The sequence below is a fragment of the Moschus berezovskii genome, chromosome 15, assembly GCF_049115385.1.
Source record: "Moschus berezovskii isolate FMDL1 chromosome 15, NW_MosBer_1.0, whole genome shotgun sequence".
Lineage (NCBI taxonomy): Eukaryota > Metazoa > Chordata > Mammalia > Artiodactyla > Moschidae > Moschus > Moschus berezovskii.
Genome location: NC_142474.1, coordinates 31,690,527 through 31,970,712, shown reverse-complemented (window position 1 = coordinate 31,970,712; position 280,186 = coordinate 31,690,527). Strand labels below are relative to the sequence as shown.

The following is a 280,186-nucleotide window of genomic DNA, read 5'->3' as shown; positions in this document are numbered from 1 at the left end:
AGCCAGGAAATTAAAAGATGCTTACTCCTTGGAAGGAAAGTTATGACCAACCTTGATAGTATATTAAAAAGCAGAGACATTACTTTGCCAACCAAGGTCCGTCTAGTCAAGGCTATGGTTTTTCCCGTGGTCATGTATGGATGTGAGAATTGGACTGTGAAGAAAGCTGATCACCGAAGAATTGATGCTTTTGAACTGTGGTGTTGGAGAAGCCTCTTGAGAGTCCCTTGTACTGCAAGGAGATCCAACCAGTCCATTCTAAGGGAGATCAATCCTGGGTGTTCATTGGAAGGACTGATGCTAAAGCTGAAACTCCAATACTTTGGCCACCTCACGCGACGAGTTGACTCACTGGAAAAGACTCTGATGCTGGGAAAGATTGGGGGCGGGAGGAGAAGGGGATGACAGAGAATGAGATGGCTGGATGGCCTCACCGACTCAATGGACATGAGTTTGAGTGAACTCCGGGAGTTGGTGATGGACAGGGAGGCCTGGCGTGCTGTGATTCATGGGGTTGTGGAGAGTTGGACACGACTGAGTGACTAAACTGAACTGAACTGAACTGAGACTCTTCATAAAAGCTTCAGCAAAGCAAAAAGAAAAGTCTATGACCAATTATGGTTATATAAATCATCAGATCAAGTTTATTGAAATCAGATTTGTTTTACAAACAAAGTAGTCTTATTTTGGTTATGTTTGGTAAAAATGAGGGTAATTTTAGGGAGAAAAAAAGTTTCCATTAATGTTAAATCTCATTTTGTTAATGGAGGTCTGTATCTACTGATCATTTCCTGGATAGTTCTTTGTTGTTATGGTATATCAATGTAAAACTTAATTGAATTATTAAGGACATTCTAAGTTTGTTATTGCGGAGAAGGCAATGGCAAGCCACTCCAGTACTCTTGCCTAGAAAATCCCATGGATGGAGGAGCCTGGTAGGCTGCAGTCCGTGGGGTCGCTAAGGGTCACACACAACTGAGCGACTTCACTTTCACTTTTCACTTTCACACATTGGAGAAGGAAATGGCAACCCACTCCAGTGTTCTTGCCTGGAGAATCCCAGGGACGGGGGAGCCTGGTGGGCTTCCATCTATGGGGTCACACAGAGTTGGACACGACTGAAGTGACTTAGCAGCAGCAGCAGCAGCAGCAAGTTTGTTATTGAAGCTTATCTCAGTATATCTTTGGATGAAGATCAGATGCCTCGTGACCTGCAACCAAGACTGGAAAAAGATAATTTAAGGGATTTTCTCCAACCCGGATGGAAGGACTTTTTATGAGGTACTCTTAACTAGCTCATGCACAGTGAAACTGAAGGGAAATTGATTCTTGGATTCATATTTCCCACTTAAAAAGGGCCCCTGCATAGACTGAACTGTAGGGAGGACTGCTGATCTCAAAATCACTCTAAAATGATGCTTGAATAGAGAAGGAGCTACATGCACACCAGGATGAGAAGAGGACAACTTACCCAAGATGTTGGACCTGATTTGTATGATCATTTATAATGTTTTCTTGACTTCTTGAGCCTTTGCATATAAATCAAATGCTTTCTGTCATGGATTCAGTTCTATGCTAGTTTAAAAACTCAACCCAGTTGTTGGGTTTGTGGCCAATTACTGATGTCTAATACTTCTAAATTACCTTGGTGGATTTCTCCACTCTAAAGCTCTGATTGGATAGTCCCTAGAAAATTTATTTTAGAAGAAAGAGAGGTCAGTCCTTTTCTGTTTACTCATGATATTACTAGATGGGATTCTCTTACCTGGCCAATTAATAATACCTGCTCTGACCCTGGCCATAGAGTCAAATTTTCTTTTAGGGTCATTTAAACCAGTCAATCTTAAAGGAAATCAGTCCTGAAAAGTAAATCAGCCCTGAATATTCACTGGAAGGACTGATGCTGAAGCTGAAGCTCCAATATTTTGGCCATCCGATGTGAAGAACTGACCCATTGGAAAAGACCCTGATGCTGGGAAAGATTGTAGGCAGGAGAAGGGGATGACAGAGGACAAGATGGTTGGATGGCATCACTGACTCAATAGACATGAGTTTGAGCAAGCTCCGGGAGTTGGTGATGGACAGGGAAGACCAGTGTGCTGCAGTCCATGGGATTACAAAGAGTTGGACATGATTGAGTAACTGAACTGAACCAAAACTCAATCAGAATGATGAGTTAGGTCTCAATCAAAAACTTTAATGTCTCATCTACTTTAAAAAAAAGCCTCCCACAATTATGGGATGGACCTATATAGTTAACACCAGGTTGTGGTCATTTATGTTTTAAGGACCACCCCCCCATTTATTTTGAAAACAATGAAATTATACTAAGGATAATCAGCCTAGTAACATGGAGAAGGAAATGGCAACCCACTCCAGTGTTCTTGCCTGGAGAATCCCAGGGACGGGGGAGCCTGGTGGGCTTCCGTCTATGGGGTCACACAGAGTCGGACACGACTGAAGTGACTTAGCAGCAGCAGCAGCAGCAGCAACATGAGGAAACTAAGCTAGGTACCTTATTGACAGTGTCAATATCTAATTTTCCTAAAAATAATACATAATACAGATTGGCACAGAATAGACTGAGATGACCTAAGAACATACTGGGCTACACCTAATGGAAATTCTTGACTTATTCTCACTTAAGACTTTGATAATACTGCTAGTTATGTTATTCATACTTTGCCTGTTTTACAAGATTATTGTTTTTTGCATTACCAGGTATGTAACTGAGCCTTCAAGGAAAACAATGATGTCTAAGCAACTTGCAGCAGTTGATGAAATACATAGTTCTCTATATGACCAATGATCATAATAGTGAAATTCTAGATATGAGAAGATGCAACAAGAGGGAACGTTTTCCTGGACATAACTAGAAAACAGGTGTCCAGAGATCTTTAGATCTAGACCAGTAGTAGCACATTGAGTGGCCTATGAGCAAAATCTTTTCCAGAACTACAAATGAGCCTTCCTAGCAACGTGGGACAAAATGGTCATGAAATGTCTCCCAAAGTGTGGTCAAATTTATTACCAGGAGGAGACCCTGCCAACTACAAATTGGTGCTTGCTGAGGGCATTTGCCAGAGAAGGCAATGGCAACCCACTACAGTACTCTTGCCATGGACGGAGGAGCCTGGTAGGCTGCAGTCCATGGGGTCGCTAGGAGTCGGACATGACTGAGTGACTTCACTTTCACTTTTGACTTTCATGCATTGGAGAAGGAAATGGCAACCCAATCCAGTGTTCTTGCCTGGAGAATCCCAGTGACAGGGGAGCCTGGTGGGCTGCCATCTATGTGGTCACACAGAGTCGGACACGACTGAAGCGACTTTGCCGCAGCAGTAGCAGAGGGCATTTGCTGTCTGCCTCTGTGGGGACTGAATCCTGTGCTGCTGCAGCTGTTGATCTTCAACACACCCTGAAGGGAGTTCATGGTGGAGAACACTTTGTGCTCCAGGAAAACTTGTGGAACAGGTCTTTAGATAGATATTTTCAGGAACTGATTTCATGATCCCAATCCTTGCATCTCCTCATATCTTGAAAAGCACTAAATCCCTTCATGATGACATCAGCTCCTTGTGACTAGCAGAAAATCTTTTGTAAAATAAACACTTGATAGCACTGAAATCCTTCTTCTCCAAAATCATATATGTTGATTGTCCCTCCAATCTCCTCAGAGCAGTCTCTCAGAGCTATCTGAGGTACTGTCTCCCTAGCAGTACATTGTGCATCTTTTTTAGTCAACAATACACTTTTCAAATAATTTAATTTAGCTGATTTATTTTTGGCTCTGCTGTGTCTTCACTGCTGTGTGGGCTTTTCTCTAGTTGCAGTGTGTGGGTTTCTCACTGCAGTGGTTCCTCTGGTTGCAGAGCATGGGCTCTAGAGGGTGCAGGCTTCAGTAGTTGCTGAGTATGGGCTCACTAGTTGTGGTTCCCAGGTTCTAGAGCATAGGCTCAATAGTTGTGGCACATGGGCTTTGTTGCTCCATGGCATGTGCGATCTTCCTGTCTTCTGCACTGGCAGGTGGATTCTTTACTGTTGAGCCACCAGAGAATTCCCTCTATATACATTTTAGATTTAGCATGTCCATACTTACAAAGAGTCTTGCTGGAAATTTGGTTTGTGCTGTGCTGTGCTTAGTTGCTCAGTCATGTTCGACTCTTTGTGACTCCATGGACTGTAGCCCTCCAGGCTCCTTTGTCCATGGGGATTCTCCAGGCAAGAATACTGGAGTGGGTTGCCATGCCCTCTTCCAGGGGATCTTCCCAACCCAGGGATAGAACCCAGGTCTCCCCATTGCAGGCAGATTCTTTACTGTGTGAGCAAGGGAAGCTTTACCATTTTAGGCAAGGAAGCCTAGAAATTTGGTTTGAATTACATTAAATTTATTGGTCAATCTGGGGGAGAATATATATCTTAAATATATTATGTGTCCCAATCTATAAACATGGCTCTTCCTTTTATTAATTCTTCTTTGATTCCTTTCATTAGCATTCTGTAGTTTCTAGAACATTGGGCTGGAAGCACAAGCTGGAATCAAGATTGCTGGGAGAAATATCAATAACCTTAGATATGTAGATGACACCACCCTTATGGCAGAAAGTGAAGAGGAACTCAAAAGCCTCTTGATGAAAGTGAAAGAGGAGAGTGAAAAGGTTGGCTTGAAGCTCAACATTCAGAAAACAAAGATCATGGCATCTGGTCCCATCACTTCATGGGAAATAGACGGGGAAACAGTGGAAACAGTGTCAGACTTTATTTTTTTGGGCTCCAAAATCACTGCGGGTGCTGACTGCAGCCATGAAATTAAAAGATGCTTACTCCTTGGAAGGAAAGTTATGACCAATCTAGATAGTATATTAAAAAGCAGAGACATTGCTTTGCCAACAAAGGTCCGTCTAGTCAAGGCTATGGTTTCTCCAGTGGTCATGTATGGATATGAGAGTTGGACTGTGAAGAAAGCTGATCACCAAAGAATTGATGCTTTTGAACTGTGGTGCTGGAGAAGCCTCTTGAGAGTCCCTTGGACTGCAAGGAGATCCAACCAGTCCATTCTGAAGGAGATCGATCCTGGGTGTTCATTGGAAGGACTGATGCTAAAGCTGAAATTCCAATACTTTGGCCACCTCATGCGATGAGTTGACTCACTGGAAAAGACTCTGATGCTGGGAGGGATTGGGGGAGGAGGGAGAAGGGGACGACAGAGAATGAGATGGCTGGATGGCCTCACCGACTCTGTGGACATGAGTTTGAGTGAACTCTAGGAGTTGGTGATGGACAGGGAGGCCTGGCGTGCTGTTGATTCATGGGGTCGCAAAGAGTCAGACACAACTGAGCGACTGAACTGAACTGAGCATTTATTTAGATTCTGTATGTTTTGTTAGATTAATACGAAGTCATTTCATTCTTTGGAGCTACTGTAAATAGTACTGTATGAACTCAATTCTGTTCCCCTTAAATTCATATGTTGAAGTCCTCTCCCACACACATCTCAGATTGTTACTCTATTTGAAGATAAAGACTTTCAAAAGGTAATTAAGGTTAAATGAGGTCAGATGGGTGGGCCCTAATTCAATATGACTCATGTCCTTATAAAAAGAGGGAGCCATACTAGGGATGTGTATGCCCAGAGAAAAGGCCATGTGAGGATACACTGAAAAGACGTCCATCAATAAAACAGGGAGAGATGGGCCAGGAGAAAGCAAACTTTAAATACCTTGATCTTGAACTTCATACCCAGAACTGTGAGAAAATAAATTTCTGTTCTTTTAGTTACCGATCTGTGGTAGCTCTAGCAAACTAATAGTTACTATTTTCAAAAATGTCACATTCCAGTTCTTCATTGCTAGTATACTGAAGTATGATTGAATATTGTATACTGATCTCAAATCTGTGACCTTGCTAAACTTGCTTATTAGACCTAGGAGTTAAAAAAAAGAGATTCCTTAGAATTTTCTGCATAGATGGTTATATCATCTGTTAATAGGGATAATTTTATTTATTCCTTTACGATATTAAGCATTTTCTTTCTTTTTAAATTTCTTTCTTTTTTTTTTTTTTTGCTTTACTGCACTTGCTAGAACTTCCAGTACTAACAGTGGCTGGAAACTCCCCAAGTTTGGTGAAAACAAAAACCTGTTGGTAACACACAATATTGGTAAGAGTGGATTTCTTTGCCTTGTTCCTGATTTTAGGAGAGAAACATTCTGTTTGATATTAGCTATTAGGTTTTTATAGATGCCCTTTATCACACCGAGAAGGTTCCATTCTAATCCTAGTTTGCTGAGAATTTTCATCAAGAATGAATGTTGCATGCATGTGTTAGCTGCTCAGTTGTGTTCGACTCTTTGCAACCCCATGAACTGTAGCCCATGGGGCTCCTCTGTCTGTAGGATTCTCCAGTGAAGAACACTGCTGTGGGTTGCTATTCCCTTCTCCAGGGGATCTTCCCGACCCACGGATTGAACCCGGATCTCTTGCACTGCAGGCAGATTCTTTACTGTCTGAGCCACCAGGGAATGAATGTTAGATTTTGTCAAATGTTTTTTTTTCTGCATCTACTGAGATGATCATTTCTTTTTTTAATTTGTTAATACAGCAAATTCCATATTAGAATTCCATTTCAGTTTGAAAAGAGGATCAGAAACAGTTATAGTTCACAAAGAATGGTCAAAAATACTCACTTAAAGTTTTGCACTTGGGGTTATGTTAACTTTCCTGGTCTGTATTGTAATGTAGTCTGAAGACAGCTGGACCATTTGCACATCATGCAGAATGCTACAATGGTCCTTTACGTTGCTGACATCATACTGGTTAGGCAAGATGAACGTGATATGGCTAGCACACTAGAGGCCTTGGTAAGACACATGCATTCCAGACGGTGGGAAATAAACCCTATGAAGACTGAGGAAACTGTCACTTCAGTAAGGCTCTATGGGATCCATTAAGCAAGGACATGCCACGGTATCTCCTCCAAGGTAAAAGACTAATTACTGCATCTTGCATCCTCCACCGCAAAGAAGGAAGCACAGTGACTGGTGACCTTTTTGGGTTCTGGAGACAAGATATTCTTCATTTAGGAATACTGCTCCAGCCCAGGTATCAGGTGATACAAAAGGCTCTCAGCTATGGGAGGCATCAGGTGCTTCTGTACGTTTGTCTTAATTATTATTGTTAAGAAATGTATAATATAGTACCTTCTTTTACTTGAAAAAGGGAAATTTATTTGAATAAAGGCATGATATGTACTAGAATGTGCTTGAGATGAAACCTGTTCGATATACGTGGAGACAAAGACAAAAGTGGTTCCAGCCTGTGAGAGATAAGATACAGGCTAGGGACTTCCCTGATGGTTCAGTGGTTAAGGATCCACCTTCCAGTCCAGGGAACTCGGGTTTGACCCCTGGTTGGGCTTCCCTGGTGGCTCAGAGATTAAAGCATCTGCTTGCAATGCGGGAGACCCGGGTTCAATCCCTGGGTCAGGAAGATCCCCTAGAGAAGGAAATGGCAACCCACTCCAGTATTTTTGCCTGGAGAATCCCATGTAGGGAGGAGCCTGGTAGGCTATAGTCCATGGGTTCGCAAAGAGTCGGACATAACTGAGCTATTTCACTTCACTTTGGGGAACTAAGGTCCCATATGCCGTAGTAAAGTAGTAGTAAAGTTGCTCACTCATGTCCGACTCTTTGCGACCCCATGGACTGTAGCCTACCAGGCTCCTCTGTCCGTGGGATTTTCCAGACAAGAGTACTGGAGTGGGTTGCTGTTTCCTTTTCCAGGGGATCTTCCCGATCCAGGGATCGAACCGAGGTCTCCAGCATTGCAGACAGATGCTTTACTGTCTGAACCACCAGGGAAGCCCCCATATGCCGTGGGACAACAAATAAGCCTGAGGGCAGCAACTAGAGAAGCCTGAGTGCCGCAACGGAGACCCAGCGCAGCCAAAAAAAAAAAAAGACACAAGCTAAATGTCCCCAAGTCTGTTAAACCTTGGAGAGTGTGGAGGAAATAAAAGTCAAAGGCTTAAAATTTAATGTCAAGGTATCACTTTCTAAACTGCGTGTTGGAGGAGTTGCAGGAACAATGCAGTAATCCAACTCCTCAAGCTTCTTGGCTCTCTTAAGTTACAGATGTTCTTTTAATTACAGCTTTATAAGAAACACAAATACATGGAATTCACTTACTAATTCAACCAAAACATGTCTTTTTCAACAGTGTCTTCCTCAGAGGTTGGGGTCCTTAAGACCTGAGAAGTGAATATTTTTCAATTATTTCTTCAAGAACTCTTTCAGTTCTACCCTTTTTCTCCTTTCCTTCTAGGACTCTGATGACACTAATGTTAGCTCTTTTGTTATAGCCCCACAGGTTTTTTAGTTGCTTTTTGTTTGTTTTTTCAGTCTGTTTCCATTTTGTTCAAATTTGGTCATTTCTATTATTTTGTATTCTATCTATTGATTATTTCCTTCATATCCTCAGTTCTGTTGTTGAGCCCATACACTGAGGTTTTTATGTCAGTTATTGTATTTTTTGGTTATAATATTCCCACTTGGTTCTTTTATTTACGGGTTTTATATCTTCACTGATACTTTCTATTTGTTTGCTGAGGCTATCTTTTGTTTTAAACATATTCGTAATCTTTTGTTGAAGCATTCTTATCGTGACTGCTTCATCTTTGTCAGATCATTCTAACATCTCTGTCATTTTGATATTGCATCTAGGGATAGTTTTTTTCTTCCTGCATTTCACAAACTGCCTGGTTCTTGGGATAAGAACTGTTTTTCAACTGAAATGTGGATGCTTTTTCACTATATTGTGAGACTCTGGAACTTGTTTAAATTTTATATTTTAACTGGCTTTTTCTGACACCAGTTTGCCAGGTAGAGGTAGAAAGTCTAAGTTTCTCACTGACCTCTGCTAACACCCAGGGGTGGTGCTTCTTTTCACTGATGGGCAGAGGTGGGAGGTCTCCCTCCAATTGGGATCTCCACTGACACCACAGGTTGGGGGTAGCCTTGTTACGTCTGGTCCATGGTCAAAGTCCTGACTCCTATTAGGCTTCCTGCAACATTATCCCAGCAGGGAGAATGAGAAGCCCCATTTGCACTGCTGAGCGGGGTGGAGGGGCAGGCTTTCCACATGGTTTCTGCTGATGTAGTGAATTACATGAGCAGGGGCCCTGGGGAGGCCTCATCACTAGCAGGTGGGGAAGAAAGTCTTGGCCCTCTACTTGGTTTTCTTCTGCCTCACAACGGCGGGGTACTGGGGTACCTCACTGCAGCCTGGGCACAAGTGGAAATTTAGGCTCCTCACTGGGCCTTTGCTGGTGTGAGTGCAAGTGGGGCCACAGATCCTTCTGGGGAATTTGGCTAGGCTATAAACTTTATTTGTCTGAGAGTTTCTATCTTACCAGCTTGCTCCTTTCTTGGCCTGTTGACTAGAGAGGGAGCAGGTTTTTGTTGGGGCCTTTCGCTGTTCTTCACACCCATTGGTGTTTTCTGAGTTGTCAGCTTCTTCACTTCTAAATCTGGGTATGCAGGGCAAAAAGAAAACCCACAGAACTCACTGATGTGTCTTTCCTCAGATATTGAAGTCCTCAGATAATCTGCCTCCCTTTTTCTACCTTTCACAGTCCTTCTACATTTGTTTTAAATTATACTCAGCAGAAGGAATAGGAAAAATGCTTCTACTTCATCTTCTCACAAGTGGTAGACTCTGTGGCTCTTTTTGTTTATTTCACTTGTTTATCTGGTTTTATGTGTGTGCATAAAGGGCTTTCCACACATTTCTTACTTTTCCCTAACGCTTCCTCCTGTCAACTTTCCTGCTGAGTGGCCCCTTCCCAGGCTCACGCTGCTGGAGCCCACTGCTGTTTCCTCTGGACACCGCACTGCCTCCTTGGACTTGCCTCCTTCTCCCTTTTCTCATTTCCATGATCTTCCCCCTAGTCAGTCAGTAATGTCCACATGGCCAAGAGCAATGTGAAACAGAGCAGGCTCAGTAGTTTTTGTTTTGTTTTAGGAATTGGCTCTCGAGTGTGAAATGGAAAGACTTGAGGGAAACAGGAGTTGATGCCAAGTTGACACCTTGGAAAGAGACTCAGGACGGCAAGACTGGCATGCCCCTTCCTAGGGGACCAGCTAAGGGTCCCCTAACTTAGGAGGTAGGAGAAAAGGGAATGAGGCCTGACTTGGGAGAGGGAGAGGGACAAGCATAAGAGGGTGGGTCAGCTTTTGGAGACATCTGTGGCAAAGAATGGTGAGCCCGGGTCAGCAGAGTCAGTGTGGACCTCACCCATCACCATCCAAGTGAGTGAGCACAACTGAGTCAGCTTCTCCTGGCTACGTGTCCCCTGTGGTACAGAGCTGTGCAGAGCCTCATCTGATCTCCCTGGGTGGATCCCTGCCCTTTGTTGATGGGTCAAGACACTTCTTAGAAGCCCTGCCTGAAACAGAAGGGGAGTCCTTGCCATCCAAGTAGTTGTGGTGCCATAAAGAGGACTGAAGGCCTTGTTCTTGGAGGTTCTACGTAAATGGATAGAGGGGAGGCCCTCAGTGTCCTGCTGGATCCTCCTTACCTGCCAGTGTACCCATCCCCCGCCTGTGGGAGTGTTGGCCACTACCCTTCCCTCAAGTATTGCTTCTGGCCCAGTGGGAGCTTCTGGACCCAGGGGTTCCAGGCTCCGCCCCATCTGGCAACCTGTGGCCAATGACCAGCTGGCCCAGGGGTACTATCGCCATCTCCTTGTCGACTGTCATGTGGCATTGCGTTAGGCCCCACTGACCCCACATTCTCACTGAGCTCTTTCCCCCACCCTGCTCTGCCTCCCTCAGCCCCTTTCTTCCAGGGAGCACATCCACATGCATTCCAACCCCCATTTCAGGCTCTGCTTCTAGGGAATCCACCTAAGGGGATGGGCTTATAGCAAGGGCTGCATCATCAATGTCGCCTTTCCTCCTGGGCTGTTAAGGGAAGAGGAGGCCTTGCTGCTGCTCTTTCTCCTGCTCTGGCAGCCCCACTGCACACGTCTACATGCAGGCACATGCCCCTCCTTGCAGCCCTCCTCCCCTACCTTCTGCAACTAAGTTGCTCCCCTTGCAGAAGTGGGCTTGGAGGAGTTCTGTCAACCGAGAGGCTTGATTATGAGTTTTTGGTTTTCAGGTGAGACTGAGAGAGGGGATGGCCCCATGTCACTCAAAAAGGGGCAGAGCACTACCTGGTAGCCTCTCGTTACCTGCTCCCAGCCCAGCCTGCCCTGCCCCTGGGGAGCCTCTAGGGCTCCATGCTGCAGAACCATGCGAGCACCACTGACAGGCGTGCCAGGCTGGGGCCTGCAAGCAGCCACTCAACCACATTCCACGCGGCAGGCAGTTTGTCTTGGCGAGGTGGCCCTCCGGGCCTGGCTCCAAGAAGGGCCTGGGGAGCAGCCCAAACAAACTCGCTTTCACCACAGAAGCCAAAGCTGGCTGGACTTGAGTCAATGCCAGTCCCAGTGGCCAGACCCTCCTCCACCCACCTGAAGGTGGACTCAGGCCCTGGGTGAGGGGCCTAGGAGGCTGCAGGGGCAGGAAGCCAGGCCAGAGGGCTTTCCTGCCCAACCCTCCACCCCAAGGCAGGCCTTCAGGAACTGGAATCACGGGATCGTTGCCCATTATAGCATGGCCTTCGGCCATGGTGCCAGGTGGACAGACTCTCATAACCCTGGCCACGGGGAGGCACCCACACCTCCCCTGGGAGCCCTGGCAGCTCACCCCAAGGGGCCCGCAGCACAGCCCAGGGTCCTCAGGGCAGTGTTCATTCCCAGGTTGGCAGGGAATGAGGAAGGAAAGGCTTTGGAGAACCAAGATGCCAGGATGCTGGGCTCCAAGGAACAACAGATCTCTGCTTGACAGTGTTTTCCTTCCCCTTTTTTAAACACTTGGCTCTTTCTCTCTCAAGGAATAAAATTGCCACAAGGAATGTGCATAAACATCTTGTTTGTCTTGAAAGTCCTGTTTCTGTCACTGCCCCGCTGGGAAGTCTCTTCCATATCTTTAAACTCACCAAGTCTCTTCTACTCTGTGTCCAGTGGGGGCTGTGGACTCAGAACACTCCCTTTCCCTTGACAGTCCCTTCGGCTCTAATCCCAGCAACTGCCCCTCCTCACTCCCCATCTCCTCAGGACTGAGGCAAGGCGGGGGCAGGGGTGGGCTTGGACACCTTCTCCTTTGAGAAGTGAGTAGAAGCAGGGGCTCCTGGACAGAGGGTCCATGAATGTCTTTCTGGAACTCCAAAAGAAGGGACCCAGAGCTAAGAGTTCAGCTGAGGGGAGACAGGTTTGCATTGAGGTAGAATGACTTAGTGAGAGTTTGATTTGTAATGGTTCAACATTAGACATATAATGAATGCAATTCAGCACATTAACAAAATAATGGAGAAATTCATATGATTCTCTCAATTATATGCACATAAACATTCCATAAAATTTGGCTTCCATTTATAATTAAACTTTTTTTTTTTTTAGAAAGTTAGGAATAGAAGTGAAGTGAAGTGAAGTGAAGTCGCTCAGTCGTGTCCGACTCTTTGCGACCCCATGGACTGTAGCCCCCCAGGCTCCTCCATCCATGGGATTCTCCAGGCAAAAATACTGGAGTGGGTTGCCATAGAAGGATGCCTATAAAACCAAACATGACACTTAATGTTGAAAGTTTGCCTTTCAAGACGAGGAATGAAATGAAATTGCCCACTAACACTACTTCTATTTAACTTTGTATTGAAGGCACCGATGGTGTATTTAGGAAAGAAAAGAAAAGAAAAAAAATAAGAATTGGAAATGAAGAAATAACACTGATGATAACACAGATGACAATATCACCTTAAGAAAATCCAAGATAATCTGTGGATAAAGTATTACTATATGTGAGTTAAACTTGACCCTTGCTCACACCATATATAAAAATTAAAGTATCTTCTTGATTTGGGGATAGGTGAAGATTTCTTAAAAAGGATACAAGAAACACTAACCATAAAGAAAAGACTGATAATTTAGACTACATTCAACTAAGAAATTCCAGTTATCAAAAAATCCCTTAGCGAGCAGCAAAGTGTGGAAGAAGTGACGGGAGGACCTGAGTCCATAGGAGAGGTCAGTGCCCACATCAATCAGGACTGTCACTTTGGGGGTCTTCTTATGAACACCAGACTTCAAAGTAGCTGGCTTCAAGGTGGCTCATTCCCTTCTGTCACCCAAAGCGTGTTGTTACTGCCTGCTGGAACGGTAGCAGAGGAAGGAAGTTCGTGGGTGTATGTGCAAAGCTGTGGACAGGGAGGGGATGTTAGTCAGACCAGGAGTAGGAGCAAGGAGCCTCTGAGAATCACTGAAGAGCCTGGCTCTTCTAGAGCCAGGGGACAAAGACACTGTGTGTGATCTGTGAACTTCTTTCCATCTGGAGAAGTCGTCTTACGGAAGAGACAAGAGATTTGGGGGCCCAGAAACACCTCAACCATGTATAATGCTTGTCTCATTCTAAGTCGACCATATGGTGGGGGAAATAGAGCTTAAAGGTTACTCTGGCAAACAACTATAATTTATATTCAAGGGCATGAGGTTTTACTGTTTTAGCTTTCACATTTATGTCCAGAGTTCATCTTAATTGATTTTTGTGAATGCTGTGTAATAGAGGTCAAGTTCCATCTTTTCATATGAACATCTGATTGACCCAAAGTCATTTATTGAAAAGACCAGCCTTTCTGCATTGCACATCAGTTTCCATTTTTCCGGGAGATTTTTCTTTTTTTTGGTTGCACCATGTAGTTTGTGAGATGTTAATTCCCTGATCAGGAATTGAACTCAGGCCACAGCCGTGAGAGCTCTGAGTCCTAACCACTTGACTGCCAAAGAGTTCCCTGGGAGATTTTTCTTTTTGGAAGAAACTAAGGGCCCCTCCCGGAGAAGGCAATGGCAAGCCACTCCAGTAATCTTGCCTGGAAAATCCCATGGATGGAGGAGCCTGGTAGCCTGCAGTCCATGGGGTCGCTAAGGGTTGGACACGACTGAGCGACTTCACTTTCACTTTTCACTTTCACACATTGGAGAAGGAAATGGCAACCCACTCCAGTGTTCTTGCCTGGAGAATCCCAGGGATGGGGGAGCCTGGTGGGCTTCCATCTATGGGGTCACACAGAGTCGGACATGACTGCAGTGACTTAGCAGCAGCAGCAGCAAGGGCCCCTCCAATATGGGCAGGGATGGGAAGAGGAGGATGTTTAGCATAACAGTCAGTGTCAGGGCTGGTCCAAGCTGCGATCGGACTTCCTTGGAGTCAGTGAGGCCTGTTCACAGTGGGTCCTGTCTGAGCCAAGTACAGCCCCAGAGGCTGCTGGGGGATGCAGAACACAGCAGCCTGGTTCTGCTGGGAAACAAGTGGGAAGGACACAGAGGAGTTCCTGGGAGATACTCTTTCTCTAAAGGTCAAGTGACCAACAATATGACCCCCATCTTATTCCCACCCCATCAGCCCTGTGGGAAAAAGAAAGCCTGGTGGTGGGCTGATGCTGAGAAGGATCCCTTTGTCATCTGGCATCTTGGTACCTCAACCAGAAACAGTCTGAGCAGAGTTTGTGTCATCTGGTCCCAGGACAGGGAGGACTGGCAGATGATGAAAAATTCATAAACTGACTTCAACTAGGAAAAACCAACTTCCTCTTCCACTGCTGGACTGCCTGGGGCCACCTCCAGTGCACGCGGTCGTTCCTTATCCAGACCTGCTCATCTTTGCCTTTTCAGCGTGCACCTTTGTCTGACTCCATCTGCTGGCACTGCATCTCTTTGCTTGAGAGCTTTCTCTAGTTTCTGGGGCCTGTTGTCACCCTAGAAGCTCCAGGAAGGTGGTGCTCTCCTCTCACTGCCCCCAGAAGCTTCTGACCACTGACTGATGCTTGCTCCTTGACCCTCAGGTGGGAAATCTCTGAGGCATGTGTTTTACACGGTTTCCCAGAGTTCTCTGGTGGGACTAAGCCTCAGATAACTCACAGAAGTGACTTGCTTAACACACAGTATTGGGCTTCCTTACCTCCCCTGCCTCCTTCCCTCTGTCTCTCACTACTGCTCCCTGAGATTACATCCCAAAGAAACCCTCCAAGACCAAATCTTTGTCTCATACTCTGCTTCTGGGGAAATCCACGTGAAGACAACCCCCATTCCACGTGCATGATGTCACCCTAACCCATGTGAACATAGGCACAGAGTTAGAACTTTCACCACTGGCCTGTTGCGTCCGGCACTTCCAGGGGTCAATCCCCGTGAACCAGTCTTGTCTACAAAGCCTCAGGACTGTCGCTAGAATAGGACCTGGTTATATGCTAGCATTTGTTGGGCAGTGGGGTCTCCATAGAGATTTATGTAAGATCAAGACCGAGCTTCTGTTTAACATTATCCTGACTCAGAATGGCTGGACAAACTTTATTTTCTTGGACTCCAAAATCATGGTGGATGGTGGCTGCATCCATGAATTTAAAAGACACCTGCTCCTTGGAAGAAAAGCTATGATAAATCTAGACAGCATTTTAAAAAGCAGACACATCACTTTGTCGACAATGGTCCTTATAGTCAAAGTTATGTTTTTCCCAGGAGCCATGTACAGATGTGGGAGTTACTATCAAGAAGGCGGAGTGCTGAAAAATTGATGCTTTTGAACTGTGGTGTTGGAGAAGACTCTTGAGAGTCCCTTGGACTGCAAAGAGATCAAAGCAGTCAATCCTCAAGGAAATCAGTCCTGAATATTTATTGGAAGGACTGATGCTAAAGCTGAAACTCCAACACTTTGGCCACCTGATGCAATGAACTGACTCATTTGAAAAGACCCTGATACTGGGAAAGATCAAAGGCGGGAGGAGAATGGGATGACAGAGATGGTTGGATGGCATCACTGTCTTGATGGACATGAGTTTGAGCAAACTCTGGGAGATAGTGACGGACAGGGAAGCCTGGCATGCTGGAGTCCAAGAGACTGTAGAGTCGGACACGTCTGGACAACTGAACAACGGGATGGCTGGAGCTATGGAGAATGGAGTACCTTTCAACTAGAGTATGCTGGAAGTCCAGAGACATTTTCTGACTGTGAGACCCAGAAAAAAATGCCTTTGTTGCTTTGCTGGAAGTGCTGAAGACCCAGATGCAGGCCCAGACTTGCTTGCAGGCTTGTCTTGTACTGACCCATGACTCATACTCCAGATTCACTCACTCACTAATTTATCAGCTACAAAAAGGCTTGGTGTGATTATTTGCCAGATATGGTTAATAGCTGTCATCTCAAGTGACAGCCCTGACTAGAGACTGTGTTAAAAAGGATTTTGTGACCCTGGTGGTTCTGTGGAATAGTAGAACTGTTGGTTATGCATGTCCATGTCCTCTCAGACTCACTGTTTCAGAATTTGTTTACAACATCCTGCAACAAATCCTGCTGGTGACTTTTTCTCTGCAGGAGGGACAGGCAGGCCATAAGTGTCAGAGAGTTGATCTCCTGGGAGCAGCCTCTAGGCAGTGACAGATGAGGGCTGGAGGATCAATATCCCAGATCCTCTGCTCTTTGGGTGAGAAAACTCAGAGGTATTCTACACTGTCTTCCAGAGTTCTCCAGCAGGGAACCTGTCCCAGGTTCTGGCTATTGGGGTACCCAAACCAAGATACATGAGAAAGAAAATTGTGTGAGTCAGCCTAGGCTGCCAGGTCAAAACACCACAAACTAGGTAGCTTAAACAAATAAATTTATTTTCTCATGGATCTGGAAGTTAGAAGTCCCAGATCAAGGTGCAAGCTGATTCGATTCCTGGTGAGGACTCCTCCTGACTTGTGGGTGGCCGCCTCCTCGCTGTCTCCTCACATAGTGGAGAGAGCTCTGGAGTCTCTTCCTCGTCACATAAGGCCACCAGTTTTATCAGATTAGGGTCCCACTCTTATGACCTCATGTAACCTTAATCACCTGCTTAAAGGTCCTATCTCCAAATACAGCCACAAAGGTGGAGGAGTTTGGGCTCTATGTATGAATTTTGAGAGGACACAATTCAGTCTAGAGCAAACATCATATGTGATTGACTCTGCCTGCTATGAATGAGGGAGTGGGAAGTGTCTTTACCGATTGACTGGCTGCACTGAGCAGCTTGTGGGATCTCAATTTCCTGAAACTGAACCCCCAGCAGTGGAGGAAGCACAGGGTCCTAACCACTTGACCCTCAAGGAATTCCCTGGTGTGGGCAGCATAGACTCAAACAGTGGCTTGGGCACAGCTGTGAGATCTACGAGGACAAATATATTTTATTTACACCAGCCACAGCACCTGACCCTTTCCAGGAACCAGAGCTACCACTACTCAGTAATAACCTGTATCTCGTAAGATCAGCATGTAGCAGGTAATCAGCTTGGGAGGGCCCTAGACTGTAGAAACTGCTCAAAGCCTGCATGCAACAGGTTATGGCTGCCAGGCTTTGGGGCTCTGCAACACAGGCTGAAGGTAGGAACTGAGGGGAGGCCAGGCAAGCACTAAGAAGGCAGGATGACCCAAGGCTACCCCATCATGGTCCCAGATGAGATGAATCCCAGAGACTGGCAGGAACACAAGAGAAGAAATTGGAGGCCTCTGAAGGACAGGGCCAGCCCATCTGCCTTGGCAAGTGTATTTGTCCAGAGGCCTGCAGGGTGCAGGCTTATTGGCTGGGAAAAGACAGGGTTTCCAGAGGCCAGAGTCAAGGAGTGCTGGCAGGAGAGAGAAGGAAGCCTGAAGCTTGGAGCTGGACCCTGGGCTCTCTGGACAGTGCCTCAAAAAAGTGGCTCCTAGTGTCATAGAGGCAGACCTTTGGGGTCTAGGGAACACTGGAGGTAGGGACAACTGGGATTCATCCTGAGTTGGGTGAATGAGCCTGGGAATCTTGCCTTTCTAACCACCTCTCTTCCCAAACTCTGGGACAGGAGAGCTGGCAAGTGCCTAGACCTGGGGAGGAGGGAAGAGGTTAGGGGTGTTAGGCAGCCCTAGGAGTGAAGTTTCCCCACCCAGAGGCCTCCGATCAGGAAGGATTTCACTTCTGAGCCTCTGTACATTGGGGTAGTATTTAGTTTGTTCTGTTCTGGTTCCCAGCAATGTCCTTCTGACAACCCCCCTCCAACCCGCTTTGGTCCCGGTCAGATAGCTGGGGGACTGATTCCTCAGTGCCCAGAATGTGTTCCCAGTCAGTACTGTCAGGGCTGAGCCCATGTCCTGGGTCTTCAGGCCTGCTGGCTTCCCTCCTCTTCAGGGCCCCCCTACACAGTACCCGAGAGCACATATTGGGCAGGGAATACTTGTCAGTTTAACTCCGATGCTATTGAAAAAGTCAAAGGTGTAAGAAGGCTGCTCAGGGGCATTTTAGAGCTGCAGAGTGAAGCAGACTCACGCCAAGGAAGCAGACAAGAGAGGCCAGGTGGCGAGCTGCATTTGTGTTTATTGTTTTTTTCCAACCTCAGCAGAACATGAGGCCAGGGGCAGCGGGACCCATGGTTCTATGGGGCCAGCGAGAGTCAACTGTGTGGAGGGCCAGAGTCCGTGAGATATTCACTGAGAGCAAGATCAACCAATCCAAGGGGGCTGGTGCCTCCTCTTCTGTGTCCTTCAAGCCCAAAGCCCCCTTTGGGATTCATGATGTGGCAAGAATGAGTGAGCAGGGTCCAATGAGTGGGGCAGCCATGGGATCAAGTAGCTGTCAGAAGCTCCATGGGAGCCTAGGCAGGCTGCTGGGCACCACCCCTTGCCCCAGAGAGAATTGGGATGCTGGGATGGTTGAGATGGTCAGACGCAAACAGAACCTTTTCAGGCCACCTCTCCCTGAGCTCTTTCCCACAGTCCCCATCCCTGCTCGTATCACCAGATGTCCTTGGTCTGTACAAGATCCATCCCTTTCAGAGGAACTGACCCAGCAAGTAAGGTCAGGCATCCCAGCACCTCCCTAGGATGCTCTCCTAACAAGAGCATCAGCACAGTGCTGGGGCTTCCAACAAGCCCCAAGAAAAGGGAGGTGAGAGAAGCCTGTAGGACTGAAGTGCTCTTGAGCACAGGGAGGAAGGCCTCTCCCCATTCAGGGTTGTGGGTTGAGGTCTGCCTGCAGCCCTGGCCCTGCATCTGTCTGTGCTGTCATCCACGGCATGGGTGTGACTCCTGGAGGGACCACTAGTCCGAGCTCAGTGGGGGCAACACCTGTAGACCTGGTGGGGAAAGGAAAAGACAAAGATCCTAGAGGAAGGCTGGCTGCAAGGCGACAGGAAGCCACTTCTCTCTTCTTGTTTAGCCTGGACCACTGGGTTTTGTGGTCCTGACAACTGTCTAGATGGGCCCTGGAGAGGGAGACCTGGACCTCAACTCCCCATCCCTGCTGAAGTCTTTTGGAGACAGCCCATCCAAGGGCCGGTGCGGGGGTCGGGGGAGGGGAAGGCAAGACCCAGCCAGAGACCTACCGTAATTAGGAGTACGCCAGGCCTTGAAGTCCCCGAGCGGGAGAGTGAAACTTGTCAGAATCTTCAAAAGGCTGGTCTACAGTAACCAAGGAGGGGAACCATAAGCCATGTGTAGCCTGCACCCCTCTCGATTGGAAGCAGCAGGCACTTTTTCAGGGCAGAGCTATCAAGAGCCTTGAAGGTAGTCAGCAGTCCCCACTCCTAGCCTGGGCCCAGCACTGCAGACAGTTAGGTGAGGTGTGTCCCCCAGACCTCTTAGGAGGTGCAGCCTCAAGCCCTTGCTCCCCTAGTTTCTTCAGTCAAGAGAGATGACTCTGGGGGTCGTCTTCTTCCCTCTTCTTCCCAGCATGTTTCCTTCAGAGGGCTTCTCTCAAGGTGAGGAAGCGGATGGCCATGTCTCAGGATGGGAAAGGACAGAGGGCAGCCTCCAGAAGTACTGATACTTTATGCAGTGATGGCAGCAAGTCTTCCTCCCACATCCCACGAAATTCACCCCTTCGATCACTCTTGCCTCTGCCTAAACCCCTCGCTATGGTTTGCTGCAAGAGAAACTGGTGGTCCTCTGTAATTCCTATTCCCTGCATTTTAAGCTTCAAACACACTTAAGAAAAATTATCCAAAAATCGGAAACAAGGACAAATATGACAGTGTTCTACGTCAAATCATCCTAGAGCATCATCTAACAAGCCCATCCCAAGAGTCATCTTATTCGAGGGGATGCAACTCTTTTTGACTTGCTAGATACATTACTGGTTAGAGCCCAGGCTTTATTAAGCTGCATGTTGACTTGGAAGAGATTGATAGACAGTACACAAATTATTTCACTAATGGACTGTGGGAGGGGTGACCTGGTCTCAACTCCCTATCTATAAAGTGGAGAGGGCAAAGTTAGGCTAAACTTTATCTAAGGTCAGGCTCCCTCCATTCAGTGAGTGACCAAGCCTCTCATGATGGTGTTTGCTACCCTCCGGTGGACACAGGGAGGCATAGGTCAAAGGCACGCAGTCCATGGTAGGGTTCCTCCAGCTGTGTGTTGGGTCTTTACTCTGGGCTCCACTAGATGGGGGTGAGGCCCTGGAGTCGTTTCCAGACCTTTTCCGACTGGTATCTGAGTATTGATGGTCCAGAGTGAGACCAACCCAAGCTATGAGGCCCAGGGAAGAGGGTCCAGATAGGCCTCCTCGGACCCCTGCAGAGCTTCCTTCTCTGCACCCCTCAGGGAGAACTGGGCAACTGGCTTGAAGCTCTTGTGTGATATGGATGGAATGGGCCCCGCAAGCCCACCTGCTCTACTAGGTAGGTCCCAGCAAGGCAGCACAGAGCACTCACCTGGAAGCCCCTCTCCGTGGGTTCTGGGGCAGGCCTGGGGTGGGGAGCTGGGCGGGCGCAGCACAGGGGCAAAAGCACTCCTCTGTTTGACAGCGGAGATCATGTGGACAGGCGAGAAGGAGAAGACGCTGGTGGTAGAGGCAGCCGCCGGGAGGGACATGGAGGAGGCAGAGGCCAGCGGGGGGCTAGAGGGCATGACTCCGGGGCGGGGCGGGGAGGGGCAGGCGCAGCAGGGAAGGCAGTGGGAGACACAACAGGGAGACGGCACCAGAGTGAGCAGCCTGCTTGCTGTCCTGGCATGAGCAGTATGCCCTGTATGGGCTGCTGAACTGGGTGCCAGGCTCAGCCCTCAGTGGGAGGCTGTGAAGGTTTTTGGGGGACCAGTACAGTGTAGAGTCTGGAGGCAGCCTGAGAGCCTCTAGGGTTATGGGTTAGCACTTGCTGTTTGGGGCAGGGGAAATCTAGAGACCCTTTCTCTTAGGGTTGGAGATGATAAGACCAGAAGAGGTTAAAAAAAAAAAAGAAAGAAAGAAAGCAAAACCAGAACATCCAATGAAACCAAATACTGAGGGGTGTCTGTAAAGATAGGAATGAAGATGAAATGGAACAAGTTAGGATTCCTGCTGAAAATCACTGGGATTCTGAGACACTCAGAAATACTGATGGCCCCTGGGCCATTAAGGTTAGTCAAAGGTCAGGGTTCACAGCAGAGCTGGGGCAGGTGGTCAGGGTGAAGTTTGGGGGGTTCACATAGGCCCCTCTGTCCAGGATCACAGCTCACACAAGAACCCTAACTCCCCCTCCACAAATATGTTCCCTTTACCAATTACACTCCCTTTGACCCCCAACACTGTGTTTTCTTCCAGCTTAATGCCAGTCCTCATCATCTTCAGCCCTGGTCCTAGAGGCCTCCTCTGTCTCCTTCCAGTTCGTCAATTTTAAGGAAATGTACAAAAATCCAGCTTCTCAGATCGTCCTGTTCTCTAACCCCCTGACCTCCAGGGCTGTGGCTTGTTCTGGGAATAACCAGGGAGCCCCCACACACAGCCTCTGCCTGCCCCTCCTTCTTGCAGTGTCCTCTCTGGGGGGCTCCTGCCCAGGTCATTTCTGGATCCCTCTTTCTCCATCCTCATCTGAACCCAATTCCCCACCTCTCCTTTCCAAAAACCAGTAGGACTGTGATTTGAGTGTTGTTCAAGCAGTGGGCAATGGGGTGAGGGTGGGCATTTCCTGAAAGAAACCAGTAGCCTGAGAAAACTGTTTTTGGCATTTAGAAAACACTCGCATCCCCATCCCCCGCCCCCTGCTTTGGAACAGTGATGTCTTCAAGAGCTGCCCCTGTTCCTAATGGGCTCAGCCCCATGGATCATCTCCTTTAAGACAACGCTGACTGCTAGCTAATGAGGCCCATGGAACTCCATGGAGGGCTTGAGATGAATGGCAGAAATGCACTATATCTTTCAAGGCCCAGAGCTCTCAGCTGCATTTTGCAGCTTGGGTAGTACTGGGAGTTGTGGGTCAGTCCAGAGCTTCGGGTGACTGAAGCAGAAGGCAGAGAAGAGGTTTAAGCAGACAGCCTCTGGCAGGGACAGTTCCGGATGTCATTACAGGCACGCCCTGGCAAACTCACTGAGAATGACACCCACTGGAGTGCCACCACAAAGCATGCACAAGGGGGTGGATGGGGACTAGACAGGACACTACTAGATGGGACTGGAGTGGGGCTGTGATGCTGGGGTAGGGCATAAGCAGCTATGGAATTCTTGACCTCTTGGCTGAATGGGAAGACTCCAGGCAGTAGGCTTTGGCCCCCTGGGGCATTTTGTTCCTCCACTGCTGACTGATTGTACTGCGTGTGTGATGGATAAGGGGAGCTGGTGTCCCAAATTCCACCAGCTTTGATCTGGGGGGAACCCTGAGACAGGTGGTAAGAGTACTGTGCAGAACTGAAGCCAAGAGGGAGCACTGTAGCCTAGCTAGAGCAAAGAGGAGACAGGAGTCTTGGTGGGGACACCAGAGGGTCATGGTTTGTGTGGACACCAGCACAGGGGGCTTCTGATCCCAGAAACTGAGCCGAGGCCAAAGGCAGAGCCCCAGAATACAACTCACAGCCAAAAACAGAAGTACCTAGGATGTAGGCCATGGCAAGGAAGTCTAGGCAGGTGCCATATATGTTGGTCTTCAGCAATAGCAAACAAAAGACAGGGGAAAGGCTAAGGAAAGGCAGGAAAAGCCACACAACCAGCTCCTTCTTGGCCGGCTTTCCCATTCCTCTGGCACAGCAGTGTCTCCTAGGAATCAAGGTGCTTGCTCTCTTACAATTGCTGGGTAAGCTCCTTGAAGGTGAGCAAGGGTGGAGCTATCCCCCAAGCCAGGTGCTTTACAGAGTCAGTGCTTCATACATGTCTGCTGAATAGCTAAGCTACAGGAACCTGTAGACAGGCTCTTTTGGAACTTAGTGTTAGAAGGAGGGAGTTGAGGGCCATGCATGGTAAAAGCATAAATGCCCTCTGCTCATCTACCCAGCTCTGAGCTGCACACCTTAAGAAACCATACAGAAGATGGTTAGGGCCCACAGCTAGCTCTGGGATGCAGTCACGCACTCTTTTTGAATTGTGTCCAAGCCCTTTATCCACACTTGCACATTCAGATCTGAGAACAACCTTAAGCAACAGGTGATACTGATCCCGTTTTACAGAGAAAACTGAAGTAACTTGCTGAGTGTCAGCTCCTCATTTCAACAAATGATGAATCCAGGTGTCTAACTACACAGAATTCTCTTGCTCTGCACAACCAGATGGTGGGAGCTACGTTTTCCCTCCTGGGGAAACCTTTCCGTGGGATACCTTTCCGTGGGGCCAGGTGGATACCTACTTTTCTTGCTCCCTGAGTTCCCTCAGGCTTCCGGCAGGGGGCACCAGCCCTCCTCCTGAAGCCCTGGCATACAAAGGGAAGGCCGGCGGTCCACTAGATTTAAGGAGGATACCCTCGCGTTAAAGCTCATTTCAGCAGGAGGGAAAAGCTAGAAGCGATGTGCACAACTGCGGTCAGCAAAGAGATAAAGGTGCGAGAAGTGCCCTGGCCCCAGGGTGGCGGGGTGGGTCTCCAAAGGCGGAGAGAGGTCGCACACACGAGGGCAAGGCCAGGGTCGACGCTCACCGGACAGGTGCCGGGAGTTCCTCCCAACCCCAGGGGCGAGGAGGGGGCCGGGCTGAGCCCCATTCTGCTCCCCGGGGCCTGGTCCGTCCCCCCCACCCCCCGGGCAGGGGACACTCACTGGCGAAGGGTGAGGTGGCCGTGGAGCCATTGAGGAAGCTGGGGGACCCGGGCACACCGAGGCCGGTCACGCCCGGGGCCCCGTAGCCGCCGAGGCCAGCTCCGAGGCTGCCGCCGTAGCCGCTCTGCTGTGAGCCGGGGCTGGGCGCGAAGCCGCGCGGGGACGCGCTGCCACAGCTGCGCGCATACCCTGCGGGAGAGCGGCCGTCAGTGGCGCGCGCCCGCAGGGAAGGGGCCCCCGGGCGGCGGCGGGCGCACCTGGCTCCGGCCCCGGCGTGGCGTCCCCGACGGCGATGGCCAGCGGGCTGCTGAAGGCGTTGATGCCCACGACGGCAGGGTGCGGGTGGCTGGGCGCCAGGGGTCCGAGCGGCGCCGGCGCGCGGGGGGCGCTGTACAGAGCCTCAGCCACGTCCGCCGCGCGCTTCAGGAGGAGCTCCTGCGAAGACAAGAGCGGGCACGGCCGGGGCAGCAGCGGGCGCCGGGAGGCGGGCAGCCCCGGGCCCGGCGCGGGGACGCGGGCGGAGGCGCCATACCTGGTTGCCGCTGGGCACTCCGTACAGGGCCTCTGCCAAGTCGGCCGCCCGCTTCAGCAACACTTCCTGGGGGCAGGGGAGGAGAGGGCGGACGGAGGGGCGGCCCCGGGCGGGAGTGGCGGGGGTGCAGGGGGCCCGGAGCTACCTCTTCCCTCCCTATCCCCCCTCCGGCCACCGGCCACCGTCCTCCCTGCCTCGCCCTTTTGAGTACCTTGGGCAGCCTCTCGGGGTCTCCGGGGTGTCTGGGAATAACTTTCTGCAGCCTCTGGAATCCGTAGTCAATGGTGGGCTCATTCAGGGCTGGGGAAAGGGGCGTGTTTGCAGGACGCCCCTCCCCGCATAGTGCCTACCAGCAAGCGGTCCCTGAGCCTGGAGCAGACCCCCTCCTCCGAGCCCAGCCCAGGCCTCTGGGAAAACTCCAGGCACGTGGGTCAGCCAGGTTCGGGAAATTTCCTCAGTTCTTTTCGTTGTTCATTGATTCAACAAATGTTTACTGAGGCAGGGCCTGTGCCAGCTGCTTGGCATTTACACACATATACTATAGGATCCCATTTGTGATTTGAAAAGAGACAGCTGTATAAATATTAACTTCAGTACTCCTAGGGACAGGACTGGAGAGTTTTGTCTGCAGCTTTTGTCTGAGCTTATAAGGAGTAAACTATTTATCATAAAAAAAGAAAAAACGCGCAACAATCTCCATTTATCACAGCTCTGGTGGACTCTTAGCGGCGCCTGACCGTTAGGGGTACGAATGGGCTGGCCCACACCCAGGGCTCTGGGGTGGATGCTGCAGCCTCCTGACCAGGCTTCCAAGGCCTCTTCCCTCCCTTCCCCCCTCCTCCGGTCTGATGACGACCTATCTCACCAGCATTAAAGCCCTACCTACCTTCTCCACTTCAAACTCTACATTTAGTGAATTTCTGTTTTTGATGTTGTTTAGTTGCTAAAGTTGTGTCGGACTCTTTTGCGAGCCCATGGGCTGTAGCCCACCAGGCTTCTCTGTCGGTGGCATTTCCCAGGCAAGAATACTGGAGTGGGTTGCCATTTCCTTCTCCAGGGGATCTTCCCGACCCAGGGATAGAACGCACGTCTCCTGATTGGCAGATAGAGTCTTTACCGCTGAGCCACCAGGGAAGCCCATCTTAAGGCGCTCCTTCAAGGGTCTTCGTACTTGCCATTCCTTCTCCTGGGACACCCTTTCCTCCTCACCTCTGCCTCCTTATTCACCCCTCTAGTTCCAGATTAGCAGTTTAGCCCGCACTCCCACCTGGGGGTTTTCTCTGACCATCTACCAGCTCCTCCACTGTGTAACTCTACCGCCCCATGTAGTGGTCCCTGCTTGTCCCCTCTCACTCTCATACTGGACCTCCCCAGTAAGCAGTAAGAAGGGTGTCAAGTGCCCCTTGAAGGGCTCAGTGAATATCTCCTGGGTGGGGTGGGGGAATAGGGCGAAGTGCTGGAAGGGGGCAGTGGAGAGCATACTGGCCAGGGGTCAAACAGAGCCAGGAAGGGGACGAAGCCACATCTTCAGGAGTGGCCTACACACCTGTCTTCTGTTAACTTTTTGCCCTGGCTTCGTGCAAGGTATGTGTGTGTGTTTGTGTGCATGCAGAATGAAGCCTGGGGTAGCTTGGGGGAACCAGGAGGACCAGGAAGATTTGGGAAGCAGCAAGTTATCTGGGGGCATCTTTTTCTTTTAACTTTTTATTTTGTATTGCAGTATAGAAGGGGACGACAGAGGATGAGATGGCTGGACGGCATCACCGACTCAATGGACATGGGTTTGGGTGGACTCCGGGAGTTGGTGATGGACAGGGAGGCCTGGTGTGCTGTGGTTCATGGGGTCGCAAAGAGTTGGACACGACTGAGCGACTGAATTGAACTGAAGAGCCAATTAACAATGTTGTGGTAGTTTCAGGTGGACAGCAAAGGGACTCAGCCATACATTTACATGTATCCATTCTCCCTACTGGGGGGCATCTTTGAAATAAATCTCCCCGTGGAGATGCTGTAGACACTGGGGAGTGCAGAAGGTGAAGCAGGTACAGGGAGTTGCTCTGGTGGAGGCCAGGGAGGGAAACAGAAGTGAGGGAGAGAGGGTCCAGAGAGGAGGTGTCTGCGGTGTAGGGTGAGCACCAGCAGGGGCTTAGGGCGTCTGGCCGCCTGGCTACACCACAGTGATTTGCCGACTCCCATATCAGGGCTAGTGTGTGTGATGTGGGGCTCCTTCCCGCAACCCTGGGCCTCCCCTCACCCACCCGACTCCTTACCTGTGTAGACAAAGCGTCCTGGGGCTCCCTTGCAAAATTGCTTGGATTTGTAGGACAGGGTCACCTCCACCACCCCAGGGATGTGCCGTGGGGGCGTCTGTACCCGTATGGCGTGGGGCGTGATGAGCTGCGAGGGGAGAAGGGAGGCCTGCGGGTTCTGACCCGGTGAGGGCAGGGTCCAGCCCCAGGCTGCGAGGGAGACTGGCGGGAGTGGCCCACCTCACTCCACACGAGCACGTTCCCAAACACGACCTGTAATCCGTCGAAGAAGTTGTCGCCGATGACAATGACAGTGGCGCCGCCTGTGGTCCAGCCCTCCCCAGGACTGATGGCCTTGATGCAGGGGGTGGCAGCTGGGAGGCAGGAGAGGAGGCAGGTCAGGGACCCACGCCAAGGTGGGGAATGGGGCTAGCTGGGCCCGGGGCAGCAGGGTGTGGGCCGGGGGGTCCTGACCTTCGGAGGGGTCCAGGCGGCGTGCCCTGCGGCCATGCTTGGAGTTGTTGTGCACAAACATGTTGTCTGACACAGCCAGCACGTGTCCGTCCACGCTCACTGTTGTGGATACCACCACCTGTGGGGACAGCCAAGGCCAGCCTGGCTGGGGCTCCTGGTAAGGGACTGCTGGGGGCACTGGCAACTTGAAGCTGGTGGCTGGATAATGTAACTGTAGTTCAGAGTCACTGGCGTGAGGAAAAGCTTCAGCCCCTCTGGGGCTGAGCTGGTGGAAGGCGGACCAACTGGATCAGGTGACCCTCTCAGATACACAATCTCTGGCTGCCCAGGGGAACGGACCCCCAGGAGCTAGAAAAATCAAAAGCCCTGAAAACGAACCTCTGACTCCTTGGGCAGAGTGGCTACTGTTTCTGCACTCACATGCACCACAGGCTGTATCCCTGGGGCGCCAAGTCAGGAATGGGTCTTAGGCAAGTGCGAGTGAGTGTTTTGATGGGGGAGTGGGGCATCAGCTTGAGAACCCGTCAGCAGAAGCCCCTACCCTTGGGAGGAAATTGGGGCTACCTCCTTCTCCCCCCTACCCTTCACTGGGAGGGGTGTGCAGGTTGGGGATGTGCTAAGGGCAGCTGCTCTCTGCTTCACGCTATGCAAATTAGCTGGGTCGTTAATCATGTAAAAATGTCACAATTAGCATCTCCTTAAGTGGGACTCTAATGAAGCCTCCCTTGGCAGCCAGAGTAAGTGGAGACAGAGCTGCCCCACCCCCAGCAGGCACCAGGCTCCAAAACATGGGTCTGCGCAGAGAGCAGCCCCTGGGGCCTTAGGGTGGCAGGCAGGGTCACATCATGCCTGCCACCACCACCCCCCCAAGCAGGAAAGGGCAGGTTAGCAGGGGAGAACTCTCTCCTCAGACCCACCTGGAAGCGGCGCATGTCTCGGGGATTCCCCGCGTTCTTTAGGCAATTCTGGTTGCATTTGAGGAAGAACTTGAGGAAGAACCTGAAACAGTGTGGTGGGTGGGCTCAAGGGTCTGGGGGTTCTAGAAATGGAGATCCAACTGCTTTCTGCCATGCCGCCTCCCAGCAGGGCAACTTCCCCTCTGCCTGCTCACACAAGGCACACACCCCACATTCCCATCCTAAGCTCCATAGGCACAGGGTACATGTCACACATCCAGGAGACCTGTCCCAACAACAACTTCACTGTCCAGGAAATCTCCCACCTCCACAGTCGATAGATTGCTGCTGCTGCTAAGTCACTTCAGTCGTGTCCGACTCTGTGTGACCCCATAGACGGAAGCCCACCAGGCTCCCCCGTCCCTGGGACTCTCCAGGCAAGAACACTGGAGTGGGTTGCCATTTCCTTCTCCAATGTGTGAAAGTGAAAAGTGAAAGTGAAGTCGCTCAGTCGTGTCCGACCCCTAGCGACCCCACAGACTGCAGCCTACCAGGCTACTCCTTCCATGGGATTTTCTAGGCAAGAGTACTGGAGTGGCTTGCCATTGCCTTCTCCGGTCGATAGATTACACAGTGCTTAATTATCTCACAAAGTATATGCTCATCACATCTATACACAGTATATTCATCCTAGAGAACACATCCATTATATATATACTATATATACCTAGTACTCATGAATTATTATCTACTCCATATGTAGCAGGTACTCCCACTTACCTGTAAACTTATCCCATTATCATGTATATTTGTCATAGTATATGCTCATCACTGGAGAAGGAAATGGCAACCCACTCCAGGATTCTTGCCTGGAGAATTCTGCGGACAGAGGAGCCTGTTGGGCTACAGTCTATGGGGTCACAAAGGGTCGGACATGACTGAATGACTGAGCACAGCACATGCTCATCACATACACAGTGCATTTGTATCACATAGCGTATCCTTCCCCAGAGTGTACCTATCAGTCTGGAGATGTGTACTCATCATGAACAGTAAATATACTATATCTACACTGTATATTGGAGAATGGTACCCCACTCCATTATCCTTGTCTAGAGAATCCCACGGACAGAGGAGCCTTGTGGGCTACAGTCCATATGGTCGCAAAGACTCAGACATGACTGAAGTGACTTAGCATGCACGCACACTGTATACGCCTTATGGACTACTTCGCACAAGATACAGCCATCACACATAAAGCAGACCTATTGCACTTCTCAGAAGCGTGTATGATATGTACTCCACATCAGCCTGGCCCCATGATGCACATGTGGTATGCCAGTCACATACAGTCTATATCACCATGCAGTGTATGTCCATCCTACACTGTACGTGCACTGCAAGAATGTGAGTATATACATTAGTACACTATTTTTATGCTGTATGCGATTTCCCAGAATAGTCACTGCAGACATTGTACTGTCATCACATGTAGCAGATCCCCACTTCCTCCTTCACAGCACATCCCCCTAACAAATCCCCCTCACGCACAACAGACCCGTCACCACTACATCCCCAGCAAACAGATCTCCCTCACACACCTTTTATATCCCTTATGTGTATGCTTAGTTTCTCAGTCGTGTCTGACTCTTTGCAACCCCATGGATACCCCCCAGGCTCCTCTGTCCATGGGGATTCTCCAGGCAAGAATACTGGAGTGGGTTGCCATGCCCTTCTCCAGGCGATCTCCCCCACCCAGGGATCGAACCCAGGTCTCCTGCATTGCAGGCAGTTTCTTTACCATCTTAGCCACCAGGGAAGCCCTAAATTCCTTATACACATAGCAAACATTACACAGGGTATATAGTCATCATTTACACGTGGTGTGCCTGTCAGACACACTGTACAGATACACAGTGGATACCTGCTTTTCCACATAATTAGAAAAAAGCACAGTATGTGCAGTGATATGACTATTTTTTTAGATAAACACATGAGAACTTGATCCTTCTTTCAGGCAGTTGATGGGGATAGTGAGACCTTCACTTTCCCCACCCGTCCTCCATGAGGTAACCATGGATAATACTCTGGTTTTGTACTGTTAGTAAACTCAGGATACCATCAGTCATCTGCCTTCACCCCTGCAGAACTCTTTGAGCATCTGGGGAGTTGCTCTTTACAAACTGTAGTATTCTGGGCTACAGTCTGTGGGGGTCCCAGTACAAAGCATAGCCTCCTGGGCTGCTCTGTGAGCTGAGCTCCTCCAGTCAGCTGCCTCAGTTGATCAGCCCCCTGGTTTTGAACTCTAGATGTGTACATCCACTTAACTCATCAGAGTTGCCTCCAAACTCTATGAGCATGAAATCAGATTTGTAGCAGGCTCTAAAAGCCTAGTCCCCAAAGCAGAAGTCCCCGAGTCCTGGGAGGGGTGGGCACCACCCCTGGACAGAGGTGTCCCCAGGGGCCACCCCTCAGTGGAAGGTGGCAGCAGTTGCTTTCCTGGAGATGTGTCTCCCCTTATAACCCACCTCTGACCCCTTAGCCCCTGTCATATTCCCCCACACAATGGGTCCCCTTCTGGGAACCCCTTTTAGTTCTCTTTCCATAAAGGCGTTCCACCAGCACACATTTTCATCCATAGCGGACACCACCCAAAGAATACTTCCATGTAGTGTAGACCTTCTATACACCCCTGCAGAGCATTCTGAGGTGCAGTCACCTCCTGTGACCCTGAACAGTGCATACCCCACAGGATACCCTGTAGCACAGACAGCTTATATGGCCCCCAAACTGTAGTCACTACAGGGTAGATACCCTATATGCCATAGTAATAACTCCCTAGACCCCTGTGAGGGCCCTGTGGTGTATAGCCCTATACCCACAGTAGTCACTTCATACACGCCCCACATTTACATGACAGAGTGTAGACACCCTAGTCACACGTGGTGCAGACCATTTCATTTAAATTCCGAATCCATGTGCTCAGGCCTTTACACAGAGCCAGAAGGAAGAGGACAAGACACTGCATAGGACTCAGTCTCTGTCCTAAAGTGAATTAATGCTAGCCCTTGGACATCACTGATGACTCAACAAGCATGGGACACATTTCCCTTACATCCACACACGTGCCCTGGACACCCCACCCCACTCCCAAACCTGCAGAACTCTGGGATGCAGCTGGAGATGAAGACTTCCCAGGTACTGCCTCACTGTGTGAGGCAAATCTTTTCACATTTCTGGGATCCTTCCTCATCCATGAACCAGGAGAGAAGCAACTGATGCTTGCTGAGTGATCAGGCCTTCTGATCCCGCCTTCATTTCAGCCTCCCAAAGCCTCAAGCTGCTGCTTCCTGCAGGATCCTGGCTCCCCCTGGGAGGCTCCCTCATCAACCTCTCCCATAACCCTTGCCTGGCAGGTCTCTCACCCTCTCCCTTCCCTGTACAGGCTGCATCTGTCCTTTGGATCCACGCCAATTCCCAGTCTCTGGCCAACCTCTCCTGGCCCTTTTAGGCTACAGAGACCACCCCTCCCTGAGAACCCCAAGACTCTGCTGGTACCTCCATCTTTGCAGGCCTCTCCTGGGACATCTCAGTTTCTGAACCCCTGGTTGGCATTGTCTGTAGGGTAGTATTGAATAAAAAGCAACCACACAAGGCCTGGGCTCTCTGTTGGGGGTACTGAGGCAAGTCCCCCTTTTCTTTCTTCCTGAACCTCAAGCTCAGAGCTGCACACAGTCGATGCCATCAGTGGTGGAGAGGCTGAAGTCTCACCCACCGCCATCTGGTAGTTGCTGAGGCTGTGTCCAGACAGCACCCATCCAATCAGAGGCCAAGCTGATGCTAACACTGCAGACAGCCTGCGGCTCCACCACCAGGGATGTTAAGCAAAATCATTTACGACTTGGAAATAAGGCAAAAAGATGACAGTGAGTTCTTTCCAAGTCATCCTGAAACAGTGGTTTTCAAAGTGTGGTGCCCAGACCAGCAGCATCAGCATCACCTGAGAACATGCTAGAAATGCAGAATCTCAGGCTCCACCCGAGACCCACTGAATCAGAAACTCTTGAGGTGGGACTTAGCCACCCGTGTTTTCATAAATCCTCCAGGTAATTCTGATGCACCCTAGGGTTTGAGAACGACTGCTTTAGAGCTGCACTATCCAATACGGCCGCCACCAGCCCTGAGTGGCACTGAGCACTTGAGATATGGTTAGTCTGAATTGCGGTGTGCTATAAGTATAAAATACACACTGAATTTCAAACATTCAGAAAAAAGGAATGTAACAATATCTCATTAGTAATTTTTTGGTATTGATTACATGTTGAAATAATATTTTGGATATCTTGAGTTAAATAAAATACATGATCACAATTAATTTTGCCAGTTTCTTTTCGTTTTTTAAAATGTGGCTACTGGAAAATTTTAAATGACAAATTATAATGGCTTATATCATATTTATATTACACAGTGTTTTTCTAGACTATTATGTTAACAAAGCCACCTAAGAATTAGCTGATTCTCTAGGGGAAAAAACTTTGACTCATTTGCTATTAATTAGGGCCAGACTCTGTTAATTTAGGTGCTAATTTGCAGAAAACTGATGAGGTGCAAAATCATTTTTGTTGGGAGAAATAAATAACTTCTGCTTGGTAGATAAATGAGCCCTAAAGATTACAATTTTATTGTTCTATGGACATTAACTAGTTTTGTGTCTAACTTGGCAATCTTATTCAAGTATTTTTCACATAATCTGTTTTTTCTCCCTCCCTCTCTCCTCAACTCTTTCCTGAATGGTCTATATCAGTCCTCTTAGCCTTTGAACTTAGCCTTTGAGTCATCCTGCTGGTTCCTCCATCAGTAAGTTACAGAAAACTTCAATGCATCCTGAGTAATAATTTATATGAGAATCATATTTCCAACATATTGACTATTATGCTTTAACAAGGGTGACTAGCACCCAAAGGGTCCTGTCCTCCAAGGTTAGTCTCAGAAATTCTGCAGCACAGGGCCTGGAGTCGGGGGGACTGTTTTAGTCTAGAGAACCAGAAATAGTGCCCAGATGTGTCTCCATCCTCTCAATAGTACCTGGCTGCCTTCAGCCTTGGAAAGGTGTCTCTGGGCCCCTCTTTCCCCACCCCGGGATAGTGACCCCGGAGGCTGGAAGGCTGGGGTGGAGGGATTAACATGAGGACGGTCCAGGAAACCTCTCCATAGGCTGGCACCACAGGTGACACTTTGTTCCACTCTGAGGGGAGGAGGCGAACCCAGAGCAGTCTGAGAAGGATGAGAAGGAGAATGGCATCGGCAACAGGAAGGAGGAGCAGCAGATCCTTCGGGCCTTGTCTGTACAGAGGTCAGATGTGGAGGCTGGGAACTGGGGAGGGCCAGGTAACCTGGTGGGGAGGGGGCTGTAGGAGGACACCCTATAGGGACCTAAGGCAGGAAGCCATGTGCCCTTCGGTGAGATCCTGCCTGTCACCAGGGAAGCCCCACCCTGCCAGCCTGGATGAGTCCCGGTGCCGGTGATTCTGAGCATCTCCCCTCCCCCACCCCATGGTGCTGGAAGAGAGCCGGAGGAGGCCCCCCTTCTCTGGCTGGGATGGGCCACAGGCTTGGGGAAGCAAGATGAGGCCAAGCCCACAGCGCTGGCTGACTTGCAGGTGAGCATTTTAGGATGCCGCCTGGGTTGGGGCAAGGATCTGTGCCCAGTGCCATCCCTTTTGTGGCCTTGAGGTTCCCTGAGGGCACAGATTTCTCATCTGCGATAGAAAAGTCAAGTACTAGAAGCTGCCATTAGAATTACTAGAAGAAACCACCATAAATACAAGCATCAGTTACAAATATAATGCAAAACTGTGCAAAAAAAATCTAAACAGTGATCCAAGTCTTTTTAACTGAGCACTTAACAAGTGCCTGGAATTCTGCTGAACCTACAACTTGCATTATCTTATTTAATCCTCTCATAATCTTGCTGTAGGTCTGCAATCATCCTCACTCTACGGATGAGTAAACCAAGGATCAGCAAGGATAAACGACAAAGTCACAGTAGATGCCAAAGTCAGGATGCAAACTTGGGACTTTGATGAACTGCTGATACTGACTGAAAAGGTGACAGTGAAAGCCCTCAGTCCTGCCCGACTCTTTGTGACCCTCTGGACTACACAGTCCATGGGATTCTCCAGGCCAGAATACTGGAGTGGGTAGCCTTTCCCTTCTCCAGGGGATCTTCCCAACCCAGGGATCGAACCCAGGTCTCCTGCATTGTATGTGGATTCTTTACCAACTGAGCTATGACTAGAGTCATGGAAAACTACTTTTAATTGGGGTTCTGTCAATCCAGGCCTGCCCTAGCCACGAGGCTGCCACTGTGGGACAATGCAGCAAGCCTTCCTTGAATTCAAAAGCAGTCCTGAGAGGCAAGCTGTGCAGGGACCAGGTTAGCCATTTCATGGGGATTTCCTCAAGGTTACAGATTCATCAGGGGTGCAGAGGAGAGACTAAGATTCCCTTGCTCCTAGTGTGGGGCCTTTGGCTGTGGTGACAGCTGCTCTCAGTCTGAGAAGATTTTCAGAATTAAAGATCAGGACTTTAAGATGAGCATAGTGTTGATCATTGTTGAAGTTCAGTAAAGGATAGATGTGGTTCATTATTTTATTCTGCCTATATGTTCAACATTCTTTATAATAAAAAGCTTAATAAATGACCAGATGAGTTGTGAACAGTGGTCATCCAACTAACAAAGCACTTAAAAGGTGGAAGTTCTGCATCATGACTCTGATGCCTATGATTTAAGTGAAAGGTAAGAGTAGTTCACCCGCACGCCTACCTTGCCACATCCTGAACTCAGTCTAGGCTTCCTAATCATCTCTATAAATGCTTTTTATTTCTCTCTGTAAACAGAACTCAAGATGAAATTAAAATGAACTTTCCTTGTCAATGGAATATTCCATACCAAAGAAGCAAACGCTGAATTGAATGTGACTCAAGTGCAAACATTTGACTTGTACATAACTTCTCAACTGTGACACCACTGCATAAGGAAAGCTCCCCTCACACAATGCTTTACTCAAAAGACACTCAATACATAAGGGAAATGTAGAGGTGACTGATGTGAGTCCTCTGGCTTCTCAAGGGGTGGAGAGCAGAGTGGGATGGAACTGCTCTTTGGAAGACTGTGTCCAGGTATGAGGTGGGCTGGTGCCTGCCTGGATTCCCCCACTCACAGCTCCTGAGAGTGTTGATTATTAAAGGACTCACAGCCAGGGAATTCCCTGGGGGTGCAGTGGTTAGGACTCAGTGCTTTCACTGAGGGAGCCTGGGTTCAGTCTCTGGCTGGGGAACTAAGATTCTGCAAGCTATGTGGTACGGCCAAATAAATTAAAAATAACTAACTAAATAAATGGCTCACAGCTTCCCTCACTGCTGCTGCTGCTGCTAAGTCACTTCAGTCGTGTTCGACTCTGTGCGACCCCATAGATGGAAGCCTACCAGGCTCCCCCGTCCCTGGGATTCTCCAGGCAAGAACACTGGAGTGGGTTGCCATTTCCTTCTCCAATGTGTGAAAGTGAAAAGTGAAAGTGAAGTCGCTTAGTCGTGTCCGACCCTTAGCGACCCCACAGACTACAGCCAACCAGGCTCCTCCATCCATGGGATTTTCTAGGCAATAGTACTGGAGTGGCTTGCCATTGCCTTCTCCGTCCCTCACTACTGGAAGATTATCCTCAGCCATAAGCATATGCTCCTCACCACAGGCCGTGGCCAAAGAAGGACTGACATCACAAGGAGGACCAACTCTTAGTACTGTTCATATTCAGAATTCCCCAAAGGGGATTTCCCTGGTGGTCCAGTGGCTAAGACTCTGTGCTCCCAATGTAGGGAGCCTGGGTTTGATCCCTGGTCAGAAAACTAGATCCCACAAGCTGCAACTAAGAAGTTTGCATATTGCAACTAAAGATTGAAGATCCTGTGCGCTGGAACCAAGACCTGGCACAACCACATAAATATATACTAAAAAAAAGAGAGAGAACGCCCCAAAGGATCAGGCTGATGCTAGATTCCAGCTGAGACTATCTCCTGGCTCAGCTGCCTCTCATGCCCGGTCCTGCTTCCCTCACTCCTTTTCACCCCAGAGCTCTCCTCCAATAAATCACTTTCCCAAGAAACTCTATCTCTAGCTCTGCTTCTAGGAATCTCATCCTGAAGAAATCAAGGCAGAGAGCTTTCACCAGCTTTTCCCTCCCTACATCCTGGTGAGATAAATACTTAGAGCTGAGATTATGTTCACACTTCCAAAGAGAAAGCTGTCAGGAACTGAAAGAGATGGGCTGAGCCCAGGGGCACTTGTAGCTACAGGACTGTCAGGAGCAAGGAAATGGAAACCTGATCATAAATGCTGACTGATAGAACTTTTCCAAAAATGATATCCAGTAGCCACCTGTGGCTTTCTTTTCCATATTATTTTTAAAATAGTTTATTAATTTTTATTGGAGTATAGTTGGTTTACAATGTTGTGTTAGTTTCTGTTGTACAGCAAAGTGAATCAGTGGTGCATGTACATATATCCACTCTTTTTCAGATTCCCTTCTCATTTAGGTCACCACAGAGCATTGAGTAGAGTTTCCTGTGCACATGTAGGTTTTGAGCACTTAAAATGAAACTAGTGTAACTGAGAAACTAAAATTTCAAAAAAATTTTTTTCCTGCTATGCTGCGGAGCTTGTGGTATCTTATTTTCCTGACCAGGGATCAAACCTGGGCCCTTGGCAGTGGAAGCGTGGAGTCCTAACCACTAGACCACCAGGAAATTCAATAAAATTGAATTTGGCCTTTGGGGTGAAAATTAGTGGAGGACCCCTCTACCCACTTCTCCACTCCAGGCTGCACTTGGAAATAAATATCTAGTGTGATTCTGTCCTTTGCTCTCAACCTGCTTTCTCTCCCAAAACCTTCCTAGGATACTTGTTTTAAACACCTGCTTCAATCCATGTATTAATATCTTTTGCATCACTTCCTCTTTCTAGGTCTATACTGTGATAGGGTGGCTATGAGCCACCTGTGACTAAGTTTAAATTAAAATGAAATAAAATATCCTGGCTTAGCAGGGGGTGCCTTATTTGGAAGAGTTATTTTGCTTCCAGGGAGAGTTAGGCACCAAAGGGCCTAGGCCAGAGAAAGGATGGTGAATCAGGAGGTTGGTGTGACAGTCTAAGCCCAAGTGCGGGTGGCCACAGTGGCAGTGGCCCATGCTACTTCCTGGTCTTGGCCTGGGGCAGCAGAGAAGGCTGAGTGTCCCCAGGGCCATAGCCACCTGCCAGGCCTGGACCTTGCCTCTCCACCATGATCCCCACTTGGGCTAGAGGTGGCTGCAGTGCAGATGGGCTGGGGGACTATAAATAGCTGGGGCGCATACATTAGCATGCCAATTCACCCGCACCCCATCCTCTATGCTAATGGCCCACCATGCGCCTGAACACCTTCTGTTCCCTTGCATGCATTTGCATGCACAATTAGCATAATCTTGTATAATTAATGAACAGCGTCAATTTTAGCTCCTAAGTAATTTGATTAACATGTTGATAGGGCACTTACTAGGCTCTCCAAACCTCAGGGCTGGGCATGGGGCCTGAGGAGAGTGGGAGAGGAGGTAGAGAGACTGCTAAGGGGCCCCCAGCTGCCCATGAAGAGTGGTGGTGACTCCATTTTCCCTTCATGGGGCCTGAGGGGAGAGGAGGAGGGATGAAGGGGCTGCTAATGGGAGGCCTCTGGGCACCCCATGTGGAGTGTCTGGGACAGACTGGAGCAGTGGGTCACCTAAGCATGAAGGCCATTTATTTTTGTGTGGACACAGACATACACACAGTCCCCTTGCATGTCTCCCCAGCCTGAGGAATCTTCTGTGAATGTGGGATATTGGATTGCAGGGGAAGAACAGAACAGGAGGAGCGACTGAGAAAAAGTAGGAGGGCTGGGGGGTGGGGGATGGATGGGCAGATGGAAGCTAGAGAGAAGGATAGTGTGCTTATGAGTGATTTAGGGATGTAAAGAGGAAGGTGGGGGTCCCAAGACTAAAAAGGAAGAAGTTGTGTGTCCCTCTGGCCTTGGGTGGGTGAGTCAGGCTCCAAAGCCAGAGACCCTGCACTTCTTATCTATGAATCATGTGAGGAAGAGGAGGGAGGTTGGCATGGCTTGGCAGCTTCTACAATGTGCCAAACAAAACAGGACAGAGAGAACAGACAGAAGGTTGAATGTTGCCCCCATCCGATTAGAGAAGGACCCATTCGCAGCTCAGACCTCCCAGGGCCCCTGGCAGAGGCTCACATTCTTCTCTTGCTCAGCTGTCAGAGTCAGGAAGTACTTCTTTGACTCAGAATGGACTTCCCTGCTACTGTCTAGGCTCAGTTTACTTACCCTCAAAGAGGATCAGTTGGGGTGAGACTGGGATGGGGGTGGTAAATAATATTGTGGCAGGTTCTGTGCTGGTATCTCATAAATACATCTTACCTAACTTTACAACATCCTTACCGACTGAGGTCAGCTTCATTTGACAATGAGGAAACTGAAGCTGAGGGAGGTGAGACCTTGCTCCGAGTCATATGATGAGACAGTCCAGGTTGGCACGAGTCCCCCAACATTGACTAGCCCTTTATGGAGAGAATTTATCATTGAAATTGTAGACAATTCACTCACTAGCCACCTCCCACTCTACCTATTATAGTCCCCAGGCCTCCTCCTGCCTGTACTGTCTCTCTCCTTCAATATCCTTTAGAGGCATTGACCACAGCTCTACTTGTGCCTCAGCATGGGAGCCACTCTAACCCCGAGGCTGGCTTCAGTTGCCTAGATGTCTTCCCATAAGTCCTTGCTCTGGATTAAGGGTAGCTTTGGGACCCTTGTCCTTGTGATTAGCATCTGGTCCACATGACTCCCAGGGCACATGGGGGAATTTCTTATTAAACCCTTTTGATTCTTCTTCCCTCAAATGCACCCAGCTCTGAAAAGAGTAAGGAAGGAAGTGAAGGTCATTCTGCAAGCAAGAGGGAAAACCTTTGTCCCACTTTGGCAGTGACCGAGCAGGGAGGTTATAGGACTTCCATTTCCTCAAGGGGAACTACCAGAATGGGTCCTAGACAAAGAGCTGTGTTTCCAATATTGGTGTGAGAGTAAAAACATCTTACTGGAAGGCATGGAAGGAGACAGATGCTACTGTGAGCTTGTTTTGTGGCTGCAGAGAAAAACAGTGAATGCTGCATTGACCATTGGGTTAGGAGGAGGGGGCTGATTCTTTCACAGCCCCCACAACCCCTTCTCATCAAAGTGCATTTGTCAGGTTGTGCCTGATCTAGGCATTGGGGTCTGAGTTTGTCCACAATGGGGTGGACTAGAGCTTGCTCTACCAGGTGGCTCAGACATGATCTGTTTCAACAGTGTCACTGTACAACATCTACTGTTTACCAGACACAATTACATATCAGAGAGTATCTACAGCCCACAATGCCTTTCCACCCACAGGAACCAGAGGAAGAGAGCTGTGGGCCTCTCATGGGAGAAAATCTTCCCCATTCACTCCTATACCACAGTCATCCTGGTCAATTAGGTAACTATTTAGTTTTAGAGCTGTGGCATCCAATTAGGTAGCCATATGTGGTTATTTAAGTTTGAATTAATTAAAATTAAATAAAATTTAAAATTCAGTTCCTCAGCCACAGTAGACCAAATGCCCAGTAAGTACATGTGGCTAGTGAGTACCAGATTGGTCAATGCAGAACACTTCCATCATTGCAGGAAATTCTTTTGCAGAGTATGTCTTAAAGCCTTATATTGTTCTCTAGTTCCTCTTATCATTATGTAAAGGCTCATGTAATTACATTTTGTCTCCTCAACAGCTCTGTAAGCTTTCAGAAGGCAGGAATCATTGTTTGAACCTCTCTATCTTTTCCCAAGCCTCTATCATAGTGCCTACCCACAGCAGGTGCTCACGGATTCATAATTACTATGACAGGATGAATGCTGTATCAAGCCCCCAAATAGAACTCTGAGAATTGAAGAGCAAGGATCTTTGAAAATCTGTTCCTCCATAAAACAACAGGAACATAGGCAAAAACTGTCAAAATCAACTTTTTCAGAATTCTGAAAATTAACAAAAGGTTTGCAACAGTCCAAGGGGTATTTATTTAAGAAAAATGGCTGAATCTTAGTAAGAATGAAGAACTTTGCAGTTGTTGTTTTTGGCCATGCTGCACAGTTTGTGGGATCTTAGTTCCTTGACCAGGGATTGAACCAAGGCCCTCAGCAGTGAGAGCACAGAGTCCTAACCACTGGACTGCCAGTGAATTCCCTGCAGTGTTTTAATTTGCCCTATTCCCAGATCTGCAGTAGTCTTGCAACCATAGTAGTTGTAAAAACTAGCAGCCTAGTAGACACTAAAAGGGACAGATTGGGTTTGGAACTTTCTAACAAGTTGTATTTTCATACAACTGTCACTGTTTGATCTGCCTGGCAGTTCCCTGACAGCCCTATTTTCAGGACTTGTTATCTGGCCTGACTTAGAACTTGCTGAGTGGGAAAAACCCTATTCTTAGGGCATTTGTTGAAAACAACCAGTAGCAACTGTTGAACACTGCTGTTGCTTGACACAATGATAGTGTTTGAGGCAAGACAATGAGTCTGGCCAAAAAGCCTTAGAGGAAAAAGTGGGAATGAGATGTTTACAGGGGCCTCTGAAAAGTTCTTATATATTCCTCAATATCTAAATGGCCATGTGTATGTGCAGGGAAGAGCACATGCCCAGGAAAGATCTCCAGAGGCCTGAGTCTCTCCTCTTTGGCTGACCGTGAAACCCTGCACAAGCAGAAAGTAAAGGATAAAGCAAAGGTGAAAATTGCTGGAGCACTGAATGTAACTGTGTGTGCCCCAACACACACATAGAACACTTTGGCAAGAGTTGAAGACTTACTGGTTCAAGGATTTAAGGAAATGCCTGTCCAACCACGAGCTGACCACTAATATAACTGAATAGAAACTTTAGTGGTCACATATGACAGAAAATATGGACTCTCTATAATTAATCCAGGAAAGTCACTAAACAAGCAAACAGCAACAAACACTGGGAAGGGGAATATGATATCCAGAGTTACCACACTATATTATTAAAATATTGAGTTCTCAGCAAATAATCATGAAACATGCAGAGTGACAGGAAAGTATGCTCCATGTGTGAGACATAAAGTAGTCAACAGGACTGTCCGTGAGGAAGTTCATATGTTAGACTTACTAGACAAAGATCTTAAATCAGCTATTATAAATATGTTTAAAGAACCAAAGGAAAGCATGTCTAAAGAACTGAAGAAAAGTATGAGAATAATATCTCACCAAATAAGGAACATCAATAAAAGATACAAATTATTATAAAAACCAAATTTAAAAGAAAAATAACATTCTTTATTCTAAAATAAAAATTTCCTAGAAGAACTGAACAGCAGGAGAAAATGAGTTGACAGGAATAAATGTCAGTAAACTTAAGATAAATGAATTGAAATTATCCAGTTCTGGAACAGAAAGGAAAAAGAATGAAGACTGAACAGAGTCCGTGATATTGTGAGATACCTCCCAAGAGGAGAGAAGAAAAGGGGGCAAAAAGAACGAAGAAATAACATCCTTAAACTTCCTAAGTTTGATGAAAAGACTCATCTGATACACAAGAAACTTAAAGAACTCTAAGCAGTATGAACTCAAAAAGATTCACATGTAGATACATCATAGTCAAACTACTGAAAGACAAAGAAGGAATCTGGGAAGCAATAAGGAAGAGAAGCAACTCATCATGTACAAGGGATCCAGAATAAGATTAACAACTGACTCATTAGCAGATCAAATTGCCAGTATCCACTGGATCATGGAGAAAGCAAGAGAGTTCCAGAGAAACATCTATTTCTGCTGCATTGACTATGCCAAAGCCTTTGACTGTGTGGATCACAATAAACTGTGGAACATTCTGAAAGAGATGGGAATACCAGACCACCTGACCTGCCTCTTGAGAAACCTGTATGCAGGTCAGGAAGCAACAGTTAGAACTGGACATGGAACAACAGACTGCTTCCAAATAGGAAAAGGAGTACGTCAAGGTTGTATATTGTCACCCTCCTTATTTAACTTATATGTAGAGTACATCATGAAGAATGCTGGGCTGGAAGAAGCACAAGCTGGAATCAAGATTGCCGGGAGAAATATCAATAACCTCAGATATGCAGACGACACCACCCTTATGGCAGGAAGTGAAGAGGAACTCAAAAACCTCTTGATGAAAGTGAAAGAGGAGAGTGAAAAGGTTGGCTTGAAGCTCAACATTCAGAAAACAAAGATCATGGCATCTGGTCCCATCACTTCATGGGAAATAGATGGGAAAACAGTGGAAACAGTGTCAGACTTTATTTTTTGGGGCTCCAAAATCACTGCGGATGCTGATTGCAGCCATGAAATTAAAAGACGCTTACTCCTTGGAAGGAAAGTTATGACCAACCTAGATAACATATTAAAAAGCAGAGACATTACTTTGCCAACAAAAGTCCGTCTATTCAAGGCTACGGTTTTTCCAGGGGTCATGTATGGATGTGAGAGTTGGACTGTGAAGAAAGCTGAGTGCCGAAGAATTGATGCTTTTGAACTGTGGTGTTGGAGAAGACTCCTGAGAGTCCCTTGGACTGCAAGGAGATCCAACCAGTCCATTCTAAAGGAGATCAATCCTGGGTGTTCATTGGAAGGACTGATGCTAAAGCTGAAACTCCAACACTTTGGCCACCTCATGCGACGAGCTGACTCACTGGAAAAGACTCTGATGCTGGGAAGGATTGGGGGCGGGATGAGACGGGGACGACAGAGAATGAGATGGCTGGATGGCCACACCGACTCGATGGACATGAGTTTGAGTGAACTCCAGGAGTTGGTGATGGACAGGGAGGCCTGGCGTGCTGTGATTCATGGGGTCGCAAAGAGTCGGACACGACTGAGCGACTGAACTGAACTGAACTGAACATTAGCAGATACCAGGGAGGTCAGAAGACAGTGGGATGATGTAGTTAAATTGCTGAAATAAAATGATGTCAACCAAAATTTCTATATCCAGAAGAACTATCCTTTAAACATGAAGGATAAATTAAGCAAATTTAAATTAATAAGAAAGATGAATTAAGACATTTCTAGTGACTTCTCTAGTGGTCCAGTGATTAAGAATCCAGCTGTAATGCAGGAGACATGGGTTTGATGCCTGTAGGGAAACTAAGATCCCACATGCTTTGAGGCAATTAAACCCATGCACCTCAACTAGCAAGTCCACGTGCCACAAACTACAGCGTCGATGCACTTTGGAGCCCATGTGCTGCAACTACTGAGCCTATGTACCACAACTAGACAGAAGCCCATTTGCTGCAACAAAGGTCACTTATGCTGATACTGAAACCTGATGTAGCCAAAAAGTAAACAATTTTTTTTAAAAAAAAAAGGCATTTCTAGATAAAGACTAAAAAAATTCATCACCAATAGATCTTCCCTATAAGAAATACTAATGGGAGTCCTTTAGTGTAAAATGAAGGATACAAGACAGTAATATGAACCTTTACAGGTAAATATAAAAGACATTATAAAGATATTTTGTTTGTAAATATTTTGTTTTTCTACCTAATTTAAAATACAATTGCACATGTGTGAGGGCAGGAGATACACTGAACACTGTACTTTTTGCTCACGTTTTCTATAAATCTGAAACACTCTAAAAATAAAATCTATTAAAGAAAACATCAGAAAGCAGTATTATAAAACTGTGTTGAAGGGTTTATAATGTGAAAAGATATAATTGATAAAGATGTGATAAAGAAGAAAAGGGAGAATGGAGCTATAATTTAATCATCTAATATCCATTCCGTTCTGTCACTCAGTCGTGTCTGACTCTTTGCGACCCCATGGACTGTAGCCTACCAGGTTTCTCCGTCCATGGGATTCTTCAGGCAAGAATACTGGAGTGGGTTACCGTTTCCTTCTCCAGGGGATCTTCCCGACCCAGGGATCGAACCCGGGTCTCCCGCATTGGAGGCAGACGCTTTAATCTCTGAGCCACCAGGGAATATAGATAATCTTAAATTAAGATACCACATGTAATTCCCAGGGCAATCACTAAGGAAAAAAGTACTAAGGGAGGAAGGAAGAAACTAAATATATGACAGAGAGAAAACATAGGAAAATGGCAGACATAATCCTACATTATTAGTAATTACCTTAAATATAAATGGATTAAACCCTCCAATTAAAAGGCAGAAATTGGAAAAATGGATTAAAAAAATCATCCAAATGCTGTCTATGTGAGCCATAGTTTAGATCCAAAGATAGAGAAATAAGTTGATGATAAAAGGGCTGGAAAAGATATATTAAGAAAACTCTAACCAAAAATTGCTGGAGCAGCTTTATTAATAACACACAGAATAGACTTTAGGACAAAACTGTTACATAAGAAAAGAATGACATTTTATAATTATAAATGTGTCAAACTATTAGAAAGAAATAATAATTATAAATATGGACACCTGATAATAGAGCTCCAAAATACACGAAGCAAAAAATGACAGAACTGATGGAAGAAATAGATAATTCAACAATAATAGTTGCAGATTTCAATGCCCTACTTTCAGTAATGGATAGAGTGACTAGATAGAAGACCAAGAAGATCATCTTTCATAAAGATTTCATTTATTATGATCAATCATAAAGATTTCATTTCCACCTAGGTTGATCTGAATTAAACATGATCTCCATAAAAATGTTACACAATCAAGACTGGAAAGATAATCTTCAAAATGGGAGATAACATTTGAAAATCATACATCTGAGAAGGGATTAATATTCAGAATATATAAAGAATTCCCACAACAAAACAACAACAACAGAACAAATAACTCAATTAAAAATGGGCAAAGGACTCCAATAGGCATTTCTCCAAAGATGATGTACAAATGGCCAACAAGCATCTAAAAGGATGCTCAGCGTCACCTATCCCTAGAGAAATACAAATCAAAACCATAATGATACATCATCTCACACCCATTAGGGTGGCTCCCATACAATTTTTTTAAAATACAGAAAATAACAAGTGTTGGTAAGGATGTGAGAAATTAGAACCCTGTGCCCTGATGGTGGGATTATACAATGATGCAACTGCCATGGAAAACTGTATAGTGTTCCTCAAATAATTTAAAAAACAATCATATGACTCGGCAATCTCACTTCTGAGTATATATATCCAAAAGAACTGAAAGAAGGGTCTCAAAAAGGTATTTTCATACTCATATTCATAGGATTATTTATAGTAGCCAGAGATGAAAGCACCTGAATGTCTATTGATAGATAAATGTGGTAGCTACATAAAATGGAATATTATTCAGCTTTAATAGGGAAGGAAATACACGTAATGTGTAGCATCCTGTTACTTGCTACCACATGTATGAAACTTGAGGACATTATGCTAGTTAAAAAAATACTAATACTGCATGAGTCCACTTATATGTGGTATCTAAAGTAGCCAAATTCATAGAAACAGAAAGTAGAATGGTGGCTATGAGGACTAGAGAAGGGAAAAATGGGGAGATGTTTAATGCGTATAGAGGGCTTTGTTTTGCAAGAAAAAAAATTCTGGAGATCTGTTGCACAACAATATGAATATACTTAACATTACTGAATTGTACATTCAAAAATAGAAAGATGGCAAATTTTATATTGTGTGTTATTTTACCATAATTTTAAAAATGACATCAGGAAATCATTTTTTGGTAACCTAGACAATCTAACTGTAAAGTTAATATGAAAAATATGATTAAGAATAGTTGGGAAAACATTAGAATAATGAGGATGGAGTACTAGATCTACCAGTTACTAAAACATGCTATAAATTTTTGAAAAGTAAAACATCATATTTCCACATAAATGAATAGATAGTAGATATAATAAAATAGGATGGAAAGTTCAGAAATACATGCAGTTACATTTAGACTATAGCATGGGTGACACTCTACCTGTGGGGGAAAATGGATTATTCAATACTTGCTATTGGGACAACTAGTAGCTATCAGAAAAAAGTATGGATGGACCCATATTTCCTATCTTATACCAGGATAAATTCCAAATATATGATTTCCTCTTCCAGCAATACGGCAGACTACATGTCTTGAAGTGCCTTCCTATTATAACTATTAATAGATCCTGTGCTTTTATCTAAAAGGTAAGAAAAATCTCCAAGGATATTAAAAATAAAAAAACAAGTGAGTTGAAATCTGAGTGGAAACCATGAACTAGAAGGTAACACAAATGTTAGGGCTGTGTGTGTTGTGTGTGCTTAGTCACTTAGTTGTGTCCAACTCTTTGCAACCCTTTAGACTATATAGCCTGCTGGGCTCCTCTGTCCATGGGAGTTTTCAGGCAAGAATACTGGAGTGGGTTGCCAACTCCTCCTCCAGGGGCTCTACCTGACCCAACGATCAAACCTGTGTCTCCTTTGTCTCCTGCATTGCAGGTGGATTCTTCACTTGCTGAGCCATAGTGGCAAATGCCAGTATAAACACTGGAATGGAGAACAGAGACAACTCAGAGGAAGGACCTGGATCCTCTGAGGAAATTAGAAAGGTCCCAGGTTGGTAGCACCCCCTGTTCCCGTTAGAATCAAATACAAATCCTTCCAGAAGAAAGCATACCCTGTTTTGGACCCAATTTGGTTAAACAAAATATGAGCTGAAATTATCACTGCCATAACAACGACAGAAACACCAAACCAAGAAACAAGCTTCATGAAAGGTACCAGAACTAATGAAAAATAGAGTTAGAACCCTAAGGACTTCAGCTGTTGGAACTATTAAAAACAGAATGTAAGATAAGCACAAAAACTTTAAAGGGATATAAAGTTAATTTTAAAAATGAGTAAGCAATAAGAGACTACCCAAGTAGTCTGAAAAAGAACTAAGTAGAACTTTTATAATTGAAAAATAAAATCACCAAAATTATAAGCTTACTGTAACTAAAATTACAAAATTATTGGCTGACTTAAACAATAGTTTAGATATGGCCAAAAGAGAACCAGTGAGTTGGAAGATGAATAAAAATAATTACCTAGAATATAATACAGCAAGAAAAACAAGCCAGAAATAGAGAATTATTTAGGGTATGTAGAGGAGAAAATAAAAGTCTAAACTGAGAGTGTCATTTAGAGTGCCAGAGAAGAAAAGAGAGAAAATGAATGAGATGTAATATTAGGCAAAAGCTAAGAAATTTTCAGAAGCGATGAAAGATATAAATCCATAGATTAAGTAATCAATCAAATTCAAAGCAGAATTAAGAAAAATCAACAACTACACATATCAGAGTGATACTGAAGAACTCCAACGACAGACATTCTTATATACAGCCAGAGAGGAGAGGGAATTTACCTATAAAATATGACAACTGTGCTTTTTTTTTTTAAATTAAGTTTTGTATTGGAGTACAGTTGTTTTACAATGTTGTGTTAGTTTGTGCTGTATTTTTCAACAGCAACAATGGAAATATTTTTAAAATGCTAAGTTAAAAAAATAACTAAATTAATAGAATTAAATTCCCAGGAAAACTATTTTTAGAGAAGGACAATGATATAAAGATATTAAGAGCAAAACATAAGTGAACATGCTCTTTACCAGCATCAGTTCAGTTCAGTTCATTTCAGTCGCTCAGTCGTGTCCAACTCTCCGCGACCCCATGAATCACAGCACGCCAGGCCTCCCTGTCCATCACCAACTCCCGGAGTTCACCCAAACTCATGTCCACAGAGTCGGTGATGCCATCCAGCCATCTCATTCTCTGTCGTCACCTTCTCCTCCCGCCCCCAACCTTTCCCAGCATCAGAGTCTTTTCCCGTGAGTCAACTCGTTGTATGAGGTGGCCAAAGTATTGGAGTTTCAGCTTTAGCATCAGTCCTTCCAATGAACACCCAGGATTGATCTCCTTTAGAATGGACTGGTACCTTCACTATAGTGCAAATTTCTAAAAGATATACTTCAGAAAGAGAGAAAATGACCATAGAGGAAGTTGTGAGAGGCAAGAAGGGAAAGAGCAAGAAAATTTGGTAAGTCTAAAGACAAATTGTTCATATATAAGAAAAAGAATAATAGCAATGGCAGAATTTAAAAAGAGCTAAAAATCTCTGCTACATGGCTTATAAATCCCTTGGACTGCAAGGAGATCAAACCAGTAAATCCTAAAGGAAATCAACCCTGAATATTCATTGGAAGGACTGATGCGGAAACTGAAGCTCCCATACTTTGGCCACCTGATGCGAAGCACTGACTCATGGGAAAAGGCCTTGATACTGGGAAAGACTGAAGGCAAAAGGAGAAGAGGGCAGCAGAGGATGAGATGGTTAGATAGCATCACCAACTCAATGGACAAGAATTTGAGCAAACTCTGGGAGACAGTGGAGGACAGTGGAACCTGGCAAGCTGCAGTCCGTGGGGTCAAAAAGAGTTGGCTATGACTTAGCAACTGAACAACAAGATCAGTGGTGTGCTGGTGAATGTTTAACAACCACTTCTAGAGGGGGGAAACCCCCTTATTTATGTTTGTTGATTTCCATGGTTTTATATATATATGTTTTCCCCATGGCTGATTTCAAGCTACCAATGTGATGCTACTAAATAAGATGTTAAGAGATGCTAACAATTTGCTCCTGTGGACCAGTATGAGCCAGCTCCAGCATACCACTGTCAAAGATCCTAATATTAGTCAGGAAAGGAATTACAACTTAGTTAAGAGTATTTAGTAAATTTCAAGGGTAATAAATAAAAGCATAGAAATGAAGTAAATAAACTTCTAAACCAGTAAATGGAAAAACTGAATAAGAAATATATTCACTACATCAAACAAAATATTCAATTTTTTTTAAATAGCAAGAAAGGAAAACAAAGAAACAAAAAAGTGGAACAAATACAATGTGCAAAGCAAGAGGGTAGAAAGGAGTAGAAGTAAATCAATAATTTCAATAAGTACATAGATAAACTTTGTTAAATAGACTAGATTAAAAAAATAAGCCCATCAATATATCATTTAAAAGAGAAATATCTGCAACATAGGGACATATAATGGTTGGGGAAAAAAAGGATAGAAAAGAGTATATGAGACAAATATAACCAAAAGTTGAGAGAGCCTTTAAATAATATCAGATAGGGAATTCTTTGGCAGTCTAGTGGTTAGGACTCACTGTTTTCACTGCTGGGGGGCCCAGGTTCAACCCCTGGTTAAGGAACAAAGGTCCCATAAGCCATGAAGTGTGGCCACAAACATATAAATAGTATCAGATAAAACAGACTTTAAACAAAACTATTATTGGGAATGAAGGATCAATGCTGATAAAAGGTTCAATTCAGAAGGAAGATGTAAGATTTTAAAACTTGTTCACACTTAATAAAATAGTCAATATATATACATATATACATATATATTACTAATTATATATTAATCTTCCACATGAACTTTTAGCTTATCTTTGTAGGATAAAATTAATGAAACCCACAATGATAAGCTGAAAGTTCACGTAGAAGATCATAACCTCATCTCTCTGTTTTTAATAGGTCAAGCAGACCTATTTAATAAATAAAGACAAAACTGAACATCACAATTAACAACCTTGAAAAAACAGGCATGTATAAAATGATAGACCCAGTTAGACACACAATGAGGTTTGAAATTAGTAACAAAAATAACTAGGAAAATATCAAACGTTTAGAAATCAAGAAACACATTTCTACTTTTGCTTCTTTTTAAGATTGAGTCACAGAGACACCACTGCAGCCTGAAAACAAAACAGACAAAATACACAAAGTACCATTTCTAGAGACATCAGACAATAAAGAACAATGACTTCTGAAAGATGGGAAATAAACAAGATGAACCTGACAAATTCCTAGCATACTGTTTTGAGAGTTTCCAGGCTTCAGCAATGGGATGGGACACTGAGGCAGAGCACAGCAAACTCCTAGTGTTGAGGAGACACAACTAAGTATCCAGGGAAACCAAGGGAGCTAGACTCCATAGGATGGAGTCTCACAAAAGAGAGAGGTGCATAGAAGGAGAAACTAGAAACTTGTAGAGGGTCCCCTTGGGTGTGTGAGGAAACTAACCGATGTGAAAAGGAATAAAGGGAACAGTCCTGGTGTTCACATAGTGATAAGAACAGTCCCTATTTCTAATAACCAGACTGAAAAAATCCACAATTCATGGGACATTGGACAGAATACTCAGGAAGGTATTACTTTAGTAGAGGGGAAAAATTAGTCCCAGATTGAGTACTACTGTGGACCCATCTAATAAATCATTAAAGTAAGACTCAGAAAGATCAAACTGTTTCCGAGTAACTTAACCGCATCCGAGAATAAAGAAGATTTACAGGAATACAAAATTATCCGCCACCGATGAAGAAAAATTCACAGTGTCTGGCATCCAATCACAGATTATGAGCCAAGTCTAGATGCAAAAACAATATGGCTCAAAATGAGAAGAATAATCAATCAATTGATACTGACATAGAATAGATACAGATTTTAGAATTAACAGGGAAAGACATTAAAAGAGGTATTTTAATTGTATTTGGTATGTTGAAAAATTTAAGCAGAGATAAAATGGAAGATATAAAAAGATATAGATCAAACTTGTAGAGATGAAAATTAAAATGTTTGAGATAAAAAATATATTGGAAGTGATAAACCATAGATGAAACACTACAGAAGAACATTATAGATTAGTGGGCTTCAAGGCACAGCAATAAAAAATATCCAAAATGAAAAACAAGAAAAACATCCCCTCAAGTGAAAGAATTATTGGTGAGCTACAGGACAACCCAAGCAATTTAATACTTGGATACCTGGAGTCCCCAAAGGAGGAGGGGCAAAAAAGATTTGAAGATACAATAGTTAAAAAAACTTTCCAAATGTCGTGAAACTGTAAACTCCTAGATCCAAAAAGATTAATGAACTCCAAGTACAAGAAACATGAAGAAAACTACACCATAGCACATCATAGTCAAGTTGCTAAAAATGAATAATAAAAAATTTTAAGGCAGTCAAAGATAAAAGAAATGTTCAGTTCAGTCGCTCAGTCGTGTCCAACTCTTTGTGACCCTGTGAATCACAGCATGCCAGGCATCCCTGTCCATCACCAACTCCCAGAGTTCACTCAAACTCATGTCCATCGAGTCAGTGATGCCATCCAGCCATCTCATTCTCTGTTGTCCCCTTCTCCTCCTGCCCCCAATCCTTCCCAGCATCAGAGTCTTTTCTAGTGAGTCAACTCTTCACATCAGGTGGCCAAAGTATTGGAGTTTCACCTTTAGCATGTTATGTACACAGTAATAAAGATAATGATGGTATCTTTCTTATTGGGAATGAAAGAAAAGACAGGGGAGCAACATCTTAAAAATAATAATAATTACTACTACTACTGCCAGTCTATAATTCTATACCCAGTGAAACTATCTTTCAAAAAATACATGAAATATTAAAGGATGCCATTCAGGCATAAGAAAAATAATACCACATGGAAACCTCAAATCTATGGAAAAGAATGAAGAGCACTGGAAATAGTTACTACACGGCTGAATGTATATGTGTGTGTGTGTGTGAAGTCACTTCAGTCATGTCTAACTCTTTGCAAATTCTATGGACTGTAGCCTGCCAGGCTCCTCTGTCCATGGGATTTTCTAGGCAAGAGTACTGGAGTGGGTTGCCATGCTCTCCTCCAGGGGATCTTCCAAACCCAGGGATTGAATCCAAGTCTCTTATGTCTCCTGCATTGGCAGGCGGGTTCTTTACCACTAGTGCCACTTTGGAAGCCCTGGGTAAATGTATATTTTCCATATAATTCAAATCTCTTTAAAAACTAATTGACTTTGAAACAGTATCAATGTACTGTGGATTATAGAACATATATAAAAATAAAATTCAAGATAATAGTATGAAGTGGTATAATTGAAGATAGAGGGCATTAAGTTAAAGACATGTCCTAAATTAATATTAAAATAACAAAATAAAGAATTTTGCTAATAAATCAACAAAGGAGACAAAGTTGAATAATTAAAAAAGCCTGAAAATCTAAAAGAGTGGAAAAAAGGGAAAAGAACAAAAAGAGACAGAACACATAGAAAGAAAATATCAAGGTGATAAGACTCAAACCTAATCATATCAATAATCACACTAAACATAAATGATCTAAATATACCAATTAACAGGCAAAGATTATCAGATTAGACAAAAAGCAGAACTATATGCTGGCTATAAGAAGTGTATGTTAAATATAAAGACAAATAGATTAAAAGGATGGAAAAGATTTATCATGCTAATAGTAGTCAAAAGAAAATTTGAATGACGATATTACACAAAGTAGATTTTATGGATTCATAATAAAAGGGTCAATTAAACAAAAGGACATAAAACAATCTAATAACCGTTTTCAAATCAAGGAAAAACAGACAAATTCAGAATATTGGTTGGTCATTCCAGTACCCTTTTCTCAATAACAGGAAAAAAAGGCAGAAAATCAGTCAGGATATAGACTCAAACAACACATCAACTAACTTAACCTGTTTGATAGTTATGCTGCTGCTGCTGCTGCTAAGTCACTTCAGTCGTGTCCAACTCTGTGCGACCCCATAGACGGAAGCCTACCAGGCTCCCCCGTCCCTGGGATTCTCCAGGCAAGAACACTGGAGTGGGGTGCCATTGCCTTCTCCAATGCATGAAAATGAAAAGTGAAAGTGAAGGTGCTCAGTCGTGTCTGACTCTTCTCGATCCCATGGACTGCACCTACCAGGCTCCTCCATCCATGGGATTTTCCAGGCAAGAGTACTGGAGTGGGGTGCCATTGCCTTCTCCGTTGACAGTTATAGGTCACTCTATCTAACAACAATAAAATACACATTCTTCCCAAGTGCACACAAAACATTTACCAAAGTAGGCTACATTCTGGGCCATAAAATTAGTTTCAAAAGATTCAAAAGGATTAAAGTTATACAAAGTATATATTCTCTAACAATTGAATTCAATTAGAAACCAGTAATGGAATTATCCTAAGAGAATCCCCAAACTTTTTGAAACTAAATAATACATGGATGGGTTAAAAAAAATTCAAAAGAAAAATTAGAAAATATTTTTAATTAAATGGAAATGAAAACATAATTTGTGGTATGATACTAAAGCAGTACTTAGAAATGTGTAGCACTAAAAGTTTATTTTAGATAGAAAGAAAGTCTGTTTTAGACAGAAAAGTCTTTCAAATAAATGACCTCAGCTTCCACTCCAGGAGACCAGAAAAAGGAGAGGAAATTAAGCCCAAAATAAGCAGAAGAAAGGAACTAATAAATATCTAAATAGGAAATAGATAAACAATGTAGAAAATCAATGAAACCAAAAGGGTTCTTTTAGAAGGTCAGTAAAACGGGTAAACCTGTAGCCTGACTGATTAGGAAAAAAGAGAGAATACATAATTTGCCAATATCAGACATGGGAATGGTGATATCATTGCATATTCTAAAGATATGGGATAGGGAATATTACAAATAATTTTATGTCAACAAATTCAATAACTTTAAAAAATGGACAAATTCCTTGAAAGATACAAATTACTAAAGTTCATTCTAGAAAAAATAGACAGCCTATTCTGTTAGAGACATTAAAATTATAGTCAAAATACTTGCCAGGAAGAAAAATCCAGGCTCAGATGGCTTCACTGGTGAATTCTACCAAACACTTAAGGAAGAAGTAATACCAATTATATACAAACTCGTGCAAAAAATTGAAGAGTCAGAAATACCTCACAACTAAATCTATAGGCCAGTATATCAGCATAAAAAGTGAAAGTGTTAGTCACTCAGTCATGTCCAACTCTTTGTAAGTCCATAGACTGTAGCCTGCAAAGCTCCTCTGTCCATGGAAAGCATATTGGAGTGGGTAGTCATTTTCTTCTTCAGGGATCTTCCCAACCCAAGGATTGAACTGAATTCTCTCACATTGAGGGCAGATTCTTCACCATCTGAGCCACCAGGGAAGCCCCATATATCAGCATAACTGTCTGGTTTTGATATATCAGTATATCTGATATATCAGAACCAGACAAAAAAGTTATAAGAAAATTAGAAAATTACCAGTGGCTTTTTTCACAGAACTAGAGCAAAAAATCTCAAAATTTGTATGGAGACACAAAAGATCCTGAATTGCCAAAGCAATCTTGAGAAAGAAGAACAGACTTGGAGGAATCAGGCTCCCTGACTTCAGACTAATAAAAAGTTACAGTCATCAAATCAGTATGGTACTGGAACAAGAATAGAAAAATAGATCAATGAAACAGGATAGAAAACCCAGAAATAAACCCATACACCTATGATCAATTAATCTATGATGAAGAAGGCAAGACTCCACAATGTTGGAGACATGTCTCTTCAACAAATGACGAATTGGGCATCTGTATGCTAAAAAATGAAATTAGATCATTCTTTAACTCCATACACAAAAATAAGCTCAAAATAGATTAAAGACTTAAATGTGAGACTGGATACTATACTATACTCCTAGAGGAAAACAAAGGCAGAACAGCCTCTGACATAAATTGCTGCAATATGTATTTCAAACTGTCTCCCAGCATAATGAAAATAAGAAAAATAAGCAAATGGGACCTACTTAAACTCAAAAGCTTTTGCACAGCAAAGGCAACAATAAACGAAATGAAAAGACAATCCACAATTTGGGAAAAAATATTTGTAAATGATGTGACGGATAAGGGATTAGTCTCTAAAATTTAAAAATAGCTCAAGATACTTAACAAGATCAAAACAAACAACCCACTCAAAAAATGGGCATAAGACATAAATATACATTTGTCCAAAGAAGACATACAGATGATCAAAAGGCACATGAAAAGATGTTCAAAATCACTAATTATTAGGGAAATGAAAGTCAAAACTATTAATACAATGAGATGTCACCTCATACTAGCCAGAATGGTTATCATCAAAAAAATCCACAAACATAAATGTTGGGGAGGGTGTGGAGAGAAGGGAACCTCCTATACTGTTGGTGGGAATGTAAATTGGTACAGCCACTATGGAGAACAGTATGGGGGTTCATTAAAAAACTAAAAATAGAGCTACCACATGACATTGCAATCCCACTCCTGGGTATATATCCAGAGAAAAACATGACCTAAAAGGATACATGCACCCCAGTGTTCACTGAAGCACTGTTTACAATAGCCAAGACATGGATGCAGCCTGAATGTCTATCAACAGAGAAATGGATAAAGAAGATGTGGTATGTATATACAATGGAATATTACTCAGCCATCAAAAAGAAATGAAATAATGCCATTTTCAGCAACATAGACAGTGTCGTATGAGTGAAGTAAGACAGAGAGGAGAAATATCATATGCTATCATTTATATGTGGACTCTAAAAAAGAAATGATACAAATGAGCTTATTTACAAAACAGAAGCAGACTCACAGACTTTAAGAACAAACTTATGGTTGCTGGGAGGAGGGGGGGAAGGATCAGGGGAAAGGCTACTAAGGGAGTTTGGGATGGACATGTGCATACTGGTATATTCAAAGTGGATAACCAACAAGGAACTACTATATAGCACATGGAATAATGTTACATGGCAGCCTGGATGGGAGGGGAGTTTGGGGAAGGATGGATACTTGTATATGAATGGCTGAGTCCCTTTGCTGTTCACCTGAAACTATCACAACATTGTTTGCTAATTGGCTATACCCCAATGTAAAATTTTAAAAGTTTTTAAAAAGAGAAAAAAAAAACCAAACAAAAAAGGAAATCAAAGACAACTATTCATCATGAACATGCAGAGACTCTAAACAAAATTTTATTAAATCAAATCCAACAATATATTAAAAAGATAATATACCATGACTAAGTGAGGCTCATCTTGGAAATGCAGGGTTGGTTTAACAGAAAACAAATTGATGTAATTCATCATATTAAACTAAAAAAACAAACAAGAGCATCTTAATAGATGTGGAGAAAGCCCCTGACAAAAGTCTAATATTGATTTCTGATAAAAAAAAAAAAAAACCTCTCAATAATGAAAGATAGTAGAGAACTTCCTCAATCTGACAAAGGCATCTATGAAAAACCTACAGCTATACACACACACATATGACAAAACATACATAAGGGCGAAAGACTGAGTACTTTTCACCTAAGATCAGGAGCAAGATAAATATCCATCCTTTCCACTGCTATTGTCAACACTGTACTGGAAGTTCTAACCAGCACAATCAGGCAAGAAAGATAAATAAAAGACATCCAAAAGATTGGAAATAAATAAATAAAAGTGTCTTTATTTGCAGATGACATGCTGTCTATAAAGATAATTTGCTAGACTCTTTAAAAAGCTACTAGAACTAATAAGTTTGGAGAAGGAAATGGCAACCCACTCCAGTGTTCTTGCCTGGAGAATCCCAGGGACGGGGGAACCTGGTGGGCTGCCGTCAGTGGGGTCACACAGAGTCGGACACGACTGAAGTGACTTAGCAGCAGTAGCAGCAGCAAGGCTGCAGACTACAGAATCAGTTACATAAAAATTCATATTTATGTGTACCATAAATAAACCATTGGAAATTGAAATTTAAAACAGCATTTACAATAGAATCAAAATAAACAAATAATAAGGGATAAATCTGAACATGCGATGTGAAAGATCTGTACTCTAAAGACTATAAAATATTGATGAGAGAGACTGAGGAAAATGTTCATGGGTTGGAAGTCTCAATATTGTTAAGATGTCATTTTCTCCAAATTGGTTTTTTAGATTCAAAGTAGTACCAATCAATAGCTCAATGGGATTTTTTGTAGAAATTAACAAGTTGATGCCCAAATTCATATGGAAACACAAAGGACAAAGTTGCAATGAAGAAACAAAGTTGGAGGACTTATGTTACCTTATTTCAAGAATTATTATAAAGTAACAGTAATCAAAACAGTGTAGTATTAGCATAAAAGCTAGAGTAAGGAATTGATGGAACAGAATAGAGTCCAGAAATAACTCCACATATAAATAAACAATTGATTTTTTTTTTTACAAAGTTTAAAAGAAATAGTACTGGAACAAGTGAATATATATATATATATAATTGCAAAGCAACAAAATGTCTTGATTCTATACCTCTCATATCTACAAAAATTAACTCAAAGTGGATCCTACACCTAAACAAAAAACCCAAAGCTACAAAACTTATAGAAGGGGGAACTTTTCTGTGACCTAGCTGAAGAATTTTAGCTATGACAACAAAAACACAATACACAGAGGGAAAAATGTATAAATTGGACCTTATAAAAATTAAAAACTTGTGTTTTTCAAAAACACTGTTAAGAGGGCTTCCCTGGTGGCTCACTGATAAAGAATCCATCTGCCAATGCAGGAGACATGGGTTCAATCCCTGATCCAGGAAGAACCCACATGCCGTGGAGCAACTAAGCTAGTGTGCCACAACTACTGAGCCTATGCTCTAGAGCCCCAGAACCTCAACTACTGAGCCCACATGCCACAACTACTGAAGACCACACCTGCTAGAGCCCGTGCTCCACAGCAAGAGAAGCCATTGCAATGAGAAGCCTGCACACCCCAGCTAGAGAGGAACCCCTGCTTGCTGCAACTAGAGAAAAACCTGGGCAGTAATGAAGGCCCAGCACAGCCAAAAATTAATTCATTAATTAATTTAAAAAAACTGATAAGAGAATGAAAAGACTAGTTATGGATTGGGAAATTTTTAAAAATTAATTTATCTTTGGCTGCACTGAGTTTTCATTGCTGCATATGGGCTTTCTCTAGTTGTGGCCAGCAGAGGCTACTCTCTAGTTGCAGTCTGTGGGCTTCTTATTGTGGTGGCTTCTTGTTGCAGAATACGGGCTCTAGGATGCACCGGCTTCATTAATTGCGGCACACAGGCGCAGTAGCTGTGGTGCATGGGCTTAGATGCCCTGCAGCATGTGGAATCTTCCCAGAGCAGGGATCGAACTCATGTTCCCTGCATCGGCAGGAGGATTCTTAACCACTGTACCACTGGGGAAGTCTGGGAAAAATTTTTTTGTAAAATATTTATCTAATTTTTTCCACAGTATATAAAGAACTCCCACTCAGGAATTAAAAAATAACCCAAAAACTTCACCAAAAAAATATGAATGGCAAAGAAGCACATGAAAAAATGTTCAACATCATTAGTCATTAGGGATATGAAAATTAAAACCATAATGAGATATGACTACACATCTATTAGAATGGGTAACATTAAAAAGATCATTCTTATGCTGAGACAGTAGAGGAATTACAACTCTCATACACTGCTGGTGGGAAACATAAAATGGTACCACTACTTTGGAAAACATAGTTAGGCAACTACTTATGACAAATGATCAGTATCTAGGATCTATAGGATCTATGAAGAATCATTAAAATCAATCATAATTCCTGGTGATTTCAGTGTCAAGGTAAATACATAATTCTTCCAACACATTCTTCTCTCTTCCTTTTGTATCTCTCTGCCACTGACCTTGCCTCTACACTCCCCTGGCCACACATTACCAATAAACACAATCTCCAAATAATCCTACCCACAGGCAACCCACTCCTTAACCACCAGCTCCACCCGCTTCTAGTACCTCAACTCCAGTAATTCTTTGGTCCCATCAGAACCTATGCTCGATTCATCATCCTTTCTCTTCGCTCTCCCACACTCTTCTCCTTTGTGAGCTTAAATTCCTTGTTCTATTTCTGTAAATACCCTTTGCTTACACTTTTTACTCTCTTTCCCTCTCCTTTCATTGTAGTCACATAGCAAACTCTGACTCTGGCTATATGCAACCACTCACCTGTTCTGCACCTGCACTCCTGTGGCTCAGCAGAGCTGGGGAAATTGCTCACTTAATTTATGACCACAGGACTTCCCTAGTGGTGCACTGGATAGGAATCCACCTGCCAGTGCAGGGGACATGGGTTCAATCCCTGGTCTGGGACGATTCCACATGCAAGAGAGCAACTAAACCTGGGCGCCGCAACTACTGAGCCTGTTGCCACAACTACTGAAGCCTGCATGCTCTAGAGCCAGCAAGTCGCAGCTACTGAGCCCGCATGCAGCAACTACCAAAGCCCGTGTTCTACAACAAGAGAAGCCACTGCAATGAGAAGCCTGTGCGCCACGAGAGAGTAGACCCTGCTCTCCACAACTAGAGAAAGCCTGCATGCAGCAACAAAGACCCAGTGCAACCAAAAATAAATATAAATGAACAAATGAAAAAATTCATGACCATAGGGAACTCCCTGGTGATCCAGTGGTTAGGACTCATTGCTTTCACTGTCATGGCCCCAGGTTCAGTTGCTAGTCTAAGATCCCACAAGCTGAGCAGTGAGGCCCAAAGTAAATACATTTTTTAAATAAATAAATAGATAAATAAATTTACGAACATATCTCAGGTGGGCCCTTAGTGGCACTTGGCAATCACAGAACATTTCCACTGTCCCCTCACTCTCCTGGACAGCTATTTCATGCCCTAGTGTCTCCCGCTCCATCCTCACCCTCAACTGTTGACCTTGTTTCCTATTTCACTGAGAAAACAAAGCAATGAGAAAAGGACATCAGCAAGCTCCTATGTTGGATATATCCATTTAAACACGTCCATGCCCAGATTCTCTGTCTTCCCTGTGTCTCCATGGGTAACTGTCTGTGCTCCCAGGTAAAACCAGTCTTCCACCTATGCAGGAGACACCGTGCCCTTTGCTGACTAGAGGGCATTGCTTCAGCGATTCTCCCTTCTAACTCTTGTATCATAATTTTCCATTTCCTACTGGATTTTTGCCATTAGCATCTGAACAAGCTATATTCGTTCTCAGCCTTACACTGTGCTCCTGCCAGGACCCTGTTTCTTTGATCCCTTCAGGGTGAAAGTCCAGAGTTCCTCTGGTCACTGTTTCTAGCGTCTCCTCTCATTCTCTCTTAGACATACTCTTATCAGAATTCTGCCCCTTTTGCCACTGAAATAGCTCCTGTTGAGGTCACCAATGTCCCCCACATTGTTAAATCTAATGGTTAATTCTTATTTTTTTATCATCTCCATGAGCAGCATTTGATGCAGTTGACTATAACCTTCTTTGGGGAAAACGTCTCTAGCGGGGCTTTTGGGACTCTGCTCCCCTGATTTTCCTTCCACTTTACGGCAGCTGCTTTTCAGTCTCCTTTGCTGGTTCTGCATCTCTAGACTATAGCAACAGGCATTCTCAAAATAGCTGGTATGACTATCAATTAGTATAATTGCTACCGAGGACAAATTGGCAATAACTATCAAAAGTACAAATGTACATCTCCTTTGACCCAGAAATTCTGCTTCTAGTAATATCCTTCATATAAATGCACACATGTGCTAAGTGACACATGGACAAAGTAATTCACTATAGCACATTTTATCCCCGAAGAAGAATGAAAACAGCCAAAATGCCCAGCAATAGACACTAAAGAAATTACAGTCCATCCATACAATGGAATATTTTGCAGCAGCAAAAAAAGAATGAGGAGACTGTTTGTGTCTGCATTTTCTTGCACAGGCTAGCTCAGAAAGGATACTCATGAAACTGGTGACAATGCTTGCTTATTTGGAGGGCAATGGATGAGTCAGAGGCAGAGGTGGAAGACTCTGCTGTCAACCGTTTTAAACTTGAATTTTAGTACACTGTGAATGATTTATCTATTAAAAGGAGAACAAGGCAGGGTTTAGTTCCAATATGGGATGAGTTCTAAGGTATTAATATATTGTTACAAATAAAAAAGGTAAGTATTAAATACAAAAGATTGTATACAATATGCTATACGTAGGGGTAGGGCAGACTTACTTTTCATTATTTACTCTTTTATGTTATCTTTTGAATTTTGTACCTTATATATATATATTTCCTATTCAGAAAGAAAGAATGCATTTTCACATGCATCGCCTCTACAATCCTATGACTGAAACTCACCAAGTACTTCCCTATTTTTCTACCAAAAGAAATGAACAGAGAAGTGAGAGGAGGCACCGGGACCAGAGCCCACTTTCCCTGCCACTCCCTGTTAGCTCCTCCAGCCGTGGCATCCTCTACCACCTCCCACCCCTGTCCTCTCTGGCTTCTTCCCTCAGGAAGCACAGCTCCTAAGTCCAGCCTCAGAAAGTCTGCCACCAGGGGCTTCACTCAGGGGACCGCTCCTCTTGCTCAGAGCCACCAAAGGGTGGTGAGAGCCACTGTGGCTGGTTCCAGCCTGCCCTGGCCTTGCAAGCTGCCGGGCCCTCCTCCCCTGGCCTGTACCTGTCAATGATGACGGGGTCTGAGGGCGTCTCATTCCGGTTGCCACAGCTCTTCCGGTCACAGCATCGGCTGAAGGAAAGGTGAGGAGGGAAGGAAGGAGGAAAGAAGGAGAGGGAGATTACCGTGTGGGGTGTGTTTGTGTGTATGTGTATGTGTGTGGCTCTGGGGTGAGGATGCTGATGTCCTGTCTCGGAGTGTGGAATCCCTGGGCCAGAAGGGCTCACTCCCAGAACCCAGCCCTGGGGATAAGGTTGGCCAGGAAACCCTTGTCCCAAAGGCGTGCTGCTCCTGGAAGATCCAGGAAAGGGTGGAATGCTGACCATCTACTCTCTCTGTACCCTTTTTATGCATATAGAAAAGAGGTCCAACTGTAAGCATGCATCACATGAATTTTCACACAGTGAGCTCACCCACGTAACCAGACCAAGAAATACCATGTGACCAGCATCCCAGAAGCCCCATCCTGGTCACTGCCCTTCCCAAGGGTAGCCACTGTTCCAACCAGATTTTTGAACACTATTTTCTTTTCCATGTGTGAGGAGTTGCCCAGGACGACCTTGTCCGACTGACACCTCCTGGGGAGCCCTTGCCTAGAAATGCCAAACTCTGGCATTTCTGGGGTAACGGGGAAGGGGAACCAAGAGCTGTGCTCCTCCTTCCCCATCCTACCTGCCCAGGGGGTGCCCTGAAGGTCACAGAAGAGGCAGAAAAGTTTCCTCCTTCAGCTCTGGAGCTAATCCAGGAGGCCCAGGCCCTGCCCCCACCTCTCAGCGAGCCCTCTCCAGAGCTTTATTAGTTAAGCTTCCCAGTAGCAGCAGGAGGCCTTTCTTGCACAAACAGTTGGAGAAGCCACATAAACAGGCCAGGCTAATGGGGCCTCAAGGACCCTCTCCTCAGCCAGCACTGTGCCCAGGGACCTCATTCTTCCCTTAACGCCTCCCCCAACCAGGCTTCCCTGGGGACCAGTGGGGAGGGGGTTGGGCCAAGAGGCCAGTGCCAGCGCCCCAGCCCTTCTCACCTGCACATGATCTCATGAGTGAGCAGCACACGGCACATTTCGGGGTTCTTGTCCTGCCCCTCGTAGATGATTGCCTGGAGAAGGAGAAGTGCATGAGCTTGGGGGGAAGGAGGCTCCTCTCGAGGCCAGGTGAGGGGCAGGCGGGCCCTCCTCCCAGAAGAGAGTATGCCCTCCAACTCTCTCTGGGGGCCCAGGAGTACAAAGCAGGAGCTGGGAATCTAGCTTTCCAAACCGGGACCGCCATCAGAATGGGCAAGAATGGGGTGAGGTCTACAGATTCTGTCTGTCCACAGGCAGCACTTTCTGGAGCCAGTTCTGCCCTGGGGCAGGGAGGTCCACCGACCACCCTGATCAAGACCAGGCGCATGCTCCAGCCTCCACGGTTCTCAGAAGCATCGTCCCTCCAGGCTCTCCGCTAGCTCCTCGGCTGCGCTCCCCATCCCTGTCATCTCCGCAGGCCAGGTCAGCAGCTTCCTCTGGGACCGCTGGATCAGCCCCCGACCCCTCAACCAGTCCCCAGCCTTTCCTTGGCCTTGAATCAAGGAGTAAGCTTCCCATACGCACATTTGGCTTCCAACTTAAAACGTCTGGGCCTCCCAGCCATCCCTCATTTGTGGGTCTCTTTCTCTGTGGACAGTCTCCAACCTCTTCCACGCCTGTTGGCCATATAATCCCATTTGCCACTTCCCAGTCTGCCTCCCAGACCATAGTGACCACAGGCATCCTAGAAACGCACTTCTTCCTCCACCCTGGGACTGGGTGGAGGCTGCTGGAAGCCTGTCTGTGTGGGAAAGCCCAAGCCTCCACCTCCAGTTCAGGCCACTGATTTTCACATCTGTTCCTTACCACCACACAGAGTCCTGAAAAGCCAAAGGCTGCACAATCCATGAGGGCTGACTCAGGTTTCAGTTGCCCAGCGCTCCGCTGGCTGGCCCCAAGCCTCCTCCTTTCGTCTTTTCAAATCAGCAAGGTGCTGAGGGCCAGTGTTGGGAGCTCTGGGGCCCCATCCAGTGCTGGACCAAGGTACCCATCCCTGTGTTAGCTCCTAAGGGCTTTCTCTTGAGAACTGCTCTCAGCAGATAGTAGGAGCTGCTTCCCCTGAAAATGTCTGGAAGGTTACACACTTCCCTTGGGAGTGGTCCCCAGCCAGTAACTGACCAATACAGGGGACAGAATCTTGGCCTCCTTGCTCAAGGGTCAATAACTCAGTGCCATTCCTCCTCGAGCCTAAGGATCAGGTTGAAGCTAGACTCCAGCTGACACCGCATCCTTGCTGAGCATCCCCTGCTCTGTCTTGCTTCTCCCTGGTTCCCTCCTGAGATCTTCTCTCCTCTTCCTCAATAAACCCACCTGAATCTCCATCTAGGCTGAACTTCTGGATAAAAGGACCCAACAGCAAAGTCTTTGTGAAAATGTCTTTTTCTTGTCTAAATGACAAAAGCCACACATCTTCCTCCTGTGGACTGTGGGGAGCTAGATTGGTGAGGATGAAGTGCACGGGGGATGCGGAAGCAGGGACAGGATGCTTGTTCCGATCTCAGGGGAGATGGTGGCTGGCTCACCTGCTTGGACATGGAGTCAATGAGACGCACGTAGAGATCCTGTTCTGTCCGAAGCCCTGAGGGTGGGAAGGCAGAGAGGTTTATTATTTAGGGAGCTCCTGTGGCTTCTGATGACTAAACATACTCCACACCCTTCCCAGCTGGAGCCAGGCCCCCTCCATTCTGACGGTGGGGTACCATGTGTCACATGGTGCTGTGGTACCCCATGGGTGGTGGGCTTTACTCACCGTTGTTATATACCAGCCGGAGGCGGTAATGGATTCCGTTGTTTGTCTTTTCAGCCCCAGGCTCCTGCAGGGACAAGATAGGAAGGATGCTCGGTGCTCCCAGGGATCCTCCGGTCACTCCCTTCCACTCCCCACCCAACCTTCCTCCCTCTCCTCTCCCATCCATTCACCACCCCCTTCTCCTCTCCTCCGTGGCCTCTCCGTCATCTGGTCCAGCAGGAAGGGGTTCCCTGAAAACCCCCCGCCCCCAGCTCCCCGCCCTCTTCCTTCCCAGTGAGCCCACAAGCCTCTCACTCGGTCCTTCTCCACAAAGTCGATGAAGGCTGTGCGCTCCACCTCCACCGGCTGCCCCTGCCGGTCATACATGGCCAGCACGAAGTGGAAGAAGTTGGATTTCCTGAGGTTGGAAGGGGGCTGCTTCTCAAAGTGTGCTCGTGCCAGGCCCACACCACTGCGGGGAGGAAAGCTGCTGGAAACCACCGGAAGTGAGTGCCCTTCAGAAAGACACCTGTCACCTCTGACCGGGACTCGGTTCTGACATGTCAAGAGTTACACTGGATGGGTCCATGCCACCCTTGACAGGGCCATCTCAGTTCCAGACAGAGGCCTCCCAGTGCTGAGATCACCGAACCTGCTCCCGTGGGGATAAGTGGCACATCGGGGGGTATCCCTGGCAGACTCCTTCCTAGACTTTTCTCTGGGCCCTACATTTTGGAAGCTGGTCCCTAAAACCAAATGAACACATGTTACTGACCTGAGGCTCCTGTGACTGCCCTTTAGGGCCTCAAGGGGCAGCTGGGTGGTTTGGGAATGAATATCTCACTGTACCCCAGTTCACAGCTGTGTGCATGAGCCTATGGCATTGCCTGGGAGATGATGAAGTCTGTCAGAGACATTGAACTGGCTCAGGGCACTAGACTGCCCAGCCTGGACTCTGCCCTATGGCTGCAGGTGGAAAAGTCCTCCTCAGGTGTAGGGGAACATGCCTCCACACTTTAAGAAGGATACCACTGGCTCCCTTGGGCAGAAGCATCTTGTGGTCTGGTCTTGCTTTCTCCTGGCTCATCAGAAACCAGTCCCAGAAACAAAGCCAGGGTGAGAGCACAAGTAGGAGAACCAAGGCCCTATTTACCAAATATTTCCTGAGCCCCAATGATGTATTAAGCACTGGCCACATGGTACCATGTAGGGCCAGACTGAAACACCTGGAAGCTGAGAGAAGACAGATACAGGGAGCTTACTTAACATGAGAGAGTGGTGAGTACCCCCTAAGACATGTTCCTACACAAAAAACAAAATTAAAGGAAGAAAAAATTAATTCTGTGTGAGATGAAGGGAAGACTTCACAGAGATGGTTGCCTTCCCTCTGGTCTTTGAGGAATGAATAGGAGCTCAACAAGGGCAGGAGGCAAAAGGGCAGAACTAATAGCATAAGAAATGGCTGTAGGTGTGAGTGTCACTGGACCATAGGTTTCAAAGTGTTAAGTGAGGAGAGAAAAGGTTTGTATTGGAAGTGCCAGAATACGTAGGCACACAAAAACCAGGCCATGGAGTTTAGACTTTCTTCTCTGGGTCAAGGTCTTCCAAAATGTTTTCTTTAGCTCTCTCACGGCTCCAGATCTTCGTTCTCCAAAGGAGTGCTATAGCCACAACTGCTGGGAAATGCGGCTTCATGGGATACTCATGACTGTGTGTGGGGGAGAGGGCGTCCTTGGGACACCCTCCAGGAAGGGGCTCTTTGACTGGCTCAGGCCAGTGCTCCCCATGTGTGGCAACCAGCCTCCAAGGTGGTTCCCATGACCCCTGGCTCCTGGAGCTCAGGTCCTTGCACAGTCCCTCCTACACACTGTCAGGATTGGTCTCTATGGCCAGTAGAATCTGGCACAAGGTGAGCATATGATTTCCAAGGTTAGATCATACAAGATACATGGCTCCTGCCCTAAACAGTCAGTGACTTGGGCAAAGCTGGCTGTTGTGTTGTGAGGATACTCAACAGTCCTATGGAAGGTCTACATGGAGAAGAACTGAACCCTCCTGCCAACAGCCAGCACTACCTGATCAGCTGGGTGAAACTCTGAGCCAGAACTACCAAGCTACACTGCTCCCTGGTTTCTAACTTTAAGAAACTGTGTGAGATAATGAATGTTGTTTTATGTCACTGAGTTTGGGAATAATTTTTTTTTAACATGGCAATAGATTACCAACATACCATGCTTCCTTGACTACGGAGCATTTTGGTGGAGGCATGTGGTTCTGAGGTTCTCAGAGGTTCTGAAGTCAGGCAGGGCTTAGAAGATGATGCAGGCAGGGAGTGCCCAGGGTGTTGAAAGTGAGAGGCCACTGCAGGGACGCAGAGGTGAGGATGGTGGAACTGCTTTGAGAGCCATTTAGACCAGAGTCCATCGTGGACATGCCACTGTGATGACTTATGCCATACTCAATGATGCTTAATATTTTTCTTCATATAATTGTAAATCAACTTATTCTTACTTGGCTTTATGCAAAGCTATAATATCTGAAATGTCATGGGCTTGAGAAGCTTGTTGTATTTTTACTTATATTAGTTCAGTTCAGTTGCTCAGTCATGACCGACTCTTTGCGACCCCATGCAGTAAATACATAACCAATAGAATGAAAATTGTTCCTCTTCCTGAAAGCCTGCTTGGGAACCTCAGTGGTCCATATGAAATGCTGATTTTGGAGGCAAAAGTGACAGGTCTTGCCTGGGGGATGTGGTTTGGGAAACAGGACTAACGGCCACCAGGAGGCTCTGAAGTCAGGCAGGGCTTAGAAGGTGCTGCAGGCAGGGAAGGCCCAGTGTACTGAAGTGAGAGGCTGATCAAGATGAGGAGGCAGCCACCGATACCTTCTCTTCCCCACCAAAAGTTATTTCTACATCTTCCTTCCTCCAGGATCCTCCTCCTCCCTCCTCCAGTGTCCCTCCCTTCTCCTCTGCCTCAGGCTTACTGTCCTTTCACGTCCAGGCCTTGACTGTCCTGTTTTCCACTTGCCAGGAGGCAGAGAAGCCTGAAGAACTTCGATCCCAGCAGGTCCCTGATTACTGTTAATGAATATACTAAAGGTGGCAGTAACCCTGACTCCTTCCTCTGCCCCCTCTCCCACCTAGGGCCAGCTTAAAGAGAGGTTCCAGGACCACCTAGGGGGACATAAGGCCAGAAGGGGGTGGACTGTGAAGCCATCCCAGATCACTCTACCCTTTATTCCATCATCTGGCCCAGAAAAGGTGCTGGAAGGCTCTCAGACAGTAGGGAGAGCAGGTAGAGAAAGAAAGGGGCCTTACAAGAGCGGGGGTAGAGGCTGAGCAAGAACACAATCCCATGTCTACACAACATACCCTATCTACACAGCTACTCCTGCACTTCCCAGGCCAAGAGTCAATCATTGATGCTGAGCCTCCTTTCCCATCCATCCCTCTTGGCAAATACCAGTCAGTCCCGGGTCCTGGCTGTCTGCTGGCTCCTGCCAGGCTCCTGAGGACCAGAGCTGGGAAGTCTGCCCTAGGCCCCAAGCCAAGCTTCCTTCACAGGGCCTGCCCTCTCAGCAGGAGGGAATTCCCAGGGAGAGAGGTTGGGGGGACCCAAGAGGGAAGGGAGCTAGGTACCCCTGCCTGGGGTCTGTGAACCAGTATCCATCGAGGGGCTGCACTGACCTACCCCACTGTGGGATCAGGCTCAATCCCACTTCCCTTGAGGTAGCCCAGCATCATGCTCCACCTCAATTAGTGGAGGGACTAAGGCACACACACACATCCAGGCAAAGCAATGGGACAAGGTGGATAGCTTACAGTTCTGGAACAGGGATCACTATCATGAATGACAGCAGAAAAATATGAGTAACAGACTGACCCCAGCAGACCAAGAGAGGATGGCAGAAGGGGCAAGACCCCTGCTCGCACGTCCAGGACTGCTCCTGGTCTGCAAATGTCTCCAGTTTACTCTGTTCATACCCCTGCAGGACAAGTGAGAAGACCAAGGTGAAACAGAAAGGGCATTGGTTTAAAGAAATCCTTGGGGAACTTTCCCGGTGTTTCAGTGGTAAAGCATCTGCCCGTCAATGCAGGGAACATGGGTTCAATCGTTGGTCCAGGAAGATCCCACATGCCATAGAGCAACTCAGCCTGTGCGTCACAGCTACTGAGCCCATGTGCTGCAACTATGGAAGTCCATGACTCTAGAGTCTGGTCGGCAACCAGAGAAGCCATCACAGTGAGAAGCCTGGGCACTGCAACTAGAATAGTCCCTGCTTGTCACAAATAGAGAAAGCCCATGAGCAGCAGCAAAGATATAGAGCAGGCAAAAAACAAACAAATAAATAAAACTTTTTTAAAAAAAGAAGGAAGCCTATGTGTCATCCCTTAAAAAAAAAATCCTCACGTTTCCTATGAACACAGAGAATGACATGAGGATTAGCACAGCGGCTAAGTGCACGATGCAGGTCAGCGTGGACTGTGCCTTCCTTCTCCTGGTTCTCCCAGGCAGCTCCATGCCTCCCTGCCTGTGCAGCAGGTGACCAATCAGCATCCCTGAGCAGAGCTGCAAGCCCCAAAGGGAGATGGAGGGAGGGGAAGACTGTTGTTCTTCTCCCCTTGGGGAGAGCTGATGCTCTTGTAACGAGGAAACAAACCAAGATTAAAGAACGGAAAGAAAAAAAGATAGAAAGATGCTCAAATAACTCAGGCAATGGAGAGGCCTGAGAGGCCTGCTGGGGCACCCTGGGAGCAGACGTGTGCTCCTACACTAGCTTAGAGGCAGGGATGTGAATGAAGGCCAAGGTCCCTGAATTCTGTGGTCTCCAAAGTGGGATTGCCCAAGACCCTCACTGGGGTGTGGGGAGAAACTGAAAGGGTGTCTATTGATAGGAATCCGTTATCTAGAAGAAAGAAGGGAGGCTGGAGAGCCTGGGAAGTCTGGAGAGGCAAGTGTTTTTATCTGGGTTTCCCCAGAAGCAGAACCTGAGACAAGGATTCCAATGCAAATACTTTATGTGGGAGATGATTCCAGGAAACCCTGGCTGGGGTAGGAAGTGACCAGAGGAGGAAAGGCAGTCCTGTTGGGTGCATTATCCAGGAGGTACCAGTGTGGGCAGCTGCAGCTCAGCCTCCAGGGAGCTCTGGAAACAATCCTAGAACTTGTGCTTCAGCTACCCCATCAGAGGGCTGGGTAAGGAAGTTGAGGTCTTTATCCACCAACGGCATCAGTCACTGGCTGAGGGCCTCTGGGGTGTCATTTCTCAGTGGGACTGGCCTGGTGTGCAGGTGGGCAGAGCAGATTCTGGTGGTCTAAGAAAGTCTTAGGAGGCAAATGCTGGCAGAGGAAGCGCACCCTTTCCTAAGGGTCCCCAGGGGACGTGGGTGGGGTAGCAACTCCCAGCCACCCAGGGGCCTGCAGTGTGACGGAAGCTAGCAGAGCTCCACCTGAGTGCAGCCTGGCAGATGCCTCACCTGGTCTGTGTGCTGTTGGAGCCTATAATTCAGAAACGTCTCATTCACTTAGCATGATTAGCGTACAAAGCATGCTATCTGTGTGCCTTTTCTGGATAAATGCGGCCGAGTGACGAAAACAGCCACATTAACCACTTTTGTAGGATTCCAAAATGATTTACACATCTCCTTGCTTAAGGGCTTCCCTTGTGGCTCAGCTGGCAAAGAAGCCGGCTGCAGTGCAGGAGACCTGGGTTCAATCCCTGGGTTGGAAAGATCCCCTGGAGAAGGGAAAGGCTACCCACTCCTATATTCTGGCCTTGAGAATTCCATGGACTGTATAGTCCATGGGGTCGCAAAGAGTCGAACACTACTGAGTGACTTTCACTTGCTTTCTTAAAACGATTGTTTTCAACAAAATGTTCAGAACACTTTCCTGTCAACCCCGGAGTGTGCTGAGGTGGTGAGGTCTTTACTCCTGTACTAAAGAGCTGGGATATGGAAGGAGAAAGTGCTCATTTTCATATATCCACCAGGGCCAACTCATCCCCTTCCTATCTTCTCTTCTGAAATAGCCCCCAAATTAAAGGACACTGTGACAGAAAAGTTCGGGGAACACAGCTATTTTTTGGCTGGAGGACATCCAAGAATGGGCATGTGTGGGCTTCCTTAGTACTTCTCTGGGAATCCAGGTTAAAGGTGACATTGAGAGCAACCTGATCTTTACAGCCTGAGTCACTCAGGTAACCCGTGCTTCAGAGTACAGGGGGATGTAAACCTGGGGGCTGCAGAGTTGTTTGGCTGCTATTGCTTGGACACCCAGGGGTCCCTGGAGATGCTCCTTTTTGAGGCAGAACAGGATGCCCCAGGGCCCTTCTCATAGCAGCTGGACCTTGCCAAAGCTGTCTAGGACAGATGATACTTCCTTCACAGTCTCTGCTCTCAACTCAGAAGGCATTTAATATGCCTTTACAGCCTTGATTACATGCTAATTATTCAGCTCCGTTCAGTCGCTCAGTCGTGTCCAACTCTTTGTGATCCCATGAACTGCAACATGCCAGGCCTCCCTGTCCATCACCAACTCCTGGAACTTGCTCAAACTCATGTCCATTGAGTCAGTGATGCCATCCAACCATTTCATCCTGTCGTCTCCTCCTGCCTTCAATCTTTCCCAGCATCAGGGTTTTTTCCAATGAGTCAGTTCTTCACATCAGGTGGCCAAATTATTAGAGTTTCAGCTTCAGCACCAGTCCTTCCAATGAATATGCTGGGTTGATTTTGTTTAGGATTGACTGGTTTGATCTCCTTGTGGTCCAAGGGACTCTCAAGAGTCTTCTCCAACACCACAGTTCAAAAGAATCAATTCTTCCACACTCAGCCTTCTTTGTGGTCCAACTCTTACATCTGTACATGACTACTGGAAAAACCATAGCTTTGACTAGATGGACCTTTGTTGGCAAAGTAATGTCTCTGCTTTTTAATATGCTGTCTAGGTTGGTCATAGCTTTTCTTCCAAGGAGCAAGGGTCTTTTAATTTCATGGTTGTAGTCACCATCTGCAGTAATTTTGGAGCCTAAGAAAATAAAGTCTGTCACTGTTTCCACTGTTTCCCCATCTATTTACCATGAAGTGATGGGACCAGATGCCATGATCTTCGTTTTTTGAATGTTGAGTTTTAAGCCAGCTTTTTATTAGCAGGAGCATTTTAAAAAAAACATCCCAAACCCCACAGACAGTGGCTGAGAATGGAGCTCTGGCCCTCCCCCAGAGGCACCCTCAGGCCTTCCATCTCCCCACCTACCCATCCTCTACCAAATCCTAACTCTTGCCTGCCTTGGCAGCCCAAAGTTCTGAGCAGTGCCTTGGCTTGGGCCTCATCCATCTTGGAATCTGGGATGCTGGGTGATGGAGAGAAGTCCTGAGGTCATTAGCAGTGAGGGGAGGCTCCTTTTTAATCCCCCTCCACCCAAGAGGAGGAAGGAGTAAAACTGTATATCTTCTGCATCTCATCATTTGTCTCAGCTTCCCTAAGGTCTCTGCTAAATCCAGCTCTTCTTTCCCCCATCCTAGCGTGACTACATAAGTCTCCCTTTCCTTTCCTCTGCAGCCTCTCTTCCTCCAAGCATTCCACAGGCCCCAGTTCTCCCTGCAGGCATCCCTTGGGTCCCTGGGACTGCTGATAATCATCAGGCTGGGCCTGGCATTCCTGACCTCAGCCAAGATCTATTGGCCTAGCCCTGCCCAGAGCCTAGGACAGTACAGGCAGAAGGAGGACCTGGTGCCTAGAGGCAGCTGCCCAAGACCTGTGTCTAGAAGGGCCAGGTGGAGATGATGCTTTGGGGCTGCTTCATATCCCCTACTCCCACTATCCCAGAGGGCTTCTGCTTACCTGCCCCAGGAAATTCTCTCAGCCCCAAGGCCCCTGGATTGGGGGAGGGGGTGGGAACAAATCTTACTAGCTAGCTCTCCCATGCTTCCTCTTGCTTTTGCTTCTCCTAAAGACAGTCCACCCTGCTTCTCTCTGCCCACCCCCTCACCACCCACCCACAGGCCTGCCTGCCAGGTCCCAGGCTGAGGAATGGCTATTAATTATTAAAGCAAACAAAAGCATTTCCTAGCAGGGAGGCTAGCCTGCAGCTACTTACAGGAAAGGCAGCCCCAGTTGGCTTCCCTTTCAGGGCGCTGCTAGTGTTCTGGGACCAGCTCACGGGGGAGGGCTAGCCTTGGTCCTTCAGGAGTCTACCCAGGCTGGGAGTCACATTAGGAGAGGAGACTGAATTGCTTCTATGCTGAGCACCCCAGCAAGAGCTTGTGGGTCTGCAGGGGAGTCCAGAGAAGGTGGGCTAGGGCTGGGGTATGAGTCTCTGAGATAAAGTCCTGTTGGACCGGGGGGGGACAGTCATGGCCATGGCCAGGGATTCTTGGGCCGAGCTCCCCACTGGGAAGACCCTGTCAACCCAATGCTCCAGCCTTCCGTATCACTTCCAGGGTATGGTATGCAGCCTCTCTTTTCTCCTATCTCTCTTTCACCCAGAACTTTCCTTCCTGTTGGCAGATCTTCCCCCACTGATCTTAGCAGGCTCTGTGCCTTCTCCTCCTTCTCCACCTTCTGAAAAGCCTTGGTGCTGCAAAGCTGGGCAGCAGTAGCTGTTCCAGTACCTGGTTCCTGCGATCAGGTGGACCACCAATGTGAACAGGGGAGTCTAACCAAAACAGACTTGGTAACCTTCTAACACACACTCCTGCTTCCTTCAGCAGATACTCATTACCCCCCTGACTGCTCAATCCTGGTGCCAAGGATCACCATCCAGGCCCTAAAGGAAGGTGTCAGGCTGGCTGGGCAAGGAAGTCCAGGACAGCATGGCACAGCTGACTCTGGCCTGTGACAAGGCTCCTTAGATAGCACTTAGAACTACTCCCCTGGGCTGGGTGAGAGGGCACAGAGAGAGAAAGTGCTGGGGGGAGGATCCCAGAGGTTGTAAAATTTTATCCAGTGAGTGAATGGGTCCTGGGAACAAAGGAACTGTTTCAGGAGACATTGTTGAATGCCAAGTGTCACACAGAAGCTGAGAGGAAGCTTGGATTCGGACTGTGATGGGCCTTGAATGCTGAGTGTCTGGGAGGAATTGGGGAGGGGGTGGTCACTGAAGTTTTTAATTGGGGAGGGACACAATCAGAGAAAAGTTCTTTGGAAATTTTCTTTGGCCCCCTGTGTGGTAGATGCTTTGGCGGGGGGGTGTGGTGAGCGGCTGGGGCAGTGGACTACCAGGCTGAAGTGATACACTGGGGTAGGTTAACTTCAAGCCAGGGAGGAAAGTCTTGGAGGGCACGTCTTTCCGTTGAGTGTGTGTCATGGTTAAGAGCTGGCCATGGGCACTGTGATTAGGAATAGGATATGGAGGGACCATCCAGAAGCCCTGACAAACAGGCAGCTGTGGGTTGAAGGCATAGAACACATAAAAGACAGCTGTCAGACCCCAGGCAGCCTTGCAGGGAATGTTCCAGGGCAATTTCTTCTGAGACAGAGGGAGCGGAGCCTGTGGAGGTGGAAGAAGGTCAGGGCAGGGAAAAGAATTCCTGTCATTGTGGTTTTAGGATGAAAAGACCCGAACAGAAGACTGATGAAGGATTGAGAGCCAACCGGTGAGATGATGGCACCTCAGGAAAAGTAAGAAAGGAGTTTCGCCCCCACCTGCTCCCATTGGTGCCCAGAGGCAACCAAAGGTATGGGGACTCCCAATCTGTGTTCTGAGACAGAGAAGTCTCTGGACTTAAAGATAAGCAGTCAGGCCTGAAGAAATGCCTCTCTTCAAATTGGGGGTGGGAGGGTGGGCATTCGTAGTCCTGGTGATGTGGCCCTGAGGACTCAGGCTGGACACATCCCCCTTTCTCAAGACCTCTTCCCTATGTGCTAATGCTCCATCTTGTGGGAGGAGCCTCATCTCCACACTTCCTGAACCTACACAGGATACAAGGGCTTCCTCCTCATTAAACCTGCTGGCAGGGTCAGAGGGGAAGGTCAGAGACAAATAGGAACCATAAACCCTGAGGCCCTAATAGAACCCTCCATCCACTCCTACAAGGAGCTCTCACCACACAGCCAGTGATGGAGAAAAAGACAAATTGACCACCTCAAATTAAATGAGGGCTTTCCTCATAGCTTAGTTGGTAAAGAAACTGCCTGCAATGCAGGAGACCTGGGTTCAATTCCTGGGTCAGGAAGATCCCCTGGAAAAGGAAACGGCAACCCACTCCAGTATTCTTGCCAGGAGAATCCCACGGACAGAAGAGCCTGGCAGGCTACAGTCCATGGAATCACAAGAGTCGAACATGACTTAGTGACTAAACCACTACAAGTTAAAAGAAAAACCAGAACCAACAGAAAAACAAGCAGGATACAGAACTGTATGTATAACACAAGAAAAAAAAATGTCAATGGGAAGGAAATACATTAAAATATTGACAGTTTGTTGAATTAGAGAGGTGGCGTTTTTGTTTTCTATTTTCATTTTTTCCCCTGGAATATTGTTATATCATGAGCGAAAGTATGGAAATTGATTCAAAGACAAGATCCTTTCTCTTCCTGAAGAGGTGAGCTCAGGAGGGAAGCCCCAGTGCTCCCTCTGGACAGTCATGAAAGGACAGGAGTGCAGGAACACCATTCAGTTTGAACATGAAACGAAGTGTGTTTCTGTTAAGATGTTAGGTTGGGGTTGGTGGTGAGGTGGTATCCCCTGAACAGGACTGGGGATGTGAATGTGTGGCTGGCGTTCAGGTCTGGTCTGCCCTGAAACCTCCCAGCAGAATCCTTTTCAGCGGCTGGACAAGCAGTTGCTCAGACCTCTGGAAAGTTCAGCTCCCATGTGCCGCAGGTGTCTGCAGAGACACCACCTCCTTAGTCCCGCCACTGAGATCTCCAAGTAGGATGTCCAACCTCCCCTCCCCTTGTTCACAACTGGGGATACAAAAAGCCCGGAGCCCAGGTGTTGGGGGGGGGGCAGGTCCATAAACCTTTATACTTCCTTTCTAAATCTAGGAGTCCATCCCCCACCCAGGCTCCTGTGCAGACTCCTGCAGAGGAGTCAGAGGAGATGGGCGTGGGTGCTGGGTTCCTAGGGACCTCTTGCTTTGGGTAGGACCCACCAGAAAAACACCTGGAGAACCTGTCCCGATCATTCCACCAAGCCGATTGCCCACCTCATCTCTTCCCCACTCTTCAGCCTGCAGCCGCTTCGCCGGCTCCCGCACACCCCCATCCTCCAACTCTGAGGGATTAGAGAAAGCCGTAAGGTGGCTGGGTTTGGTGCCTTTCCTGGCAGAGATCCGTGGAACTGGACAAGGAGGGGCACTTAAGCTGCCTGAGAAGGGCCAGCAATTCCTTGACGACTGGTGGCTGGGGGACTGCGGGGAGTCGGGAGAATTCATCCTCTTGAGCCATGGACCGCTGGGCACGCGAGCGACAGTCAGAAATCAGAGTCGGGACATCCAGGAGTGGAGGCAGAAGCCCCGCCCCGGCTGCCCCCTCCCCCCATCCTCTGGAAGAAGCACAGGTGCTCAGGGCAGGGTGGGCGCAAGAGCTTGCCGGGACAGTGCAGAGTTAGGGCTCCGTGCAACCCCTCGCCCCAGCAGTTCAGCAAGCTGAGCGAAGGCGGCGCGGAGCCGTCCAACCGGAGCGCGCCGAGTCGCGTCCGAACGCTTACCTCTGCGCCGCGGTGCTGGCGTCCAGGATGCCCGCGCCCTGCATCCAGGAGCGCACCGAGCCCAGGCCCGCGGGCAGCAGCGGCTCCTCCTTCAGGTTCAGCCCGCCGCGGGGCAGAGCGTCCTGAGCAGGGAACATAAGGGCGCGCAGTCAGTGGGCGCCCTCACCGCCGGGGATCCGATCCCGCCGAGGCTGCGGGGCGTCCTAGCTCCGCGAGCCTGACGGCACCCGGCGACTGCAGGAGCGCAAGCAGCGCCCGTCCCGGCCACTCAGTGCGCGCCCGCCTCCTGGGCGCTCCCTCGGAGAAAGCGGGTCCGCGAGCGCTGTCCCCTCCCCTCCCCGGGCGCGGGGCGGGGAGATGGAGGGATTTCCCCGCGGCCTGAGCGCCAGCGGGCGGACTGCGCGCGGGGCGGGGAGGGCGGGGAGCGGAGCCGGCAGCCGGTCCGCGCAGAGGCGCGCTCTGGCGGCTGCCCAGGGCCGAGGTCGTCGGAGGGGGTGGGGGCCCCGAAGCCCCGGGAACTGCCTCAGGCGAGGCGGGGGCGCGGGGCTGCCCGCCCTTTCCCCTCGCCGCCCCCACCCCTCGCCCGCCCGCCCGCCCGCCCGCGGCGCCGGCGCGGGGCGCTGATTACCATCCGGGAGGAGGAGGCTGCGGGCGCGGAGCTCGGCGGCGGCGGCGGTGGCGGCGGCAGGAACAGCAGCAGCCGCGCGTCCCGAGGAAAGGCAGGGGCAGCGCTGGGCCAGCAGACACCGCCGGCGCCCCGCGTGCCCCGGCGCCCCGGCCCTGCCGCAGCCCCGGGCGGCAGCACCTGGAGCAGCAGCAGTAGCAGCCCCGCCGACTCCCCCCGGGGCCCGGTTCCCGCGCTGCCCCGCCGCGGCCGCCGCCGCCCGCCGCTCCCCGGGGCCTGGCCGCGGGCCCGGGCCATCCCGCCGCCGCCGCCGCCGCCGCTCCCTGGGGAGCGGGAGCCGAAGGGAGGGAGCGCGGGCGGGAGGAGGGACGGCGGGAGCGGGCGGGCCCAGGGGACTCGGGGCCGGGGGAGGCGGGGGCGGGGCGGCGCGGCCGGCCGAGGGGCGGCCAGGGACGTGACATCATCGGGGGAGGAGCGGCCGGGCCCGGGCCGCCGCGGCGGGGCGGACCCTGGCGAGTGGGTCGCTGGCGCTAGGGTCTGCGGCCTGGCCGAGGCCGCGGCAGGGACTGGAGGGACCGGCGTGGACCCGGGAGGCCCAGGCACGGAGCACACGGGCCTGCGCGGCGGGGGAGCCCGGCCGAAGCCGGAGGAGCGAGCGGCCCCGCGCTCAGAATCCGCCGCCGCCTCTACGTCGCCACTGGACTAAGCCCCGGCTTGGTCTCCGCTATCTTCGTCTCCCAAGTGTCCGCCGCACTCTCGGCGCTGATGCCCAGTTCCTGCACTTGCCGCTCAATTCGATGCTTTCCAGCTTTTACTCTTGATGTTCTTTGCTCTCCCGGGCCGTCCTTCCCGCCTTTCCCCTGACCTCGGTTTCACCTCAGCCTGGGTCTCAAACCTCTCTTCCTTAGGCTGGGCCCCAGACGGGCAGAACGCAGTCGCTGCACCCACCACTTAGTTCAGTCCGTGACTTGACTAAAACTAAAGCATTCTCGTTTCCAACCTCTGCCTTTCAAACAACTCTTAGGTTTTGATGAGAGTTGGATACTGAGTTAGGATTCACTTCCTCTTGCTCCCCAGCCAGAGAATTTTCCCTCTTAAATTTCATGCCTCTTAGTTCCCGGCCCAGAAATCATCTCACCCTTGACCCCAGGGCTGAGCCATTTCTACCCTTCTCCCCACATTTTGGCCTGGTGTGTCCTGGCCAAGCTTTGAACAAGCTCAGACAGAGTCCAGTACTTTCCTGCAGAAGAGCATCGGAGTGGCCTGTCTAGCCTGCTGCTTCATTCAGACACCCCTGGAATATCTCTTTTCTTCCCCAGCTGACTTCCATCCTCTTTTGGGGGGCTTCCAAATGTGCAGTTAGTGGTCCACCCCATAAGGATCCAAATGAGCCCAGAGCCACTGCTGAGCTTCCTGCCACTCTAGAGGCACACCCCTCCCCCTGCACCTCCTTTCCTGACCTCTGTCCTGTACCATGTCTCTCTCTCCATGCTCCCTCACCTGCCCGGGCTGTCACTCCCACTCAGACTTCTCAAGGTCTCAGTTTTTACCCCAGGTGAGATTATCAAAGGTGGTCTCCCCTGAGGATGAATTCTTATGCCAGTCTTTTTCTCCATCTCCTTATCTGACTCTAAATCCTTGCTCCTCTCGATGTGGTCCTTGGACCAGCAGCTTTAGGATTAGTGGGAGCTTGTTAGAAATGCAGAATCTTTCAGAACCTACTTTTTACCATGATCCCAGGTGACTGGCATGCACATTACACTTGAGAAGCAGTGCTCTAGAGAAACCCCCAGGGCTGTTCCATACTTGCTCCAACCCTCTCCCCAACCTTCAAACCTACCTCTGGCTCTAAATTTCCAGCAGACAGCCTACCTGTTATTTACTGGAGAGGTTACAGGGAATCTTGGCAGAATCCTGCTGTCTTTCTCAGCTGTCCATGTTTTTCCTCCTTTCTCAGTCTTCTCACCCATCCTTTTCCCCCCACCCCCCTGTGTCCCAGAGAAGCATGTGGGCTTAGGGACCTCTTTGCTCAGTCCCTTCTTCTGCACCTCCTGATGTTCCATCTGATCTGACTGTTGATCTCCTTTCCTCTGCTCAGACCTCCTCATTCTTAAAAGAGCCCTCCTTTTGTCCCCGCCTCCTCCTCCTCCAACTTGTGCCCCTCCTGTTTCTAAGAAGGTCCACAGGCACACTCCACCAAGGCTGCCTTGTCAGTACCCAGCAAGCCACTCTTGAAACCCTCATAGTCTGGCTCCCTTCCAGTTCTGCTGCTGTTTGTTCCTCTCTCTGCCTCAGGCCCTCTGACCCCCGTGCAGCACTGGGCTCTGCACACCTGCCTTGTTCACACACTTGAGAAGGCCATCCTGATAACCAAAGCGTACCATCTCTCCTCTTATCCCTGGGTGTGCCCCAGCCTGCTGTGTGCTGCTTCCTTCTTCCTTTCTTCTTTCAGAGAACTCAGGCTTTTCCATAGCCTCAAAGGCCATCTTTGAGAAAATGATGTCCTAGTGTGGGCCTCCATCTGCTTCTGTTAGCCTTGAACACCCACTGATGAGGACAGAGCTGGCCTTGACCCATGGGGAGGAGGGGTGCTCCTGCTTCCAGGGAATGACCCTCTCCCAAGTAGATCTGCCCTTGAGCTGGAGTTGGGACCACTTCATCTCCACATGCCCAGCCACACTCATGCCCATTCCCCACAAACCAGCTCTTCATCTGTGGCCCTAGGTGATGAGGGTACCAATTGGACACAGCAAGTAGAAAGCCACTGGGCAAATTCTGGGTCAGTTTTTGGAGTCATAATTAGGTATTTCTGCTTTAGATCCAGCAAGTCTGTTTCTTGGAACTCTCTGTTTTAATTTTGTATTATTTATCTTCGTTCCTTTGACAAAATTCTCTCAAACTGTTATAGCTTCATGAGAAAGGGCTTTGGGGGCCTGTTGTAGCTGTGTTCACAGAGAGCTGGAGGGGTGGTGGTGATGGAAGATGTTGGTCCAAGGTTGCCAGAGAATCTTCCCTTTCAGATTTCATTCCTCTTAGTTCCCAGCCCAGAAATCATCCTGCCCTTGGCCCGATGGCTGAGACATTTATGCCCCTTTCCCCACATTCTGGCCTGGTGTGTCCTGGCTAGGCATTGAACAAGCCCAAATTGATAAAGAATGTCTTTCTGGCCCAGGCAGAGGCTCACCACAGACCACCAGCCCAGAGCCTCTGCCTCATCCTTCTCCATCATGGACATTTGTGCTCATCCCATAGGGAGAGCTCTTGTTGTGTGCTTGGTGCTAGATGATAAGTAAAGCCTAAAACACAGGCCATGTCCTGATGGGTACCACAGTGTGGTGGTGGGAGATGTGTAGATTCTCAGTGTCACTCCAGAGTGACCTGGGCTTCTGGAAAAGATGCAGGTGCAAGCACTCTGACCAGCACAGAAGGGCCTGAGCTTGAGAGGGGAGAAGCAGTCTTGGGCAAAGGATCAACGTCTGTAAAGACTAGCAGAGCTGAATGAGTGGGTTTGTAGCACTTGCTTCAAAGTAGAAGCTTTTAGCACCTGGAGCATCACGCTTGTGCTTAGGATTCCATGCTGAGGAGCTTGGGCTCTTTCCTGTAGGCGTGGGCCTTAAAACAATATTTTAAAAATCGTCAGAACCCCTTCCTTTCTCTAAAAGTTAGAGTGCAACACCATAGACAACAAATCCAAAGTGGTGTGTTAGGCAAAGTGCCCTTGACCAGACTGTGTTGGGCCATAGCGCCCCCTGGAGGCTCCAGAGTGTTAGTTCAGCACTTGGATCCACTTCATATCAACTTCTTTTCCCTGATGGGAATTAAAATATAGGAAGAATTTAAAAACTAAAGCGTGCACTGTTCACATAGTTCTAGGAAGAAACAAAAATGGCTAGGGCCATCACAAAAGGCTTCCTGGTGGGCAAGCCCCAGCTCTTAGCCTTCCTCTCTGTTGTCTCCTGAGGTCTCTTCAACTGCTCCAGGGAAACCTCCACTACAGGTGTTATTTGACCTCAGGATGATTCATCATCCTATTGCCCACATTGAGGCTGAGTTATTCAGTCTTATATAATGATACAAGTACTGGTGGTTACTTTGTCAGGAGTGTTGTACTCCCACCTTCATTCAGTCTGGGCTGTGTGTCCCCTCAATATTCCAAGTTGTCCACATCCTTTCCAAACACAAACCATCTCGAAGACAACCAATCTCAATTTCAGTCCCCACTGAGGAAGAGGAATGGAACCATTCTCTTGTGGAGCAAGATCTCCATAGGGCTGACACTTTGTTCACCCTCCATCTTTCCGAGAAGTTTCAGGAACAGCAGTTTTCTAACCTAAAGCTGTAATAGCACCAGCAGTATCCCTGAAGGGCTTCCCCTTAGTTACCCACAAGCAGTGGTGGAAAATTTGAAATGATAGTATATATATATATATATTCCCCTCCCCTCCCCCCACTACTAAATTTTCCCTTAGGATCTGGAGTTGAGTAGGAACAGGAACAGTTAGGTACTCACTTAGTCCCATAATACTCTGTTTCTTTTTGGCCCTGACTCATCTTGACCACTTCATCACCCCCAAAACATCTGCTACACTCTTCGAACCCTTCTTTCTAATTAGCCAATTTCCTCATATTCTAAACATTTCTTTAAATGGTTTCTCTCATCTCTAGCCTTAACTGAAACCTGATGTCACCTGTTATAGACTGAATGTTTATGTCCCTTGGAAATTCATATGTTGGAGCCCTACCTTCCAGTGTGACTATATTCAGAGACAGGCCCTGTGAGGAGAGGATAAAGGTCAAATGATGGTCAAAGGTCAAAGGATGGTCCTAACTTGATAGGACTGTGCCATTATAATAAGAGGAAGAAATAACAGAGTTTTCTGCCTCATGTGAGGACACAGCAAGAAAGAAGTCATTTGCAAGCCAGGAAGAGAGTCCTCATGTTATCAGATCGAACTCGGATTTGTTCTCCTGGTGTGCAGCAAAGCAAATCTACTGACATTTGAATGTGGTGATGGAAAGTATAGCCTTTATTTGCAGGGCACATGGAACAACAGACTGCTTCCAAATAGGAAAAGGAGTACGTCAAGGTTGTATATTGTCACCTTGCTTATTTAACTTATATGCAGAGTACATCATGAGGAACGCTGGGCTGGAAGAAGCACAAGCTGGAATCAAGATTGCCGGGAGAAATGTCAATAACCCCAGATATGCAGATGACACCACCCTTATGGCAGAAAGTGAAGAGGAACTCAAAAGCCTCTTGAGGAAAGTGAAAGAGAAGAGTGAAAAAGTTGGCTTGAAGCTCAACATTCAGAAAAAAAAGATCATGGCATCTGGTCCCATCACTTCATGGGAAATAGATGGAAAAACAGTGGAAACAGTGTCAGACTTTATTTTTTTGGGCTCCAAAATCACTGCAGATGGTGATTGCAGCCATGAAATTAAAAGACGCTTGCTCCTTAGAAGGAAAGTTATGACCAATCTAGATAGTATATTAAAGAGCAGAGACATTACTTTGCCAACAAAGGTCCGTCTAGTCAAGGCTATGGTTTTTCCCGTGGTCATGTATGGATGTGAGAGTTGGACTGTGAAGAAAGCTGATCACCAAAGAATTGATGCTTTTGAACTGTGGTGCTAGAGAAGACTCTTGAGAGTCCCTTGGACTGCAAGGAGATCCAGCCAGTCCATTCTGAAGGATATCGATCCTGGGTGTTCATTGGAAGGACTGATGATAAAGCTGAAACTGCAATATTTTGGCCACCTCATATGACGAGTTGACTCACTGGAAAAGACTCTGATGCTGGGAAGGATTGGGGGCGGGAGGAGAAGGGGACGACAGAGAATGAGATGGCTGGATGGCATCACCGACTCGATGGACATGAGTTTGAGTGAGCTCCGGGAGTTGGTGATGGACAGGGAGGCCTGGTATGCTATGATTCATGGGGTCGCAAAGAGTCGGTCACGACTGAGTGACTGAACTGGACTGAACTGAACTGAAGTAAGGAGAATGGGTAGCTAATGTTCAAAAGACCCAAACTCCTTGACTTTTTTTAGGGAAGAGTTTTTAAAAACAATATTGGGGTGAGGGTTGCAAGGTGCATGATGTACTCATGGAAATTCTTCTGATTGGTTAGTGGTGAGGTAGCAGGGTGTTTCAAGAATCTTTGTCATTTATCTGATTCTAACAAGTCTGAGGTCTTTATGTTTGTGGTCAGCAATTTCTATGGGGGGGGTGTAAAACAACTTGAGTAAAACAACTCAAGAATATGTGTCAGATTGTTATCTTTACCCCTTGAGGAGGAACTAGGGGTCCTGTGACTGTTTTATGGCTGAACTATTGCTTAAGTTATTATTACTTTTCTTGTTTGACTGATTTTCGTTTATTCTCTGCATTCCCTCACTTCTCTGACTAGTAAACTACTTGAGTCTGCTCCTTGGAATTCTGGGAAGGCCTAGGTGACTAAAACCCTCTTCTTCTTCTCTTTCTCTCTCCTTTTTTTTTTACAATCAGGAACAGGAGAACACAGAGCAACCAGCCACTGGGGAGGCTTTATAGGCTCCTGCTCAGTTTCACTCACCAGAAACTGAATTGACTAGTGCCTTGATCCTGAACTTCCTAGCCTCCAGCACTGTAAGAAAATAAATCTCTTTGGTTAAGCCGCCAAGTCTTTGGTATTTTCTTATGGCAGCCTGAGAAGACTAAAGCAACACTCTAAGACACCCTTTCTTCTAAGGCCCTTTCTAGCAGTTACTGTTTATTCTTTCACCTCACTACATGTAACTACTTGGAATTTGATTTGGCCCCACTTTCAAGCTAATTGATTTACCTGTTACCGTTTCATGAATGCTGGTAGAAGACATGTGATTCCTGGATCAGAGACAAAGAACAGCAAAGTACTCAAAGCACAGCAAGTAGCAAAAGCATCGTTTTCATCAGTTCCTCTTGCTCCCACTCCCAAGTCCAAGAGGAACAATGTGAAGGAGCCCTGTGGATGCGCTGCATACAGTGGGTTTGTTTTGCATCTAAGGAACAGGAGAATGGGGAACCCACTTCTTTTATAGAAGACAATAAGCAAGCTCTTTGTCCTGGAGAGAGAGATTACTGCATTCCTCAGGATTGCTGTCTGCACACACACCCTGAGAAACAGTGCAGGCAGAGTGCTCAAGATCTTATATGCTTTGCATGCCACATAAAAATGTGCAGTGATGCACAGGGTCTGTGGCATCTGAACTCTCTCAGCAGCTGACCTACACGTTGTTGGCTGAACTTGACTATTTACGTGCATATACCACTCCATTCACCACTCTCATTAATCTGATCAAGTAGAGACTGAGACCAAATCTGCTCAATCTGTCTCAATCAGAATTTAATTAAGGCTACTATCAATAGACCTGGAGAAACAAATGGTAACCCACTTCAGTATCCTTGCCTGGAGAATCCTGTGGACAGAGGAACTTGGCAGGCTACAGTCCATAGGGTCGCAAAGAGTCAGACACGACTGAAGGCTACAGTCCATAGGGTCGCAAAGAGTCAGACACGACTCAAGTGACTTAGCATGCACGCACGCACTATCAATAGAAACTCAAGGGACTTCCCTGGAGGTCCAGTGGTTAGGAGTCCTTCTGCCAATGCAGGGGACATGGGTTTGATCCCTGGTCTAGGAAGATCCCACATGCCTCGGAGCAACTCAGCCTGTGCGCCACAATTACTGAGCCCACATACCTAGAGCCTGCGCTCGGCAACAAGAGAAAGCACCACAATGAGAAGTCCAAGCACCGGAACGAAGAGTGGACCCCATTTGCTGCAACTAGTGAAAGCCTCAACGTGGCAACAAAGACTGAGCATGTAGCAGTAAGCTGTGTGGACCAAAAGGAGATGAAGGAAGTAATCAGAAGGGTTTGAGTTTATTTATTTTTAATTAAATAATTTTTTATTGAAGGATAATTGATTTACAGAATTTTGTTGTATTCTGTCAAACCTCAACATGAATCAGCCATAGGTACACATATATCCCCTCCCTTTTGAACCTCACTCTCGTTTACCTCTCCATCCCGCCCCTCTAGGTTGATACAGAGCCCCAGTTTGAGTTTCCTGAGCCATACGGCAAATTCCCGTTGGCTATCTATTTTATATATGGCAAAGTAAGTTTCCATGTTACTCTTTCCATACATCTCACCCTCTCCTCCCCTCTCCCCATGTCCATAAGTCTATTCTCTATCTCTGTTTCTCCATTGTTGCCCTGTAAATAAATTCTTCAGTACCATTTTTCTGGATTCTGTATATATGCATTCAGTTCAGTTCAGTTCAGTCGCTCAGTCGTGTCCGACTCCCCGTGACCCCATGAATCACAGCACGCCAGGCCTCCCTGTCCATCACCAACTCCCGGAGCTCACTCAAACTCATGTCCATCAAATCAGTGATGCCATCCAGCCATCTCATTCTCGGTCGTCCCCTTCTCCTCCTGCCCCCAACCTTTCCCAGCATCAGAGTCTTTTCCAGTGAGTCAACTCGTCACATGAGGTGGCCAAAGTATTGCGGTTTCAGCTTTAGCATCAGTCCTTCCAATGAACACCCAGGATTGATCTCCTTTAGAATGGACTAGTTGGATCTCCTTGCAGTCCAAGGTACTCTCAAGAGTCTTCTCCAACACCACAGTTCAAAAGCATCAATTCTTTGGTGATCAGCTTTCTTCACAGTCCAACTCTCACATCCATACATGACCACGGGAAAAACCATAGCCTTGACTAGACGGACCTTTGTTGGCAAAGGAATGTCTCTGCTTTTGAATATACTATCAAGGTTGGTCATAACTTTCCTTCCAAGGAGTAAGTGTCTTTTAATTTCCTGGCTGCAATCAGCATCTGCAGTGATTTTGGAGCCCCCAAAAATAAAGTCTGACACTGTTTCCACTGTTTTCCCATCTATTTCCCATGAAGTGATGGGACCAGATGCCATGATCTTTGTTTTCTGAATGTTGAGCTTCAAGCCTTAGAATATGATATTTATCTTTCTCTTTATGACTTACTTCACTCTGTATAATAGGTTCAGTCATTAGAACTGACTCAAATGTGTTCCTTTTTATGGTTGAATAGTATTCCATTGTGTATATGTACCACAACTTCTTTATCCATTCATCTGTGGATGGACATCTAGGTTGCTTCCATGTTCTAGTTTTTGTAAATAGTGCTGCAATGAACATTGGGATACATGTGTCTTTTTCAATTTTGGTTTCCTTACGGTATATGCCTACGAATGGGATTGCTGTGTCATATGGTGGTTTTATTCCTGGTTTTGTAAGGAATCTCCATACCATCTTCCATAGTGTCTGTATCAATTTACATTCCCACCAACAGTGCAAGAGTGGTCCATTTTCTCCACACCCTCTCCTGCATTTATTGTTTGTAGACTTTTTGATGAGGACCGTTCTGACCAGTATGAGGTGATATCTCATTGTAGTTTTGATTTGCATTTCTCTAATAATAAGCTATTTCAAATCCTGAAAGATGATGCTGTGAAAGTGCTGCACTCAATATGCCAGCAAATTTGGAAAACTCAGCAGTGGCCACAGGACTGGAAAAGGTCAGTCTTCATTCCAATCCCAAAGAAAGGGAATGCCAAAGACTGCTCAAACTACCACACAATTGCACTCATCTCACACGCTAGTAAAGTCATGCTCAAAATTCTCCAAGCCAGGCTTCAGCAATATGTGAACCGTGAACTTCCATATGTGCAAGCATGTTTTAGAAAAGGCAGAGGCACCACAGATCAAATTGCCAACATCCGCTGGATCATGGAGAAAGCAAGAGAGTTCCAGAAAAACATCTATTTCTGCTTCATTGACTCTGCAAAAGCCTTTGACTGTGTGGATCACAATAAACTGTGGAACATTCTGAAAGAGATGGGAATACCAGACCACCTGACCTGCCTCTTGAGAAACCTGTATGCAGGTCAGGAAGCAACAGTTAGAACTGGACATGGAACAACAAACTGGTTCCAAATAGGAAAAGGAGTACATCAAGGTTGTATATTGTCACCCTGCTTATTTAACTTATATGCAGAGTACATCATGAGGAACGCTGGGCTGGAAGAAGCACAGGCTGGAATCAAGATTTCCGGGAGAAATGTCAATAACCTCAGATATGCAGATGACACCACCCTTATGGCAGAAAGAGAAGAGGAACTCAAAAGCCTCTTGATGAAAGTGAAAGAGGAGAGTGAAAAGGTTGGCTTGAAGCTCAACATTCAGAAAACAAAGATCATGGCATCTGGTCCTATCACTTCATGGGAAATAGATGGGGAAACAGTGGAAACAGTGTCAGACTTTATTTTTTTGGGCTCCAAAATCACTGCAGATGCTGATTGCAGCCATGAAATTAAAAGACGCTTATTCCTTGGAAGGAAAGTTATGACCAACCTTGATAGTATATTAAAAAGCAGAGACATTACTTTGCCAACCAAGGTCCATCTAGTCAAGGTTATGGTTTTTCCAGTGGTCATGTATGGATGTGAGAGTTGGACTGTGAAGAAAGCTGATCGCCGAAGAATTGATGCTTTTGAACTGTGGTGCTGGAGAAGACTCTTGAGAGTCCCTTGGACTGCAAGGAGATCCAACCAGTCCATTCTAAAGGAGATCAGTCCTGGGTGTTCATTGGAAGGACTGATGCTAAAACTGAAACTCCAATACTTTGGCCACCTCATGCGACGAGTTGACTCACTGGAAAAGACTCTGATGCTGGAAGGGATTGGGGGCGGGAGGAGAAGGGGATGACAGAGAATGAGATGGCTGGATGGCATCACTGATTCGATGGACATGAGTTTGAGTGAACTCCAGGAGTTGGTGATGGACAGGGAGGCCTGGCGTACTGTGATTCATGGGGTCGCAAAGAGTCGGACACAACTGAGCGACTGAACTGAACTGAGCTGAATAATGAGCGATGTTGAGCATCTTTTTGTGTGTTTGTTAGCCATCTGTATGTCTTTTTTAGAGAAATGTCTGTTTAGGTCTTTTTCCCACTTTTTGATTAGTTTGTTTGTTTTTCTGGTATTGAGTTGTATGAGCTACTTGTATATTTTGGAAATTAATCCTTTGTCCATTGTTTCATTTGCTATTATTGTCTCCCATTCTGAGGGTTGTCTTTTCACCTTGCTTATAGTTTCGTTTGCTGTGCAAAATCTTTTAAGTTTAGTCAGGTCCCACTTGTTTACTTTTGTTTTTATTTCCATTACTCTAGGAGGAGGGTCATAGAGGATCTTGCTTTGATTTATGTCATCAAATGTTCTGCCTATTTTCCTCCAGGAGTTTTATAGTTTCTGGTCTTATATTTAGGTCTTTAATCCATTTTGAATTTATCTTTGTGTATGGTGTTAGGAAGCATTCTAATTTCATTCTTTTACATGTAGCTGTCCTGTTTTCCCAGCACCATTTATTGAAGAGGGTATTTTTGCCCCATTGTATATTCTTGCCTCCTTTGTAAAAAATGAGGTACCCATAGGTGCATGGGTTTATTTCTGGGCTTTCTGTCTTGTCCCATTGGTCTATATTTCTGTTTTTGTGCCAGTACCATACTGTCTTGATGACTGTAGCTTTGTAGTATAATCTGAAGCCAGAAAGGTTGATTCCTGCAGCTTCATTCTGACTGCTTTGGCTATTCGGGGTCTTTTGTGTTTACATATGAATTGTGAAATTTTTGTTCTAGTTCTGTGAAAAATGCCAATGGTAATTTGATAGCGATTACATTGAATCTATAGATTGTGTTTGGCAGTATAGTCATTTTTACAATATTGATTCTTCCTACCCAGGAACATGGAATATCTCTCCATCTATTTATGTCATCTTTGATTTCTCTCATTGGTGTCTTACAATTTTCTGTGTACAGTTCTTTTGTCTCCTTTGTTAAGTTTATTCCTAGGTATTTAATTCTTTGTTGCAATGATGAATGGGATTGATTCATTAATTTCTCTTTCTCATTTTTCATTGTTAGTATATAGAAATGCAGGTGACTTCTATGTATTGATTTTGTATCCTGAAACTTTGCTAAATTCACTGATTAGCTCTAATGATTTTCTGATGCTCTCTTTAGGATTTTCTATGTACAGTACCATGTTATCTGCAACAGTGAGAGCTTTACTTCTTCTTTTCCAAACTGGATTCCTTTTATTTCTTTTTCTTCTCTGATTGCTGTAGCTAGGACTTCCAGAACTATGTTGAATAATAGTGGCAAAAGTGGACACCCTTGTCTTGTTTCTGATCTTAAGGGAAATGCTTACAGTTTTTCACCATTGAGAATAATGTTTGTTGTAGGCTTATCTTATATGGCCTTTACTATGTTGAGGTAGGCTCCTTCTATGCCCATTTTTTTAAGAGTTTTAATCATAAATGGGTGCTGAATTTTGTCAAAGGCTTTTTCTGCATCTATTTAGATTACGACATGGTTTTTATCTTTCAATTTGCTAATATTGTGTATCACATTGATTGATTTGTGTATATTGAATAATCCTTGCATCCCTGGAATAAACCCAACTTGATCATGGTGTATGAGCTTTTTCATGTGCTGCTGAATTCGGTTTGCTGAAATTTTGTTGAGGATTTTTGCTTCTATGTTCATCAGTGATGTTGGCCTATAGTTTTCTTTTTTTGCGTTGTCTTTTTCTGGTTTTGGTATCAGGGTGACGGTGGCCTCGTAGAATGAGTTTGGAAGTGCTCCTTCCTCTGCAATTTTTGAAAGAGTTTTAGAAGGATAGGTATTAGCTCTTCTCTAAATGTTTGACAGAGTTCTTCTGTGAAGGCATCTGGTCCTGGGCTTTTGTTTTTTGGGAGATTTTTGATCACAGCTTCAATTTCAGTGCTTGTAATTGGGTTGTTCATAATTTCTATTTCTTCCTCGTTTAGTCTTGGAAGATTGAACTTTTCTAAGAATCTGTCTATTTCTTTCAGGTTGTCTGTTTTACTGCCATATAGTTGTTCATAATAGTCTCTTACAGTACTTAGTATTTCTGCACTGTCTGTTGTAACCTCTCCATTTTCACTTCTAATTTTGTTGATTTGATTCTTCTCTCTTTCTTTCTTCATGAGTCTGGCTAAAGGTTTGTTAATTTTGTTTATCTTCTCGAAGAACCAGCTTTTAGTTGGATTAATCTTTACTATTGTTTCTTTCATTTCTTTTTCATTTATTTCTGCTCAAATCATTATGATTTCTTTCCTTCTACTAATTTTGGGGGGGGGGTTTTGTTCTTCTTTTTCCAGTTGTTTTAGGTATAAAATTAGGTGTCTGTTCAATGTTTTTCTTGTTCCTTGAGGTAGGATTATATTGCCATAAATGTCGCCCTTAGAACTGCTTTTGCTGCATCCCATAGGTTTTTATTGAGTATATTTTTGAGGAGGCCATTCCAGTGCTCAATAATATAGGACACTGGAAGATTGTAGGGAGTATGGCATAGCCATTGGATGCCTTGACTATTGGCTCATCCTTGGGTGGCTTTTGCAACAAAGTGTGAATTGTTGCTAGGCTGCAGATGACCTGAAAGCCAAAAACAACATGGCTTAGTCACACAAGGGCTACAATGGTGAGGCCATCTCCTGATAAAACTAGAACAGCAACACTGTAACTTGAAAATGTGCCCCAGAGTAGTGAAGCACCAGTGATAGTTCAGAGGAGGGGTCAAAGGTCTGGGATAGTCAATCATTCAGGAGTAGGGGGAACAATCCTCTGTGCAGTGTAGCCTCTTTACTATAAGACAAACAGCTTAACTTTTGGCAGGTATTACAAGTCTGTTTGAAGTGGTGCTTTTTGCATCAGAAACATATAATTCTTTACTTTGTGCCCCATTCATGCTGGTGGATGTGTTGCCACGTCTGGTGCAATGATGGATCCAGGCAGTCATGGTGGTTATATGGGCGGTACAGGCTGGATCAGCAGCATGATGTAAGTTGATCTTATTAAAGAAGGGCCCTTAACCATGGGCATCTCTCATGAGAGGCCCAGATTATCTGGTTGGCAGCTGAATTTGTTGCCACAGTTTGTAGTTCCAAAGAAGAATCTCTTCAACTTTCCAGTTTTGCAGATAAGACAATTAGGCCATTGGCAACTACTAAAGGCAGTAAAAATATACTAAGTTTCAACAGGGAGGTACTGGCCAGAACTATGAGCACTGCCTTGAGTGGTGCCCATTGAACAGAATGACTATGCCTGGTTTTGATTCTACATAGCTGGTGCTGAGGTTGAGCATGGACATTGCTGGTGTCAGCTGAACCACCAATGAACCAAGCAGGCACTTAGCAGATCCTCTGTGAATTGAGGGCCCCATTGAGCTAGCAGTTATGCTTCAGGTGATGAAGTGAGGAATAAAGTTTTCCCCAAAGGGATTCAGTTCAGTTCAGTTCAGTTCAGTTCAGTTCAGTCACTCAGTCGTGTCTGACTCTCTGCGACCCCATGAATCACAGCACGCCAGGCCTCCCTGTCCATCACCAACTCCCGGAGTTCACTCAAACTCATGTCCACAGAGTCGGTGATGCCATCCAGCCATCTCATTCTCTGTCGTCCCCTTCTCCTCCCGCCCCCAACCTTTCCTAGCATCAGAGTCTTTTCCAGTGAGTCAACTCGTCACGTGAGGTGGCCAAAGTATTGGAGTTTCAGCTTTAGCATCAGTCCTTCCAATGAACACCCAGGACTGATCTCCTTTAGAATGGACTGGTTGGATCTCCTTGCAGTCCAAGGGACTCTCAAGAGTCTTCTCCAACACCACAGTTCAAAAGCATCAATTCTTTGGTGATCAGCTTTCTTCACAGTCCAACTCTCACATCCATACATGACCACAGGGAAAACCATAGCCTTGACTAAACGGACCTTTGTTGGCAAAGGAATGTCTCTGCTTTTGAATATACTATCAAGGTTGGTCATAACTTTCCTTCCAAGGAGTAAGCGTCTTTTAATTTCATGGCTGCAATCAGCATCTGCAGTGATTTTGGAGCCCAAAAAAAATAAAGTCTGACACTGTTTCCACTGTTTTTCCATCTATTTCCCATGAAGTGATGGGACCAGATGCCATGATCTTTGTTTTCTGAATGTTGAGCTTCAAGCCAACCTTTTCACTCTCCTCTTTCACTTTCATTAAGAGGCTTTTTAGTTCCTGCCACCCTTTCAAGTAAAACCCAGATAATGTTAGAGCTAGGTCAGGTATGCTCCTAAATACAGCAAATCTCCTACATACAAATGAGTTCCACTCTGATAGCACATTCACAAGTACAATTTGTTTGTAACTCCAACAACATTAGCCTTGGTATCCAACTAACACAATGCACTATACAAAACAATACTGTATTACTGTAATGTAATACCATTACTGTACCACATGTAAGAGGTTTATAATACTTTTCACACAAACAATACATAAAAGAACAAGCACAGAAAATAAAGAAAAAATTTGAAAGGTACAAAGTGTTAGTCACTTAGTCGTGTCTGACTCTTTGTGACCCCCATGGACTGTAGCCCACCAGGTTCCTCTATCCATGGAATTCTCCAGGCAAGAATACTGGAGTGGGTTGCCATTTCCTTCTCCAGGATATCTTCCCAATCCAGGGATTGAACCTGAGTCTCCCTCATTGCAGGCAGAATCTTTACCGACTGAGCCACCAGGGAAAATCTTGAAAGGTACAGGAGTACAGTGTAACAGTTGGCACACAGTGGCTGGCATCGGGTGAACAGGTGAGAAGACTTACTGACTGGAGGAGGGAGAGAAGGTGGGAGATGGTGGAGCTGAAGAGGGCAAGATGCGATTTCACTCCCACCTGATATTGACGGCACAGCTTTGGGTTCTTTGCTGGATTCAGTTCAATCTACCCTCTTGAAAAAAATGATCCAGGGATATCTGGGTAGTAGCTCTTTTTTTGTCTTCATAGATGACTCTTTAGCACTGGATTCCATTCTGAATGGCTGCTGCAACCTTCACGTACCATTCTACATTTGGGTCCGGTGCCTCAAAAACTAACAGTGTCTCTTCAAATAAAGAAAATCCCCTTGACATTTCCTGCATCGTGAATCTCTTTGGTTCTTCAGTTACTTCTTCTTCCTCTTGTCTCTCTTCATTCTTTCTTTAGGCCTCCGATTCTATCAGGTCTTCATTAGCAAGCTCCTCAGGTTGCACACAAGGAATTTAATGAAGTCATCCTCTTGAAGACCTAGCTCCAGCTTCTTGCTGAAGGTTGCTAATTTGCTGAAGACCTCTTTGGACTCCTCATCCACCTTCTCAAATCCACAAAAATTGTGAACAAACTTTGCTCAAAGGTTCTTCCAAACCCCATTCATGGTGATGGTTGTAACCTCATGCTAAGCAAAGTCAATTTATTTTTTATGGCCTCTCTAGTACTCTTGCCTGGAAAATCCCATGGATGGAGGAGCCTGGTAAGCTGCAGTCCATGGGGTTGGGAAGAATCGGACACGACTGAGCGACTTCACTTTCACTTTTCACTTTCATGCATTGGAGAAGGAAATGGCAACCCACTCCAGTGTTCTTGCCTAGAGAATCCCAGGAACGGAGGAGCCTGTTGGACTGCTGTCTATGGGGTCACACAGAGTCGGACATGACTGAAGCGACTTAGCAGCAGCAGCAGATGCTATAGTTCTTCCAAAATTGTCACAAAGTTGTTTCATCACCCTTACTGCTTGATGAAAAGTGTGACATAAATTGTATTTCTTGAAAGCCCCCTATAACTCCTTGGTCCCTAGGTTGGATGAGCCACATTGTATTCAATGGCAGATGCACTACTTCAACATCGGGATGAAAGTCATCTGTGAATGGGGGTGGCTCAGAGCACTGTTGAGTAGCAAAAGAATGTTGAATGGGATGTCCTTCTCCAAGTAATATTTCTGTACCCCAGGGATAATATCCCAGAAAATGGGATAAAGTCCTGAAACAATGGCCTGTGTAACCCAGGCTTTGGCATTACTCTTCCACACAATAGGAAGTGCTCTTGAGTTCTCTGAAGGATGAAGTAAGAGAGACTTCAGCTTCATATCCCCAGCAGCATTGCCACCAGACAACAGAGTTAGCCTATCCTTTACTGCTTTTGAGCCTGGCATCATCTTTTCCTCCTTTCCTTACTGATGTAACTTCAGTCTGGCATCCTCTTCCAGGACAGTCCCGTCTCATTCACATCAAAAGCTGGTCAGGTAAACACATACCTTCATCAGTAATTTCTCAAAGTGTTTCAGGAAATCCCTAGGCAGTTACCATATCTGCGCTTGCTACCTTGCTACTTATGGTTGGTTCTAGCCTTGAACTGGTGAGAACAGTCATGGCCGGCAGGAAAAGACGCACCCTCTGATTCTTCACCATGTTTCTTCTCCAGATCTTCATAAAAGCTTTTAGCTTTCTCTTGAATCAGCATTAAGCTGAGCAGGACTCGACACAGATGCTTATCCTGCATCCACATACTGAGAAGTTTCTCCATTTCCTTCATCACTTCCACACTTCTTCAATATTAATGTTCATAGCATTAGCACAGCAGACTTCACATGTTCCATGATCTTGTCCCTGTTCTTTAGGATTGGGCCAATGGTTGAATGATTCATGTTATAAGAATTAGCAATGTCTACCATCTTTTTGCCTTGCTCCATTCTCAATTATTTTTACTTTCGTTTCCATTGTTATTGCTTGGCACTTCTTAGAAGCACCAGTTACATCACTGCTGATTTTACACTTGCTTTTGGACATCCTGGCCTTGAAATACAGATATTGTACTACTGTACTCTATACAGTACTGTTCAGTAAGTACACAAAGGCACAACCACTCATAGAGGATACCTGTATGTGACAGTGTACACCAGACACATGATTGTACATGGAGTGCACAGTTGCATATTTGAAAGTTTGCAACATGAAGGTTTGTATGTAGGGGACTTACTGTATAGCATTTCCATTTGACTAGCAAGGCCTTTGACTAAAAACAAACTGGAAAATTCTTCAAAAGATGGGAATACCAGACCACCTTACCTGCCTCCTGAGAAATATGTATGCAGGTCAAGAAGCAACAGTTAGAACCGGACATGGAACAACGGACTGGTTCCAAATTGGAAAAGGGGTACGTCAAGGCTGTATAGTGTCACCCTGTTTATTTAACTTAAATGCAGAATACATCATGCAAAATGCCAGGCAGGTTGAAGCACAAGCTGGAATCAAGATTGCTAGGAGAAATATCAATAACCTCAGATACGCAGATGATACTGCCCTTATGGAAGAAAGTGAAGAGAAGCTAAAGAGCCTTTTGATGAAAGTGAAAGAGGAGACTGAAAAAGTTGGCTTGAAACTCAACATTCAAAAAACTAAGACCATGGCATCCGGTCCCATCACTTTATGGCAAATAGATGGGGAAACAATGGAAACAGTGACAGACTATTTTCTTGGGCTCCAAAGTCACTGCAGATGATGACTACAACCATGAAATTAAAAGGCGCTTGCTCCTTGGAAGAAAAGCTATGACCAACCTAGACAGCATATTAAAAAGCAGAGACATTGCTTTGCCAACAAAGGTCCATCTAGTCAAAGCTATGGTCTTTCCAGTAGTCAAGTATGGATGTGAGAGCTGGACTATATAGAAGGCTGAGCACTAAAGAACTGATGCTTCTGAACTGTGCTGTTGGAGAAGACTCTTGAGAGTCCCTTGGATTGCAAGGAGATCCAACTAGTCAATACCAAAGGAAATGCAACTTCAATACTTTGGCAACCTGATGTGAAGAACTGATTCATTGGAAAAGACCCTGATGCTGGGAAAGATTGAAGGCAGGAGGAGGATGACAGAGGATGAGAGGTTGGGTGGCATCGTCAACTCGATGGACATGAGTTTGAGCAAGCTCTGGGAGTTGGTGATGGACAGGGAGTCCTGGAGTGTTGCAGCCCATGGGGTCACCAAAAGTCAGACATGACTGAGTGATTGAACTGTCTGAGCAAGGCCTTTTTTGTCCTTCCATGGATAGCCACCAAGTCCACATTTGTGTGTGTGTGTGTTAGTCACTCAGTTGTGTCCAACTCTTGCGACCCCATAGACTGTAGCTTGCCAGGCTCCTCTGTCCGTGGAATTCTCCAGGCAAGAATACTGGAGTGGGTTGCCATTTCCTTCTCCACAGGTTCTTCTCAACCCAGGGATTAAACCTGTATCTTTCATATTGCAGGCAGATTCTTTGCCATCTGAGCCACCAGGGAAGCCCAGATCCAAGTTTTCCCATCCGTAGTCACATAGACCTCTATGGATCAGTTGGGATTACCCGGTGGCTCATACAGTAAAGAATCTGCCTACAATGTGGGAGACCTTGGTTCCATCCCTGGGAGGGGAAGATCCCCTGGAGGAGGGCACGGCACCCCATTGCAGTATTTTTGCCTGGAGAATCCCCATGGACAGAGGTGCCTGGCGGGCTATAGTCCATTGGGTTGCAAAGAGTTGGACATGACTGATCGTGGATCAGGGAGTAAGAAATTAGCAGGTTCCAAAAAGAGAGACTTCTCTGGCAGTCAAGTGGTTAAGATTCCACTGTCTCATTGCAGGGGACACCGATTCATTCAATTCCTGGTTGAGGAACTAAGATCCCTTATGCCACATGGCACAACCTAAAAGAAAAAAGAAAGGCCAAAAGGGAGGTACCGACTATGTTCGAAAGGTGATGCTGTTGTGCAGGAAACTGGTCTCTGAGTAATCGCAGCCATTGAATTGACTTTTTCCCACTTCCCTTTCTCTTCTTGGAAGCTTATGGGGTTTCTTCTGAGTTGTCTAGAGGATTCAGGAATCAACTCTGTACACATAGCAGTCCCTGAATGAGTGAATCCCCTCTGATATTTATGGGCATTCACAGTATAAACCTATACAAACTTCAGGACTAATTACACTTCCAGCAGTGGCAGTCCCAACAACAGTACATTGAGTTGACCTCAAAAGATCCACCTGTGGGGCTTCCCAGGTGGCGTTAGTGGTAAAGAACACTCCTGCCAATGCAGGAGACTTAAGAGATGCAGGTTGGATCCCTGGGTTGGGAAGATCCCTTGGATGAGGGCTTGGCAACCCACTCCAGTATTCTTGTCTGGATAATCCCATGAATGGAGGACCTCGGCAGGCTACAGTCCATAGGGTCATATACAGTCAGACATGACTGAAGCAGCTTGGCACAGCACTCATGACCCAGGGTCATTTAAATTACAATTAAATTGTAGGGTCAATTTAATTTCCTGTCCTTACTTCAAACTTCGCTCACAGCCCATCAGTTGAAATTGGGTGATTTTTTTTTTCTTGAAACTTCATTGAGATATATTAATAATTGATGTTTGGTGCTGTACAAGTTTAAGGTGTAAAGCATACATTGTGAAATGATTATCACAATAAGATTATCACATCATCTCACAGAGATGCAAAATTAAAGAAGTAGAAATTTTTTTCCTTGTGATTTTGATGAGAATTCTTAGAATTTATTCTGTTTCATATATAGCAAATTATAGAGTAAATTATATTTAATGTGTATACATCCTGAGTACTTATTTACTTTACTGCTGGAAGTTTGTACCTTTTGATCACTGTCATGAAATTTGCCTTCTATCCACGCCCTCATGACCACAAATTTGATCTCTTTTTCTGTGATTTTGTTTTTGAAGTATAATTGACCTATAACACTATGTTCAATTCAGTTCAGTCATTCAGTCGTATTTGACTCTTTGCGATCCCATGAATCGCAGCACACCAGGCCTCCCTGTCCATCACCAACTCCCGGAGTTCACTCAAACTCATGTCCATCGAGTTGGTGATGCCATCCAATCATCTCATCCTCTGTCCTCCCCTTCTCCTCCTGCCCCCAATCCATCCCAGCATCAGGGTCTTTTCCAATGAGTCAACTCTTCGCATGAGGTAGCCAAAGTATTGGAGTTTCAGCTTTAGCATCAGTCCTTCCAATGAACACCCAGGATTGATCTCCTTTAGAATGGACTGGTTAGATCTCCTTGCAGTCCAAGGGACTCTCAAGAGTCTTCTCCAACACCACAGTTCAAAAGCATCAATTCTTCGGCAATCAGCTTTCTTCACAGTGCAACTCTCACATCCATACATGACCACGGGAAAAACCATAGCCTTGACTAGACGGACCTTGGTTGGTAAAGTAATGTCTCTGCTTTTAAGTATGCTATCTAGGTTGGTCATAACTTTCCTTCCAAGGAGTAAGCGTCTTTTAATTTCATGGCTGCAATCACCATCTGCAGTGATTTTGGAGCCCCCCAAAATAAAGTCTGACACTGTTTCCACTGTTTCCCCATCTATTTCCCATGAAGTGATGGGACCAGATGCCATGATCTTTGTTTTCTGAATGTTGAGCTTCAAGCCAACTTTTTCACTCTCCTCTTTCACTTTCATCAAGAGGCTTTTGAGTTCCTTTTCACTTTCTGCCATAAGGGTAGTGTCATCTGCATATCTGAGGTTATTGACATTTCTCCCGGCAATCTTGATTCCAGCTTGTGCTTCTTCCAGCCCAGCGTTCCTCATGATGTACTCTGCATATAAGTTAAATAAGCAGGGTGACAATATACAGCCTTGATGCACTCCTTTTCCTATTTGGAACCAGTCTGTTGTTCCATGTCCAGTTCTAACTGTTGCTTTCTGATCTGCATATAGGTTTCTCAAGAGGCAGGTCAGGTGGTCTGGTATTCCCATCTCTTTCAGAATTTTCCACAGTTTATTGTGATCCATACATTCAAAGGCTTTGGCATAGTTAATAAAGCAGAAATAGATGTTTTTCTGGAACTCTCTTGCTTTTTCCATGATCCAGAAGATGTTCCTCTTATACTACAAAGTGACTTCATATTTTTAAATTAAAAAGTGACCACAAATAAAAGTCTAGTTACAGTATGTCACCTTGTAAGGATATCATAGAGGTTTTCTTTTTGGAATCTTTGGAAGTTTTCATTTGTTCTGGTAATGAACGTAACATGGCATAAGGACTTAGGCCCTCAAGCTAGGCAAGACATTATGGCCGTTGGAAGAAGCACCTTGGCAGCTGGCAAGAGGCGGTAAAATGGACTCTTGTTGGGAATGGACTGAGCTACACAGATGAACCAAGGGAAGGCTTTAGGTGTCAGGGCCCGAGTGAAAAGGACGATGAGGATGGACTGCCCTAGCCTTAACCTAGTACTTTAAAAAGAAAAAATACCCTTCCCTTCAGTCACTAGGGAGCTGTCCGAAGGAAGGGAGGCGTCCCTGGTGGCTCAGGTGATAAAGCGTCTGCCTGCAGTGTGGGAGACTCAGGCTCGATCCCTGGGTTGGGAAGATCCCCTGGAGAAGGAAATGGAAACCCACTCTAGTATTCTTGCCTGGAAAATCCCATGGATGGAGGAACCTGGCAAGTTACAGTCCATGGGGTTGCAAAGAGTTGGACAGGACTGAGCGACTTCACTTTCCTTTCCTTTCTGAGGGGAGGGCATCTTATTACTTGCCCCTCCATGGACCTATAGGATCTGAGAGCAGGGGAGAAGAATGGAACAAGGCTGATAGGAGAGCCAGAGCTGGAAGAAGTCACACAATTCCCTGTGTGGATGAGTCAAAACCTGGACTTGGACTTTAGTCCCCCTTGACCAGAACAGCATCTTTTACTTCTGAAGAGGTCAGGTCACTTGAGCTCACAGGACCAATTTTATCAGCTCTTTGGCCCCTCTTGATCCCTGGTTGTTGGGATTCCCTCATGTCTCAAAAGCCTTGGAAGCAATAAAGTTTCTCTCCAGGAATTTCTTTCCTAGTCAGCAAGCAGCCGGCTCTCCTGGCAGAAATGTCCTTTCTGCCCAATCTGCCCCCCAGGAGGGTGGGAAAGTGGCCACCCCTCCAGAAGAGTCCCAGAAGCTCACATGGCCCCAGATGGAGAATGTGTGCCTTCTTCATAGGCTTAGCACTCCCAGTCGTCCACCTCCAGCTCTTCCAGGTTTGGTACCAGGCCAAAGATTCCACTGTGATCCAGAGACTAGCAGCCTTCAAAACTGGTTTGGGGGGATGACAGGATGAAGAAACTTAGGCAAAGCCTCTGAGGCATGTCATTTGACCTGCTTAAAGGAAGGATTGTTCATGAGGGAGCTGGCACTTGGTCTTATACCCGGGTTGCACTGAATGCACTGCTCCACAAGGTGGAGGAAATGGGGTGAGAAGCTGTGGTGATAAGGGTGGGATGGCGAGTCGCCATTGGAGGTCCCGGGAGTGCTGGTGGCCAGGTTGTCACTCAGGCCATAACTGGCCGCTGAGTACGAGGTGCTCATGGTGGCTCCTCAGGGAGGCTGGTGCTGGCGTCCAGCAGGCAGGGCCCTGTGCTGTTCAGCTTCTCCAGCAGCATCTAGGTGGCGGGCGTATCTTTAAAGGGGACGTGGCCATCAGCCACTTCACAGGCAGTGATTCTCACACTGCAACGTCAAATTTGGCATCATGAACTGAAGATTCTGCCAGAGGACTTATGAGCTGAGCCAAGGCAGAACCTTGATTCAGTACTTGAGAAAGTACTGTGCTGCTACTGCCGGTGACTGATCGTGCTGAGTTGCTGTGCAAGATCAGAATGTAAGTGGCTGGTTTTGACTCTCCTGTGCACGCATCCCAGGTGGTGGGTGCAGTGGACCCTGAGCGCCCCCTGCAGACGGTCAGCAATTTCCAGTTCATTCATGCCGTTCATGCAGTGTGTATAGATGAGGTCCTTTGCAGAGCCACATGCCGTGAATGGTGTGACAACCCACAGCTCATCATCTGCAATAAAAGTGGCTTGATATGGCAGGGTATTGGGATGGCTGAAAAACTTAGAGACATGGAGCTCCCACTGCAAGAATATCGCCATCTCATTGGAACGAGCTTCTAGACTAATCCTTTGTACAGTCACATACTCTCCCATTGGTTTGTACTTTGTTAGATTCACTGTTATCAGGTCCTCAAATCCTTTACCTGTAACAGTGAGACGTTCATAACACCCTCCCTCTGGCAGAAAGTTACTCATGATCTCCTGTTTGGAGAAGGATTTTATCGACGCTGAACTCACCATATTGGTCTGCAAATGGCTCCAAATCTCTTAGGCCCTCAACAATGAACTTTTCAGAAACCTAGCGCCTAATTCTATTTCCTTACAAGAAAAGACCTAACATGTAGACCTACTTTAATTTCAAAAATTTAAACCCAGTCTCAGCTCTGCCTCCTTGGTTTAAGGTCCCACCTCTGCCAGGCCTATTTCTGGGAGGCCAGAGTTATTGACTATATCTTCCATACTGTACATTTCATACCCCTGACTCATTTATTTTGCAACTGGAAATTTGTACCTTTTCAGGAGATCAATCCTGGGTGTTCATTGGAAGGACTGATGCTAAAGCTGAAACTCCAATACTTTGGCCACCTCATGCGAAGAGTTGACTCACTGGAAAAGATTCTGATGCTGGGAAGGATTGGGGGCGGGAGGAGAAGGGGATGACAGAGAATGAGATGGCTGGATGGCATCACCGACTCGATGGACATGAGTTTGAGTGAACTCTGGGAGTTGGTGATGGACAGGGAGGCCTGGTGTGCTGTGATTCATGGGGTCGCGGAGAGTCGGACATGACTGAGCGACTGAACTGAACTGAACTGAACTGAATCTCCCTCACTTATTTCTTTTCTGCCTCCTCGTCTCTCCCCTCTGGCAACCACCTCTTTGTCCTGTGTATCTGTAACTCTGTTTCTGTTTTGTTATGTTTGTTCATTTGTTTTTTTTTTAGATTCCATACTTAAGGGAATTCATAGAGTATTTGTCTTTCTCTGTCTAACATTTCACGTTAGCATAATACCCTCTAGGTTCATACCTGTTGTTGCAAATTGCAAGATTTCATTCTTTTTTATGGCTGAATAATATTCCATTTCTTACATATACCACATCTTCTTTATCCATTCATCTATTAGTGGAATCTTAGATTGCTTCCATATCTTGGTTATTGTAAATAATGCTATAATGTACATAAAGGGACATATGTCTTTTTGAACTAGTGTTTTTGTTCCTTTCAGATAAATGCCCAGGATGGAATTACTAGTTTATATGGTTTTTGTTGATCAGTCATTCAGTCACTCAGTCATGTCTGATTCTTTGTGATCCCATGGACTGCAGCATGCCAGGCTTCCCTGTCCTTCACCATCTCCCGGAGTTTGCTCAAACTCATGTTAATTGAGTCAGTGATGCCATCCATCCATCTCATCCTCCGCCGTCCCCTACTCCTCCTACCTTCAGTCTTTCCCAACATCCGGGTCTTTTCTAATGAGTTGGCTCTTTGCATCAGGTGGCCAAAGTATTGGAGCTTCAGCTTCAGCATCAGTCTTTCCGATGAGTATTCAGGGTTGACTTCCTTTAGGATTGACTGGTTTGATCTCCTGGAAGTCCAAGGGAATCTCAAGAGTCTTCTCCAATAACACAGTTCAAAAGTATCAGTTCTTCAGTGCTCAGCCTTCTTTATGGTCCAGCTCTCACACAGCTTATATGGTAGTTCTATTTTTAATTTTTTAAAGGAATCTCCATACTGTTTCCATAGTGATTACACCAATTTATATTCCCAACAACAGTGTACAAGGGTTCCTTTTTCTCCACAACCTTGCTTGTTGTCTTTTCTATGGTAGCCATTCTGATGGGTGTGAGGTGATATCTCATTGTGGTTTTGAGTTGCATTTCCCTGATGATCTAAGTGATGTTGAGCAAATATTCTCTTCCATCCAGTAGGTGACCTTTTTGTTTTGTTGACATTTTCCTTCTCTGTGCAAAAGTTTCTTAGTTTCATGTAGTCCTAAATGTTTGTATTTGCTTTTGTTTCCCTCACCTGAGAAAGATATCCCCCCAAATATTAGTATGGCCTATGTCAAACAGTGTAATACCTATGTTTCCTTCTAGAAGTTTTTTGGCTTCAGGTCTTATATTTAAGTCTTTAATCCATTTTGAATTTATCTTTGTGCATGGTGTGAGAGAGCAGTCCTGTTTGACTCTTTTGCATGTAGCTGTCCATTTTTCTCATACCATTTATTGTATATTCTCATACCTCCATTGTATATTCTTATCTCTTTTGTGGTAGATTGACTGCCCATATAAGTGTGGGTTCATTTCTGGGCTCTCTACTCTGTTCCATTGATCAGAATGTCTGTTTTTGTGCTGGTATCAAGCTATTTTGATGACACTAGCTTTTCTTTCTCAAGGTTTTGGCTATCTGAGATCTTTTGTGTTTCCATGCAGACTTTAGAACTATTTTTTCTAATTCTGTGAAAAATGTCATTGGTATTTTGTCAGGCACTGCACTGCATCTGTAGACTGTGTTGGGTAGTATGGTCATTTTAACAATATTAATTCTTCTAACACATAAACATGGTATATCTTTCCATCCGTTTGTCTTATCTTCAATTTCTTTCATCAGTGATGTATAGTTTTCTGAGAACAAGTCTTTTACCTCCTTAGTTAGATATATGCCTAGGTATTTTATTGTCTTCGATGCAATTGTAAATAGGCTTATTTTTTCATTTCTCTCTTTCTGAGTGTTCACTGTTAGCGTATAGAAATGCAATAAGGAGTTCCTTGGTGGTTCAGTGGCTAAGAATCTGCCTGCCAATGCAGGGTTTGATTCCTTGTCTGGGAAGATCCCACATGCCTAGGAGCAACTAAGCCTGTGTGCCACAACTACTGAGCCTACACTCTAGAGCCTGTGCTCCCCACAATCCACAATGAGAAGCTTGAACACCACAACTAGGGAGTAGCCCCCACTCACCACAACTAGAGAAACCTGTGCACAGCAACAGCCAAAAATGAAAATAATAAAACAAATTAATTTTTTAAAACTTACAAAAGAAATGCAGCAGATATTTTCACCTTATGGGAAAACAGACTAAGGAGTTTAGTATGTATGGGCTGGGAGCTATCACAACAGCTTTAGGAGATCATGGTATTCCCGAAGGGAGAGCAGGGAGTGCTGGGTGGAAGGGGATGCTAGCTCATGGCAGGAGGCTGGGCAGCTGGAAAACTTCCATTTTCTCTTGCCTCTGATTTCAGGGTTGATGTGCCACTGCCTCCTTCCTCTCGAATCTCCAGCATCAGTCCAGAGAGAACCCAAGCCCAGGACCACTTTGCCCCCACTCCACATTGCATCCCTTGGTGACTTCAACCACTTCTGCCTGCATTCATCCACAGGACAGGGTAAGATGGTGACATGGACATTGAGTCCTACAGAGCTGTAAGCATGTGAGGTCCTCAGTTCCATGAAGGTCTCAGCATACTTCGCTTTTTCATCAAAGCAGCTGAGTGTGGTGTGTGGATGGGAGTGAGGGATGGGGAACACAGCATCAAAGGGCAGATCTATGCCAGTAAGAAAAGATTTTTGTTCACTTTGGATTTGAATGCCATCTGTGGGGCTCAATCAAATAAACTTGTCATGTTTTTGGCTCATCTAAAGCTCTGTTCCAAACGTCCTAGCTGATAGCATTTATTTCAGATACTTGGACCCTTTGATTCAGCAGCCTCATCCACGCTGACCTTTGGGTGGGGCTGTGCAGCTTTCTGCCCCATTGTCACAATATCCCTCCTCCTGCATGGGGTTAGAGTGAGCAGGAACCAAAGCACATTCAGGTGGCTTTTTTTAATCCTGCCTCTCACCGCGTAGCCTCATTAACAGGTAGGACAATGTGAGACCCGCACTCTAGCCACTCTCATTCTGCTCACCATTTGAGTGAGCAGATTCACTAACATGTGCCAGCGAGTCTTTGCATATACCCTGATATGGTCCACAGTGTCCTCGTCCTTCCTTTTCCACAAGCCATATCCCTGTCAGCACCCTATCCTCATTGCCAAAACTGTCAGGGTCTGGCATTTGAATTTACCCTGCTGATAAGTCAATAATTAGCCTCTTACTGTTTCATAGATGCTGGCCAAGATACGATTCTAAGGACAGAGACAAAGGACTCTATTACTCACAGCAAGCAGCATAGGCACAATGTTTACATTGGCTCCCTTGCCCCTCAAGTCCCACAGGGGCAACATGAAGGGCCCGAGTAGATGCTGTGCATACAATGGGTTTACACTGCATCTGAGGAACACCGAACTTGGAGAACCCACTTGCTTTATAGCAGGAAATAAGTAAGACTGCTTTTTGTCCTAGAAGGAGGTGTTAATTCATCTCTCATTGAAAACACAAGCCTGAGAAATGGCAAAGAGCCATTAGAACCCTGCATCCTTGGCATACCCAGGAAGACTGTGCAGGGACACCCAGGGCTCATGGCCAGTTGCTTCTCCTAGTAGTTACTACTGCATGTCTGCTTCCAGGCCATGCTTGTCTCTGAAAATCCCTGATTCTCAGTCCTAACACCCAGATTGGATTGTGAGAGCAGAAACAAATAAAAGAGAAACCCAAGCTCTTTTGAAATCACAGATGCAAAGGACTTACATAGATCTTTACAGATCAAATAGAGCAGTATACTTAAACTTATAACCAAGTTTTTCTAACATATAAGGATGGCTCAGTCATGAAAACGTTTATCAATATATATTAACAAACATAGAGATAAATTTCATTCACTCATTTAGCAGATACATGTGAGCCCAGGGTTGACAAAAACGACAAAATTCCAGTCCTCATTGAACTTACATTCAAGCGGCAGACACAGACAAAAAACAAAGAAACAAAATATGACATCTAATAGTGACTGGTATAACTAAGAAAATAAAGCTCCGGTGAAGTGATAGATATCAGCAGTTTCACATTGTCTGACCTAATATATATGTGGGAATTTAATATTTTATAAAAGTAGACATTCTTATCTGGAGGAACAGATAGTAAATGATACTGGGGCAATTAGCTAAACTTCCAGAAAAAAATAAAGTTAGATATTTATATTTCACATTTTATATAAAACTACATTTCAGATAAGTTCATGACCATTACAGCATTTGAAAAAACATCGGGAAATCTGCTTATTGTCTTAAGGTAGAGGAGACCTTCTGAAAGGAAAGCACTGAAGACTAACACTGACACACTGCTCTCTGTCTCGTGTGGGAGGAGAGAAGGGGTGTGTGCAACTGGCAGGAAGTGTCATTAAAGCACTGGGGCCTCTGCTCTCCTTCCCTGTCCTTCTTGCTGGCTGGAATACATACATGGAGGCTGGGGCTGAAATAACTGTTTTGAATAAAGTTGGGAATGGAGGCCTTGCATGGTGGATCTACAAGGTAGTGAAGCCTGAGCCTCTGACAGGATGGAGGCCAATCTAGCCCTGAATCAACTATCATTGAACTTTTAATGAGCGAGAAGTAAGCCCCTTTCTTGTGTGGGTTGTGGTTATGTTGCACATGGTCACTTGCACCTGAACCTAATCCTAACTGATAAATCTCAGCCCCAGGAGGAAGATCGTGATAGGTATAAGCCACTGGTTCTCAACTCTGATTGACTTTTTAGTCATACAGGGAGTTTTTAAAGAACACCAGTATCTGGAACTCACACAGGACCAAATTACATCAAAACCTCTGGCAGTAGGGTCCAGACATGGGTATTTTTTAATAGCTCACCTATGAGGCTAATGGGCTTCTCTGGTGGCTCAAATGGTAAAGAATCTGCCTGCAACGTAGGAGACGCAGGTTCAATCCCTGGATTGGGAAGATTTCCTGGAGAAGGAAATGGCATCCTACTTCAGTATTCTTGCTTAGATAATTCCATGGACAGAGAAGCCTTGTGTGCTATATAGTCCATGGGGTTGCAAAGAATCAGACATGACTGAGTGACTAACATTTTCACTTTCACATGAATCTAATATACAACCAGACTGTGAAGAATTGGTTTAAGCTTATTCCCTCTTTCTGAGTCTCCATTATAGTAGGAGAGGTCAGGGACCTAGTTTTGGCCTGCGATACCTAAGTGGAAATTCATTGGGATTGTTTCTTGGACAGTATTTGTACTTCTGATAAGAAGGAACATAAATGGCTATGATCTTTCTTTCTTCTCCTTTCTAGTTCTGATCCAAGAAGTGATGTCCAGAGCTGCTGCAACCATATGGTGAGTATGAGGCCCCAAGGATGAGGATATTAGGCAACATACTAAAGTTGGCAGAGTGAAAAGTTAGAGAGCCTGGATCTCAGGGTGCATCACCACACAACTAAAGCAATCCAAGTTCCTCCTTACCTTCAGAAAAGAGGGGGGAAAAAACCCAACAACCCTTATTTGTTTAATGAGTTTCTTGCTTATTGCAGCAGATCATATTCATAACAGAAACATATACATGGGTGTAGGCATTTTGGATGCACTTTGTAATATTTTTCGTGTGTACAAAGAAAATCGTACATGGATAAGCACAGCATCATCACTGGTGATGGCCCAAACTAGAAATCACCTAAGGCTCCATCAACTTGAAAAAGGCTCAATAAATTTAGTAAATTCACACTATAGAATACTATGCAGCAAAATAAAACAACGAACCTGCCCGTTTTCTAAAACGTGGTATCTTAGATCTCTAAGACATGGTGATGAGGGAAAAAAATAAATTACAACACAGTAAGTGCTGAAAAGAAAAGCAAATATATAGAGTATGAAACCGTTTATTCTGAAACACACACCCATGCACTAAAAACAATACTTTATTCTGTGTGTGTAAGGGGGAGGTTATACACGCATAGGAAAAAGGTTTCAAAGGAGACAATCAGCTGCTTATGGGGAAAGGGCAAAAGGATTGGGGCTGTGGCTGGGTTGGTAGGAAACTTTGGCCTTATTTATAATCTATAAAATTTTAAAAAAAGAAATGTGATCATTTACCTACAGTCCAATTAAAAATACTCAAGCAAAAGTTTATATTAACAGGAAGGGAGGTGCTGAAGATGGTGGAGGAGTAAGATGTGGCGATCCTCTTCCTCCCCCAAAATACATGAAAAATGCAGCTGCACATGGAACAATTCCTACAGAACACCTACTGAATGCTGCCAGAAGGCTTCAGACTTCCAAAAAGGCAAGCTAATCTCTATAGCTAATCTTGAATAAAGTGGTAGGGAAACAGCAATAAGAAAAAAAATAGAGACAAGGAAAATGGGAGGAATCCTGCACCTCAGGGAGAGAGTCGTGAAGGAGGCAAAGTTCTTCTGAACCCTCCTCACAGGAGCTTCGGAACCTCAGAGGGGAATTCAACAGGTGCTCTGAAGGAAAATGGGAGAGAATTCAGCACAGAGATTGTTGCTAACCAGCACTTCCCAGCTGAGAAGCAGTTTTCATGCCCACTGCAGTGAGTGGGGGTTGGATGCTGAGGCTCAGGCTTCAGAAAACAGACCCCAGGATGAGGACTGGGGTTGCCTGCCATGAAGTTACTCTGAGGGGACTAGTACAACACGTAGAAAGAGCCCAGGGAAAAGCCTGGGCCTGCCAGAGAGGCAAGAGATCATCACCACTGGGACCATCTAACTCCAAGTGCTCACAGACTGCAGGACTGTGCCTTTGTGAGTGTCCTAAGGTGGCATGAGCTGGCTGTGGTCTGTGACCCCAGAGGTGGGCATGCCCGTGGACCTACTGCCATCAAGGATGACACGAGTGTCAAAGGAGGTGGGGCGTGGCATGAGGATATGGTCTGCGACACCAGAGGTGGCTGTGATGGCTGCCACAGTGGCTGCCAAGCTGTGAGCGGGTACAGGTCACTATCCACAACTTCCTGGAAGACTATTTAGCTTGGTTCTTCCAAGGGACCCAGGGTCAGTTTCCCTGGTAGAGCACATGACCCGCCTCTGACTGTAGCAACTTCCAGCAGGTCTCTTTTGCCACAGGCACTCCCTCATTGTGTCTGCCCTACCCCTTGCACTCCCTAGCCTGACTGAACAAGTGAGCCCTAATAAGCCTTGGCCTTATTAGGCCCCTCTTGTCTGTGGCCTACACGCAGAGGTGAGGCCAAAACCAAAGCGGAACACCATGGGCTGTGTGACCAAAGAAGAGGGAATTCACTCCTGCAGCAGCAGATGAAGCAGATTAAATCCATGCAATTGGCTTAAGACTGTGAGCTTTGGGGGCAACTGTGGACTTTGGAAGCAAGTGCAAGTTGGAGTAAGGCCAGATCTCAGTCGGAGCTGATCCCACATCACCAACATCAGGTCCAGAGACCTTCTGAGAACCTTGCAGCCTGCAGAAAGGAGAACCCAAACCCAGTAAATTAAACAAAATGAGAAGACAGAGAAACATGCAGCAGATGAAGGAGCATGGTTAAAACCACCAGACCAAACAAAGAAAAGGAAATAGGCCATCTACCTGAAAAAGAATTCAGAACCTTGGAGATAAAATGGAGGCACCAGATAAATAGAATGGAGACAAGAATTGAAAAGATACAAGAAATAATTTACAAGGACCTAGAAGAACTAAAGAACAAGCAATCAACAGTGAACAACATAACAGAAATTTAAAATACACTAGAAGGAACCAATAGCAGAATAACTGAGTGAGCTGGAAGATAGCGTGGTGGAAATTACTGAAGCAGAACAGAATAAAGAAAAAAGAATGAAAAGAAATGAGGACAGTCTCAGAGACCTCTGGTACAACATTAAATGCACCAACATTCGACTTATAGGGGTCCCAGAGAAGAAGAGAAAAAGAAAGGGTATGAGAAAATATTTGAGGAATTATAGTTGAAAAATTCCCTAACATGGGAAAGGAAATAGCCACCCAAGTCCAGGAAATCCAGAGATTCCCATACAGGATAAATCCAAAAAGAGCAACATGCCAAGACACATATTAATTAAACTAACAAATTAAGCACAAATAAAAAATATTAAAAGCAGCAAGGGAAAAGCATTTTAACAAATAACATACAAGGGAATCCCCATAAGGTTAAAAGCTTGACCTTTCAGCAGAAACTCTGCAGGCCATAAACGAGTGGCAGGATATACTTAAAGTGATGAAAGGAAACACCTACAACCAACAATACTCTATCCAGCAAGGATCTCATTGAGATTTGACAGAGAAATCAAAAGTTTTACAGACAAACAAAAATTAAGTGAATTCAGCACCACCAAACCAGCTTTACAACAAATGCTAAAGGAACTTCTCTAGACACGAAACAAAAGAGAAAGAAAAGACCTACAAAAACAAACCCAAGGCACTTGCCTCTTGCAGTGGCCCACACTCTGTCTGTGGAGTGAGCTTCTCTCTGAGTCTGAATAAATCCATTTCTTACCTAAAAAAACACAAACAAACAACAAAAACCTAAATCAATAAAGTTAATGTTAATAGGAACATACATATCAATAGTTACCTTAAATGTAAATGGATTAAATGCTCCAACCAAAAGACACAGACTGACTGAATGGATTGAAAAAAAATAAGACCCATATATATACTGTCTAAAAGACCCACTTCAGATCTAGGGACACATACAGACTGAAAGTCAGGGGCTGGAAAAAGATACATCATGCAAGTAGAAATCAAAAGAAAGTGGAAGTAGCAATACTAATATCAGATCGAATAGACTTCAAAATAGACTGTTACAAAAGACAAGGAAGGACACTACATAATGATCAAAGGATCAATCCAAAAAGATATAACAATTATAAATATATAATATGCACCAACATATGAGCACCTCAATAATAAGGCAAAGCTATTACCTATAAAAGAGGAAATAGATAGTAACAAATAATAGTAGGGAACTTTAATATCCCACTCACAGCAATGGACAGATCATCTGGACAGAAAATTAATAAGGAGACACTAGCCTTAAATGCGGAGAAGGCAATGGCAAGCCACTCCAGTACTCTTGCCTAGAAAATCCCATGGATGGAGCAGCCTGGTAGGCTGCAGTCCGTGGGGTCGCTAAGGTTCGGACACGACTGAGCGACTTCACTTTCACACATTGGAGAAGGAAATGGCAACCCACTCCAATGTTCTTGCCTGGAGAATCCCAGGGACGGGGGAGCCTGGTGGGCTTCTGTCTATGGGGTCGCACAGAGTCGGACACGACTGAAGTGACTTAGCAGCAGCAGCAGCCTTAAATGACACACTGGACATGATAGACCTAATTGATATTTATAGGGCATTCCATCCAAAAACAGCAGAATACACTTTTTTCTCAAGTGCACAGGAAACATTTTCCAAGATAGATCACATTTTGGGTCACAAATTAAGCCTTGGTAAATTTAAGAAAATTGAAATTGTATCAAGCATTTTCTCTGACCACAATGCTATGAGATTAGATATCAGCTACAGGGAAAAAAACTGTAAAAAATACAAACACACGGAGGTTAAAAAATATACTTCTTAATAGCCAAGAGACCACTGAAGAAATCAAAGAGGAAATAAAAAAATACCTTCAAACAAATGACCACAAATACATGCTGACTCAAAACCTATGGGATGCAGTAAAAGCAGTGCTAAGAGAGTTTATAGCAATACAAGTCAACCACAAAAAATGAGAAAAACATCAAATAACCAACTTAACCTTATGTTTAAAGCAACTAGAAAAAGAAGAAAAAAACCCCCAAAGTTAGTAGAAAGAAAGAAATATAAATATCAGAACAGAAATAAATGGAAAAGAAATGACGGAAACAATAAGAGATCAGTAAAACTAAAAGCTGGTTCTTTGAGAAGATAAAATTAACAAGCCATTAGTTAGACAGGCTCATCAAGAAAAAAGGGAGGACATTCAAATTAATAAAATTAGAAGTGAAAAAGAAGTTACAACAGACAAGGCAGAAATAAAAAGGATCATAAGAGATTAAGATGTGCAACTATATGCCAATAAAATAAACAGCCTGGAATAAATAGACAAGTTCTTAGCAAAGTACAACCTTCTAAGACTGAACCAGGAAGAATTAGAAAATACGAACAGACCAATCACAAGCACTGATATTGTGATAAAAAAATCTATGCAGAGAAAGCTTTTGACAAAACTCATCACTCATTTATTATAAAAAAAAAAACTCTCCAGAAAACTGGCATAGAAGGAACATACCTCAACATAATAAAGGCCACATATGACACACCCACAGAAAACATTATTCTCAACAGTGAAAAACTGAAAGCATACCCTCCTAAGATCAGAAGCAAGAGAAGTGCTCTCACCACTACTTATACATAATGTTTAGACATAGTTTTGGAAGTCCTAGCCACAGCAATCAGAGAAGAAAAAGAAATAAAAGGAATCCAGATTGGAAAAGAAGTAAAACTCTCACTGTTTGGAGATGACATGATATTATACATAGGAAATCCACCAAAATGCTCACCAAAATGTCACCAAAATGCAAGAAAACCCACCAAAACCACCAAAAACCCCACCAAAAATGCTACGAAAAAACTAGAGCTAATCAATGAATTTAGTAAAGTAATAGAATATAAAATCAATACATAGAAATCACTTGCATTTGTATACACTAGCAATAAAAAATCAGAAAGAGAAATTAAATAAACAATCCCATTCACCATTGCAATAAAAGAATAAAATACCCTGGAATAAACCTACCTAAAGAGACAAAAGACCTGTATGCAGAAGACTATAAGACACTGATGAAAGAAATTAAAGATGACACAAACAGATGGTGAGGTATACCACATTCTTGGACTGAAAGAATCAATATTGTCAAAATGATTATATTACCAAATGCAATCTACAGATTCAATGCAATCTTTACCAAATTACCAATGGCACTTTTCACAGAACCAGAACAAAAAATTTCAAAATTTGTATGGAAACACAAAAGACCCCAAATAACCAAAGCAATCTTGAGAAAGAAAGATGGAGGGAGGAATCAACCTCCCTGACTTCAGACTATTCTACAAAGCTACAGTCATCAAGACAGTATGGTACTGGCACAAAAACAGAAATATATATCAATAGAACAAGATAGCCCAGAGATAAACCCACACACATATGGACACCTTATTTTTCACAAAGGAAGCAAGAATCTACAATGGAGAAAAGACAGCCTCTTCAACAACTGGTGCTGGGAAAACTGCACAGCTGCATGGAAAAGAATTAAATTAGAACACTTCCTAACACCATATACAAAAATAAAATGGATTAAAGACTTAAATGTAAGTCCAGAAACTCTGAAGCTCTTAGAAGAAAACATAGTATACTCTTTGACATAAATCACAGCAAGATTCTCTCTGACCCACCTCCTAGATTAATGGAAATAAAAACAAAAATAAACAAATGGGACCTAATAAAATTGAAAAGCTTTTGCACAGCAAAGGAAATAATAAACAAGATGAAAAGACAACCCTCAGAATAGGAGAAAATAATAGCAAATGAAACAACTGATAAAGGATTAATCTCCAAAATACATAAGCAGCTCACACAGCTCCATTTCAGATAAACAATCCACTCAAAAAATGGGCAGATGATCTAAACAGACATTTCTCCAAAGAAGACATAAAGATGGCCAATAAACACATGAAAAAGATGCTCAGCATTGCTCATTATTAGAGAAATGCAAATTAAAACTACAAAGACGTACCACATCACATCAGTCAGAATGGCCACCATCAAAAAAAAATCTACAAACAATAAATACTGGCGAAAATGTGGAGAAAAGGGAAATTTTTGCACTGTTGGTGGGAATGTAAACTGATCCAGCCATTATAGAAAACAGTACTGAGATTCCGTAAAAAACTAGGAATAAATCTATCATCAGTTCAATTCAGTTCAGTTCAGTTGCTCAGTCATGTCCAACTCTTTGCGACCCCATGAATCACAGCACGCCAGGCCTCCCTGTCCATCACCAATTCCCGGAGTTCACTCAAACTCATGTCCCCAGCAATTCCACTATTGGGCATATACCTGGTGGTGGTTTGTGGTTTAGTCGCTAAGTCTGACTCTTGCGACCCCAAAGACTGTAGCCCACAAGGCTCCTCTGTCCTCTGTCCAAGGGATTTCCCAGGCAAGAATACTGGAGTGGGTTGCCATTTCCTTCTATAGGGGATATTCCTGTTCCAGGGATTGAACCTGGGTATGCTGTATTGCAGGCAGATTCTTTACTGACTGAGCCACTTTCCATGGACCATAGCCTGCCAGGCTCCTCTGTCCATGTCATTCACCAAACAAGAATACTAGAGTGGGTGCCCATTTCCTCCTCCAGGGGATCTTCCCTACTGAGGGATCGAACCTGGGTCTCCTGCATTGTAGGCAGATTCTTTACAGTCTGATCTACTAGGAAAGCCTTTTTCACTTTCTCATATACCTTGCTGCATGCTAAGTCACTTCAGTCGTGTCTGACTCTTTGCAACCCCATGGACTGTAGCCCACCAGGCTCCTCTGTCCATGGGATTCTCCAGGCAAGAATACTGGAGTGGGTTGCCCTTTTCTTGTCCAGGGGATCTTCCCAACCCAGGGATAGAACCCACCTCTTCTTACATCACCTGCATTGGCAGGCAGGTTCTTTACCACAGCGCCACCTGGGAAAGCTGAGAAAAGCACAATCCTAAAAATCACATGTACCCCAATCTTCATTGCAGCAATATTTACAATAGCCAAAGCACATGGAAGTAATCTAGATGTCCATCAACAGATGAATGGATAAAGAAGATGTCCTACATGTATACAAAGGAATATTACTGAGCCATAAAAAGAAACAAATTTGAGTCAGCTGTAGTGAGGTAGATGAACCTAGAGCCTCTTATACAGAGTGAAATAAGTCAGAAAGAGAAAAACAAGTATCATATATTAACACATATACATGGAATCTAGAAAAATGGTACTGGTGAACCTAGTAAAGAATGGAGTTGTGGACTCAGCAGGAGAAGGTGAGAGTGGAATGAATTGAGAAATTAGCATTGACATACATACATTATCATGTGTAAAACAGATAATTAGTGGGAAGTTGCTTTGTAACACAGGGAGCCCAGCTTGATGCTCTGTGAAGACTTCGGTGGGTGGGATGGGGGGTGGGAATGGAGGTTCCAGAGGGAGGGGATATGTATGTGTATATATATATATATATATATATATATATATACTATATAATTATGACTGATTTGTGTTGTTGTATGGCAGAAACAAACACAACATTGTAAAGTAATTTCCCACAAATTAAAAAAAATTAACAGGAAAAAAGAAGTTCTACTTTGGGGGGCTCTTCTCACTGAAATCACCCTTCTTATCCTCTGCCATCTCTGACCTCTTGGTGTCTCCTGCTCACCAAGAGAAGACTCTAGAACCTAGATCCCAGCCTTTTTCCTGCTTCTGCTGATGACATTATCCTAGGTGACTGTCATCGTGACACATTACCCATCCAATGTTGTGGGTCTGAGTCCTCCTCTGCTGGAGTCTTTTCAAGCTCTCTTCTGGATCCACTCCCATAGTCCCATCTGGTACTTCTTTATCACTGGCATCTGCTCCATTTCCAAAACAACTGGTGGAAACACCCTCCTCTCTTTCCATCTTACTTGCTCAGTGAGTTCCACAAGGTCTTCTCTGACTATTTAGGGATCTTTGGTTCTTTTTTTCACCGGTCTATCCATTAGATCTCTTCTGAATGGCTTCACTTTCCTCCTGATCTCATTTTGCCAATACCCTCAATGCTCTTGTACCTCTCCCTGGCAAAATGCATCTTTAGATAAACCCAAGTTTGGCTTTCTTTATGAAATCGCACATAATCATAACATGATAAATTCAGGGTCCTCAGTATTGCTCATTAATCCCTCTTCATTTCTCTTAGCCCTAGAACCTGAACCAGTCTTACTACTTCTAACAGTATCTCATCTCCTCAAACATGCCTGTTCTCCTCACTGGGTCCAGTGCACCATGGTTATTCTCATCTCCACAGAATAGTAGCTGCCTTGTCCAGCTTTTCTTTGCCAACTGATACATCCAGTCCCCGAACTACTTCAGGTGTTGGTCATTAACTACTCACAACTACCCCCTTCTCTAGGAAAGTTGTCCGTGGCCAGTGGAGCCTCCAAAAGCCAAAGAGGCCTGGAAGATTAGGCAATGCAGGGCTGAAGCAGTTATTAAGCCTTGCTTCAAACTGGGATAACCCTGAGACATCATTCCTGCTCCAGGGCTCCCTAGAATAAGCTAAGGTAGACTCCAGCTGAGGTTATATCTTGCTGACTCTATCCCTTGTCTTCTTCTTAGGAAAGGATTCTAAATGCATAAACTAAAACAAATAGGATTATAAATAAAACTCATTACATTAATAATAATATTAATGCAACCTTTTAATATAGTGCTATGCATGCTGCTTTATTCATGCATTAGATAACAAAATCTCACATTAGGTCAAATAATATTAAAGTAGCAATCAGAGTAAATAATAGTTCAAGATATCTGTGACAAATGAAATGCAGCATGAATTATAATTCTTATTAGTGATAAAATCAAGGGTACTACAAATAGCACTACACTATCACTCTACATTCATTTAAAAAGTACATTTATTTCTTTGGCTGAGCCAGGTCTTAGCTGTGGCATGCAGGACCTTTCTCCAGTTGTGGTGCTTGGACTCTGGGGAGTGCAGATTCAGTAGTTGTGGTAGTGGGCTTAGTTCCTCTGCACATGTGAGATCTTAGTTTTCCAATCAGTGATCAAATCCATGTCCCCTGAATTGCAAGGCAGAGTCTCAACCACTGGACCACCAGGGCAGTCCCTCACTTTACATTCGTAATGATAGGAAACACTAAGTTTCAGTTAAAAGTTATTGAGAATAAAGAAGGGATTTTTTTATTTTCCCCATCCAGGTTCACTGTACTGATTTCTACTGATGGACACCTGGAGCTCTGGTTAGGACCCCTGAACTGGAGTATTTATAGGCCTAGGAAAGTGACATTCAAATCATCCAGCCTCACACTGAATACTAATATATGCTTCATAACAACTCAAAGGAACAAGATGGTTTAACCTCTCTCACTTGTCCAAGAGTCTGGTTAGGAAACTATTCAAGGGTCTGGACTGAACTTCCCTATTCTCAGGTAATATCAGTAAAAGATGCCTTAATAAGAACTCAAAGTCCAGGAGAGCTCACCAAACTCACCAGAATACAATGACCCGAAACTGATGATCACATTTCCTTGGCTTGAGTCATTTGGTACCATTCATCAATTCCTTTCACTCTTTTGACAGCCACACAGCTTGATATCATGAGCAGATGTTGTTTGCCAGACTGGGCTCAGATTTGTGCAGAATTTAGGTATGGAAATAATGTTGTAGTTGCCCTCAAGGAAATTAATATTTTCTGGGATGGAAATTAGATTATCAGAGATTAGACTAAGATGGCTCATCTCCTTTCCTGCCCTCGATTTCCTAAAGTAATGGAAAGCATAGCTTTGAGAAATTGTAAATCTCCCACTTTTTCTCTACTAGAAAGAGCAATGTTTGGAAGAAAGAAATGGTGGTGAATGGCAAGAGCAGTGTGTAACTTGGGACTAGGGAGTCAATGAAGGCGATGGTCCTAGTCTCTGGTTTTTATTCTGGAGATAGAGGAGTTTGTCACATTAATAGTAACATTGATAATTATATTATCAATTATAATATCAATTAGCTATATTATTAACAGACTTTTATTGACACAGAACTTTTCCTGTGTTCAAGTTTCTTACACATTTATTTTCTAATTTAAATCTTTTCACCTCACAACAGTAGAGAATGCCCTGCCTAAAGGAATGCAGAGAAAAGGCACAATCCCCCCAAGATTAGAACCACTGTATTCTTTCCCTTGGGCTGGGAAAATGCCTTGCACGTTTTGGGAAGGATTAGGTACATAAATCACAGACAACTTAGTTAGTGGTTCTTAAATCTGTGTGAATCATCTGAAGGAGCCTGTTAAATATGCTTTCTGGGGACCCAATCCTGAAATTTGAATTCAGCAAGTCTGGAGTAACATAAGTCTGCATTTTAAACAAGTGCTCCATGTCCACTTGTGTCATGTGCTTTAGGCATGTACTTTATAAACAGCGAGTGACTGAAATTTACAAAATCGGTCTGAATTTTCCTTTTAGGGTCACACTTACAAGGTTGAGATAATTTGTCTCTAATTACTATCCCTGAGATCCAACCAGTCCATTCTAAAGGAGATCAATCCTGGGTGTTCATCGGACGGACTGATGCTAAAGCTGAAACTCCAATACTTTGGCCACCTCATGCGACGAGTTGACTCACTGGAAAAGAGTCTGATGCTGGGCGGGATTGGGGGTGGGAGGAGACGGGGAAGACAGAGAATGAGATGGCTGGATGGCATCACCGACTCTGTGGACATGAGTTTGAGTGTACTCCGGGAGTTGGTGATGGACAGGGAGGCCTGGTGTGCTGTGATTCACGGAGTCGGAAAGAGTCGGACACGACTGAGCTACTGAACTGAACTGAACTGAAGGGGAGTTCAAGCCGGGGCTACAGTATTAGAAAACAAAGGTCAGAGCAAAGAACAAGACCACCTAGGAAAAAACAACGAGGAAACTTGACTAATGCAGATTAATAACCGGGCAGGCTCGGAGACTGAAGAAGCCAGGCACACACACACCTTCTCCTATGCATTGTGTGGTGTTCATTAACGTCTTTAGTATCGGACATACGATTGTTCACTAACAATTGATGAAAAGAATAACAAATACGAGGACACAAAAACATTAAGACAGATTCTCCAGTACTGTTTTTCAACTTGCTATTAAACTTAGGTCCCCGTTTGATAGAAATGAAACCTCATATTCGCCTTTAATGTTATTTTCAAGTTTCAATATAGATACGGTGACTGAAAGTAAAGCAATTGACAACGCAGCTCTCTCCCGCATCAGGGGGTACCGGAAGAGGTGAGCCCAAGAGGATGCCAGCGGAGGAGAACCACCGGGTTAGCTGTTTTGCTTGGAGGAAATAAGCGTACCGCCCAACATCCCTGCCGGGCCGGAAATAGGGGCCCTGGGCCGCTCCAGCTTCCGGCGTCACTTCTCCGCGACTTCCTGCGAGGGACATGGCTGCCCTCAGCCGTATCCGCTGGCTGACCCGAGTGAGGCCCGGGACACGCAAGGGCAGGCGGGAGGGCGGCGGGTTTGTACCGGGCTCACAGAAGTATTCGGGGCCTGAGGCTCCCAGATCCGACTTAAAAGTCTTGTGTGTCTGTTGCAGGCACTGGTCGCCGCTCCGAATCCCGGAGCATGGAGGAGCCTGTGTACCTCGACCGTGGCGCAAGCCTCCTTGCGGACCCAGGTAAGCGCAGGCCCGGCTCCGTTCTCGCCCAGGCGCCTGACATCTCCTCTCCTGGCCATCCCCTCCACCCCGCCCCAGAACCCCTGTCCTCGCCCCAGCTCTAGCTCTGCCGCCCCTGCTCGCAGGGCGAGGACGTGAGGGTGGAGGGCGCCTTTCCCGTGACTATGCTACCAGGAGACGGCGTGGGGCCTGAGCTGATGCACGCTGTCAAGGAGGTGTTCAAGGTGAGTGGCCTGGGGCGTGACAGGGACGATTGCTTGAGTTGGAAAGGACTTACTCTTTTCTGATCCTGCGATGTTTGGCGTCTGTTCTTGAAGGCTGCCTCAGTCCCAGTGGAGTTCCAGGAGCATCACCTGAGCGAGGTGCAGAATATGGCGTCTGAGGAGAAGCTGGAGCAGGTGCTGAGTTCCATGAAGGAGAACAAAGTGGCCATCATTGGTATGTGTGCCGAATAAATGCTCATTAAGCTTCCCTCAGCACACACTAATACATGAACACTTCTGAGTTCTCACCACTGATTGGTGACCTTCAGTGGGAATCCAGTTGGAAACCCAGGAGTTGCGAGATCATGTGCCTCATGCTCTATGCAGGAAGGCTTTATGAATTTGTAGTCTGTCGTGGGGCTACGTCATGGGTCATTGTGCTTAGTCCAGTCAGACTCTGTTTGGACTGTAGCTCGCCAGGCTCTTCTGTCAGTGGAATTTTCCAGGCAAGAATACTGGAGTGGGTTGCCATTTCCTTCTCTTGGGAAATGGTCATCAAGTCTTGTTAATTGTGTCTCAGCAATGCCATTTCTAGCTTCCTCTTTTCTGTCTTTGCTTCTGCTTTCCTACCGTAACTGCCTCATTAGACTTTTTGGCTTTCAGTTCTGCTCCTACAGTCAATCCTCTACAGCTCTTCTCTTGGAAAGACCACCATGACTTTGCCAGTCCCAGCTTTAGGGTAGGAAAGCAAGTTTGTTATTCTGCTTCAGCTTTTCTGCCTTTGTTTATGCAACATTTGTTCTGTTCTTTGGTCACTCCAGACTATGTTAGTTTCTAAATAATGTGTACTGTCTTGACTTTTGCTGTTCCTTCTGCCCACAGTGTTCTCCTTTTGGCTCCTTCTGTCATAATCTTCCTTAATCACTGTATTAGTTTCTGAATGCTGCCACAAATTACTTTAAATTTGGTGGCTTAAAATAATAGAAATTTTATTCCTTCCCAGTTCTGGAGGCCAGAATCCCCAAATTAAGGTGTTGGCAGAGCTTCACCTGAAGACTTGAGAAGAATCTTCCTTAGCCTCTTCCAGCTTCTCTGGTGGCTCCTGGTAGCTGCTGGCACTCCTCAGTGTTTCTTGGCTTGAAGATGTGTCACTTCAGTCTCTGCCTCTATCTTGATATGTTTTTCTCCACTCTGTGCCTCTGTATCTGTTTCTCCTTTTCTTATTTAAGGACTTGTTACTGGGTTTAGAACCTACAAGGATCCAGTGTGAATCCATCTCAAGATCCTTATTATATCTACAGACACTGTCTTAACAAATAAGGTCACATTTACAGGTTCTGGGGGTTGACACTTGGACATGTCATTTTGAGAATCACTATTTAACCTGGTACACTCACTCAAAAGGTCTGGCTGAAGTGCTAGATGTTCTATGATACTTCCTGGTACTGCCAGAGGGAATTTGTTCTCTGTGCTCCTGTGCATGTTGGTAATACCTCTCCCATGGTATTTATCATGTCCTTCCTATTAACTTTCTTCCCCCAGTGCATTGTTTGCGCCTTGAAGACAGGAGTTTGTGTTGTTTTTTGGTTGGTATTCCTAGTGCCTGACACATATGTGTTGGTTGAAAAGATGTCACATATGTAGACACAGAAACATCAAGAAAGGTCACAGGTCTAAGTTGTTTCTCAACCTGTTTAATCCAAGCCCTTTGAGAACATGAAAAAATTTTTTTCTGTTCTCTTAGGTCATTTTGAAGTTTCAACCTACATCTGGTGACTAGAAATGAAACAATGGACACAATGTTTCTGGTTTTAACTACATTATTCTCCTTTGCCCCTTGCCTCCAGAGGCAAATAAGGGTCACTTATTTGGGAGTGTGAGGTGGGAGTCTGGGTTGCATTATGTCACTGAGGGGACACCAATCCGGGTTCTTTGAACTTGGCCTGTGCTTGATTCTTCCTCCCCAACCTCTACTTTGTTTATGCAGGAAAGATCCACACCCCAATGGAGTATAAAGGGGAGCTAGCCTCCTATGATATGCGGCTGAGGTAGGTGATGGGAGGCTGTTGGTGAGTGGGGTACTGGGGCACCAGGCACAGTGTTTATGATCTGCCCTATCCCCAGGCGGAAGTTGGACTTGTTTGCCAATGTAGTCCATGTGAAGTCACTTCCTGGGTACAAGACTCGACACAACAATCTAGATTTGGTGATTATTCGAGAGCAGACAGAAGGGGAGTACAGTTCTCTGGAACACGAGGTGAGGTCCTAGAAACTGGGGAGCAGGGGTGAAGAGGGGAGAGAGGCATAGCTCCTTCTTCCCTTCTATCCAGTGTCACCCAGCTGCTTCTCTCTTACGCAGAGTGCGAGGGGTGTGATTGAGTGCTTGAAGATTGTCACTCGAACCAAATCACAGCGGATTGCAAAGTTCGCCTTTGACTATGCCACTAAGAAGGGGCGGGGCAAGGTCACGGCTGTTCACAAGGCCAATATCATGTGAGGGACATAACTTTGCATGGGGTAGGGTCTTGGGAGGTAGCCCCCAACACTCTCCCAGCTGAATATGTTCCCTTTGGCCCATGAACAGGAAACTGGGGGATGGGTTGTTCCTGCAGTGCTGTGAGGAAGTTGCTGAACTGTATCCCAAGATCAAGTTTGAGAAAATGATCATAGACAACTGCTGCATGCAGGTAAGGCCCTCCCAGTGTCTCTGTTCTCATTGAGAAGCAAGGCAAGGAGTTGGATTTATGTCTCTTCTCCATGCTCCCAGCTGGTGCAGAATCCTTACCAGTTTGATGTGCTGGTGATGCCCAATCTCTATGGGAACATTATTGACAATCTGGCTGCCGGCCTGGTTGGGGGAGCTGGTGTGGTCCCTGGTGAGAGCTACAGTGCAGAGTACGCAGTGTTTGAGACGGTGAGTGAGGTCACCTCCTCCCTCAGCCCTCTTGTGTGTGCCCTTCATCTGACCGCATGTCCCCGATAGCTCTCCTCCAGTGCATCCCCCTAGCCTGCTCACGTCCCCCAACCCTTGCATCTTCTCAGTGTTCTTAGGCTGACCTCTCATGTAATGCCCTTCCCTGACCTCAGATTCTGCAGAATGTCTGCTGCTAGTGACTCTGGCCTGCTCATCTGTCCACAGGGTGCCCGGCATCCATTTGCCCAGGCAGTGGGCAGGAATATAGCCAACCCCACAGCCATGCTGCTGTCAGCTTCCAACATGCTGCGGCATCTCAAGTAGGTCACTGCCAGGCTAGGATGGTGGCTGGGTGGTGTGGGGAGCATGGGTGGGGAAATCAGGACGATGACGTGGTGGTGATGACGTGGGGGTAATCTAGTTTCTGTCCACATTGGCAGTCTCGAGCATCACTCCAACATGATTGCAGAGGCAGTGAAGAAGGTGATTAAAGTTGGCAAGGTGAGTTTAGAAAGGCTATGGGGTTTAGGGTCTTGGCACTAATTTCTGGGAACCTGAGCTGGGGCCTCCTCTCCCTCCAGGTCCCCAGAGCCTCTGCTCTTCCCCAATCCTGTCAGGGCTGTTCATTTCTCTTCTCTTGGCTGTCTCATTCTCTTGATCATCTTTGCCTCCTAGTTTCCCATCTGCTATTTCCTCTTTCATCCACTGGCAGAACTTGTAGCTTCCTATCTAGCGTGGGGGGGAGATGGAGGAGCAGAGGGAGATAGCTGACAGGATGAGGCACCACTTTCTCCACACCTGGAAGCCTATCCTTATCTGCCACTCCCCTGCAGCTAAGTATCTTCCTTCTGTCTGACTTGCATTCCCCATCTCACTCATGCTGAGCTTCTTCCCCTGCTGAGGCTGCAGCAGAGCTCGAATAGTGGCTGTGGCCCTCAGAAGACAGGAGCGCACAGGTTTGTGCTTTTCCAAACCTGGCTGCCTCCTTGCATCTCTGCTGCATTGCATCTTGTTTTCCTGGCCTCGTTACCCTCTTTGGATTCCATTTCCATCACATTGCCCTGCCCCTCACCTTCATGGGCTCTCTTCTCTTCTTCACCACGGTTATTGCCGGTGGTGGCTGTAGGTACGGACTCGAGACATGGGCGGCTACAGCACCACAACCGACTTCATCAAGTCTGTCATCGGCCACCTGCACCCCTATGGGGGCTAGAGCCCTTTATTCCCTCCAACCTCACAAGGACCATACACCTCCCTTCAGTACTGTGGACCAGAGAAGAGCCCTATACCTCTAGACCATAATTACCTTCTGGGCAGAGCCTAGGTTGTCAGGAGCTGGCTTCCTTAGGGAACAGTTAGGTGGTGGGGGGTTAGGGATGGGGCCCAGGCCACAGAGATGACAACAATTCTCCCCTACAGGTTCGAACTTCTGACATGGGTGGTTATGCCACCTGCCAAGACTTCACTGAGGCTGTCATTGGTGCCCTGTCCAACCCATAGGTCCCACCCACACCCATGTTAAGGTGTCCAATAAAACATGGTATGACTCTTGTGAATTTGTTTTTATTTTTATTGGGCTCTAGGGAATGGGATGGGGAATACCTCTGTTAAATTATGCCCCATTAGAAGATGTCCATTCTAACTTTCCTGGGATAGCTTTCGGAGTTTTTTCTTTTTCTTGGAGCCGCTGTTCTTGTTGGCAGCAGCCTCTTCAGGTCCACTGCTGAGTGGCTCCTCCTTGGAAGACAATTTCCGCTTTTTCTTGGGGACCCTCTTGTTTTCTGACTCATCAGCGTCAGTAACTGGTTCCTCTTTGGGAAAAGATTTCTTCCTCTTGGGAAGACTTCCAGTACCAGCTGTCTCTTCAAGATCACTACTAACTAGCTCTTCCTTGGAAAAAGATTTCTTTTTCTTGGGTTTGGAAAAAGAGACAGATGGGTCTTCCATTCCATTCTCCTGAAGAGCCTCCTGGGGCTTTTGCTTTTTCTTCTTTTTGGGTCTTTCACTTGTCTCCTGATGGCAGAAAGGGAAAACTGGCATGAAGTAGTGTCATCTGTTTTATGTATACATACCCGTGTTAGAATTCCAGCTGTTAAGTACTCAGGGAAGAAAGACTAGTGAAAAAAGCATTAAAAAACTGCCCAGTGTTTCTGGGATGATTTTAATGGAATGGCTCTAGCTTTGGAAATCCATGTCAAATCAAAGGTAACCCACCCCCCTCCTCCATCACTTAAAAGGTAGAACACACAGTTATCCTTAGGTAATTTACAGAAAAACTTCACCATGCTAGTCACAAAAAAGAATCATGATGCCAAGTTCCAAAGGGGACCCTGAAACACTGGCACTGCCGACAATCCTAGGGAGAGTGATTCTTCCATAGCAGCACATTGGAGCCCTCCCTGTTCCCCATGCCCAGTGTGAGACGCTATCATCTCCAGACACATCTGAGAATAAGCACGCAGTTTGCACTACCCCTGGTTAAGAACTCCTGGAAGGCAGCAGAGGCAGAACACACTTGCCCAGAGAATGAACAGGTGTTGCTGCAAACGAGCTCTCTGGGCTCTTAATAGTTCTCTCAGCACCTATCTCCTTCCTATAGAATCAAGAGGTAGATTTTTGAGACTTCAAGTCTTTATTTCAAGCCAAAAGCATGTACTCTAGACCCTGACTTGAGATGCTATATTCTCTGTTCTGCTGTTTTCTGTCCTACAATCTAAGATCTTTACCTAGGGCTGAGGACTGACAGTTCACTACTGACCTCACACTCCTCCGGGGCACTGCTATTTTCTGAAGAAGCCAGGGCAATTGCAGCCAGCCTTTTCTTTTCCTTCTTCAAGCGTTTCTTCTCCTGTTTCTCGAGCTTCCTAGTAATCTCAGCAGCCGCTTCCTCTGCCTGGCCAAAGAAAGATGCTGAAAAGGCTTGAAGACCTCTGGTTCCCCAGGTCTCTCTCATGGTTTTGTTGGATCAGGCTCATTAAATCAGTTTTTTGCCTCCACTCTACATGGTCAGGGTAAGACAGTTCATCACCTCCAACAGCCAGCTCTTATTCTACCCCACTCGACCTACCCAAACTGACCTGAACTACTGCTTCCTTCATGACATCCAGATTCTTTCGGGGAATCTCTCCAGTCTCATAGAACGACAGCCGCTCCTCAACTTGTTCTCGAAGCTTCTCCCCAAAAACACTGGTGGGCACCTCTGGATGTGTTTATGTAAGTAAACAAAGCACATCAGCCCCTAGAAAGACAAACTACTAGCTCAACCTCCAGTAATCCCTCTACCCTCAGCTTTACTCAGACCCAAAGTATCAACACTCACTAGGTGAACTGCTGTTGACGAAAAATACTGCCATCATTGTAGAAGCTGCTAGGGTAGTCACCCTCCCCACCCTCCCAACTGCCCACTTCCCCACCCATACCAGAGAAGCAATCGATTCGTGAGGCAATACTGCATTTGTTTGCCAGGTATCGGGAGATGCGACCTTTGTTCTTGGCAGCTGCTCGGCCAATGAAGGTAGAGTGGAAAATGAGTCCATATTTTGGGGTGTTACCCCTTGTCTTCAAGGCTCTGGGAGAAGAATATTCAGCGGAAACTTTTAAGATCAGAAATCTCAACCGTGTTAGCTAAGGCGGTGCCTCCCTTCCCTTTCCCCGCAGTTTCCAGAGTGAGCCTCAGGCCAGGTTGGGTTTCTACCCCACCTCATGCCAACCCACCGCTCCCAGAGGCAGAGGGAAGGCATCCAATGTCGCTGACCTGGAAACTTGGTCCCTTTGCTGGGCCCAGGGAATCACTCAGACACCAGGACTGGCCATCACCCCCATAGCAGAGGACTGTATAGGTCAGGGAGCCCTGGTCAACCATCACTGTGATCCCCAAACAAGCAAGTGGGCACCAGAAGTGGCACCTGAGTGTGAGCAGGTGCCCTCACTGGTACCTGAACAGGGCCTTTTCAGCCCCAAGGATCTGCACTGTGGATGCTGGATACTTGGCCAGATTGGTGAGACTGCCAGCGTGAGCAATGAGACGTGCACCTACCTAGAGAAAGAATCAAGGAGTCAAAGAAGCTGGAACTGCCAACATACCAATTGCATAACTTGCTTCAACCTCCTCCCCATCAAGTTCAACTGGGGAAGATAGGCCACAAAATACAACAATATGACGAATACACATGGTAATCCCATAATCCCCCATCTTTTGGTTTCCCATGACGCACCGCTTCCCCAATTAGGGCAGACAGGCTGGGGGCTACTTGGCTCATCTTGGATCGCAGGTAAGTGTGTAGACTCTGGCGGTACTCTGACAAAGACACCACACGACTGGAGAAGCTCTCAATGTTTATCAAGTCTATGGCTGATATGTCCATGCCTAAAGAAGGTCAAGTGTGAATGCAGAAGCCCAACATTCAGAGTCCCATACTTTATTTTCACTGCTAGGCTCTGTACTGACCCATGGAAGACCGCGAGGCATCCAGAATAGCCTTAGCCTTGGCTGCATCCATTGTCAGCTCCTCCAGCTTCTCCAACTTTTCTTCATTAAGCTCCTTCCGGTTTCCAATGAACTGAGCAAGGCGGCAGTAGGTAGCATTGTCATTGATGATCTTTACCAGCTCAGGAAAGTGATACCCATACCACTCCCTGCAAAGAACCACAATCACTCCCTGGCCCAGCTGCCATGCCTCAAAGCTACACTCAGCCCTCTCCTCATCTACTTTATGCCTGGAGGAAATGGGAACAAATCAGATCCAAAAACCTCCATGTCTCCCCATTCACAATACAGACCAGGTAAAGGGCCTGCCTGGGCTGAGGTGTATATGGGGTGGATTTACTCTGCCTCCTCTTTCTATACAGTCAGTGTAAGAACACAGCCTGTGGTAAGTATCAGGAGGCCCAGCTCTACCAGTCCTGATTTCACGGTTCAAAATTAGCTAACCCAGACCCAAGACCTTGTTTCTCAGGTCACCCCTGCACTTTACCTGACACGCATGGAGAAGGTATTGATATCCTTATCCAGCTGGTCCAGGAGGCTAATGGACTGGATGATCATATTGTCCACTCGGTTCACATTAAACTTAACTTTGGCACGAGAATAGCTGTGTCCCAGCCCCAGTTGGGCTTTACAAGCAGACAGATCGGTCAGACCTTTCACCAGGTTGTGGAAGTGCAGACGAACTCCTAGAAGAGAGTGGGACTGTGAGTAAGGAAAGGCTCTGAGCTAGTTCCTGCATGCACAGGCACCAGACAAGCAGGAGGGCTTCTAAAGAGCAACCTGCTAGGTTTCCAGACCACCCCCCTCCCCGTCCCCAGCTCCAGATTTCAAAACTGTCTCACCTCGAAGGATCTCTGCTATGACACCTCCAGTCTGGCAGTTGTATCCTAATTCCTCTTGTATAGCCGCACCTATCTTGGGGTCCCCAACCCCCAGAAGTACTTTCTTCTTTTTGGATGGCAGGTGAGTCTCCAAGAGCAGGCGGAGGTCCTCATGAACAACACCTCAAGGCAAAGAACAGAGTTCCCACTAACATGCTGAAGGATGTTTAAATTGTAAAAAGGGATCTTGTCCCCTCAAGTGCTCATTAGTGAGACTAATCTTACATTGGTCTTGCAGAGCATGCTAAGATGGCCTGTGCCTAGAGCCCTCCTCTTACTCAGAGGCTTTGCTCAGAGACATGGAGACATCAGTGATTACACTCAGGGGATTGACAGACTCAAGTCATCACTGCAAAGCCAGCATCAACCACAGGAGACCAGAACTCAGGCCCAATAACATAAGTGTAAAATATATTACTGAAAGCTTGAAACACACCCTGGAGCACAATGGATGTATTTAGTACCAGATCTGCCTTCTGGGACTAAAACTCTTTCTCCAAGCTTTTGGCATCAAAATTTCCCTTTGCAATCAACTGAACAAACTAGCAGGGAACCACATTTGATTGGATCTACCATTATACCAGCCCCTCAACCCCAGCCTGATTTCACTTAAAAATCATTTATTACTACAGTGCCTACAAGAAATAAAGCCTACATCCTAGGTTGTTAAAAGGTTAACAGTAGCAAGAACTACATCTCGGCTCATCTCCCTACAATATTTAGTGGCCAACTCACCTTCAGACACAGCGTTGGCATTTTCCAAGGCAACCTGGGAAGAGGAAAAGGGACAAAAGGCCACAAGACGAACGATGTTGTGGAATTTGCCCAGGTTCAGCACGCACTCCTCCACCTGCGGGGAGAAAGATGAGTGATTTCCTTCCCTCCCGCTTGCCTCTAGGGCGCAGTAAAGCAGCAACAGCTCTTGGACCTGAACGCACTTTTAGGACCAACCGAACACTAAAAATGGACAGATCATGGGTCCTAAATCCCGGTTCCGCTTCATCGGTACGGGTGGAATCTGGGAAGCTTACTTTTTAATGCTTCTGACGCAATTCTAATTACGAATGCAGGTAAGGACCCCCTGCTTTCGAACTGTCGGGCCCAGCGCACCTCCCAGCGCGCGGCCGGCCACGTGGGAGCGCGCGGTGCATGCTGGGGCCCGCGCGGCTAGAGGGGCTGCGGAGCCGCAGGCTAGCCCACCATGTCCACCCACCTGCGGCAGTAGAAGGCTGATCTCCTCCACCTCCTTCAGCGCCAGAAGCGCGTAGCCGACCGCGTGCTCGAAAAGCACGTGCAGCAACACCTGAAAAGGGAGCCGAAACGCCAGAGTAAGCGCCGATCCTGCGTTTGCTCAGCCCCGTCCCCGGGGAAGGCCCTGGTCCAGTCCCACGCTCCGGCCCAAACCCAGGCCTAAACCACGGCCTCCGCCTCGCCCGCAACCTACAACCAACTCCTCACCATGGCGGTCGCTCCTGGTCCGGCTCGCACTGCGGCGAGCGCGCTCTGGGGCGCGGAACCAGACTCCGGAGGCCACGCCCCCGCCTCGTCAGCCAATCAGAGGCCGGGGACGGTACCTTCCGGCTCCTCGGGAGGGGTCGCCCGGTGGTACGGCCCGCAGGCGGGGACAGGGGCGCGAGCGCCGGCAAGTCGGCCTTTTCCGGTCTCTGCTGTGGCGTGGTTGCTTGGTACGCGCCAGCCGGAACGGGCCCTGCAGGCTGCAGAACGGTTTGGAAAGGCGCTTTTCTGGCTAACTGTCCATTCACTCTTGTTTTCATCCTGTAAGTTACAGGCAGCAGAGTTTGGTGGGATCCGGGCTGGAGGCCCTCGCCCGGATCGCGGCGACACTTCAGAAACTATTGCGGAGTCCAGCCTCCGCAGCGCTAGGCATCTCAGGACCTAGGCCCCACCCCACGCCCCCAGGATACCAGGACCCCCCGCGTCCACACCCAGCAATAGGGGTCTACTCTTTCCCTGGCCAGGGTTCTGCGCGGGCTTCCCTCATCACTGGGGCGGAAGCTGGGCCTGGGGCGCGCTGGCGCGGACTTTGAAGTGATTCTCATTGGCTGACTTCGTGCTTTTCAGTTATATTTTATTTTTAGAAATAAGGGCTTCAGGCGCTGAAGTAGGAAAGAAAGATGATCCCATCTTTTTCCGGTTCGGTTTATTGTTCCCTGCTTCGGCAGAACCTTCCTTTTGCGGAGCCACGTGTCACTCGCCACAACTTCTTAGTACCCCGTTAGTTCCAAGTGAACGGGAGCTGCTGTCGTGTCCTCTGGGCAGCTTTAAGGCACTCAGGCGACAGTTTTGAAATTATTGATTCTTTTGCTTTAATAATGTCTGAGTTACAAGTCCAAAACCTGGTTACCCCAAAATGGTATATATATGTTGGTAAATTTGAAAATAAATCATCTTAAGGGGGTTTTTACAACTTAAATTCCCACAACTAGCGTGCATTTATAATTTAAAGGTATTTTCTTAAGCAGTTCAGTTATTTGACAAGATTCAAGTACTGAACTCTTAAAATCTAGTAGATTAAATTTTAATCATAAATCTTAAAATCTCATAGTCTTAATATTGCTTACAAATGTGCTTACATTTTGTTGCCTGTATCCACTTAAAATCATGAGTTCAGACTCCATCTCATGTTTTAAAATGGAATTGCAAAGTTAATCTGTTACATGAGAATGTTAAATTTTCTTAAGCATTATAAATGCCAAATTAAATAGAAGTTTCCAAATGTATTGGAAAATGTTAATGCCATGACTGATTTACTTGATTACTTCTGTTCTTAATCCTAAATATTCCTGGGGCTACAGGTGCTTGTCTACTAAAGTAGGGAATTTCAGAGGCGAGGTTGGAATCCATTAATCGGTTTGCAGAATTAATTTAGACATTCTTGGCCAGCATTAAAAAAGTAGGATGAAAAAATAAGGAAATAATAGTCCATCACATAGGGTAAGGAGTATTGATTTGTAAAATTTTTGTTTTAAACATATATATATAATGTGTAAGTATACATATATACATGTATATACATACATATACACCATATATATGTTATGTAAATGCACATTTCTGTGGATTATATACTAAAAGCCTGAAAGTCACTGAGCTGAAAGTTTACCCCATGGCTTTAGATAGATTTGAGTCCTCTGATATAAAGGAACTGTGTTAAAGCAGTTTGCTAATTAGAGTGGTAGCTGAAGAAAAGTGCGCTTCAACTTTTGAGGTAGAAAAGCTTATAATTAGATAAGGATATGGCATAAACACTCCTTTATCCCCCCTCTTTGCTAAACTATCTCCCCTTGTGCTTCATAATCCTGACCTCCATGGGCATCTCTGCAGCATGTGATGTCAAAGATTATATCTCCTTTGCTGTCGAACTGTTTGTTAAATTCACTGAATTTGGGGATAATTTTTTAAATAGCAGTAAATATGAGATGGCTGGATGGCATCACCGACTCAATGGATATGAGTTTGAGTGAACTCCGGGAGTTGGTGATGGACAGGGAGGCCTGGCATGCTGTGATTCATGGGGTCGCAAAGCGTCGTACACGACTGAGCGACTGAACTGAACTGAAATATGAATCAGAGTCAGCAAACCTGGGTTCAGATCTGAGCTCTGCTGCGTACAACATGAGCTTAAGTTAATCACCCAACTTTCCTAAGCTTTCTTTTTTTTTTTGCAGAATGAAGATGGAGGATTCATTCATCCGTCAACAAACATTTTACTGAACATAGGCCAGGTGTGACACAGTGTGGTACCTGGCATGTAATAGGAATTCAACGAATATTAGTGGACTTTTTTTTTAATCCTTTTTATCAGTGGATAGTGATAATTTTTTATCACAATATTTCATTTTACTTATTCTCAGTTGAGTCCCAGTTCTCCCATCACTTCTCATAGAATCTACTAAAACCCCAATTTTTATAAACCCAGCTACTCTGATTCATTTCTAACATTAATTTACACACATAGAGCACTTGTAAAACAAAGTTTAATTTCACATGGTAAAACAGTTACCCATTCTGTTTTTCAACTTCCAGTGGCAGTAGATAGACGGTTTACTGATTAAATGTTGTTGAAACCTGGAAAATATGTTCAGTATATACACCTGCCAGTTATTGGTATCTTGGTTGTTTTTTAATTTAAACAGGGTTGCTAAGAATCTTTCAGGTTTCCTCTGTCTTCTTCAGGTCTTTTCAAAATGGCAGTGGGGTTTGTGGGAGCACTCTTATACCCTAGTTGCAGGGGAAAAGGAGGGATTTCTCAGTTCTCTGTGCTTAGGATCTGGTGCTGTGTCTTGGGACACCACCAATCCCTGCTTTAAAATGGCCGCTTTGGACTGGCCCCTGGACCTGTATACTTTTATCCTCTGAGCCACACTGATCTTAGCTAGATACTTGAAATCTCTGAGCTGTTATCTTCTTACGTCAGGCGTCTATTGGTGGAAATACTCCTCACTGAGGCGTGTATGGTCTTTGGGGTCACCTGTCTGCCATGTATAGGCTGGGAGGGCCACGCTTATTACCAGAGGAACTTTTATCCTAACCCTTTCCTCATGAAGGACATCCCTGGTGTCTCAGACAGTAAAGAAGCTGCCTGCAATGCAATAGATCTGGGTTTGATCCCTGGGTTGGGAAGATCCCCTGGAGAAGGGAATGGCAATCCACTCTTCATGAATGCTCTGTAAGCTTTCCTCTGCTGCACTGACCATTGCATTGGGTTGAGTGTGGGAACTCTAGAGCAGGGGTTAGCAGACCATGTCACTGGGGACCAAATCTGGCTTGTGGCTTATTTTTGTAGGACCTCAGAGCTAAGAATGATTTTGCATTTTTAAAGGGTTTTAATTTTTTGTGGGGTGTGTGGCAGAGACTATATATGTGGCCCACAAAGTCTCAAATATTTATTATCTGACAATTTATGCAAAAGGATTGCTAGTCCCTATTCTGAGATCAGACGAGATTGGGCGTTTTCAGGGTTGTATGGCTGTCCTTGTTCTTGGAGGTAGGCAGTTTCGTCTGTGCCATGTTTGGGGAGCATGGCAGAAGTGAACAGATAATGATATTTGTAGAAATGAAAAACTCGTTGAAATTTAAAAGAAATGCATTGACTCATTAGCAAATTAGGCGTGGCTTAACAGTTAGTGAACTGGACGATCTCACCAAATAATTTATTGAGAATGCAACAAAGATAAAGAGGTAAAAGAGCGGTTAGGAGATGTGGAATAATTCTAGCCCAGAAAGCAGGAAGGATATTAGTGAGGGTTCTCTTCAGAGAAATGGGAAGCAATAGGATATAGCTATAGGTAGAATGAATGGGGCTTCCCTGGTGGCTCAGAATGGAGTAAAGAATTTGCCTACAGTGCAGGAAACAGCGGGTTTGATCCCTGGAGGATCAAAGGATCGGGAAGATCCCCTGGAGGAGGGCATGGCAACCCACTCCAGTATTCTTGCCTGGAGAATCCCATGGGTGTAGGAGCCTGGCTGGCTGCAGTCCATAGGGTCACAAAGAGTCAGATGTGACTGAAGCGACTTAGCATGCACGCTATGATACATAGATAGATATAGATAAGAGGAAATTTATTATAGGAAATGGCTCACAAGTTTGTGGAAGCCAAGAAGTTCCTCAGTCTGCCATCTCTGGGCAGGAGAACCAGGGAAACTGATGATGTTAATCCAGTTTGAACCCGAAGGCCTGAGAATGGGGTTGAGGGCAGCTGATGTTGTAGGCCCAAGTCTGATACTGAAAAGTCTGAGAACCCAGAGTGTCCGAGGGGCAGGAGGAAATGGATGTCTCAGTTCAAGCAGAGATAGAACTAAATTTGCCTTTCCTTCACCTTTTTGTTCTAGTTCTTAGTGAATTGGTTGATGACCATCCATGTTTTGGAGGGCCATCTGCTGTACTCCGTTTACCAACTCAGATGCTAATCTCTTCCAGGAACACCCTCACAGACACAACTAGAAACTGTTTTACAATCTATCTGGGCATCCCTTAGTCTAGTTGAGTTGACAACGTAAAATTAACCATCATCGGGAGGAACAACATTTGAAGAGCTGGTGGATGCAGTTTCCCCAGAACTGATGAAAAACATTGAGCCAAAGGTGTGGGAATGCATCTCAAACAGGATAAAAAGAAATCCAGGCTTGTACCCTTGTAATAAACCAGTAAAACACCAAGAACAAAGAGAAGATCTTGAAAGCATATTTTAAATAATTCAAATTTATAATGGTCACAAATTGTTCAGGATTTCTACTTCTTGTACCTTTTTTGTTAGTTTTCTGAGAATTTGTTCATTTCATATATTTTGTTGTTAACTCAGTTGCGTGTGACTCTTCATGACCCCATTGACTGCAGCACACCAGGCTTCCCTGTCTATATCCCGAGTTTGCTCAAACTCTTGTCCATTGAGTTGGTGATGCCATCCATTTCATCCTCTGTTGTCCCCTTCTGCCTTCAGTCTTTCCCAGCATCAGGGTCTTTTCCAGTGAGTCAGCTGTTTGCATTAGGTGGGTAAAGTATTGGAGCTTTAGTTTCAGCATCAGTCCTTCCAATGAATATTCAGGATAGACTGGTTTGATCTCCTTGCTGTCCAAGGGACTCTCAAAAGTCTTCTCTGACACCACAGTTCAAAATCAATTCTTCAGCACTCAGCATTTTTTATGGTTCAACTCACATCCATACGTGACTACTAGAAAAACCATAGCTTTGAATGTATGGACCTTTGTAGGCAAAGCAATGCCTCTGCTTTTTAGTATGCTGTCTAGGTTGGTCATAGCTTTTCTTTCAAGGAGCAAGCGTCTTCATTTCATAGCTACAGTCACCATCTGCAGTGATTTTGGAGCCCAAGGAAAAGCATTTCATTTGTGCTTTCACATTTTTTAGTATAGATTTGAATAGATATTTTAATGTTTTGTGTAGCATATATAGCTGTGATCTTTTTTATCCTTTATTTTTACCTTATTTTCATCATTCTCAGAAAAAATGTTAATTTTATTTTCCTTTTCAAACATTGAACTTTAGATTTTGTTGATTGTATTGTATGTTTATTTTCTTTTACTTTTGTTGTATTTATTATTTCCTTTCTTCTACTTGATGACTTTATTTTGCTCTGTTTTGTTTCTTAATATGGAAGTTGGTTCTTTGGTTTAAAATTTTCTCCTTCAATATGCATTTCTCTCTAGATACTTCTTTAGCTGTATTCACAAATTTGGCATGCAATACTTTCATTATAATTCAAATCAAATTTATTCTAGTTTCCATTATGATTGCTTCAAGGACCTACACGTTTAGATGAGTATTCAAGGGTGAAGTCCTCCTTGCTTTCCATTGCTGCTTTCTAAACATTATTTCCTCTTTCTCTGAGAAAACCCCCAGCCACCAATTACTGCCTGGTAGCATTCAGTTTCGTACTGGGACTGTACTTTTTGGGTAAGGAGGCAAGATGCTATTGATAAAAACAGTTTTGGGGTGCTACAAGCTGTAGTACTTCCTCATCTCAGATTTACTATCCTGATTGTATTGTTCAAGCTTCTGTCACTATCTACCTAGTTCTTTAAGTGCTGGTGTGGCCCTGACAGCTGTCATCATTTTATGTGTGTGAGGCCCAGGGACTCATTTGTAGTCTGCAGACACCTCACAGACAGGAAGCTTGAACTGGTGGGGGTGGTGGGAGGGTGGGTGGAGAAATGAGCCTAAAGCTGCAACTGTTCATCTTCTCCGAACCCTAACTAAGTCATGTAATTCAACTGGTCTTTTTTAGGCCCCTGAGAACAAATAGGTAAGTTTTGAGCTCGTGGGCATCTTGAAGACTATATGATCTAACATCTTTTGTGGATGAGGTATCAACTGTAATGATGTTCAAGAAGCTACAGAATCAGTTTTTCCATTCCTTAGGAAAAAAAAAAGACTTTTATGTGCGTATTGTATGCCAAATATCTCTGTAGATGCTGGGGGTACAGTAGTATACAAAGTCAAGTCCCTGCCACCGTGGAGTTTACATCCTAGGAGACAGGAAATCAAGTAAATATGAAGTACATACTTGGTACTATAGATACTGGTACATGTTAAGGAAGGTTGCATTGAGTCCCTCAGTGGAGGGGCAACATTTCGAGCAGAGATGTGGAAGGATGTTGAAAGCAGAGACCTCACTAGCCATGTGCTAAGATGTAGCAGTGTGGGAGGCTGACCAGGGTTCCTGAGGAAGATTTCAGGGGCAGGAGGTAATTTAGGTATTCACAGAAGGATGTGTAGGTCATTTAGAAATGGAGGGTGGAAAGACAGTTGAAAGCCAGTCCAGAGGGAAGAAACTCCTGGAGGTGTAAGAGATGCATCCTGCCTGGTAGTTGGACTAAAGACCGAAGGATCTAACATGAAAGATCTAGAATGTATGAAGCCTTGAATGAAGGAGGGTAAGGGGCTTGGGCCTGATGACTCTTACTCTCCACAAGGCAATGTTTGATAGCAGATTAGTTTGGAGGTGATGCGCAAAACATTTCCCACCAAGTTCCAGTTGAGAAAATGGCAGCAGGTCTGAAGGAGGCTATTGGCTTGCCAGGTGTGCTCCAGGCTCAGCTTTAAAAAGCCATGTGGGCCTTTCTTGTCTCTGTATTCACCCATTGTGAAGAATAATACACTGCAGCATCTCTTCCTCTTTTGTTTAGCCTGGTGTATGGCTCACTTTGTCCTTTTGTTGTAATTAAGCCAGAGGTTTTACTCTGAGCAGTGTTAATGGGGACTACGGAAATGAATGTGCTATTTAAGTTCAAAGGACTAGGCAGAGCTTCAGGAAAGGAAATTGCATGAAACAACCACAGGATGGCAGCACTTAACACTCATTTCCTGAATTTTTCACATCAAATTTCAAAGGCGTCTGGCAATTCCCAGGCCAAATAAACCCTGCAACATTCTTTGGTAACGATTTATACATATTTGCAGCATTTCTTTACAGACACAGAAGAATGGGAAGCCTTCTAAAAAGATCATTTAGGAATACTGGGTAAAAGTTTTAATCAGTCAATGCTGTTTGTGTTCATGATCTGAGCCTGAGGATGTTTGATCTTACCCAGGCCTATGATGATATCTGTTACTTATTGAGCACTTAGTCTAATGCTTGGCACTTAGTCTTGTATGTGTCAGCTTGTTGGATCTTCACAACAGAATCTGGAGGTCCCTGTGCACCTGTCCTTAGGTTAATTCCTGATATATTTTATTTCTAGTATCATATATGCTTTGTATTTGTGCTGGTTTTTGTTTCTTTGTCCCCCTTCCTTTTTCTTAGAGGCGCTAGTAACCTAAGATCACTTTATTTTAAATTTTTTAGTAACGTATTTTTTCTTTTGTATTGAGGTATAGTTGATTTACAGTGTTAGTTTCAGGTATATAGCAAAGTGATTCAGTTATATATATATATTTCAGATTCTTTTCCATTAGAGTTTATTAGAAGATGTTGAATATAGTTCCCTGTGCTATACAGTAGATTCTTGTTTATAGCACTGTGTATCTGAGGCTCTGATACTTTGGCCACCTGATGAGAAGAGCCGACTCATTGGAAAAGACCCTGATGCTGGGAAAGATTGAGGGCAGGAGGAGAAGGGGATGACAGAATGAGATGGTTGGATGGCTTCACTGATTGAATGGACATGAATCTGTGCAAACTCCTGGAGATAGTGAAGGACAGGGAAGCCTGGTGTGCTGCAGTCCATGGGGTTGCAAAGAATCAGACAAGACTTAGCAACTGAACAATAACAACTTTATCTATTAATTGCAAACTTCTAATTTATCCCCCCCTTCTCCTTTGGTAATTATAAATTTGTTTTCTATATCTGTGAGTCTTGTTTCATAAAGAGGTTCATTTGCATAATATTTTTTTAGATTTCACATATAAATGATACGATACTTGTCTTTCTCTGTGTTAGTGTGATAATCTCTAGGTCCATCCATGTTACTACAAATGGCATTTCATTTTTTATGGCTGAGTAATATTCCATTATATAGATAGATAGATGTGTGTGTGTGTACTGGCTCCTTGCATTGGGAGCATGGAGTCTTAGCTATTGGACCACCAGGGAAGTCCCTACCATATCTTTATCCATTTATTTGTTGATAGACCTTTAGGTTGCTTCTGTATCTTGGCTATTGAAAACAGTGCTGCTGTGAACAGTGTGGTTCATGTACCTTTTGAAATTAGAGTTTTTGTCTTTTCTGAATATATGCCCAAGAGTGGGATTGCTTGATCATATGGTAACTCTTTAGTTTTTAAAGAAACCTCTCCATAGTGGCAGCACCAGTTTATATTCCCAAAAATATTTCAGGAGAGTTCCTTTTTCTCTGTACTCTCTCCATCATTTATTATTTGTAGACTTTTTGATAATGGTCATTCTGACAAGTGTGAGGTGATACCTCATGGTAATTTTGATGTGCATTTATGTAATAAGTAGTGAAGTTGAACATCTTTTCATGTGCCTGTTGGTCATCCATATGTCATTTTTGGAGAAATGTCTATTTAGGTCTTCTGCCCATTTTTTGTTTAAATAGTTTTTTTTTCTTTTTCTTTTTTTCTTGATATTTATCTGTATGAACTGTTTTGCTATTTTGGAAATTAATCTGTTGCTGACTGCATTGTTTGCAAACTTTTTCTGCCATTCTGTAGGTTATCTTTTCATTTTGTTTATGGCTTCCCCTGCTATGCAAAAGCTTTTAAGCTTACTTAGGTCCCATTTGTGTATTTCTGCTTTTGTTTGCTTTACTCTAGGAGATGAACCCAAAAAACTATTGCTGTGATTTATGTTAAACAGTGTTTTGCGTATGTTTTCCTTTAGGAGTTTTATAGTATCTGGTCTTCCATTTAGGTCTTTAATCTATTTTGAGTTTATTTTTGTATGTGGTATTAGAGAATGTTCTAGTTTCATTCTTTTACATATAGTGGTCCAGTTTTCCCAGCACCGTTTATTGAGAAGGCGATCTTTTCTCTGCTGTGTATTCTTGCCATCTTTGTCGCAGATTAATTGGCCATAAGAGCAGGGGGTTGCTTCTGGACTGTCTATCCTGTTCCACTGACGTGTGTGTCCGTTTTTGTGCCAGAACCGTACTGTTTTGATTATTGTAGCTTTGGAGTATATTCTGAATTCAGGGAGCATGATTCTTCCACCCCTGTTCTTCAAGCTTGTTTTGGCTATTCAGGGTCTTTTTGGTTTTTTCCATACAAGTTAAAATTTGTTTTTGTTCCAGTTCTGTGAAAAATGCTTCTGGTAATTTGATAGAAACTGCACTGAATCTGTAGATTGTCTTGGGAAGTATGGTCATTTTAACAATATTGATCCTTCCAATCCAAGAACACTGTAGATCTTTCCATCTGTTTGTGTTATCTTTAATTTCTTTCATCAGTGTCTTATAGTTTTTTGGAGTACAGGTTTTTGCCTCTTCAGGTAGGTTTATGCCTAGGCATTTTATTCATTTTGATGTGATTGTAAATAACCTAAGGTCATTTTAAATTAAATTTTTCATTTGAACTTTTTAAATTTTTTTTTTTTTGTTTATTTGGCTGGGCTGAATCTTAGTTGAGGCACATGGGATCTTCAATCTTTGTTTCAGCATACAGGATCTTTATTTGCAGCATGTTGGATCTAGTTCCCTGATCAGGGATCAAACCCAGGCCCCCTGCATTGGGAGCATGGAATCTTAGCCACTGGACCACCAGGGAAGTCCCCTTGAGTTTTTCTGACACATAGCTCGTATGGGGATTTTTGATTCTCTGTGTGAGGGGTGTCTTGAGATATAATTTCTCAAAGGAGACTTTTTGTCTTCTACTTTCTTCTGAGGTCAAAATAGACCAATGTCCCTTTCTGCATGGCAGGTTTATTCCTTATTGTCCCTTTTACAGCCTATGGAACTTTGGTGCCCCAGCTTTGGGTGGGGCTCTACAAACCATATCTGAATTGAGGGTCACCGGTGTAGTGGATGCTGTTGGTACCCTGCCTAGGTTCCTACTGGCTAATGCATCACTTCTAGCTTCTGTGAGTATCTGAGTCATGGGGCAATCAGGTGTCCCCCTTGATCTTCAGCAGGAGTGTGTTTTTACTTATATGCTTCTTTGTATAATGGACCTGCTTATGGACATTAACCATGTAGATTCTTAGAAATGAAAGAAGCAGCCTTCAAAAATAGTGTCTGACAGAAAATTTCAGTGTCTGTTTCATTTCCCTTCAGTAAGGAATGTGCAGACAAACTAAGGTAATATTGGTAAGATAAGAGTTATATTTCTCTGGATAGATAAACTATTAAATAGACTTGCTAGTTCAATCAGGCTTTCCTGGTGGCTCAGACAGTAAAGAATTTGCCTGCAATGCAGGAGACCTGCGTTTGATCCGTGTGTCAGGAAGATCCCCCGGAGAAGGAAATGGCTATCCACTCCAGTGAAAAGCAGAGATAGCACTTTGCCAACAAAGGTCTGCATAGTCAAAGCTATGGTTTTTCCAGCAGTTGTGTACGGATGTGAGAGTTGGACCATAAAGAAAGCTGCGCGCCTAAGAGTTGATGCTTTCAAACTGCGGTGCTCAAGAAGACTCTTGAGAGCCCCTTGGACAGCAAATAATCAAACCAGTTAGTGCTAAAGGAAAACAGCCCTGAATAATCATTAGAAGGACTGATGCTGAAGCTGAAGCTTCAATTCTTTGGCCACCTGATGCAAAGAGCCAGCTCATTGGAAAAGAGCCTGACGCTGGGAAAGATTGTGGGCAGGAGGAGAAGGGGGTGACAGAGGATGAGATGGTTGGATGGCATCACCAACTTAATGAACATGAGTTTGAGCGAACTCTGGGAGATAGTGAAGGACAGGGAAGCCTGGCGTGCTGAAGTCCATGGGGTCGCAGAGAATGGGGCACCACTTAGTGACTGAACAGCAACAAAATTCAAATCATTCTTAGGTGAATTGAGGAAGGAAAGAGGGAAGGACGGAAGGGTGCTCTTGCTTGATGATCCCTAGGCTGAGTACTGAAGCTTTAAGATGGAATGAGCTGGAAGATAAACCCTGAGAAGGCAGAGATGAAACTCCCCTCACATCGTTTTCTAATGAAATGTCCACATCCCTTGTCTCTTACCCATGCCTTCTTCCTCTACCCATCTCCCTAGCACATTAGAAGTTTCCTTTTGCTTGATAGTCCCAGGATCCACCATTAATGAATCCACTGATGGATGTCTTTCAAAAAAGCTTTAGTGTTTTCATGACAGAGATCTGGTAACTATTTGAATTAAGAAACTTGTTAAAATGTGTCCAAAAATTATTTGACCACTCTTCATTCAAGAGCTGGAGCCTAATTTCCATCTCTGAGTGTAAGCTAGACTTAGTGACTCTGTTCTAATGCATAGAAACTGGTGGAGTTGATAGTGTAACTTTTGAGAACAGGTTATAAGAGGTGTTGTGGCTTCCTCCTTGCTGTCAGATCACTGGGGGGACGTGAGCTGCTGTGTTGTGAGGATACCCAAGCAGCCCTATGGAGAGGTCAGCGTAGGGAGTAAGCAAGTCTGTGGATGGCCAGCAAGGAACCAACGCCTCCTGCTAGCCGCCATGAGTGAGCCACTTGTGAATGTATCTTCCAGTTCCCGACAAATGTTCTGATGACTGTAGCCCTGCCTCAGATTGTGGCTGCAATATGCAGAACAAGAATTTGCTGGTGAAGCCAATCCCAAATACTTGATCCACAGAAACTGTGAGATAACAAATGTTTACTGTTTTAAGCTGTTTGGGGGATAATTTATTATGTAACAATAGGTAACGTACATTCCTTCACATAAAGTTATGTGTCATCAGAACTGGATAATTTGTATTTGTGGTGGGTGAGTAGGGATATTGGTCAGCCTTGGAAGCCTAAGGGAAACCTCTGGGAGTCCTGGACTGAGATTGGCACCCTGCTGATACTTGTCCCATGCTGGCAAGGCCTCCTCAGTGGTCTGGCCTCCAGGGCTGATGCCCACACAAGACTTCTCCACAGAACCAGGATGTGATCACCAGAGACAAGGCTCTGCACTGTACTCTTTGCAGAACTGCCCCCCCCGCCACCAAACCCTTTACAGTAAACAATCATTCATTTTAGAATTTCGTGCATGAGAAAGATTTTTCTGCCCTGAGCAATATTTTGTTTCCTTCACCAGGTCTTCCCTGATGGCTCAGAATGTAAAGAATCCATATACAATGCAGGAGGCCCAGGTTTGATCTCTGGATCAGGAAGATCCTCTGGAGAAGGAAATGGCAACCCACTCCAGCATTCTTGCCTGGAGAATTCCATGGGCAGAGAAGCCTAGTGGGCCACAGTCCATGGGGTCTTAAGTCAGACATGACTGAGTGACTAACACTTTAAATTAGGTCAGAGGAACCATGCTGTTCTCCCTTTGCCTTGCTGCCAGGCAGGCTCCAGTGTACTTTTGATGCTTGATGGCATCAGTTCTCCTCCAGCTAGTTTCTGGAGAAGCACCATTTTCCCACTCACCAAGGCTAGACTTCATTTTACTTTTATTTTCATTGACTTCTTGAACCTTTTGTTTACACTGCATCAGCCCCTTGGAAGGAAGTGGTTGGTGGTCAGGAATGTGTGTCCCTCTGCAACCTCTTCCCAGTTGGTGGAGCTCGTAGAAACCTGTCCCCACGTGGGCTCCGTGCAAAAAGTCTATGATGGTGATCATGGCCCTGCCCCCTCTCCCCGAAGCTGGAGCTGAGGGAATCTGCTGTGAGTGCAGGGTCCAGAGCTTCCTGAGCCAGGACTCTGGGATGGGTAGTTAGTAGGGGGAAGGCTCAGCTCTCCTAAGAGGGGGATGAAGCCATTGTCCTCTTCTGGTAGCTAACAAGAGTCTGAGACTGAGTAATCAAAGTTCTCACATTCAGTAAGAGTAGAGAGAACGTGCATGTGTGTGAGAGAAGAGAGGAAGACAGAATGATTTGGGGGGGGTGGGGAGTGAGCCGGTGGGGTCTGAGGATCAGCCCCAGGACCATGCTCCATTAGTCCCAGCTGTCAGTGGGGTGGTCTCCAGACCTGCTTTCCAGAGGTTGACCTCCAAGGATGAGCCTGAGGCCGGGCTTGGCCAGAGTCTGGTCTGACACCAGGGGCCCGAGATACAGGGAGGTGCTGGGAGGCAGGCAGCACAGTCTTGCCGGCAGAACTGGAGGCCCCAGGGCCCTGTGCCTTCTGGTCCAGGGTCTGGCTTTGGCTAGCAGAGTGATGGGCAGTCCCTGGAAGTGAACAAGACAAGAATGAGGATATAGGAGATTTCCCTACAGTGTTTTGGTGTGGAATTGGAGTTCTTGGAAGCTGCCCTGTGCTCTAGGTAGATTCCAGTCCTTTTGGTGATGTGAGAATGGTTGGATCACCCTTGGGCACCTGGGGGCACCTTGGCCCATTCTTTGTATAAACAGCTGTGTTGGAGTATGATCTGCTGGATAGAGAGCTAGGTTTTTAATGCTGGCCTTAGGCTAGACTCTCTGAGCCTGGTTTTGTTGAGAATAAAATCGGAGCTTCAATAACAGCTCACAGATAGCTACAAGGGTCAAATATGATGATAGAAAGGGTTGTGGAAACTGGATTAACCCCAGGACAGTGCCCTGCTAGTCAGATCCATTTCCAGCTCTTTGACCTACTTGTTACCCTCCTTTACTTAACTCTGAGTTGGGGACAATTACTGGCCTGTTCTTCACTAAAAACAGGCTGAATTTCCATTGTGGATAGTATGGCCTGTGGCCAAAGTCCAGCCTTTGATGGGCACTGTATCCATGTGTGACCTCTAGGCTCCTCCCACTCCCAGCCTGATGCAGGTATAGTCACAGGATGAACAGAGCCAGGGTTCCCCACATCACTACTTGGGAGGAGAGTGGCCATCAAGTGGAAATACCCAATTTGGGCTTTATAGAGTGAGAAATTTTCATTGTGTTGGAGCCATTAGCTGTTTAGGCCTGCTTGTTAGAGCAGTGTCCTTTTGGTAAATACTTCAAGAAAGAGAGGGCTTCCCTGGAGGCTCAGATGGTAAAGAATCTGCAATGCGGGAGACCCAGGTTCAGTCCCTGGAGTGGGAAGATTCCTTGGAGAAGGAGATGACAAGAGAAGTTAAATGAAGGCAGCAGTAGATGCTGTTGGGAGTTTTCCAGGTGAAAGTTTAACACTTCCTCAGTTTCCCCCCACATTCTAGTCCCACTGATGTGTTCTGATAGCCCGTTCATTAAAAAATCAAATACTGCAATATTGATTTAATCAGCATGAAATCGAAAGAGCTTCAGATCTGTAATAAATTCAGATTTGGAGAGGGGCAAACTTTAGATCAGCAGCCAGTAAAGAAAGTAGGGGAAGGGAGTGGATAAGGGGTACAGGAACCTTGGGACTCTGGGGCCACGAATGGACCACTGTCAAGCCAATGTTAGTTTCTTGCTTTCTCATGGAAAATGTTTTATAAACCTATTTTTTCTCTTCCATCAATGTTCAAAAACATCCATTCCATTTTTTTTCTTGTTTTTGTTGGTGATATGGCAACATAATGTCACATTTACTCCATTTCTTACTCCTTGTGAAAAAAATTAGGTGAATTCAAACACTTTCTTCAGCTCCATGATAAATACCAACCACTCGCTCTGCTGCATTTCATCTGAACCAGCCTTCCAAGCTGTGGACAGGCTGCAGCTGATCTTACCAAGAGGGCTGTAGCTTTGAAATGCCTTCCATACATTTTTGAGACTCACCAGGAATAGATTCTATGTTCACACAGACTTGTCTTCTTTTTGCAACCCCCACTTGTTCATGGCTTATTTTAATACCTGTTGCTATTCCAGTATCAATGAGCGTTTGCTAGGAATATCCACACAGGTGCCCTTTTTCCTCCTGACTTGCTTCCATAGTCACTTTCTGCACTATTGCATCTGGAGAACTGAGGGTTTTCACCTTCGGGGAAATCCTGCTATGGGATTAGATTCTTCTTGGTTCTGTTTCCTGAAGTCTTGCCTACACGTTATAAAGACATCAAATAAATGGTAAGTAATTTCCGTACTATAAATTCTAACTAACTCCTAAACTCTCAGCCATTTCTTGTGCATCTCATTCAATTTCCACACGAAAGGTCAAAATTACTGCATACTGATACTTAAATTTTGATGCAGGGACAGTCCTTGGAAAACGAGCAGCTCAGAGATGGTCTCTTTCAGTTTGCTTTCCTCATTGCTGAAGCAGAGGTGGTCTGTGATTACTCCCCTCTGAAGCTCTGTCACACGTTTGGAATGTGTGTGGCCTTCCTCACCATGTTATTCTAGCTGTTCTAGTGCTTCTTGTCTTTTAAGAGGATATGAATTGGTTCTGGTGGAGTAGCAGCGGCTAGATGCAAATGTCCCTGTTCTCTTAAAAAACGCTCAAAACAGCACAGAAAACAAATAGCTCCTCCATCCCTGACAGCTGCGTTCCATATAAGCCAACCTCAGGGCACCTTAAAGGGATCTGGGTGGGACACCAGGCATGCTCCTACAGTGGTTTAAGTAGCCAGATAATAAGAGGATATGACATGGGAAATGATAGATATGGAGTGAAATGAGGAAGGCAAAGTCACTTCAGAAATGATGAAGACTAATCACCATAGAAAATGTGACAAGAGACTCAGGATAGAAATGAGGGAAACAACCCTGGTATTTCCCCATTTTACAGACATTCCTCCTCCCACTGGTTCCAGGAAGTCTGTAAAGCACTTCACATGCATAATCCCACCTCATTTGCACCACCCTGTGAAGTTACCTATGATTTGCTTCTTCTCTTTGCCCAACTTCATACAGCTAGTTAGTAGTTGTCAGAATTCTGACTTCTGTCCCACATGCATCTGATTTCATAGCATTTGCTCTTTTCACTTTCCATGTTGCCTTGTAAAAAGTAATCATCGTGAAATAGAATATACCTTTGGTGAGCTGGGTGCCATTTTTGGAGTTGCTTTTATCCGTGTCCTCTGACTCTCTGGCTGTAGCTCTGCCTTTGACAGATTTATGGCTCTTCTCAACTTCACGGAGCTGCAGGGAAAAAATGAATGGTTGGTCCTGGCCAGGGAAATGGGTGTTTTGAGCTTCGGACCCCAGAATGGTGAGATCCAGAGGGCAGCCACCTTAAATCACTGGTTCTTGTTCTCACCGCTAGTCAGAGAGGGCACCCAGGGCTCAGGTTTGCATAGCATTTGAAGGAACATCTGGCCAGAGGAAGACAGACCCTCAGCCGTGTATTTCAGTGGTTTTCTACACCTGGGCAGGAGGACAGTGAGTGACAGAAGAAAGTGTGGGTGGGGAACTGGCAATGAGGCTGATGAGCTTAGTTCCAGAAGAGAGGGTGAGCAAGCAAGGAGGACAGGGCTCAGGGAGGGTTGGGGTCCAGCATTTTCCACATTAAAGAGGTGGGGGTGGGTGACGTGAGAGCAGATGTTGAGAGACGTGTCATCAGATGTTGAGGGGGCTGCGCTAGTGTGGAGGGGACTTACAGAGGCTCCTTAGGCCATGGGACACAAGCACTATGTTCTGACAAAGCTGTTTTCATTAGTATTTCTAGTATTCATTTTAATCAGTAGGAGTTATTGTGGGTACTAGTTTTATTATGTTTGAACATTGGTTTAACCCATTGACTTTTTCCTGTTCTTTAGCAACTGCTCAAAATTTAAGTCATTACTGTTGAAAGAAAGTGAAGTGGTTCAGTCATGTCCGACTCTCTGCGACGCTATGGACTATTGCCTGCCGGCCTCCTCCCATCCATGGGATTTTTCAGGCAAGAATACTGGAGTGGGTTGCCATTTCCTTCTCCAGGGTATCGTCCCAACCCAGGGATCGAACCCCGGTCTCCTGCATTGCAGCCAGACTCTACCGCCTGAGCCACCAGGGAATCATCACTGTTATGTATTCCCACATACCCTTAGAATATAAATGGGTGTCACTGAATCTGCTGCTTCCTACCATACAGATAACTTGGGGTTTGGTTTAGAAGATGGCCATTTAAAGAATACAACTGGGCTCAAAAGGTGAATTCAGTTCAGTTCAGTCGCTCAGTTGTATCCGACTCTTTGCAACCCCATGAATCACAGCACACTAGGCCTCCCTGTCCATCACCAACTCCAGGTGTTCACTTAAAACTCATGTCCATCGAGTTGGTGATGCCATCTCATTCTCTGTCATCCCCTTCTCCCACCCCCAGTCCCTCCTAGCATCAGATTCTTTTCCAGTGAGTCAACTCGTCGCATGAGGTGGCCAAAGGTGAATTAGCAAAAGCCAAAAACATAACATTTTGTTTAATGAAAACTCCCAACAGACTTACCGCTTGGATTTTCTTTCTCAGCTGGGCATTTGCTCGAGAAAGGCTTTTGGAAACTGAGTTCAAGTAGTAGATGGCCAGGCTGCAAGAGAAAAGAATGCTCCAGGGGTACTGTGATGTTGGAAAATGATGAGAGCTGGACACCTTACCTGAGGAATCATAGCTGGCTTCCGGGAATAGGTGACCTACTTTGCCTCTGGGCAGGGTGGTGGGAAGTCTAACCATCCTAAGTTCCCCACCTAATATCAAGAAGGTCTTGGATATCCCTGTTCTATTTTATTGAAGACATTTTTAGTTCTCTGAGTGTTTAATAAAGGTTAGCTAGAGGAATCAGTCCCCTTCTTGGAAATCTGAAGAGGCAGGGGAGAGGCAGTGTTTCTTGTCTGCAGGAGCAACCTGGGTACCATGCTCTGTGCCATGTGGATCCCACTCCACATCTCCATGGTTTTGATGAAACCCTGTAAAGAAGAAATGATGACTTCATCTTTAAGGGTCAGCATCCTGGAATGAAGAGAGTTAAGTCATTTGCCCAAGGCCACCTTATCTGTTAGCACTTGTCAGAGGCCACATTTGATGCCAAAGCCCTTTCCACAGTCTTCACATGAGGAGGGAGGAGAGAGAGGTGCTAGGTGACCTGCTCCAAGTTTGCCTAGAAACACAACTGCATAGACCCTGAAGGCCCGCCGCCAGGGTACACGGACAGGAATGTCTGTCCTGGACTTGTGGTTTTCAGAGGCCAGCCCCTGCGGGCTGACTGGGTGCCTTAAAGCTGTAGCCTGGTTTCCCTTTCATGGGACCTGGGATTTGGGGTTATGACCTGGATGTACCGCTTGAGTGAGGGGCCACAAAAGCCTGGGGTGCCTCCGGGACCAGGTGCTCTGACCGCTTGTCCTTATCTGTCTCTTTTCTTCCTGCATTTCAAGCCTCAGCTGCCTGCCCAGCTTGGGTCTTCTAATCCTTGCCCTGGGGCCACCCTGAGCCACTTCAGCAGGGTCCAAGAGCTCTCTTGCAGGCAGAAGGGAGGAACTACATTGCCTTTGGCAGAGTATAGGTCAGAGGTGTCCTGTGAGCCTCCTAAAGCAAAGACTCAGAGGACTATGGGTGATGAGAGGCCAGAGGGAGGACAGGTGAAGGGACCACCATCTGTTGGGAAGGCGCCCAGCAGGCTTCGCCTGCTCTAATTCACAGCCCATTTTTCAGGGAGGAACTGGAGATGAGAGATGATAAAATGCTCCTCGGTGGCTGTTTCTTTTGAGGCTGTTTCCAAGCTTAGTGTTTCCCTGTGCAGCCTTCAAGGTCAGGTTTGGCATTTGGGTTGCAGAATTTCCTCAGGTGGTGGTCACTACCATGTCAACCTTCCCTCACATTCAGATCAGGAGCAGAGGATATTGGAATTTAAGGATGTAAGGAAATATACCTATTTTGGAGAGCAATTCAGCACTGTCTACAAAGATTGAAGAAACACATACCTATGACCCAGCCATTCCACTTCTGGAAGTCTGTTTTAGAGAAAACTCTGTGTACAAGGAGACATATAAGGAGAACATTTGCAATAGCAGAAAAGTGGAAACAACCTATCTATGCAGAGAAATGGGTAAATTATGGTTTATTCATACAACTGATAAAAGCAATTTTCACACATTAAGGTTTGGGGAAATCATTCTGGCTTAAAGATGAGTTAACTTGAATTTTATGCTAACTGAAATAGCCTGTTGTGGCCCATGAAGCGTTCATTGTACATCTGCTTTCTTTGTTTGTTTTCTCCTCTTGGCTTATAGGATCTCAGTTCCTGACCAGAGATTGAGCCAGGGCAATGAAAGTCCAGAATGTTAACTACTAGGCCACCAGGGGATTCCTATATCAGCTTTAATTATGAAAGAAAAGGGTGCATTGACTAGAAGTAAAGAATGTCCATGTGAAAAATAAAGATTAAATGTCTCCTTTCCTAGGATTCCAATTCCAGTCCTTCTTCAATGATAAGACTCCCTTCCCAGGTGCCAAGGCCATACTGACTCATTGTCTATGTGCTGATCTATTTCTTTTTTTTGAAACCTTGAAGGAATGTATCCCTGATTTGTTTAATGTTCTTTGTTCTGACAAGATATAAAACTGTGCTGAAAACCAGGATTCTCTGGAGCAACTTCTCAGAGTTATCTAAGAGGCTGTCTTCTGGGATATAGTCTTCAGTTTGGCTCAAATAAAATGCTTTTCTCTTCATATTATAGATTGTTTATTGATTATTTTTGAGATACAGTGGAACACAGAAGAGTCATTAAAATGTGTGTTCATTTATCCGCATGAGAAACATATCCCCCAAACATAATGTGAGTGAGGAAAGCTGTGTAGTCTGAACCAGTCATGAAAATTTTTATAACTCAGAAGTGATCGTACATACATGTGATTAAATGGTTCAGTTTGAAAATGAATAAAATTAATCCAAATAGCAGTTACTTTTGGAGAGGGAGGGAGAGAGAAAGATTAGGTGGGCTTGAAGTGTAATGTTTATTTATTTTAAAAAGAGACCAGTTGGAAGCAAATATTGCTAAATGTTAACATTCATTTAATCTTGTGATCTTGCACATGATTGTATATGTCTGAATGTTGGGAATATTTCATACTGCCCTCTTCCTTCCTTGAACATTCATTGTTTACCTTCTATGCCCCAGCCATGGAGCTGGTATTGGGGACACAGAGATCACCAAGCCCACTCACATGTTTAGTCTGTGAGGATGATAGTGACAAATTTACTGAATGCTCTCGTGCACAGGGTGCTCTGCAGAGAAATCCCGTGAGCCCGGCCAGGGACAGGCTGCATCAGCCTCAGCTTTCTTGAGGGGTGGGTCTTTGCTATTTCTGGTGGACATTTTGGAGAGAGCTGTAGCTGCTGCCAGACTCCCCTTATCCTTGGGCCCTGTCTTCAGTGTGTTCCCTGAAAGACACACAGTTGCCAGTGCCTGATGCCTCCTCTGCAGCCTGCACAAAAATCATTCTGGCCATGGATGCAGCTGGCCCAAACTGCTGGGGAGTTAACCAACACCACTCCCCTGCCACATCTCCTGGCGGCACTCAACCCGTGATGGATGGGAACTGATCTAAAATATCCCGATCTTTCACCCTTGAGCAGGATAACTCAGAGGCACACTGACCCCAGAACTTCCATCAGGATTAAAGTCACCACAGGAGTTAGAATGCATCTTCCTGTCCCTTCTCTGTCTTATGTCCCTACACACACTGCCCCCTCCAAGAAACTACTTGCACTTAAATCCTTGTCTGACGATCTACTTCTGGGAAATCTAGATTGAAAGGGCAAGAAAGAAGGACCTGCCAAGGAAGTCTCAACTGCAAGGGGAGGTCTCCATGAGGCAGGGCTATGGCTCCTGGCTAACTTACAACATCAGCAGGATGGCTGGAATGATCAGGCCTGGATTGGCGAGGAAGGCAAAGATCTTGCCCAGGAAGGTTGGGAAATCATTTTCGACTGTCTCCTGGATGACGTCATACATTCTGTTTTTCCCACTGGAAAGAGGAGAGGATACATTATAGCATATTTCTTAGCTCATATGGCGTGAATGACTGTGTCCATACCTGGAGGGTCCAGGCTGCCACTCACCACTGCTCTCCTGGAAGAACAGAGCTCTTCTGCACAGGACTGCAGTGAATTGATACATAGACACCACTATGTATGAGACAGATAACTAATGAGAACCTACTGTGTGACACAGGGAACTCTGCTCAATGCTCTGTGGTCACCTAGATATTTTGGGGAACCATTATATAACCCACCAGTCTGCTCTCTGGGTTTAAAGATTCATACTCATTCTACCTGCAAAATACATTCACCACCATTCCTACAGGGTTGAAGTCTGATCTCATCTAAATATCATGGACTCAAAGTCCCGAATCTCATCATTTAAATCAGATGTAGATGAGACTCAAGAGTGTGATACATTTTAGGGGCAAAATTCCTTTCTATCTCTAATGAGAGCTGTGAAACTAGAAAGCAAGTTGTACATGCATGCTCAGTCACTTCAGTCATGTTATTAACTCCCCAAACGCAATGGTGGGCCAGCCATAGGATAGCAGTTATCGACATTCCAATTCAAAAAGGAGAAAAAGGGAGGAAGAAAGGAATCACAAGTTCCTAGCCATTTTGAAATCCAATCAGCCAAATTCCATTAGATTTCAAAGACCTGAAAATAATCTTTCCTTGGCTTGACATACCTGCCTGCAGCTCTGCCTTCCAGGTCCAAAACTCTGGCCTTGGAATTATCCTTCCTTTTTCTTGAAAAGTAGCACATGTTTCAGCTAAGGAGATTTAATTAGCCTATTTATTGTCTGTAGAATATTTGGAGTCCAACAGCTTCCTTCGTTTTGTCTTTTTTCTTCCCCTTTTAGTCCAAGCTGTGTTACTGCTCATAACACATTCTCAAATACCTGGTGGGTCTTCTACCCATGTCATGGGAATTCAGTTCTCTACACAAGAGAGTCCTGCACAGATCATTCCTGAATATTCTATTTCTGGCTTCTGCTGAGATGGTTGAGAGGATCTGAGTTAAACAACCTTCTTTAAAGATTCTTAAAAGAATCCTCTGTGTGAATGAATATTCAGATCTTATTATCCTTTAGAAGTGCTAGCAAAAGTTTGTCCAGCTTCCCCCTTGACTTTCTCCTTAGAGCATGCTTTCCTGACGGAGAATCTGCTCTTAGTGTCTTCTGCAATCTGACTAGGCTGAGCATTTCTAAAATCATCAAGTCCTGGTTCCTTTTTACTTATCAGTTCTTTCCTCAATTTATTTCTTTCTTACATTTTAGTATAAATGTCAAGAAGTAACCAGGCTGCACCTTCAACACTGCTCAGAAATATCCTCATCTATAATTTCCAAAATATACAAACAGCTTGTAAACTCAACAGCAGAAAAACAAACCACTCAATTGAAAAATGGACAGAAGATCTTAATAGACATTTCTCTAAAGAAGACATACAGATGACCAGTAGGTACGTGAAAAGATGCTCACCATCACTAATTATTAGAGAAATGCAAATAAAAACTACAGTAAGGGATTTCCTTGGTGGTTCAGTGGATGGGAATCCGCCTGTCAGTACAGAGGACACAGGTTCAATCCCTGGCCCAGGAAGATTCCCCTTGCCTGCGAGCAGCTAAGCCGATGCACAGCTTCTGAAGCTCGTGTCCCTGGAGCCTGTGCTCTACAACAAGAGAAGCCACCGCAGTGAGAAGCCTGAGCACCGCAACTAGAGAGTAGCTCCCACTCTCAGCAACTAGAGAAAGCCTGCACACAGCAATGAAGACCCAGCACAAACTAAAATAAAAAAATAATTCATTAAAGAAACTACAATGAGGTACCACCTCACACTGATCAGAATGGCCATCATGAAAAAGTCTACAAATGAACGCTGGAGAGGGTGTGGAGAAAAGAAAACTGCTACACTGTTGGTGGGAATGTAAATTGGTGCAGCTACTACGGAGAACATTATAGAGGTTCCTTAAAATAACTAAAAAATAGAACTACCATATAACCCAGCAATTCCGCTCCTGGGTATACACCTGGACAAAACTAATTCAAAAAGATACATGCAGCCCTGTGTTCATAGCAGCACTATTCACAATAGCTAACACATGGAAACAACCTAAGTATTCACTGACAGATAAATGGATACAGAAGATATAGTACGTATACACAACAGAAAACTACTCAGTCATTAAAGAGAATGAAATAATGCCATTTGCAGCAACATGGACACAATTAGAGATTATCATATTAAGTGAAGTGAGTCAGAAAGAGAAAGAGAAATATCATATGATATCACTTATACGTGGAATCTAAAATAGAAATGAATTTATCCACAAATCAGAAAGAGACTCACAGACAGAACAGACAACAGACAACCACAGAGAACAGACTTGTGGTTGACAAGGAGGGGAGGACTGGGGGATGGATGGATTGGGAGTTTGGGGTTAGTAGATGCAAGCTATTACATTTAGAATGGATAAACAAGGTCCTACTTATAGAACAGGAAGTTATATCCAATCTCCTGGGATAAACTATAATGGAAAAGAATATTTAAAAAAAGAATGTATGCATGTATATAACTGAGTTACTTTGCTGTACAACAGAAATTGGCACAACATTGTAAATCAACTATACTTCAATTAAAAAACAGAGAAAAATAGTTTTTACTAAGATTGATCTTGAAAAAACATCCTCAGCTAAACATTCAAGTTTATCATTTACAAATTTATTTTTCCATGAAACGGAAGGACATAGTTTAGCTAAGCTTTCTGTCTCTGTACAACAAGGATCCCCTTTCCTCTAGTTTCCAAAATCATGTTTCTCATTTACCAGTGATGAAGTAATTAAATTGTAGGAGCTAAAGAAATGTATTCAGAGAAAATAAACTTAAAACTTCTAGATTTTCCACCAAGAGCAGCTGCTTGAGGAGTTGAAAACATTGAGAACAATGTCCTATTCAGACACAAGGCAAGTGATCTCAAGTGGTTTTCCTTGGTTTTTGATGAGTCAATAAATGTAACTGATACTGCTCAGTTATTTATTTGAGGAGTTAATGCCAAGTTTGAAGTGACTGGAGAATTAACTCCCATGAGTATTCTGTGCAGGACATATATGAGTGAAAGTTTCTCAGAGAAATTGAGAAAACACTAATTTAGTACAACTGAATTGACTGGGATTCAGCACAACTGAAATAAAGGAGAATCTGCTATGATGCACTACATCTGACAACGGTCAAACTATATACAGTAAAGAAGAAGGCACAGCTGAACAAATTAACATAGCTTGTGAAAATTTCAGTTTTGTGCAGACGATGGTTATTCTTATTCATCACTAAGTAATTTGCAGAAAACATTTGAATCTATCATGTACAACTGAATCAACAATGTCAATGGTAAACATTTTCTCTCATGACTTTTAATCATTCTAATATCTAAATGTTTATCAGGAATAGAAACTGGATATCCTGACTTGTCCTACTGCACAGCAGTTCAATGACTTGGCAGTAATGAAGCTTATGTCAATCTTCTTTCCTGTGGTGGTAGATGTGTTGCTATGTTACTAAAGTGGATCCAGGCAGCAAAGGCAGCAGTCTGGGCAGGACAATTGATTTTTTTCTTTTTTTTTGGCCGCATGGCCTGTGGGATCTTGGTTCCCTAACCGGGAATTGAATCCACACCCTCTGCAGTGGAAGTGCAGTCTTAACCACTGGACCACCAAGGAATCCCCTGATTTTTGACAATAGAGAACAGCAACTTTGACCTTCTATTGTGTGAAATATCACCTCCTTTCCCTCAGAAGAATTCCATTCTTCTCATTCATAGCCCTATATTACAAAAAATTATACTCTATTATTATCATATTTTTAATTTTGTCAATAAAAACTTTGTGGACTTTTGTTCCTCTCCTGTTATGTAAGTACCTACATAATAGTCTTGATTTTTGCCTCTTGATCCCCAAAGCCTAAAATATGTACTTTCAGGCTCTGAAAGAAAAAGTTAGCCGAACCCTGGTATAGATAATGCTTACCACCTCATAGTATTGTTATGACTAACAGCTACCCCAGATTTGGGCAGGACTGAAACTAACAAACTTGTATATATGTCCTACAATGGATTAGCACACTTCTCCAAGTACTTTATAGATAATAGCCCACTAAATCCTTACAGCCACCCTATGAAGGAGGCACTACCATATTTCCGTCTCAGAGATGATGAACTTGCAGTGTAACTTGTTCAAGATGACCCAGCTGGCACATGACAGACCAGGCTCTAGACTCTACGCTCTAAATCATGGGGGTGGCAATTTTTCTCTGGAAAGATTTTAGACTTTGTGAACCAGGTGGCCTCTGTTGGAGCTATTTAAATTCTGCTGTTGTAATTAGAAAGCAGCCACAGATTATATGCAAGCAAATGCATGAGGCTGTGTCCAAATAAAACTTTATTTACAAAAACAAGGGGTGTTGGTCCATGGCTGTAGTTTCCTAACCCTTACTTTTAACTTCATACTATACAATGCTGTCCACCTCACTCATTTATGTTGCCTACCTGAATTTGGTCCAAACCCTAAGTCCCTCCCCGGAAAAGTGAATTTCTGCAAGGTGAAGGGGCTGGTTCAAGCACTGACCATAAACCAGGTGTTTTCTCCTAGATATTGGATGTAAACCAGGGAAAAAGGAAGAAAAAATCACACCTTCATGGAGCTTATGGTCTTGTGGGGGAGATGGACAACAAATAAGATTAAAAAAGGAAAAGAGTGGCATGCTAGATGTTGATAAAGAGATGTGATAATCAGAAGTACTGATAAGGTGTATGTGTGTATGTATGTGTGATTTTAGCTACCATCTCTAGGGAAGGCCTCGCTGAAAATGAGACCACTGAGTAAAGCTCTGAAACAAGTGGCTTCCCTGACAGCTCAATTGGTAAAGAATCCCCCTGCAATGCAGGAGACCGTGATTCCATTTTTGGGTTGGGAAGATCCTGTGGAGAAAGGATAGGCTACCCACTGCAGTATTCTTGGGCTTCCCCTGTGGCTTAGCTGGTAAAGAATCTGCCCACAATGCGGAAGACCTGGGTTCAATCCCTGGGTTGGGAAGATCCCCTGGAGAAAGGAAAGGCCACCCACTCCAGTATTTTGGCCTGGAGAATTCCATGGACTGCATAGTCCACGGGGTCACAAAGAGTCGGGCAGGACTGAGCAACTTTCACTTTCACTGAAGTAAGTGAGAGAACAGCTGTGTTGAATGTGCTAGCTGTTGGTGGGTTTTGATCAGAAGAGTGATAGGAAGGAGGTAGCAGCCAAATGTTCTCCTGGGCTCCATTTTCACGTCCCTTCCTATGCTATCTGCGGGTCGGCTTTCAAGGGCCTCAGGAAGCAGATGAAGCAAGAGTGGGGCAGGTGCTGAGGGCCAGACGTGGTGCGGGTCCACTCACTGACCTCCTGCCTGGGACAGGTGGGCGGTCTGGAAAAAGGGGCACCAGTGTTCAGTTTCACGGCCCAGCCTTCCAAACCTTGCTCAGGAAGGAGCCAAAAGAGGCTTCTGCCACTTCTGCCGCTGTGGTTGTCCCTCAGCCTGGCACGCAGGCCTCCCACTGCTCAGTCAGTGTGGTGCTCCCCTCTGGATTCAGCCCCCCTTTTTCTTCTGCCTGGACCCCTTTTCAGCCCCATCACACTCTACTGTGAGCCCTCCTGCCAAGGAGTCCTCAGAACTCCAGGCCCTTGCTGTGGGGCACAACCACAGGCCTTCTCAAGGTCAGTCTGTTATAAACTAAGCTCCAGCTCAGCATTTCCCAAAGCGTGTGGACCCACGTCAGCAGGCAGGGCCAGAACTGGAGTGAGGTGGGTGAGGCATTGGGGTGCACAGTTTTAAGGAGGTACTGCCCTTGGGGTGGAACAAGTGCAGGGTGGGCACCTACTTGCCTCACCCTCCTCCTGGCCCTGGATGGTGTTCTGTGAAGCAAGGGTCTGTGGTTAGCGGGGATAGAGGCGCCAGCTTGCACACCGTATCTCACTGCACGCTACTGTAGACCCTTGAATAAAGGAGTGTGCCCTGTGTATGTCTAAGTAAGGAGGTGGCCGAAAAGACGGGCAGCATCCCAAACTCTTGAAACACAGAGTCTTTTTTTACGCAGGAAAGAAAGGGCTTTGTTTTCAGAGGGTGTTGCATTTGGAAGCAAAGCAGTGGATACACATTACCTCTCCATCTGTCTCCTTACATAATCATCTCTTTATACAGTGTCTCTGAACCTAGTCTGGCCCACAGTGCTCTGTAGAACATGGGGCCCAGTCAAGAGTCTCGGCAGCTGCTTCACATTTGAATGGCACTTGTAAATGAATGGTCATTACATTTTCAGAATACTCCCTGTTAACTCATCCTAAGGTAATTCAGGGCAGTAGATTATCCATATGTTAAAAAGTTAGAACTGCACTCTCCAATATGAGTTGGAGAACCATACCATTACAAATATGGTAGCCATTAGCCACTGCTGGTTATTTACATTAAAATTAATTGAAATGAAATCAAATTAGAAATCGAACTTCTTGGTCCTCATTTCAAGTGCTCCACAGCCAGATGTGGCTGGTGGCTACCATGTTGGATAGCACAGACATAAAACATCTCCATCCTGCAGAAAACTCTGTTGACAGTGTTAATAACTTGCCCAAAGCTCCACTCCATGTGGAGTGGATATCAGATATCAGTGGATATCAGGCTGATGTGATATCAGAACTGGAATTCTGGGCCTGAGACCTCTGAGCAGACTGCCCCAGGGGAGGAGCTGCTCCCCTCTAACCAAGACGGTGCACCTGAATGGCCCGCAGTCGAAGGAGGGTGGAAGGGACATGATGGTGTAGGCCACGGGCAGGAGGCTGAGGAAAAGCACCAGCAGCAGGAGACCCATGTAGAAGTTGTTGGAGCGGGAGGCCTTGAACACGCGTTCGTGGGGGACGTTGCTGCTCATCACCGCCCAGCACTGGAAGTACATGGAGGTCAGCAGGCGCAGCACATTAATGCCCACCAGGCCCGGGGCATAGAAGGAACCCATCCTGGAAGGGCAGAGATGGCACACCTGGTTGACTAGACAGCAGGAGAGGCCAGGGAAAGATGGCAGAAGGAAATGGGGCTGATGGGGTAGGGGCAGGAGGCCGTGCTGCTTTCCCTGTAGGTCCCAAGGGAAGGGATCTCCCACTTAGCCTGGACATTTATCACCAAGCCATAGCCATCCATTCCTCAGGACAGGGATGCTCCAAGCATTACTGGCTTGGGTTCTGGCCAGGATTTTACTACTGCCCCACCTCCAGCCATGGAGCAAATTACATGGCCTCCCGTTACTCTGTGGTCTCCATTAAACTGCACTGATGCTCAGAAAAGTATCTGAAGTCCTTAAGTGAAAAGAATTGGATATTGGCTTGCAATGAGCCCTTGAAAGCCTTTGCCAGGTTCCCTGGTGGCTCAGATGGTAAAGAAACTGCCTGCAATGCAGGAGACCCAGGTTCAATCCTTGGGTCAGGAAGATCCCCGGGAGAAGGAAATGGCAACCGACTCCAGTACTCTTGCCTGGAGAAACCCATGGACAGAGGAGTCTGGTGGGCTACTGTTCATGGGGTCACAAAGTCGGACATGACTGAGCAACTAACACACTTGAAAGCCTTTGGCTGAAGTCAGGCAGCTTCCTTAGTTCATGTGTCTCCCTCTTTCCTATCTTTCCTCCCCACCGCTTCCTCCTGCCTCCCTTTCTTTCTCTTCCTTCTTTCCCATCCTACTTTTTCCTTTGTTCTTTCTTGCTTCTCTCCTCTCTCTTTCCTCCCTCTTCCTTTTTTCCTTCTCTCTCCTTCACTCGTCTCTCCCCTTGCTATGTACATGGTAGCAACAGAGTGGGCCAGACACCGTCCTGGTTCAAATCTAGTCCTGCTCAAGTGAAGGAAAGGAGCTCAGAGAGGCCAGATGACTTGTCCAGCCTCTCTCCTGCTGACGGAGAGGCTAAGCCTGGGATTCCAGCTTTTTCACTCCCCAGATGAGGTGATGCCCAGAAGAAATGGATAACTCACCAGATCATTCCTTGGTTGAAGATCAAACCAAGCACATTTCCACTGATATCAAACTCAGCATATGAGGGCTGGAGGGAAAGAGAGAAAGAGGAGAGAGAGAGAAAGTCTGTTAGGTGGTGTCAGCCAGATCCCACTACCAGCCAACTGACCAAGCCACTCCACCCCAAAGAGCCTGCTCTGGTGACCAGAGAGGATCCTCAGATTCAGGGTTCTATTTCTTTAACATGTTTTCAACTTTTTAAAAAAGAGTTTTTTTTTTTTCCCTTAAGATTTATTCATTATCTATTTATTTTTGACTGTGCTGGGTCTATTGCTGCTCGCGGAGAGCTTGTTGCTGCTCTTCAGTTGTGGCGAGCAGGGGCTACTCTCTAGTTGCAGTGCGCAGGCTCCTCATTGCAGTGGTTTCTCTTGTTGAAGAGCAATGGCTTTGCAACGTGCCTGGGCTTCAGTAGTTGCGGCTCACGGGCTCAGTAGAGCACAGGTTCAATACCTGTGGTTGAATCACAGGCTTAGTTGCCCTGTGGCATGTGGGATCTGCCTGGACTATGGATTGAAACACTGGTCCTGAACTGGCAGGCAGATTCCTTACCATTGAGCCAAAAGGGAAGCCCCTAAAAAGAGTTTTAAATTTCTCAAACTTGAAGCATTCTTCAATGTCAAAAAGGAGAATTTATTTTGGAAATTCCATGGCAGTCCAGGGATTAGGGCTCCACTCTTCTACTGCTGGGGGGTCCAGGTTCAATCCCTGGTAAAAGAACTAAGATTCCACAAGCCACAAGGTGTAGTCAAATTTTAAAAAAAATGAGAGAGAGAATTTTACCTTTTGGGGCCTGCAGGTTAACAGTGTGTTCTTGGGAGACCCCCTAAGAGAATGTTTTATCAGTGCTTTAATCAGAAATGTATCTTGAAATTATAATCAAGTAATCTAAGGTGTAAATATTAAATAACAAAATGCAAATAATTAAACGAGGAGTCAAATGTAAAGAAAGCTTTAAAAGCAAACAAAATAAATCACTCCTCCAATTCTTTTTTCTCCTTCTCATCTTCTTCTTGGAAAGGAGTGACTTCAGACAGATTCAGATTTTCAACCTGATTCTGATTTTCAGAGTTTTGGAGATTAGTCAGCTGTTTGAAAGGACAAAAAGTGTGTGAGCACTGGGGAGCTGCAGTGGGGAGCTGGGGTCTTTGTGCTTAAACCTGCTTCCTGATTAGTCTTCCAGATACGGAGATAAAAAGCGACAGGCATGAGAGAAGAGGAAAACAAAGTGAGGAGTGAGAAAAGGAAGGTCACATGAGTGTGGATCAAAGAAGGAAACATGCCAAATCCAAATACAGGAAGGTTAAATCTTGGGAATTTAAAATTTGAAAATATTAAAAAAAAACTTTTTTATGTATTGAATTTTGCGTCTTGCCTAGAAAAAAATGAAATACTTTACTACTTCACAGAGTGGAGATTGACATTAAATATCTAAAGAAAATAATAGAATGCATCTAACTATATCAGAGAGGATGGTTGGAATGCCTTTCTGCAGAATGTTCAGGAAATGATGACCTACAAATCCAGCCTCCAGGTCCCAGCACCAGCAGTAGTTCATGAACCGGACAAAACAAGCCCGCAGGAAGTCGCCCAGCAGGATGGTGATATACGTTACCAGCATGTCGGACACTGTCAGCCTCATGAATTCCTGCAAAAAGGAACAAAGTGACGGGCGTGGTCAGGGTTTGACCACGCCCACTTCTCCCAGCTGACCGCAGCCATGCCATGCCCCACCTCCCCATATTCTTTTCTGTGACTCTGATTGATGGTAGCAGAATGGTGGTGCAGATAAGACTCCAAGCTTTGAAAAATGCTTACTATAGGTTCCAGTTAAATCAGTTACAAGTGACTAATTTATTGCTTTGAATAGTCTCTGAACATTTTGATGTTGACGTTAACCTTGCAAGGTTATTGGGAAGCTTAGTGATTAAGCATACAAATTTCCTGGCAGTTGGCAACACCCAGTATTTGGTAGTTATCAGCACTATTGCACAAATGAAGGATTTGAAGGCTTATTCCTTGCTTCCCCCACCTGCTCTGAAGTGCCATCTGTACCAACTAAGACTGAATCTGACCACTGTCCTTGGGGACAGCCACTGACATTCTTCACCCCCTGCTGATTGAATTTTTTTTTTTTTTTTGGTATGTAGAGAAAATAATCTAGGTTTTTTACAGAGGCACATGGAATAAGAGCTCAAAGCAAAGAAACAAAATCTTCTCTGTTTTACAGAGTACATATAATTTATTAATTTTTTAAAAAGTTGAAAAGATCTACCAGACATCATTAAAACCTTCAAGACATCCAGTAGACTTGGAGTTCCCAGGGGCATGCTGCTGCTAAGTCACTTCAGTCGTGTCTGACTCTGTGCGACCCCACAGACGGCAGCCGACCAGGCTCCACCGACCCTGGGATTCTCCAGGCAAGAACACTGGAGTGGGTTGCCATTTCCTTCTCCAATGTGTGAAAGTGAAAAGTGAAAGTGAAGTCGCTCAGTCGTGTCCGACTAGTAGCGACCCCATGGACTGCAGCCCACCAGGCTCCTCTGTCCATGTGATTTTCTAGGCAAGAGTAATGGAGTAGCTTGCCATTGCCTTCTCCGTCCCAGGGGCATAGGGCCTACTTTATTCATTTTTGTATCTTCCAAGATGATTAATAAATGTTTGCTGGATGAACAGCTGATGAGTTTTTATGGTTTTTTTCTCAGTACTCATGCTCTTAATTAAAAGACAAACCAACTTGTATTTGGTCTCCACATCTGTGCAAGGTGATGCTCTGGGGCCTGGAGTAGAGATGAACGTGGGTAAGCAGGACATAACACTTCAAACCTATCATCACCAGCAAACTCAGAAAGAAGCAAGCTTTAATCAGTGATGGGCATTCAGGGAGGAAGTCAAGAGAGATGCCCTCCAAGGATGTGAGGTAGGAAAAGAGAAATTCTACAGCAGAATATTCCGAAGGAATCACATAGGTAATGAACTCTTCTGTCTTCCAAAGAGGGTGGGTTTTACTCATGTGAAGACTTTCTCTGTTACACAGCTGTGATGGGTTTAGAAATGTGAGTTGTTCTTCATATTAAAAATTAAGAGGATTTGATGAGAATGGGGGAATCTGGACCAGAGGAGATGAGAAGTGGTGAGTCCTAGCCCTCCATGAAGCAAGTAGAGAGAAAATCCCCCAGGACCCCATGGGAAAGAGACTGCAGCAGGAAATATCTGCTGGTGGACCTGTAGGCAGTGTTTGTCAGAGTGTGTGATGTAATCCCCTCTTCCACTGGACTTCATTACCCTCAGTTAAAAACGTTATTTTCTAATGCTCTGCTGCTGCTAAGTCGCTTCAGTCGTGTTCTACTCTGTGCGATCCCAGAGACGGCAGTCCACCAGGCTCCCCCGTCCCTGGATTCTCCAGGCAAGAACACTGGAGTGGGTTGCCATTTCCTTCTCCAATGCATGAAAGTGAAAAGTGAAAGTGAAGTCGCTCAGTCATGTCCGACTCTTAGAGACCCCATGGACTGCAGCCTACCAGGCTCCGCTGTCCATGGGATTTTCCAGGCAAGAGTGCTGGAGTGGGGTGCCATTGCCTTCTCTGTCTAATGCTCTAGGGGAGTGGATTATTCAGCGGTGACAGGTGAACAGAAACCCCATGCAAAGAGATGCAGCTGAGGAGGAGACGGCAGCTGATCCCTATGTTACCTGTGAATACTTCAGATTTCTGCCTAGGAAAGCAAAGAACACTAGCCTTAGAAATCTGCACTGTGAAAGTACAAGGACAGTAGTGAAAGTGGGTAAGCGGAAATGCTTGTTGTTAATTTTTGACTTTCTAATGAAAACCTTTAATTCTCTTTACAGAAAAATGCACAGATGCATATACACACAAAATCCTGTACCCAGTTTTTAGGATTATCTGTTTGTGATTTCCAGGTGGAGAACCTCTGGCTTTTAGGGAAATCTGCAGTAAAACCCCAAATAAATTCAAGTGGTATAGATTGTCAGATGGAGGACGTAGAGAAGTGTGTGGGACACTGAGAAAAAGGGCAATGTGAAAAGGTGGAACTTTCCTAAGAAATGCTGGCTTGACATTTTGGAGACAAGGAAACATCAAGGAAGCAATAACAAAGAACTGAGAACAGGGACCAGCTTTTCAGGAGAGCGTAATTACTCACAATGCCCACAGCCGTCTCCCAGCAAGAACCCCGGGGCACATCTGCAGGGTGCAGGGGGGGCCGGGGGACACTCTCATTCCAACCTGAGGAGTTGTAGTAGTGAAACAGAGTCCAGTGAGTGACGTTCTTTATCGTCTCTTCATTAGAAAGCTAGAAGGGAAGATGGAGGTGTGGGGTTAGAAAGAGCCAGGGAAGGTTCAACAGATTTTACAGAAAGAACAGCATACGCCATTCAAACCAGCAGATGCCACAACCCTACCATCTAGCCTCTGCCCTGTCCCTTAACAGGGTCTCTCCAGAACTGCCCTCCCCAGCCTTTCAATCTATAGAGAAGAGGGGGGCAACCGGCTGAAGTTCCTGGGTCTTTTCCAGGAATTTTTCTTCTTTAAGTTATTATTCATCCATCCAAGTATTCATTCTTATTTTGAGGTTAATTTACTCTGGGCATATAAGGCAATGGAGACACCAGAGTGACACAGGAGTGAATGGAGTTTACCTCAGAAAATTGCCAGGCTAGTAAGTGACACTTACACTTTCTCAGTCTAGTAGTAAATGAGAGAGATGAACACACTTCAGAACAGAGTGATAAAAGCTGTGGGAAATTTTCTCTGGGGACTGAGGAAATCCACTTCAGACCATGGGGCCCTTTCCTGGAGGTGGGGACATCTGAGCCAAACTGCAGGAGGATAACTCAACTAGTCTAACACGGGGAGGAGAGTGGAGAGTGAGGCTAGCGAGGAGGAAATGTGAGCTCAGAAGGGTGAAGCAGTTTATTAGGGTAGGAGAGAAGTGAGAGGTACAGATGGAGGGCAGGCAAGGGCCAGATCTAGTCACTACTATGCTTAGAATCTTCCAGCAGCTTCTTGTTAATCTCAGGAAAATTCATGAGGACGGAGGCATGGGAAAGAAGAGCATCACCATCTGAACCTTGCCCAGTTTCATCTTTCACTTCCTGCTCTTCATGCTACTGTTCAGCTACCTCACAGTTCTCTATTTGCATAAGCTCTTCCCTCTGATTGTTTCCAGTGTCTGCTAAGATCCCTCATGGTGGGGTCTGCAGCCCCTCTGTGTACTGTCCTGCTGCCCTGGGCTCACCCCCACTGAAGCACCTGGCCCAGAGTGCTGTGATGAATGAGTCTGTCTCCCCTGGAACAGGACTGTGTCTTGCTCTCTGCTGTACCCCCAGGGCCTGACTTGGTGGGTGCGCCATAACTGGTGAGCAGGGATGAAAGGGTAACTCAACCATCACTTATCATTTCAATGGACACTTGTCAGCTGGTAAACATATGGCAGCTAAGAAACAGTACTGGAAAGGCTGCAGATAAAATATTAAGGTTATCAAATGACTGGAGGAGGATGTGAAAAAAGAAAGCCTAAGAAAAAGACAGTAAAGAACTGAAGGAAAATGTTAACAGTTGGGTCATAGGAATCTGGTGACATTTTTTCATTTTATTTTTCTGACATTTCTAAAATTTACTTAATATAAATCATACACAAGGAAATTATTATATTTAACAAGCAACATGGTGGACACTAGGAATTGGGAAGAAGTTTGTGGTCTCTACCTTCAGCTGGACGTCATCCATCAGGGCCAAGAGAAAGGTGTAGAGGTTTCCCAGGAAGAGTGCAAAGATGCGCCCCAGCTGCCACTTCAATCCAATGCGTGGGTGGTAATTCTCCAGGGCGGCAATAGTTTCAAACAGAGGGGGACAAAACATCCCAAGCAGAGACATCACAATTTCTACCTGGGAAGTCAGGAGAGCTGGACTAGTTTGTCATCAATGTCACTTGCTTGTCCACCATCTCTGTACCCCTAGGGTCATGCATCTCCATCTCCTGGTTGTCTGCCCCATCCTCTGCCTCTAGAAATGCCCCACCTGGGGTCTCCACAACTTGCTGTGTGACCCTGACATAGGAACCAATATGCTCTGGGACTGCTTGTCACAATGATTGTTACCAGCACCATTGATAAAAATAGCAATCTTTGAGAAGGAAATGAATTAACACATGGGACAGTGCTTTGTGTTTGGTAAAAGTTGCGAATCATTAAAAGTCATCTCATCTCAGGAGAATGGAAGACCAGAAGCTCAAATCATGGAACAAAACCAACAGTAGAGGCATGTGGTGCAGGGTGTGACCTTTGGGGTCAGCTCTCTGGGTTTTAGCCCCTGCTCTATTGCTTGCTGGCTGTGTAATTTAGAGAAAGTTACATAATTTCTCTGAGCTTCTTGTTTCTTTGTGTGTAAAATGGTGATGGTGGACTTCGTTGTGAGAATCAGGAGCTAAGTCATAAGCCGACAGCATAGAACCTGGTAAGAACTAAATTTTAGCTTCAACTTTGGGAAAATCCTGACTCGAATAATGGAACTGCCAGCCACAGTAGAACATTCTCTCTGCCACTGAGTCTGCCCACCTAGTGGAGAGTATCCTGAACTGCTGATCAAAGTGAAGGTTGATCAGTTCTTCTGGACTGTGGCTCACTCCCCTCCACCCTCTCACACTGACCTTTGGGTTGGCTTCTCATGACCTTCATTCCTCCAGCCCTGCTCACACGGTTCTTCCCGCCTAGAAAGCCATACTGGCACCACATCCACCACGGCCCCTCTCTAACATTTGTCTGGTGCTCAGCTTGATTCCTGCCTTTGCCATAAAATCCCCCAGTCTCTCTGGCTCACATGGGCTTTCCCACCTGCCACACATCTGAAATGCGAAATGTCTTATTTTATCACATTTTTCCTGCCCATTACTGGTTGTGCCAAAGTTTATTTTTGCCAAACCTGCTTCCTGAGGAGACTGGCAATTCCATTAAAGGCAGAATTCATCTTGAGCATCTTTTGTATCCCTCTCATAGCTTAGTGTTTTAGAAATTAAGTGTAAATATAATTTTTTAAAAACTCAATCTGATTATCACTGACTTTGAGCTATAGCTTTCATTCATTCACATTCATTGAAATCACTGATACATTTATATTTAAGTCTATCTGATTTTGTGCTTTATACTTGTCCTGCCAGTTCCATATTTCCTTTTTTATCCTTTCTTGCCTTATGATGGGAGGTAGATTCTTTCTTCTTTGGGTCAGTAATATTTTCTGGGCTTAGCAAGGTGGTTCTTCTGCTGGTCTCACCTGGGTTCATTCATGTATTAATATCTATAGTCAGCTGATGGCTGATGTTCTCATTTATACATCTGGTGGTGGATCTGCTATCACCTAGGGTGATGAGAAAATTGGGCCATGTGTCTCATCATTTAGGAGGCCAGCCTGGCATCATCCACATGATGGATATTTCAGGTTCCCAAGAAAGCAAGTTCCAAAACACAAGCACTTTTCAAGTCTGCTTGTATCGTGGTGATGGAAGCAAGGTCCGATGCTGTAAAGAGCAATACTGCACAGGAACATGGAATGTTAGGTCCATGAATCAAGGCAAATTGGAAGTGGTCAAATAGGAGATGGCAAGAGTGAACATCGACATTTTAGGAATCAGTGAACTAAAATGGACTGGAATGGGTGAATTTAACTGAGATGACCCTTATATCTACTACTGTGGGCAAGAATCCCTTGGAAGAAATGGAGTAGTCATCATAGTCAACAAAAGAGTCCGAAATGCAGTACTTGGATGCAATCTCAAAAACGACAGAATGATCTCTGTTCATTTCCAAGGCAAACCATTCAATATCATGGTCATCCAAGTTATGCCCCAACCATTAATGCTGATGAAGCAGAAGTTTAATGGTTTTAGAAAACCTATAAGACCTTCTAGAACTAGCACCCAAAAAAGATGTCCTTTTCATTATAGAGGACTGGAATGCAAAAGTAGGAAGTCTAGAAACACCTGGAGTAACAGGCAAATTTGGCCTTGGAGTACAGAATAAAACAGGGCAAAGGTTAACAGAGTTTTACCAAGAGAATGCACTGATCATAGCAAATACCCTCTTCCAACAACACAAGAGAAGACTCTACACATGGATATCACTAGATGGTCAACACCGAAACCAGACTGATTGTATTCTTTGCAGTCAAAGATGGAGAAGCTCTATACAGTCAGCAAAAAACAAGACCAGGAGCTGACTGTGGCTTAGATCATGAACTCTTTATTGCCAAATTCAGACTTAAATTGAAGAAAGTAGGGAAAACCACTAGACCATTCAGGTATGACCTAAATCAAATCCTTTACGATTACACAGTGGAAGTGAGGAATAGATTTAAGGGACTAGATCTGATAGAGTGCCTGATGAACTATGGATGGAGATTTGTGATATTGTACAGGAGACAGGGATCAAGACCATCCCCAAGGAAAAACAAATGCAAAAAAGCAAAATGGCTGTCTGAGGAGGCCTTACAAATAGCTGTGAAAAGAAGAGAAGTGAAAAGCAAAGGAGAAAAGGAAAGATATACCCATTTGAATACAGAGTTCCAAAGAATAGCAAGGAGAGATGAGAAAGCCTTCCTCAGCGATCAAGGCAAAGAAATAGAGGAAAACAACAGAATGGGAAAGACTAGCGATCTCTTCAAGAAAATTAGAGACAGTAAGGGAAAATTTCATGCAAAGATGGGCTCAATAAAGGACAGAAATGGTATGGACCAAACAGAAGCAGAAGATATTAAGAAGAGGTGGAAAGAATACACAGAAGAACTGTACAAAAAAGATCTTCACGACCCAGATAATCACGATGGTGTGATCACTCACCTAGAACCAGACACCCTGGAATGTGAAGTCAAGTGGGCCTTAGGAAGCATCACTACGAACAAAGCTAGTGGAGGGGATGGAATTCCAGTTGAGATATTTCAAATCCTTAAAGATGATGCTGTGAAAGTGCTGCACTCAATATGCCAACAAATTTGGAAAACTCAGCAGGGCCACAGGACTGGAATAGGTTGGTTTTCATTCCAATCCCAAAGAAAGGGAATGCCAAAGAATGTTCAAACTACTGCACAATTGCACTCATCTCACATGCTAGGAAAGTAATGATCAAAATTCTCCAGGCCAGGCTTCAGCAATACGTGAACCATGAACTACCAGATGTTCAAGCTGGATTTAGAAAAAGCAGAGGAACTAGAGATCAAATTGCCAACATCTGCTGGATCATGGAGAAAGCAAGAGAGTTCCAGAAAAACATCTATTTCTGCTTCATTGACTATGCCAAAGCCTTTGACTGTGTGGATCACGATAAACTGTGGAAAATTCTGAAAGAGATGGGAATACCAGACCACCTGACCTGCCTCTTGAGAAACCTGTATACAGGTCAGGAAGCAACAGTTAGAACAGGACATGGAACAACAGACTGGTTCTAAATAGGAAAAGGAGTACGTCAAGGTTGTATATTGTCACCCTGCTTATTTAACTTATATGCAGAGTAATCATGAGAAATGCTGGGTTGGAAGAAGCACAAGCTGGAATCAAGATTGCCAGAAGAAATATCAATAACCTCAGATATGCAAATAATACCACCCTTATGGTAGAAAGTAAGAAGAACTAAAGAGCCTCTTGATGAAAGTGACAGAGGAGAGTGAAAAAGTTGGCTTGAAGCTCAACATTCAGAAAACTAAGATCATGGCTTCTGGTCCCATCACTTCATGGAAATAGATGGGGAAACAGTGGAAACAGTGTCAGACTTTATTTTTTTGGGCTCAAAAATCACTGCAGATGATGACATGAAATCAAAAGACGCTTACTCCTTGGAAGGAAAGTTATGACTGACTTAGATAGTCTCTAAAAAGCAGAGACATTACTTTGCCAACAAAGGTCTCTCTAGTCAAGGCTATGGTTTTTCCAGTAGGCATGTACAGATGTGAGAGTTGGACTATAAAGAAAGCTGAGCGCCAAAGCATTGATGCTTTTTAACTGTGGTGTTGGAGAAGACTCTTGAGAGCCTCTTGGACTGCAAGGAGATCAAACCAGTCCATCCTAAAGATCAGTCCTGAACATTCATGAGGGAGTGATGCTGAAGCTGAAACTCCAATACTTTGGCCACTTGATGAGAAGAACTGACTCATTGGAAAAGACCCTGATGCTGGGAAATATTGAAGGTGGGAGGGGAAGGGGACGACAGAGGATGAGATGTTTGGATGGCATCACCAACTCTATGGACATGAATTTGAGTAAACTGCGGGAGTTGGTGATGGACAGGGAGGCCTGGCATGCTGCAATCCATGGGGTTGCAAAGAGTCGGTCATGACAGAGCAACTGAACTGAACTGAACTGTATCATGGTTGTTACTGTTTCACTGACTAAGGCAAGGGATTGGGAAACAGATTTCACCTCTTCATGGGACGGACTATAAAATTATATTTCAAAAAAAATGTGCGTATAAGGATGGGAAGCACTTGTAGCCGTTTTTGCCAACTACTACAGATGTCAAATTCCTGGGAGAGATTTATAGGTTCAACACAATAACAATAAAACCTTAATGTGTTTTATTGTGAATCTTGATGAGAGAACTCACTTTATCAGGTATCAAGACATACTATAGAGTCACAGTTTATGAATATGTTATTAGTGCAGGAATAAACAAATAGACCAGTGGAACAGAAAAGCAGCCCAGCATCACTCCCATGCAGTACTTGACAACTGACTTATGATCTACGGCACTGTAGGGATCTGAAGAAAGGATCATCTTTTTAAAAAATTCATGTTAAGACAACTGGCTACTTAGCTGACTGACATGTTAATTGAATCCAGCTTTATCCAGCTATGAAAGCCTAATAATAGGTGACTGTTCAAGATGTTCATATTACTTGACTTGAAAGCAATGTAATTTCACTTTTTAAAATAAGTCCCATAGTCAAGAATTCAATAATTCAGCTGAATGGCATAGGAACAGGGTAATTTCAGGATATTCACTACAGCAGGTATACCATCTTACCTCATTTCTTTCATACCAGCTGACATTCTGCATTTTGGAAAATTCCTGGGATCGCTTCACCACAAAGTAAATGAGGTACCCACTTCCACACAAGCAGCAGATGATGAGAAAGTTGGCCAGGACACGGAGAAATCTTGTCAGGTGGATATTTTCTTCTTTGTTACTCTCTTGTTCATCCACTATTGACTCCTGGATGTGTGAAAATGAAATGTGAATAATAACAAGGAATCGTCATTCGGTTCCTGAGATGACTACTTTTTATATTTTCAGAAATTAAATAATTGGGGTGGTAGACAGCACTGCTGTCTTGTGGGAGTTAGTTCTTTTCTTTAAGAAAATATATTTTGAATAGGTGAGAGAGATTAAGAAGCACAAACTTCCACTTGCAAAATACGTGAGTCAAGAGTATGAAATGTACAAATGTACAAAATGTGCAAATATCTTTGGTGACATATTATAACTAGACTTACCATGGTGACCATTTTCAATTGTATAGAAATATCGAATCACTATGCTGTACAACAAGAAGTAACACTGAATTGTAGGTCAGTTATATTTAAACAAACAAACAAACTTATAGAAAAAGAGATCAGATTTGTGGTTATCACAGGTAGGGGTTGGAGGCAGAGGGAGAACTGGATGAAAGTAGTCAAAGGATACAAACTTCTAATTATAAGATAAATAAGTCCCAAAGTACAATATGATGAACCTAATTAACACTACTGTATATTATATATGAAAATTGTTAAGAGAGTAAATCCTAAATTCTCATTACAAGGAAAAATTTTTTCTTTAATTTTGTATCTGTATGAGATGATGGATGTTCACTAAACTTATTGTGCTAATCATTTCATGATGTAAGTCAAAGCATTATGCTGTATACCTTAAACTTACACAGTGCTGTCTTTCAATTGTATTACAATAGAAGTGGAAGGAAAAAAAGGAATCTTAAAAAATTACATTTTTTGTTGTTACTGCTATTTTGGTACATGTAATGACAAAAGCTTAGATTTATTGGAAACTTACTGTATGTCAGCTGCAGTGCGAAACGCTTTCCATGAATTATTCTTCTCAATCCCAACAACAAACCAATAGCAGTTACCTTTATTAACCACATTATAGATACTAAGGCCCAGAGAGATTTTTCTAACCCATTGGGATTGTTTTAAATCTACAGATCAAATAGATTAAGATTGAATCTCAAAAATATCGAGTCTTCTAAGCCAGGGGCTGGCTTTTCCTATAAAAAAGTTCTGGCCAAACTTTTTTCTATAAAAAATCAGAAAGTAAGTAGTTTTGGTTTTGCAGGCCAGATGGTGTCTCTCATGACTACTTAACTGTGTTGCTGTAACATGAAAGCAACTATAGACAATATATAATGAATGGGCATGGCTTTATTTCAATAACATGTTATTTATAAGAAAAGACAGCAGGCTGGATTTGGACCCTGGGCTATAGTTTGTTGATCCCTGCTCTAATCCTTGGGCATGGTATATTTCTCCATTTATTTAGAGTTTTTTAATTCCTTTCTGCAAAATTTTGTACTTTTCTGGTGTAGGCAGCTTTGCACGTTTTTGTGTGTGTGTGTGAAATCCATTCCTTGGAATTTTTTATACTTTATGTCATTTTATTTTACTTTATGTCATTTTATTATAAATGGAATAAAATTGCTTTCTAACTGTTTGCTGCTAGTGACAATAGATTTTTTATTATTAAACTTATACCCTGCATTAGTACGTTTTTTATAGTATGTGAAATTAGAACGTGGCACAATTAGTACATGGCAGAATAAGGGTGGAAAACGAGGTCCCCTGGACACCAAAGTCCTGGAAGGAGCTCTTTCTTTACTTTTTTAAAGTTGAATATAATCTACAATGTTGTGTTAATTACTACTGCACAGCAAAGTGATTCAGTTATATATGTATACATTCTTTTTTAAAAAACATTCTTTCCATTTTTATCACAGGATATTGAATATAGTTCTCTAGCCTATACAGTAGGACCTAGGTGTTTATCTATTCCATATATAAAAGCTTACATCTGCTCAACCCGAACTCCTACTCTACCCCTCCCTCAGCCCCCTCCTCCTTGGAACCACAAGTCTGTTCTGCATGTCTGTGAGTCTGTTTCTGTTTCATAGATAGGTTCTTTTGTGTCATATTTCAGACTCTGCATATAAGAGATCTCATATGGTATTTGTCTTTCTCTTTCTGACTTTACTTAGTATGATAATCTCTAGTTGCATCCATGGTGCTGCAAATGGGATTATTTCAATCTTTTTTATGACCAAGTAGTATGTGTGTGTATATATATATACACACATGATATTACATCTTCTTTATCCATTCACTGATAGTTGGACATTTAGATGTTTCCATATATTGGCTAATGTGAATAGTGCTTCTATGAACATAGTAGTGCATGCATCTTTTTGAATTATAGTTTTGTCTGGCTATATGGCCAGGAGTGGGATACTGGATCATATCGTAATTCTACTTTTAGTTTTCTGAGGAACATCTATACTGTTTTCAACAGTGGCTATACCAACTTACATTCCCACCAATAGTGAAGGAGGGTTTCCTTTTCTCCATACCCTCTCCAGAATTTGTTATTTGTAGATTTTTTCATGATGGCCACTCTAACTGGTGTGAGGTGATACCTCATTGTAGTTTTGATTTGCATTTCTCTAATAATTAGCAGTGTTGAACATCTTTTCATGTGCCTGCTGGCCAACTGTATGTCTTCTTTGAAACCATTCAGAGTTCTTGATAGTCTAATGCTTCCCTGTGATCAGTCAGACTTTGTTACTCCAGGACCTTACAGGGGTCAGATCTACACCACAGTAGTGCTTGATGGTCTTGTCTTCTTCCCTCTCCTCTGTCTTGGCCCTCCTGGGAGGAGAATGGACTGCTGCCCACTGATACCAGTTGTTGCTTGCAGAAGGCAGGTACACCCACCAGGGACAGGGCTTGAGTCATGAGCCCCAGCGTCCTCTAGGTTTGGTGGTTGTTAGAGCAGGGAGCTGGCTCAGTTCTCCTGTCCTCAGCAATGGGGAGCCTGTGATGGAGCATCTAAGGGCAGGGTAGGGGTCAGCAGGGGTTTTGACCCTTCCTCCAGGACTACTGGAGAGAGGCAAAGCAGGTCAATGCCTATGCAGCACTTTGAACATCTAGGAAGGAAGGCTTCTCCTCTGAATATGTTAAAAACCAAAATAATATACTTATATAACAGGGCACATGTTGTGAGAACTGTGTGCATTAATGTATTTTAACTGCCTGATAAGTTAGTTGAAGCTGAACCTGAACACAATAACTGTTAGTTGATTGAAAAATCTCCTTCCTTCTCTTAAGGCAATAAAAATAACAAAACAAAAATAAATAAATGGGGCCTAATCAAACTTACAAGCTTTTGCACAGCAAAGGAAACCATAAAAAAAAAAAAAAGACAACCTACAGAATGGGAGAAGATAACAAATTTGGAGTGGGTGTGGAGAAAAGGGAACCCTCCTACACTGTTGGTGGGAATGTAAGTGGTTGCAGCCACTATATGCATGAATGCTAAGTTACTTCAGTCGTGCCTGACTCTTTGTGACTCTATGGACTGTAGCCCTCGGGGCTCCTCTGTCCAAGGGATTCTCCAGGCAAAAATACTGGAGTGGGTTGCCATGTCCTTCTCCAGGGCCTCTTCCTGACCCTGGAATCAAACCCACATCTCTTATGTCTCCTGCATTGGTTCTTTACTAGCACTACCTGGGAAGCTGTCACTATGGAGAACAGTAAAACTAAAAGTAGAACTACCACATGATCCAGCAATCCCACTCTTGGGCATATATCTGGAAAAGAGAAAACTCTAATTCTAAAAGATATAAGCATCATTCAAAGCAGCACTATTTACAATAGCGAAGACAAGGAAGCAACCTAAGAGTCCATTCACAGATGAAGGAATAAAGAAGAGGTGGTACATATGGAAAATTATATACTAAAAAGGATGAAAATTTAAAAAGCCATAAAAAATAATGAAATAGTGCCATTTTCAGCAACATGGATGGATCCAGAGATTATCATAGAAAGTAAAGTAAGTCAGAGACAGACAAATGACATGATATTGTTTATATGTGGAGTCTAAAAAATGATACAAATAAACTTTTTTTCACAAAACAGAAACAGATGCACAGACTTAGAAAACAAACTTATGTTTACTAAAGTAGATAGCAGGGGGATAAATGAGGAGTTTGGGACTAGTAGATGCAAACTACTATTATATATAAAATAGATAAACAAGGTCCTACTGTATAGCATAGGGAATCATATTCAGTATCTTGTAATAACCTAAAATGGAAAAGAATATGAAAATGAATATATATGTATAATTGAATCACTTTGCTGTACAACAGAAACTAACACAACATTGCAAATAAAATATACTTCAATTAAAAGTAAAGAACTCTGAGTGGTATATACGGTCATGGAGGGAAAAACTACAATGTGCAGTGCTTCCCCCTTCATTCCAACTGCTCACCCTCAGGCTTGTTTTTGTTCTATATTCTGTAGGCCACCTCACAGCTCTCTTGTGAGCAAATTAATAAGATAATTAACTGATTCTTTTATTCCCATATCCCCAAACCAGGATTCTCAACTCTCTGTGGGTGTTCTAATTGCCTAGGGAAGTTTTTTAAAAAACCAATGCCAGGACCCCACCCTAGACCACTTATATGAGAATCTCTGGGGGTGGGGCCCAGAAGATTTTTTAAAGCTCCTCAGATCATGCAAATATGTGTAAAAGTTGAGAACAGCTGCCCCAAGTGAGTCCCTTCACTTCCTCCAGCAGAAAGCAGTTCTGAGAGGAAAGAGGCAGGGCCCAGCATCCATGATTCTCAACCATATTAAGAAACAGATGGTGGGTACCACCCATGAGCATTCTTTCTTGAAGGCTTGAGAGCTAGGCTCCCACTTCTGGGAAAGCTCTTACTGCAAACTACTTGGGGATCTTATTTCCCACGCCCCAGCTGGGAGAACTCTCCCAGTGACCAGAGGGACTCAGAGTTCCCCAGGAAGTGGGAACGGCCCTGAGGTGACTACCTTGAAGCTGGTGGTGATGGAGGCATATTTGTTGTCAGCCGTCTCTGAATTCCCAATCAGGTAGTCCCAGCTGGTGAACATCTTGAAGCTGAATGTGAAGTTATCACTCTCCCCCTCGCTCGTGGTGCCCTGGTTGTTGCTGGCCATCCTGTAGGGCACAGACCGCTGTCGTTAGGTCTACTCTGTGTCTGCTGTGTCAGCCCAGTCTTGGGCACAGGTGGCAGATATCCAGTGAAGGAAAAGAGCTAAGACGGATTTGAGTCAGGCTAGACTCAACCAGACAACCAGAGCACATTCCCCTCAAAGTCAGAGTGCCCTGTGAGCAAACATGGTGTCAGCTGGATAACAAGGAGCCGGCATGGGTACAGGACACATAAACACGTGTTCTACCCTGACGTCTGATTTCTTGTGACTTGACTCACTTGCCAGTGTTTTAGAACTCTTCTCACAGAGAACATCCCCTCCTTTTAAAAAAATTATTGCCATTACTTCTTTGCACATGTATTTTTTTATTTTTAAGCTTTTCTGTTGGGGTATTCTATTGGGTTGGGAAGATCCTCTGGAGAAGGGAAAGGCTACCCACTCCAGTATTCTGGCCTGGAGAATTCCATGGACTGTATACAGTCTTTGTGACATGGAATGACAAAGAGTTGGACACAACTGGGCAACTTTCACTTTCACTTTCATTGGGGTACAGCCAATTAAAAATATTGTGATAGCCACATATATACATATTCATGTATCCATTCTCCCTTGAACTCTCCTCCCATCCAGGCTGCCATATAACAGTGAGCACAGTTCTCTGTGCTATACAGTTGCTCCTTGTTGGTTATCCATTTGAAATATAGCAGTGTGTAGATGTCCATCTCCTTAACTATCCCTTCCCCTCATCCTTCCCCCTAGCAACCATAAATTCAAGAACATCCCCTTCTAATTCATCTATTTTCTTGGATAAAAATTATATTTTTCTGATATAAAATTCAATAAGCCCTGAGGCAGTTGGTATTGCAGCCAGATCATGCACACATCCTTTTATTAAGCAAGCTTGCAGGAAAGTACCTTGGATGTGCTTTAATAGCCCCCTATTTCAACCTCCCTGTCCTCATCCTCTTTTTGTGCTTCCTGGAGATCCACCCTGGGAGAACCACAGAATCCCAGGCAGGGGTTCCATCATATGCAATGGGGGGGTTTTCTTCTCTCTCTGTCTGACGTGTTGGCTTTTGGGATTTGCTGTTTCAGGGGCCTGGTTGCCTTAGTTAGCTTTTTGGTTCAACAGGGAAACATTCCATACCCTTATACTTCGCTGGGAAAAATGTAACAATAAAACCAACCCTGTCTCGCCTGCCTCCTTGTTTTTTTCCTTTTGCTTGATAGCGCTGGGTAGCCACATGTCATGTAGTGGTCACTGTCTCATGCCAGACAGGCGCTCATGAACAGCAGCATTTTCCTCTGAGTGGATGAAATAGAAAACCCAGCTGGGCCCATCCATTGCCTTGTGGGGGTTCTGGCCGGGCTTCAAGGGCTCTCTGCTTCTGCTGCATACATAGCTGCTCTGCTCTTCCAGGATACATGACCTCCGGTGGCCCTGCTGAAGTGTGGTCCTGGTGGTCAGGTCTGTGCACAGACTGTGCCCCCATCCTGCACAGCCTGTGCTGACTGGGATCCCCTGACTTAGAAGAAGGCAATCCGGAGGGTAAGCCACGTTTTTTTCTTCAGAGAATATGAATTAGGAGGCACAAACGTATTAAGGCGCCATTTCTGACCACAGAGAAAAGCAGAGTTGGGGTCGGAGAGGACACCAAGGTTAGTAACTGCCACATACGCTGGTTTAGCCTCATTGTTGGATGTGGGCTTTCTTTGGTTGTAGACAGCAGGGACTACTTTTTGCTGCAATTGCAGTGGTTTTTTTTATTGCGGAGCATGGGGTCTAGGGCATGTGGGTTTCAGTAGTGTGGCTTCCAGGGTCTAGAGTGCAGGTTCAATAGTTGTGGCACATGGTTTAGCTGCTCCATGTCCTGTAGGATCTTCCTGGATCAGAGATCAAATCTGTGCTTCCTGCATTAGCAGGCAGATTTTTTTTTTTTTTTTTTTACCATTTAGGCACTAGGGAAGCCCTATATTGACTTTTTGACCGTTTGGGGGGCCCAGTAGGTTATTCACTGCCTCAGTGCCTTTGCACGTGCTCTTGCTTTGTCTAAAGTGCTGTGCCAGCTTCTTCTAAAGGAGTGTCTATCCCATTTTCCAGAACTTCCTACATTAACCTGTGTATATCTTTCATGCCTCATATGACAATCTGCATTTGCTTTATTTGTTTCCTTGTTTTCTCTCTAAATCCCTGAGAAGAAGGTAAGTAGGCACAGTGTGACATAGGAGTGGGCTGTTTGTGGGAAGATTAAATTCCTATAAATGAGATAATCATACTTACGATCTAATGACGATCATCAGACTGTAGCCAAACACGCTGACCCCCACCATGAAGTAAGCCATGGGCAACCTGTACCTCAGCCACCCGATGGTCCTCTGGTTGTTGTAGTAGCCATAGAAGAGAGCAGAATACTTGATGTAGCCCTGGGCATCAGCAAAGCAAATGCCCTGGGTTAGTGAGCTTAGAGTGACAGTCATCAGAGCCTCCTGTCCGACCTGGGGTTTCTTTTTCAGAGGTATGATGGGAGCTGGAGCGGAGGAAGGAAGGGCTCTGGACTTTCTTGATCTTCCCTTCACTCCCCTGGTTTGCTCCAGAGTTTGTGCAGGTCTCCACTCTCCCCTCTTTCCTTTCCCCTTCTATTTCTCCTTTACAGTGAGTAGAGAGGACACCGAGATACAGAAGGGGGAGGAGATTATGGTTAACATTTGGGATAAATTAGGGATGAAGGATGTGTATGTGTGTGTGTATGTGTGCACTTGCACACACCACTCCAAGTTCCCCTCCGCTCTGCCTCCTGTGCCCAGGGTCTTAATTTAACACTCTGGAACTAGATGAAATCCATGAAGTTTCTCAGTGTTTAAAACTTCTAAAGAAAACTGTGTGATAAAGCTCACAATCTAACCTGAGTTTTAATTTCAGTTTGGTTCTGGGTATAATTTACCTTCCTGGAGGAGGGCATGGCAACCCACTGCAGTATTCTTGCCTGGAAAATCCCCATGGACAAAGGAGCCTGGTGGGCTACAGTCCATGGGGTCACAAAGAATTGTACATGACTGAGAGACTAAGCACAAAAGCACAAGCACATAATTGACTATAAGTGTAATTAGCACACTTTTTAGGTGTAGTTATTTGAAACTGCAATACTTTGGCCACCTCATGCGATGAGTTGACTCACTGGAAAAGACTCTGATGCTAGGAAGGGTTGGGGGCGGGAGGAGAAGGGGACGACAGAGAATGAGATGGCTGGATGGCATCACTGACTCTGTGGACATGAGTTTGAGTGAACTCCGGGAGTTGGTGATGGACAGGGAGGCCTGGCGTGCTGTGATTCATGGGGTCGCGGAGAGTCGGACACGACTGAGCGACTGAACTGAACTGATTTGGTATAATATCAGCTTAGAATTTTTGCACTTCTTTTATATCTTTGCTGAACATAAAACATGGGATTATTCTGGCTTCACACAGATGTGTAGTTGGAGAGATGAGCCAAATTTTAATAGTATTTTTCATATACTTTTGACTATTTCTTCTTTGATATTTTACCTCAACCCCATAACTAGTTCTTAAAAGTTAGCTATCATGTGGAATATGAATCATATAATGAACTTTTTATACCTTAAGATCCATTGCTCTCCCCCAAGTACTAAGTAATTGAAAAGGGAAAAATACTCACTTTACAGCAGAGAACTCTGGCAGATACCACTTTAACCAAGAGCTCAACATAATGTAACCCTGATTTGACACCCTGAGAAAGTCACGTTACCACTGCAGTATCCTTCCCAATGATGCATAACCTTAATACAGTCATGAGAAAATATCAGACAAACCCAAGTTCGGGGCATTTTCCAAAAACAACTGATCAGCTATTCAAATGTGTCAAGGTCACTGGAAGATAGAGAACAGTCACAGGTTGGAGGAGAGTAAAGAGACTCGACCAATCAATGTGAGATTTTGAATTGGGTCCTGGGACAGAAAAAGAACATGAGTGGAAAAACAGGTGAAATCCAAATAAATACAGTATTTCAGTTAATAATACTGGATGAAGATTAATTTCTTAGTTTTGATGATTGTTCTATGGGTATCATAAGGTGAATGGGTGAGCAGTAAATGGGACTCTCTATATGCAACTCTTCTATAAGTTTAAAGTTATCTCAAAATATAAAGTTTTTAAAAATCAGTTGCTCTATCTTTTACTATCAAGATGTGGGATCTCTCACTCACATATCATTTTGAATTGGTCATCTGGAAGGTTCACTGAGTTATGAACATACGCCAAATGTCAACACATTTCTTATACAAGCAATTTTTTCTTTTGTTTTAGCTTTGGCTGTGCCACATGGCATGTGGGATCTTTAGTTTCCCGGCCAGGGATCGAACCTGTGCCTCCTGCAGTGGAAGCAGAGTCTTAACCATTGGACTCCCCAAAATCACATTGTTAACATCTCCACGGATCTCATCAGAAAAGTATTTAACTACTGAGAAACTGCCATTGTCATGGTGATGGATGTAAGTTTTCCAAAATTTCTATTTTTACTTGAAAAATAAAAATTTATCCTTGGCAACAACAACAACAAATACAACATAGGATTATTGCTGAATAAATTGTTGGTTTGGGGTGGATAGGACATTTCAATAGGGGTTCTTGGGTGAAATAAAGAATAAAGAAGGGTTTTCCTGATGATCCAGTTGTTAAGAATCCTCCTGCCAATGCAGGGGATGTGATGAGATCTCGGGACTGGGAAGATTCCACATGCCACGGGGCAACTAAGTCTGTGCACCGCAACTACTGAGCCCATGTGCCTGGAGCTGTGCTCTGCAACAGGAGGGTGAAGGCTGCTCAGTCGTGTCCAGCTCTTTGCAACTCCATGGACTAATACAGTCCATGGAATTCTCCAGGTCAGAACACTTTCTCTTCTCCCGGGGATCTTCCCAACCCAGGGATCGAACCCACGTCTCCCTCATTGCAGGTGGATTCTTTACCAGCTGAGCCACCAGGAAAGCCCAAGCATACTGGAGTGGGTAGCCTATCCCTTCTCCAGCGGATCTTTATGACACAGGAATCAACCCGGGGTCTCCTGCATTGCAGGCGGATTCTTTACCAACTGAGCTAACAAGAGAAGCCACCGCAAATAAGAAGCTTGTGCACCAGAACTAGAGAGTAGTCCCCATTTGCTGCAACTAGAGAAAGTCTGCACACAGCAAGGAAGACTCAGAGTAGCTAAAAATAAATAAATATTTTTTAAAAAAGAATAAAGGAAATTCTCATAGCAGCATATAGTAGTGGTGGTGGTGTTTGTGTGTGCTCGGTTGCTAAAGCTGTGTCTGACTCTTGTGACCCCATGGACTGTGGCCTGCCAGGATCCTCTGTTCATGGGATTTCCCAGGCAAGAATACTGGAATGGTTGCTATTTCCTTCTCCAGAGGATCTTCCTGACCCAGGGATCGAATCCAGGTCTCCTGCATTGCAGGTGGTTTCTTTACTGCTGAGCCACAAGGGAAACCCACATATAGTAGCAATAGTATGCAATTCTTAGTGGTAGAGTAATTATTTGAAACATTCCTTTCCAAATAACTTGAAAAAAACACTCCAACTCACTCTCACACTTTTCTGAGGGAGGGATGGGAATAGGACCCTGAGCAAAGGCATGGGGCACTGGACTTCCCCCCAAGTTGATAATATTGGGACACAAAATATGAGGTCTTAGACAGACATGGGACTGGCAAGGTAGAGGGCAACTGGGTCATGAACAATTCTTTTGTAAACCCAATTCAGAACACCCAGTTTTATTCCAACTGGGGATAGGAATGAATGAATATCGATGATGGGGAGTCACAGGGTCAGGTTTGTGTTTTAGAAAGGTCCCTGGCAGCAGAGGGAATGGAGATGTGAGGAGCCAAGAAAAGGCTGGGAGCACAGGCAGAAGATTCTGACAGTGATCGTGGTACAGTGTTATTTGGAGCAGAGGTCCAAGGGAAAGAGAAAAGGAAACTAAGAAATATTTAGTAGACAGGGTCAGATTTAGTGATTCGTTGGATGTGAGGGGTGGTAGTGATGACAGAAAAATGTGGGATGACTTTCAGGTTTCAGACTTGAATGACTGGATGACTGGTGGTTCCCATAAAGGAGATGAGAAAAGGTGATGTGAGTTTGGTTGGATAGCTGTTGAATTTGAGAAGCAAATTTGATACTTAGTTGAAGATGTCAAGTGAAGCTTGGGAAAGGTTGGATTGGCAATAGCCCTGGGGTCTTACTGGGTTACAGTGAGATAAAACCATGCTGCAAGATTGCCTTACATAGATCTGGCAGAATGGGGGGAGCAGTGACCTCGTGGGAAACTCATGCCCATCAGAATCTGTGATGGAAAGACCCATGAAGGGGACCTAGGCGGACATGGTTGGCTAGCTTTTTCTGCACAGTGCCAGGATCCCACTGGTTGAAGTACTGGCTTTCCAATAATTAAACATTTCACACTTATCCACAATCACAACATTCTGCACATTGGCAATGGTACCTCGAAATCCCAAAGAACAGAAAAATCCATGGCTTTCTCTTCCTCAGCCCGAGGCACCGTCTTTCTGGGAATACTTCCATAGGGCATGCCCATTAGCACCTTGTGTTGGGACAGAATGACACGATTACATGTGGAGGAGATACAAACACACAGCAATGTGCACACAGTGGGTTAAATTCCTTCTCAGAGCAGGAACACTCATTAAAAAAAATAACATGAATCACTTTCCTGATTTAAAATAGTATATACTCATTGTAGAAAATGTGAAAAAGTATAGAAGAGTGTTTAAAAAATTACCTATCACTTTCACATCTTAAAGATGCTTGATAGATATTCATATATGTTCTTTCAAAGTTTCTGAGTTTTATGTATGTTTTAGCTTGGTTATTTAGCTTACTATTATTTTATGACCAATTCCTTATGGCATACAGTATTTTTCAAAATAAAATGACTTCAAAATACCTAATCACATGTATGGACCCTAAACCTATTTTAAAAATCCCATATTGTTGGATTAATTAGAGTATTTCAAGTTCTTTGTTGTTGGTGTTCAGTCACTAAGTCGTGTCCCACTCTTTGAGACCCCATGGACTGGAGCATGCCAGGAAACTGTCCTTCACGATCTCCTGGAGTTTGCTCAAACTCATGTCCACTGAGTCAGTGATGCCATCCAACTATCTCATCCTCTGTTGCCCCCTTCTCCTCCTGCCCTCAATCTTTCCCAGCATCAAGGTCTTTTCCAGTGAGTCAGCTCTTTGCATCAGGGGGCCAAAGTATTGGAGTTTCAGCTTCAGCAGCAGTCCTTCCCAATGAGTATTCAGCGCTGATTTCCTTTAGGATTGAATGGTTTGGTCTCCTTGCAGTCCAAGGGACTCTCAAGAGTCTTCTGCTGCTGCTGCTGCTGCTAAGTCACTTCACTCGTGTCCAACTCTGTGTGACCCCATAGACGGCAGCCCACCAGGCTCCCCCGTCCCTGGGATTCTCCAGGCAAGAACACTGGAGTGGGTTGCCATTTCCTTCTCCAATGTGTGAAAGTGAAAAGTGAAAGTGAAGTCGCTAAGTCGTGTCTGACCCTTAGCGACCCCACAGACTGCAGCCTACCAGGCTCCTCCATCCATGGCATTTTCTAGGCAATAGTACTGGAGTGGCTTGCCATTGCCTTCCCCTCAAGAGTCTTCTCCAGCACCACAATTCAAAAGCATCAATTCTTCAGCGCTCAGCTTTCTTTATGTCCAACTCACATATGTACGTGACTAGTGGAAAAAACATAGCTTTCACTATATGGACTTGGTAGTATCATTTTGTCGGCAAAACAATATCTCTGCTTCTTAATTTGCTGTCTGGGTATACATAATTCTGTTATCTGTATCTCTCTCTATGTATATACATATGCATTGATTCACATTGCTATTTATTAAAAAATCAGAGTTATATTAAATTTACATATTGATTTAGAAAGGATTAATCTTTTTTTTAATGATATTAAGTCTTCTCTTCCATGAATGTGCCTCCTGTTTATTTGGTGATATTTTTGTCCTGCCATGCTTTATAGTATTCCTCATAGAAGTCTACTTTGTTAAATTGATTGCTAGTTATTTTATAGATTTATTACTATTTTGAGTATGAACATTTTAAATTTAATTTCAAACTTGATACTGAGAATGTATAAAATATTACTGATGTTTGTTTATTTAAAATGACTCTCAGTTCAGTTCAGTTGCTCAGTCGTGTCCAACTCTTTGCAACCCCATGGACTGCAGCACGCCAGGCTTCCCTGTCCGTCACCAACTCCCAAAGCTTGCTCAAACCCATGTCCATCGAGTCAGTGATGCCATCCAACCATCTCATCCTCTGTCATCCCCTTTTCCTCCTGCCTTCAGTCTTTCCCAGCATCAGGGTCTTTTCCAGTGAGTCAGTTCTTCACATCAAGTGGCCAAAGTATTGGAGCTTCAGCTTCAGTATCAGTTCTTACAATGAATATTCAGGAGTGATTTCCTTTGAGATCGACTGGTTTGATCTCCTTGCAGTCCAAGGGACTTTCAAGAGTCTTCTCCAACCCCACAGTTCAAAAGCATCAATTCTTCGGTGCTCAGCTTTCTTTATAGTCCAAATCTTCTCCTGAGAGAACTCCAAAATTACAACTCACTGCTGAGTAACTGTTGACAGGAGAATGTTCAGTTCAGTTCAGTCACTCAGTCATGTCCGACTCTTTGCAACCCCATGAACCACAGCACGCCAGGCCTCCCTGTCCATCGTCAACTTCCAGAGTCCACCCAAACCCATGTCCATTGTGTCAGTGATGCCATCCAACCATCTCATCCTCTATCGTCCCCTTCTCCTCCTGCCGTCAATCTTTCCCAGCATCAGGGTCTTTTCAAATGAGTCAGCTCTTCGCATCAGGTGGCCAAAGTATTGGAGTTTCAGCTTCAACATCAGTCCCTCCAATGAACACCCAGGACTGATCTTTAGGATGGACTGGTTGGATCTCCTTGCCGTCCAAGGGACTCTCAAGAGTCTTCTCCAAAACCACAGTTCAAAAGCATCAATTCTTCAGCGCTCAGCCTTCTTTATAGTCCAACTCTCACATCCATGCATGACTACTGGAAAAACCATAGCCTTGACTAGATGGACCTTTGTTGGCAAAGTAATGTCTCTGCTTTTTAATATGCTGTGTGGGTTGGTCATAACTTTCCTTCCAAGGAGCAAGTGTCTTTTAATTTCATGGCTGCAACCACCATCTGCAGTGATTTTGGAGCCCAAAAAAATAAAGTCAGCCACTGTTTCCCTATCTATTTTCCATGAAGTGATGGGACCGGATGCCATGATCTTAGTTTTCTGAATGTTGAGCTTTAAGCCAACTTTTTCACTCTCCTCTTTCACTTTCATCAAGAGGCTCTTTAGTTCTTCTTCACCTTCTGCCATAAGGGTGGTGTCATCTGCATATCTGAGTTTATTGATGTTTCTCCTGGCAATCTTGATTCCAGCTTGTGCTTCTTCCAGCCCAGCGTTCCTTATGATGTACTCTGCGTCTAAGTTAAATAAGCAGGGTGACAATATATAGCCTTGACATACTCCTTTTCCTATTTGGAACCAGTCTGTTGTTCCATGTCCAGTTCTAACTGTTGCTTCCTGACCTGTATACAGGTTTCTCAAGAGGCAGGTCAGGTGGTCTGGTATTCCCATCTCTTTCAGAATTTTCCACAGTTTGTTGTGAGCCACACAGTCAAAGGCTTTGGCATAGTCAATGAAGCAGAAATAGATGTTTTTCTGGAACTCTCTTGCTTTTTCCATGATCCAGCGGATGTTGGCAATTTGATCTCTGGTTCCTCTGCCTTTTGTAAAACCAGCTTGAACATCTGGAAGTTCACAGTTCACATATTGCTGAAGCCTGGCTTGGAGAATGTTGGATCTCACCAAAAAAAGATACCCCATGTCCAAGGGCAAAGGAGAAGCCCCAGCAAGATGGTAGGAGGGGCAAAATCACATTTAGAATCAAACCCCATAGCCACCAGAGATGCTTGGAGGGCTCAAACAAAATTGTGTGCACACCAGGAGACCCTACAGAGACTGAGCCAGACCTGCCTTTGAGTGTTTGAGTGTTCTCTGTGGAGGTATGGGTCAGCAGTGGCCTGCCGCAGAGGCAGGGGCTCTGGGTACAGCAGACCTGGGTATGGCATAAGCCCTCTCGGAGGAGGTTGCCATTAATCCCACCATAGAGCTGCCAGAACTTACAAAAGACTGGGGAAACAGACTCTTGGAGGGCACTAACAAAACTTTGCCCTCACCAGGACCCAGGAGAAAGGAGCAGTGCCCCCCAAAGAGACTGACCCAGACTTGCCTGTGAGTGTCCAGGAGTCTCTGGCAGAGGTGTGGGTTGGCAGTGGCCTGCTACAGGGTCAGGGACGCTGAATGCAGCAGGGCATGCATGGGACCTTTGGAAGGAGGTTGCCATTATCTTCATTACCTCCATCCCTTCATTACCTTCATCACCATAGTTTGGCCTCAGGTCAAACAACAGGGAGGGAACATAGCTCCGCCCATCAACAGAAAGTTGGATTAAAGTTTTACTGAGCACTGTCCTGCCCATCAGAACAAGACCCAGTTTCCCCCACAGTCAGTCTCTTCCATCAGGAAGCTGCCATAAGCCTCTGATCCTTATCCATCAGAGGGCAGACAGAATGAAAACCACAATCACAGAAAGTTAATCAAACTGATCACATGAACGACAGCCTTGTCTGACTGAATGAAACTATGAGCCATGACGTGTAGGGCCACTCAAGACGGACGGGTCATGGGGGAGAGTTCTGACAAAACGTGGTCCACTGGAGAAGGAAATGACAAACCACTTCAGTATTCTTGCCTTGAGAACCCCATGAACAGTATGAAAAAGCAAAAGTGACTCTAGTCATCTCCACATACTTTTTTATTAATTCAAGAAACTTTTGATGCACTCATTGGTACTTTGGGGATATATGATAATATCATCTGCAAATTAAAGGAATTTTGTATTTTTTTGCATAAAATGTATAAGTTTATTTTTCTTTACTTATTGCATTAGGTAGAAATTTGAAAATAAAGTTGAAAAGCACTGGTATGGGCATTCCATATTGCTCTTGATTTTTACTAACACAGGCTTTATTGTTTAGTATCTAATGTAACATTTTTTTAAAATTTATAGGTTCATAATTTTTAGGTAATTCACTCCTATTTCTTTTTGCTTGCTTTAAAATTCTTATTGGGAAATAAATTGTATATAAAAGAGTATATATATATGTATATATATATGTCTGATCATAATGGAAAGAAAATTAACTAGTGTATATTCACTACCTAGTTTAAGAAACAGAATACCACCTGGTTTTCATAACACCTTGGATAAGCTCCTCCTAATCCACAGAAATTGTGAAATAACAAATGTTTGGTTTTTTAGTAAAAATTTCAGGATACCCTTCTTACTCAGCAATAGATAACTAATTCAAACTCAAAGACATGACCAGGAAAGAGACTATTAATTTATGAGTAGAAATTAAGGATGTAGAAAATAGAGATACATAAGACAAAGGCCTGAAAGGTGAATGTTTACAGTAGTTTTATTCATCATAGTCCTTAGCTGGAAACAACACAAATATTCATGAACTGGTGAACAGATAACAAACTATGGTACATCCATACAACAGGAATAAAGGGGTCTATTTGATACATGCAACAACATGGATGAATCTCATTGACACTGTGCTAAATGGAAGAGGCCAGGCACAAAAAGCTACACAGTGCATGATTCTAGTCATATGATATTCTGTAAAAGGCAAAAATTTAGGGTCAGAAATCAGATCACTGCTGGTCAAGGGCTGGAGGTAATGAGAGATTTCCTGCAAAGGGGGCAACGGGGAACTTTCTGGGTGATAGAAGTTGTGGTGATAGCTACTTGACTCTATATATTTGTCAAAACTTATCAAACTGTATACATTAAAAGAGTGAAGTTTACAATATGTAAATTATGTCCTCAACGTGAATTATAAAAAAGACATGCCAGAGAATCAACAAAGCCAGTTGTTTCTTTAATAAAATAACTAAAAGAGACAAACCTTCAATGTAAATGAAAGAGGAAAAAAATACACTATCATGCAAAAGGGAATATAACTTCAGATACATGAGTGATTTTAAAAAACAAGAAAACAAGTTAGATGTTATTTAACTTTAAGCCAATATATTTTACAATGTAAGTTGAAATGGAAAGTTCAGGAGACTGATTACATGTGAGAATTATGTGGGTAATACAATTGGGGAGAAGCAGATGGAGGACTTCAGTGTACATGTAACTTTTTATTCTTAAACTTAGTAGCAGGTGATTGGGCTCATTCTTTATACATTTCTAAATATCTGAAATTTTTAATAGTTATGTTTAGAAGAAGTATCAATATGGGCTTCTCTGTACTGGAGAGTGACAATGGCTTGAGAATATAGGAAGAAGTGCACTGACTCATAATCCTTGAGTGCTGCCTATGTGAACCCTAGAGCAGAACTTACAAGGTATTTTAAAGAATTATGTAGGCTAATTAATTAATGTACACCAGCAATGTACACCCTGGCTGCACATTAGGATCCCCTGGGGAACTGGATCCAACGTCTGCTGCTGTGCATCAAATTACCATACAACTGTCTCTTGGTTTCTGCACGTCAGGAACCTGGGTTTGGTTTATCTGGGTCCTTTAGTCTCATCTGTAGGCCTGGTGGGGAGGATCTGATTCCAGATTCACTAACATGGTTACTGGCAAGATTTAGTTCCTTGTGGGCTGTTGGACTGAGGGTCTCAGTTCCTTGCCAGTGGGCTTCTCCAGTTTGGCAGATTGCTTCATCAAATCATGTGCACCAAGAAGGGAATCAAGACAGAAGGCCTGATGGAAGTCATGGTTGTGTATAAGCTAGTCCTGTAAGTGACAGTTTGTTATTTTGGTTATATTCTATTTGTTAAAAGCAAGCCACAAAGTCTAGCCTTTACTCAAGTGAGGGGATTATACAAAGGCATGGTATCAGGAAAGGGGGATCACTGGGGGCAATCTGAGACGCCTGCCTACCATAGGAGCATTTAACATAGGGGTGCCAGAGCCACTTTCTCAGAGATTCAGATTCAACTGATTGGATCTTGGATTTTAAAAAATCTCCCCAAGTGATTTTCATATGCAGCCAGTGTCAAGACAAGAAGTACATGAACACATCATGTAACAGGGCCTTAATAGTGAGCTCCTGCCGTGTAAGTGAGGGTTCCTCTGGGACCATGTAGACATCCTGAGCTCTGTAGACAGTTGTCATTAAAGCTGAACAAGATTCACTCTAGCATTCAGAACTGTTTGGTTCCATTAAAATATATCAAGGATTTGTGGCAAAGGAAGACAAGTATGAGGAGAAATTTTGTTAAAGATATCTAACATTTGAGCACTTGTAATATTTTTATGGGTTTCACACATGGTAGAGAATCTGCCTGCCAATGCAGGAGACACCAGAGAGTCGAGTTTGACCCTGAGTCAGGAAGATCCTCTGGAGAAGGAAGTGGCAACCCACTCCACTATTTTTGCCTGGGAAATCCCATGGACAGAGGAGCCTGGAGAGCTACTGTCCATGGGGTGGCAAAGACTGAGCACACAATATTCTTACTCTCAGATCCTTTGAGTCACTGTGGTTAGCCTTAAGATAGCCATGAGCCTTGGGAATATCTTATCACTGGGTTTAGGCTTAAAACCCTTGGGCCCTGAAGTTATCTGTGTCCTTGACTTACCTCTTCTACTCTACCTTCAGTGAATTTGGATGTGTCGGGTTCCCATGAAGAGAATGTCCCACTACCCTCAGTTCAGTTCAGTCACTTAGTCGTGTCTGACTCTTTGCGACCTCAGGGACTGCAAAACGCCAGGCTTCCCTGTCCATCACCAACTCCAGAGCTTGCTCAAATGCTGTCCATCGAGTCAGTGATACCATCCAACCATCTCATCCTCTGTCATCCCCTTCTCTTCCTGCCTTCAATCTTTCCCAACATCAGGACTGATTTCCTTTAGGATGGACTGCTTTGATCTCCTTGCAGTCTGAGGGACTCTCAAAAGTCTTCTCCAACATCACAGTTCAAAAGCATCAATTCTTCAGTGCTCAGCTTTCTTTATAGTCCAGCTCTCACATCCATGCATGACTACTGGAAAAACCATAGCTTTGACTAGATGGACCCACTACCCTAACTGAGGGCATTTTGAGATACCCTACATTCAGATTGATTATATTCTTTGCAGCCAAAGATGGAGAAGCTGTATACAGTTAGCAAAAACAAGACCAGGAGCTGACTGTGGCTCAGACCATGAACTCCTTATTGCCAAATTCAGACTGAAATTGAAGAAAGTAGGGAAAACTACTAGACCATTCAGATATGACCTAAATCAAATCCCTTATGATTATACAGTGGAAGTAAGAAATAGATTTAAGGGACTAGATCTGATAGAGTGCCTGATGAACTCTGGATGGAGGTTCGTGACATTGTATGGGAGACAGGGACCAAGACCATCCCCATGGAAAAGAAATGCAAAAAAGCAAAATGGCTTTCTGAGGAGGCCTTACAAATAGATGTGAAAAGAAGAGAAGTGAAAAGCAAAGGAGAAAAGGAAAGATATAAGCATCTGAATGCAGAGTTCCGAAGAATAGCTAGGAGAGATAAGAAAGCCTTCCTCAGAGATCAATGCAAAGAAATAGAGAAAAACAACAGAATAGGAAAAACAAGAGATCTTTTCAAGAAAATTAGAGATATCAAGGGAACATTTCATGCAAAGATGGGCTCGATAAAGGACAGAAATGGTATGGACCTAACAGAAGCAGAAGATATTAAGAAGAGGTGGCAAGAATACACAGAAGAACTGTACAAAAAAGATCTTCACGATGAAGATAATCACGATGGCATGATCACTCACCTGGAACCAGACATCTTGGAATGTGAAGTCAAGTGGGCCTTAGAGAGCATCACTACGAACAAAGCTAGTGGAGGGGATGGAATTCCAATTGAGCTATTTCAAATCCTGAAAGATGATGCTGTGAAAGTGCTGCACTCAATATGCCAGCAAATTTGGAAACTCAGCAGTGGCCACAGGACTGGAAAAGGTCAGTCTTCGTTCCAATCCCAAAGAAAGGGAATGCCAAAGACTGCTCAAACTACCACACAATTGCACTCATTTCACACGCTAGTAAAGTCATGCTCAAAATTCTCCAAGCCAGGCTTCAGCAATATGTGAACCGTGAACTTCCAGATGTTCAAGCAGGTTTTAGAAAAGGCAGAGGCACCAGAGATCAAATTGCCAACATTTGCTGGATCATGGAGAAAGCAAGAGAGTTCCAGAAAAACATCTATTTCTGCTTCACTGATTATGCCAAAGCCTTTGACTGTGTGGATCACAATAAACTGTGGAACATTCTGAAAGAGATGGGAATACCAGACCACCTGACCTGCCTCTTGAGAAACCTGTATGCAGGTCAGGAAGCAGCAGTTAGAACTGGACATGGAACAACAGACTGGTTCCAAATAGGAAAAGGAGTACGTCAAGGTTGTACATTGTCACCCTGCTTATTTAATTTATATGCAGAGTACATCATGAGGCACGCTGGGCTGGAAGAAGCACAAGCTGGAATCAAGATTGCTGGGAGAAATATCAATAATCTCAGATATGCAGATGACACCACCCTTATGGCAGAAAGTGAAGAGGAACTCAAAGGCCTCTTGATGAAAGTGAAAGAGGAGAGTGAAAAGGTTGGCTTGAAGCTCAACATTCAGAAAACAAAGATCATGGCATCTGGTCCCATCACTTCATGGGAAATAGATGGGGAAACAGTAGAAACAGTGTCAGACTTTATTTTTTTGGGCTCCAAAATCACTGCAGATGCTGATTGCAGCCAGGAAATTAAGACGCTCACTCCTTGGAAGGAAAGTTATGACCAACCTAGATAGTATATTAAAAAGCAGAGACATTACTTTGCCAACAAAGGTCCGTTCAGTCAAGGCTATGGTTTTTCCTGTGGTCATGTATGGATGTGAGAGTTGGACTGTGAAGAAAGCTGATCGCCGAAGAATTGATGCTTTTGAACTGTGGTGTTGGAGAAGACTCTTGAGAGTCCCTTGGACTGCAAGGATATCCAACCAGTCCATTCTAAAGGAGATTAATCCTGGGTGTTCATTGGAAGGACTGATGCTGAGCCTGAAGCTCCAATACTTTGGCCACCTCATGCGACGAGTTGACTCACTGGAAAAGAGTCTGATGCTGGGAGGGATTGGGGGTGGGAGGAGACGGGGACGACAGAGAATGAGATGGCTGGATGGCCTCACCAACTCGATGGACATGAGTTTGAGTGAGCTCCGGGAGTTGGTAATGGACAGGGAGGCCTAGCGTGCTGTGATTCATGGGGTCGCAAAGAGTCGGGCACGACTGAGAGACTGAACTGAACTGAACATTCTCAACTGTGGTTGTCCAACCTGTCATCAAGTCCTCTCTGTTCTATTCTTTCCCTGTCTCTCTTCTTTCTTCCATCCTATTCCAATACAGCTTCCTAAACACCTGCCAATCAAATCAAGGTACTCTTGCCTGGACAGTTAAGGTCTTGCCTTCTTCAATGGAAAGCACCAATCACTAAATTTTCATTTTTTTCAAACAAATGTCCACTGTATATGAAATACTTATAAATTATATTAATTTATGTAAATTATACAAGATGTAAGGTTTTCTTTGAGAAAAAAAAATCCTCAGTATTTTTAAAATTATTCAACTTCCCTAACACACAGCTTTCTTGGATCACTGTACAGCAAAACTCTAGTGATGTCTCATAGGTTTACAGCATTTAAATGTACTCTCTTCTCATGGAAGTAAATCTGTTTGGAATCAAAAACTCCCAAGAAAAAAAGCAAAGAGTCTGTGAAGATAAAATTCCTCACTGACTACTGCAGAAAACTCTCACTTCCTAGGTTATGGAGAGGAGAAGTGAAACTTACTTCTGACAATATTTTCCACTTGAAGAGAACCAGCTTTGTTTCAAGAGCATTTGCATACATTTACCAGAAGGTTAAAATCCTTTTCTTTGTATGGGAGAGTGACAATGGCTTAGGGCTATAGGTCAAAGTGGACTGACTCATAATCCTTCATTTTCAGGTGTGCACTCTTTAGGTAATGTAGGAAAGAATTCAATGGTTTTGTAAGTAATATAACACTCCTTTGCTACCAAGTATTAATACTATTATAATAGATCCTCAACCTTTTCTAACTAATTTAATTCACATTCTGTGGAAGTCTTTTAATTTTGTGAAAAATAGATATTCAGGAATGTTTCCCAAGGATGTGACTACAGTTAGAACTGACTCTAATATTCTCATGGAATTATTTGTAATAAAGTAGGAATCAGTAACCTATCATAGAGCCAATTAATAAATCTGGAAGGAAAAACTACTAAATTCATAAATATCATTACCCTCTGAGCTGTAGAGGTAGATCTGCTGGTGGACCCAGCACTAGTGCCAGGAGGTTCAGACAGGACTATAGCAATCACTGTGCTGAGTGCCAGTGGACCACAGTCACCCCTGGACAAGGTCCCAGGACAAAACTCCGGAAACCTGGGATCTCACTCACCACAAGTGTATCATGTAGATTTGCACAGGTCATTTGCTCATTTTTTGTCTCTCTATTACTCATTTACAGGTAAGGATCTGCCTACATCCATAATAAGATTGCATCTGGGAGAACAGTGAGGAGTGCTATTCAAATGCAGGGTTTCTTTGGGGTAATAAATTATAATGTAATGCATTCTCTCTCTTTTTTTTTCAGGGTAAAAGAAAACACCTCACTGAAGTATTAATTCTTGACTAATCTCAAAGTAAAATAAAAGGTAGAAAAATGTAGGGTCCACATATTCATTCAGACATGCAAGTATTCTGGTTCCATTCTTTGTACTGGGTTCTCTGGGCAATTGATGTGAACATCGAATTAAAGACAAATGATGGATTCTTTGTAAAACAGAGTATTTGTTTCATACAAATGAAGATGGAAGTCATGATAAGCCTCATAACACTATCCAAAGTTATAGGCAGTTCTTTTCTTACCTCTGGGATTATGACTAGACCAAATATTAAGCCAAAAAGGACAAGGTTAACTCCATACATCCATCGGAGGAAGATGAAATATGATGCCACCGAAGAACCAAAGTGACCTGAAGAGAAGACGACGGTGGGTGTAAGTGTTGCAGAAGGAGGATGGTAACACTGCCAAGTACTGTATGTGTGTGATGGATGCAATTTTCATGTCAGTCTGTGGAACATACATCTCTTTTTTTTTTTTTCAAATAAAAAGGGCTTAACCGATCTGCCTAAGTTCCTACAATCAGAAAGTGAAGAAGTACAATTTAAATTCTGGTCTAACTAGTCCAAAGCCCATTCCTTTTTCTAATACAACAGAACCTATGATAAATTAACCAGTTGGTCCAGAACACAGTCCAAACCCTTGGAAAAACCTTCAGCAAACCAACTAAAAACAGTGACGCCAAAATACTCACTTTCAATGTCTTTGATCTTCATTTCCCAGGGGATACACTGAGTCTTGAAATTATCAAAGTCTCTTTTAAACTTGACCCATTTCTGAAATTAAACAGACAACACCCTCGGTTCATTAACATGCTGCTTTGGGGCTTGGAGGTGCGTGTGGATGTTGACATGTCAACACGATGTCAACAGGTGAGTGAGGCTGTCATGTTGGAGCTGTTGAGACCAGTCTGTCTGAGGTGGATGCTTACATCATCACTTTCAAAGTTAGGTGTGAGTAAGAGAGAAGCCAGGGAAACACGATATCTTGCAATTTTCTATAACGCTGATAAAATTTCAGGTTTGGACAGTTTACATATGAACTTAGAAAGTCTATGCACAATTTCTGATTTGGGGAATCAAATTGGGTTAGCAAACTCTTATATAACTTCCTTCATCTGAAACCAACAATTCAAGGGGAAAAAAAATCTCACACCTATAATTGGCAGACAGTCAAGTGCCTTAATCTGATAGGAACTGTTGCTAAACTATAAGACTGAAGGCAGTGGTAAAGAGATCTCAGCCCCAGGTTTCCCATTCTTCTTCCAGTGAAATGGCAGCCTGCTTTTTTTATTTCCCCCCACTAACATTAGTTAGGAAGGCATTATGCCCCTTTCCAGGGTCTACTCTAGCTCCAACACTCACTTTTTACCAGTCAGAAACCTGAGCAGCTGTCTGCTGGCTGCATGAAAATCTGTCTACTCTTTCAGGGGATGCTCTTCAACTGTCCTACCCCCTGGAAATAAATCTATTTGGAATTTTTTAAAAAAAACTTACAGAAAATAGCAGGCAAAGATGAAGTAAAGAGAAAATTCTAAGATCAGTTTCTATTGTTACAAAGGTCTCAAAAGAACTTGTTCATGAAGGAAATGAGATTTTCCTTTGTAAATTCACTAAAGCATAAAAGGGAAGATTTATCTGAAGGAACTAGATGGACTTTCAGATGTAAAGGCTTTGACTATATAGCTTTTGGATAATTACTGTTTAAGGAAGGAAACTACCTGTCAGAAGGGAGATAGTCACAGATGCCAAGGAGAAGAGGGACCCATAAGCAAAGGACAGGTTCATAATAACAGCAAAGATCTTTCTAAGACGAGCAGGGATGTGGGGACACTGGCTACCTTAATCCCATTGCTTCTTCTACCTTTCCTAGTTCTGATTCTGTGCTTGAAAACCATCTTTGGTTTATTTGGTTTCTTATGTAGGTCTGTCTATAAGGAAAGCATTTGCCCATCACCTGGGCTGTGAATATTTTTATTTCTATGGCAGTCATTTTTTTCAATGCAAATTAGTAGATTGGAATTGGGATAATAACTCATGTGTGCATATTAAGTCATGTCTGACAACCCCATGGATGGCAGCCCACCAGGCTCTGTCCATGGAACTTCCCAGGCAAGAATACTGGAGTGGGTTGCCATTTTCTACTTCAGGGGATCTTCCTGACCCAGAGATTGAACCTGCATCTCCTCCGGTGGATTCTTTACCACCGAGCCACTTGGGAAGCCTGGGATTATTGTTTAGCTTCCCATAAAACTGTACTGGGATTCCCTGGTGGCTCAGGTGGTAAAGAATCTGCCTGTAGTGTGGGAGACCTGGGTTGGGAAGATCCCTTGGAGGAGGGCATGGTAACCCACTCCAGTATTCTTGCCTGGAGAATCTCATGGACAGAGGAGCCTGGCAGGCTGCAATCCATGGGGTCATAAAGAGTCAGACACGACTGAGCGACTAAGCACAGCACATAACTCTACCAGCAAAAATAAAAGACCCTATTGATATGGACTTCAAAATTTTCAGTTCTTGCATTGGTTACCCTCGTAAATTAGTAATCTGGTATCTGATTTTATATATTTGTCTCCTAAGCTTTATTAATGTGAGTCCTCACCTGAGAGACAGATCCTCTGTGAGGGTGCTGATAAAATCAGTATAAAATATAGCTTTGCGAGGCTGAGGATCAATGGAGTAATGAATGTTGTCAAGTGAGGCCCTTGGAAACACAGTCTGCCAGTCTGGTCACTTGGCAACCACCTGCAGCCCCTCAAGCCTGAGGGCATCTCAGCCTAAAAGTGATGCCTGGAGGTGGGGGGCATAGGCAGAGAGAGGCCTGGGAGAAGAAGCTCAGTATTGAAACTCTTATCCTTCATTGATTTAGCGAATCAGAAAACTGAGCCTGGGCGTGGGTGGGAGAAGACCTCAACTCCCTCAGAACTGTGTGAGATGGTAGCTGCCCCCTCGGACGGGGTTCCTGGCTGTGCGTGTCATCTTGCTCTTCAGCTGGATATAGGAGAAAAGATTTCAAACATCAGTCAAACGAGACACAGGCACATCCTGCCTGTGGATGATATCTGAATCTGAATAAGCAAAAACAGTCAGTGAAGGCTGAGAAACAGTGTGCTAAACAAGGAAAAAAGAGATCCCTTTCTTTGAGGTTTTTAGAAAGTATTTCCTCCAGGATCCGTTCCGTTCCGTTCTGTCGCTCAGTTGTGTCCAACTCTTTACGACCCCGTGGACTGTAGCCTACCAGGCTTCTCCGTCCATGGGATTCTCCTGGCAAGAATACTGGAGTGGGTTACCATTTCCTTCTCCAGGGGATCTTCCCGACCCAGGGATCAAACCCGGGTTTCCCGCATTAGAGGCAGACGCTTATACCTCTGAGCCACCAGGGACATAATTAAATTTTGAGAGACGCTTCAATATTCTTGCTTGCATATGTGCTTAGTCACTCAGTCATGTCCAACTCTTTGTGACCCCATAGACTGTAGCCCTCCAGGCTCCTCTGTGCATGAGATTTCCCAGGCAAGAATACTAGAGTGGGTCACCATTTTCTATGCCATCAATATTCTTAGCAGGATACAAAAAACATGGCTTCTAAAGTACAGGATAGCAATTAGAGTTTTAAAAAAGAATATGGGGTGTGTGTGTGGGGGGGTGGCAGAACTCCCTGGCAGCCCAGTGGTTTAGGACTCTGCATTTTCACTGCTGAGGGAATGGGTTCAATCCTTGGTCCAGGGAACTAAGATCCCACAAGCCTTGTGGCTGGAAAATAAAAGAATACAGGTGAAGTGTGGAAGAATTGATTACAAGATTGCTAAAAGTTCAGTAACAGAAGGAAAATAAACATTACACTTTAATTGAGACAAAAGAAAATTGATCCAATGATATTGAAAATAAACCTGAGAAATTTCTGAGATGCAAAGAGAGAATAAGCAGAGAATTAAAAATCGTGAGGTAAAGTAAATACAAAGAATGAGGAATTGGCAGCCATCCTTCGAGGGAAGAAGCTGGAACTGTTTGAACAGAAACAAATTGGATCATTTATCAGACATATTTGAAGAATACATTCCTCAGTTGAGAAGAAAATTCTGAGTGTGCAGTTGTTAAGTGATAAGTGGCTTTTAGATAAAAATTAATGTGACCCATTGATAGTTGTCAGGCAACTATAATGGAAAAAGAAGAAAAAATAATATTAGGGATAAAAAAGATTTAAACTCAACATATATAAAATGTAATTACAAAAATTATGAGACTATTCTATATGCAATTTTCTGTTAATACATATGAAACTCTTAATGAAAGGATCAAGTCTGGGAAGATAAAAAATATCAAAATGACCCCAAGAAGAAGTTAAAACTTGACTATCCCAATTGGAAAAACATTAAAAAATTATCAAGATATTCTATAAAATGCTTCCTGACCTGTATAGTTTTCAGGATGCCATCTTTCAATTTTCCAAAAAAAAAAAAATCACTCTCCACCAGCTGATTTACAGCGTAAAAGGGAGGTAATGCTATTCATTTAATTTACAAAGCAAGTACAACCCTAATATTAAAATATGCCAAGACAGTATGCATGTGTGTGTATGTGCACATATAAATTCAATCTTGCGAAAATTTATGTAAAAATTATAAATAAAATACTTGAAAATCAGATGTGCCCGATAAAACTAAGTTTATGAACAGAAGGGAAAGGTATTTAACAAAATCTAACATCTATTTATCTTAGGAAGTATCGCTATGAACAAAGCTAGTGGAGGTGTTAGAATTCCAGCTGAACTATTTCAAATCCTAAAAGATGATGCTATTAAAGTGCCATATTCAATACGCCAACAAATTTGGAAAACTCAGCAGTGGCCACAGAACTGGAAAAGCTCAGTTTTCATTACAATACCAAAGAAAGGCAATCCTGAAGAATGTTCAAACTACCGCACAATTGCATTCATCTCACACGCTAGCAAAGCAATGCTCAAAATTCTCCAAGTCAGGTTTCAATAGTATGTGAAACGAGAACTTCCAGATGTTCAAGCTGGATTTAGAAAAGGCAGAGGAACCAGAGATCAAATTGCCAACATCCATTGGATCATCGAAAAAGCAAGAGAGTTCCAGAAAAACATCTACTGCTTTGTTGATTATGCCAAAGACTTTGAGTGTGTGGATCACAACGAACTGTGGAACATTCTTAAAGAGATGGGAATATCAGACGACCTGACCTGCCTCCTGAGAAACCTGTATGCAGGTCAAGAAGCAACAGTTAGAACCAGACATGGAACAACAGACTGGTTCCAAATAGGAAAAAAAGAGTACGTCAAGGCTGTATATTGTCACCCTGCTTATTTAACTTCTATGCAGAGTACATCATGAGAAATGCTGGGCTGGAAGAAGCACAAGCTGGAATCAAGATTGCTGGGAGAAATATCAATAACCTCAGATAGGCAGATAACACCACCCTTATGGCAGAAAGTGAAGAAACACTAAAGAGCCTGTTAATGAAAGTGAAAGAGGAGAGTGAAAAAGCTGGTTTAAAACTCAACGTTCAAAAAACTAAGACCATGGCTTCTGGTCCCATCACTTCATGGGAAATAGATGGGGAAACAGTGTCAGACTTTATTTTTTTGGACTCCAAAATCACTGCAGATGGTGACAGCAGCCATGAAATTAAAAGATGCCTGCTCCTTGGAAGAAAAGTTATGACTAACCTAGACAGCATATTAAAGAGCAGAGACATTACTTTGCTGACAAAGGAGGTATGTTTAGTCAAAGTTATGTATGTATGGTTATGTATGTATGGATGTGAGAGTTAGACCATAAAGAAAGCGGAGTGTGGGAGAATTGATGCTTTTGAACTATGGTGTTTGAGAAGACTCTTGAGAGTCCCTTGGACTGCAAGGATATCAAACCAGTGAGTCCTAAAGGAAATCAGTCCTGAATATTCATTGGAAGGACTATTGCTGAAGCTGAAGCTCCAATACTCTGGCCACCTAATGCGAATAACTGACACTGGAAAAGACCCTGATGCTGGGAAAGATTGAAGGCAGGAGAATGGGATGACAGAGAACAAGATGGTTGGATGGCATCACTGATTCAATGGACATGAGTTTGAGCAAGCTCTGGGAGTTGGTGATCGACAGGGAAGCCTGGTGTTTTGCAGTCTACGGGGTCACAAAGAGTTGGACACAACTGAGCGACTGAACTAAACTGAACTGAACATCTATTTGGAAATTCCAATAAAATGGAAGTCTTATTAAACTAGAAATAAAAGGATAATTTCTTATTGTGAGAAAGAAAATCTATTTCAAAGTTGTCAAGGTAACAACTCCCATCAATCTAATGTTAAACACTGGAGTCATTTTCATGAAAGTAATGGAAAAGCAAAGAGACTTATGATCATCATCATCAACTGAAACTGTTCTAGTATTGCTAATCTACAGTTCAGGACAGGAATGACTTAGAACTCAAAAAAAATATCTGTACATATACAATTAGATGAAAATGATTAAAACTAATAAGGAAGCACAATAGAGGAAGCAGATTAAAAATGAATATTCAAATACAGTTTTCCTGCATACCAGCAATATCTAGTTATTAAATAAAAGGAAAAATGATCTCATTCACAAAAGAACAAAAATGTAAATTTTGTAGAAATAACATATAACATAGAAAAGATCTATATGAAGAAAATGACAAACTTTGCTGAAGGATATAAAACTAAAGCTTGAAAAATTATGATATTCTTAGATGTGAAGACTTGATATTCTACAGATAAGTTTTCCCAAATTAAATCAAAGATTTAAAAAATTTCCACTCTATTTTGTGGTTTAAAGAGAATAAAATTGACTATGCTTTTAAAAAAATTTCCATTCAAAATCTCAATGGACTATACTGGAAATTGGCAAAGTGATTTTAAAATTGCATATGGAAAAAAAACAGTGTTAATAAAACATAACAAAATGCAAATGGAAACATAGGAAAGACCTGGCCAAGACATTTTTGACAAAGAAAGGTAAAAAGAGGAAGCCTTATGAGCCATTAGACTGAATCAATAGTTGAAATGATGAATTCAAATAAAAGCTGCAAAAAAGGCCCTATATAAGAATTAAGTGAATGAAAATGATAGTTTTTCAGATAAGTAGGTAAAGGAAGGATACTTCCATAGTTTCATGTTAAATAACCAATTAGAGGTCATTACTTTAGCTTGAATCAGAAGCCCAGGTTATGACATAACACGCCAGAGCTGTCCTTGACGCCCTGTTGACATCTCTGTTTGTCTTCTGTATGACTCTGATTAAATCATGGCCCTTCTGGGTCTCCACCAAACCAAAGTCTTGATTTGGGGGCTTGTAAAATAAGATACCAGTAGATTCAACACCATTAATTCTGTGAGTTTAATTCTTCACTGGATGGGAAACAAGTCTCCAGTATATCGAAGCCCTCACAGTAAATTAGAGAGAAATGGACAGTTGGTTTCATTCCTGGATAAATTAGAATGACTGACTGGACCTCAGACTCAGGATTCTGGGGGAGGTGGATACAAGCTGTGAAGCTGGACAGGTGTCTGTGATGGTCAGCAACTGAGCAAGTCCTCCCATAGGTTTGCAACCTCTGAACCACACACCTTAGCCATCAGCATCCTACAGGCGTAGAGTCGCTTGCCTTTGCCCTTTCCCAAGGCTCCTTCATACTTCTCCACAAATTCTTGGGCCTCCCTGGTTAGAGGAGGGAATAAGGCAGAAATTTAATTAACATCCAAGCAAAAGAAATCTGAACTATGAAGGCATATATATGACCGAGGGCCTTGAGTGTTTTACACCCTTAGTTTAGAATGTAAGTTCCACGAAGGCAGGACATTTTGTCTGTTTTGTCCACTGAAGTTTCCCAAATGACAAGGACAGTGATTGGTACATGGTTGGCACCTGTAGGCAGAATTTTGGCCTCCATGACCTTCACCCCCTTGTGAATAGCAAAAGGAATTTTGCAGTGTAATTAAGATTACTGACTTTAACCTAGGGAGATTACCATGGATATCTGGAAGGGCCCAATGTAATCACATGAGCCCTTAGAAAAAGAAGAGGAAGGCAGAAGAGTCAGAGAGAGATGTGGCAAGAAAGGAAATCAGAGAAATTAGAATCAAGAGAATCCTCTATCCTCTGTTGCTGGGGGCCTTCTAGAGGATGCCACATTGGGGAGCAAGAGAAGAAAATAAATTTCTATCAAAAGTCAGTGAACCTGGAAGAGGACCTCGAGTCCCAGGTGGGAGGGAACCACAGCCCTGCTGATACCTTGATTTTAGCCTGGTGAGACCCTGAGCAGAGAATCCAGCCACACTATGCTGAATTTGTGACCAACAGGATTGTGAGCTAATAAACTGTCTTAAGCTATTAAACTTGTAGTATTTTGTTAGAGCAGCAATAAAAAAATATAGCATTCATTAGATATTTGTAAAGTGTATGAACATTGGATGAGTGAGTGAACATCCAAGGAAGACTGCATGAGAAACACATGGATAGGTCTCTCTGTTAAATACTTTGGGTCAAATGCTGGAGCTAGTGAGGGCTGGATTCTGAGAACTGATTGTTAGATACTCAGAAACTTGGCCAACCAATGATTAAACTATTGATAACTTGAAACTGGCCATGGTGGGAGTATTTAGACTATGAGAATCAGCAAGTGTTCCACATCAGGGCTCTCCCATGCCAACACCCAAAGAATCAGTTTATCAGTAATCACTGGATAAGACCACACAAGTAGATGAAGAATTAAATCCATCTCAGTGTGGATGGAAGAAGACATTGGGTGTCTGGCTGTTGTTGCTCAGGCTCTCCTGCTGGCAACATAACCTGTACCACCTCCAAAGTGCAAATGCAGGTAGTTGCTACATGTCAAAGTTACATTCTAACCTGGGGTTAATCCCAAGACTGGTTTTATTAGGATGTCTCAATGATGTTCCAAAGTTAATGAGGCCATCTGTGTAGCTTCTGGATCCAGGGTCAAAAGCAGGGCTGTATGGGATTAAGGCTCCTTTGTGGGGTCAGCCCCTGCTCCCCCCAGGCTGCAGTCATTCTGGCAGTGAGTTATCTGTGATGACCAATGACTCCAGGACAACAAAGAATGTTTTCATGAAACTCATATTTTTGTCCTCTTCCTATATTTCATGAGTGGGTAGGGACTCCTAAGCATTCAGGGTTTGTGAGTTTCAATGTGACAAAGTTTAAGATTTTGTAACTTTGGATAAAAAAATCTCAAAAGTAAGAGCTAGATCTTATGCTTGAGCCATTGAACCTGGCAACAAATGCTACGTGACATTCAGACTGTGTCCAGAAACCGAGAGCCCTCAGAAGAACAGAGGGCCCTGCTCAGAACTGGATACAAACTCTAAGGATCGTTCACTGCAAACAGACCAAGCAGTCTAACAATTTTGATGGATGCAACAAGCTTTTTTGGATCAGTAAAAGTGTATAAATAATCACAACTAACATTTTTATGCAAATCCTTTTACATCTGTTATCTGTGATCCATGTGCTTCCTTACTAGAAATAGTGGTTGGTTTATGGAAACACTGGTTCTTGCCCTGCACTTTCCAACTGTTGCAAATCCTCTTTTTTCTTTTTGGTCACACTGTGTGACTTGCAGGATCTTAGTCCCCAAACCAGGGATTGAACCCATGCCTTTGGCAGTGAAATTGTGGAGGTCTAACCACTGGACCCCCAGGGAAGTCCCTGCAAATCTTCCTTCTGTAGGGTGCTCCTGCCCGCTCCTTTTCTCCTCCTTTCAAACAGGGAACTTCATGCAAGCTCATCTCTCCTCTTCCTCAAACCAGATGGTGTGTGATAAATGAAGTGAAAAGGCAAAAGAGGTGGGATCCTTTGCTCTGTGGAAACTTCTAGGGGCCTGAATCTCAAGGTCACTTTTGAGAGGTGGTTATCAACCTCTCAGGCCCCTCTAGCACTCAGGAGAGGAGGAAGCCATTGAGGCATGGCTTTCCTGGGTAGCCACCCACAGACAGCACTTCAGGAGCCCCTCACATTGCCCTAGAAAGATCCTCCTTGTTGATAAAGTGGCCCAAATAACAGCTTGAAAGACACAGTCAGGGTGGCCAGTGATTACTGCTGGGAGAAAAGGGGTTTACTGTGTGGCTTTAGCGCCAGAGAGAGCCAGGCAAGATTCTGTGCCTCCTGGGGTGGCAGTTTTCATCTAGAAATGGGCATGATGTTATGAAATTTAAATATGTGGATGCAGACCATGTGAGCACAGTGGTTTCACTTAGCAAGCAGTCACTCTTCTCCTTCTGGGGAAATAGCAGATCCTAAAGTGGACAGCTGATAAAGAGTCTTTGCTAGTACAGGGGGCTGCTGTGAAGGGCCTTCTGTTCCCCAGGGGCCTGGACAAGAGACTCAGCAATGTAGCCTTCCACAACAGGGATACTCTGAAGTTGACCCAAACTATCTCTCAGAGAGACCACATACATCCAAAAACCCAGTGCTGGTGAAGCAGATCAGATTCAAAATCACACTTAATTTTGCAATGCAGAGGTACAAATAGACACAGGGCAGCCTGACTTTGACAGCATCCTTACAGAGCTTTGCTGTCCCATGCAGAACACTGGGAAAGTGTATTGGTCAGCCAGAAATCCAGAAGACATCTAGATTAAGGTAGGGGACACAGATGGCCAAAGAGAGGTGGCCAGAGGTTGGAGATGGCCTGATGTTGAAGGTAATTTGGGTTATGCTGGTTTGGTGTTTCCCTTTGCCTCCAAGCAGTTTTTATTTTTCAGTTGTGGAGGCAAAGATCAAACAGATGCTGAGCTCACTGAGTGGAAACTCAGATAAGCCAGGCCTAGAGATGTCACTGAATCAATCTAAAGGCACTTGAGGCTAATCAAGCATATCTGACTTCCCATATGTTTTGGTTTTCAACTATGTCAACAGATTTCTTGACATTCCTCCCTTTAAAATGGAGAAATGAATTTTTCTCCCCTTGAATGTGGGTCAGACTCAGCAATGTGCCTCCAATGAATAGAAAGTGGTAAAAGTGACAATTTATGACTTCTGAAACTAGGTGTTGTGACTTCCCCCTTGAAATCTCCCTCTTTTGGAAGAAGCTAGCTGTCTTGTTATGAGGATACTTAAGCAGCCTATGGAGAGGCCCATATGGAGAGAAACTGGGGCCCCTACTAATAATCAGAACCACCTTGTCATCCATGTATATGAGCAACCTTGGAAGTGGCTTCACCAGCCCCAGTCATCTGAAGGCTGAAGCCCTGACCAACATCTTGATTCAACCTTATGACAGACTCCAAGTTAGAGCCGCCAGCTAAGCTGATCCTGAATTTCTGACTGACAGAAGATAACACATGTTTATTACTGCTTTCAATTATTAAGTTTTGGGCTAATTTATTACATAGCACTGGAAAATTAATAACCTGTAGAATCCAGACAACTGATCTCTTTGGTGCATATACATTTAGGATTGTTCTGTTAGCTTGGTATATTGACCCTTTTATCATTATGCTGTTTTTTGTTGCTCAGCTGTGACCAACTCTTTGCGACCCCAGGGACTGCAGCATGCCGGGTTTCCCTGTGTCCTTCACTATCTCCTGGAGTTTGCGCAAACTCAAATCACACTGAATCAGTGATGCCACCCAACTATCTCATCCTCTGTTGTCCCCCTCTCCTCATGCCTTTAATCTTTCCCAGCATCAGGGTCTTTCCCAATGAGTCGGCTCTTCACATCAGGTAGCCAAAATATTGGAGCAACAGTTCTTCCAATGAATATTCAGGGTTGATTTCCTTTAGGATAGACTGGTTTGATCTCTGTGCAGTCCAGGAACTCTCAAGAGTCTTCTCCAGCACCACAGTTCTAAAGCATCAGTTCTTTGGTACTCAGCCTTCTTGATGGTCCAACTCTAACATCTTTACACGATCACTGGAAAAAACCATAGCTTTGATTATATGGACCTTTGTCGATAAAATAATATCTCTGCTTTTTAATATGCTGTCTAGGTTGGTCATAACTTTTCTTCTAAGGAGCAAGCATCTTTTAATTTCATGGCTGCAGTCACTGGGAGACCAAGAAAATAAAGTCTGTCACTGTTTCCACAGTTTCCCCGTCTATTTGCCATGAAGTGATGGGACTGAAAGCCATGATTTTAGTTTTTTTGCAAGTTGAGTTTTAAGCCAGCTTTTTCACTCTCCTCTTTCACTTTCATCAACAGGCTCTTCAGTTCCTCTTCACTTTCATAAGGGTGGTGTCATCTGCATATCTAAGGTTATTGATATTTCTCCCAGCAGTCTTGATTCCAGCTTGTGCTTCATCCAGCCTGGCATTGCCCATGATGTACTCTGCATAGAAGTTAAATAAGCAGGGGACAATATACAGCCTAGATGTTCCTTCCCAGTTTGGAACCAGTCCGTTGTTCCATGTCTGATTCTAACTGTTACTTCTTGAGCTGCCTACAGGTTTCTCAGGAAGCAGTAAGTGTTAGCCACTCAGTTGTGCCCAACTCTTTGCAATCCTATGGACTGTAGCCCACCAGGCTCCTCTGTCCATGGGGTTCTCCAGGCAAGAATACTGGATTGGGTTGCTGTTCCCGTCTCCTTGGGAGCTTCCTGACCCAGGGATCAAACCAAGGTCTCCTGCATTGCAGAAAGATACTTTACCATCTGAGCCACCTGGGAAGCCTAGGTAAGGTGGTATTCCCATCTCTTTAAGAATTTTTTGTAGTTTCTTGTGATCCACAAAGTCAAAGGCTTTAGTGTAGTCAATAAAGCAGAAACAGATGTCTTTCTGGAATTCCCCTGCTTTTTCTATGATCCAACAGATGTTGGCAATTTGATATCTTGTTCTTCTGCCTTTTCTAAACTCAGATTGTATATCTGGAAGTTCTCAGTTCACATACTATTGAAGCCTAGCTTGAAGGATTTTGAGCATTACCTTGCTAGCATGTGAAATGAGTGCAATTGTGCAGTACTTTGAACATTCTGTAGCATTGCCCTTCTTTGATATTGGAATGAAAATTGACTTTTTCCAGTCCTGTGGCCAGTGCTAAGTTTTCCAAATTTAATGGCATATTGAGTGCAGCACTTTTACAGCATCACTGTTTAGGATTTTAAATAGCTCAGCTGGAATTCCATCACCTCCACTAGCTTTGTTTATAGTGATGCTTCCTAAGGCCCACTTGACCTCACACTCCAGATGTCTGGCTCTAGGTGAGTGATCACACCATCGCAGTTATCTGGGTCATCAAGGTCTTCTTTGTACAGTTCTTCTGTGTATTCTTGCCACCTCTTCTTAATATCTTCTGCTTCTGTTAGGTCCATACCATTTCTGTCTTTTATTGTGCCCATCTTTGCATGAAATGTTCCCTTGGTAGCTCTAATTTTCTTGAAGAGATCTCTAGTCTTTCCCATTCTATTGTTTTCCTCTATTTCTTTGCATTGTTCACTTAAGAAGGCTTTCTTATCTCTCCTTGCTATTCTTTAGAACTCTGCATTTAGAAGGGTATATCAAAGCCTTTGACTGTGTGGATCACAATAAACTGTGGAAGATTCTGAAAGAGATGGGAATACCAGACCACCTGACCTGCCTCTTGAGAAACCTATATGCAGATCAGGAAGCAACAGTCAGAACTGTACATGGAACAACAGACTGGTTCCAAATAGGAAAAGGAGTACATCAAGGCTGTATATTGCCACCCTGCTTATTTAACTTATATGCAGAGTACATCAGGAGAAACGCTGGGCTGGAAGAAGCACAAGCTGGAATCAAGATTGCCGGGAGAAATATCAGTAACCTCAGATATGCAGATGACACCACCCTTATGGCAGAAAGTGAAGAGGAACTCAAAAGCCTCTTGAGGAAAGTGAAAGAGGAGAGTGAAAAGGTTGGCTTGAAGCTCAACATTCAGAAAACAAAGATCATGGCATTTGGTCCCATCACTTCATGGGAAATAGATGGGGAAACAGTGGAAACAGTGTCAGACTTTGTTTTGGGGGGGCTCCAAAATCACTGAAAAGGCAGAGGCACCAGAGATCAAATTGCCAACATCCGCTGGATCATGGAGAAAGCAAGAGAGTTTCAGAAAAACATCTATTTCTGCTTTATTGACTATGCCAAAGCCTTTGACTGTGTCGATCACAATAAACTGTGGAACATTCTGAAAGAGATGGGAATCCCAGACCACCTGACCTGCCTCTTGAGAAACCTGTATGCAGGTCAGGAAGCAACTGTTAGAACTGGACATGGAACAACAGACTGGTTCCAAATAGGAGAAGGTGTACGTCAAGGTTGTATATTGTCACCTTGGTTATTTAACTTATATGCAGAGTACATCATGAGGAACGCTGGGCTGGAAGAAGCACAAGGTGGAATCAAGATTGCCGGGAGAAATATCAATAACCTCAGATATGCAGATGACACTACCCTTATGGCAGAAAGTGAAGAGGAACTCAAAAGCCTCTTGATGAAAGTGAAAGAGGAGAGTGAAAAGGTTGGCTTGAAGCTCAACATTCAGAAAACAAAGATCATGGCATCTGGTCCTATCACTTCATGGGAAATAGATGGAAAAACAGTGGAAACAGTGTCAGACTTTGTTTTTTTTGGGCTCCAAAATCACTGCAGATGCTGATTGCAGCCATGAAATTAAAAGACGCTTGCTCCTTGGAAGGAAAGTTATGACCAACCTTGATAGTATATTAAAAAGCAGAGACATTCCTTTGCCAACCAAGGTCCGTCTAGTCAAGGCAATGGTTTTTCCCGTGGTCATGTATGGATGTGAGAGTTGGACTGTGAAGAAAGCTGATCGCCGAAGAATCGATGCTTTTGAACTGTGGTGTTGGAGAAGACTCTTGAGAGTCCCTTATACTGCAAGGAGATCCAACCAGTCCATTCTAGAGGAGATCAATCCTGGATGTTCATTGGAGGGACCGATGCTAAAGTTGAAACTGCAATACTTTGGCCACCTCATGCGATGAGTTGACTCACTGGAAAAGACTCTGATGCTGGGAAAGTTTGGGGGCGGGAGGAGAAGGGGACGACGGAGAATGAGATGGTTGGATGGCATCACCGACTCTGTGGACATGAGTTTGAGTGAACTCCGGGAGTTGGTGATGGACAGGGAGGCCTGGCGTGCTGTGATTCATGGGGTCGCGGAGAGTCGGACACGACTGAGCGACTGAACTGAACTGAACTGAACTGAAAATCACTGCAGCCATGAAATTAAAAGATGCTTACTCCTTGGAAGGAAAGTTATGACCATCCTAGATAGTATATTAAAAAGCAGAGACATTACTTTGCCAACAAAGGTCCGTCTAGTCAAGGCAATGGTTTTTCCCGTGGTCATGTATGGATGTGAGAGTTGGACTGTGAAGAAAGCTGATTGCCGAAGAATTGATGCTTTTGAACTGTGGTGCTGGAGAAGACCCTTGAGAGTCCCTTGGACTGCAAGGAGATCCAACCAGTCCATTCTAAGGGAGATCAATCCTGGGTGTTCATTGGAAGGACTGATGCTAAAGCTGAAACTGCAATACTTTGGCCACCTCATGCGACGAGTTGAGTCACTGGAAAAGACTCTGATGCTGGGAAAGGTTGGGGGCGGGAGGAGAAGGGGACGACAGAGAATGAGATGGCTGGATGGCATCACCGACTTGATGGACATGAGTTTGAGTGAACTCCGGGAGTTGGTGATGGACAGGGAGGCCTGGCGTGCTGTGATTCATGGGGTCGCAGAGAGTCGGACACGACTGAGCGACTGAACTGAACTGAACTGATCTCTCCTTTTCCCCTTTTGCCTTTCACTTCTTTTCTGTTATTTGTAAGGCCTCCTCAGACAACCATTTTGCCGTGTTGCATTTCTTTTCTTGGGGATGGGTTTGATCACTGACTCCAGCAATCTGTCCATAATTCTTCTGGCACTCTATCCATCATATCTAATCTCTTGAGTCTATTTGTCACTTCTACTGTATAATCATAAGGGATTTTATTTAGGTCATGTGGTTTTCCTGGCTTAGTGGTTTTCCCTACTTTCTTCAATTTAAGTCTGAATTTTGCGGTGAGTTCAGTCAGCTCCTGGTTTTGCTTTTGTTGACTGTATAGAGCTTATCCATCTTCAGCTGCAAAGAATATAATCAATCTGATTTTGGTATCGATCATCTGGTGACATCCCTGTGTAGAGTTGCCTCTTGTGTTTTTGGAAGAGGGTCTTTGCTATGACCAGTGCATTCTCTTGGTAAAAGTCTGTTAGTTTTTTTCCTGCTTTATTTTGTACTCCAAGGCCAAACTTGCCTGTTGCTCTAGGTATCTCTTGACTTCTTACTTTTGCATTCCAGTCCCCTATGATGATAAGGACATCTTTTTTTTTTGATGTTAGTTCTAGGTCTTCATAGAATCATTCAACTTCAGCTTCTTTGGCATTAGTAGTTGGGGCATAGACTTGGATTACTGTTATTGAATGGTTTGCTTTGAAACGAATCGAGATCATTCCGTCATTTTTGAGATTGCACCAAGTGCTGCATTTTGGACTATTTTGTTGATTAGGAGGACTAGTCCATTTCTTCTAAGGGATTCTTGCCCACAGTTGTAGATATGGTCATCTGAATTAAATTTGCCCATTCCCGTCCATTTTAGTTCACTGATTCCTAAAATGTTGATGTTCACTCTTGCCATCTAATGAGATGTGTCCCTCTATAACCTTGGTGATTTTCTTTACTCTGAAATTGACTTTGACATTTACATAGCTTCTCCTATTTTCTTTTGGTTAACTTTTGCATGGTGTATTTTCTGCCATTCTTTACTTGCAACTTATGTATATCATATTTAAAGTGAGTTTCTTATAGACTGCGTGTACTTGGGTCATCTTTTAAATCCAGTCTGCCAATCTCTGTCTTTTAATTGCTATATTTAGACCACTAACATATAATTATTTACATGTTACAGTTTAAATACATCATTTTATTTCTTGTTTTCTGCTTTTCATTTCTACTTGCCTTCTTCCCTGTCTTCCTGAACATTTGTTTAGAATTCCATTTTGTGTAACCTGCAGTGCTTTTGAGTATATAAATTTGCATAGCCTTTTCAATAGTTGCTCTAGGCATTACTATGTGTTGGCCTATATCTATCATCCATCTATCTGTTATCTACCTATCTATATGTATTATCAAAACCTACTGATTCATTTTACTAGCTAGAGTGAAGTGTGGAGCCTTATTTCTCTTTATGTCACTTTATCCTACTCATTTATAATGGTCTTAACTATTTCCTCTGCATTTTTGAGAATCATATTAGGTTATGTTTTCATTTTTGCTTCAACTGTCAAACATAATTTTAAAAATCAAGAGGAGAAGGAAAACACATGACATTTCCCAAGATTTTTTCTCTTACCATATTCTTTCTTCCTGATGTTCCAAGATGCCTTCTTTTATCATTTCCTTTATGTTTAGAGAACTTTCTTTAGTTATACTTTAGGGTAGACCTGGTGACAGATTCTTCTAGTTTTCCTTCATCTGAGAATGTCTTGATTTTTCATTTATTCTTGAAGGATGTTTCTGCTGGATATATAATTCTGGACTGACAATTCTTTTCACTTAGTACTTCTGTTCTCCATGGTTTCTGATGAGCTATTTGCTGTCTTTCTATTTTTTTCTTTAGTAATGCATTGCTTCTCTTAGACTCTTAAAAGTATTCAGAAGTTTGACCATGAAGTGTATTAGCATGGATTACTTTAGATTTATCTTACTGGGGTTTTGTTTATTCTTGAATACTTAAGTTTTGTCAAATTTGAAAAATGTTCAGTTCCTATATATTTGAAGACTTTTTTCTAGCCCCACTCTATCTTCTTTTGACACCCCCTTTTTTTTCTTTCATATCTAGGGATTTGGAGGAGACACCAAGGTTAGATTTTTTAAAAATAATCCTACATGTCCCTGAGGCTCTATTCACTTTTCCCCCCAGACTGTTTTCTTGCTATTGTTCAGATTGAGTGATCTGTCTTGTTCTACCTTCACTGATAATCTACTCAGCTTTCTCCATTCTGCTGTTGAGCCCATTCAAACATTTTTAGTTACTATATTTTTTACTTCTAAAATTTCCAGTTGCTCTCTTTTATATTTTCTATCCATTTTCTGATACTATTTCTTTGTGTGTTCATAACTGCTCACTGAAACATTTTTATGATGATTTCTTTAAAATCTTTGTCAGGTAACTCTAACATCTATATCATCTTGATGTTAGCATATGTTGATTATCTTTTATCATTCAGTTTGAGATATTTCTGGTTCCTGGTATGATGAGTGAGTTTTCAATTGAAGCCTAGACATTTGGGAATTTATGTTATGAGACTCTGGATCTTACTTAAATCTTGTGTTTTAGCAGGACTTCTCTGACACTGCGTCAGTAGGTAAAGGGGGATGCTGCCTGTTTACTTCTAGGTAGAATTCCAGATTACTCACTTGGCCTCCTTTGACACCTGGGACTGGGCTGGAGCTCCTTGTTACTGGTGAGTCAGGATGTGAGTTCGGGCTTCCACAAGCCTTCTACTCATATCATCCTGGTTTGAAGGTATAATTTGTTACTGCCTGGTTGTGGTGAAAGTTCATGCTCCCTATGTGGTCTCCACTGACACCACAGGGAGAGGGAAGGTTTATTACTACAGTGGGTATGAATGTCCCTGCTCCTCACTTGGCCTTCTCTGATAATTTACTGATGAGAGCATTGGGGTACCATGTTAAATCCTGGCAACAAAGGAAATATAGGCTTCCCAACTTGACTTTTGCTGCCAGGAGTGGGGCTAGAGATGTTTTTTGTTTATGGTGTTTGGTTGGAGAAGGATTGTTTTCATTGACAAGTATTCTGTCTTTTCTGGTCCTTTGGCTAGTGACAGCGGACTTTTCTTGAGGTGTTTTTGTGAGTATCTATCCATATTTTGGGGCTGCCAGCTTCTCCAATATCTCCAGTATCCAGTTTGTATACATAGATAAAAAGGAAACCTAGAACTTGATGGCCTGTCATCCATTTGACCCTGAGGTCCTTAGCCAGTCTGCTTTCTTCTCTCCACCTTCCTGAATCTCTTATGTTTGCTTTACACATAATATCTGGGGTTGCAGCTGTGCTTCATGGGAAGACTATGGAAAAGTATGTCTATTGCATCTTTTTGGAAGTGGAATTCTTCAGATCTCTCTGAAGAGAGCAAGCACTTTGGCTAATTTTCTAACACACTGGGTTTCTGACAAAGCTGAGTGACACACCAAATTAATTCTATGATTAAAGCAAACATCCCTGACTCAAGGGATGTTTTACCAACATCAACAGCCTGCCTTGTGCCATTATTAATGTGCATCACTAGTGAAGTCTCTGATTCATCTTTCTTCCCTATCCTCGTTTCTCAGGGTTTAGCACAGTGTCTGGCACAAGATGTTCAACCATTAATAATAGCAATAACTACTATCTATTAATTGTATATTACATGCTTGGCCCTTAAAAAAATATTTTGAATTTGTCAAAACAACTCTGAAGGTAGATAATATTATTCCCAATTTACGAAAAAGGGCTGTGAGGCTCAGAGAGGTTAAGGGAAGGAAGCCAGCCTGAGGGGGATTGAATAGCTAGTCAAATCACCCAGATATGGTAGAAGTGTGAATGCAGGCTTGCCCCAGTTCACTGCTGTTGCTCTTTATCCCTTACCACCCTTCTTTAATTGTCTACAACAAGTATGCCAAAGTCAGCCAGCTGCCTGAGTCGGCCAGAGACTGGGGTCCCCACACCATTGCTTCTAAAAAAAGATGTAGTCTGGGGATGCTATCGGCAGATCTGCAGTTGAAGACTTTATTTCCAGAAGAAGAAATCATACAGGAGGCAAAGGGGTGTATTCTAGAATGTCTAGGAATTCTAGAGAGGCAATTACAATTTAAGAGTGCAAGTTCTGGAGACAGAATTCCTTAGTTCAAATTCTGGCCAGGCCTCTAAACTCTAAACTGCGTGGCCTGGAAAAATTACTAGATTGCTCTGTGTCTCAGTTTGCCATCAGTAAAATGGGGACAATAACAATAGTACCTACATCACAGGGTGATTAGGAAGATTAAATGAATTTTTACACATCCAGGCTCAGAACAATGTCTGGCACATAGGGAGCATGCAGCAAATGTTGGCAAAATATAAAAAAGAAAGAAATTAAAAGATGAGTAAGACACAGCTTTGCAAACTAGAGCAGCCAGTCAAGTGAGGGATAGGGCCTTAAGGCTCAGAGAGGTGGTAACTAATTCAGCCTGAATGCAGGAGGGGCAGTAGGGACTTCCCTGCAGAGGCAACACTTGGCCTGAGTCTCAAAAGGTAGGACCTAGCCAGGCGGGCAAGGCAGAGGCATCACTGGAGCGGAGACCCAGAGGCTGGAGAGCCTGAGACTTGAGCCTGGGATAGGGAGCCTTGCAAGAGGGAAGAGGAAGGAGGGCAGGCTGGAGGGATGAGATCACTACTGTCAGGAGGACTTGCTCCAGTGGGAGAGTCCTTTCAGCTTCTCGGGCCTTAACTACTTCCCACCCTGACCACGAGCAGAAACTCTGCCCCTAGGCCTGGAGGAGATGCAGACTTCTCCTCTGGGCAGCTCAGGGATTTTCATGGTCCCCGAGAGTTCCAGTCAGCTGGAGATCACATTTCCATAAGCAGCAAGGTTGCTCTTTTTCCATTGTTAATAAAAGATGTATCCCGGTGACACCTGAGTGGGATGAGGTACTGTTAGAGTGACAGATGGAAGGAGGAAGAACTTGGCCCTGGGGGAGCAGGAAGAAGAGACTCAGAAAAAGGGAGCTGGAAAGGCAGACAGCCCACTGCCTGAAGTTGTACCTACCGCTCAAACTCTTGCTACCTGTGACTACCTGCTGCTGCTGCTAAGTCGCTTCAGTCATGTCCAGCTCTGTGTGACCCCATAGACGGCAGCCCACCAGGCTCCCCTGTCCCTGGGATTCTCCAGGCAGAACACTGGAGTGAGTTGCCATTTCCTTCTCCAGTGCATGAAAGTGAAAAGTGAAAGTGCAGTCGCTCAGTCGTGTCTGACTCTTAGCGACCCCATGGACTGCAGCCTACCAGGCTCCTCTGTCCATGGGATTTCCCAGGCAAGAGTACTGGAGTGGGGTGCCACTGCCTTCTCCGTGTGACTACCTAAGTTTAAATAAGTTAAAATAAAACAGAAATTCAGTTTCTCAGCTGTGCTACTTTCTAAGTGCTTACTAGCTACGTGTGACTGGTGGCTACTCTATTAGCATAGAGTTAGAACATTTCCATTATCTCAGAAAGTTCTGTTGGTCAGCACTGGCCTGGAGGCACTGTGGGGAGGCATTTCTTCCAGCAGCTGACTTTGAGAGAAGGTAATAATTCTAGGGGCAGTGGCGGGTGTGCTCAGTCACTCAGTCATGTTCGACTCTGCAACCCCATGGACTGCCAGGCTCCTCTGTCCACGGAATTTTCCAAGCAAGAATACTGGAGTGGGTTGCCATATCCTCCTCCAGGGGATCTCCTGACCCAGGGATAGAACCCACATCTCCTGCATTGGCAGGCAGATTCTTTATCACCTGGGAAGCCCTCAACACAGTGGAGTAAGCTCTATTTACCAGATTACTTGTCAGGGCTGGACCCCATTTGCACAGCCAGCATCTTTGCTGTGCCTTGGAGCCACAGAGAGGCTGAAGGTCAAAATATGGCTGCCAAATTGTTCTGTGATAAAGGGTGTGGCATTTGAGCAATGAGGAAACTCAGGTGTGAGAAGAGCTGAGGGAAATAGCTTTACATAGAGGGAAGGAGGAAGGGAGTCACCCAATCTTATGGCAGAAAGATTGAGGCAGGACTTGGGGGAAGACGGTAAAATCAGATCATAGTTTTCTAGTAGAAACATCCTGCTTTTTCAAAACTGCAGCAGAGACTGAAGAGCCATAAAATGAGTGATGAGCTGGCTGGTCATATGGAAACCAGGGAAGCAGCTGAGCTGAAAATAGGATTCAGGGGCATGGGCACACGGCCAGGCAATATTTATGGAGTGTCACTGCAAGCTTGGCCCTGTGTTAGGCCTCTGGGACACAAGTGTAGCTAAGACAGCCCATCCCCCTGCTCTTCACACTGCAAGGGTGAGTGTGTGACAGGGGGAGAGATTCTGGTGCTTAGAGAACACAAGAGAGGTAGGAACTTGTTGAAGCGGGGGATCATAACTGCCCCCCGACCCCACCACCACCAACAAGGAAGGCATGAGCTTCCCTGGTGGCTCAGGTGGTAAAGAATCTGCCTGCAATGAGGGAGACCCAGGTTCGATCCCTGGGTCAGGAAGATCCCCTGGAAGAGGGAATGGCAACTCACTTCAATATTCTTGCCTGGAGAATTCCACGAACAGAGGAGCCTGGCGGGCTACAGTCCATCGGGTCTCAAAGAGTTGGACACAACTGAGCAATTAACACACACACACATACAAAGAAGGCATGTCTGTCTGGTTGTAGGGGAAGCGCAGAAGCCACCAGATGGGGCGGGGTGTGAGACAAAGGGGTGACGAGGCAATGGAGACAGGGTGTAGCCTAAGGGCCATGATCCTCCTTGTCTCCTACTAGGCCTGGCTCAGTGCTAACCAACAGCAGGGCCGGTGGCCAGTCGTGTGTTGGGGACAGGGGGACCGAAGCAGGGTGGAAGGGTAAACCTCCATTCTTCTTGAGCTCTTTTGGGTGGAGAGGAGGGGAGAGGAGAAGGGATTCCCAAGCCCATCAGAGAAGCTGAGCCTTCTCAACTGGGAGAGCCCTGGCCAACTGCCACCACTCACCTGAGCTCCGCCAGCTTCCTCGCCATGGGCCAGGGCTTGCTCCGCATGCTGGCGATCAGCTTCTTCTTATCTTCCACCTGCTCCAAAATCCGGGCCAGTTCCTCCTCAGACAGAGACTCCCCACTGGAGGTGCTGGAGGCCACAGAGGATGACCTGGAGCAGAGGTGGGGTGGAGTGGAGGAGAGTGGGGAGGAGGGCAGGGTCCTCGGGGATTCTGTGGGATACAAGGAACCCCACTGGAGATGCTCCCAGCTGCCACCTTGCACAGGTCTGCCCTGCTCAGAACCCTCTGAGACTTCACCCACCTGGCAGAGGAGGCCACTACTCTTCCTGCAGCCCAGAGTGTCTTGAGGGCTGCCTCCCCAAATTCCATGACTCTGAATTCTACCCACACAGGCATCCTCACTTGTGTAGGGTTGCCCAATGGAAATGTATCATAATTTTAAAATTTCTAGTAGCTATATTATAAAATAACATGAATATATTATTAATAATTTTAATAATACATTTCATTTAACCCAATATATTAAAATTTTATAATTTCAACATATAATCAGTGAAAAAATTATTAATGAGACAATTTAAATCCTTTTTGTACTGTCTTCAAACTCCAGTGTTCATCTTGTACTCACTGAGTGTCAATTCAGACATGACATTTTTATTGAACATATTTAATCTGTATTCGGATTTCATAAAATTCAGTTGAAAGAGTAGATTCACATATCTAAATTGTTTTAGACATACTTAAAAATTTCCTTATAAATGAATCAAGTAATAGAATATCATTTTCCTTTGATGTTCACATCTGCACTGACAAAACTGTCTTTTTTTGGGGGGGTGAAATGCTTTGGTTTCAAAATTAAATCAGCCTCAAAACTACATCTGTCTGTCCAAGTAAATTTACTAATTCTTGTTGTGTGTGTGTGTGTGTGTGCGCGCGCTCAGTGTGTCCAACTCTTTGCAACCGTTTGCCCACCAGGCTCCTCTGTCCATGGGATTTTTCAGGCAAGAATACAGGAGTGGGTTGCCATTTCCTCCTCCTGGGGATCTTCCTGACCCAGAATTGAACCTGCATCACCTGCATTTCAGGAGGATTCTTTACCTGCTGAGCCATTGGGCAAGGCTAATTCTTGTTTTAACTCAGTAGTATTAACATCAGATTAAAGTTAAATTGAATTAAAAGTTCAGTTCCTCAATCACAGCAGCCACATTTCAAATGTGGCTAGTGACTACTGTATGGGACAGCATAGCTGCAGAACCCTTTCATCTGGAGGGTGTGATGACCCTCACCATCTCACAAAGACTGTGCGCTTAGCTGCCACAAAATCCAAGTTCTTGTCTGTGTGGCTCATAGCCTCCTTCACTCATAAAAACAGTGACTCTCAGCTGAGTTGGCAGCAACTGACAGGGGGTGAGAGAGGGGCTGGAGAAGGGTTCTCCTGGGCAGCCTACTTAGCAAGTTTCATAATTGGAAATATCAGGATGTGGACTTGGGTTACCATGGGCTTTAGAGACCAGTTTGCAGCAGACCGAGTTTAGCTTCTGATCAACTCCTGAGGAACAAGAAGAGGTCATAGGAATGAGGTGGAGAGCAGGGACCCCAGGTCTAGAATGCTGGGAAGCCTAGAGCACAGGGGCTTTTAGCCACGCCTCACGCACACCCCAGGACATCTGCCCTTGAGTCTCTGTATAAGGTGTTCCCTCAGTTTGGGTGGTGGTGGAAGTGCAACATTCAGTCACTGTTCAAATTCCACCTGGTCTTCAAAGTCTTACTGAAATGTTTACCTACTCTGTAGAGGAACCCCAGCCTCCCAGGAGTACACTCTTCATCAAATCCTTGCTGGTATACATATTGCTTTCTGTTTTGTGCTATGATGATGGCTCAGATGGTAAAGAATCTGCCTGAAATATGCAGGAGACCCAGGTTTGAACGCTGGATCGGGAAGATCCCCTGGAGAAGGGAATGACTGCCCGCTCCAGTATTCTTGCCTGGAGAAGTCCATGGACAGAGAAGCCTGGTGGGTTACAGTCATGGGGTCTCAAAGAGTTGGACACAACTGAGCAACACTTGTGCTATGATAGCTGATAACCCTGTCTTATTTCCCATGTCAGACTGTCAGCCTCTGGGGAAGAAGGCTGGATATTTTTCATCTCTACGCCCTGCTACAGCATGAATCTGAAAATGGCACAATTGAGTCCTTATCCCTTACTTTGCATCTGCCTTCCAGACAGGATGGGACAGCCTCCTTCTAAAGTTCAGGACACTCTGCCAATGATGTATTCAAGTTCTCTCTAAGTTGCTAGGGGCACCATGCATCCTTTATCCCATTAGCTCAGAGCTAGGGACAACCAGTGGAGAAGGCAATGGCAACCCACTCCAGCATTCTTGCCTGGAGAATCCCAGGGACCGAGGAGCCTGGTAGGCTGCAGTCCACGGGGTCTCACAGAGTTGGACACGACTGAAGTGACTTAGCAGCAGCAGCAGGGACAACCAAACAATAGACAAAGCCCTAAGGGAGCCAGGGATGGCTGGCAGGGGTGATGGAAGAAATCAGTGGCCCCTTTTGAGGGCCTTAATTCCCCTCGATAAAGTTGGAGATGTACAGTGGAACACCTGAGTGAGGGTGTGGGCAAATAAGGTTTATTAGAAATGGGTGGAATGAGTATCAACTTTTTGCTATAATCCTAGTATCTCTGTTTCCAAAGCCTCTTTGCCCATTATCAATGGGGATTCTTAAAACATCCTGAGAAGTGATGCAAAGTAAAGTGGAAGAGGGAAGCAAAGAGAGGGAGATGGTTCATCAAAATTGGCAGCAAAGCAATGAAACTAAAATCCCAACTTGTTGATTCCATACACTGACTCTATCAATTAACCCCCCATGTGCCAATGCTAATGGAACAAAAGAAATATAGCAAATAAACCCCCCAATCCTAGAATTTCAGAGCTGGTGGGACTCTTGAAGTTCTTCTAGATCAAAACCATATTTCACAGAAGAGGATGCAGGTCAGGTTGGGAAATGGCATGCTTAAGCCCTCTTATGACTCCTAAACTCAATTTAAATTTTTTAATTTTCAATTTTAACTAGAAATTTAGAATTTTTAATTTTTAATTTTAAATTTCTCTCAGCTCCTCTTCAACAGCTGTAGTGAGTCGCCACTACAGCTGAAATTCAGGAGATTTGGGATCTTGTCCCACCATGCCGCCGTGTCACCTCCCCATTCACAGCCTCCACTTGCACCTGCCCTACTGGAAGGGTTTGGGACAACAGTGCGCAGGGCCACTCCACCTGGGATGAGTGTGATCCGCATCCCGGTTAGCCCCAGCGGTGAGCTGGGCAGGGACGAAGGTAGAGGCAGAGGGAGGCTGGAGAGAGCAAGGGCCGTCCATTCGTGGGAGGGGGTAGGAAGGATGATGGCACCTGACCCTTGTCAAGGGAGGAAGCAGGGCTGGCAGGAGGGAGAGGGCGAATTGAAACGCGCCTGAAGTCGGGTCACAACACACCTGTGTTTCTTCAGCTGCTTCCACGTCTCTTCCTTCCTCCGGACCTCCTTTTCCTTCTTTGAAGGAGCTCTCTGCTCCCTGAGGGAAGCCCTCCCATCCTTCTTCCTCCTCCCTCGGCAGGTCTTCTCTGCTGACCGCCGCTCCCGGGCCCCCGGCAGCTCCAGGCGTCCCCTGCGCTCCGCCTGCTTCCTCCGAGGAGACCCGGACCCCGGGCTGCCCCCGGCCCGCTCCTTCTGGCCTGGCTGGGCTCTGCGCCTGCCTGGCGCCTTCTTGGCTCCATGGGTCCGCCTCATTGAGGGGCTCCTCCTGGACCTGTCACCTGCAAGGGCAGAGAATAAGTAGTTCTGGCCTCATGGGCCTCCTCCCCAGAAAAGTACCCCCAGCTGTGAGAAATCAGATATTCAAGAGGCTCCCTTTGAACTCCTCTGGTGGTCCAGTGGCTAAGATTCCTCGCTCCCAACCAGGGAGCCCGGTGGGATCCTTGGTCAGGGAACTAGATCTCACCTGTCACAACTAAGAGTGAGCATGGCAACTAGAAGATCTTTCATGCCCACAACTAAGCCCTGGGGCAGCCAAAATAAATAAATAATTTATTATTTTTTTTTTAAAAGATGCTTCCTGGAGCTTACCGGTTCCAAAGGCCCACTCTTTCAGATAGAGCCTCTGGTCTGGGGTGAGAGCTAAGGTCTCTCTCCCCTGACCAACAGGCACTCCCACACTCTCATCTAAACCTCAGCTAGAGACCCAGGCCTTCCTCTGCTTGGGGTGCAGTCCACTGGGGTCACAGCTGAGTCCTCTCCTTCTGCCCAGGGCCAAGGCCAAGCGTGGGCCTCTGTTTGGTAAGGCTGGACCACTGGCCCGCTGGCTGCACTCTCCAGGGGCTGTCCCTTTATGTGTCCTGCCTGACGTGAGAGACAGGACAGGTGTCAGAGCCTATCCTGTTCCTCAGCACTGCCCCAACTTTGATGCTGTTATTTTTATTTTTTTCCACAGTATTTGTTAATTGTTTACTTATTGAGAGACTATTTCTCACCCCAGATAGTCATAGTTTCATAGTTCAGGAACACAGGAAAGAAACAAACTTCCATGGAACTCAACCTAAAGAAATTCTTTGTATTCCAAATCACTTTGCACTCTGAGATACCAGCCTTCCTCATCTCCTCAAAATCTTTCATGGAATCATAATTTCTGTAGAAATCTGCATATGCCTTCTTTCTTTGTCAGCCACAGCAAACTTATAGAAAGTTGCAAACCGCAGGGAGACCATGAATGCTCCAACAAAATGAAATCGCAGACGTTTGGCCAGGAGGCCACGCATCTGAGGTTTTGCCAAAGCAGTAGACATGGTAGTTTTTCTTCTCGATGGCTCAACCGCAACGTCCTTTCAGGATGGAGAAATGGACCTGATGCTGTTATTTTAAACCACTCCTTTATAACACTGGCAAAGGCCTGGCTAAACAGAATCTGCTCTACGGTATGATCTTTCTGCAACAGCTTGCCCAACCCCTTGTTTAAGCACAACTATCCTATCTGGGCATTTACAACATTAAACACAGGAAAAATTGTAATGAGGTTCTAGTATTAATAAGCAGCCTCTCCATCACTTACTAGCAGGATGTCTTTGAGCCAGTCACTTAACCTCTCTGGGTCTCAGCTCATCTCTAACATGGGGATATTACCACTCCAACAGCTTATTAATGAACATGACACAGTGACTGACATCTGAGAACAGACATCATTACTCTGATACTCTTATCCAGATATAAGATCTTCTTACTTGTAAAAAGAACACAGGTTTGGAGCTAGGCCAGTCTGCATGAAAATATCAGTTCTGTCTTTTACTTATCTCTGTGACCACTACTTAGCTTTACTGCACCTCAGTTTTCTCATCTGTAAAATGGCTCTAGTAGCTGCTATTTCCCTACATGGTTGGGTTAGTTTAAATAGGAATAAAGGATCTGCTTCATGGGGGGTACACGACAAAGGCCTCTCCCTTACTGCCCCTTCAGCCTGCCTTGCCACTTTTGTGCTCCAGGTGGGCACCAGGAACCTGACTGGCTGCAGAGCACAGTTTCTCACTGTTCACAGTGGCTCCCCACCCAGGCTTTTCTGGCTGATTATGACCAGGCTGATTTTCCCAACAGAGTTGTGAGAGCCCCAACTTTGGGCAAAACAGAACAGAGTGGAGTTTTGTCAACCAACATCCCAGTGGCAGTCACATCAGCGATGGAGTCCAGGACAAGGAGTCCCAAGTTCTCAAATTCTAGCCTCTGCCCCACTCCCTTTCCAGCCTCTCAAGGTTGTGCGTGTACTGTAGCAGCCACAGAGAGTTTTCCTCACTGCTCCCCTGATCCCTGAGCTTTACATTCTGAGAAGCAAGCCACCCTGTGAAACAGCAACAAAAACTGGTCACTGGTGGATTTGGGCAGACTGAGCTGGGGATTTAGAGTCTGGATATCTGAGCCTGAAGCCCTGTTCTGCTGGTTATTACCTGGGCAACTCTGGGCAGGTTGCCTATTCCCCTGAGTCAGTTTCCTCGCGGGTATGCTGTTGGTGGTCTAACCAGATCTCCGTTATCTGGCCACTGCATTGTTCCTTAACTGCTCTGCATCTTGGCCCTGACAGTTCATAGCTTCTCCCTTCCCAAGGGAGCCCAAGGTTGATGGAAACCATCTTGTTGGGAAATGCCTGGACATTTACATCTGTCCCCTCTCCTCAAGTCAGTTGACAGACAATTGCTAACTGATATGGGATACAAAGTCCAGTCCTCTGGTTTCCAGGCAGAGTAAAGCTGGTGGTTCATTCATGTTCCAGGGCTCCCCATGGGATCAGGCAGAGGATGGACTCCAGCTGAGCATATATCTTTGTTCAGCTCCTTCCCCGATCTGTCCTGCTTCCCTTACTGCTTATCTCCTGAGAACTGCCCTCAATAAATCACAGGCACAAGAATCCCCATTCTTCCAGGGGACCTGATCTATCTATAGACACCTATTTCAAAGTGTGGTAGGTAAATTCAACTGAAAAAAATATGTCTACAAGTGTGATATAAGCTGGAACATGCTGGATTTGGCAAGCAGAATTTACTTTGAGTTTCAAAGAAAAACTACCCAAAATTCTCTTCTTGTACCTCAAGCTAGGATACTGTAGGATTTAAGAAGTACTGTGGTGAGTTTTACCGAGACCTCAGAAAGATATTCAGGAGGAAGAAACTTCTAAACTAGGACCTGAAAACAGAGTTTGTGTGTTGAGGTGTGTGTGTGAGCAGTAAGTGGGTATTGGATAGGGTTAGGTAGTGAGTGGAGAAGGCAATGGCAAGCCACTCCAGTACTCTTGCCTAGAAAATCCCATGGATGGAGGAGCCTGGTAGGCTGCAGTCCGTGGGGTCGCTCAGGGTCGGACACGACTGAGCAACTTCACTTTCTCTTTTCACTTTCACGCATTGGAGAAGGAAATGGCAACCCACTCCAGTGTTCTTGCCTGGAGAATCCCAGGGACGGTGGAGCCTGGTCAGCTGCTGTCTATGGGGTCGCACAGAGTCGGACACAACTGAAGTGACTTAGCAGCAGCAGGTAGTGAGTGGGTGGGAAAGACCCAGAAATATTTTAAGCAGAGAAGATATGGTCAGTTCATGCTTTTATAAAGATTCCATTCGGTATTCAAACTCCAATGGAGGGAGTTTATTGATAAAGATACTTGGAGAAACTATAACCACAAAGGATACTGGAAAAAGAATTGTTCTGCCTTGGCTAAGAAGATAGAGAAAATAGGTAAGAAAATTAAATGATTGGGCTTCTGGGTTTCACTCCAATGTGTAAAGAGCTCCATCCTAACAATAAGAAAAAAAATCTGAATGAACTAAAAAACAATTATAAATAGATCCATCAGAGAATTGGGTTTGTAGGGCAAGCTACTGTCCAGAAACTGGAGAGAGAGGCAGAGAATCACAGCTTATCTTGAGCAGAAGCACTGCATGGAAGCCAGTACTTGCAGTGCTTAACGGAAGAGTTGTTGTTTTTCCACTGCTAAGTCATATTCGACTCTTTTGTGACCCCATGGACTGTAGCCTGCTAGGCTCCGCTGTCCATGTGATTTCTCAGGCAAGAATACTGGAATGGGTTGCCATTTCCTTCACCAGGGGATCTTTCCAACCCAGGGACTGAACCCTTGTCTCCTGCACTGCAGGTGGATTCTTTACAGTTGAGCCACCAGGGAAGCCCAAAGGAAGAGCATTCAGGGCTTATTTTAATTATATATGGTAAGATACTCAGACATGGAAATGATCATCATGTACTTGCAGATCCCAAGAGACACCATGCCACATAGGGTTACATGAGGCAGTAGTAGGTTCAGTCAATGGCAAGGCAGAGAGGAAAGATGTGGGGAAGAAATTTTATTATGGTTTCTAGGGAAAGGAAGGGGTGAGCCAGCATATGCAGAGCTAGGATTGGCTATTTTGAATAATTTCAGTGGGCCCTGAAGCATAGGGACTTTCCCTAGTTTTCTGGTAACAGGTCCTGTGTTGAATAAGGTAGGTGGATAGAAGTCCAGAGTATGAACTTGATAAGGAGGTGGTTGAGCTTATAAGCTCTGGGTTGGTGGGTTTGCATATGAAAGGAAAACTTGCAGATGACTTGTCTGCTCTCTCTGCTGCTACTGCTGCTAAGTCACTTCAGTCGTGTCCGACTCTGTGCAACCCCATAGACGGGAGCCCACCAGGATCTCCCGTCCCTGGGATTCTCCAGGCAAGAACACTGGAGTGGGTTGCCATTTTCTTCTCCAATGCATGAAAGTGAAAAGTGAAAGTGAAGTTGCTCAGTCGTGTCTGACTCTTAGCGACCCCATGGACTGCAGCCTACCAGGCTCCTCCATCCATGGGATTTTCCAGGCAAGAATACTGGAGTGGGGTGCCATTGCCTTTTCCACTGCTATTTCTAAGAATTAGCTAAAACTGGGAGGGCTGTCTCTCCAAGGCCAGCAAAACCTCAAGGTGCTATAGGGTCAGAATTTAGAAGATAAAAAGCATGGCTATTACTGGTAGGAATACAAACTGTAATTGATGAAATGCTGGAGGTTCAGTGTGGACTAACTTGAGAGTTAAAAACTGCAGGGTCCAGTCTTTGGAGGAGGTTCAGTTCAGTCGTTCAGTTGTGTCTGACTCTTTGTGACCCCATGGACTGCAGCACACCAGGCTTCCCTGTCCATCACCAACTCCCAGAGCTTATTCAAACTCATGTCCATTGAGTTGGTGATGACATCCAATCATCTCATCCTCTGTCGTCCCCTTTTCCTGCCTTCAGTCTTACCCAGCATGAGGGTCCTTTCAAATAGGTCAGTTCTTCACATTAGGTGGCCAAAGTATTGGAGTTTCAGCTCAACATCAGTCTTTCCAGTGAACATTCAGGACCAATTTTCTTTAGGACTGACTGGCTGGATCTCCTTGCAGTCCAAGGAACTCTCAAGAGTCTTCTCCAACACCACAGTTCAAAAGCATCAATTTTTTGGTGCTCAGCTTTCTTTATAGTCCAACTCTCACATCCATACATGACTATTGGAAAAACCATAGCCTTGACTAGATGGACCTTGGTTGGCAAAGTAAAGTCTCTGCTTTTTAATATGCTGTCTAGGTTAGTCATAACTTTTCTTCCAAGGAGCAAATGTCTTTTAATTTCATGGCTGCAATCACCATCTGCAGTGATTTTGGAGCCCCCCAAAATAAAGTCTGTCACTGTTTCCACTCTTTCCCCATCTATTTGCCATGAAGTGATGGGACCAGATACTATAATCTTAGTTTTCTGAATGTTGAGTTTTAAGCCAACTTTTTCACTCTCCTCTTTCACTTTCATCAAGATGCTCTTTAGTTCTTCTTCACTTTCTGCCATAAGGGTGGTGTCATCTGCATATCTGAGGTTATTGATATTTCTCCTTGCAATCTTGATTCCAGCTTGTGTTTCATCCAGTCCAGCATTTCTCATGATGTACTCTGCATAGTTAAATAAGCAGGGTGACAATATATAGCCTTTACATATGTACTCCTTTTCCTATTTGGAACCAGTCTGTTGTTCATGTACAGTTCTAACCGTTGCTTCCTGACCTGCATACAGATTTCTCAGGAGGCAGGTCAGGTGGTCTGGTATTCCCATCTCTTTCAGAATGTTCCATAATTTGTTGTGATACACACAGTCAAAGGCTTTGGCGTAGTCAATAAAGCAGATGTTTTTCTGGAATTCTCTCACTTTTTCTATGATCCAACAGATGTTGGCAATTTGATCTCTGGTTCCTCTGCCTTTTCTAAATCCAGCTTGAGCATCTGGAAGTTCATGATTCATATACTGTTGAAGACTGGCTTGGAGAATTTTGAGCATTTACTTTGCTAGCGTGTGAGATGAGTGTAATTGTGTAGTAGTTTGAGCATTCTTTGGCATTGCCTTTCTTTGGGATTGGAATGAAAACTGACCTATTCCAGTCCTGTGGCCACTGCTGTGTTTTCCAAATTTGCTGGCATATTGAGTGCAGCACTTTCACAGCATCATCTTTTAGGATTTGAAATAGCTCAACTGGAATTCCATTACCTCCACTAGCTTTGTTTATAGTGATGCTTCCTAAGGTCTGCTTGACCTCACACTCCAGGATGTCTGGCTCTAGGTGAGTGATCACACCTTCGTGATTATCTGGTTCGTGAAGATCTTTTTTGTAATATGGTGTTTAAGGTCTTTTTTTTTTGAGTGCTTTTGGAGGTTTGAACAATTAGCAAACGTTTATATGAATGTGTTAAAGGCAGAAGACTTGTATTTGGGGCACATTCCTAATATGCATTACAGTTTAGCACTTTAACTGACAAACACTGTTGATGAAACACTTGACAGCTAACTATATTTTTATAAGACTACTAACAAATCATATAGAGTTTAAGATTAAAGGTACTCCAGACTTTATGGTCAACATTGTATGTATTTATATAATTTGAAGAAAGGTTTTATATTACCTCCACTAGCTTTGTTTATAGTGATGCTTCCTAAGGCCTGCTTGACCTCACACTCCAGGATGTCTGGAGTGTGTATTCTTTCCATCTCTTCTTAATATCTTCTACTTCTGTTAGGTCCACACCATTTCTGTCCTTTATTGTGCCCATCTTTGCATGAAATGTTCCCTTGGTATCTCTAATTTTCTTGAAGAGATCTCTAGTCTTTCCCAGTCTATTGTTTTCCTCTATTTCTTTGCATTGATCACTGAGGAAGACTTTCTTGTCGCTCCTTCCTATTCTTTGGAACTCTGCATTTAAATGGGTATATCTTTCCTTTTTTCCTTTGCCTAGGGGGCACACTTAAATGAGTTTTACCTCCTGGGAGCCCTAACAGGTTCTCACTGTGGAGCCTGGAGAAAAATCCCTGGTGCTTCCTACAGGGGGAGGAGAAAGTTATTACTTTGAAATATGAAAAGTAACTTAGAGTGTCCTGTTCTCTTTAACAAAGGCCTACTGTGAGATAATGGAAAATGTGTAGTGGTCTCTGTCCCTACTTTCTGGCACAGAGGTCCTAAAATCTCTATAAAATCCTAGAAGCACAAGGAGCATCTATTGTTCCAAAGAGGTGACTCTGGTGGGCTCCTGAATGGCTGGATGGGGGCTAGTCACCAGTGAAACCACTCCATGATTAGAAGCTTGGAATTGTCATCCCCACCCCACTCCCATCCTCAAGAGCTGGGAGAGGGGCTAGAAAGGAAGGTAAACATTGCTAATGTCTATGTGAGGAAGTCTCCGTAAAATTCCAGTAACAGTGGATCTGGAGAGCATCCAGATGGGTAAACACATCCAGAGACCAGGAGGGTGACTACCCCAACTCCCAGGCCTGCTGTCTGTGTCTCTTCATCTGTATTCTTTATCATGTGCATGCATGCTAAGTTGCGTCCGACTTTTTGTGACCCTATAGACTGTAGCCGCCAGGCTCCTCTGTCCATGGGATTCTCCAGGCAAGAATACTGGAGTGGGTTGTCATGCCATCCTCCAGGGAATCTTCTTGACATAGGGATCGAAACTGCATCTCTTGTGTCTCCTGAATTAGCAGGCAGATTCTTTAGCAGGCTTTCCTGGTGGCTCAGACGGCAAAAAAATCTGCCTGTAGTGTTGGAGGAGATGGCAACCCACTCCAGTACTCTTGCCTGCAAAATCCCATGGATGGAGGATCCTGGTAGGCCTCAGTTCATGGGGTCACAAAGAGTCGCACATGAATGAGCGACTTCACTTTCAGTGTGGGAGACATGGGTTCGATCACAGGGTTGGGAATATCTCTGGAGAAGGGAATGGCAACCCGTTCCAGTATTCTTGCCTGGAGAATTCCATGGGTAGAGGAGCCTAGCAGGCTACAGTCCATGCGGTCACAAAGAGTCGGATACAACTGAGCGATTAACTTTTTCTTTACCACTAGTACCCTGGAAAGCCCATTCTTTATCATGTTGCTGTTGTGTTAGTCGCTCAGTCATGTCTGACTCTTTGCAACCTCATAGACTGTAGCTTACTAGGCTCTTCTGTCCATGGAATTCTTCAAGCAAGAATAATGGGGTGGGTAGCTATTCCCTTCTCCAGGGGATCTTCCTGACCCAAGGATCAAACTCACATTCCTGCATTGGCAGTCAGATTTACCATTTGAGCCACCAGGGAAGCCTATTCTTTATTATGTCCCTTAGTAAATTAGTAAATGTAAATAAATATTTCTCTGAGTTCTGTTAGCTGCACTAGCAAATTAACAGAACACAAGGAGGGGGTCTTTGGAACCTTTGATCTATAGGTGGTTGGTCAGAAGCATCTGGGCTTGTGATTGGTATCTGAAGTGGGTTATAGTCTTGAGGAAATGAGTCTGTGGGGTCTGATGCTATCTTTGGGTAGATAGTGTCAGAATTGACTTATATTGTGGGACACCCAGCTAATGTCGTAGAGAATTGTTTGTTATAAGGAAAAATATCCACACATCTGGTGAAATGTCAGAAGTGAAGTATTCTGTGTAAGTGATAAAGGAGACACACAGGGAAGAAACTCACAGTAGGGAAGAATTGGGTATTTCCCTATGTGGGAAAGAAAAAACTGGGTTTTTCCTTTACACCTAGGCTCCAGGGAAACTATTTTCCCAGAGTGAGCCTAACTGACCGGAGTTTACCAGTTTAACTGACCTGGAGGAAGGGAAATACCCCATTCCAGACCTCTAGATAATTTGTCTCACTGAAGGCTAGCGGGAGAAGGCTGAGAAACATTTGTGAAGGTCACAGCCTAGAGGTACAGGCTCACGAAAGACTGAAATCTAGTCACAAGATTATAGAACTTCCCCTGCCTGGTATCTCACCACTACATCAACTGGACTCTGATATAATGACAGGAGATGACAATGGAAAGAATTGTCATTTTTCCATTTCCAAAAATTTGGCAGGAAATTTCCAAGAATTTCCATCATTTCCAAAAAAAGGGGGTTCCCAAGTAAACTCAAAACATCTGGATAGACAAGAACAAGAACACTAAAGGAAATTGTCCTCTTACACCTACAACCACAATGAACAGTGAACACGATCTAACATCTAGCCAGACAAAAATAAAACCTCATGCTAAAGGCCTATTTACTTCAATTCCTTTTACCCAGTATATCATGCTGACTTTCAACAAACATTACAAGGCACACTAAGAGGCAAAAAAAGAAAAAAAAATTTGTAGAGACAGAGAAAGCATCAGAATCAGACTCAGATATGGCAGAGGTTTTAGAATTATCAGACCAAGAATTTAAAAATAACTGTGATTAATATGCTAAAAAATCTAATGGAAAATGTGGACAGCATACAAAAACATAGGGGTAAGCTCAACATTTAGAAAACGAAGATCATGGCATCTGGTCCCATCACTTCATGGGAAATAGATGGGGAAACAGTGGAAACAGTGTCAGACTTTGTTTTGGGGGGGCTCCAAAATCACTGCAGATGCTGACTGCAGCCAGGAAATTAAAAGACGCTTACTCCTTGGAAGGAAAGTTATGACCAACCTAGATAGCATATCAAAAAGCAGAGACATTACTTTGCCAACCAAGATCCATCTAGTCAAGGCTATGGTTTTTCCCGTGGTCATGTATGGATGTGAGAGTTGGACTGTGAAGAAAGCTGATCGCCGAAGAATTGATGCTTTTGAACTGTGGTGCTGGAGAAGACTCTTGAGAGTCCCTTGTACTGTAAGGAGATCCAACCAGTCCATTCTAAAGGAGATCAATCCTGGGTGTTCATTGGAAGGACTGATACTAAAGCTGAAACTGCAATACTTTGGCCACCTCATGCGACGAGTTGACTCACTGGAAAAGACTCTGATGCTGGGAAAGGTTGGGGGCAGGAGGAGAAGGGGACGACAGAGAATGAGATGGCTGGATGGCATCACTGACTCAATGGACATGAGTTTGAGTGAACTCCGGGAGTTGGTGATGGACAGGGAGGCCTGGCGTGCTGTGATTCATGGGGTCGCAAAGAGTCGGACACGACTGAGCGACTGAACTGAACTGAACTGAATGTAAGCTGAGAGATTCAAACTTTTGAAAAGAATCAAAAGGAAATGATAGGAACAAAACCCACTGTAACAGAGATGAAGGATACCTTTGATGGTTTCAGTAGTAGACTGATCATAGTCAAGGGAAAAAATCAGTTGAGTGAAAGATATGTCAATAGAAATTTCCGAAACTGAAAAACAAAGAGGAAAAAAGGATAAAAAAAGATACAACAGAATATCACAAGAACTGTGAGACAATTACAAAATGTGTAACACGGAGTAATGGGGATACCAGAAAGAGAAGAAAGAGAGAAAAAAAGAGAATGCTTTGAAGCAATAATGGCTAAAAAATGTCCAAAATCAATGACAACCACCAAACCACAGATGCAGGAAGCTCAGAGAATAACAGGAAGGACAAATGCCAACAAATGCCAATACACTTTAATATAAAAACATATTGTATTAAAACTACAGAGAATCAAAGACAAAGAGAAAATCTTGAAAGAAGCCAGAGGAAGGAAGAAAAAACTCTTTTATCCTATAGAGGAAGAAAGATAAGAATTACATTAGATTTCTCTTCAGAAACCACACAAGCAAGGAGAGAGTGAGGTGAAATATTTTAAAGCAATAAAAGGAAAAAAAAGCCCCACAGCCTAATCTGGTATTAAACAAAATTATTCTTCAAACATAAAGGAGAAATAGACTTTCCCAGACAAACAAAAGTTGAGTCGACTTACCTTGCAAAAAATGTTAAGTTCTTCAGAGAGAAAGAAAATGACGTAGGTCATAAAGAAAGAGCACTTAAGAAGGAACAAAGGACATGTAAAACATTTTATTTTTCTTATTCTTAATCTAACAGATGAGTCTGTTTAAAATAATAATAGCAACAATATATTAGATGATTATAGCTAATAGGTAAGTGAAATGAATGACAACGTTAAAGAGATGAGAAGGAGGAATTTGAAACACTGTCGTAAAGTACCTGCACTACCCATGAAGACGTATAGTTTTGTTTGAAAGTGAACTTGACTTTATTCTAACTGTATATTGCAAACTCTACTGTGACCACTAAAAAAAGTGAAAAAGGAGTATAATTGATATGCTACAAAGGAAAGAAACTGGAGTCATATAAAATGCTCAATCAAAACCACAAAATGCAGAAAAAAGAGTGGAAGACAAGAGTAGGAACAAAAAATGAGGGCAATGAATAGAAAACAGCAACAAATATGGTAAATGTTGTCAATGGTCTAAATATAGCAATTAAAAACAGATTGTCAGAGTGAATTAAAAAAGACAACTGTATGTTGTCTATAAGAAATCCACTTAATATAAAGACACATGTAGACTAAAAGTAGAGGAATGGAGAAAAAATACCATGCTAACAGTAACCAAAAGAAAGCTAGAATAACTGTACTAATTTCAGACAAAACAGATTTCAGAGCAGGGAAAGTTACTAGGGATAAAGTAGGGCATTAGGAGGATTTGGGGGAGAATGGATATATGTATACGTACGGCTGAGTCCCTTTGCTGTTCATCTGAAACTGTGATAATGCTGTTTGTTAACTGAATATACCCCAATACAAAATAAAAAGTTTAAAAAACTAATAAACAGGTTGGTTCGACGTAATAAGATGACGTAACAATCTCTCATATCTATGCACCTAACAACAGAGCACCCAATATGTGAGGCAAAATCCGATAAAACTGCAAGGAGAAATGGACAAATCCACTTTTACAGCTGGAGACTTCAACACACATCTATCAGTAATGGAAAGGTATAGCAGGCAGAAAATCATAATTGAACTGAACAGCACCACCAATCAAGTGAATCTAATTGACATTTATAAAACATTTCATCCAACAACAGCAGGACATACACTCTTCTTGAAGAATTTACCAAGATAGACAACATTCTGGCCCATAAAACATAAGTTAACAAATTTAAAAGAATAGAAATTATTTAAAATATGCTGTCAGATTACAATAGAATTAAATTAGAAATCCCTAAGAGAAAGATAACTTAAAAAATACCAAAATGATTGAAGATGGCAAAGAATTCTCAAGAGAAATTTTAAAATACTTTGAACTAAATTTAAATGAAAATAAAACTTATCAAAATTTGTAGGAGGGACTTTCCTGGTGGTCCAGTGGTTAAGGATCCACCTGCCAATGCAGGTGATATGAGTTTGATCCCTGGTCTGGGAAGATTCTACTTGCCACTGGGCAACTAAGCCTGTGCATCACTACTCAGCCTGCTCTTTAGAGCCTGTAAGCCACAACTACTGAAGCCTGCAAGCCTTAGAGTTCAGGCACCACAACTAGAGAAAGTCCACAAGCAGCATTGAAGAGGCAGTGCAGTCATAAATAAATAAATTAGTAATAATAAAATAAAGGAGCTCATTCGATTGGTTCATAAGATATCAATGTGTTTATATAAATTAAATATTCCAAAAAATCCTAGGAATTTAATAAGCATTTGGCAAATGAATTAGTTTAATGCATGCGTGTGTGCGTGCTCAGCCGCTGAGTTGTGTCCAACTCATTGCGATTCCATGGACTGTGGCCTGCCAGATTCTTCTGTCCATAGAATTTTCCAGGCAAGATTACTGGAGTCGGTTGCCATTTCCTACTCCAGGGGAATTAGTTTAATACTTCTGGTTTAATAAGAACAAACATGTCTTCTCTGATTTTTCAGCATTAAATATAATACAATATTGTAGTTTCATTCTACTTAGGTTCTTCCTAAACTTACATTGGTTCATTGATTAAATATGTTAGCATTATTTCTGTTGTTGTTCTATCACTAAGTTGTGTCCAACTCTTTGCAACCCCATGGACTGAAGCATGCTAGGCTTCCCTGTCCCTCACTATCTCCTGGAGTTTGCCCAAGATCAAGCCCATTGAGTTGGTGATGCTATCTGACCATCTCATCCTCACTGCCCTCTTCTCCTTTTGCCTTCAATCTTTCCCAGCATCAGGGTCTTTTCCAGTGAGTCAGCTCTTCACATCAGGTGGCTGAAGCACTGGAGTTTCAGCTTCAGCGTCAGTCCTTCCAATGAGTATTCAGGGTTGATTTCCTCTAAGACTGACTAGTTTGATCTCCTTGATATCCATGGGACTCTAAAAAGTCTTCTCCAGCACCACAATTTGAAAGCATCAATTCTTTGGCATTCAGCCTTCTTTATGGTCCTGCTCCCACTCCTACATGACTACTGGAAAAAACGTAGCTTTGATTATATGGACCTTGTTGGCAAAGTGCTATCTTTGCTTTTTAATACACTGTCCAGGTTTGTCATAGCTTTCCTTCTAAGAAGCAAGCGTCTTTTAATTTCATAGCTGCAGTCACCATCTGCAGTGATTTTGGAGCACAAGAAGAGAAAATCTGTCACAGCTTCTTTTCCCCTTCTATTTGCCATGAAGTCATGGGACTGGATGCCATGATCTTTGCTTTTTGAATGGTGAATTTCAAGCCAGCTTTTTCACTCTCCTCTTTCACCCTCATCAAGAGGCTCTTTAGTGCCTCTTCACTTTCTGCCATTAGAGTGGTATCATCTGCATATCTGAGGTTGTTCATATTTCTTCCAGCAGTCTTGATTCCAGCTTGTGATTCATCCAGCCCAGCATTTCACATGATATACTCTGCATAGAAGTTAAACAGAGTGACAATATACAGACTTGTACTCTTTTCCTGATTTTGAACCAGTCCATTCCATGTAAGTTTCTTACTGTTGCTTCTTGATCCTCATACAGGTTTCTCAGGAGATAGGTAAGATGGTCTGGTATTCCCATCTCTTTAAGAATTTTCCACAGTTTGTTGTGATCCACACAGTCAAAGGTTTTAGCATAATCAATGAAACAGAAGTAGCTGTTTCTCTGGAATTCCCTTGCTTTCTCTATGATCCAACAAATCTTGACAATTTGATCTCTTATTCCTCTGCCTTTTCTAAAGTTCTTGATTCAAGGACTGCTGAAGCCTAGCTTGAAGGATTTTGAGCATAACCTTACTAGCATGGGAAATGAGCAAAATTGTCTGGTAGTTAGAACATTCTTTAGCACTGCCCTTATTTGGGGTTGGGATGAAAACTAACTTTTTCCAGTTCAGTGGCCACTGCTGGGTTTTCCGAATTTGCTGACATATTGAGTGCAATACTTTAACAGCATCATCTTTTAAGGTTTGAAATAGCTCAACTGGAATTCCATCACTTCCACTAGCAATGCTTCCTAAGGCCCATTTGACTTCACACTCCAGGATGTCTGACTCTAGGTGAATAAACACACCATCATGGTTATTCAGGTCATTAAGACGTTTTTGTATAATTCTTCTGTGTCTTGCCATCTCTTCTTAACCTCTTCTGCCTCTGTTAGATCCTTACCATTTCTGTCCTTTATCATGCCCATCTTTGCATGAAATGTTTGTTTGATATCTCCAGTTTTCTTGAAGAGATCTCTAGTCTTCTCCATCCTATTGTTTTCCTCTATTTCTTTGCATTGTTCATTGAAGAAGGCCTTCTTATCTATTCTTGCCTTTATCTTGAACTCTCCATTCAAGATATATCCAAAAGGGTATATCCTTCCCTTTCTCCCTTGCTTTTCACTTTTCTTCTTTCCTCGGCTACTTGTAAAGCCTCCTCAGAGCACCACTTTGCCTTCTTGCATTTCTCTTTCTTTGGGATGGTTTTGGTCACTGCCTCCTGTACAATATTACAAACTTCCATTATAGTTCTTCAGTCACTCTATCATATCTAATCCCTTGAATCTATCTGTCACCTTCACTGAATCATATGAGATTTGATTTGAATCATATGTAAATGAGCTGGTGGTTTTCCCTACTTTCTTCAATTTAAGCCAGAATTTTGCTATATGGAGCTGATGATCTGAACCATAGTCAGCTCTAAGTCTTGTTTTTGCTGACTATTAGAACTTCTCCATCTTCAGCTGCAAAGAATATAATCAATCTGATTCTGGTATTGACCATCTGGTGATGTCCACATGTAGAGTCATCTCTTGTGTTGTTGGAAAAGGGTGTTTGCTATGACCAGCATGCTCTCTTGACAAAACTCTGTTAGCCTTTGTCCTGCTTCATTTTGTAATCCAAGGCCTAAGTTGCCTGTTACTCTAGGTGTCTCTTGACTTCCTACTTTTGCATTCCAATTCCCTATGATGAAAAGGACATCTTTTTATGCGTTAGTTCTAGAAGGTCTTGATAGGTCTTCATAGAACTAGTCAGCTTCAGCTTCTTAGGTATTAGAGTAGTTGGAGCATAGACTTGGATTACCATGATGTTGAATGATTTGCCTTGGAAATTAACTGAGATCATTCTGTCATTGTTGAGATTGCACCCAAGTACTGTATTTTGGACTCTTTTGTTGACTATAAGGGTTACTTCACTTCCTCTATGGGATTCTTGCCCACAGTAGTAGACAGAATGATCATCTGAATTAAATTTGTCCATTCCTGTCCATTTTAGTTCACTGATTTGCGCTCCACTCTTCCCCAGTAGCATATTGAACACCTTCCAACCTGGGAAGCTCATCTATTGGTATCATATCTTTTTGCCTTTTTATACTGTTCGTGGGGTTCTTGAGACAACCACTGGAGTGGTTTGTCATTCACTCGTCCAGTGGATCTCGTTTTTTCAGCATTATTTCTGCATCATGTTTAAAATTATGAAGTACCTAAATTTGTGCTTAATTAAATTGATTCATTATTATGAACATTTGATTTCAATAGTATTTATATTTTATAGTATCCCAGCTGCAAGATTAATTTCCAAGTTCTAGGACTTACCTGGTGGTCCAGGGGTTGAGAATCTGTCTGCCAATGCAAGGACATGGGTTTGGCCCCTGGTCTGGAAAGATTCCCCATACTGCAGGGCAACTAAGCCCATGATCCATAACTACAGAAGCCTGTGTGTTGTATAGCCGGTGCTCCGCAACAAGAAGAAACCACCACAATGAGAAGTCTGTGCACTGCAAGTAGAGAGTAGCCCCTGCTTCCTGCAACTAGAGAGAGCCTGAAGGCAGCAACAAAGACCCAGCACCAAAAATAAAATTAATTAATTAAAAAAATGCCAAGATCTATAGGTATCTTGAAACTTTGGACTGATATTAAAGTGAATTAATGAATATTCATTGGATGCTTAGCTCATTCTAAATAAGATGGAATTCCAAAACACTGATTGTGCTATATGCTAAATCGCTTCAGTTGTGTTCAACTCTTTGTGACCCTATAGACCATAGCCTGCTAGGCTCCTCTGTCCATGACTGCTAAGCATTATTGTAAGTATGGGCTTTCTTCATAGCTCAGTCAGTAAAGAATCTGCCTGCAGTGCAGAAGACACGTTCAATCCCTGGGTCAGAAAGATCCCTAGAGAAGGAAATGGAAACTCACTCCAGTATTCTTGCCTGGAGAATCCCATGGACAGAGGAGCCTGGCAGGCTACAGTCCATGGGGGTGCAAGAGTCAGACACGACTTAGTGACTAAACATCACCATCATTTTAAGTATATATACTTCGGCTTCTTTTTAAAAAATATGCTACACAGAAGTAATAGCTTCCTGTCTATACATGAACACGTACATTCCTTTCCCTTTGAAAAATTATGTGTGGGTTGAGTTTGTTTGTAGAAAGTTGTGTTATGTGTACTCATGAGTTCTGCTAAAGTGCTGATGTGTGACACCTGACAAGTATCCATCTTCCCAGCTTGTTTTGTGAAACAAAAGCTTCTTCAGTTAAGGGTTATAACTCAGTGAGATTCTACTATGATTTGTTCTGACAGAAATGTACAACTCTGTATGCAAAGTAAAGAAATGTGCTTTTGTTAAGGGAAAAGGAATAGGTTTGTCCTAAAATGAAATTGAAAGAGGAGAGTGAAAAGGTTGGCTTGAAGCTCAACATTCAGAAAACAAAGATCATGGCATCTGGTCCCATCACTTCATGGGAAATAGATGGAAAAACAGTGGAAACAGTGTCAGACTTTATTTTTTTGGGCTCCAAAATCTCTGCAGATGCTGATTGCAGCCATGAAATTAAAAGACGCTTACTCCTTGAAAGGAAAGTTATGACCAACCTTGATAGTATATTAAAAAGCAGAGACATTACTTTGCCAACCAAGGTCCGTCTAGTCAAGGCTATGGTTTTTCCCGTGGTCATGTATGGATGTGAGAGTTGGACTGTGAAGAAAGCTGATCGCCGAAGAATTGATGCTTTTGAACTGTGGTGTTGGAGAAGACTCTTGAGAGTCCCTTATACTGCAAGGAGATCCAACCAGTCCATTCTAAAGGAGATCAATCCTGGGTGTTCATTGGAAGGACTAATGCTAAAGCTGAAACTGCAATACTTTGGCCACCTCATGCGACGAGTTGACTCACTGGAAAAGACTCTGATGCTGGGAAAGGTTAGGGTAGGGAGGAGAAGGGGACGACAGAGAATGAGATGGCTGGATGGCATCACCGACTCTGTGGTGATGAGTTCACTCTGAGTTTGAGTGAACTCTGGGAGTTGGTGATGGACAGGGAGGCCTGGCGTGCTGTGATTCATGGGGTCGCAGAGAGTCGGACACGACTGAGTGACTGAACTGAACTGAACTGAAAATGAAATGACAGGTTGTTGCAGAGTGAAAGGAGCATGGTGAAGGGAAAAACCTGAATGGATACAGAAAATAACAGAAGGTTCATGGAACGTGAATTTTACTGGCCTCAGATTATAGATGAGTAAATAATGAGTCTGAGAAGCTATTAAGCGTGTTAAAATTCTAACAAAATCTGCTCAGTTTTGATGGGCTTGTTTCTGTTTATTTTTATTGTTTACTGTTTGTTGCCTTCATCTACAATATAAAGGATCTTCCCATCATTTATCTGCCTATATAGCAAAGATTCTGAGCCTTCCCACAATAATCTTCTGTGCTTTGTCTTGATTTCATTATGGCTTTGGTTATTTAGGGGGAAAAAAGCTTCCTTTTTTGAAAGTGCTAAGGTTCTCATCCGGAGAAGACAATGGCAACCCACTCCAGTACTCTTGCCTGGAAAATCCCATGGACGGAGGAGCCTGGTAGGCTGCAGTCCATGGGGTCACTACAAGCCGGACACGACTGAGCGACTTCACTTTCAATTTTCACTTTCACACATTGGAGAAGGAAATGGCAACCCACTCCAGTGTTCTTGCCTGGAGAATCCCAGGGACGGGGGAGCCTGGTAGGCTGCCGTCTATGGGGTCGCACAGAGTCGGACACAACTGAAGTGACTTAGCAGCAGCAAGGTTCTCATAGGTGATCATGTTACCTTCTAAGTATATATATATTTTTAAAGTCTTTTTGTCACTTTCAGCTAAACAGCCAAATGCTGTTTCCAAGGCACCCATGATCCTGTCTTGCATTCAAATCCTATTATTTTTTTGTGTGTGTGACTGCACTGCGCAGCTTGCTGGATCTCAGTTCCCTGACCAAGGATTGAACCTAGGCCCACAGCAGTGAAAGTGCTGAGTCCTAACCACTGGATCACCAGGGAATTCCCATCAAATCTGAAAACTTTCAATTTCATTTTTCTTCCTAAGACTGATTTGGAAGTGTAAAATGAAGTAAAATAACTTTCAGAATATCTTTTGTACCTAAAACTATCTTTGTGACTTCCCAGACAGCCCTGGGAAGTCACAAAGATTTGCTCTTCCATTTCCTAAAAAAGAGACATGCCAGAATATATCACTGTTGGAGTTTCATGGGAAGAGGTGTCAATTAGAATAGATGCTGAGACTTTTCTAGGTTAAACTGGTAAAGTTCAAATGTTAATAAATATTTCAGCAATTGTATGCTCTATGGACTGCTCCTAGAGATTTGTCAGTGACTTTTCTTCCATGATTTGTTTCTATTTATCAGAGTCCTGATGATGATTTTCTCCTGTTAGACAGTGCTATAATTATCAGTCATAATTCAGTTATCATTTAAGATGTTTATTTGATAACAATTTAAAATTTTGAATCTAACTTTTTAAGGTCAGTGCTTCATCTGACCTCCGGTGTTCAACTGGAGATGAACATCAGCCTTAACTATGGAGTTTTATTAAAATACAGATGCTTAGGACCTACTCCAAATTTACGATCTCTTTACTTGATATAGTCTTGAAATACTTTTCTTATATGCTTGGTATGTCTTGGTATGTATCTATATGTTTTAAACTGTGTGTTATACTTCAAGATATTTTTATATATAAAGACATATCTTTATCTGTTCAATCATCTATAAATCTGACATAATGTTCATTGTCTATAAAAATGTATCTAATCATTATAGATATTTTGTTCAAAGATTGCCTTAACTCTCTTTGTTTTGTGTACTATGGAAGCAACCAAACCCTTGTCAATTTCATTATTGCTACAAAATATTTCACTTTTGATGATTAAAAGTTAACCTAGCCATTTTACGTCTCTGTTACCTCCAGATACTATTTGTATCCCCAAAGCTTTCTTGAAACCTCAGCTGTGGGCCAGAATTTCTATTTTCTACAAAGAAAACTTTGTAGAGGTTTCTACTTTCTCAGAACCCTGTCTGGAAGGACTCTGTCAAGTACTGTTAACAACTAGCACAGTCATGAAATGCTTAAGCAGTTTGATTCTTAGATCCATGTCCTTCAACTCAAGAGACATAAACCATCCTCAAATTATTGGAAGACTGTCCTCACTGGTGACCTCAGACTGAGGGTTCTCAGGAACCATCCTGAAGCAGACAGCCTTTGGACATAGACAGCTGTGCCCAAGATCCATGGCACAAGATCACAGATTGTTACTTTATAATCTGTGCTTCCTGGCTTTCTGTTCTTTCACCTATATTCTATCCTCTTATTCACTTAAGCCTGCATTTCGCTGTGTTATTTATAATCCCTATTTCCAATATTGCTGTTTGCATCCTCATCCTTCCTTGGTATGGCTCTCATGTTGCTGCTGTTGTTTAGTTGCTTGGTCATGTCCAACTCTTTTGTGACCTCATGAACTGTAGTCCTCCAGGCTCCTCTGTCCCCATGAGATTTCCTAGGCAAGAACACTGGAGTTGGTTGCCGTTTCCTCCTCCAGGGGATATTCCCAACCCAGGGATCAAACCTGCATCTTCTGCATTTTTCAGGCGGCTTCTTTACCACTGAGCCATCTGGGAAGCCCATGACTCTCATATCAGCTACAATTTACCCATGAACTGGTGAAAATCCCAGCTTCTCTTGGGAACCAACCAGCTTTGCTTGGTCCCAGTTCCTTGTAAAAAATGAGTTGGTTTCCTAGGTAGCTGGACTCCCTTTATAGTTGGCAAACTCCACAGCAGGCAAAGTGGCCAGAAATCCTGCCTCTACGGAAACAATACTTGGCGTCCTTTTGTGCCAAGGAATTGATGCTTTTGAACTGTGGTGTTGGAGAAGACTCTTGAGAGTCCCTTGGATTGCAAGGAGATCCAACCAGTCCATTCTAAAGGAGATCAATCCTGGGTGTTCATTGGAAGGACTGATGCTAAAGCTGAAACTGCAATACTTTGGCCACCTCATGCGAAGAGTGGACTCACTGGAAAAGACTCTGATGCTGGGAGGGATTGGGGGCAGGAGGAGAAGGGGACGACAGAGAATGAGATGGCTGGATGGCATCACCGACTCGATGGACATGAGTTTGAGTGAACTCCGGGAGTTGGTGATGGACAGGGAGGCCTGGCGTGCTGTGATTTATGGGGTTGCGGAGAGTCGGACATGACTGAGCGACTGAACTGAACTGAACTGAGTCTTTGCAACTGACCTTTCACTGAAATAGAACTTGGAAAGGGATGAGCGAACAGGTAGTGGCAGGAGAGTATCTTACATTCATAGATGTTACAAGTTAAGAGATATCATTTTTCTTTTGACCCCCCCTCCAATGATCTTTGATACTACAAAATTCACTGCCTGACACCAGAATATTCTTCATGAATGGTGTCAAAAGGTTACAGCTTTATTTGATAATTCCCTAGGAGTATTTGGCCAAAACCAGATTACTGGGCGATTCCCAGTGACTGGTATTGAATATGGCACAGAAGTCTACTAGCTTCTACCAACAAATTGGACAGGAACTTGTTACATTGGTACACTAACCCCTACTCTCAAGATCACCTCTGATATTACCCAAGGTCCATTTTGGCCCATTGGTTTGTCTGCCAGGAAAAAGAGATCAGCTGGTAGTTTCACTGAAAAAGGAGAAACAGTGGCCCTGATTCCAGAACTGAAACCCTAACTACTCTACAGGAATTCTGGATTCCTCCCTTCTTTCTTCAGAGCTCTTCATTTCATACTTTACAAGAAGCCCAGATAGTACGATGAACCTTACTCGCTAACACAGAGAGGAAAAGCTACAGGATTCAGGCAGTGCCACTAGGACTGGAGCCTCCGGAGAGGTTCAGAATAAGAGGTTATGTGAAAGAATGTTGTACTCACATTCCTACAGACCACTCAGAGATCTTGAACATTACTAAAAAGATCCAGGAAGTAAATGAAGACATCATAAACCTGGGTAACATGCCTAATGGCCCCATGTATAGTTCTGTGGGCTCCTCCTCATATTGGGCATGAGATCTGTTCTCTTGTTCAGTCTGAGCACTTGGCTCCTGCCTGACAAACACGCTATACAAACTCTGGCCATAATCTTCTTAATCCAGAGCTTTGAAGCTGTTGCACAGCTGCTGTGTGTCAAATGATCCAGCAAAGGGTCTTCCATTAGAAAGAACTGGAAAACCTGACAGACACACAGGTTGAAAGGTCCATCAGCAGATACTTGACAAACAATTATGATACCTTAAACAGTAGTGAAGGTCTAGGTTGATACTCTCAGCTATTAGTGGCTAGTCCTTCAATTCAGGCTGAAAAATGACAAACTGAGAACTGAAACCATTTCCCCACACTCAGCCTGGACACAGAGAAATCAAACTACACCTTAGTGTCTATATGAAGATGATGTTGTGCTATGCTTCTGTTATCATTAGCATGACTATTTTTCCAGGACTATCCTGCCTGGAAAATGGCTAGATTGCTCATAGAATTTTCTCAGAGACCCATCAGCTCTTCAGCAGAAAGCATCACAGACTCTAATTTGCCCCCTAAGATCCTTTTGATGCTTTGATTCAAAATCCTGGCCTTGCTATTTGTTATGGACTGTTAGATTGTGATTCTTACCCAATCCTAATTAAGCCCTCACTTTGAAAGTCCTATCCTAAACCAAACTTTTATTTCTTAATAAATTCTGATCTTATTTTCCTCCTATGAGATATTGTCAAGACTTTGCTTGCTATAAGCATTAAATCAGTTTTGTCTTATCAACAGACTGTGTTGGTGATATTTAGGGAGCCAGCTCTTGACAATAATATAGGTAAACATCTTTTAAAAAGAAGGAATAAAAGGTGAACTAAAGGAAAAAAGATCTTGGAAATATAGAGGAAGAGTGATGAATTATGGCTAGGATGGTTGAAAATGCTTCACAAAGAACTGATGTTTTCCCTGAATCTTGAAGGATGAACAAGAGTTTGTCAAGAGAAGAAAGGGGTGGAAATAGAGTTGGTGGTGAGGTGGGCAGATTCCGGGCAGAGGAAACGGGGGTTTAAAGGGCCCCAGTGAAAATGCCAAGCAGTCTGGGGGTGTAGGGGACCAGGGCAGAGCTGAGTCTTGGGTATGACTGATGCTGCGGCAGGGAGCTTGGGGAGAAGAGGTTGCCCAGAGAGCAATGCATACCTATGGGGAGCGGGGGGAAATCTACAGGGAGAGAATGTAATACTGGAGCATCTACCAGATGTGATCACCAACTTGATGGACATGGGTTTGAGTGAACTCTGGGAGTTGGTGATGGACAGGGAGGCCTGGCGTGCTGTGATTCATGGGGTCGCAAAGAGTCGGACACAACTGAGCGACTGAACTGAACTGAACTGAACTGAACCAGACGTGATCACATCAAAGGATCATGACAGCAGCACTGAAGGAGTTGTTGAGGGCGGAAACACCCGATGTTAACACACTGAAAAGTACTGAGTGCTAGTTAGAGACTCAAAGATAGACAATCACGTGTGTGGCAGGAAGGTTTTCTTCACCCACTCCTGCCCTAACTTCTTCTCCCTCTTCCCTCTTAGGGGAAGAGGGTTTTGGGTAAGACAATGTAACAACAAATTATTTAGGTGTAATAATAACTCATCAAGTTAGGAAGCTGGTCAGCATTGGCCAGTGAAAGATGGGTTTGTCCTACAGATGCTCTTTGTTGTGCTTGGAAAGGCTTTGGACAGAAACAAATCTACTCTTTCCAAAGACGTGGGAAGGAGTGTGAAAAAGTGTGTGTCACCACAGCTGTGATCTCAGGGAAGAGTTCTAGAACTGAGCTGTGCTCTCAGAGAGGGCAGAGGAACAGAGACGGGGGCAAGGGATTAATGATTCATCCAAGACTGCTTCCATATTGGTTGAAAAGACTGGATAAGAAAGTCAATCTATGTTTGTGTTCTCTCCTGAACTGTGTATCCTCAATTAGCTAAGAAGTGGTTTTCTCTTTGGTAATGAACTGCCCCAGGCATTCTTCCAAGCATTGTAGACATAACTAGAGGGTTCATAAATTTTTTCCAAACTGTAATTCCTAATGTAATCTCATTTCCCAAATGAATGAAATTCATGTGGAATGTGGAAAGCAAGCCAGAATTGGCCTTTCAATCTTCCCTAACCTTTTTTTCACAGAAAGCAAACTGCTTTAGTTTTTCTTTCATAGTCAGTTTTCAATAGACTCCACATAATGCATAATTTAGGAGCTAGGAGAGCAGCTGTCACATTCGGAAACCTCCAAGCCCTGAATGCACTCACTTACACTTAACAGGCCTCCTCACATTTATGCACCTGACTCAAGTGAAAAATTCAGAACGAAAAATAGGCTGAAAGGAAAATAGAGAAGCTGGGAGATCTAGTGGGTCTGGCTCACCCTCCAGTTCCTCAGTTAAATATGTTCACCAAATGATACAAGAGAAGGGAGAATTCTGACCCTCCTTTCTGATGGATGGAATAAACAATTGTAATTATTTTGAGAAACACACTTTGTATTCTCAGACATATTTTTACCTTCTTGTAGAACAGAAGCTGAAGGAATAGGATTTGGGTCCCTCAGAGGTGACTCCAGAGGAGATTTAAAATGTAAATCTTTATGTAATTGGGTTCCAGTTCATTGAATGAATTCCCACTACTTAACTTCACTGCATCCCTTGACCACTGGGGTCCCTGAAGTGAAAATTTTGACTCAGTTCCTGTTTTCTCTGCACAAGGGAAAATGGCAAGGGGGGAGAGATGTATATGTGGCATATTTCAGTAGAAAAAGGTTTGTGTTTTAGGCAAAATAACTTTGCATTTCAGGACCATTTGCCCACAGGTGGCCCCCGCAAGGCCCACCTCTTCAGGGGGGCAGAGGGGGAGTTGAGATGGGAGGAGAATGGACAGAAATTGGAAGAGAGCAGGGAAATGAAATGTGGACCAGACCAGCATCAACACAGTGTTACCAAGGGCTTGGACCCTCCATTAGGACAGGGCCTCATCTAGCCCCACTGGGATTCTGTTCTCTTTCTCACATTCTCTCCTGACACTCTGGAGGGATGGGAAGACTAGACAGGGAGGAGGTGGCGTGGGGAGGAGGGACAGTGGCCATGCGGCAGCTCTGGGGGCAGGAAGGAGTGTTGACACGCTAGTGGCGCCTCCATAGCCTCTCTCTCTGCCCAGAGCCATAGCTCTGCTACACACCTTGCTCTTGGGTGTCCCCCCACCCCATTATGGACTGCCTCACCAAGGGCTCAGGCCCCAAGTAGTAGGTGAGTAGTCGGTGCAAGAGGGAAGGGGTTGGCAGATGCAATGGGGTAGATCCTGGGCCGGCTCCCCTACGCTCCGTGTGCCAGTATGGGGTCACGACAAATCCTTCTCCTGGGAATGAGGAGGGAGGTCTCTCCCAACATCCTCCCCGAGAAGTCCATTACCTCCTGAGACTGCTTCCTCACCTACAAGCAGGGCCCTGCCTGGGACGCAAGGAGGAGAAAACGCACCATAGCCATGTCTCCTGACCTGAAGTGCAGGACACCTGACCCCTGGGTGTGGCTCAAGTTCCCCTGATGGCATTGGAGGGTTTTCCACCTCCTCCTGGAGCAGGTTGTCCTCTCTGGGTAAAACCCTCACTGCCTCACAGAGGAGCTGGGTCCACATTTCAGATGGGAAGGTGACCCACTGCTGCTGCTGGCATTGTGAGGGTAAGAGCTTGTCCTCTGGAGTCAGGTTGCCTGGGTGTGAGCTCTGGCTTCATTCCCTACCGGCTACCTGGAATGGCATCCTGGCCCCACAAGCTGGTGAATGTTCACTGATCTTTGAGGTGAGATCTCATTGATCTCCCTCTGGGCCTCTTCCTTGACTCCCAGGGCTGAGGGCAGGCCCTCTCTGAGCAGCCCTCGGCCTCCTCCCCAGTTGAACTATTATACCTGCCTTGGGAGGGCTCCTTACAGTGAGTGGGGGGGAAGGCAGGAAGCAGAAGGATGGAAGAGAAGGTTGAGTGGATGACTGGACTTTCAGCCCCGCAGGATACCTCACCCCTTCTCACCTGTGCCCAGAGAGCCACTCCTTGCCTGCCCCCTCATGCCACCTCCTCCTGTAAGAGATGGAACAGGTGTGAATGGCTGACCTCTGGAGAGTGCCCATCTCACCACGGGGACCCTTAGCAGGTTGATAGGGCCTCAGAGGGAACTGGGCTCCAACTGTTTAACTCCACAAGCTCCAGGGCCCCTCGTTCCGACATTTCTCTGGCACCCTGGAAACTCGTGAGGTCAGAACATCTCCACAACCACAGAAAGAAAGAGAAATCTGTGGAGAGGATTGCTAAGGAAAGGGGACTGTTACCAAGGCAGGGGAGGCTCAATGAGCCCGGCGGGCACAGATGGCCTCTGTCACTCAACCTTAACGCAGGTACAGGCTGTTTTTAATCCCTCCAATAGCCCTTCAAGAGGCTATGGCTGCCTTTGCTCATGGTTGAGGCAGGAAGAGCTTGGATAACCAGACTGAGGTTGTTCAGCAAGCAAGTGGCAGGCCCTGCAACTCAAGCCTGGGTCCTGCAAAACATCCCGTCTGCTTCCCTGTCCCCTGCTGCCCAGGAAACCTGGGAAGGGGCTCTGCAGAGATGAGGATAAACTCACCTTCCTCCCCTCGGCCCTTTAGCTGATGGCTCATGGTCTGCAAGGCTCTGTCGGCCCCCAGGCGGGCTCACAAGGTTCACTCATCCATGGACATCTTCGGCCTGGGATGTTTTGGAGCTCTCATGGCGGTTGGCTTCCTTTCCTGGTAGCCAAGGCTCCTTGGCTTGAGATTGAACGTGGAGGCGGGTGAAGTTTGGGAGAGAGGTGGGGCAGGAGCAGTGAGTTCCCAGCCCTTCAATCCGGCTGCACAGTCCTCTGGTCAGGTTTCTCTGCGAAGAGGCTCTGCGGTCTCATGTTTCAGGCATCACTTACACACGAAGGGGCCCTGAAGGGGCCAGAAGCTGCTGGCTCATTTCCCGGCAATGACGCCACTTTCACTCCAGCCAGGGGAGGTGTGAGGAGCTTCCCAGGGCTCTTTCCCTCTATCTTGGGTCCCTGGTTGGGACAGGCACTGTGGAAATGATAGGATATTTGTGAAAGTTATCACCAGGACTTGTACTTAAAACACAAACTCCCAGGGCTACCAATAGGCATTCAGATTAGCCTGCATCTGAATCCTGATAAGGAAGTCCTGAGCCCACTCTGATGAACTGTTCCTGCTCGCACCATCTGCTCACTTGCTCGGCAGCTCTTCCCACTGCTGCCTGGCTTCAAAAAGGGCAGATTTGGCTGGGTTGAAAACCACCTTTCAGGGTGCCTCTGAAAGGCCATCAACAGTCCTCAGTGCGCTCTGTTGTTAACCTGGGGTCCCTGGCACTCCAAGAGTCAGGAATGGAATTTCGTGGGTCTGAGAACAGGAATGGGGGAAAACATTGTATCTTCATTTTTCCTTGCCTTAAACCAAAATTTAGCATTTCCCTAAAAAAAAAAAAAAATGTGTGATTTTGTCCCCAATAGGAGTCACAAATATTTTCTTTTCCTTTTAAATTGAAGTATAGTTGAGGTACACTATTATATGTGCAGTACAGTGATCCACAATTTTAAAGGTTATGCTCTGCTGCTGCTGCTGCTAAGTCACTTCAGTCATGTCCGACTCTGTGTGACCCCATAGACGGAAGCCCACCAGGCTCCCCCATCCCTGGGATTCTCCAGGCAAGAACACTGGAGTGGGTTGCCATTTCCTTCTCCAATGCATGAAAGTGAAAAGTGAAAGTTAAGGCACTCAGTCGTGTCCAGTTAAGAACACTGGAGTGGGTTGCCATTTCCTTCTCCAATGCATGAAAGTGAAAAGTGAAAGTTAAGGCACTCAGTAAGTGTCGCAGCCCACCAGGCTCCTCCGTCCATGAGATTTTCCAGGCAAGAGAATTGGAGTGGGGTGCCATTGCCTTCTCCGAAGGTTATGCTCTACTTATGGTTATTGCAAAATATTGGCTATATTTCCTATATTGTGGAATATATCCTTGTAGCTCATTTTATACATAATAGTTTGTACAGCTTACTCCTCTTCCCCTACGTCATCCCTCTCCACATTCGTCTCTTCACGGGTAACCACTAATTTGGTCTCTACATCTGTGAGTCTGTTTCTTTTGTTATATTCACATTTGCTGTGTTTTGTAGATTCCACATATAAGTGAAATCATATACCTGACTTATATATGATATCTCTGTTTGTCTTAGTTCACTTAGCATGAAGTAAAAGTGAAAGTCGTGTCTGACTCTTTGTGATCCCACAGACTGTAGCCCACCAGTCACCTCTGTCTATGGAGTTCTCCAGGAAAGAATACTGGAATAGGTAGCCATTCCCTTCTCCAGGTGGATCTTTCTGACCCAAGGATCAAACCCAGTTCTTCCACATTGCAGGCAGATTCTTTACTGTCTGAGCTACTAGGGATGCCCTTCACTTAGCATAATACCCTCCAAGTCCTTCTATGTTGCTACAAATGGCAAGATTTTATTCTTTTTTATGATGGATCAATGGCAAGCCACTCCAGTACTCTTGCCTAAAAAATCCCATGGATGGAGGAGCCTGGTAGGCTGCATGGATGGGGTCGCTATGGGTCGGACACGACTGAGCGCCTTAACTTTCACTTTTCACTTTCACACATTGGAGAAGGAAATGGCAACCCACTCCAGTGTTCTTGCCTGGAGAATCCCAGGGACGGGGGAGCCTGGTGGGCTTCCGTCTATGGGGTCACACAGAGTCGGACACGACTGAAGTGACGCAGCAGCAGCAGCAGCAGCAGTATTCCATTGTGTATATAGAGCACCTCTTCTTTATCCATTCATCTGTTGATGGACACTTAGGTTGCTTCTACATCTTGGCAACAGTAAATAATGCTGTGATGGAAATTGGGGTGCATGTATCTTTTCGAATTAGTGTTTTTGTTTTTTTAAGATAAAACCCAGGAATGGAATTTCTGGGTTATATGGTAGTTTTAGTTTTTTGAAAAACCTCCTGTTTTCCACAAAGGCTGCACAAATTTACATTCTTACTACAGTGTATGAAGGTTCCCTTTCCTCCACATCCTTTCCAACATTTGTGTTCTTTTTGATGATACCCATTCTGACAGGTGTGAAGTGATATTTCTTGATTGTTTTGATTTGCATTTCCCTGAGGATGAGCATCTTTTCCTGTGCCTGTTAAGCATCTCCATGTCCTCTTTGGAAAAATGTCTATTCAAGTCTTCTGCCCATTTTTTAATTGAGTTGTTTGTCTTTTTATTGTTGTTGAGTTGTATGAGCTGTTCATATATTTTGGATATTAACCTCTTGTCAGTCATATAATTTGGAAATACTTTCTCCATTTCTGTAGATCATATTTTCATTTGTTGATGATTTCCATCGTTGTGCAAAAGTTTAAAGTTTAATTAGGTCCCATTTGTTTAGTTTTTCTTTTATTTCCTCTACTTTAAGAGATAGATCTAAAAAAATACTGCTATGATTTATGTCAGAGTGTTCTGCCTATGTTTTCCACTAGGAGTTTTATGGTTTCTGATCTTACATTTAGATCTTTAATCCATTTTGAGTTTATTTTTGTGTGTGGTATGAGAGTATATTCTAATTGCATTCTTTTACATGTAGTTGTTCAGTTTTCCCAGCACCACTTTGAGAAATAAAATGTTGCCTGTCATGTCAATAAACAAACGATGCCACAGTCAGAAGTGATTGCAGCCCTCCAACGTGAGCCATTGAGTACTGTGAGAACTCAGGAAAGAAACAAAGAATTCCTGCCATCGAGCTGCCATCAGACTGCAGCCATTCCCAATGGTGAGCCCTGGGGAAACTCAAAATAAGAAAACACAGGATACGGGCCCCAGATAGCTTAGGTGCATAGCAAAGGAATGATTTCAGTGAGCGCAGACTCTTGTATCTTCTCATACACAGGAAAGCACTAAATTTCTTGAGATACCTGGTTTTCTTTAATTAATGATAATAATTTGATGTTCAGACTGCCTATCCTTGGTTGCAAAACTCCTATATATTCTGGCTCCCCTCCTTTGCTCCTTGGAGCAGTTTTCTTAGGGTTACTTGAAATGCTGCTCCTGGGATTGAAGTCCTCAGTATGTCTGCTGAATAAAACAGAACTCTCAAGTTTTAGGTTGTGCATATTTTTTTAGCCAACAACTTATTGATTAGACTGTCTTTTCTTCATTGTACATTCTTGCCTCCTTTGCTGTATATTTTTGCCTCCTTTGTTGTGTGGATTTATTTCTGGATGGAGTCACAGATATTTTCACATCATACCTTCCAGGGCCCAAGAGTAGGCTTTTGTCTAACACTCAGAAATGAACTGTCTGAGGAGATACACGTGCTGATTAAACAAGACAGATGAGGTGTCCCTTATTGGGAAAGGGGTGCCTTGGCAGAGAGCAGGGGTGTTAGGGAACCCAGGAAGACCGCTCTGCCATGTGGCTTACAGTCTCAGTTTTTATGGCGACAGGATTAGTTTCTGGGTTGTCTTCGGCCAATCATTCTGACTTAGGGTCCTTCCTGGTGGTGCATGCATTTCGGCGAGGATGCTTGAATTCTTCCAGTTGGTGGTGGCTTCTTAGTTCTGTGTTCCTTACCAGACTTCCTGTTGTAAAATAACTCAGACAGATGGTTACTATGGTGCCCAGCCAGCGTGGACAGTTTCAGTCAGTGTTTCCTCTAACAGCTATAAAGCTGTTGGAGATCTCTCAAAACATCATTTATATTTATCACCACTTTGAAATTATTACAGTTTTATATTTGCCACTAGATCTTGCTGCTTAATTTTGAGGAAGCACATATGTCACTGTTGACAGATTTTTTAAATTATTTCAACACCAATTTCAGGATCATTAGTCTCCTTTGTAATCCTAGTACTTTATCACATGGAATTAAAATCAGTGTCCTGAGAAGGGTAGTCTATATATCTCACCAGGATTCTCGCAATAGGTTTATGGACCTACTTCAGGGCAAGTCTTACAGGGGTGTTGAAACAGACCCAATCGGGGACTTTTATGCCCCTAACAGGGTCGCACAGAGTCGGACATGACTGAAGTGACTTAGCAGCAGCAGCAGCAGCAACAGGGTCAGGAGTAGGACTGTCTGCCACATGGGAACCTTGGCAAATGGCAAGGGCAAAAGAACCATCAAGTGTGGTAAAACATCTGAAATGGACGCAAAAGTTCAACTCAAGCTTTAAACTTTTTCTCTTTGTCACTGATGCTCTTCTCAGATCATGTTGCTGGTTTCTGAAGCATGTTCTTGCCCCCCACCAGGGTTCAGGGGAAGTGAGGGGACTCTCAGTTGCATTCTCTGGCCTCTGCTTCCTCTCCCCATCTCCTGATGAGGAAGACCCTCCCAGCAGACCTACCCTGCCCTTCCCTATTCTCTACCATTGGAGGAGGGATGATTTCTGCCTCACCTTCCTCTTTGGAGGGGAAATCCCTTGTGTTTCAGCACTTTCCCTGTTTACGCCATGAAATACTCCCCTTCTCTGATTCCCACAGAAAATTTCAAGCACTCACTAGGGCCAGGCCCAATTCTAGGCATTTGGGGATTCATCAGTGAATAAGACAGAGATCTTTGGCCTTGGGAACTGATGTGTTTCTGATGTGTAAGGTGGTTAGTTTTAGCCGGTGGTGTCTTAACATGTGATCTGAGATTTCGAGATTTCTTCCCTCTACAATAGTGCCTATTTTCTACAATTATTTCTATGGATTCCAAAGTCAAGTTTGAGAGTCAAATAAATAATATGAGTATTTTGCTTTATTTGTTGCATGGCACTTACATCAATCTCAATATTTCTAGAGGGAAACACACCCAGGGTAGAGTGAGAAGGTTCCTGAGGAAGGGAGGAAGGCTGTGCCATCTTTGTCTCCATGGGGCCCACCCACAGGGTTCCTAGGCAGCAACAGGGATGCAGAAGGCTGATGACGTCTTGTGAGGCAAAGGGACCCAGGTTAGAGCTACTTGCTCAAGGAGTGAGAAAAAGAGAACAACATAGGTACTTTAAAACTCTTACCCAGGTAGCATGTGTGCTGTCTGCTGCTCTTTGCTGGGTCCTGCCCAGGAACCCTCTGCAAGACCCCCATGTTCCTTCTGCCAGGCTGTTGGCAAGGCCTTATAGGGACTTATTTAGAGCAGAAGCAAGAAGAACTATAACTCCAGCCTCCAGAACAAAAACCACAATCACAGAAAGTTAAAATGAAAAGGCAGAGGATTATGTCATAGATGAAAGAACAAGATAAAACCCCAGAAAAACAACCAAATGAAGAAGAAATAGGCAACCTTCCAGAAAAAGAATTCAAAGTAATTATAGTGAAGATGATCCAGGTGTAAGGTCGGACCCTGGTAGCCTTCTTGGCTTCCCCTTCCCGGTGGCTATCTTGGCTCCTTCTTCCCCTCTCCATCCCCGGCCAGAGGGAAAAAGTCCCGCCAAACTGCTGAGGAATTTCTGACGTAATAACCCTCTGCTGACATCTACCCCGCTTCCTGACCTCCAGAGTGACCAACCCGGTCTAGCTGACCACTCACAATCTCGCATTCCCGAGCTTTACCTTATTTTAGGCCTGTCCAGGTTATATGATGCCACTTCCTGCCCTGAAGGCATAAAAATCGCACCCTGCCTTTGTTCAGGGCAGAACTCCTCATGGCCATTCTTGCGGTCAGTGGGTTCTGCCCGGGAGTACACTGCCAATAAAGCCTGTTACTTTCCCTTGGTGTCTGGGTTATTTCCTTACAGCTTGAGACGCCCGTTTCTGTGACCTTACACCAGGATCTTGGAAAAAGAATGGAGGCAAAGACTGAGAAGATACAAGATATGTTTAACAAAGACCTAGAAGAATTAAAGAACAAACAGAGAAGAATACAATAACTGAAATGAAAAATATACTAGAAGAATCAATAACAGAATAATTGAAGCAAAAGAATGAATAAGTGACCTGAAACACAGAATGGTGATAATCACTGCTGCAGAACAGAATAAAGAAAAAAGAACGAAAAGGAATGAAGACAGCCTAAGGGACCTCTTGGACAACATTAAATGCACCAATATTCACATTATAGGGGTCCCAAAAGGAGAAGAGAGAGAGAAAGGATATGAGAAAATAAGTGAAGACATAATAACTGAAAACTTTCCTAACATGGGAAAGGAAACAGTCAACCAAGTCTAGGAAGTGCAGAGAGTCCAAGGCAGGATAAACCCAAGGAGGAACATGCCAAGACACATTGTAATTAAGCTGACAAAAATTAAAGACAAAGATAAAATATTAAAGGCAACAAGGGAAAAAAATGACGAATAATATACAAGAGAATGCCCATAAGGTTATCAGCTGATTTCTCAGCAGAAACTCTGCAATCCAGAAGGGAATGGCATGATATATTTAAAGTAATGAAAGGGAAGACTCTGCAACAAAGAATACCCTACCTGGTGAGGCTCCAGTTCGGATCTGACAAAAAAATCAAAAGTTTTAGATAAGCAAAATCTAAGAGAATTCAGTACTACCAGACTAGCTTTGCAACAAATGCTAAAGGAACTCCTGTAGGTGGGAAAGAGACTAGCAGCTTAAAAACCAAAAAACAAAAAAACCTTGTACATATATGTACTATTATATCAAAACCTCATGAGAGCAGCAAACCCAAAAACTACAATAGACAGACATACACACAAAAGGAAAAGCAACCCAAACACAACACTATAGATGGTAATCAAACCACAACAGAAGGGAACAAAAGAGGAGGGGAAGAAAAAGACAAACCCAAAACAATCAAGAAAATGGCAATAGAAATACACACATCGATAATTACCTTAAACATAAATGGATTAAATGTGCCAACCAAGATGTAGATTGGCTGAGGGTATTTGAAAACAAGACCTATATATATGCTGTTTACAAGAGACCCACCTCAGACCCAGGGAAACATACAGACTGAAAGTATAAATGGAAATCAAAAGAAAACGGGAGTAGCAATACTCATATCAGACAAAATAGACTTTAAAACAAAGACTGTTATAAGAGACAAAGAAAGACACTACATAATGATCAAGGGGTCAATCCAAGAGGAAGATATAACAATTATAAGTATATATGCACCCAACATTTGTTTCTGTTCAGTCGGTAGGTTATGTCCAACTCTCTGTGACCCCAAGGACTGTAGCAGGCCAGGCACCCAACATAAGAGCACCTCAATACATAAGGCAAGTACTAACAGACGTAAATGGAGACATCAACAGTAACACAATAATAGTGGGGGAATTTAACACCCCACTTTCAATGGACAGACCCTCTAGACAGAAAATTAATAAGGAAACACAGGCCTTGAATGACACAGTAGACTGGATGGACTTGATATTGTAGAGCATTCCATCCAAAAGCAGCAGAATACACGTTCTTCTCAAGTGCACGTGAAACATTCTCCAGGATTGACCACATCCTGGGCCACAGGGTGAGCCTTGGTAAATTTAAGAGAACTGAAATCTTACCAAACAGCTTTTCTGATCACAAAGCTATGAGATTAGAAGTAAACTACAAGAAAAAACTATAAAAAACACAAACATGGGGAGGCTAAACAATCTGCTACTAAACAATCAATGAATCACTGAAGAAATCAAAGAGGAAATTAAGAAAAACTACCTAGAGACAAATGAAAATAAAAGCACAATGATCCAAAACGTGCGAGATGCAACAAAAGCAGTTCTTCGAGGGAAGTTTATAGCAATACAATCTCAAGGACTTATTCAATTACTACAACAACCGTTTGAGGTGGGCAGTCTCATTCTTTTTTTTTTTTTTGTAAACAGGAAATTGAGGCTGATAGTAAGTGTCCTTCAGTCCCTGGAGGCTGCTCTTACTCCAGGGCACAAGTTTTTATTCCTTACACTTTCTGACCTCTCGGAAAAATCTGGGTCACACCACATCCTTCCTTTCAAAGGACCCTGCATTTGCCTCCCACTTGGGAGGCCTCTAGAGCAGAAATCTGACTGCATCTCTGCTCTGCTTAAAGCTCTGCCCTAAAATCTCATGGCCTTGGGATGAAACTCAGACTCCTTGCTGTGCCAAGCAAGGCCCCTGAGAGCTCTGGGTGTCTCCAGCCTCCTCTGCCTCTCCATTTCAGGCCAGCTTTTCACCTTAAAAATGCAATTGGGAGTAAAGACTCCCAGTGCTATCATCTTCCTTTGCTTTGCTTCCTCTCAGCTGAGGACACAACTCTGAAGGATGCTGCCATCAGGACTCGTGGCAGAGCTCTGGGCACACTAGCCATTCAACATTTAAAAGTAAGTCTTGGAATGATGTTTCCCCACAGAATTTTTGAGTGCTGAACAAGGGCAGCGTATGAAGGTGATTTAGAGCATGAGCTGGTATATCAGGCAGAGTTCAGTCTTGTATGACATTATGCATGCTATTTATCCTTCCTGAGCCTCTGTTTCTTTATCTGGAAAATGGGGTTAAGAGGATCCCTTCTGGGACTTGTGAGGGATAGATGGATGAAGGTAGGTAAAGGAAACTTCACAAGCCAGAGAATTCCAGTAAATGAAGAGCATGCCCCACTACCCACTTATGGGAGGTGCTTGCTTCATGCTCTGAGCCCTGTGGGGCCTCATTTATCTCCCCTCACTCCACGTTCTCTATTCATGCCCCTCTGTGCCCTTGGCAGCAGGGCAAAGAGGGCTGTCTCTTACTTGTCACAGGAAGATCCCAAGGCTGGTGCTGGATCAGCCAAGAAACTCTGCTTGCCGTCAGTAGGGAAGCACCTGAACGCAACCCAAGCCAGAGTCCAAGAACAGCTCCTCCTAAAAGCTGTAGCCAAGCCCAGCTAGAGTTGATTCTCAACTTTGAAGTGATGTTTCTTAGGCTTTGAGTAAGATCCTTCTCAACCAGAGAAGTATCTTGTTAGAACAGGAGAAGCCATATCAGGGAGTCTCAGGATCACCTGCAGTCTATCTCCTGCTGTTCCTGCTGGAAGGGCTTCACGTCCTTCCATATTGGTTTCTCCTTGTCTTCCTCCTGCTAGAGGACAGTGGGGTTCTTGTGGGCAGGCGTCCAACACCTCAGGATGAGGAGCTTACTCCCTCTTCAAGCTGCTCTTTTCACCAACGCCCACACTGGTTTGGGGAAGAATTCATTCTGGGGCCTATTTATGAAAGCTTCACAAACACAGAGGGCTAACCATCAGAAGCCCCCAGTGTACTCCTTCCCAAGGGATCAGCCACACACACGTTTTGGTCACTTGTATCCATAATGCTTAAGCCAGCCCCTAACCCACTTCCCACATCTCTTTGATTACACTGACCACATCTGACAACTTGACTCTTCCTTCCCTGTGTTCCCTCAAGTGTGAGGCAGTTCTTGACCCTCCACAATGCCGGGAAAAGGAGGTAGCTTGTCTTGTTCATGGGGAGGGATTGGGGACCCCCAGGAAGCAGTGTGCTGAGTTGAGTTTTAATGTGAGGCAAAGGGAGAGCATCTTGGGCAGAGGTAATGGCTAGGGCAGGGCAAGAAGTCCAGCATGTGTCCTTTGGTGGTGCTGCTGTGTCAGAGGGAGGTGAGGCCAGGAGGAGGGTGAGGCTGACCGGCAGACTGGGCAGACTGTGAAGGAGACCTATAATCATCTTTCAAGGATACAGAACACTGAAGGTTTTGATCAAGGGCACAAGAATCTCAAACAAACAGAGAACGGTTAGAAGCAGGTGAGTCATAACGTCTGTGATACTGACTCACTGAGTTCCAAAGGTTTTGCTGCCTTGAGGCAATCCAACCATTGGATATGGAATATCAGAAAACGATATCCAACCCCAGCTACCAGCGGGAGAGAACAGGCATCCTGCTTGGTGGTTGCAGGGCAGGTGGGGCAGCTAGGGCTTTGGAAAAGCTCTCTGGGTGGCAGCGTGGGTATTACAGTTACACTGTGTCCGCATTCTTTATATTTCTTTCCTGTGGAGCTTCTAGGTCTCCTTGGGATGGTCAGCACTTTGCCAAATGTCTGATTCTGACTTATATCCTTCTTGTATCATTGCCACTGTTCCAGGCTGGTGGGTACATGAGGACTCAGACACACAGCTCTGCTGGGATAGGTGGCAGGTTTCTTTCAGCAGATGAGAAGGTGGTGTACCTGATACCATCTTGAGAAGTTCTGTAAGAACTTCTGCTCTTTACTTGGGGAGATGCTGCAAGGCAGAAGTCAACACTCCATCCATGGGAAGGAACTGCACCCCAACTCGTCACATAGGGGCTGGTGTTTGAGATCCTTCGAGCCTCTGGGAAGATTCCTTCTCCCCTTTGCCCCTGAGTTTTTCAATATTTGCCTTTTCTTTGTGGTGATTTCACAATGACTATAAGGTGAAATCTCTTGATTTCACATATTTGCAAGTTTTCAGGAAAACAATCTACTTTGTAGACAGTAAGACTAAAACAGGTGGTGCAAAAACATATCTTTTAACTTTTCATAAATATTCTTATTTTTCATTCTGCTCAACACAGGCTCAAGTATTAATAAATATTAATAATATTAATAAATAAGTATTAATAAATACTTGAGTTGCATTTATTGGACATTCAACTCAACATAAATAAACATTGCTCTGAAGACTAATAATGTTGTGAAACTGCTAGATGGTATTTTGGGGGCAGCTCTAAGGAGCTCCAATTCTTCATGTCTCAGCACAGAAAGAATTCAGTGGGAGGCAAAGTGATAGATAAGAAGTGATTTAATAAGAATAGGATGCTTGTGAAGCTTACAAGTGGGTGGGTGGGAGGGTGCCTCAAGCAAGAACTTGTTGGTTACAGTGTTATAATCAAAGGAAAGGAGGGGAGGGGGAAGAGACCATCTCCTTCCTCATTCCTGAATAGATGTCACACTTCAACCATCTTGTTCTACCTCCATGCTGGGTGGGGAAGTTTTCTTGTCCCTCTATGGTCAAGTCAGGACTGTCATGGCACTATGGAAAAATCATTTCAGGTCTCGGTACAATGAGGGTTTTCACTTTGAAATGTTACCTTCCCATAAACTATTGTTTTTCATGTATGCAGAGAGCATGTTCTAGGGATCAATAACTTACTTAGCTCACTGGGCAGCAGGTGGGTCTCATGCCCACCATTGTTTTATTGTCTTAGGGCCTCTCCTGCATGGTTTTCTTGCTAAATAAGCCTGTTTGATTTTGTGGTTAAGCAAACCTGCTTTCTAGAGTGATCATTAACTTACAGAGTTTCCTATCCTTTTTTTTTTCCTACAACCCCCTAGAGGAATTAACTATTTAATAAGCTACTTTGTCCTTCTACTCTGTCCTTATCAATTGGAATAGTATTTTACCATGACGGTGAATAGTTCTATTGCTAAGGCTACAGGTGTTAAGTTCTATAGTAATTCTCTTTCACGAGTGTGGCTTGATCTGAGAAAACCCTAAAACCCCAAACAACAACAAAATGACATGTTCAATTTCAACCAAAAGTCCCTGGGCATCCAGATCTGGTGGTGATTTTGTCTCAAAACCCCTCATTAATTGGGAACTTCTTGGATCACCTTGTTAATTTAACTCCCCAATTAAAAAAAAAAAAATCTCTCTCTATATAATTAGCTATGGGTATCTTCTTACAAACATCCAGGACCACTCACAGAATGTAAACCAGCACAATGGAGAGGCTCCAGTGACAGGAGCGAATGCATTCTCTGGATAAGATGAGCCGGTGTGACGGACGGGCTCTTACCCTCCACCTACAAGCTGCACCAAAGAGCATCCTACAGGGAAGTTTGCGGGGCATGGCAGCCATGGGGCCATGGAGATCTGGATGGCAGCCACGTGTCCCTTCAAGTTTTGCGGTATGTATTACAAACGGGCTGATTCTAAGGTTCTTTTGTACAGGCTCTTAGTTGGTCAACTTTCATGGATCAGTAGGAAAAGGGTGGGGCAGAGCACTGAAGGTGTTTACAAGGATCTGCTGTGTCATGCCTGCCATTCTGGCCTCTTTGTTAGGAAGGGAGAGCCATATCTGGTATTTGGAACCTGAGGGAGCACTGCTCCCAGGGAGGGGATGATTCTGGCCAGATATTCGCTGGGCAGATGAAGAGATCTGGCTGGGCATGGCTCATGATCCATGAAGAAAACTGCAGCCAGGTGGTATCTGGGGCCATGGGTTTTATGCACCTGCTTCTTTCCCCTCCTCCTCAGGAGGCAGAGTCAGCAAAGAGAGCTGGGAATCAGGATTCCGAGGCCTTGTTACTTCTGCCCATAGGGGATAAGGACAATTAATAACTGGAATGTTCCCCACAAGCTAGCTGTTTACAGATGTCACCTGGATCAGACAGGTGACAAATCCCTCTCCAGCCCCCATTATATACAGGACATAAGCAAGATACTTGATTTCTTCATCTGTTTGGTGGAGGTAAACTTGCTACAAGTCCTACAAGGGTGCTTTGGGAGTAGAGGGTATAATGTGGCTATTAACAGGAACACCCTGAAGCCCTGAGGAGTTCAGAGGGGTTCTCTTGCTCACAGCCCCTTTTAGGAGAGCACAGACCAGGTCCATTCCTCTGTTCCTCCATGTACCTGCTCCTCACCAAGGCAGAGAGAGGTCAAATCCACTCTGCTGCTGCTCATCTCTGGCCTCTGCTATGCTTGCCCGTGCCCATGTGGCTCTGGCGTGGGCGGGGGTGGGTGGGTGAGCAGCTTCTCCTCCAACCCACAGAGCAGCACTAAGCCCAGGATGTATCGCCTGTCACCAGCAGCTTGCAGATAACCAGGTGTGACTGTAGCAGAGCCCAGGGCAGGAAGTCTCAAACAGGGGCAACTCAACAGCTCGAATTTTCTTGGCTGCTTGTGCCCTCCCCAAGTGTTTCAATGCTACCTGCCACTTGGTTTCCAGAGCTCAGTCTCCTAGCAAGATGACTCTCATCTAATAAACCTGATGACCGAGCTGATCATGCACAGATTGGGGTGGAGAAAAAGCCCTTTACTGAGCTGTAGACTCCCCATGGTTTAAGATTCCCGGGAAACTACAAGTCGTATGGTTGGAATGCTGCTTGCTTGGTGAGCAGGGACCATGGAAAGGAACTGGGAAGGGGACAAAGGGACTTCACTTGTTGGGATGCAGGTGTCTGCCTCAGTGATAGTTGAGTGAGGACTCATGGGTAAACTCATGGGTGAGGTCTCACGAGTCCTCACTCTTTTGATGTTCGTTTTTATCATCTAGAGGTTCTTGGCTATCCGTTTATACTTAACCTTGAGGTACTGAGAAGCCCGGGGAAGCTTCCTGCCCATGGGTGGGCCTTGCTGATTGGGAGAAGGGGGGGCTCACTTTAGGACAGGGTTACTCAACCTGCACATTATTGACATTTAGGACCAGATAATTCTTTATGTGGGAGCTGTCCTGTGACTTGAAGATGTTAAGCAGAGTCCCATTAGATACTTATTAACTCCCACCCCCACCTCAGGTAAGACAACCCACAGGGTCTCCAGAGATTGCAAAGTGTCTCCTGGGGGCAAAAGTGCCATGGGGTTGAGAGTCACTGTTCTAGAATGACAAGGCAGGGATAAGAGACACCCATTCACTGTCCATGTGCCTTTTCTTTCCCAGAGAGAAATCTTCCCATCTCCTGCCTGAGGAAGATGACCTAGGCTGCCAGTGTGGGAGGCTGAGGAAGAGGAGGCTGGGAGTCCCACTCTTCAGCATGTGGTATTTCACTCCAATCTGTTCTCTCCATGGTGCTTTGTCTTGCTCTCAGTCCAGAGCTCCTCCCTGTGTCAGCCTCTCCAGTCAATGCTGAATCTTCTGCAGGGGTCTAACATTGTTTTAAAATAACAGCTTTACCAAAAAATTCACCCTTTTAAAGCGGACAGTTCAGTGGGTCTTAGTACATTCACACAACATTTGTCTCTGGTTTTTAGAAGTGATTGCTCCATTACTCTTTTTCAAATTTGGTGCTGACTGTGATCACAGTTAACACTTTCCCTGTGGAAAGGGAAAGGTGGAAACCCTTTCCGGGTGAAAGTTCTGTTAGCCACCCAAGCCCCAAGTTCAGAAGAGAGGGAGCAGAGCTGGCTGGTGTGTGGAAAGGGTGAGCCCTATCTGGGGCTTCCTCTCTTCTTGGGTCAGGAACATGGCCCACCCTCATCTGCTCTGCACTTTGTGGAGGGCCGGAGTTCACAGCCATCTGGTCCTCTCCTGGCTGTTTGGTCGGGCTTGTAAAAGTTGTGACAAGGAGGACACCAAGGTAAAAAAAGTGGGGACTGTGCCTCTGGGCAAAACGTGAGGACTAGGTTGGTGGCCGTTGGCACTTAGCCTCTGGTGGTGGGTTATGGGGGAGGGTGACATACATCTTAGTCTCTGGAGCGGAAGGTCAGGACTCAGACCTTGGATAAAAAGTTCTGAATTCAGGTTATGGGGTGAACGATTAGAGAGTACTGAAGGAACAGAGGGACCCTAGCCACTGGAGGGAGAGTGGGGACTAGGCATTGGGAGTGGCCACTGGGGATTCAGGTGGACTTTGGGAGGGAGACTCAATGTCTAAGTTGGAACCAGGAAACTTGGCCTCTGGGACCAGCTTGTGAGGGTGTCCCCTAGGAGGCCTTGTGAGCTCTGTGGACTCCCCTGGAGGTTTGCAGGTCAGATTCAGTGCTCTCCATCCTTGGAAGGGCCAGGAAGGGACCAGGTGAGGGAGGCCCCTGGCCTACGGCCATGGGGGAAGCAGGAGGCCGGGCTGAAAGGTCCCGCATCCTCTGAATCCCCCTTGGCTTACCCTGTGGTTCCAGCCGCTCTCCTACCCCAAGAGGACCGGAGAAATTGCGCTTGGGTTCTGGCGGTCGGTCGTACGCCCCCTGTCGGCCAAACTGGGACTTTGCCTCTGCGGCCATGCGGGGGCGACACGAGCCAGAACCTGAAACAGCTTCTGCAGGTGCAAGGCAAGCCTATCTGGGCCTTGGCGGCGGGAGATTCCACCAGTGTTTGTATACTGGTGAAAACAAATTAACATTTGCTCCTTGCCAAAGAAAGAATCTGTTGTGAATTAGAGAAACTTCACATGAATCTAAGCAGTATAATTAGAAGAGACTCAGATCTTTGATCTCAAAAGTAACTTCTTGTGAATTAGAGCACATACAAATGTAACCAAACAGTTTATGTTGAAATGAAAAATAAGTTATATTGATTTCTTTGATTTCTTATAGTGAGTTATAGCACATTAGCTCAGAAAGGCAAATTAGCTCAGAAACACACATCTCAAACTAAAGATCTTTTAACAAGTTAGAGCAAATTAATATACATCTAAGAAGTATTCCTAAACCCAATTTGGCATGGAAAATTTGGAGCAAACCTTCTATTTATCAAACTTAAAACCACTCATTTAAAATAAAACGTCTTATCTTTAAGGTGCTATATAAAATTTTTGGCTTCTGGTTCAAGATGGCAGAGTAGAAGGACATGCGCTCATCTCCTGTGAGAGAGCCAAAATCACAACTCGCTGTTGAACAATTATAGACATGAGGATGCTGGAACTCATCAAAAAAAGATTCCCAACGTCCAAAGACAAAGAAGAGGTCACAGTGAGATGGTAGGAGGGGTGTAATCACGATAAAATCAAATCCCATACCCGCTGGGTGGGTGACCCACAAACCAGAGAACAATAATACCAAAGAAGTTCTCCCACTGTTGTGAAGATTTTGAACTCCATCTCAGGCTTCCCAGCCTGGGGATCCAACAGAGGGACCGGGAATCCCCAAGGAATCTGACCTTGAAGGCCGGTGGGATTTGACTACAGGACTTCTACAGGACTGGGGGAAACAGAGACACCAGTCTTGGAGGACACTTGTACACACCAAGAGCAGTCAAGGAGCAGTCACCTCACAAGAGACTGTCATCCATCAAGTCACCCCACAAGACCAAGGAGCAGTCGCCGCACAGCAGACTGAACCAAAGCTGCCTGCTAGTGTGGGAGGCTCTCCTCTGGAGGTGTGGGTTGACAGCGGCTCACCACAGGGACAGAGGCACTGGCGGTAGCAGTCTAGGAAGATCCCCCTTGGCATCAGCCCTCTGGGAAGTCACCATTAACTGTACGTACAGCCCATAGACCTCAGGGTGGCTTGCCTCAGGCCAAACAATGACCAGGGAGGAGCACAACCCCATCCACCAGCAGATAATTGGGTTAAGGTTTTGGCTTCCCTCGAGGCTCAGACGTTGAAGAATCTGCCTGCAATGTGGGAGACCTGTGTTTGATCCCTGGGTTGGGAAGATTCCCTGGAGAAGGGAAAGGCTACCCACTCCAGTATTCTGGCCTGGAGAATTCTATGGACAGAGGAGCCTGGCAGGCTACAGTCCATGGGGTAGCAAAGAGTTGGACACAACTGAGCAAATTTCACTTTTACTGAGCAAGACCCTGCCACCAGAGTAAGACTCAGTTTTTCCCACCACCAGTCCCTCCCATCAGGAAGCTTACACAAGTCTCTTAGCCTCATCTATCAGAGAGCAAACAGAAGAAGAAAAACCATAGTTTTTCCACAGGCTATAACACAGGCTGTAACAAAAACCACATTATAGAAAGTCAATCAGGATGAAAAAGCAGAAAGTTATGTCCCAGATGAAGGGACAAGATAAAACTCCAGAAAAACAACTAAATGGAGATAGGCAACCTTCCAGAAAAAGAATTCAGAATAATGATAGTGAAGATGACCTAAGATCTCAGGAAAACAATGGAGAAGATGCAAGAATTGTTTACCAAAGACCGAGAAGAACTAAAGAACAAACAGAGTTGAATAATACACTAAAAGGAATCAATAGCAGAATAACTGAGGCAGAAGAATGGATAAATGACCTGGAGAACAGAATGGTGGAAATCACTGCTGCAAAACAGAATATAGAAAAAAAGAATGAAGAGGAATGAAGGCAGCCTAAGAAACCTCTGGGACAACATTAAATGCACCAACATTCAAATAATAGGGGTCCCCAAAAAGAGAAGAAAGAGAGAAAGGACCTGAGAAAATATTTGAAGAAATAATAGCTGAAAACTTCCCTAATCTGGAAAAGGAAATAGTCAAAAAAGTCCAGGAAGCACAGAGAGTCCCAGACAGAATAAACACAAGAAGAAACACATAGAGATACATAGTAATCAAACTGACAAAAATTAAAGACCAAGATAAAATATTAAAAGCAACAAGGAAAAAAAAATAACATACAAGGGAACTTCCATAAAGCTATCAGCTGATTTATCAACAGAAACTCTACAAGCCAGAAGGGAATGACACAATATATTTAAAGTGATGAAAGGGAAGAACCTACAACAAAGAATACTCTACCCAGCAAGACTCTAATTCATATTTGATAGAGAAATCAAGTTTTCCTGACAAGCAAAAGTTAAGAGAATCTAGTACCACCAAACCAGCTTTACAACAAATGCTAAAGGAAATTTTCTAAGCAGAAAACGCAAGAGAAGGAAAAGACTTACAGAAAATAAACACAAAACGATTAAGAAAATGGTAATCGGATCACACATATCAATAATTACCTTAAATGCAAATGGATTAAATTCACCAACCAAAAGACAGACTGGCTGGGCGGATGAAAACATGTGAATGTATGCACTTACCACATCACTCTGCTTGACCCACCAAACTGTCTGTAATTATTTTATATTGTTAGGTTAATCATGTTCCCATTATGGCTTGCAATTATAATTATCTTTTATTTTTTGTCTGGCTATTGATTGTGAAAACAGATAAACATCTTTTATATTGTGATTATGTAACTATTATTCACTTAATACCATTGTACCATGATTGGTCAACAGAAAAATAACAGAACCCTATATCACAAAAATTACCATTTAATAGAAAATCCTGTAATCACTCTTGAAAATCCAGATGTATATCACAATTATCTTGGAATTTTTTGAAAACTACAAATGTCCAGGTATTGCTTTTTTCCCACCAGAGCTTCAGATATGTTTTTAAAGATCAGTCATGTTTAAAAACAATTGGACTATATGCTGATCTTTTACTTTTATCTAGTTTGTTTCACTTTTTCTATTTCATATTCAGTGCTTCCATTTCATTTAGTTTGTTTTTCATTTTCTCCATCTCTTCTTTTTTTAAAAGTGTTCTTTCTTAAGCCTTTATCAAGTGTAGTAGAAAAGCTTTTGTATATATATATATATAAATAATATATATATATTAGAAAACTTATGAATTTTTGCCTAACCAAAAAAATTTATGACATTTTGATTCCACTTGTTTGACTTAGTATGAATAGAATGCTAGATTTCTAACTAAAAATAGATATGCAGCAAAAAAAAAAAAGGTTTACTGTATAACAAAGGGAACCATAGACAATATCATATAATAACCTGTAATGGAAAATAATTTCGAAAATAATATATGTGTATGTGTATAATGGAATCATCTTGTGTATCTGAAACACTGTAAGCTGACTATACTTCAATAAAAAATATATATATTTAGAAAAAAGTAAGAAAAAATTCTTTTTATGTGCAAGTAAGTTCAGAAGCACATCATCACTTCAAAAGTACTATTTTTGTGCAAATTAAAGCAAATTAAGTAGATTTAGTAGTGTGTTAATCATACACTTTTATATAAAGTAAATCAAAAGTACCTTATTATGTTGACTTTGTGAAAATAAAGATGAAACTACACTACGTGTACAAATAAACTATGTCTGCAAACAAACAGTCTATTTATAAACAATCTAAGAATCAGACATCGCCCTCTAAGGAAATTTCTAATGGTGAGAGAGAGCAAATAAAAATGAGTTAGAACTAGTTTAGAGAAATCCAAGCAGATTAGGGAATATGTCATTATTCTCTAATTTACCTTGTGAGGAATCAGAGTAAATATAGTCAATTCTAAGCATTTTAGGTGAAATCAAGCTCAAAATCACTCATTCATTTCAAATGAAACTTCTTATTGCTCCTTAGAGATATTCATATGTAACAGTTGATATCAGACTCAAGTGTAATCAAAAGGACCTTCTTGGGATAACTTAGAGTGTATGTGAAATCAAGATAAAAATCATTCATTCATTTCAAACAGCTTCAGAAGTACTTTGTAAATTTTATGTATGCAAACAAGCTCAGAAAACACATTCATCTCAAAATTTCCTACTTCCCTCAGTCACCAGGGGCAGCTCCTCAGGCCTCCTCAGACAGAAGCTGATTTGACTGCTGCCAAAATCTCAGCTCTCTGTCCCCCTCCAGAGGCTGAGTCCATATTTCAGCTCCAGAAACTAAGTCCTACTCTCCCATTTGAGAAGCTAAGACCCCACTCCCCACACCAGAAGTTAAAGACCCCACTTCTCCATTTAGAGGCTAAGTTCCCACCACATGCCCTACTGGCTAGGTCCATACATCTTCTTACAGAGGCTCAACCCCAGTTTTGGCTACAGAGGTCACCTGATGCCACAGAGACTACATCCTGCTTCTCTCATCTGAGTCGGTCTCTGCTTCTCCATCCAGAAGCTAGGTCCTCAGAGCTCTCATTAGAGGTTAGATCCACACTCCTCCTTCTAGAGGCTGAGTCTGGACTTTGGCTCCACAGGTACCCCCAAGCTCTCACCTGACAGGCGGTGCCCCTGCTTTCTCTCCAGAGGATGAGAACTCACTGCTGGCCCCAGAGCCTGAGTCCCTATCCCTCTTCCAGATGCTGAGTCCCCATTTCAGATCCAGAATCTAGTGTCAACTTGTGCTGCTAGTGACTGTCCCCATATTCTGCTTCAGAGGCTATACATGTGCCCCTTGTCCCACAGTCTTGAGTTGCTACTTTTCCCTGCAGAAGACAAGTCCTTACATTCGCAAGTGCTTTTAATGGGGTGCCAACAACACTACTGGAACCAGAGCCAATCAGTAATCTTCCCAGTTCCCTTCTCCTTAAGGTGAGTTAGAGTGTATTTAGTCAAAATTAAGCAACATATTCATAAATACAAGCTCAGGATCAGACATTGTTTTCAAGAGTAACTATAACTTCTTAGGCAGTTAGAGTATAGCTGGTCTAAATTAGTCAATGTATGTGAAATCAAGCTCAAAATCACTCACCCACTTATAAATGAAATTTATAAGCTTCATAAATGATATGAAAATTTTATGTGTACAGGTTTACTCAGAAATACATGTATGACGCAAATATACAATCCCACATCACTCTACCTAACCCTCCAAACTGGATGTAATTATTTTGTATTAGGTTAATCATGTTCCCATTATGGCTTGTAATTGCAATAATCTTTTATTTTTTGTCTGGCTACTGATTGTGAAAACTGATAAACATCTACTATTGTGATTTTTGCTTAATGCAATAATTGCATCATGATTCAGTTCAGTTCAGTTCAGCCGCTCAGTCGTGTCCAACTCTCCGCGACCCCATGAATCACAGCACGCCAGGCCTCCCTGTCCATCACCAACTCCCGGAGTTCACTCAGACTCAAGTCCACAGAGTCGGTGATGCCATCCAGCCATCTCATCCTCGGTCGTCCCCTTCTCCTCCCGCCCCCAACCCTTCCCAGCATCAGAGTCTTTTCCAGTGAGTCAACTCGTCGCATGAGGTGGCCAAAGTATTGCAGTCTCAGCTTTAGCATCAGTCCTTCCAATGAACACCCAGGATCGATCTCCCTTAGAATGGACTGGTTGGATCTCCTTGCAGTCCAAGGAACTCTCAAGAGTCTTCTCCAACACCACAGTTCAAAAGCATCAATTCTCCAGCGATCAGCTTTCTTCACAGTCCAACTCTCACATCCATACATGACCACTGGAAAAACCATAGCCTTGACTAGACGGACATCATGATTAGTCAACAGAAAATAGTAGAATTCTGTATCAGTAAAACTACCATTTAATAGAAAAAGCTGTAGTCACTTTTCAAAATCCAGATGCATATCACAATTATCTTGGAATTTTTTGAAAAATACAAATGCCCAGGTATTGCTCTTTTTCCTTCAAAACTCCAGATGTGTTTCTAATGAGCAGCCATGTTTAAAAACATGTGGACTATATGATTATTTTTTACTTTTATCTAGTTTGCTTCAATTTTTCTATTTCATATTTGGTGCTCCCATTTCTTTTAGTTTATGTTTTCCAATTTCTCTGTCTCTCTTTTTTTTGATGTTCTTTCTCAAGTCTTTACCAAGCATTGTAGAAAAGCTTTTGTATACATAAATAGTATGTATAATATACATATATTTTAGAAAACTTGTGAATTTTTGCCTAACTAAAAAATTTGACATTTTGATTCCACTTGTTTAGTCTGAACAGAATGCTAGACTTCTAATTTATATTCACTTAAAATTCTGAAATACGTCCATGTATTTTGGCATCTATAAAAAAAGTCTAAAAAGTTTATTATCTTAGTGATTAAAAAATTTGAATTAGGCTTGACACTTCTAATCCAATTCTGAATATATAAAGAAATATTATGTTGCAAAAAACAAGAAAATTAGCATGTGATATTATAGTATTATTAACTAAAATACAGATTTTGCCCAAATGTCAAAAATACAAAAAAATTATGGAAATTCAAAATATAAAAAAATTAAAACATTAATTTTCTTTCTTATGTCTTTACCTGCCCTGGTGGCTCAGAGGTTAAAGCGTCTGCCTCCAATGTGGAAAACCCGGGTTCGATCCCTGGGTCGGGAAGATCCCCTGGAGAAGGAAATGGTAGGTAACCCACTCCAGTATTCTTGCCTGGAGAATCCCATGGACGGAGAAGCCTGGTAGGCTACAGTCCACGGGGTCGCAAAGAGTCGGACACGACTGAGCGACGGAACGGAACGGACCTGAATGGTCATATTTTCTGTAATGCATTGGAAATACATTATTTTTTTGTTAGGACATTTTAGTAAAGGTTATTATTGAAAAAAAAGTCATGGGACTGAGAAATCCATAATTTGACCATCTTGGGCCAGGTCTCAAAAAGCCCCTAGAGGGAGGAGGGGATTGCGACACACAAACTTGAGTCACAGACTCCTCCCTAAGAAGATCCCGCCGGCGCCAAGAATTAAGAAACTCCTCCCAAGAAAAGTCCCGCCGGCGCCAAAAGTCGAGCCAATCAGAGTAAAAAAAGGGAAACCCCCCCAGAAAAACCCCGCGCGCGTATAAGCTGGCCAATGAGCTTCCGTGTATGTATGAACTGACCAGTAAGCTTCTGCCAGCTTGATCTTTTGAACAGAAATAGGTGCTTGTGTAACCTGCCGCCTCACCCGAAAAACCGCCTTATTAGGACCTCGCTTTTAAATCAGCCAATAGAGACCCAGTAACTAAGCTTCTCGCTTCTGTACCCACGCTTCCCGCCTTCGCCGCTCCTATAAAAACCCCTCACTCCAACCGTTGGGCGCGCAAAGCCTACAGACAGACTTTGTCGCCCCAGGTACCTGGTATTCGAATAAACCTCTTGCTGATTGCATCCGGACGTGAGTGGTCTCGTTGTTCCCTGGGAAGGGTCCTCCTGGAAGGAAGAATCTCTGTGGAGGTCTTTCATTTGGGGGCTCGTCCGGGATCTTGGCCCTTTTTCACCCAGGGACCACCGACCCACCACCGGGAGGTAAGCTGGCCAGCGCTCCTACGCTCTGTGTTTCTCTGCTTCTACGCTTCTGTACTGTACATGTGCTCTAGAGTTCAGCTGAACAATCTGTATCTGGCGGAACTGGGAAGGAGCTGACGAGCTCGGACTTCCTTCCGCAAGCCTGGAAGACGTTCCACGGCTGCCTGGAGCCCGATTTTTCGGTGCTCATCTGTCTCAGTCCACGGACCAAATTGGACTTTTTGGGGCTCAGCCTCTGTCCGAGGGGTACGTGGTACTCCAGGGAGACGAGGGAACCGGACCCTCATCTACGTCTCCATCCGAGTTTTTGCTTTCGGTTTTGCGCAAAGACCGCACTGTGCGATTTTGGTGTTGTGGTGTCTGTCTACTGTTTGTTTGTTTCATTGTGGGATTTGTCCTTCTAGAAGAGATGGGTCAATCCGTAACCACCCCCCTAAGTCTTACTCTGCAGCATTGGAAAGATGTCCTAACCGTTGCCCGCAACCAGTCGGTGGAAATTCGGAAAAAAAGATGGATCACCTTCTGCTCGTCCGAATGGCCATCCTTCCACGTGGGTTGGCCACAGGACGGGACATTTAACCTCGACATTATTTCTCAGGTGAAATCCAGAATCATGGATCCAGGACCGCATGGCCATCCTGACCAAGTGGCTTACATCGTAACTTGGGAAGCCCTGGCCTGTATTCCCCCGCCTTGGGTCAAACCCTTCGTCACCCCCAAAGGCCCCTCTCTCCCATCGGCTCCAACCCCTCCGCTCCTCCCTTCACCCGCCCCAACCCGACTTTCTACTCACTCTTCTTTATATCCAACCCTGACTAAAGCCCCTAGCGAACAAAAAGATAAGAGGCCACCTATGACAGTTCCGGTGTTGCCGCCGGAGGAAGGCCACCTCATAGATCTCCTAACCGACGACCCCCCACCTTATCAAGGCCCTGCCCCAATGAGAGAAGCTGCCCCAGCAGAAGCAGCTCCCAGCGCCCCGACCGCTCCGGCGCCCTCCCCGGTGGCCGGACGACTGCGGGGCCGCCGAGAGCAACCCCCAGACTCCACCTCGCAGGCCCTTCCTTTGCGAACGGGGTCAAATGGCTAACCCCAATACTGGCCCTTTTCTGCCTCCGATCTCTATAATTGGAAAAATAACAATCCTTCTTTCTCCCAAGACCCCTCCAGGCTAGTCTCCTTAATTGAGTCCATCTTAGTTACTCACCAACCCACGTGGGACGACTGCCAACAGCTGCTGCAGGCACTACTAACCACTGAAGAAAAGCAGCGAGTCTTTTTGGAGGCCCGGAAAAATGTCCCGGGCGAAAACGGTCGTCCCACCCAACTACCTAATGAGATTGACGCTGCTTTCCCCCTGGGGCGCCCCGACTGGGATTTCTCCACGGTTGAAGGTAGGAACCACCTACGTCTCTATCGCCAGTTGCTCATAGCGGGTCTCCAGGGGGCAGCAAGACGCCCCACCAATTTGGCCCAGGTAAAACAAGTCATCCAGGGTCCTGAGGAGTCCCCCTCCGCCTTCCTAGAGCGGCTTAAAGAAGCCTACCGCATGTACACTCCTTATAACCCTGAAGACCCGGGGTGCAACCTCCCCATGTCCTTTATCTGGCAGTCCGCCCCAGATATTAGGAGGAAACTAGAGAGATTAGAAAATCTCAAGGAGAGTTCCTTACAAGACTTAGTAAAGGAGGCAGAACGTATATTCAATAAGAGAGAGACACAAGAAGAAAGAGAGGAAAGGCTTAGGAAAGAGGCAGAAGAGAGGGAAAATGCAAGAGATCGTAAGAGAAATAAAGAGTTTAGTAAACTGTTGGCCACCGTAGTTTCAGGACAGCGGCAGGATAAGTTAGGGGGAGAGCGGAAGGGGCCCCGAATAGATAAAGACCAATGTGCATACTGCAAAGAAAAAGGACACTGGATTAGAGACTGCCCAAAGCGACCAAAGGGGCCCCGCCAACCGAGGCCCCAGACGGCCCTGCTAACTTTGGAAGACTAGGAGAGTCAGGGCCAGGAGCCCCCGCCGAGCCCAGGGTAACTCTCGACGTTGGGGGGCAACCTGTCACCTTCCTGGTGGACACCGGCGCTCAACACTCCGTGCTGACTCGTCCGGCGGGACCCTTGAGTAACAAGTCGGCGTGGGTCCAATGCGCCACGGGAGGTAAGCGATACCTGTGGACCACGGACCGAAGGGTACGCCTGGCCACCGGAGAGGTAATCCATTCCTTTCTACATGTGCCTGATTGCCCCTACCCCCTGTTGGGACGAGACCTCCTCACCAAGCTCAGGGCCCAAGTGCATTTCAGAGAGGCGGGATCTTGTGTGACGGGGCCCCAAGGGGAGCCCCTCCATGTTTTGACCCTAAAATTGGAAGATGAATATAAGCTCTACGAAGAGGAAAGACCTAATGAGGCTCAAGGCGGCCTCTGGCTACAAAAATTCCCGCTAGCATGGGCCGAGACCGGGGGGATAGGACTGGCCGTTAGACAGCCGCCCTTAATAATATCTCTAAAAGCTACCGCCTCCCCGGTGTCAATCAAGCAATACCCCATGTCCCGAGAAGCCTACCAAGGAATCCGGCCGCACATCAAGAGACTCTTAGACCAAGGAATCTTAATCCCCTGCCGGTCGCCCTGGAACACCCCCCTCCTCCCTGTAAAAAAGCCAGGCACGGGAGACTATAGGCCAGTTCAAGATTTGAGAGAAGTCAACAAGAGGGTAGAAGACATACACCCCACAGTCCCCAACCCGTACAATTTATTGAGTGGGCTCCCGCCAACCCATGTCTGGTATACGGTGCTAGACCTTAAAGATGCCTTCTTCTGCCTGAGATTGCATCTAGATAGCCAACCCCTTTTTGCCTTTGAATGGAAGGATCCAGAGCTGGGGATATCCGGACAGTTAACTTGGACCCGCCTCCCACAAGGGTTCAAAAACAGTCCGACTCTTTTCGATGAGGCTCTGCACCGAGATTTGGCTGACTTCAGAGTCCAACACCCAACCCTCATCCTGCTGCAATATGTAGATGACCTCCTACTAGCGGCAAAAATGGAAGAAGACTGCAAAAAAGGTACGTCTGCCCTCCTCGAGGCTTTGGGGACTTTAGGATACCGGGCATCGGCAAAAAAGGCCCAAATATGCCAACAACAAGTCACCTATCTGGGCTACCGGATAAAAGAAGGACAGAGGTGGCTGACTAAAGCCCGCCAACAGACCATCATGAACATTCCAGTCCCTAAAAACCCCCGCCAGTTGCGGGAATTCTTGGGGACAGCGGGGTTTTGCCGCCTTTGGATACCGGGTTTTGCCGAAATGGCAGCACCTCTCTACCCTCTCACAAAACAGGGAGCATACTTTGACTGGCGGGAAGAGCATTCCAATGCCTTCGAAAATATTAAGAGGGCCCTATTGACCTCTCCCGCCCTCAGGCTCCCGGACCTGACTAAACCCTTCGGGTTATACGTAGATGAAAAGCAAGGTTATGCAAAGGGGGTCTTAGTCCAGACCATAGGACCCTGGAAGCGCCCTGTGGCATACCTCTCCAAGAAACTAGACCCTGTGGCGTCAGGATGGCCACCCTGCTTACGCATGGTGGCCGCCATCGCAGTCCTCACCAAAGACGCCCACAAGTTGACTATGGGACAACCTCTGACCATCTTCGCCCCCCACGCGGTAGAAGCCCTCATCAGACAGCCACCAGATCGCTGGCTATCCAATTCCCGGATGACTCACTACCAAGCCATGCTCCTGGACACGGACCGAGTGCATTTCGGTCCCATCGTGGCACTCAACCCGGCCACCCTGCTCCCGATCCCGGAAGAACCCGAATGGCATGACTGCCACTTGATTCTTGCGGAGGCGCATGGGACCAGGCCAGACCTGACAGACCGACCACTGCCGGACGCGGACTTCACCTGGTACACTGACGGTAGCAGCTTGGTGGACAACGGACAAAGGAAGGCGGGGGCAGCTGTGACTACGGAAACCGAGGTAATCTGGGCAGAAGCCCTTCCGCCGGGGACCTCAGCCCAGAAAGCCGAACTCATCGCCCTGACCACGGCCCTCCGGATGGCAGAAGGTAAGAAGTTGAATGTGTACACCGACAGCCGGTACGCATTCGCCACAGCCCACATCCACGGAGAAATTTATAGACGCAGAGGGCTCCTTACCTCTGAGGGAAAAGACATCAAAAATAAGACTGAGATTCTAGATTTACTAAAGGCCCTGTTTCTTCCCCGAAAACTCAGTATCATACATTGCCCAGGACACCAAAAAGGAGACAGTCCCATGGCGCGAGGAAATCGGATGGCCGACAGAGCGGCCCGAGAGGCGGCCTCAAGCGGGCCACCCGATGCCTCGCAAATCCTCCCTCTGGCCTCGGGACTTGTCAATACTTATGCCTCAAATTGGCCGTTCCAGTATACTGAAGAAGACATAGGCCTACTACGGAAGATGGGAGCTTCCTATAAACCTGAAGAGGGATGCTGGACTTATCAACAAAAGCCAGTAATGCCCAAGAAACAGACTCAGGAATTCTTTGACCATCTACACAAATTAACCCACCTTAGCCCCCGAAAAATGAAGGCCCTCATAGAGAGAGAAAACCCATATTATTTATTAGAGGGGGACAGCCTTTTACAGCAAGTGGCAGGCAGCTGCAGGGCCTGCGCCCAGGTTAATGCAAACAAAGCCCGATATGGGATCGGAACCCAGGTGCGGGGACACCGACCAGGCATACATTGGGAAATCGACTTCACCGAGGTGAAACCAGGACACTACGGCTATAAATATCTCTTGGTGTTTGTGGACACTTTTTCTGGCTGGGTAGAGGCCTTCCCCACGAAACAGGAGACGGCCCGAACAGTCACCAAGAAGCTGCTAGAAGAAATTTTTCCCAGGTATGGAATGCCCCAGGCACTAGGGACCGATAACGGGCCAGCCTTCGTCTCCCAGGTAAGTCAGCTGGTGGCTAAGCTGTTGGGGATTAATTGGAAATTACATTGCGCCTACAGACCCCAAAGTTCAGGGCAGGTAGAACGAATGAATAGAACCATCAAGGAGACCTTAACCAAATTAACGCTTGCAACTGGCTCCAGAGACTGGGTGTCCCTACTGCCCCTGGCCCTATACCGAGCCCGGAATACCCCAGGGCCCCACGGCTTAACCCCATTTGAAATACTATATGGGGCCCCACCGCCGGCCACCACTCTCCTCGATCCCCATATTGCTGAACATGCTAACAGCCCTTCTTTAAAAGCCCATCTGCAGGCGCTCCAGATCGTACAAAAGGAAGTTTGGAGACCACTGGCCGCAGCCTACCAGGAACAGCTGAACAAACCCGTGATCCCGCACCCATTTCAGATCGGAGACTCTGTCTGGGTCCGCAGACATCAGACTAAAAACCTCGAGCCCCGGTGGAAAGGACCCTATACAGTCCTCTTGACTACCCCAACCGCCCTGAAGGTAGACGGCATCGCTGCTTGGATCCACTCCTCGCACGTTAAGCGTGCCCCGTCATCGAGCTCCGCCGACATCAGCCAAGACAGCCCGGACGGACCGCCTCGATGGAAGCTCCAGCGCTCTCAAAATCCACTCAAGATAAGACTTTCAAAGATCATATAGCTGTAATCCTTATAATCTTGGGTTCCCTGTCACCTGTATCCCCTACTAACCCCCATACCCCAAAACAAATAACCTGGAAACTTCTAGATGGGCTAACTGGCGAGGTACTCAACTCGACCACTGAGATTCACCCCCCCAACACTTGGTGGCCAATTCTATATTTCAACTTCAAAGACCTCGTACAAGTAACTTGGGCCGGGGGACTTCTGCAGGACAACGGGTTTTGGGCATGCCCAGGGTATATGAAAAACTGGAAAACTTGCGGGGGCCTACAACATTATTGGTGTAGTTCTTGGTCCTGCGTGACCTCAAATGATGGCAAACATAAGTGGGACGTTGGAAGCAGGGATGGAATTACCTTCTCGTTTGCACTAAAGGCCCCCGACTGGGGTGCATATTCCCCAGGCCCAGACGGGAAAGATAGGTATGCCCAAGTTAAGATAATGTTCAACCAAGAAACAGCAAAGGGACTCCGTTGGACTTCAGGGCTCAGCTGGGGAATCCAGACCACTATGGGGCCCATCTATTGGCATGGCCCCTATTACGGGGGTATCTTAACCATCCTCCAAACCATAGAAACCCCAGGCCCCACTGCTGCTGTCGGACCCAACACCGTCCTGACGGCTCGGAGCCCTCAAGCCCCTAAGATACGCCCCGTAATCAAAATTAACACCCCCTCACCTAGTCAGTTGACACCTCTGCCAGGACCATCAGAGGCCCCTACACCAGAAACTAGTCACCGATTATTCAACCTGGTACAGGGAGCCTACTTCGCCCTTAACGCCTCTGACCCTGACAGGACCCAGGAGTGCTGGCTGTGCTTAGTGTCTAGTCCCCCTTATTACGAGGGTATAGCAGTCGGGGGCAACTACTCCAATCATACCCAGGTCTCCGGCCGATGTGCTTCTGGCACTCAGCATAAACTAACCTTGTCCCAGGTTTCTGGAAAAGGACTTTGCCTTGGAACCATCCCCAAAACCCACCGGGTCTTATGTGACACTACCAAAACCCTAACCGGGGGCACCTACTATCTAGAAGCCCCTACTGGGACCTATTGGGCTTGCAGCACCGGGCTAACCCCATGTGTCTCTGCCGCAGTGCTTAACAGAACCACTGACTACTGTGTCTTGGTTGAGTTATGGCCTAGAATAACTTACCATAGTTCTGAGTATGTCTATAACTATTTTGAAAAAAGGTTTCGTTATAAGAGAGAGCCTGTTTCTATCACCCTGGCCGTGCTGCTTGGAGGATTTATGGTGGGAGGAATAGCGGCAGGATTGGGCACGGGGACGGCAGCACTCATAGAAACTAGCCAGTTCGGACAGCTCCAGGCCGCCATGCACACGGACATCAAAGCATTAGAAGAATCTGTAAGCGCTCTAGAAAAGTCACTTACCTCCCTCTCCGAAGTAGTTCTGCAAAACAGGAGAGGGCTAGATATCCTATTTTTGCAGGAAGGAGGGCTTTGTGCAGCCCTAAAGGAGGAATGCTGCTTCTATGCGGACCATACCGGGCTAGTGAGAGACAATATGGCTAAGCTAAGAGAAAGACTCAAACAGAGGCAAAAATTATTCGAGACTGAACAGGGATGGTTTGAAAGCTGGTTCAATCGCTCCCCCTGGCTCACAACCCTACTCTCCTCCATCATGGGCCCTCTAATAATTATCCTGCTAATACTATTATTTGGCCCATGCATTTTCAACCGGCTAATGCAGTTCATTAAAGACAGGCTGTCAGTTGTGCAAGCCTTGGTCCTAACTCAGCAATATCACCAAGTAAGACAAGGTGAATATGAATAGAGATGGCTTAAAAACCTCGAATGAAAGATTCCATTCTTATTCACAAGAGAAATGGGGGAATGAGAAATCCATAATTTGACCATCTTGGGCCAGGTCTCAAAAAGCCCCTAGAGGGAGGAGGGGATTGCGACACACAAACTTGAGTCACAGACTCCTCCCTAAGAAGATCCCGCCGGCGCCAAGAATTAAGAAACTCCTCCCAAGAAAAGTCCCGCCGGCGCCAAAAGTCGAGCCAATCAGAGTAAAAAAAGGGAAACCCCCCCAGAAAAACCCCGCGCGCGTATAAGCTGGCCAATGAGCTTCCGTGTATGTATGAACTGACCAGTAAGCTTCTGCCAGCTTGATCTTTTGAACAGAAATAGGTGCTTGTGTAACCTGCCGCCTCACCCGAAAAACCGCCTTATTAGGACCTCGCTTTTAAATCAGCCAATAGAGACCCAGTAACTAAGCTTCTCGCTTCTGTACCCACGCTTCCCGCCTTCGCCGCTCCTATAAAAACCCCTCACTCCAACCGTTGGGCGCGCAAAGCCTACAGACAGACTTTGTCGCCCCAGGTACCTGGTATTCGAATAAACCTCTTGCTGATTGCATCCGGACGTGAGTGGTCTCGTTGTTCCCTGGGAAGGGTCCTCCTGGAAGGAAGAATCTCTGTGGAGGTCTTTCAGGACTGGATGGGATTGACTGATAAATTCATTCATTCAAATATTTATTAAGCCCTGTTAATATTTATTAATATTTATTAGCACTGTTTTGTGCTAAGCAGTGTTCTTCTAGGCACTACAGCAATGAACAATGCACATAGAAAAAGTCATATCCTTTGAACTCACATTCTAATGTGGAGGGATAATAAAACAACACATATACAGTATGTTAGCAATCAATGTTAAGGAGAAAGGTGTTAATAAAACTGGGATGGCTGGGAAGGTTGCAGTTTTTAAAAAGGACGGCCAGGAAAGCCCTCAGTGGGAAAATGTTACTCGAGCTTAATTCATGAAGTTGAGGCTGTCAGCCGTGCACATACCTGGACGACTAGCATTCTAGGCAGAGGCAACAGCACATGCAAAGGTGCTGAGCAGAAGCAGGTCGAGTAAGTTCACGGAAAAGCAGGGACTGTGGCTGTAGACAAGAAATGAACGTCGCTCAGTGGTGTCTGACTCTGCGACCCCATGGACTGATACAGTCCATGGAATTCTCCAGGCCAGAATATCGGAATGAGTAGCCCATCCCTTCTCCAGGGGATCTTCCGACCCAGGAATCAAACCGGGGTCTCCTGCATTACAGAAGGATTCCTTACCAGCTGAACTACCACGGAAGTCCTATAGACAAGAGAGCCGGGATAAAGTGCTGGGAGATAAGGACCGAAATTTAACGGGCTGGGACGCGGGGGAATGGGTGGTGAGGGTGGGTAGTGAGGGTGAAGAGGAGCAGCTCTAGTACAGACTGAAGCTAGAAAGCTGTCCAACAAAGAGGATCCGAAGATAGCACCGCCCAAAGCCCCGCCCTGCTCTAAGCTCATAACTCAGCGCCTCGGCCGGAACTCGAGGGCCAACTCCGGGACCGGAAGTAGCTTTCTACCCGACCCCATTTTGCCCGCGGTTGTATTTCCGGTAGCGGCGGCGGGAAGCGAGTTACTCGCGGGCTTCTAGGCCTCCGGGAAGGCGAATCCGGCGGGAATCCGAGCCATCAGAACCGCCACCATGGTGAGGAGGCGCAGACCAGCAGCACGGGAGCTCCTGAGTCTCTTGTGGGGTGGGGACCGCGATTAACCGGGAAGGAGGTCACGGGTTGGCCGCTCAGGGGGTGAAGGCCCGGGCCGCGGCGCCTCCGTCTGGGTAGGAAAGACTCAGTCCGTCGTCCCTCGGTGGATCGGGGGAGAAGACTGGAAATAAGGGACCGAGGCCAGAGTCGCTTGGTGCGCGCGAGGTTAGCTCTGGGGCTCTCCAAGCCGCTGTGGCCTTAGTGCTTGGGGTCCCATAGGCGCTGAGTAAACTTTGCGGCATAAATGTGTGTGGGGGGCTTCTGATCCGGCACTAGCGCCGTACAAGGACTGAGTAAGACCCGGTGAGAGGCTCAGACTTGTGAGGAAGGGTGAGGGTCCGAGGAGTTGCGGAAAGAGGTGGAAGGGCTTGTGGCCGGAAACAGTCTTGAATCTGGTAGGTGGGGAGGAGGGAACGGCGGATGAGTGAGGGGAGGAAAAGTTCAACTCTTTTGTTCAGCATACATTTATGCTTGAGTATGCCTGACTTTTCAGGCCCTGGGGCTACACAATGAAGTGTTTCCTTTCTTCACCGCGTTCACTCTTGTTTGGAGACACGGGTAACATAATTCGGTGTGTTAATTCAGCATTATGTAAAAGTAACGGCGCGGGGCGGGATAAGCATGTTTTCTAGGCTCGGTGATCCTTGGCAGAGTCCTGAAAGACTCAGGCTTTCCCCCAGCGAAAATGGGAGAGAGTAGTATAGATCCGAAGGACTGCAAGAACAAAGAGTGAAGGGTAGCACTGTTGAAAGTTCTTAGAGGGGAAAGGGAAGAATGGGGGTGGGAGGAATTGGCGGGAATCTGATTATTAAAGGCTTTACATGCTATTTAATTTTGTTGTTGGTAAGGGATGCCATTGAAGGATTTTTAACAAGCAAAAGGACACGTACTTATTTGTGTTTAGAAAGATAACTGTTCTGTAGCCGTTATATATCGGGTGAACCGGAAGCAGCATGTTGTTTAGAGAGTTGGTTGGAAGAGTAGGCACTGGATTCCGGCTTACTAGCTTTCAGCACAGCTTAACTTCTTACAGCCTTGTGACCTCATCTTTAAAGTCTGATTTTAAGGATTACATGAGATAAGTAGTGCTTGTGGCAGTGCCTGTCAGTGAGCACCCAGTGCGAATTAGCTGTAGAAGACAGATGGAGCAGTAAATGTTAATGTAAAGGTTTAGACCGGAGTGGTTAGAAGCTATGATTACAGTTTGGTTAAAATGGTCATGTAAAAGAAACTGCACCACATAACTTGAGTCTCCAGGGTGACAGGAATCAAGATTCTGATCCATGCATTTGTAGGTTCAGAAAACCTGAGCTTGTCCAACCTCACAGATATGAGTAGCAAGAACAGTGCTTGGTACCTCAAAGGCTCTTGGATGAGTTAGGACTGGTCAGACTAATGGGAGGCTGATACAACAAATGCCGGGTTGTTTATTCATAGAAGTGTAACTGCCAAGGGCACTTGACAGTCCTCTTGTGAGGTCTATATACTCTATTTTAGCTGAACTACATTTGAAGCCAGGCTGTGAAGCAGAAAAGGTTGTTGGGTTAAGGAATATAGCAGCTTATATATTCTCATTATGTGTTCAAACTCATTAGCACTCTGACTACTAGGAAGTTTTATGTTTCTGAATGTAGTCTTGGAGACACACTAACAAATCACTGATTTGGGGGTTCCATTCTCCTCTTCTAAGCTGATCATCTCCTTTCTGATAATAGGCTCTTCATTGGTTGGGTTCTTAGTGCCAGTCCCATTCTAACTCTTTTACTCGGTCTTTTTTTTTTAAATTCAGTCTTTTTAATGGGATGGTGGTGTTCCACAGCACTGGAGTCACCTGTAATCTGCACAGTGGCAGATGGCCACTAATCTCTAATATGCATGGGTTTCAGTAATTTGGAGCTATCTTACCCTCTCACTTCTGAAACATATACAACATTCAGTTCAGTTCAGTCGCTCAGTCGTGTCCAACTCTTCGTGACCCCATGGACTGCAGCACACCAGGCCTCCCTGTCCATCACCAATTCCCTGAGTTCACTCAAACTCATGTCCATTGAGTTGGTGATGCCATGCAACCATCTCATCCTCTGTCGTCCCCTTCTCCCACCTTTAATCTTTCCCAGCATCAGGGTCTTTTCAAATGAGTCATTTCTTCGCATCAGGTGGCCAAAGTATTGGAGTTTCAGCTTCAGCATCAGTCCTTCCAATGAATAAAGGACTGATTTCCTTTAGGATGGACTGGTTGGATCTCCTTGCTGTCCAAGGGACTTTCAAGTCTTCTCTGACACCGCAGTACAAAAGCATCAATTCTTCGGCGCTCAGTTTTCTTTATAGTACAACTCTCACATCCACACATGACTATAGCATAGGCAAAGATGTACAACTTAGACAAAGGCAATCGTTATATGAAAAAGATGATTTTACGGGAAAGGAGAGTAACAGGTCAGGTTTGAAAACAGGTGAGAGAATTCCTAGGAAATGGCTGTGGTTGAAAGATAGAACTGAGAATACTGAGAAAGACAAACAGAAGAGAAGGCTGCAGCAGAACTTTTAAGGAAAGACAACGGTTTTGTGGGTCCGAAAGAGCTGAGTCTCATTCCTGCTGCTTCCTCCTTGCAGACCGTGGGCAAGAGCAGCAAGATGCTGCAACACATTGACTACAGGATGAGGTGTATCCTGCAAGATGGCCGTATCTTCATTGGCACCTTTAAAGCTTTTGACAAGCATATGAATTTGATCCTCTGTGACTGTGATGAGTTCAGGAAGATCAAGTAAGGAGTGGGCTGTGGGGGTAGGGGTTGAGTGGATGGGAAGTGGATTGGGTGGGTGGGCCAAATGATAGGTGGTGACTAGCTGGCTGG

At 44.6% G+C, this 280,186-nt stretch overlaps 6 protein-coding genes, 5 non-coding genes and 1 pseudogene across 15 annotated transcripts in view; 3 read left to right on the top strand and 9 right to left on the bottom strand.

Moving 5' to 3' along the window:
• Window positions 1–18,436: 18,436 nt before the first annotated feature.
• On the bottom strand, window positions 18,437–76,990 carry EBF4 (EBF transcription factor 4). Of its 3 annotated transcripts, none has more exons than XR_008686817.2 (18): window positions 76,674–76,990; window positions 76,046–76,167; window positions 64,700–64,856; window positions 64,406–64,469; window positions 64,179–64,234; window positions 62,617–62,690; window positions 61,599–61,667; window positions 28,235–28,316; window positions 27,318–27,435; window positions 27,084–27,217; window positions 26,865–26,991; window positions 24,806–24,894; window positions 24,595–24,660; window positions 24,320–24,497; window positions 24,063–24,251; window positions 20,786–20,867; window positions 19,457–19,532; window positions 18,437–19,207 (listed from the first exon to the last, which is right to left on the bottom strand). XR_008686817.2 is itself a non-coding variant. In XM_055432738.2 (18 exons), exons 1-17 carry the CDS (start codon window positions 76,965–76,967, stop codon window positions 19,462–19,464), a joined length of 2,088 nt encoding a protein of 695 aa, XP_055288713.1. In that variant the 5' UTR covers window positions 76,968–76,990; the 3' UTR covers window positions 18,437–19,207; window positions 19,457–19,461. The 3 variants fall into 3 exon arrangements, 1 of the variants encoding a protein (XP_055288713.1); XM_055432738.2 differs by having other exon boundaries at window positions 20,786–20,983; XR_008686818.2 differs by lacking the exon at window positions 18,437–19,207 and having other exon boundaries at window positions 19,470–19,532; window positions 20,786–20,913.
• A 22,721-nt stretch (window positions 76,991–99,711) lies between these two features.
• On the bottom strand, window positions 99,712–118,540 carry LOC148775408 (STE20-related kinase adapter protein alpha-like; annotated as a pseudogene).
• On the top strand, window positions 118,497–123,447 carry IDH3B (isocitrate dehydrogenase (NAD(+)) 3 non-catalytic subunit beta). Of its 2 annotated transcripts, none has more exons than XM_055432746.2 (12): window positions 118,497–118,574; window positions 118,694–118,774; window positions 118,900–118,998; window positions 119,092–119,212; window positions 120,965–121,025; window positions 121,102–121,234; window positions 121,337–121,470; window positions 121,562–121,664; window positions 121,745–121,891; window positions 122,117–122,211; window positions 122,332–122,392; window positions 123,311–123,447. In XM_055432746.2, exons 1-12 carry the CDS (start codon window positions 118,539–118,541, stop codon window positions 123,389–123,391), a joined length of 1,152 nt encoding a protein of 383 aa, XP_055288721.1. In that variant the 5' UTR covers window positions 118,497–118,538; the 3' UTR covers window positions 123,392–123,447. The 2 variants fall into 2 exon arrangements, with proteins under 2 accessions (XP_055288721.1, XP_055288720.1); XM_055432745.2 differs by having other exon boundaries at window positions 123,018–123,447.
• NOP56 (NOP56 ribonucleoprotein) lies at window positions 123,439–128,810 on the bottom strand. The gene is made up of 12 exons (XM_055432743.2): window positions 128,717–128,810; window positions 128,472–128,561; window positions 127,994–128,108; window positions 127,220–127,381; window positions 126,865–127,063; window positions 126,339–126,526; window positions 126,106–126,257; window positions 125,827–125,927; window positions 125,311–125,459; window positions 124,969–125,090; window positions 124,650–124,784; window positions 123,439–123,904 (listed from the first exon to the last, which is right to left on the bottom strand). The coding sequence occupies exons 1-12, from the start codon at window positions 128,717–128,719 to the stop codon at window positions 123,530–123,532; spliced, it is 1,791 nt and encodes a 596-aa protein (XP_055288718.1). The 5' UTR covers window positions 128,720–128,810; the 3' UTR covers window positions 123,439–123,529.
• Window positions 124,854–124,924, bottom strand: LOC129535647 (small nucleolar RNA SNORD57). Its single transcript, XR_008681698.1, has one exon. It is a non-coding gene; the product is annotated as a small nucleolar RNA SNORD57 (small nucleolar RNA).
• LOC129535650 (small nucleolar RNA SNORD56) lies at window positions 125,182–125,252 on the bottom strand. Its single transcript, XR_008681699.1, has one exon. It is a non-coding gene; the product is annotated as a small nucleolar RNA SNORD56 (small nucleolar RNA).
• Window positions 125,678–125,763, bottom strand: LOC129535297 (small nucleolar RNA SNORD86). The gene has a single exon (XR_008681579.1). It is a non-coding gene; the product is annotated as a small nucleolar RNA SNORD86 (small nucleolar RNA).
• LOC129535667 (small nucleolar RNA SNORA51) lies at window positions 126,644–126,779 on the bottom strand. The gene has a single exon (XR_008681704.2). It is a non-coding gene; the product is annotated as a small nucleolar RNA SNORA51 (small nucleolar RNA).
• Window positions 127,546–127,613, bottom strand: LOC129535330 (small nucleolar RNA SNORD110). Its single transcript, XR_008681610.1, has one exon. It is a non-coding gene; the product is annotated as a small nucleolar RNA SNORD110 (small nucleolar RNA).
• A 13,451-nt stretch (window positions 128,811–142,261) lies between the features above and the next one.
• Window positions 142,262–219,895, bottom strand: TMC2 (transmembrane channel like 2). The gene is given in 21 exon segments (XM_088843656.1): window positions 142,262–142,479; window positions 142,892–142,900; window positions 145,167–145,275; window positions 146,558–146,636; window positions 149,945–150,070; window positions 156,887–157,126; window positions 158,129–158,196; window positions 159,685–159,813; window positions 162,326–162,475; window positions 163,891–164,070; window positions 169,188–169,376; window positions 174,266–174,413; window positions 176,691–176,833; window positions 180,923–181,021; window positions 192,528–192,634; window positions 192,977–193,058; window positions 199,887–199,977; window positions 215,049–215,201; window positions 218,551–218,869; window positions 219,695–219,769; window positions 219,772–219,895. Coding segments are annotated over 21 exon segments (2,838 nt in total).
• Window positions 219,896–268,462: 48,567 nt separating this feature from the next.
• On the top strand, window positions 268,463–274,352 carry LOC148775407 (uncharacterized). Its single transcript, XM_088844406.1, is given in 2 exon segments — window positions 268,463–270,170; window positions 270,173–274,352. Coding segments are annotated over 2 exon segments (5,208 nt in total). The 5' UTR covers window positions 268,463–268,564; the 3' UTR covers window positions 273,775–274,352.
• Window positions 274,353–277,127: 2,775 nt separating this feature from the next.
• The window catches only part of SNRPB (small nuclear ribonucleoprotein polypeptides B and B1), an 8,652-nt gene continuing 5,593 nt past the window's right edge, over window positions 277,128–280,186 (top strand). For both annotated transcript variants that reach the window (XM_055432758.2, XM_055432764.2), the window contains exons 1-2: window positions 277,128–277,273; window positions 279,945–280,096. In XM_055432758.2, the coding sequence (XP_055288733.1) occupies window positions 277,271–277,273; window positions 279,945–280,096 (155 nt within the window). In that variant the 5' untranslated portion in view covers window positions 277,128–277,270. The remainder of the gene's footprint in view (window positions 277,274–279,944; window positions 280,097–280,186) is intronic.

Bases quoted from the DNA above. Each gene is read 5' to 3' on its own strand.
- IDH3B (XM_055432745.2), top strand. From the start codon at position 118,539: ATGGCTGCCCTCAGCCGTATCCGCTGGCTGACCCGA. The intron at 118,775-118,899 runs GTAAGCGCAGGC...CCCTGCTCGCAG, and splicing joins AAGCCTCCTTGCGGACCCAG to GGCGAGGACGTGAGGGTGGA. The intron at 121,026-121,101 runs GTAGGTGATGGG...CCCTATCCCCAG, and splicing joins TCCTATGATATGCGGCTGAG to GCGGAAGTTGGACTTGTTTG.
- EBF4 (XM_055432738.2), bottom strand. From the start codon at position 76,967: ATGGCCCGGGCCCGCGGCCAGGCCCCGGGGAGCGGCGGGCGGCGGCGG. The intron at 24,895-26,864 runs GTAAGGAGTCGG...CCCTTTCCCCAG, and splicing joins AGGACGCTTTGTCTACACAG to CCCTGAATGAGCCCACCATT. The intron at 20,984-24,062 runs GTGAGTGTCCCC...CCCGCCCCGGAG, and splicing joins GGCCACCTCACCCTTCGCCA to TCATGCCCTCTAGCCCCCCG.
- NOP56 (XM_055432743.2), bottom strand. The intron at 126,258-126,338 runs GTCAGTACAGAG...GACCTTCTTTAG, and splicing joins TGCCTCGCGGTCTTCCATGG to GCATGGACATATCAGCCATA. The intron at 125,460-125,826 runs GTACCAGTGAGG...TTCTTCTCCCAG, and splicing joins GCTGAAAAGGCCCTGTTCAG to AGCCTTGAAGACAAGGGGTA.